General features: G+C 42.0%; 4 protein-coding genes and 1 long non-coding RNA gene across 9 annotated transcripts; 1 reads left to right on the forward strand and 4 right to left on the reverse strand.

The window, feature by feature from the left end:
• Positions 1-9433: 9433 nt before the first annotated feature.
• On the reverse strand, positions 9434-12738 carry LOC144600082 (gastrotropin-like). The gene is made up of 4 exons (XM_078411469.1): positions 12649-12738; positions 10641-10816; positions 9570-9659; positions 9434-9487 (listed from the first exon to the last, which is right to left on the reverse strand). Exons 1-4 carry the CDS (start codon positions 12713-12715, stop codon positions 9434-9436), a joined length of 387 nt encoding a protein of 128 aa, XP_078267595.1. The 5' UTR covers positions 12716-12738.
• Positions 12739-18532: 5794 nt separating this feature from the next.
• On the reverse strand, positions 18533-32804 carry LOC144599867 (gastrotropin-like). 2 transcript variants are annotated; one of them, XM_078411129.1, is made up of 5 exons: positions 32669-32804; positions 25618-25688; positions 19639-19811; positions 19081-19170; positions 18533-18965 (listed from the first exon to the last, which is right to left on the reverse strand). In XM_078411129.1, exons 2-5 carry the CDS (start codon positions 25682-25684, stop codon positions 18909-18911), a joined length of 387 nt encoding a protein of 128 aa, XP_078267255.1. In that variant the 5' UTR covers positions 25685-25688; positions 32669-32804; the 3' UTR covers positions 18533-18908. The 2 variants fall into 2 exon arrangements, with proteins under 2 accessions (XP_078267255.1, XP_078267256.1); XM_078411130.1 differs by having other exon boundaries at positions 32654-32767.
• A 52395-nt stretch (positions 32805-85199) lies between these two features.
• LOC144600155 (uncharacterized) lies at positions 85200-181765 on the reverse strand. Its single transcript, XR_013548093.1, has 5 exons — positions 181515-181765; positions 116169-116210; positions 107080-107179; positions 101583-101719; positions 85200-85748 (listed from the first exon to the last, which is right to left on the reverse strand). It is a non-coding gene; the product is annotated as an uncharacterized LOC144600155 (long non-coding RNA).
• pwwp2a (PWWP domain containing 2A) lies at positions 181215-198491 on the forward strand. Its single transcript, XM_078411613.1, has 3 exons — positions 181215-181411; positions 185618-187294; positions 197237-198491. Exons 1-2 carry the CDS (start codon positions 181215-181217, stop codon positions 187278-187280), a joined length of 1860 nt encoding a protein of 619 aa, XP_078267739.1. The 3' UTR covers positions 187281-187294; positions 197237-198491.
• An 8657-nt stretch (positions 198492-207148) lies between these two features.
• On the reverse strand, positions 207149-239040 carry ttc1 (tetratricopeptide repeat domain 1). Of its 4 annotated transcripts, none has more exons than XM_078411134.1 (8): positions 238912-239040; positions 235185-235598; positions 234253-234313; positions 232142-232254; positions 229150-229186; positions 228825-228973; positions 214602-214656; positions 207149-207727 (listed from the first exon to the last, which is right to left on the reverse strand). In XM_078411134.1, exons 2-8 carry the CDS (start codon positions 235581-235583, stop codon positions 207591-207593), a joined length of 951 nt encoding a protein of 316 aa, XP_078267260.1. In that variant the 5' UTR covers positions 235584-235598; positions 238912-239040; the 3' UTR covers positions 207149-207590. The 4 variants fall into 4 exon arrangements, with proteins under 4 accessions (XP_078267260.1, XP_078267259.1, XP_078267257.1 ...); XM_078411133.1 differs by lacking the exon at positions 238912-239040 and adding an exon at positions 238651-238748; XM_078411131.1 differs by lacking the exon at positions 238912-239040 and adding an exon at positions 238651-238717 and having other exon boundaries at positions 235185-235674.
• Between the last annotated feature and the right edge of the window lie 15520 nt (positions 239041-254560).

Genomic DNA, 254560 nt, shown 5'->3' on the forward strand with positions numbered 1-254560 from the left:
AGCTCCAGCTAAGACCAAATGCAAGGTCTATCAACAACCTAAAAGCTAGAGTGCAGCAGAGTACAAGCCAATTCTGCCACCTGGCCATTTTTCACTTCCCACTAGCTTCTTCCACTATCCCATCTGTGTGTCCTTGCCTTATCCAGATGTTTCATAATGCTTATGACACAGCATACCTAAGCTCAAATAGATTTTCATAGACCTTACGAAATGCCTACTTGACTTTTAACTGTCACAATTCAAATGTGCTCAAATCATTCCAGGATAGGCATCGGCAATGAGAGGCGACCAGTTCAAAAGGGTTTAATCCCTTGTTGAAATGTAGAACGGTTCAGACAATATATCCTCTCAGCAGCATTTTCCCAGTGTTCCAGTTTGAGGGTGGGCTGATAAACAAACACAATCCTGCTATGTTGGCTTTGGTGAATCCACTACATATTAACAACATACAATACAGTAAGTACTGCGTTCCATGGTGTTTACTTGTCACAGGTTGTTTATGAAATGGATCTATTGGTAATTGTTTCATTCTAATCTGTTATCCATCAGTAAATGAACTATGTGCCACTTGTTCCTTCACGAATGTAACTATTTGAAATCCTGCAACAATGCTTACTTCCTGCTTCACATTAGCTTTTGCTGGGCAATAATGGAAAGCGCAACTGGTAACATTACAATATCCTTGTATTGATTCATTGTGTAATGTGAATGAAACTGAATGTCTTTTATTCTCTAACACAGCGTTTCTCAACCGGGGTTCCCCGGAACACTAGGGTTCCGTTCGAGGTCGCTAGGGGTTCTGCGAGAAATCCCCCGCACCCTGGAAGTCTCCCCGAAAATGTGGCACCTAGGCTGGGCAAAGCAGCCAATCTCTACCTCATCGGGACTTCCATGGCCGATCGGTGGGTTGAATTTGCAACCTGCGGCCGGGGCTCTGGAACTCCAGCCTAGCTGGAGCCAGCACATCTATCCCCATAGCCAACTTCCTTGGCCAGCTTTGCAGGCCGGTATCTCGCCCCCCCCCCCCCCCCGCCCCCCAGCAGCCTAGGTGGACTGTTCCGGTACCGTTGTACCCTATCGGAGGCCGTGACCTCCTTTGGTCAGGTAAAATGGATAAACCATTTTCTGGAACCAAGAGTGCCAGAAAATCAGTGGTGGAACTGTAATGAGTACATATTAAATTTAAGTGCAAGATTATATAACTATATTAATTAATTAAGACATGGTTAAAATATAAAACAGCAGAAAAGCCAATTGCCACCTTTCGGGGGTGATTATCAATTTATGTGCAAATTTACTTCAAGTACTTCAATATGTACTTCAATAAGCAAGATAACATTATACTCTAAATTACTGCAATTACTGGTCATATGTGGGTTTCCCCAGGGCTAGAACCGATGTAAAGCAAAAATGCACATCCTTGCTAATCATATGTTAATGCATTTTTGAGTCATTTTTGTGTTTAATTTCATATTCGTAATTTTATTATACACGTGCGGCATATTCTTTGAAAATTCTTGGGTATTATAATTAAGTCTTCAACCTGTTATGTCAATTAAAAGTATAATAATCATAGGGAATATATTTAGCGACGTCTATGCGGCGCCCGTGTGACACGGCTTTTAGTGGTCAGTGGACCAGGCATGTGAGGTTTCCGCAGATTTCCGTGTTTTTAAATTCCATTTTCCTCGATTTTTGCATGATTTCCGCGTTTTTCACTTTGGCAAATAAACGGAGAAGTCAGATCGAAAAAAAGAAAGAGAAAAAAAACCAATGGATAGACTTGTAATGAACACTAGGGTTCCATGAGAAATCCTCCCGCACGCCGTGGAAGTCTCCCCGAAAATGTGGCACCTAGGCTGGGCAAAGTAGCCAATCTCGACCTCATCGGGACTTCCATGGCCGATCGGTGGGTTGAATTTGCAACCTGCGGCCAGGGCTCTGGAACTCCAGCCCAGTTGGAGCCAGCAAATCTATCCCCATAGCCGACTTCCTTGGCCTGCTGGATAAACCAAGAGTGCCAGAAAATCAGTGGTGGAACTGTAATGAGTAAATATTAAATTTAAGTGCAAGATTATATAACTAAATTAATTAAGACAGGGTTAAAATATAAAACACAGCAGAAAAACCAATTACCACCTTTTTAGGCTGATTATCAATTAATGTGCGAATTTACTTAAATGTTATTAGTATACAGTGACATATTCACGTTATTTTGTAATGTCTGTTTTTACTTTGAAATGAACTAAAAGAGGCTTGAAACTGGTAATTTTGTGTGTAAATTTTCAAATAATTTCCAATTTCTTGACCCCCGCTGTACACCTTGTGCAAGCGCTCGGCTCTTTACCTCTCTTTTTTTTACCTTACTCGCATGCCTGGTGGACAGGAGCTGTACGTGATGAATTTTTATGTAGGGGTTCCCTGAGACATGAAAATTATTTCAAGGGTTCCTCAAGGGTAAAAAGGTTGAGAAACACTGCTCTAACAACTATAATGCTTGACACAATATTGCTTCCTGCAAGTGTCTGCTGATTGAATTACTTTTGGTGCTTGTACCCAGTACAAACTGAACCAACAATGAGACAAGAATGCAACAGATGAATGGCCAAAATGTGGGCAGAACTTCGGAGTGAATAATTGGTAAAGACTGTACTTAAAGTTATTTGTGGAACGTTCCTAAATTATTATGATATTAATAAAATGCATGTTTTATTCTTTCAACACAAATACAAAAATAATTCAGATCAATCATCTTGCCTTAACTGCACCAAAATACATGTTTACAATATTTTCAAGGGGTATCACTTGATGCACATTTCCTAATCTCAGTAATTAGGGAAATTAACATGACATAAACATGGGCGGCATGGTGACCCAGCGGTAGAGTTGTTGCCTTACAGTGCCAGACACCTCGGTCCGATCCTGACTGTTCGATGCTTGTCTGTGTGGAGTTTGTAGGTTCTCCCTGTGACCTGCGTAGGTTTTCTCCGGGATCTTCGGTTTCCTCCCACACTCCAAAGGCGTACACGTTTGTAAGTTAATTGATGTGGTAAAAATGTAAATTGTCCCCAGTGTGTATAGGGTGGTGTTGGTGTGCGGGGATCACTGGTCAGCGCACACTCGTACTGTATCTCTAAACAAAACTAATTTTCTTTCATTCCTTATGCATTCTGAATATGAAAACAGTCTAGTTTAGAAAACATTTGCTTTCAATACAAATATGATGCTTATTTTAAATTTCAAATCCCATTTGAATTTGGATATTTTAGGAATTTCAAATAGAAGCTATTTAATTCCTGGAGAATTTTCCAGCCATGTAATAAAAATTTAAAAAAATTAGGAGAGAAATGTCTAAATGTCACCTTGTTAAGATTACTAAAGAACTGAGAATAAACTGGTCTGTCGGTGCATTTATTTTAGAATATTTTGATTGCATTACTGAAGGTCATTTTAATTTTAAGGGCAATATCACTTACATGCTTGATGTTTTGACATTTTAATCATTCAAATTTGAGTCTTTTAACAAAAAAAACGGAAGATCTCAAATCAATTTTTCAAATGATAGCGCAGCAGAGAGAAAGCAGCAAGTATAGATACAAAGAGAGCACGGTGGAGAGAGGTAATAAATGAATACAGGGATATCAAACAATTATGTCAGCTAAAGTGTGTTAAAGAATGCGACTCTCATTTAGAGCGGACTTGGCAGACTGAGTGCAACTGTTCCACGAAATACTCACCTAGTCTACACTCGGTCTTGGCGATGTATAGGAGGTCACAGCAGGAGCACCAAATGTAGATGATTTTAGAGGAGGTGTCTCACCTGGAATGACTGCTGAGGTTCTGACTGTCTGACCAGGATTAATTTTTTATCAGTCTCCCCTCGACCTTTGATTATTCCTTTGATATTCCAGAGAAATAATCCAAGTCTGTTTAACCTCTCCCTGTGGCTAATGCTTTCAAATCCAGACATCATTTTAGTAATCGTCCTCTGTATCCTTTCCAATTCTTCACAGATTTCCTGCAATGGGGTGACCAGGACTATATGCAATACTCCAAATGTGCCTAAACAAAGTCCTATAAAGCTGCAACATGACTTCCTCGCTCTTGTACTCAATGCCTAACCAATGAAGGCAAGCCTTTACCACTCAATCTATTTGTGTTGCCACTTTCAGGGAGATATGGATTTGTTAAGGGTCATGCCATTAATTGTATATTTTTCCCTTGCGTTCAATCACCCTAAGTGCAACACCTCGTACTTGCTCAGATTAAACTCCATCTGCCATTTCTCTGCCAATTTCCAGAGCTGATTTATATCCTGCTGTATACTTTGACAGCTTTCCTCGCAGTTTGTGACCCTAGAAATATTGGTGTCATCTGTAAGTTTACCAACCCATCTACATTTATGTCCAAAGATAGATACAAAATGCTGGAGTAACTCAGCGGGACAGGCAGCATCTCTGGAGAGAAGGAATGGGTGACGTTTCGGATCGAGACCATTCAGTCCTACTCTAGCATTTTGTGTCTATCTTCGGTGTAAACCAGCATCTGTAGTTCCTTCCTTTATATTTATGTCCAAGCCATTATATACACACACAGTTCTGAATCCATACAACTAAATTGCTGTTAATCCAGTGCATCTTATTCTTCTGGATCGGCCTATCATTGGGGACTTTATCAAATGCCTAACTAAAATCCATGTGGACAGCAACCACTGCCCTACCCTGATCAATCACCTTTGACACCACCTCAAAAAATGTAACATTGTGGGATCAAGAATCTGTTCCTGTGTGGTACAGTTATAGTTCTATGTTCTCAACTAAATTGAAATTCCCCAGTTCTCTTTATGTGATTTAAATTTAACTCCTAGCCCCATCTCTTGACCCTTAGTACATGTCTCTCAATCACTCCATATAACCATATAACAACTACAGCACGGAAACAGGCCTGTCCGGCCCTACCAGTCCACGCCGACCACTCTCCCTGACCTAGTCTCATCTACCTGCACTCAGACCATAACCCTCTAATCCCCTCTTATCCATATACCTATCCAATTTACTCTTAAATAATAAAATCGAGCCAGCCTCCACCACTTCCACCGGAAGCCCATTCCATACAGCCACCACCCTCTGAGTAAAGAAGTTACCCCTCATGTTACCCCTAAACTTTTGTCCCTCAATTCTGAAGCTATGTCCCCTTGTTGGAATCTTCCCCACTCTCAAAGGGAAAAGCCTACCCACGTCAACTCTGTCCGTCCCTCTCAAAATTTTAAAAACCTCTATCAAGTCCTCCCTCAACCTTCTACGCTCCAAAGAATAAAGACCCAACCTGTTCAACCTCTCTCTGTAGCCCAAGTGCTGAAACCCAGGCAACATTCTAGTAAATCTCTGTACTCTCTCCATTTTGTCGACATCCTTCCTATAATTTGGCGACCAGAACTGCACACCATACTCCAGATTCGGCCTCACCAATGCCCTGTACAATTTTAACATTACATCCCAACTTCTATACTCAATGCTCTGATTTATAAAGGCAAGCATACCAAACGCCTTCTTCACCACCCTATCCACATGAGATTCCACCTTCAGGGAACAATGCACAGTTATTCCCAGATCCCTCTGTTCCACTGCATTCCTCAATTCCCTACCATTTACCCTGTACGTCCTATTTTGATTTGTCCTACCAAAATGCAGCACCTCACACTTATCAGCATTAAACTCCATCTGCCATCTTTCAGCCCACCCTTCCAAAAGGCCCAAGTCTCTCTGTAGACTTTGAAACTCTACTTCATTATTAACTACACCACCTATCTTAGTATCATCTGCATATTTACTAATCCAATTTGCCACACCAACATCCAGATCATTAATGTAAATGACAAACAACAGTGGACCCAACACAGATCCTTGGGGTACTCCACTAGACACTGGCCTCCAACCTGACATACAATTGTCAACCATTACCCTCTGGTATCTCCCATTCAGCCATTGTTGAATCCATCTTGCAACCTCACTATTAATACCCAACGATTTAACCTTCTTAATCAACCTTCCATGTGGAACCTTGTCAAATGCCTTACTGAAGTCCATATAGACAACATCCACAGCCTTACCCTTATCAATTTCCCTGGTAACCTCTTCAAAAAATTCAAGAAGATTAGTCAAACATGACCTTCCAGGCACAAATCCATGTTGACTGTTTCTAATCAGGCCTTGTTTATCCAAATAATTATATATATTGTCCCTAAGTATCTTTTTCATTAATTTTCCCACCACAGACGTCAAACTAACAGGTCTATAATTGCTAGGTTTACTTTTAGAACCTTTTTTAAACAAAGGCACAACATGCGCAATGCGCCAATCTTCCGGCACCATCCCCGTTTCTAATGACGTTTGAAATATTTCCGTCATAGCCCCTGCTATTTCTGCACTAACTTCCCTCAATGTCCTAGGGAATATCCTATCAGGACCTGGAGACTTATCCACTTTTATATTTTTCAAAAGTGTCCGTACCTCCTCTTCTTTAATCCTCATTATTTCCATCACTACTCTACTTGTTTCGCTTACCTCACATAATTTAATATCCTTCTCGGTGAATACCGAAGAAAAGAAATTGTTTAATATCTCCCCCATTTCTTCCGGCTCAGCACATAGCTGTCCACTCTGACTCTCTAATGGACCAATTTTATCCCTCACTATCCTTTTGCTATTGACATATCTGTAGAACCCCTTGGGGTTTACTTTTACATTTCTTGCCAAAGCAGCCTCATATCTTTTTTTCGCTTTTCTAATTTCCTTCTTAAGATTCCTTTTACATTCTTTATATTCCTCAAGAACCTCATTTACTCCCTGCCGCTTATATTTATTGTATATCTCCCTCTTTTTCTGAACCAAGTGTCCAATTTCCCTGGAAAACCACGGCTCTTTCAAATTATTATTCTTTCCTTTCCACCGAACAGGGACATAAAGACTGTACTCTCAAAATTTCACCTTTAAATATCCTCCATTTCTCTATTATATCCTTTTCATAAAACAAAAAGTTCCATTTCACTCCTTTTAAATCCTTTCTCATCTCCTCAAAATTAGCCTTTCTCCAATCCAAAATCTCAACCCTTGGTCCAGATTTGACCTTCTCCATAATGATATTGAAACTAAACTGTAACGTAACCATCAGGTTCAAATCTTGATTATTCAAGTTTCATTCTTTTAGCTTTGGGCCCTTAGTTCCGTAGAACCTTCCCATATTCCCTTTGTATTCTGCAATTGTCCTTGTTGACAGAAATGAAGGAAGAAAGATCTATGAAGAGAAATGTTGCGCAGTGCTAAGAGAATTCCCTATTTTTCCTGTCTTTGTTTCGTTATCACCATAAGGTAGTCTTTCCCACTCTTAATGATATCCTTCCCTGTAAATAATGCAAAATATCGACAGTCTAGAGTCCCTGGCATTGAAAGATGCAAGTATTAGAAAATATTACTGAAAAATTGTGTCAGACTGGCTTCACACTGGTATACTGTTTCCACAACCAGGACTTAATTATATTTAAGTTAGTCTTTCTTTAAAAGCTTTGTTAAAAATGTAACAAGTTCCAGATCTTCAAATATAAAATATGGCAAACATGTTAAAAAATATTTATTTGCAAATCTGTTATCTTTACTTTTTTCAGAAGAAAATTACATAGGTTGATATGTTAAATGACTGTGCAGCCAAGTTATTAATTTATTCCAATTCCACCAGAGCTTGCCACTATTAGGCACCTCATGATTCAGATCCGTGTTTTACAGGATCCTTGAGTTTGAGTCTTGGGAAAAATGCTGTTTTCAGTTTTTTAGTATCACAGCCAGTGGTTCGTGAAAAGATCTGTGAACGCACAGGGTGACATGGTGCATTTGGTAAAGGTGTTTGTTAAAGTGTCCTGCAGAGGGAGTTATTTTACACTTTTACATGATACAACAGTCTTTACTAGAAGTTTTATTGTGACTAAATTAAAAATTAACTATCACATTTGTGTTATTCATAGACTTTTGTAATATTTTTAGACAGTCAATTTAAAAACTGCTTCTGTGTTTTTTTTTAAACTGATTTAATCTTAAAAAAAATTGTTATAATCTTTCATAGTTTCTAAGCACTTTTTATGTGAAAAGCATCTACCAATTTCTGTTCCAACTTCAGATATTGTGCTCATTCTGTTTGTATCAAGACTGGCTATTCCTCTACTCAATCCCTGTTTTTTATTTGCATATTCTGGCCTGCTCAGCTCGCCCAATAATGCTAACAACCTCACTCAGATCTCGCTACATTTGCAAAATATTATCTGGACAAAAGAATTGGGCTGTCTATTCACTGGCCGTGTCCAATCACCCGATACATACCTAAATACCCACATGTTTTGGGGTGATCTTTACTTCAAAAGTATTTGCAATAGGTTTTTAGATTTCCTTTTAAGTGAACTGTTAAAATTAAAATTAAAATCTATTCCAATTTGCATTCTTTGCCTTCTTACTTATTTTTGGATCCCAGCAATTTTGTTTACACTTGGCTTGTTTTTTTCTGTTTCCAGTGTTGTCTCATGCCAGGAGGGACTACCACTGATGGTTGTATTCATACATGCCTCTCTCTCGCTGACATACAGTTTCATTATTACTTTCTGATTCATTAGTCATGATTGTCCTTTATCATTAAATATTGCCAGGGCTCTCCCTTATTGTAACGATTCTAACAATTACACACATGCACGTTCAATCTGAGTCAAGAATGGCAGCTTAACCCAAACTATCCTGCCATATTTGCCCATTATGCCCAATATTAACTATTTCTATATAGAATGAGAATTGAACATGAAAATCCACCTCTTTCTGTTTATTCACTGCTTAACCAGTTGAACCACCAGATGCATTATTTATTGCTTTTCTCAATGGAGTTTTTTAAAAAGTAATAATTTTATTTTTCCCCATTTCCCAAGTCATGTTCTGAAGGCCATGACTAAGTTTCACAAGTAACCACATAGCTCCTCAGTGAAACTGTTCTTTTAACCATCTTAACTTCCACCTTCCTGCACTTTGAAAGTACCTCTTGAATCTGCAAGGGTGTCAACTAGTGTGTCTTTACTCCCTTTCTGTTCAAGCCCTTACCAACTGGGTTTCAGCAATCTGTAGGGGTCATTGTTAGAGAGAGCAATACACTTCCTAGGAATTAACTAACCAAAGATAATCTGGGTAAAATATGGTTGTGATTCCTGTCATTTTATCAGTTCATGTACTGTTTGAAACCATTCCTGACTGGGAAAGAAGTGGTGAAAGTGCAATATGACATTTAAATATATTTACGGTTCACAACAAGAAGCATTGATATTACAGAAATGATATTTTAATACAAGCAAAGCAATGTATAATGGAGATGAGTTTTTCATTCCAAAAGGAGTAACTTGTGTTTTCCTGTTTTAAGCGATTTTCTTGCTAATTCTCTTGTAATCCACACCACCACATGCAGAAGTCTGCCAAAAAGAAGGGGAAAAAAATGACGTGCAAGTTCCAGCTAACATTTGGAATTTATTTTTAAACTGAAAAATTACTTGCCTCAATAAGATTTCCTCCTGAAATCTCTGAAGTGTGGTGATAGTTTGGAAAGTCGCAAACAAGTGCATTTCCTTCCATTTTGACTATTGCCTGATATATTAAAAAACAGAAAGATAGGTTCAAGACAGAGTTGAATATTTGTGACTTTTTTGTAAGAAAAATGTTTTGTTTAGTTGGAACAACTAGTCTTAAGTGTATCTAAAATTATATTTGATAGATATTAAATAAAACTAGCTAAATCTCTCCTGCCTCAAATGAAAGGACCATATGGAATGAAGATTAGATATGGGAAAGATGGAAACTAAGCAAATGAGAGAGCAAGTGGTGCCCTTGCAGCCGATCATATGATCAACCTAAGAAAAATAAGCTATCTGTCAATAGATAAATATTAGATCTAAACCATAGGCATAGGCGTCTGGAGAGTGCAGTGACAGTCCTATTGTTATTACTTGCTCAGCTACTGAGCGAGTTATGCACATGTACACTGCCACCTCTACTCTAGGCATGTAGATTACTACAGGAATTGTTAAATTGGAATCTGTAGATGACAAAGAAAATGTTAATTCCTGAACAATCTCAGCACTGACCTCATGAAAAAGTTACATTCTGATCAACTATGTTCCCAAGCAAAGGTGGATGATCACATTTCCTTAATAGGTGGGCAATGGATAATAATTGCCACTTGTTATTTCTTACTGCTTTGCTTACTCATGGGGGTGGCATGGCACAGCGGTAGAGCGGGTGCCTTATCATGCCATAGACCTGGTTTCAATCCTGACTACCGGCACTGTCTGCACAGAGCTTGTATGTTCTCCCCGTGAACATCGGTTATCTCTGGGTGCTCCGATTTCCTCCCACACTCCAAAGATGTACAAGTTTGTTGGTTAATTGGCTTCGGTAAAATTGTAAATTGTCCCTAGTGTGTAGGATAGTGTTTGTGTATGGGGTAATCGCTGGTCGGCAATGACTTGGTGGGCCGAAGGGCCTGTTTCTATGTTGCATCTCTAAAGTAAACTAGACATTAAAATGATCTCAATGTTACCAAGTAAAACAAACATTTTCCAGGCTCACCTTGAATTTTTTGCCATCCATGGTTTCCATATCTGATTCCTGGCCAATAGCAAATGTGTTCTTCATGGTTTTTCCACCAGGATAAATTTGGGTCCAGGTAAAATCATTTCCATTTTGGGTGACCTCCGTAATGACCTTGGCATTCCTTCCCTTTTCAATGACATCAGCAGAATACTCTGAGGAGAAATAATCAAGTTTGACCCGTCAGAGTTTTAATTTTACATTGCTTCAAAATCTATTTGCTTTATTCAAATGTTTTTTCACAAATGTTTTTTCACAAAATAATTGTTCTTAGCAACTGTGCCTTTCATGTACGAACTGCTGATGCTTAGTTCTCCTGTCAAGGTTAGAGTAAAAGAGAAGTAAAAAGAGAACCAGTTAGAACAGTAATGCCAGGGTGATTATTCCGGATTTCATGCTGGCTTATTTTCTGTTTCTGATTAAATCAGTGACTCGGATTTAGAAGTTTAAACAAATTATTCACATTTGCTGATCGATAAAATCAAATAAATGAAGGGGAAAGCCCGATGATCCTATTGTCAGAAGTGGAGATAATTTGGATCGAGTTTTGCCTTCAGTTGCTAGCACTGAATGCATATTTTATATGACTGCACTCTGCTACCAAAATTCAATTCTATTGACTCGAGCAGCCAATATTACATCATTTGTTCAGCATAAATCTGAAAACCGAGGAAGCTGGAACTCAGAAATAAAAACTGGCAATTTGGGACATACTCAGCAGGTCAGGCAACATTGGAGAGAAAAAGAGACAGCCTCTCAGATCAATTATCTTTTATTTTCTTATGAAAGACCATTGACCAGAAATATCTCCCTCGCAGATGCTACCTATGGCACCTTGATGCAGCATAGAGCTGCCTCCTCACAGCGCCAGAGACCTGGTTTCGATCTTGACCATGGGTGCTCTCTGTGCAGAGTTTGTATTTTCTCCCTGTAACCACATGAGTTTTCTCCCGGTGCTCTGGTTTTCTCCCACATTCCAAAGACATGCATCTTTGTAGGTTAATTGACTTCTGTTGTCCCCGGTGTGCAGGATGTGAAACTGAGATAACATAGAATTAGTGGACGGGTGATCTATATTTGGCATTGGTGGTGGGTGGAAGGGCCTATTTCCACCCTGTATCTCTAAACTAAACTAAACTTTCCAGTTTTTCAGCAATTTTTTAATTAATAGATTTTCAACAGTTTGGGTTTATTTAGTGCAGTAATTGGACAATTGAGAGATGATCTCATTATGATTATCGTTGAGATAAAAATTTAGGCTGGGCCAATTCTGGAATTATTCTGTAGATTTTCCAAGTTGTACATTATTTTAGTCAACTTTTCCTGCAACATTCTGTGGATTTAAAAAAAAGTGCTTAAGTTCTCAAACAGTTTTGCTGAGATGGAAGAAAATTGACTCGGAATTGACTTAGCTTTAAAACTGACCTGTCCTTCATTGAGAACCACAAAGAACAGGAGTAAATATAAATTTTTAAGACTGCAGTAATGGAATAAGCCTCACGCAACAAAAGCTTTTCACTGTACCTCGGTGACAATAAACTAAACTGAATTAAAACTGAACTGAACTCGTCTGAGAATTGCATTGAAACTGGAGATGTTCGCAATGGCTTTAGTGAAAAATTAAAATTGCTGCTTTATTGCCAGTCACAGCTTTAAGACAAGTTTTTATAAAAAAACAATCTTTGTCTAAAATCTGCAAAATGCGTATGTGTGTGACTTAAGTTCAATGCCCTGAAAAAGGTACTGTACATCAGGTGGCAAGAATGTTTGCAACAATTTGCCATTCACATTTTCACATGCATTACTGGTTACCAAGCAGGATTAAATAAAACTTACAGTTGCAAAGTTAAACCAGTTAATCTTTAGAAATGAGTTGCTGTTCAACTCAGTAAATCCAACAAGACCATCATTTGCACAACAATATTATGTAAAAAAACACACATGAACCTTTTTGACCCAACTATCAATGCAAATTGATATAACTTACTCAGGATCTTCATGAAATCTTCATAATTTTCCTGACTTGTAACTTCATATTTTCCAGTGAAAGCCATGTTGCTGCAGTTGTGATCAGGCACAGTCTGGAGATGAAGAGACCAGTGAATACAATGACCAGACACCCTAGTTATATATACAGATTCAGCGGCCACACCTCAGTGATTAATTAACCAGATTTTTTATTTTCTTGTGTATAATATGAGGCAATGACATAATTTTATACCATTAAATGTATAATGTCATTGACCCAGAAGGCATTGTCCTTAAACTTAACTGTTCTAAAGGTGAATTGGTTTAACTTTGCAAGAAAAGCCCCTCATAATGTTATAAATGGGCAGTAGCACAGCTGACGAAAAGGCAGACAGAAAATTCAAATCAGCAGTGTGACTCTTTACCAAAATTATTGGAACAAAAGTACAAAATATGTATAATTCGTTCTCACAGATCACAAAATATATAGTGGTAAAACACAAAACAATTTCATTCAGGATCACACCTGTGCTGAATCTCTAAAACAGCAATCAAGTTAATCTGCTGTATAAGAAAATAACTGCAGATGCTGGTACAAATCGATTTATTTACAAAATGCTGGAGTAACTCAGCAGGTCAGGCAGCATCTCGGGAGAGAAGGAATGGGTGACGTTTCGGGTCGAGACCCTTCTTCAGACTCTGAAGAAGGGTCTCGACCCGAAACGTCACCCATTCCTTCTCTCCCGAGATGCTGCCTGACCTGCTGAGTTACTCCAGCATTTTGTGAATAAGTTAATCTGCTGTTCTCTCTTGCCTTTCATCTCCAATTTAAGGAAAATTTGGCAGGATGTTGGATGCAGGATGTTGGAGGACCAAACCCCAGCCACAATGCACATGGCAGTTGTGATCAGGCAGAGGAAAAATTTACTGATGTTTATACTCTCTTTAGTCTGCCAATATCCTTGTCTGAATTCCATGAATTAGGTGTTGATTCACAATTAAGCCAAGAAGCTCACGATCTGCTCGGCTCAGCCTTGGACTGTCCTTTTTCATTGGGATTTCTCTGTGAAAGACTCATTGGCAATGGTGCTTCTCCACTGTTTTGTGCTAGACAGTTAGCCACCAAAAGAGAGGACACAACAAGGTGCCAGAAATGTTGCTGTACTCAATCACTACCCACACAAGCATGCTTGGCAAGTGGGATCTCTTTTGTAAATGTTGCAAATTGGGTGAATTGTTTGATTTACTTTTTTCATCGCGAAGCTTTCCTAGCTGAGATTATCCTGCATAATACTGCATTTGTTGCGGAAATTACTTTCAAAGGATACCAGATTTCTTTTTCATTTCCGTGAGCAAGTTCTGGTTCCTTTTGAATGTATTTTTGGATTGTCCAATGGATACAATTGGTATACATGCCTTGCTTGGAAACAAATATGTGTGTGTGTGTGTGTGTGTGTGTGCAGATAAGATTAAGGAGCATTCAAAAAGATTATGTGGATGTATTAGCAAAAAAAAAGATGAGAGAGTAAGCCACACAGAAATCAATGTGATCATCTATGTTTGGAACTGCAGGAGTGGAAAAAGATATGAACGCAAGGGAATTTGGGAAAGTTAGAGGTGATGTCTTGAGGAGAGTCTGTAATTTAGTCAAAGATGTAAGAAAATGTTTGAAAGCAGATAAATCCTTCAGGTCTGCTCGGATATATCCAAGGGTGCTCGGGGAAGCTAGAGAAGGAATTGCAGGAAACCTTGCTGAGATACATGAATCATTGTTAGACATGGGTGAGATGCTGGAAGACTGGAGGTTGGCTAATTTGGTGGCACTATTTAAGAAGGGCTGCTAAGAATAACTCGGTGCTACCTGTCATAGGAAAGTTACTGGAGAGGATTCTGAGGTATAAGGTACATATGGTTTTGGAAAGGCAGGGATTGATTAGGGATAGTCAGCATTGTTTTGACATCATATCTCATGCCATCAAGCTGGAAAGAGTACAGAAAAGATTTATGAAGATGCTACATAGATACATAGACAATAGGTGCAGGAGTAGGCCATTCAGCCCTTTGAGCCAGCACCGGCATTCAATGTGATCATGGCTGATCATCCACAACCAGTACCCGTTCCTGCCTTCTCCCCATATCCCTTGATTCCGCTAGCCCTAAGAGCTCTATCTAACTCTCTTTTGAATGCATCCAGTGAATCGGCCAGGACTTGAGGGCCTGAGCTATCGCTAGAGATTCAGCAGACTATAACTTTAATCCTTGTAGTGCAGGATGCTGAGGGGTAGTCACACAGAGATATATAAAATGATGAGAGCAATAGATAGGATGAATGCTCACAGAGATATTTTTTCCAGGCTGGGACAATCGAGAACTAGAGGACATAGGTTTAAAGTTAGAAGGGAACGATCCATGAGGGGCAACTTTTTCATACAAATGTTCATGGATATATGGAGTGAGCTGACAAAGGTGCATGGATATATGGAGTGAGCTGACAAAGGCAGTAGGTGAAACAGGTTGAATAACAAGATTTAAAATATATTTTACCGGTGCATGGATAGGAAAGATTTAGGGGGCTATGGGCCAGACACAGGCAAATGGGTCTAAATTGGTCGGGGCATTCTGGTCAGTATGGACGAGTTGTGCCAAATGGCTTGTTTCTCTGCCATGTGACTTGATATAAAAAACTACATTATGTATCTGGTCTCTTTAGAATAGCTGTTTCTGTTTTTTTGACAATTGAGCCTGAAGAAGTGTCTCAATCCGAAATGAGCCTAAAGAAGGTTCTTGACCCGGCACATCAATGTTCTCCAGAGATACTACCTGACCCGCTGAGTTACTCCAGCACTTTGTCCTTTTTTATCCAATTGTAAAATTTGGCAGTCTGAAGAAGGATCCGAACCCGAACATTGTCTACCCTTTCCCTCCACAGATGCTGTCTCACCCACTGAGGTCCTCCAGAACTTTACCTAATTATGACAGATGGCTGATACAGCCAGGTTGTAATAAGATCAATCAGATTTCTCTATACGAAGATGTGTTTTACTGGGTCACCTATTTCTCCTGCCTTGGTAAATACTGTGGTCAGTCTACTGATACTGAACTGACATTTCATAGCATGGACACCTTCCTACTTGGTTGTCGCAGGCTGCAGTTAATGGGGTAAACTCCAGATGGGTTGCGTGTTATGCTTTGAAGCTATGTACCATCTATATCCACATTGGTTGGAAGAGCCATACCTTTGCTCCCCTCTGCCCGCACCTCAACGAGTTCCGGGTCCACCAGGCGTAGAGCTTTTCTTTCGTCGCCTCCGTGGGAAGGTATCCTCACCGCCATGTGATAACCCCTTCTCCCGTCTCTACTGGTCCCCTTCCTCTTGGACTCCCCAGAACAGCCTTCTGCACTCCCTGGACCTCTTTATTTCTAACTGTCGGCATGACATCAACTGTCTCAACTTTTCCACTCCCCTTACCTACTCTAATCTCACCCCCTCTGAACATACAGCCCTCCGCTCCTCTGCAGCAACCCTGACATAATCAAACCTGCCGACAAGGGAGGTGCCGTGGTTGTCTGGCGCCTGACCTCTACCGGGCTGAGGCCAGGCGACAACTCTCCGACACCTCCTCCTACTTATCCTTGGAATATGATCCCACAGATGAGCACCAGGCCTTAATCTCAAAAACCATTACTGATTTCATCACCTCTGGCTGTCTGCCTTCCACAGCCTCCAACCTTATCGTTTCTCAGCCCCCCACAGCCCGTTTTTACCTTCTTCCCAAAATCCAGAAACACAACTGCCCTGGCAGACCCATTGTTTCTGCCTGCTCCTGTCCCAAGCAATTGATTGCCACGTAACCTGACTCCATCCTATCCCCCATGGTCCAATCTCTCACGACCTATGTCCAAGATACCTCACATGCCCTTCGTCTCTTTAATGACTTCCGCTTTCCGAGCCCCCACTCCCTCATCTTTACTATGGACGTTCAGTCACTCTACACCTCCATCCCCCACCAGGAAGGCCTTAAAGCTCTCAGTTTCTTCCACGACCGCAGAACCACCCAATTTCACTCTATTAACACTCTGCTCTGCCTAGCGGAGCTGATCCTCTCCACAACTTCTTTGACTCCTCCCACTTCCTCCAAGTCCAAGGCATTGCTATGGGCACCCGCAAGTGCCCCAGCTCTTTGTAGGGCACGTTGAACAATCCTGTATGAAGCATACACTGGCCCAATCCCCGAACTCTTCCTCCGTTACATTGATGACTGCATCGGTGCTACCTCCTGCACCCATGCAGAACTCATGGACTTCATCAACTTCACCACCAATTTTCATCCTGCACCCAAATTTACTTGGACCATCTCTGATGCCACCCCCCCTTTTTTGATCTCAGTCTCCATCACAAGAAATAGACTATTGACTGACATCTATTACAAACCCGCTGTCTCCCACAACTATCTCGACTACACTTCTTCCCACCCTGCTTCCTGCAAAGACTCTATCCCCTACTCCTAATTCCTCCGTCTATGCCGCATCTGCGGCCAAGATGAGGTGTTCCTTACTAGAACATCTGAGATGCTCTCATTCTTTAGGGAAATAGGGGGTTCCCCTCTCCCATCATAAATGAAGCCCTCACTCGTGTCTCCTCCATGCTCCACCTTTGATCCCCCTCCCCCAAGTCGCACCAGAGACAGAGTCCCCCTAGTCCTTGCCTTCCACTCCATCAGCTGTCGCATATAACACATAATCCTCTGAAATTTCCACCACCTCCAATGGATCCCACCATTAGCCACATTTTCCCATCTCCATCCCTTTCCGCCTTCCGTCAGGACCGGTCCCTCTGCAACTCCCTGGTTAACTCATCCCTTCCCACCCAAAGCACCCCCTCCCCAGCTGCAACTGCAGAAGATAGTTGAGAGAGCTGCTTCAGTATGTGAACCTTCCAACAGGTTCAGGGAACTGTCATGCAGGCTGACTTACTCAACTGCTCCCGCTACATAATCAATCCTGGAACCTTCTGGGTGTGTATGAGTTTATACCTTTTTGCTAAAGGGATCAGGGGGTATGGAGAGAAGGCAGGTACAGGCTACTGAGCTGGATGATCAGCCATGATCATATTGAATGGCGGTGCAGGCTCGAAGGGCCGAATGGCCTACTCCTGCACCTATTTTCTATGTTTCTATCGCACACATCATGCTTTCAAAACTGTTAGGCAGCCAGGATTCCAGGCATTCTATCTTTCTACTTTGTTGTCTTTATTACCAGAATTTGATACAAATTTCTAAGTTTAGTCAAGGGGAGCCAATAATATTGCATCGACCAATTGTTATGGAAAATGAAGGAATAATCAGCAACAGCAAAAATGGAAACTAAGGAGAAAATCCTGGGTGCATCTGAAAGCACAAGATTCCACGCAGCCTGGAACTTTGCATATCTGGGAGACTTGTCACAGTCGGCTTGTTCATCACTGTCTCCACCAGAAGCACTGGAAGCTGAATGCAATAAGTTTAAGCTTCTTCAGACATATCTCTCGTTTCCCTTATCTCTATCCAGTTTGAAGAAGGGTCTCGACACGAAATGTCACTCATTCCTTCTCTCCAGAGATGCTGCCTGTCCTGCTGAGTTACTCCATCTTTTTGTGTCTAAGGGTTTTCAGCATTTTTTCCCCCATTACTGCCAGTTAGATTTATTTTAATATCCAGATATGAATTCTATTGCTTCTAATTTTAGTTCTACTTAAACTTATTGCATTCTGTGATCTATTAAACTTATTGCAATCTGTGATCTATTATTTACAAAATACTTTGATACGAGTTGATAGAACTAGTATGAGCCATACACACCATTGCATTTGGACTGAATGGCAGTAATAACAGGATAAAATTACAGAAAACATGAGAAGATTCCACAATTAATTCCTTTTATTTATGCATTCATACATGGTAGCTGATTAAACCTGCCTATACGTGCACATTGAACATATTTTACTGATTATGGTATTCTTCCACTGAATGAATAGTGCAACTAGGATAGCAAGAAAGCATATTCCATCTTCAAGGAATAATCATATATGGGGATATAATTTCAGTGTAGAAATTTAGCATTAATATCACAGATTTAATTCTCTTCATTTGTCTGGAATTATTAAATGCAAGCAATATGAAAAATGCTGATGATTATTTTTTGAATAGCAGATCTTGACCCGTGGAAAATATATTCAGTATCCTGAATTGTTTTTTACTGCAGTGTTGGGCTATCATCAGCCATGATCCTGTCTTCATCTTTTTAAGATTTTTTTGTGTGGAGTCTTTTTAAAGTGATCTCACCGGAGGACACTACAGTCTGTTAAAAAAAAAAGGTTTGTGACAATAAGCTTGAGGGCAGTACAGCAAAACAATCTTTATGAAAATGTAATTTAAATTATAAATGTTTAAAACGTTTTAAACCAGTGACTCACTTCAATCAGTTTGTCTCCATCAATCTCAACTGTATGAGTATACTTGGGAAATTTCATGATGAGTTTTCCTCCTTCTAGTTTTACAGTAATCTGAAGAAAAGCAAAAGGGATTTTTTTTCAGATGAACAAATTTGCAACATAGGAACAGCTAATTCATCCTAAATAATATATGCCATCATAGATTCCATCTGAGCTTCTCCCAACTATCTGCAGCGAACTCATCAGTAAACGTGCTATACTTTCCTTTTTCATGCACCAACACAGACAGCTTCCCTTTAAATGTATCTCGGCTCCTCACCTCAACCTGACTAAATTCCACAAGAAAGCAATAAACTTTTCAGAACCATCCCCAGTGCTGTTACGGCTATCCCTAAATTAAGAGAAGTGAATGCGGGACACTCTAGGAGTACTCAAAAGTGCAAATCATTGATATCATTTATCCTCAATGCCCAGCTCAAAAACTTAATTCAAAAGGATAATAGAAGTGCATGGAATTCCAAATCATTAAAGATTAATACCTTCTTGAAGCAACAGTGAAATTCATTTCTTCAGCTTTACCTTCGTTTTTTCATAGTTCAGCATTTCAATTTCTGATTCCTTCCCGACAGTAAACTGATTGGTTGTAGTATGACATGGATAAATTTGAGACCATGTAAATTCATCACCGTTCTGGACAACCTCTGTGTCAAACTTCACATTCTTCCCCTGTTCAATGCAATCTTCAGGCACACCTGCATCATGAATAATGCATCAAATTTACACAAAGTCCTATGTTGAGTAATACAACTGAAGTTCCTCATCCATTTTTATAGGTTAGTTTTCTTGCAGGTTCCTCATCCATTTTTATAGGTTAGTGTTCGTGTTTAGAACATTTTAATTGTGTTATAAATAACAGCTTCAAACAGTTTTGAAGAGCTAATGACTAAATCTAAAATGAGCATGGATAAATAGTTATGTGTAGGAAGGACCAACAGATGCAGGTTTACACCAAAGATAGACACAGAATGCTGGAGTAACCCAGCAGGTCAGGTGACATCACTGGAGAAAACGAAAGGGTGACGTTTCGGGTCGAGATCCTACTTCAGACTAGGAGTGCGGGGAGAGGAAAACACAAGGTATGAAAAGGTTCAGAACAAATCAGAGCTGCCATCGCTGACCATGGAAGGTGGTGCCCACGATGGTCCATTGTTGGCTGTGAAAGAGGTGGTACCGAAGGGATATATGGATGCGAATAGTGGAACCAGCCCATGATGACTGGGGTGGGGGAGGGATGGAGAGAGAGGAATTGCAGGGGCTGCCTGAAATTAGAGGAATCAATATTCATACCGCTGGGTTGTAAGCTGCCCAAGCAAAATGAGGTGGTGTTCCTCCAATTTGCGCGTGCCCTCAGTCTGACAGTGGAGGAGGCCCAGGACAGAAAGGTCAGCAAGGGAATGGGAAGGGGAGTTAAAATGCTTGGCTACCGGGAGATAACGTAGGCCAAGGCGGACTGAGCGCAGGTGTTCAGCAAAATGATTGCCCGGTCTGCACTTGGTCTCACCAATGTATATAAGTCTACACCGAGAGCAAAGGATGCAGTGAATTAGGTTGATGGAGGTGCAAGTGAACCTCCTCCTAAACCATCAGTATACTGATGATTACTGGCCTACTCCAAACCGAAATAAACTGCCCTCGTCACATTTAGTTTCAATTAGTACATAGAACAGTACAGCACAGGAGAGGGCCCTTAGGCCCACAATATTTGTATCGAACATGTTGCCAAGTTAAAGACATGCCTATACATATCCACTATTCCTTGTTCTTCAATGTGCCTACCTAAACGTCTCTTAATTTTCACGATCGTATCTGCCTCCACCACCACTCCAGGCCCCTATCACTCATTGTGGGGAAAAAAACATCCCACACATCTCCATTAAACTTTATCCCTCTCAACTTATAGCTAGGCCCTCTAATGTTGGATATAATTAAACTAGATTAGCTGTAAGAAATAGCTGGATAAACTTGGATCGTTTTCACTGGAAGGTCAGAGGCTGAACAAATATCTGATAGAAGTTTATATAATTATGAGTGGCATAGATAAGGCAGACAGACAGAATATATTTCCCAGAATTGAAATGTCAAATATTAGAAGGCACAGCATTAGAGGGGGCAAATTGTATAAAAGACAGTGGTAGATGCTTGGAACGCCCTGCCACAGATGTGGAAGCAGATGTGACATGGAAGCAGAGATAGTGGTGTTTTAAGAGGTTTCTAGATAGGCACATGAATATGCAGGGAATGGAGGAATGAATATAGATCACTGATAGGCTGAAGGGGTTAGTTTCATTTGGCATTATGTTTGGCACCAAAGGGCTTGCTTCTGTGTTATATTGTTCAATGAGTTCTAAATAGGGAATAGACAATAGGTGCAGGAGCAGGCCATTCGGCCCTTCGAGCCAGCACCACCATTCAATGTGATCGTGGCTGATGATTCTCAATCAGTACCCCGTTCCTGCCTTCTCCCCATACCCCCTGACTCCGCTATCCTTAAGAGCTCTATCTAGCTCTCTCTTGAATGCATTCAGAGAATTGGCCTCCATTGCCTTGTGAGGCAGAGAATTCCACAGATTCACAACTCTCTGACTGAAAAAGTTTTTCCTCATCTCAGTTCTAAATGGCCTACCCCTTATTCTTAAACTGTGGCCCCTTGTTCTGGACTCCCCCAACATTGGGAACATGTTACCTTCCTCTAACGTGTCCAACCCCTTAATAATCTTGTATGTTTCGATAAGATCCCCTCTCATCCTTCTAAATTCCAGTGTATACAAGCCTAGTCGCTCCAGTCTTTCAACATATGACAGTCCCGCCATTCGGGGAATTAACCTAGTAAACCTACGCTGCACGCCCTCAATAGCAAGAATATCCTTCCTCAAATTTGGAGACCAAAACTGCACACAGTACTCCAGGTGCGGTCTCACTAGGGCCCTATACAACTGCAGAAGGACCTCTTTGCTCCTATACTCAACTCCCCTTGTTATGAAGGCCAACATTCCATTGGCTTTCTTCACTGCCTGCTGTACCTGCATGCTTCCTTTCAGTGACTGATGCACTAGGACACCCAGATCTCGTTGTAAGTCCCCTTTTCATAACTTGACACCATTCAGATAATACTCTGCCTTCCTATTCTTACCACTAAAGTGGATAACCTCACACCTATCCACATTAAACTGCATCTGCCATGCATCCACCCACTCACACAACCTGTCCAAGTCACCCTGCAACCTCATAGCATCTTCCTCACAGTTCACACTACCACCCAGCTTTGTATCATCTGCAAATTTGCTAATGGTACTTTTAATCCCTTCATCCAAATCATAAGGAAGGATTAAATAAATCAGCCATTGGATCTAAAATAAAACTAAAGAAAACCTACATGTATGCAAAGGCAAAATAATATCTTGAACAATGTACACATGTTGTTGATGAAGAGAAGGGCAGGGTACAGAGAGATGAGGAGAGAAATTGGAAGCAAGTGAAAAACAGAGGTGGGGACACAAAGCAAGCACAGAAAAGGAGATGGGGAAAAGAAGAAGAGAATTTTGATGGAAATATGGAAGGTGTTGAGTGACAAATATGTGCTTGAAATTATTACAAATATGTTTACAGGGTTAATATTACATTAAGGACATCTGTGACTTTTGAAGCTTGCATTGCTTATAAGGTAGAATTTGTTTAGGATAGTGTGTGCAAACTAAAGATGTTTTTTTTATTCAACTAAGAATAACATGCCCAGACCTGCCAATACTCCAAGGATGACAAGTCTCACTGATATTGGTTCATCTTATTATAAGCCCCAAGAGCATTTTGAGTCACACTCCATGTCGGTGGCTCTATGTGAACAGGTTTTGTATTAGGTCTAATTATTATACAGTTCATAGTAAAGGGCAGTGTTTCTATAAATCAAGGCTTCAGGGGCTTTATAAATGAAGTTATAAATACAGAAATTTCTTGCTGGATAAAATGACAAAATAAGGCACCCAGTATGACTTTATTAAAATTTGATTATCAGTTGAATTCCTCCTCGAGATCAAATAAGTGGAATTGGTTACTGACTTCCCATATTGAATTATTAAGTTATTCTGCCATGCGCTATTTAAAAAAAATTCTTCATGGAACAGTTGACATGGCAGAAAATGAAATGTTTCCCTGACTGGTGATACAAGTACCCAGCACCGGGCAATCTGGTTGCCGTGTTTACCTGTTTTGAAAGTAGAGGGCCCACCTACATTGTTAGTTTGAAGCACCCCGATTGCCGTGATGTGGCCTCGGGGGCTCCAGGTCTTGTGCTGCCCTCCCCACACACCAAATGCCCTTGAAAGCTTTTAAAAGCCAGCAAAATTGTGCCTCCCGCTTCGTCAGCTGTCAAGGTCAGAGGCATGTAAATGCGATTAAGAATGAAATAAAGAAGTTCAGACAATTAAACATTTTTAAATTGAGACACAAGAGACTCCAGGGTCAGGCGACCCAGGATCCCAAGGTCGCACAGGAGGGCCGCCGAGGACAAAGGGGGATCCAGAGTGGAAGGCCATTGAGAACAAATGGGGAGACCTGGCATGGGAAGGGAGGGGAGGGGGGGGGGGGGGGGGGGAGTGCCGAGAACTAAAGGGACCGGGCGTGGGAGGGGTAGGGGACCAAAAAAAGGGGCAAAAAAATAGGTGCTTTGTAACTTTGTCGGTGCCCTTTACTCTTTGTATCCCAGGTATGTAAAACAAAGCATCTCACTTTGACTTGTCACATTTGCCAATAAAAGTATCTAATCTAATCTAATCTATTTTTGGTATAAGCCAGCATCTGCAGTTCTTTGTTTCTATAGATTGAGTATAAAAGTTGGGATATTATGTTACAGTTGTTACAAGACACCCTACTATAGGAACGATGTTGTTAAACTGAAAACATGCAGAGAAGATTTATGAGAATGTTACCAGGACTTGAGGGCCTGAGCTCTAGGGCAAGGTTAGGCAGGCTTCGAATCTATTCCTTGGAGTGCAGGAAACTATAGGATGATCATATAGTGGTGTATAAAATCTTGAGGGGAATAGATAGGGCAAATTCACAGAGTTTTTTACCCAGAATAAGGAAATTAAGAATCAGATCACATCTTAAGGTGAGAGGGGAGAGATTTAATCGGAACCTGGTGGGCAGCTTTTTCACACAGAGGGTGGTGGGTAGAGGGAATGAGCTGCCAGAGGAAGTAGTTGAGACTGGTACTATAACAATGTTTAAAAGACATTTGGCCAGGTGCATGAATGGGAAACGTTTAGTGAGAAATGGGCCAATAACAGGCAGGTGGGATTAGCGTAGATGGGGCTGGGGCATTTTGCATGGCATGGACAAGTTGGGCTAATGGGCCTGTTTCCATGCCATGTGACTCTATGAACCCAATGAGTCAGACAGCATTTGTGCAAGGAAATTGACCGGACGACATCTCCGTCTGAAGAAAGGTCCAACGGTTGACAGATGTTTTTGTTTTTTTGGAAAGGTACACACTACTTAATGCAATCATTTTGCTAAATGGATGTAGAAGTGAAATATCCTGCTCTGTGGAACTTTCTGAATATATTGCCATTAATTAAATTTCTGTTTTTGCTCACCCAGATGCAACATATAGATTATTACAGCATGGGAGGAAACTATTCAGCCTAACACGTGCACTTCTCTTCGATTTAGCTATTCGTTTAATCTAATTTCCCAATTCTTTGTATAGGTAATGAGGTTGAAAATACTAATGATCCTCCTAGGCCAGATTTATTAACCAGAAGTCGCTGTGATTATCTTTTATCACTTACTGTTGTTTTCTCTCTTGCTGAGAGCAGAAACGTATTGATAATGCTATGTTTGCACTCCGATGCATTATTCATATCAGTAAATCCTGATAAACAATTAAACACTGCATCCATGAAATGCTTGATGCATGTCACATCCAATTTAAACGCATATTTGCTTAGTGTGAGAATGACAGCTGCTGAAAACCTCAGATAAATTTACTCCTTCCTGACTGAAGCATATAGGCCAATTGTCACTGAATCAAAGATAAACTAACAGATTGGGATTTGAGCTGAAAAACTTAATGTGTTTTTCTTCAGTTTAAACCAGCAAGTGCAGTTCCTTCCTACCCATTTTGTTTTTCAAAGGATAAGTCTTAAGAATGGTTCCGACCCAAATGTCACCAATCCATATTCTCCAGAAATGCTGCCTGATCTGCTGAATTATTCCCGCACTTTGTGACTTCTTTTTAAACTAGCATATGCAGTTCCTTGTATGTACAAGTTAATGACTGGATAACTAGGAAACCACTTTGTAAGAAAAGCATTTTATCCTTCCCAATCGAAGTACATCGCCTTTTCAATAATATCAGCCTAACACAAATTTCATGCCTTCTTACATATGTTGCGGTACTTGTTTAATAATTGAAAAGGACGGAATGCTTACTTAAAATTTGTTTGATCAATATGTTTGATCCAATTGATTGTAATGGTATAATCACAAAAGATCTCTTACCTAAAGCCTTCATAAATTCTTCATAGTTTTCCTGATTCCCAAATGCATACTTGCCACTGAAGGTCATTTTGCTACAAAAAGAGAATCAAAGATTTAATATGTGTGGTGACAGTGAAGGCAGTCAGCACAGTGTGATATAGTCAGTGTCTGAATACTCCCCCTGCACCTTGTGATAAATCGCCAGCCGGACCATAAATCATTCAACATTGGTCATTAAACCTCAGTGTGTGACTGAGGCCAACAAAGCTTCTTAACCCTTTTAGCACCAAGAATCAAAACACCTAGTTTGCTAGGATGAACTCTATCAGAATCTCAAGGATGAGCACTGAAGTATGGCTAGGAATTCCAGTGAAACTAAGAAAAGAGTGAAAATTGCTTTCAACACAGCATCTCTTTGAATCTTTCTTTATGGGGACAACAGACAATCAGGTAATCAAAAAGAATGGAGAGGATTCAGGAAGGAGTGTTGAATGGTTGTCTTTTTGGCTTTTGGAAAAAGTTATTGATAACCTAGAGTTTTAAGTTCACGTAAATTAATTTTTATATGTGAACATTCACTTTGTTACAATTGTTAGAGTCACAAAACTGGCCTTTCACAAGACAGACAATTTTAGCCTTTTCTAAAGCTTTCAGACACTTAGTAAAGGAATGCGGATGCGTATATTGCAATTCCTAATCCCAATTCATGCCAAATCTGCTCAGATATAATTCCTGTTCATAGTGATCTACACTGACTCCCAAACAGGTATTAAGTAAAATTGTACTCAAGTACTTACCTATCTAGGTAACCTTCCTACAGTAACAACCTTCTGATTACAGTGTCCCTAAACTGACCATTTTAGATTTGCTAACTGCCACTGTTGAGTCCCCTGCCTTTAGCTGCGCAGGTGTAAAGATTGAAAGAGACTGCATAACCTCTAAAGCCAATTGTGTCAATGGGGGAAACAAAGTGTGGATGCCATAGATTCAAATTTGCAATAACAGACTTTTTTTCCTGTGGGATTTTCAAAAATAAAGATCTTTTCAATACCAATAAATTTACTTTTGCTACTGCAAGCTAAAAATACAAAAGAGCCTATGGTACACTATTTAACAAAGTATTGTCGTTGTGTAAGTGTTAATGCAAGTGATTGCTTGTCATTTTCAATGGCAACGCTTGGTTAAAGTAGCAGCTGTGTTCTTAAAAGACAATAATGTTTAATTACTATGGGGAACCATGTTTTTTCCCCCATGTATTGTTTAAATCCGAGACAGCTTTTTTTCCTGCTTGTTAATTTCCAAATTAACTTTTAATTGGTTCTTTGGTTCCCAATCAAAATCACATTGTAACCAATTCAACCTGTGTAATGCAAATAAAGTTCCCTAAATCATCACTTGAGTCACATCCATTTTATGCTTTGGAACCACACATTATAGCAGAACCACCTGTACTTACTTTCTTCAAATCACCTTCAACATAACTTCCTTCCCAAAACAATATCCAGGCAAAGTTACAGAATTCAATGTAAATGAAAGGTTTGTCCCAATCATAAAGAAAGGATTTGAAATGAATAGATTCGTAATGGTGGAAAATATTGATTTCAATATTAAAAGACCAACAAGGAAATTGTGAGACACTGCTAATCGTTAAGAGCATCCATGGACACTGTGTGGATACCATAGATTAGTAACAAGACACTTTAATGTTCATATTCAGGAAAAATAACAAAACTGACTTAATAGGTTTACTTCAGTACTTTGAGAAATAATGTTATTAGTTATTGGAAATAACATTGAAAATTATCTGTTCAATTCACATGTGACAGTGAACAGTAGTCTTGGGGTCGTTCCTGTCCTGAGAATTTTCATTGACAAACGATAAAGAAAAGCAATGGAAAATTGAAGCAGTTAGTGAAATTTTAGAATATAAGGACGTTATCTCAAACAGTTCAGTGTTCTGGTCAGACCACGCCTCAGTTACTGAGTGGAGTTTTGGCGATTGGGCATTAAGGAAGTCTTGATAGCAAAATGCACATGAATTTCCCAAATTTCAGCTGTGAGGAATTTGGAGAAAATAAGGATTTTCAAAAGTTGTGTTGAAGAGATGTATATTGCTTTACTTAAAATGCAGGATAATTCAAATATTTAGTACTATTTAAAAATAACCAGTTAGAATAGACCAAGATAATAAAAAGACAAATGGCAGGCGGTTCTTTTCAACAATAAATGATCACACTTAAAATAAACATCCTGTTAGGATAGCAGAGGTCAAAACACTAGAATCGTTTATGAAGCAATCTGACGCAGCAATGGGTAGAATATAAAGTTATTATGAATCTTATGAATAATGAAATTGCAATGTGTGAGATATCCCAGCTTACTCCAGTTGCCTTCAATTTCAATCCATATGACACTCACATCAGAGGGCAATGAAAAATTTACATCTTTAACATTAATTTAACAATGTTTTCAAGAACCTCCCAGGTGTGATGAGAAATTGAGGTTTTCTTTTGTGGATGAGGAAATCTAGAAAAGGAACTGCTTCACAATTTAAAAAGTCTAAAAAATCAAAAGTGAGATTTAAGATATTGATAGTTGGCTAACAGAATGAACTGAAGTCTGAATCATCAGTCTGAAGAAGGCTCTCGACCCGAAACATCACCCATTCCTTCTCTCCAAGATGCTGCCTGACCTGCTGAGTTACTCCAGCATTTTGTGATAACAACAGAATGAACTTTGTAATGCTTGATCTTTGTTAATTACTTGGCTGGCCTCATCCTTTGTTTATTTTTGTGTATTCATTTACTTTTTTTTAACTGAAATACATCATAAATCCCCCAATAGTGAAGTAGCTGGTGTGTGTAGGATGATGGCTTATCATTTAAAAGATTCAGCTACTTCACAAGATGAAAATGATCATACTTTTCAATGCATGTTATCTGCACCAAAAAGATACAATGGTAAAAATACAAAAATGAAATTCCTGTCTTTAAACATTTTCAATAATTATCCTGTAATATTCACTGTTCCAATGAGCATTTTTATTTAGGTTTTCTTCATTTAGAAATTTCTGCTTCTCCACAGGAGAGTACAATGGACAAGCTAGTAGAACTGCAGCCTCAAAGCTCCAGACAGCCAGGTGGAGGCCAAGTCAATGGGTATTTTTAAAATGGAGATTAGTTGGGAAATGAGACGGGTCAGGTGACGGAGCTATGTGTTGAGGAGCACTTTGGGTCTAGTGATCACAATGCCATTAGTTTCAATATAATTATGGAGAAGGTCAAATCTGGACCAAGGGTTGAGATTTTGGATTGGAGAAAGGCTAATTTTGAGGAGATGAGAAAGGATTTAAAAGGAGTGAAATGGAACTTTTTGTTTTATGAAAAGGATATAATAGAGAAATGGAGGATATTTAAAGGTGAAATTTTGAGAGTACAGAGTCTTTATGTCCCTGTTCGGTGGAAAGGAAAGAATAATAATTTGAAAGAGCCGTGGTTTTCCAGGGAAATTGGACACTTGGTTCGGAAAAAGAGGGAGATATACAATAAATATAAGCGGCAGGGAGTAAATGAGGTTCTTGAGGAATATAAAGAATGTAAAAGGAATCTTAAGAAGGAAATTAGAAAAGCGAAAAAAAGATATGAGGCTGCTTTGGCAAGTAATGTAAAAGTAAACCCCAAGGGGTTCTACAGATATGTCAATAGCAAAAGGATAGCGAGGGATAAAATTGGTCCATTAGAGAGTCAGAGTGGACAGCTATGTGCTGAGCCGGAAGAAATGGGGGAGATATTAAACAATTTCTTTTCTTCGGTATTCACCGAGGAGAAGGATATTGAATTATGTGAGGTAAGCGAAACAAGTAGAGTAGTGATAGAAATTATGAGGATTAAAGAAGAGGAGGTACGGACACTTTTGAAAAATATAAAAGTGGATAATCTCCAGGTCCTGATAGGATATTCCCTAGGACATTGAGGGAAGTTAGTGCAGAAATAGCAGGGGCTATGATGGAAATATTTCAAACGTCATTAGAAACGGGGATGGTGCCGGAAGATTGGCGCATTGCGCATGTTGTGCCTTTGTTTAAAAAAGGTTCTAAAAGTAAACGTAGCAATTATAGACCTGTTAGTTTGACGTCTGTGGTGGGAAAATTAATGGAAAAGATACTTAGGGACAATATATATAATTATTTGGATAAACAAGGCCTGATTAGAAACAGTCAACATGGATTTGTGCCTGGAAGGTCATGTTTGACTAATCTTCTTGAATTTTTTGAAGAGGTTACCAGGGAAATTGATAAGGGCAAGGCTGTGGATGTTGTCTATATGGACTTCAGTAAGGCATTTGACAAGGTTCCACATGGAAGGTTGATTAAGAAGGTTAAATCATTGGGTATTAATAGTGAGGTTGCAAGATGGATTCAACAATGGCTGAATGGGAGATACCAGAGGGTAAGGGTTGACAATTGTATGTCAGGTTGGAGGCCAGTGTCTAGTGGAGTACCCCAAGGATCTGTGTTGGGTCCACTGTTGTTTGTCATTTACATTAATGATCTGGATGATGGTGTGGCAAATTGGATTAGTAAATATGCAGATGATACTAAGATAGGTGGTGTAGTTAATAATGAAGTAGAGTTTCAAAGTCTACAGAGAGACTTGGGCCTTTTGGAAGGGTGGGCTGAAAGATGGCAGATGGAGTTTAATGCTGATAAGTGTGAGGTGCTGCATTTTGGTAGGACAAATCAAAACAGGACGTACAGGGTAAATGGTAGGGAATTGAGGAATGCAGTGGAACAGAGGGATCTGGGAATAACTGTGCATTGTTCCCTGAAGGTGGAATCTCATGTGGATAGGGTGGTGAAGAAGGCGTTTGGTAAGCTTTCCTTTATAAATCAGAGCATCGAATATAGAAGTTGGGATGTAATGTTAAAATTGTACAGGGCATTGGTGAGGCCGAATCTGGAGTATGGTGTGCCGTTCTGGTCGCCAAATTATAGGAAGGATGTCGACAAAATGGAGAGAGTACAGAGGAGATTTACTAAAATGTTGCCTGGGTTTCAGCACTTAAGCTACAGAGAGAGGTTGAACAGGTTGGGTCTTTATTCTTTGGAGCGTAGAAGGTTGAGGGGGGACTTGATAGAGGTTTTTTAAATTTTAAGAGGGACGGACAGAGTTGACGTGGGTAGGCTTTTCCCTTTGAGAGTGGGGAAGATTCCAACAAGGGGACATAGCTTCAGAATTGAGGGACAAAAGTTTAGGGGTAACATGAGGGGTAACTTCTTTACTCAGAGGGTGGTGGCTGTATGGAATGGGCTTCCGGTGGAAGTGGTGGAGGCAGGCTCGATTTTATTATTTAAGAGTAAATTGGATAGGTATATGGATAAGAGGGGATTAGAGGGTTATGGTCTGAGAGCAGGTAGATGAGACTAGGTCAGAGAGAGTGGTCGGCGTGAACTGGTAGGGCCGAACGGGCCTGTTTCCGTGCTGTAGTTGTTATATGGTTATATGGTTATATGGTAGTAGCTTAATTTGTAAGGGCGTCCAAGGTTACAGGGAGAAGGCAGAAGAATGGAGTCGAGAAGGAAAAATAGATCAGCCATGATTGAATGGCGAAGCCGACTCGATGGGCCAAGTAGCCTAATTTGGCTCCTATGTCTCATGGTCCAATCCCAACTTTTGGTACTGTGTGATGTCCGCACTTCCACTTGTGACATCCTGTCTGCCAACCAATTTTTTATCCATGTCAACACCCTACCCCCAATACCATGTGCTCTAATTTTAGTCACCAATCTCCCACGCAAGACCTTATCAAAGGCTTTCTGAAAGTCTAGATACACTACATCCACTGGCTCCCCTTCATCCATTTTACTTGACATGTCCTCAAAAAATTCCAGAAGATTAGTCAAGCATGATTTCCCTTTCATGAATCCATGCTGACTTGGACTTATCCTTTTCCTGCTATCCAAATGCACCGCTATTACCTCTTTAATAATTGACTCCAGCATCTTTCCCACCACCGAAGTCAGGCTAACTGGTCTGTAATTCCCCGTTTTCTCTCTCGCTCCTTTCTTGAAAAGTGGGATAACATTAGCTATCCTCCAATCCACAGGAACTGATCCCGAATCTATTGAACATTGAAAAATGATCACCAATGCGTCCACTATTTCTAGAGCCACCTCCCTGAGGACCCTGGGATGCAGACCATCAGGCCCAGGGGATTTATCATCCTTCAGTCCCATTAGTCTACCCAATACTATTTCTCACCTAATGAAAATTTCTTTCAGTTCCTCTACCCCCCCCCCCCCCCTAGATCCTCTGTCCTCCAGTACATCTGGGAGATTTTTTTGTGTCTTCCTTAGTGAAGACAGATCCGAAGTACCTGTTCAACTCTTCTGCTTGAGATGCTGGGTGGCTGTCTCATACCCCTGTCCCTCTGGTTGTGGTCACCACACCGGAGCTAAATGGGCGCCTCCGTGTTAACCCCCTGAGAATGAACTGCCTCTTCCCGGTCTTTGTGTGTTGTAGACAATGACTGGCTGATCTCAGCAAGCCACATACTGCACTGTGAACTTTCAAAGCTGCAACATGATTTCTATGTGGCCAGGGCTTGAAGGAAATGAGGAGAAGCAGCCCAGGCATCTACAAAGTCGTTTTTAGCATATCTTCAAGTTGTTTCCACCCTCCAAAAATCTGAAGTTTGTAACGCAATTTTATTTTTCACATGATTCCCGATTGTAATCGAATGACGATAATGGAGGGGTTTGTGGATCACTCTGGCGGAAGGCAGCGCCCTGATATTAGTCATTAACTACCAGGCCATTTAAGCTTTACCCCAAACACTACCGTTAAGATTGAATTATTAAGTAACATAAAATGTTGCACAAAACGGATTCGCACAAAACGGATTCTTGGGGGCATGTCTTAGCCCCGTCGTCATGTAAAGACTCGCTCGTCCAGTTCTCACTCAATGCATTTTTAAGGCAGCAATTCGAAAAGGAAACGAGCTTCATCTCACCGACTTAACCCGCAACATTCACGGCGAGAGAGCGGCGTTCACTCACCCGGCTGATACATACCTCGGTGATCACCTCTCCAGCCCCAACGGATTGACTCCGGGCCCCACAGCGAACCAGAGCCACCACAAACAACCCAGTCGGCCCGTCCTCCAAAGTCCCCCCCCTTCACTTCTGTTACATCATGGAACCTATCAGAATGACCAAAGTATTCACTTGTTTATTTGAAATGGGCAATGGGAATGTTTAATGCGTTAGGAGAACTTAAAGCTATTGCTTATTGTGTAAGAAATTATAACCGACGGAAAATAGTTCAACTGTGACAAATTCAGCAGTAAATATATTGATGATAACTACACTGTTCGTCTAGGCCAACATTCAGCTAAACTCTTTAAAAGGACTGTATCAAAATGACGTCCTTGTACATAAAAGCAGTAGTGTTTGTTAACCTGTTTCCTTGCATCCAATGTGTATTTTTAATAGTGTAGCACTGAAAAAGCACTGTAGTTGAATTTCTGGGACGCTGCTTTTTTTAAGTCGTAGAAGGGCTGAGGGAACAAAAAGATGGATTTGAAACGATTGGTGAAGAAAATAGGATAACAAGAAGAAAATGTGTATCATGCAGGGAAAAATCACGTTCTGACAATGGTGGAAATAAATTCAAACACCATTGCTTTCAAAACAATGCTTGAGGGTGGAACTTTTCCCAGAGGAAAAATGCTGTGAAATGGGACTTACGAGAATGCTCTTGTGGAGTGCTGGCCTGGGCTCAATGGGCTGAATGGCCTCCTCTCATTCTGTTACAATGTCATGACTCTTTCATGTTTCTGGTTAATGATCTTTTATATGAACTGGAAACAAATCAGAGGTTTCAAAACTTAACTAGGAAACAGGGAGAGAAGGAAAGGGCAAAAGGGAAGATCCTTATCAGTGAGGAAAACGGCAAAGATTAAACAATAAATAAATATGTTGAAAAGTAAAATATAATGACAATGGAATAGCAAACAAGGGATGGATTTAGAGTGGGTGTAAGTCAGTATTACTGAAATATTAATTTCCAGCATTTGCAATCGCCAGTATTAGAAGCCCTGGACAGTGGAAAGGGCAGAAGGAAAAAAAACAGATTTAGCACTTTCTGCAATTGTGTGGAAAGGGAAGAAGGTGCTTGGACTGATGTACAGGGAATGCTCTCCTTTGACTGTTCAAACAGAAGGATGGTGTAGGAGCCATTTGTGTTTACTAGCTATCTTAGCATATTATATTATTTTGTATCCTGCTGTATTATTTTTGGACATCAGGGAGTTGTCGTGAGATGAATACAAAGCTTATATATATGGGAATATGTGCATATATGGACTGGGAGGAGCAAGGGGAGGAGCCAGAATTATGAGTATAATTGGGAAGGCAGTAACGTTATGCGTTAGACACGATCGGAACCTGGTAAGATACAAATTCTTACCAGATCTATGACTAGAGAAATACTATCTATTTGCAACACTACTTCAATAAATGACTAATTAAACTGAAACGTCGTGAAGATCTCTCTGTTGTTGTTTGCGTCAAGAACTATCACTCCATTCCTTTCGTGAAAGTGGTAAGCTTAAGGACGTCATTGGGAAGGACTAAGTTGCCGCAACAGATGGTAATGTGTTTGATTGTAGCATCAAGCTGGAGATAAAAGGAGATTAAAGGACCGCCAGAAAATGACCCATTGAATGTGGAAACTGGTGGGCAGTGGAAGTCTGTCATGAAGGGAACTGGAATATGGAAAATGGAATGGACACAATCAAGGCCCAATTGTATTATTCGGGAAGGGAATGGACTGGTTGGAAGTATAATCCATTCCTAATCATTGGGGGTTTAAAGTGAAAATTGGTTTTAAGCCTTTCCCCCAAAATGAACATGCTTAAGTTGAAAAAGAGAAGAATATTGTTAGAGATGGGCGATGTGATGGTGAATTAAGAGTGTATATTGGAAACAAAGTTGATGAAATTTTCCAGTTCAGATTGAGAGGGGAAACAGCACCCATGCAATCATTAAAGAACTGGACAATGTAGGGCAACTGAGCAGAATGGAATAAAAAAAGTTAGGCATGGCTAATACCCACTCAGTTATTGTATTTTCTGTTTTAATTTCATATTTCTAGAATACATATCATTTTACGTTTGTAGAGAAAATCTGAAGGAAAGGGGAGGCTTCCATGTGTCCTTGCACTATGTCCCCATTACCAGACTATTATCAAGATACAGGAGATTATGATTAACTCTAACGTTGGAAAGCAGTTGATAAACCAGTTGTGATATTGCAACATGACAGAACAATGGGATTTAGTAGGGCTGTTAGTTAAGGAGTTGATTATTTACTTGGATTCAACTTTATAATCACTCAGTAACTCAGAGGGTCAGTCATCATCTCAGGAGGGAATGGACAGGTGGTGTTTTGGGTCGGGACCCTACTTATATCTAAAACCATCTAATCTAGGCAGCATTCAGTAAACTTCTGCACCCTCTCCAAAGCCTCCGCATCCTTCCTGTATTGAGGTGGCCAGAAATGTACACAATATTTAAAATATAACTTAACCAAAGTCCTTTAAAGCTGCAACATGACTTGCTTACCCTTATACCCAATGTGCTGACCAATGTAGGCAAGAATATCAAATGCCCTCTTTCCCACTCTCTCTGCTTGTTCTGCCACTTTCTGGGTGTTATGGACATAGACCACAAGATCCCACTGTACGTTAAAGCTGATAAGGGTCTTGGCATTTACTGTATACATTACATGTGTTTCCATAAAAATCCGACTTTGTTGTAATCTTCAAAAAAAACTCCTCTAGGTGGATTCTATGCCAAACATTTGCTCAGGTAGGAACCTCTGTCCCTCTCTTCCCCTCCTCCTTCCTCCAAAAAGGAGTTGGTCCTCCTTTGAGTAGTTTCTTAAGTTTCGCTCTGCCACCTGAACTGCCACTGCCACTAAGAAACTACTCAAAGGAGGACCAACTCAAAGAATGATGGAAACCTCAGCAAAGAATACAAGTGATAAATAACACAGCAGGTCTCTATTCTCTATCTAGGGCTCACTTTGGTATGCAAGTGTGTGCCATTTATTGGCCTTTTTATAATTTGTCATCTGAGGAAGACTGGATGGAGCAAATGGCCTCCTTCTATATCATAAGAAAATTTGAGGTGTCATCCTCGTACGCACTCCGTGACCTTTGTCATTACTGCACATGGAGAGCCCTGGAACAGGTTTTCAGAGCGCATTACGCAAACTAAGTACACAGCCACATTTAAACTGACTGAATTGAAATTCTTGCAGATGGTTTGCTAATTTTCTTAAATGTAATAATCCTACTTCCATTCACATTTAAGGAAACTACATAAAGTAACATGTTAATATGTGGTGATAACACTGTTATGTGTGTGTTGGCATCTGTCCATCTGTTAGAGGTGATCCTGTTAGCCAGTCTGTTGTCTTTGCAGGATCACTCTGACAAAGGCTTTTCCTGTAACACTCAGAAGTGAGATGTCCCTGTCGTTTAAGAAGTATAAGAAATTAACTGCAGATGCTGGTACAAATCAAAGGTATTTATTCACAAAATGCTGGAGTAACTCAGCAGGTCAGGCAGCATCTCGGGAGAGAAGGAATGGGTGACGTTTCGGGTCGAGACCCTTCTTCAAACTGATGTCAGGGGGGCGGGACAAAGGAAGGATATAGGTGGAGACAGGAAAATAGAGGGAGATCTGGGAAGGAGGAGGGGAAGAGAGGGACAGAGGAACTATCTAAAGTTGGAGAAGTCAATGTTCATATCGCTGGGCTGCAAGCTGCCCAGGCGAAATATGAGGTGCTGTTCCTCCAATTTCCGGTGGGCCTCACTATGGCACTGGAGGAGGCCCATGACAGAAAGGTCAGACTGGGAATGGGAGGGGGAGTTGAAGTGCTCGGCCACCGGGAGATCAGTTTGGTCAATGCGGACCGAGCGCAGGTGTTGAGCGAAGCGATCGCCGAGCCTGCGCTTGGTTTCGCCGATGTAAATAAGTTGACATCTAGAGCAGCGGATGCAATAGACGAGGTTGGAGGAGGTGCAGGTGAACCTTTGTCTCACCTGGAAGGACTGTTTGGGTCCTTGGATGGAGTTGAGGGGGGAGGTAAAGGGACAGGTTGCCTGTAGTTGATGCAATCGCTGCACTATCCCTTGTTCTTATACAGCATGGGAACATTGCCATTACACATGTCTTGAGGGAGATACGGACTGTTCCCAGGGACGCATTCAGAGACTGACATCGAGTGCTGCTGGAAGGTCATCAACTCGGTGAAAGACGCTCTTTGGTCTGCCTCAGCTTTGTTGACCTCCCAGCAGAGCGAGCTGTCCGTCGGGGAATGTTGCCGACTGGCCCGCTGCAGACTGCAGGAGTACGTGCTGAGGAACGCACTGAAGCTTGGTGTAACCAATGCTAAGGCTCTGTGGGGGAGGACCACAGTCTAGGGTCCTTCCGCTGCTGGACATGGGGGGCAGGGTGTGGTGGAGCCGCCCCTCCAAATAAGGGATTCTGTGTAAATCTGGCAATAAATATCTGCATTGAATGTGTAACCTCCGGGAATGTCGGATGGAGTTTCGGAAAAGAAAATGTTTTTGTAAATATTTATTACTGGAATAAAGTATTTTTTGATATTAAAAAAAAAATGCAGGTATAGCAAGAGTTGTCAGTTTGCACACTTAAGGATGTCCAGGAGACATCTTGGCTGCCTGGCCATTGATAGCTTTATCCAGTTCATGCAAGGGAGGTTGTAGAAGATTAATAAATACCAGCAAATATAAATTAAAATGGATTTGTTATGGGTGAATGTTTTGTTGAAGTTCTGTAGAAAAATGATTACAATAGTGCATTTGATGTTGGGTCAATGGTGTTTCAAGAGTCACATGATAAAGTACCACTTGAGAGACTTGTAAGCAAAATTGACGTCCTTTGAAATGGAAGGCACAATGGCTGAGTGAATTATGTAACAATCCATGTAACTGGATTGGAACAGAAATCAGAGGAAATTGTTGAGCAATTCTTTTTCAGACTGCAGAAATGTGTGCATTGATACCACATAAGATTTGATCAGCTCTTTCTGACATATAAGGAATTTCAAAACTCAGAACCAATCTAAAGAGGATGTAAAGAACTAGGTGAAATTAGCATATATTTGGCAGAGAAATTTAAGGAGAATATGAGGAAGTCAAAATGTTAAAGTGACTTCAGAAACATAAAGACCAAATCTGAATGTGAGCAAGCAAATTGGGAACTATTAAAATGTCAATACCGACCTTCGACTTTATAATGAAGGTCATAGAGTACAAAAGTAAAAGAGTTGTATTAGAGATTTTTAAAGGACTGCATAGGCCTCAGGGACGCACTAGTATACGTGATTCTGCACACTTCAGGAAGGAAGTGAAGACCAAGAAAAAAATGTAAAGGAGATTTACCTAAGATAGACACAAAAAGCTGGAGTAACTCAGTGGGACAGGCAGCATCTCTGGAGAGAAGGAATGGGTGACGTTTTGGGTCGAGACCCTCCTTCGGACTGGTTAGGGATAAGAGAAACGAGAGATATAGACGATGATGTAGAGAGATAAAGAACAATGAATGAAAGATATGCAAAAAAGTAACGATAAAGCAAACAGGTCATTGTTAGCTATTTGTTAGGTGAAAACGAGAAACTAGTGTGACTCGGGTGGGGGAGGGATAGAGAGAGAGGAGTGCCTGAAGTTAGAAAAATCAATATTCATATCTGGGCTGTAAGCTGCCCAAGCGAAATATGAGATGCTGTTCCTCCAATTTGCATTTAGCCTCACTCTGACACTGGAGGAGACCTAGGACAGAAAGGTCTGTGTGGGAATGGGAAGGAGAATTAAAGTGTTTAGCAACTGGGAGATCGGGTAGATTCAGGCAGACTGAGGAGATTTACTTGAAGGACACCAAGTGGAGAAGCGCAGAACCTGTATTGTTCTCCTTAAAGAGAAATTGCTAAAGAGAGATTTGATGGAGATAATCAACCTCATAAAGCGTTTCAATAGTATAATTAAGGGAATATGTTTCCAAAGGTAGAAGGCCACAACTCAGAGCCAAGGTGATTTCCTACTGAATCAGATAATCTTGAGACTAAGAGGAGCACATTTCTTGGAATGGGAAATCTGATAAGGTTTCCAGGAGCAGAGTCTACCTTGACTTTCTAAATGGAATTGAATGAACACTTAAATGGGGGTATTTTGCAGACTGTGGGGAAGTAACAAAATTACAGATTTATGTGAATGGGCATGATGGACTGAATGACCATCTGAACTGCATTGTTCTTTTATTCTATTATAATCAGAAAATGATGCAATCCTTGGGTATTCACGGAGAAGGTAATACGGATGATGGTAAGACCTTTAACAGCATTGATATGCGGATAGAACTTCAGATCTTGGTCTATAGGTCCCAGAAGTGGTAACACAAATATATGGTGTGGCAAAGAAAGCACATAGAATGCTCGCCTTCTTTGGTCAGGACATTAAATATAAGAGTCAGGAAGTCATGATGCAGCTCTGTAAGACTTTGGTTAGGTCACATTTGGAGTATTGTGTGCAATTCTGGTCACCCCATTACAAGAAGGGTGTGGAGGCTTTGGAGAGGGTGCAGAAGAGGTTGACCAGAATGCTGCCTGGATAAGGGAGCACTAACTACAAGGCAAGGTTGGACATACTTGGTCTTTTTTTGCCGGAATGCCAGAGGGTGAGAGGAGACTTGATAGAAGTATATCAAATTATAAGGAGCATTAAAAGGGTAGACAGTCAGAACCTTTTTCTCAGGTTTGAAATACCAAAGACTAGAGGGGATCGCTTTAAAGTCAGAGGTGCAAAAATTAAAGGAGATGCGTTGGAGACATTGCTGGGGATGGTGGTGCAGATATGATAGTGGCATTTGAGAGACCTTTGGATAGGTATATGGATTATGTTCAGGTGGATAACAGTTAGTCTTGGTATCATGATCGGCACAGACATTGTGAGCTGAAGGGCCTGTTCTTGAGCTGTACAGTTCTATGTTCTATGTTCATTCAAAACAATTGGGCAGATTTCTACACCTAAAGGGAACCAAGAGATAAGAGCAAATTGCAGGATTGTGGTGGTTGTGGCAAATTGTGGAAGTTCATGCTACAGGTGATTAGGTCAAATTATCACATTTAATATGAACAAAGTGAACTTAAACTTAAAAATATCTGAGAACAAGGAACAAGACAAGATGGGACAAAAAAGAACCTAGAGAAGTTCAGAAAAATACTGTAATATGCACATACCATAAAGGTATAGAGGAAGAACATATGGAAAGGGCACTGATCAGAGATGGCTCAAACTTTCAAAAGAAAGGAAAAGAAGCCTGAGCTTTCAAAGAAACACATTTAAAAGTGAAAATAGAATGAGAAACTAAGCAATGTGAGCAGCACATTAATTCATTTAGGTTTAGGGGTGGACTTAAAAGAAAAAACTCTGGTAACTTGAACAGAGATCTGGTGTTACCAAATTATATAAATGAGAGTGCTGCATGAAAGCTCAAGTGGGATGGGGAGGATTGGAATATACCACTTCCACATTGTAATATGGCCCCCAGTACCTTTCAGCATGCCAAAGGCTTTGTAAATCTAATTTCCAATCATGAAGTCGGACGTGTTTGTTCTGCGCACGCGTAGATGCGGCGGCCATCTTACATAAGAGAACGGAGCCCCAAATGAGCATGTGTGGTTTTTTAAACTTTAAAATGTGAATAACATAAAAAATATAACACCGATTTCAATGAAACTTCTGCCATAGGACGACGGGATGACAGTGAGCAAGGTGGGCCTAAAATTGCCATGCTATCGTGTACCGTTTTGGCTGTAGTTCAGGAACAAGCAAACAAATGAGAGTTTTAGTATATTGATGCTCCAATATAAAATGTACTTTTCTTCTGCTAGATGTTCAAAGCGACAATCAAATGTGAAAAGTCAAAGCGACAATCAAATGTGAAAAGTGATCTGTTTTTATAAGGTCCCTGAATGTTCTATTTATTTGCAATGTGTCTTCAATGTGACAATTCTCTTGTTGCGTATTCTGAAAAGAAGATACACTTTTCACTTTGTATAATAGTTGGGAATGAATACAGAGTTAGGGTAAGAAGTGATGGAGTATGGGTTGAGGAATTTGATCTGACAAGGCAGTGGATAGGTGATTTGACATGATAGAGGATATATAATTAAGGTTCACAAGATGGACTCCTGGGATTTCAGGTTTACTGCAAAAGAAGAAATTAAGCAGATTGTGCCTTTAATCTTCAGATCAGTGGTATTCAAACTTACCCACTTGAACCAAATGGTTCACCCTCATGACCTGATAATATTAACCAGATCTCTGGTCTGCAGACTGGCATTTATTTAAGGGAGGTTTAGAAAGATTAAATCTGACAGGGCCTTTGAGGAATATAAAGCAAGTGGAAAATAACTCAAGCAGGCAATTAGAGGGCAAAAGGTGCCACAAAATATTATTGGCAAGTCAGATTAAAGAAACTCCTAAGGCTTTTTATACAGTACATTAAAAATGAGAGGGTAACCAACGAGAAGGGAGGATAAAGGAGGGAATTATATTGGAGCCAGAGGATGGAAACAAGGTACTAAGTGAGTATTTTGCACATGTCCTTCACCAGGGAGAAGGACACGGGGACAGTGAGATCAGTGTGGGGAATACTAATATGCTTGGGCAGATTGAGATCAAAGAGCTGGTGTTCAGGCTCTTGAAGAGCATTAAGATGGACAAATCCCCAGTACATGATGTGATATATCGCAGGTTATTGAGAGAGAGACAGGAGAGGACATTGCAGCGGCATTGATGACGACCTTTGTATCTTCTCCAGCCACAGGCAAGGTGCCTGAGTATTGGAGAGTAGCCAATGTACTTTTCCTTTGTTCCTTTGTTTAAAAAGAGAAGGGATAATCCAGGAAATTATAGGCTAGTGAAACTCATGTCACTGGTAGGGAAACTATTGGAGAGGATTCTTTGGATTAGGATCTACTCACATTTGGAAGGGAATGTACTAATTAGGAACAGTCAGCATAGCTTTGCCTGCTGCAGGTCTTGTCTTACAAACTTGATTGAATTTTTTGAGGAGGTAATGAAGGTGATCGATGATTGATGGCAGCGTATGTTGTCTAAATAGATTTTAGTAAAGTATTTGATAAAGTTCCTCATGGTAAGCTGATCCTTAATATTAACATGCATGAGATTCACAGTGACTTGGTCATTTAGATTCAAAAGGCAGGAACGGGGTACTGATTGAGAGTGATCAGCCATGATCGCATTGAATGGCGGTGCTGGCTCGAAGGGCTGAATGGCCTACTCCTGCACCTATTGTCTATTGTCTATTGTCTATAAAAGTCATTTACCCATAGAAGACATGGGGTTGTAGTGGAAGGGTGTTATTCTGGCTGGTAGAAATTGAAAGCTCTCCTCAGAATTCAACACTATCTTAGTTTTAGTTTAGTTTAGAGATACAGCATGGAAACAGGCGCTTAGGCCCACCAAGTCCACACCGACCACTGATTACCTGTTCACACCAGTTCTATGTTTTCCCACTTTCTCACCCACTCCCTATACACTGGGGGCATTTTACAGGGGTCAATTATCCTACAAACCTGCACGTCTTTGGGATGCGGGAAGAAACCAGATCTCCCGGAAGAAATCCATGTGGTTACAGGGAGAACGATATAGCACCTAAGTTCGGGATCGAACTTGGGTCTCTGATGATGTGAGGCAGCAGCTCTAACAACTGCGCCACTGTCCAGCCTTTAACTGATAAATATCAACTGGGTACTGGTCACTAAAGTGTTAACCTGAATAGTCTGAATGCACCATGATCAAGCCATAAGATACTTGAGTTAATTAATGACATTTATGGTATTCTTTAACTTCCATCTCTACTATACCAATAGAAGATAAGTTATCTTTACAGTAACAGCTTCAGATAGAAATGATAAGCATGATATCACATACATGAAGCGCTAATTTATCACTTGAATTTGGACTCTGAAACACGAAAGAACACATCGCCCTTCGAGAGTTGCATTACTGACAGACAACATTTAAGAAAGGCCAATGACCAGAGAGTTTTAAGGTGTGTTCAAAATGTAAGATGACTACAATAGCTGAGGGCCTTCACCAGGGATGTCAGTGTTTTAGGTGGAGTATGATTCTACTGCTCCATCTGCAGATAACAGAACAGTATTCATGTCACCACCCGCCACTCCAACAACTCCCTTGCTGTCTGCTAAAACCTAGTCACCCAGACTCCAACCGTACAACATGTACATCACTTTGATGGAAATTTAACAGCTTTCTACCAGCTATCTACCCCCTTCTGAGAGGAGCAAATGTAGCTCAATGTTAGAGGAATGCACAGTGGGAAGTAATTACCCCATATGGAATATGGCATTATTTTGTCTATAAATTTGTTTTGGGAATTATATCTGCATCGGACCATCTATACTCTGATGGTTCTGCAGGGTTTGCTCTGATAGCTTGCTGAGACAGAGCTACTACTCAGATCCATTAATGTGAGTCGGTGCACATAATGAGGCTCACACACACCAGAAACATGAGCCATATTGTCAGCAATTAGCCATGCTGTGACAAATGGGCCATGCCACCTTGTATCACCTTTTGGTTTGCCACTATGTCACTGTGGACTCCCATGTTTGAAGACAATATGGCTGCTGCCAGGATATTGGGAATGAATGACCCATTTTTTTATGACAGCGCACCAGTTGAAAGCCAAGGGAGTGGAATCTCTCCTGGCAGAGTCAATATTCAGTACATGCAGTCAGGGCACACTGCAGTGTGGAGAAACTTACAGCTCTACAAGAAGTGCCGGTCAAAAAGATTGCATGTTTCAGCAAGAAAATAAGTCAAGTCAAGTCAAGTTTATTTGTCACATACACATACACGATGTGCAGTGAAATGAAAGTGGCAATGCCTGCGGATTGTGCAAAAAAAAGTTATAATTACAGCATATAAATTTAAATTAATACAGAAAAGAAAATTTTGTCCCTGGAGTTATAATAGTTAACAGTCCTGATGGCCTGTGGGAAGAAACTCCGTCTCATCCTCTTCGTTTTCACAGCATGACAGCGGAGGCGTTTGCCTGACCGTAGCAGCTGGAACAGTCCGTTGCTGGGGTGGCAGGGGTCCCTCACAATCTTGCCTGTTCTTGATCTGCACCTCCTGATGTATAGGTCCTGCAGGGGGGCGAGTGTAGTTCCCATGGTGCGTTCTGCTGAACGCACAACTCTCTGCAGGGCCTTCCTGTCCTGGGAAGAGCTGTTCCCAAACCAGACTGTGATGTTGCCGGACAGAAATAAGTAAACGTGCAAGTGCTTATTATGATAGTATAAGCACACCACCCTTTACAGGCAATGGGAATGCAGTTTTTTGTCGTGCTTTGTGCTTACCGCAGATGGGAAGTTTCTGTGAGGCTAAGGTCATGGACACACAGCCAGCTCACACGTTACTTCTCAGTGAGGGTTAAGGAGGAAAATGGTTCCCTAAACAGCCTGTACTTGCAAGGCCTCCTGCAGACAGCCTCACTCCACAACAGTTGTCTGTGCAAATTTAAGCAACTATGGAAAGCATCAAACACTTATAAAATCACTCATCAACAAGAGAAAATCAGACATGAAGTCAATTGTAAATTAGTTGATAATATCGCTAAATAGCACTTGAGCTTTACTTCTACCAGACGCATGTTCAGATGTGTGAGGTTAGGAAAGGTGGCAGCTGGAACATTGAGTTTCAAAGTGGCAGCCTTGGCACTAACTCAGCATTGCCCGCTGATTGGCAGCACAACCTACTGGCTCTACATTCCCCTGCAGATGTTAACTGCGTGTATGCTAATGCTTAACGCTTTCACCAAAATGGCATCCAGGCGTGATGTGTGCACCAGTTTGATTTTCAAATGCCATTGATACTATTTAGGAACAAGTGCTGCCAATCCTAATGTTTTGTGTGTCGAAACAAAGGACTGCAGCTGCTGGTTAATACACAAAAGGGCGCAAAATGCTGGAGTAACTCAGCAGGTCAGGCAGTATCTCTGGAGAATATGGATGGGTGATGTTTCTGGACAAGACCTTTCTTCAGACTGACAGTAGGGAGGGTGAAGAAAGCTGGAAAAGGGGAGAGGCAGAACAAAGTGTGGGAGGTTATAAGTGGACTAAGTTGAGGGGGATTTTTGATAGGCAGGGTTGTCATGTTGGCGCAGCTGTAGAGTTGCTGCCTTTCAGCACGAGAGACCTGGATTTGATCCTGACCATGGGTGCTGTCTGTACGGAGTTTGCAGTTTCTCCCTGGGTCCCTGGGTTTTCCCCAGCTGCTCCGATTTCCTCCCAGACATCAAAGCTTTACAGTTTTGTAGGTTAATTGGCCTTGGTAATTGTAAATTGTCCCTTGTATGTATTGTGTGCTAATGTAATGGGAATTGCTGGTCAGTGAGGGCTTGGTGGACTGAAGGGCCTGTTTCTGCACTGTATCTTTTAACTAAACTAAAACTAAGATGGATGGAACAAAGGGCAGAAATAAGAGGAGAAGATGTGAGACAGGTTTGAAGAGTTATGGATTGTGAAGCCAAACTAGCAGGAGGGGAGAAGTAGGTGCAAGTCTAGTTGGGGCACCTCTTTCCCCTTTCTTGATCTCTCTGTCTCCATCTCAGGGACAGACTATTGACAGACGCCTACTAGAAACCTACTATCTCTGTATTTTGGACTACACTTTCTCCCACCCCTCCTCTTGCAAAAACACTATTCCCTACTCTCAATTCCTCCGACTCCAAAGACGTACAGGTATGTAGGTTAATTTGACTGGGTAAAATGTAAAAAATTGTCCCTAGTGTGTGTAGGATAGTGTTAATGTGCGGGGATCGCTGGGCTGCGCGGACTTGGTGGGCCGAAAAGACCTGTTTCCGCGCTGTATATATATGATATGATATGATATGACTCTGCCACATCTGCTCCCAAGTTGAGACTTTCCATTCTAGGACATTGTGATGTCCTCTTTCATTAATAAATGTGGTTTCCCCTCTTATGTCATAGATGGATCCCTTAACCGCATCTCCTCTGTGTCCCATAGTTCTGCTCTTGCTCCCCCTTCCCCCTAATGGAACAAGGATAGAGTTCCCCTGGTCCTCACATTTCACCCCACCAGCCTCCGCATCCAACATGTTATCCTCCGACATTTCCGTGACCACCAACGGGATCGCATCACTAGCCACATCTTACCATCTCCATCCCTTTCCGTCTTCCACAGAGACCACTCCCTCTGCAACTCCTTAGTTCACTCATCCCTTCCCACCCATACCACCCCATCCCCAGGTACTTGTCCCTGCAACCGCAGGAGATAAAACACCTGTCCCTATCCCTCCTCCCTAGCTTCCTTCCAGGGATCTCAGAAGTCCTTCCAGGTGAGACAGAGGTTCATGTCCTCCTCGTCCAACTTCATCTACTGCATCCAGTGTTCCCGATATAGCCCCCTGTACATCAGCGAGACTAAGCATAGACTTGGCCACCATTTCACTGAACACCTGCTCTCGGTATACTAAGGCTTACTGGAGGTCCCGGTTGCTAACATTCTAACTCCACTTCCCCCATGACTAGAGCGAAACCATACACAACTGGACGAACAGCACCTCATAATCCGCTTGGGTAGCCTACAACCTTAACGATATGAACATTGAATTCTCCAATTTTAGGTCATCTTGAACTAACCACCCCTCTCCCCTACCCTGTGTCTCACATGAACTTCTATCTACTTCACCCCTCCTCATTCATTCATTCATTCATTCATTCATTCATTCATTCATTCATTCATTCATTCCACACCATCTGCTACTTTCCTCCCTCTGGATTCTCAATCCACAACCCATCTCATACCTTCTGTTCTTATCTCTACCCTTTGTTCCAACTATCTACCTTTCAATCCTCCCCCCCACCCCATGTCCACCTATTACCTGCCACGCCTCGGCCTGCTCCCTTTTTCCAGCTTTCTTCTTTCCCCCAACAATCAGTCTGAAGAAGTGTTTCGACCCAAAATATTATCTCTCCATGTTCTCCAGAGATGCTGCCTGTCCTGCTGAGTTACTCCAGCACTTTGTGTCCTCCAGTGTTGTGCCTGTTGTCTGTGAATAATACTGTTACCAGGTTTGGAACCATTTGTGGACAATTTATTTCAAAGCAAAGAGGTTTAGATGCAGGCAGAAGGGCACTGATGAAAAACTTTATGGAATTATGTTGAGGATAGAACTGGAAAGGGAAAGGGAATATTGAACTCTTGGTCAGAATTAGTTATGGTAACAAGGGCTAAGACATGTAATTATCGCGAAAGCTTTGCCAAATATGTCAATATGTCCAGTACAATGGAACTGCCACTCCTGTGTGTAAGCAGCCATTGGCTAACAGCTAAAAATGAAGGAGTAGAAGAATTGCATGGGGTTCCACAGGACATGAAGTTTAGACATGCACTCACTTTCATTCATTTGGCAATGGATCTCAACACACTGGAGCTTGATATGGACCTCTAAACAACCCCCTGCAATCACATAAATGAGTTATTCCTTCATCATCAATCCGTTTGTGCAAATCCCTCTTTTCTCTGCCCAATTGCTATGAATTTCAGAGGAAAATATTAACCTGTGACCTTAATGGTGGCGTGACTTGGCTTTGTGGGGAATGGTTCATTTCCTGGTTGCTAGAGAAACAGCTACTTTTAGAAGGAGCAGATGGAACAATATGAGCACACATTATAAGTATGCTCCATCACATAGCAAGGCCCTTGGCAGTCAGAGAGGTGGCTTAATAGCTCACTTTGCCATGTGCTGAGGATGTTTTTTTATTGTGTAACCTGCTACTTAAAATTTCAATAAGCCCAGGTGTCCTACACACACTTTCCGGGGAGAGGGGTGGGATGATTAAGATGAGAGAGGTCTAGCAGTTTGGGGTCTGGCTTTTGGATTGGAGTTAATCGATCGGTCATGTATCAGGGATTGTGCTTTAAGAGAGATCAAGCACGTGGGACTCGGGTGAAGTGATTGGGCCGAGAAGGGTTAAGACGTTGATGGGTGACTTGTATTGGGAGATCTGCCTTAGGTCATGAGCTATTTGGAGGACTGAGAGAATACAGGAAAATAATTACATTTGCTTATCGCTTAAATTGGGTTAGGAAGCCTCATTAAATTGCAATGCCTCAGAAGATATCAGTAATATTAAAGTGAAGTGGGGCAAATTTCCCCAGAAAAACTGTGAAGGAGCTTTGCACGAGGAAGGAAGTCCTAAGATGTTAATCTGACAACCTCGATGCTTGATTGGAAATAAACTTAAATTAACTGTCAAATATGTTTCTCGACTTAAATATTCAAATAAATATTGCTGTGTATCCCACCTTCTAGCCCCTTGAATTGTGCACTCTCGATATAGTTTCAAAGATCCTTTAAACATTTCTGAGAGAGTACAATGATTTTTGCAGACAATTCTAGCAGCCGCTGTTATTTTTGATTTTCATTTGGCATTCACTGTACTGCTGTCATTTTACAATAATATTATTATAATCATCTATTTTCTCAGCTGTGCAGCTTTGATTCCACCTCTAACAGATCCTCTCTGATGGACATGGGGATAATGTGTTCCAAGAATTAGTTTAAATATTTCCTCAAAATATATTTGGTAGTTGGGATAAAGTCTATTAAGGGAAAGATTAACATTAATTTATGCTTGAAGTTGATAGAAACAAAATTATCTTGCAGGTATTAGGCCATTAGGACTATTGGCCAGGGTATGGTTTACAATCCGCTTCATTAATAACTCCTTTCCATCTTCTGTGGCTCCATGTCCTACCATGTGAGGATCTAGGCAATAAATTTAGAAACTGAACCTCAAGGATAATAATGTCTGGATTTCTCAAAGAGCTTTGGGAGCACAATAACTTAACGTTCTGAAGGCAGAGGCAGAAAGATTGTTGATCAGCAGAGGGGTGAAGGGTTACCACAGGTGGATGGAAATGCAAAATTAGATATAGCTCTTAGGGCTAAAGGCATCAATGGATATGGGGAAAAAGCAGGACCAGGGTACTGAAGGGCCGAATGGCCTACTCCTGCACCTTTTTTCTATGTTTCAATCAGATAAGTCTTGATCTTAATGTGACGCAGAGGAGGTCTGAGGGGGCAAGAGGCCTCCTACTGCTCCTCATTCATGCACAATGACTTTGCATGACAAAGGTGCAAAGTGATTGGACTAAACGATGACCTGATGTTTGAATGCCATTGATCTAGTGATTTACTGCCGTTACCCATATGGCAATTGATACAGAAGTGCTAACGCCTGTCACTCACATTGGCAAATGGAATAAAAGGAATTTATTTTTAAAACTGACCAAATATTCCAGGATGTGTAGGAAGGAACTCCAGATGCTGGTTTAAACCGAAGTTTAACCGCAAGTTTAAAACAAAGCTAAACCGCAAACAGTTGGAGTAACTCAGCGGGTCAGACAGCATCTCTGGAGAAAAGGAATGGGTGACATTTCAGGTCGAGATCCTTCTTCAGATTGAGAGTCAGGGGAGAGGAAAGCGAGAGTTATAGACTGTGATATAGAGAGATATAGAACAAATGAACAAAAGATATGCAAAATAAAAATTCCAGGATGTTCCTCTTAACTGTCCTCTATGATGAAGTTTAGCTGGAAATTATTTTATCATCAGTTGGCTAAGTGTGGGTTTGAAGTGTTTTGCAGAGATTACTGCTCATCTTATTATAGCTAAATAAGTAGGAAGCTGGTTTGAAAATGTTTAATTTCCATTATTTATTTGAATAATATGAATAATACATTGTGCCAACTACCATTTGGACTTTGGCAGCCTATTGGGGGTTTAAAGTCAAATAAACTGGACCATGTTTTAATCATAGCAACAAAATTAGAAGATGCAACTTTCCCTCCCTTGCCCATTCCATTATTTCCTGAGCAAATTGAATACTGCTGTTGTGGACATCCTGGTGACAATTCACAATTACATTGGTGTCTGTAGATCTGAGGCAACAATAAATAAACATCCCAAACATTGAATGGTAGACCATGGAAGAATTTCATCCTTCATGTTTGAAGAGTGTTTATAGTAATCTGCTAACAAATCACCTAGTTTGGTCAGCTTTGTTTGAATATTTGTTAAGAATAATTTATATGCGGAAAGTTCAGGAATAGTTTGTAGTGGATAGGTTACTGTGTGAACCTGCATTACACCCAGTTTATGTTTTCTGATTTGCATTTTCTAAAATAGTTATCAAGGCCGGACACAAGAAACTGCCGATGCTGGAATCTTGAGCAAAAAAAAAAACTAAGTCCTGGAGAAACTTAGATGGATCAGATAGCATTTGTGGCAGAAGTAATTGACCATGTTTTGCATCGGGACCCTTTTTCAGACTGAACATTAGCAAAGAAACATTGTCATAAGAACAGGCTGCACTGTCAGACTGATTGACACCAGTTTTGCGTTCCATATTCAATTTTGGAAGAATTATAATGCAAGCATTTGAATCTCTCTGGTCAGGTTTGGAGGATCATACAGCCCGAGCCAAAGTGATACACAGTACTTCACATGATCTTGTGCTCAATGTAACCCTGTTCACAGTCCACCACATTGCACTCTCAGTTGGAGATCATAGGACATGGAGTCAGATAGCAGGAAAACAGACCCTTCAAGCCAACAACTCTGTGCTAATTATCAAACTAATCTAATTTACATTAAGATAGACGTAAAAAGGCGGAATAACTCAGCGGGACAGGCAGCATCTCTGGAGAGAAGGAATGGGTGACGTTTCAGGTTGGGAACCGACCCGAAACGTCACCCATTCCTTCTCTCGAGAGATGCTACCTGTCCCGCTGAGTTACTCCATCTTTTTATGTCTCTCTTCGGTTTAAACCAGCATCTACAGTTCCTTCCTACACTAATCTACATTAATCTCATCATACTTTCCCAACATTCCCATTAATGCTCCCAGATTCTACACCTTACTACACCATCACAGAGAAAGCGCACATTCCACACAGACAGCACCAGAGGCCTAGTTTAACCCAGGTCACAGGAGCTCTACTGGTTGCTCCACTATGCACCTCATGGTTGTTCTGCTCAGAAGAAATCCTTGCAAGTTCTGGTCTAACATAAACAACCATAGCCAAAGAACGTCCAGCAAGTCTTCTTTGCACATTTGTATTGGTCCTCATCTTTTCTTCAAAAATACCTGACTTCACTTAATGAGATCAAACTCTGTGAAAGTCAGATTTTAGAGAAATTTGTTATTCACTGCTTGCAGAACAGATCACATTGGAATAGACTGCCAAAAATAAACGGACTAAATAAGCGGGCCAGGTTTGGATAAATATTTGGTGATAATCGAGTGCTGATAGAATCCAGCTTTTGCAGTGACGTGCTGCAGTCAACCAGGCTGTGTACTCTTCCTGTAAACACTCACGTAATTAACAACCCGGCCTCGGGGTCATACACACAGCTTGCTGTTTGTGGAAACATTGCACTGCAAAGGTAGTCACTGCCTTCCAGAGGGGCGGGTAAAGCTAAATCTGATCAAATTGCAAAGATGCTAAAGAAATTAATTCTAATTAAATTCACCTTAATTGCTAGTAATTAATTTAGGTAATGATTTCAAATTATCCATGTTGTATGCTATTATATGAATTACTTGAGATGAAACCTGTGTTTAATGGTGAGGGGGTCTTGTTATCACATTTACTAGGTGTGGAAGTGTTGCTATGCAGTTGTGAAAGCTTCATTTTTATATCATTACCCCAGATAATACAAATGAGAATCCAGTGCCCAGGATTCCATCTTTCATAATCCTGGTTTTATCATTTTTGTTATAATTACTTGATTATTAAATGCATGCCCAATGAAAAAGTATTATTAAACCCAGCAGCTATATGTGGGACTCATGAATAATTTACAGAATAATACCTTCCACTGTCACAGTTTAGAAGCAATTGTGTAAATAAAAAGCAAACAAAAACTGCAGATAATGGAAATCTGAATTTGAAGTGAAATCCTGGCAATGCCCAGCCACTTTGACATTGTCCATAGAGAAAGAAACAGCCATTGTTTCAGGTTGATCACCTTCAATCAGAGTTCAGAAATTTTCCGAAATTAAACCGCCTTTATATTGCGGAGAAGGGGGATGGTGGAGAGAACAAAGAGAATGACTTGACAGGATGGAGAGCAAGCCAGACTGACTGACACAAGAAGTGGTGGTGCGACTGAGAGAGAGAAAGCTGGATCATGAGAGCTGATCTGTCTGAAAGAGGTGCCACTAGAATGGGGTTATGGGGAGCAGAGGAGAGAGGAAAGAACACTGGGATACTAACACTGCACTGTGGAAATGTGAAATAAGGGGGAACACTGGAAATAGCTGTCAGGACAGAAAAAAATTCTGAGGAGACCTTTATTCCATGATATAAACTTTCTTCACTTTTTGAAAATCATGCATTTACAGGTTCATTAATTAAGATTCAAGATTCAAGTGCCTTGGCGAGGGATTCCTTACATACAAAAAAAAGTTGATTTGCAACCTGAGAACAAAGCAAGAAAGCATTTAGGTATAATATATGTATAATTTATATTTTTGTTTGTCTGTCTGAGTCAGTGTGCCCATGATGCTGCTGCAAGCAAGATTTCCATGGTACTTGTATCTCACTGTGCTTATAACAAAAAACTTGACTTGGCTTGCCTCATCTTTCCAGATAATGGAGAAATTTTGATCTGCATTGATGGTTGTAATGTTAGGAAAATAAAACAGCCAATTTGAATATAACACGTTACCACGTGCATCCATGTGATAAAGGTCAATGGTGTTAAATGGAGGATAAATATTGGTCATAACACAAGGATAACTTTCATGTTCATTGCCATGGGATCTTTCACATCCACCTGTGGAGTTTATTTAATATCTCATCCAAAAGAGAGTTGTGGAGCAATCCCAAAGTGACGCCCTGGAACATTGTGTTCAAATCTTTGGTGAGAGCTACATGGATCATATACGCACTATGGACTGCAGGAGATATAGCACCTGTCCCTATACATCCTCTCTGACCTCCATCCATGTACCCCAGCAGTCCTTGCAGGTGAAGCAGAGGTTCATGTGCACCTCCTCTAAGCACATCTACTGCATCTGGTGTTCCTGATTTGGCCTCCTCTACATTGACTTAGCGAGTGTTTCACCGAATAAGTGCGCTTGGTCTGCTATGGCCTGCTGGATCACCCAGTTGCGAACCATTTTTATTCCTCTTCCCAGTACCATACTGACCTTTCTGCCCTGGGCCTCCTCCATTGCTAGAATGAGACCACAGGCAAAATGGAGGAACAACACCTCATATTCCGCTTGGGTAGGTTACAACCTAACGATATGAACATTCAATTCTCCAATTTACTGCAGTACAAAACTCTCCCCTGTCCCCTCTTAGTACCTAAACTACCACCCCTCCATTCCCCCCCACCCCCCACTATTCCCTGTGCCCCAAGTGGACTTGCACCTATTTCTCCCTTTTTCCTCCCCTTCGATCTACATTCCTTCTTCTTGCTTCACAATTCACAACTCTTCAATCCTTTTGTCCCATTCTTGTTGTCTTTTCATCTCTGGCATTTGTCCACCGTTTGCCAATTAACCTATTATCTGCCAGATTTTCTCCTGCCCCTCCTCTCTTCCAGTTTTTCCCCCTGCCCCCCTCTAATCAGTCTGAAGAAGGATCATGACCCAAAACATCATCTATCATGTTCTACAGAGATGCTGTCTGACCATCTGAGCTATTCCATCATTTTGTGTCTTTTTTCCACACTATGGAATATTGGAACAACCCTAAGTCCGTTGTTCATGGGGAAAAAATAAGTAGGGAAAGAGAGGAGCATTTGACATCTGCCAGCAGGGTCATCTTCAAGAGATATCACTGGATAGTATTTCTGAATGGAAAAAGATTTCTAAGATCATGCCAAATAAATGATTTACAGCACCCTGCTGCCACCTAGCTGTGGTCACATTATTCAGCAACGGACAGGAAATTAAACTCAGTGGCCTGGAAATTCTGAGCAAAAAACAAAGTGCTGGAGAAATTCAGCAGGTAAGGCATCATCTACAGAGGGAATGTTTCAGGTTAAACCCTTTTCAAACTGATGGTGCAGGGGAAAGAAAGCAGGAAAAGAGGCGAGTGTGGGGAAAAGCCTGGCAAGTGATAGGTGGACACTCAGCTGATGGTTGGAGATAGTGGCAAAGGTTACAGGTGAACAAGTTGTCAGATAAGGAAAGAAGAGGCAGAGTAAAATGTAAAGCCCTCAGGCTGGGATACTAGTGCCAAGGGGCGGAGGGAGAAGCGGGATAATTGGGAATGGGGATAATAGGGAAATGTGGTATCAAAGATGGGATGGGTGGGAGATGAGCATACAGAGGAGGGGAAAAAAGCGGGATGACCTTGGTGGTGGAAGATGGTGGGAGATTGTGTGCAGACTGGGCTGGGAGAGGGGGGGGAGATGTATGGGGAGGAAAGAGAGGGGAGTTGGGGATTATGACTTGAAACTGGAGAATTCAATGTTTATAACATTGGGTTGTAAGCTACCCAAGCAGAATCCAAAGTGATGTTCTTGCATTTTGCGTGTGGCCTCATTCTGGCAATGGAGGAAGCTGAAAGATGGCTATGGGAATGGGAAGGGAAGTTTCACTGGACACGCAAACCAAGAAGTTAAGAGCGTGGTTTCTATGGAAACAGAAAGTAATGGGGAGGGGATGCTTTGACTGGTTGTGGGAATATGTTGAAGGTGGCAGAAATGTCAGAGAATTATGTCTTGGATGTGGTGTCTAATGGGTTGAAAGGCAAGCACCAGGGGAACTTAATTCATTTTCCGTCTGCTGGAAGGGGCGGGTCGAGAACTGTAGGAAATAGATGAGACATGGATGAGGGCAACATTCACAACAGAAGTGGAGAAACCACATTTACTGAGGAAAGAGAACATCTCAATTCTCCTAAAGTGGAAAGTCCTGGGAGCAGATGGGGGGGGGGGGGAGATGGAGAAATTCAGGAAAATTCTGTGGCATTGCACAATGTTTTTTGAATGCTTTGTGCTTGAATTTGATCTCAAACCTACTGGTGGTGGACTTTGGGCCTCCTGTTTCTGGTCATCCTTGCATATGATCTGCATGATTGCGGAAGTAATTCAGCATGCTCATAGAAGTCAAACAATGTACACTGAGCATGCTCCCAGCTAGGACCAACAGCTGGTGCCCAAGACTAACAGATAACACTTAGCAAAGAAGACACTAATTGAAGAATTGAGGCTCGGTTTAGTATTAGTTAGGAGGCACGGAACCTTATGTTAAACAGGTGTGGGATCTCAGCACAATGTTGCTACAGTATTTCTAGCCTGTTGTCTCAGAAATTATTAAATCACTAGAGATTTCAAGATAATTAGCTGCTCACAGATCCGAGGGACCATGGAGTTATGCAGCGTGGAAACTGGCATTTCAGCTCAGTAAGTCTATCTTGAAACACCCACTAATCCCAGTTTTATTCTCTGCACAGTCGATCAACTCCCATCAGATTCTACAACCTTCTTACACACTGGAGGCAATTTCCTCCCACATGCCTTTGGGCTGTGGTCACAGGGAGTATGTGCACACTCAACATAGAAACTAGGTGCAGGAGTAGACCATTCGACTCTTCGAGTCAGTACTGCCATTCAATATGATCATGACTGATCATCCAGAATTAGTATCCTGTTCCTGCATTTTCCCCATAATCCCTTGATTCTGTTAGCCCTTACAGTAATATCTAACTCTCTCTTGAATACATAGGATATTCATGGACCACACAAAACATGGACAACACCAGAGGTCAGCTTGAACCTGGGTCACTGAAGCTATGAGGCAGCTGCTCTACCAGCTACACCTCTGCATCCTTGTAACATACTGGTTTAAAACTTGCTGCAAGTGTCTCGCCCTCAGCTGAGGTCCACACCCACCTAATTCATACACAGAAGGCTAATTCTATAGTTTTAAAATGTCCTAGACATTTTTGAGGAGACCTTGCCTGGTGGCTGGCACATATGCCATCTAATCTGCACTCAAGCAATGCCCAAGTAACAACAAAACAAACTGATGGACACCAAAGCCAGCCTTTTAGGTTTGTCATTTGTCAAACTCCTATGGTTTTATGAAGCACCGGGGAATCTGCAAATTCATCCTGCATTGTTGGAATACAAAAGAAGGCATTTATGGAGAGCTCTGCAGAGAATCACCATAATTTCCATGTAGGTTCTGGACCACTATTACTTACTATCCTTCTACCTCTAAACAACCCTGTTTAGCAGCATAATCTCTGGCCTCTCGCATGGCATATGCAGATGGCAGTTTGAGAGAAGCTGCTTCAATAATTCAGGCTTAATTTCAATATTTGCCAGAAAAGAAGCTTTGAATTGTGGGCCAGAGTCTGCTACTTGTGCAACTCGCCATCTGGATAAACAGTTTGAACAGTTGAAAGCTGCTGGTTTTGAAATTTGAAAGTTGATTACAAACCAAAACATGAAAATACCAACTCAATACCCATTTTGTTTTCAGAATTTTTCATTTGCGATAAACTAGATAATGCAATTATCTTGCAAGCATGACATGATATTGAATAACTGTTTATCTATTTATTCATCCTAAAACTGGAATTGAGAACAACTGTCCATTACATAAATTTTATGTAATGGATTTTAATGATAAATCTATGGCCAATTTATTACAAAAAGTCCCAGAATATCTTGGAAATCTAATTTGCATAATGAACAAAGCAAAGCATTATCAACATTCTGTTAATTGTCTATGGAAATTTGCATCAGTGCAGATTATGTGGACAAAGTCTTTTAGAGTTGGAAATCCTTGTGCATTCAAAAATAGCACATTTTAAACAGACTAAAACTCCACAAACTGCATTTGTAAATGTCGAATCTCCTTCAATCTCAATGGTCAATATTTTTTATAAATGATACCAAGATGCAAAGTTATGATTGGACAAATCAGAAACCAACTCTATTTCAAGAGTTAACTAGATTTTGAATACAATGAAATGTGAATGTATGGAGTGGGCGGATAAATTCTATGTGGCTTTCTGGGGTTTGTGAAAAAGAGGAGAAAATAATGCAGGAGCAGAATTGTCACTTCAGAACACCACCAACAAACAGAACATGTCATCAAAAGCTAACCAAACATCAGTAAAGTTTGGCCATATTTCAAACCTAGTTGGTGAGGATAACATAGGTTTGTCATTGAAGAATAAAATGATTGAAATATTGTATTAAGGGTTAAAAAGAAAATTATTTCAAGCTCTGACAGACCTTGAATTTTATGGAAAACCAATAATAAAGAAAGGAAAAAGCAGTGAATCTCCACAGCCCCACTTTCATCTCTTCTTGACAAACTTCAACTATCTACCTCTGGTCTTGTAAGTTCCTTTGTCAATCCACTGTAATTTCACACAGAGAACAATGTGTGCACGGAACAAGCTGCCAGAGAAAGTGGCATAGATGTTCAACTCTGACATTTAAAAAATACTTGGAAAGGTACACAGACAGGAATCGTTTGGAGGGAGATGGGTTAGACACAGGCAAGTGGGACTAGTTCGGTTAGGCAACTTGGTCGGCATGAACATGTTGGGCTGAGGGGCCGAGGGGCCTGTTTCAATATTGTAATAGCTCTGACTCACTGACCCTAATTAATCTTGTCAGTGTAACACACCTGTTCTCAGTAAATTCCATCCACAATGCATTAAATTCCATATTCTTGTTAAGTTTTGAAATATTTCAGCAATATTGTCCTTTGCTTCCTTGCAATTTGCTCCATCGTTGTAGGCATGTGTTGGCTTTGTTTGCTTTCTATCCCTTTTCCAGCAGGGTTTCTATGTTAGCCTTAGATTATACCTCTCTCTTTAAGCCCACTCTAAAATTTTGCTGGTACTCTTCTTCAATAGTTTTAAAATACAACTTTATCCTTTGAACATGGCCTTAGTCTTCTCCCCAACTCCCAGTAACACTGCTTTGCATCCATTTTTCACTTTGGTGAAGCACTCTTATGATTTCTGAAAGTGAATAAGTAAATACAACGTTATGCTCACATTATGCAGTTTATTTCATTATGCAGTTTAGTTCAAAGAAAGGTTTCAAAAATAATAGAAAATATAAGGAGGTAGAAAGTAACAATCCATAATCATTCATTAAAAAAAAGTCGGTTAACTGTTACAGTTGAGTAACTTTTGCAATACTCTCATTAACGTTTGAAGGCACGATGGAAATATCTCTTTACAGCGATGATCAAACCAAAGAGGGGAAGACAGAATAATGTTAATCCTTACAGCTCAAATATTCTGAAAGTTTAAATAAATGATTGACCAGTGCATGTTAAAGAATCTTATTGAAAGAAGGCAATGAAAACAAGATCACAAACCAGTGATATACTTCAAATTGGTTACTTCGCCATCTTTTTACATTGCTTTTTAAATTTGTTTGATAACAAATAGGGTCTCATCATGTACTAGCAAAACTGCTGAGTAAAGACTTTGTCTGCTGCCAACCACATGGTCCTTGAAACTGTCCTGGCATGGTTTTGAGATGCTCCTCAGTCCAACTATGCTAGTTATAATAATAATAATAATAATAATAATAATAATATTCATTTATTGTCATTGCAACGAGTACAACGAAATTAAAAAACAGCCAATCCTGACGGTGCGTACAAACATATATGCAATAAATGCAAAAACAAATAAATACATAAATACAATTAAATTAAGTACAAGATTTTTTAACGGTGTTGCCTAGTGCACAGGTAGTGTTCAGTTCTCGTATGGCCCTGGGGTAAAAACTGTTCTTAAGTCTGTTTGTTCGGGATTTGATTGACCTGAAACGTCGACCAGAGGGCAGATGAACAAACAGACGGTGGCCGGGGTGGGATGGATCTTTTATTATTTTGCCTGCTCTACTGAGGCAGCGCAGGCTGAACAGGTGCTCCAGGGAGGGCAGTGAGCAGCCGATGATTTTCTGGGCCGTCGTGATGACCCTCTGAAGGGCCTTCCTGTCCTTTTCTGAGCAGCTGGCATACCATGTGGTTATACAGTATGCCAGCACACTCTCGATGGAGCAGCGATAGAAGGACAACATGAGCTTCTCCTGCAGGTTGGTTTTCCTGAGGATCCTCAGGAAGTGGAGTCTCTGCTGTGCCTTCTTTACTGTGGTGATGGTGTTGGTAGACCAGGTGAGATCCTCTGCGATGTGCGTACCCAGGAACCTGAAAGCTGGTACCCTTTCCACGCAGACCCCATTGATGTAGAGTGGGTCGTAATCTCCACTGGTTTTTCTAAAGTCAATTATAAGTTCCTTTGTTTTGGAGGAGTTCAGGACCAGATTGTTCACTGAACACCATGCTGCCAGCCTTTGGATTTCATCCCTATAGGCTGTCTCATCTCCTTCTGAGATAAGTCCAACCACAGTCGTGTCATCCGCGAACTTGATGATGGTGTTGGTGGGATGGGTGGGGGCGCAGTCGTGAGTGTAGAGGGAGTAAAGGATGGGGCTCAACACACAGCCCTGTGGTGAGCCGGTGCTCAGTGTAATGGTGGAGGAGAGGTGAGGGCCTATTTTGACTGTCTGGGGGCGGTTGGTCAGGAAGTCCTTGATCCATTTGCAGATGGTTAGGGAAAATCCAAGGTCGGAAAGTTTGGTGACCAGTCTGCTCGGGATGACCGTGTTAAAGGCAGAGCTGAAGTCGAGAAAGAGCATCCTCACATAGCTCCCCTGGTGTTCAAGGTGGGTCAGTGCAGTGTGAAGAGCAGTGTCGATGGCATCCCCTGTAGACCTATTTGCTCTGTAGGCAAACTGGTATGGGTCGAAGGTGGGTGGGAGGCTGGCTTTGATGTGCTGCAGGACCAGTCTCTCGAAGCACTTTGTGATGACCGGTGTGAGTGCTACCGGACGGTAGTCGTTAAGACCGCTGATGACAGGCTTTTTCGGCAGTGGGATGATTATGGCGGACTTCAGGCAGGGAGGGATGGTGGATTTTAAAAGGGACAGGTTGAAGATTTTTGTGAAGACCTCAGATAATTGGTCTGCACATTCCCTCAGCACTCTGCCCGTCACACCATCGGGGCCTGCAGCTTTCCTGGGATTCACTGCTCTGAGCACTCGCTTAACGTCATACTCCTGCACAGTGAAGGTGTTGCTCTCAGGTGCTGGAGAGGGTGTAATGTCTGCCACTGTAGCTTTCACCTCGAAACGAGCAAAGAAACAGTTAAGTTCCTCAGCCAACGAGGCGTCGCCGTCGGCAGTCGTGCGGTTGCTGGTCTTGTAATTGGTGATGTGCTGGATGCCTTGCCATACCCGCCGTGGGTCATTGTTGGAAAAGTGGTCCTCAATCTTCCTCTTGTAGGACGCTTTGGCATCCTTGATGCCTCTCTTCAGGTTGGTTCTAGCAGCACTGTATAGAGCTCTGTCACTAGACCTGAAGGCGGTGTTACGGTCCTTGAGGAGAGACCTGACATCCTTTGTCATCCAGGGTTTTTGATTGGGGTACAACCGGATGCGTTTGTCGACGGTGACATTGTCAACGCAGTTTTTGATGTAGCAAAGTACAGTTGATGTGTACTCCTCCAAGTCCTGATCCTCAAAAATATCCCAGTTGGTCCTTTCGAAGCAATCCTGCAGCTGCGAGGAAGCTCCTTCAGGCCATGTCTTCACAGTCTTTATGGTGACTGGAGCTTTCCTCCTGAGTGGGGTGTATGCTGGGGTTAGGAATATGGACAGGTGATCTGACTGCCCCAGGTGTGGTAGTGGTGCTGACCTGAACCCCTTCTTAATATTTGAGTAAACCTTGTCTAGTGTGTTTTTCCCCCTGGTAGCACATCTTATGTGTTGTTCAAGTTTCGGGAGAACTGACTTTAGGTCTGCATGGTTGAAGTCCCCGGCTATGATGTGGGCTGCTTCTGGATATGTGCTCTGTTGTTAGTTTATTGCACCTAGCAGGTAGCCTAAAGCTGTGCTAGCGTTAGCATTCGGTGGGATGTAGACTGCTGTTACTATAACCCCTGTAAATTCGCGAGGAAGGTAAAAAGGCCTGCATTTAACTGTTAGGGACTCCAGATCAGGAGAACAGTGGCTATCTATGGTTTGGATATTAGTGCACCAGCTGTTGTGCACATAAATGCATAACCCCCCCCCCTTGCTCTTACCGGAGTCGATGTTTCTGTCCCAACGAAACGCTGTGCGCCCGGCTAGCTCAATGGCTCCGTCTGGGATAAGTGGATGAAGCCATGTCTCTGTTACTAAGAGAATGCAACAGTCCTCCACGAGTTTGTTTGCTGATATCTGTAGTTTAAGTTCGTCCATTTTGTTGATGATGGATCTGGCGTTGGTGAGGAACATGCTGGGTAGCGGTGGTTTGTGTGGCTGTCTCTTTAGCTTGGCAAGTATACCGGACCGGCATCCTCGCTTTTGCTTCCTGTTTCTCCTCCGTCTGCGACGCCTGTTCGCGCCGACAACTATCCACGGAGCGCCCGGTGTCCTGGCAATCTCTTCCGGTATATTTCGCGGGTGTGGAAATTCGCGCACAAGGTCCCGATTGCACTGGAATCCGATGATCAGAAGGTCCTTTCGGTTGTAGGTAGGATTTGCCTGATTTTCCTGGTTTGAATGACTAAATTTGACTAACAGACATAACACAGATAACACACATAAAACGCACCGAAAGGGAGAGCTGTGAGCCGCTGCGTCCGTGCGCGCCGCCATCTTCAAACTAGTTATGAAAGTCATGACTAGTTATGAAAAGCTAGTTATGAAAGTCACAAGCTTTTTAGTTATTTACTTCCTCAATTTTATGTCTCTGAATCTGGCCACGTTTTACAATCCTCCACTCCATCAAAAGCCTTTAAAAAATACATTTAAAAACTAGTTTTGATGAATGATTTCCCCCATGTTATGTGAACTCAAGTCATAATCCTAGGTTTAGAACCATAGAAAATAGGTGCACGAGTAGGCCATTCGGTCCATCGAGCCAGCACCACCATGGCTGATCATCCAAAATCAGTGCCGCGTTCCTGCTTTCTCCCCAAATCCCTTGATTCTGTTAGCCCGAAGAGCTAAATCTAACTCTCTCTTGAAAACATCTAGTGAATTGGCCTCCACTGTCTTCTGTGGCAGCGAGTTCCACAGATTTCCACAGAGGTATCCGACTTTATTAGACAGCATTGGTATGAAATAAGAGCGCTTGTCACCATGTGGAGTATCAAAGGGCTTAAAGTTCACAAAAAATAACATTAATGAGTTTCACTACTGGGATTATGTGGATGAAAATATAATTTGCTATCTCAATGACTGCTTATTTTTTTATCAAAATCTAACAACAAGGGATCAGTGCATTGGATTAGCTGTGGGAAGTTGGTGAGCTGTCTGTTTGGACAAATAGTTCTCTGAACAGTAAACAGATAGGAAACTATACTGAGAACTAATGAACTACTCATCATACTGGCTAAATACTAATGACAATAAGAAAAATATCAAAGATTACACAGGGAGACATCTATAGTAAGATAGATATAGTCTGAAGAAGGGTCTCGACCCGAAATGTCACCCATTCCTTCTCTCCCGAGATGCTGCCTGACCTGCTGAGTTACTCCAGCATTTTGTGAATAAATCTATAGTAAGTAGATGCTTCTGAGGATCAGTGCAGCATCCTGGGACATGGACTGACAACTTTCAATAGTCTTTAGCAAAGACAATTTTCAGCTAATTTTTAAAATGAGGAATTATACCTGCAACATTAGTACTAGTGATTCTTTTTAAATGAAAAAGACTTAATGAGCTCAGTGAAATAAGCATGTCTTCACCTTCACCCAAGGGATTTAGGCACCAATAAGTTACATGATTATATTGTAGCTATGAGATGTGGGAAGAAGCCCATATGATCAAAGGATTCCACACAGACAGCACTCAAGGTAAGGATCATGCTAGATGTCCACAGGTGGATAGATTCTAGTGCATAAGGAACAAAAGAAAGTAGAAGAAGGGTCTCGACCCAAAACGTCACCCATTCCTTCTCTCCAGAGATGCTGCCTGTCCCGCTGAGTTACTCCAGCTTTTTGTGTTTATCTTCGGTTTAGACCAGCATCTGCAGTTCCTTCCGACATGTAAGAAATTAGAAGCAGAGGTAGACAACAGACACCTCATTCCTGCTCCGCCATTCAACATCATCATGACTGATCCACCCCAGGCCCTGACTCTGCTTCTGTGCACCTTCAATAATTCATACTTTCTAGATCCTTCAAATATTTATCTAAATCTACCTTGACTATAAAACATAGGAGCAGAATTAGATCATTCGGCTCATCAAATCTGCTCCGCCATTCGATCGTGGCTGATTTATTTTTCTCTTTCTACCCTATTCTCCTGCCTTTGCATAACCTTTGATACCCTTATAATCAAGAACCTATCAATCTCGTTTTTAAAAACACCCAATCACCTGGTCTCCACAGCCATGATTGGCAATGAGTTCCACAAATTCAGTACCCGCTGGCTAAAGAAATTCCTCCTCATCTCCATTATAAAGGCGTGGTATTTTATTCTGAGGCAGTGCCCTCTGGTCCTAGACTCTCCCACCGCTAGAAACATCCTATCCACATCCATTCTGTCTAATGCGACTACAGGCCTACATCCATCCATCACTCCTCATACATTAACCCAATCATCACCGGCATCATTATTGTAAACACATCTTAGTTTTAAAAGACTGTCCTCTTATCTTGTAACCACATCCCCTTGTGAGTATTCTCCCATTAGTGAAAACATCTCAACATGCACTCATTAGAATCTTATATATTTGAATAAGGTAACCCTTCATTCTTTTAAACTCCAGGGATTCCACATCAAAACTGTCTAGCCTTCCTCTTTGAGCCCTGAATGTTGTATCCTCTCCTCCTTGAAGTAGAGCTGCAACTGCAACTTCCAACTGATACTCCAGGTGAAACCAACTATCTCAACACAGGTCACAGATAAAGCACGCCATTTGTGAACTATCAGTGTAGACCATGTTTAAATCAAAATCTTGAAACTAATGAATTCATGAAAATGTGATGATTGTGATTCACATTGCACTCTTTTGATTTTAATTTTACTTAATCGGTGGAATGATTCAATCAAATAATGTTCATCACGGATTCTGCGAACGATTGGATTAGTGGATTATCTTAGTACGTAATGAATAACTGCGATAAAAACACTGACTAATGACATATATCAGGACTCTGCATCATTTCTCACCAGTAATAATGACTTAAAATGATTACATTTATTTAACTTAATTGCCAAGACCATATTGATTCTTATCAGGTACTTGGGTGATCAATATGATTTAATCAAAAGCATTGATATTCTTTCAATGTTTTATACAGGCCCTGTATAATGTATTTATGCTTTTTTTATGAAAAAACACATTTATACGGTGGTGCAACTCTGTAGGTAGTTTCCTCTCCCATTCTCCGCTGCCCGTCTACTCACCCACACCCCGATCCGTGACCATATCACCCCCGTCCTTTACAAACTCCACTGGCTCCCCATCCCCCAGAGAATCCAGTACAAAATCCTCCTCATGACCTACAAAGCCCTCCATAACCTGGCCCCATCCTACCTGACTGACCTCCTCCACAGGCACACTCCCACCTGCACCCTCCGCTCTGCTGCTGCCAATCTCCTATCCCCCCCCATCCGGACCAAACTCAGATCCTGGGGGGACAGGGCTTTCTCCATCGCTGCTCCCACCCTATGGAACTCACTACCCCAAACCGTCAGAGACTCCTCCTCACTCACCACATTCAAAACATCACTGAAGTCTCACCTGTTCAGTACTGCCTTCAACCACTGAAGGTCACCTCACCTTCTGTCTCCTTTCTCTGTTCGTTTACTTATTTATCTATTTATTCACTTCCCTATGTTCTTTAAATCCCTGTAAAGCATCTTTGAGTGTATGAAAAGCGCTATATAAATGTAATGCATTATTATTATTATTATTCTATCATGGCAGCCACCATCATCTCTTTTTCACAAGCTCACTCTTAACCTCACTCTCCTCATATGCTAACACTCATCTCCAGCCTATTCTCCTTGAACACATTACTGCCTCCCGGATCCATGCAAATATTCCTCAGACAAGTATGTTCTCTTCCTTCCGCAACACAGACACACCACTAATCACAGAAACACACTGCGGGGTGGAGCAGTGGTAGAGTTGTTGCCTTGCAGTGCTTGCAGCGCTGGAGACCCAGGTTCAATCCCGTCCATGGGTGCTGTCTGTATGGAGTTTGTACGTTCTCCCCATGACCGCGTGGGTTTTCTCCGAGTTCTTCGGTTTCCTCCCACACTCCAAAGATGCTGTTTGGAGGTTAATTGGCTTGTGTCAATTAAGTGTAAATTATCCCTAGTGTGTGTAGGATCGTGTTAATGTGCGGGGATCGCTGGTCAGTGTGGTGGGCCGAAGGGCCTGTTTCCACGTTGTATCTCTAAACTAAAAACTAATCCAAACTAAACACCCCGCAAACAATATTCTCTACACCTATGACAGTGGTGATTCTTTCCCCCTTCTCATCCTTCTCTTATGACCTTTTGACACAATTAAACACATAATTGGTCCCAGTGGCTCACCTTGAACGATGTTAGGATATTACATTTTTACCACAAGTTAACAGGTCATAAATAAGTCAATGATAAGAGATATGTCAAAATGTTTTATTGCAACTTCAAATAAACGACTAACTACAACATCGTAGAGATTTCTCTGTTGTTATGTGCATAAGGAAGGTATCTGCTACCGTTTCTACGCCATATGGTAAGCTTGATTTTGGGCTTTGTAAGGAAGATGAGAAGCTAGCCATTACATCGTAAAAATCTAAATCGTGACATCGTAGATTCACCGTAAATCTACCATAGTTGGAGCGAACTGTTTGAATCTACTCTGCAGGAAAGTAAGCCAGAACCTGTCTTCATATTCGATGAAGCATAAGAGCTTTACTGTCCTGGAGTGATATAATGCTAGAGTTTTCTCAGCCAGAGTGAATAGATAAGGAACTATCCTCGGTGAGCAAAACATAAATCCGTCTCTTAAAGTTAGGTAGACACAAAATGCTGGACAATAGACAATAGACAATAGGTGCAGGAGTAGGCCATTCCGGCCCTTCGAGCCAGCACCACCATTCAATGTGATCATGGCTGATCATTCTCAATCAGTGTCCCGTTCCTGCCTTCTCCCCATACCCCCTGACTCCGCTATCCTTAAGAGCTCTATCTAGTTCTCTCTTGAATGCATTCAGATAATTAGCCTCCACTGCCTTCTGAGGCAGAGAATTCCACAGATTTACAACTCTCTGACTGAAAAAGTTTTTCCTCATCTCCGTTCTAAATGGCCTACCCCTTATTCTTAAACTGTGGCCCCTGGTTCTGGAGTAACTCAGCGGGTCAGGAAGCATCTCGGGAGAGAAGGAATGGGTGACGTTTCGGGTCGAGACCCTTCTTTAGACTGATGTCAGGGGAGGGGGCGGGACAAAGATAGGATGTACCTTCGATTTAAACCAGCATCTGCAGTTTTTTTTCCTATCCGTCTCTTAGAGTTATTTGAAGATAATTAGCTCTTGTATAGAGACTGAAGCTTTGTAGCCATTGAAACCAGATAGATAGTTTGTCGCGAAGCCTGTTAATTGCAGTAAGCTTTTTGGAAGCTGTTTTCCGTAACTGGTACTCAGAAGTTTGGAATGCTAAGAACAAAGAAATTACCTTGAGTGAAGTTGGTTATCAGTCTTGTTTTGCATTCCACGGAAGATAAGGACACATCTGCTCGTCTTTAAAACAAGCCTGCAATATGTCTGAAATTAAATCTGATATTCAGGCACAAGGTGGCGACATCGAAACCAGGCCTAACGTGGAAAAAAGGGCAATCAAGCTTACGACCATATGTCTTAATTTAACTCTTGAAAAATATGAAAAAAGGAGGAAAAGTAAATGGAAACAAGGTAACAGGTTAATGGAAAGCACTAAAGAACTAATGGAATCAGCTAAAAAGGTACATGAGGTACGATTCAACATGATTCAATTTAGCCACCTCAAGGACGAAATCAATGAAGATTATGAATCATTGGGACTATTACAGCCATCTTCAGGAAAACTTGAAAGGCAAGACAAATGGATGCACCAGCTCTTGATGAATTTGATCAGGAAGTCAATGCGTGGATATACCAAGTTGGTCAAGGGGCCACAACCCCCAATGTCGTGAGCTCCTTATGCCAGGGTGGTGTAGACATAAACTCCATCCGACCTGAAGATAGTGTTTCAAATATCTCAAACTCTAAATTGAGCATCAACTCTCGTGCATCTTCGACGGGCTCTGCTCGTAAGGAGGCTTAGGTCGAACTGGCTGTTCTTGCAGGGCAAGCTGAGTTCTTGGAACAGATGCACGAGATTGAGGCACAGCAATTAGCAGTGGAAAAAGAATGGAAGATAAACCAATAGAGATGGAAGAGGAACAGAAGAGAAGACAATGAGAGATAGAAGAAGAACAGAAGAGAAGACAATTAGAAATAGAGAACGAATACAAGAAGAGGAATGGTCAATTGAGAAGAGAGAAAGAACGATTGAAACTAGAGGCTGAAATGGCAACAGCCAAGACAAAACTCAGTGTACTTGGTGTTCTGAAATCAAGAAGCAGCTCAATAGTATCTGATAGAGGGAGATCTTATCTGGTCAGGGGATCTGCTCAAAGTCAATTGCCAGCTGACCTGGAGCCATCTGCAGCTAGATGCTGGTATGGTCCGGAGCAACAGGCTGTTAGACCGAAACAAACAACTTCGAGACCATATGCTAAAGCAAGTGAAACGGCACATCTAACTCAACACTCTCCTCAAGGGGCCTGAGAGAGGCTTCAGGAACAAAGAGGTGGGCAGGGGCGTGTTCATACTAAACCCCCTGAGCATTATGATGGAGGCCGAAGTGATGTGTATGAGATATGGTATAGGCAAAATGAAATCGCCATTCTCCTGGCTAAACAAAATCTTTCTTCCACTCTACCACCAAGAGACATTCCTGTGTATGATGGTGATCCTTTGCGGTATCAACTTTTCATCAAGGCATTCAAAAGAGTAGTGGAAAGAAAGACTGATGATGACAGTGACCGTTATCATTTCCTGGAACAATATACAAAAGGACAAGCGAGAAACTTAGTCAGCAGCTGTCAACACTTGCCTTCAGGCCAGGGTTATCAGGAGGCAAAGAAGCTGCTTAAAGAGCATTTTGGCAATGAGCAGATTGGCACTGCTTATATTACCAAGGCATTGGCCTGGCCGGCTTTCAAGCCAGCTGACGTGAAGGCATTACAAGAGTTCTTACTATTCCTTGAAGGTTGTTACAATGCAATGGAAAAGCTCAAATATATGGATGAAATGAATTGTCCCCACTAATATGAAGACCATCCTTCTAAAACTGCCTTATAAGCTCAGAGAAAGGTGGAGAGATCGGGCATATGAGATTCAGGGAAGTAAAGAACGTCCACCTGGATTTCCCGACTTGGTAAACCTTATGAAGTACAAGTGAAGATACCATCAGATTCACTGTATGGGAATATTGAGGAGGCTAAAACAACAGCAACTGTCAAAGGCCCTACCTTTGCTAAGTCAAGAGAAAAACCACAAACGGCCAGAGTCAGTTTTGCTACGAATACAGAACCTATCGAAGCACAGGCGCAAGAAAGTCTGACGACAAAAGGAAAGAAAGCTGACGTACCGATCGCCAAGCAGCAGGACCCTTGTCTGTTCTGCAATTGAAGGGGTCACCAGTTGGAGAAGTGTCAGCAGATTAAAATAAAGGATGGATTTCTTAAAGGATAAGAGAATCTGCTTTGGATGTTTAAAGGAAGGCCACATGAGTAAAAGAGGCTAGAATCGTATGACTTGTGTTACATGCAAAGGAAATCATCCCGGAATACTTCACATGGAACTAATGGATAAAGAAAAGCCGCCAGTACAAACTGATCAGAAGGAAAAGGCGAGCCAGAGTGATGCTGCTCTTCTTTTTCCGATGTGTGGACATATTGGGGCCGGTGAAGATGCTTGCATCTTCTCCATCGTACCAATGCAAGTAAAGAGCCACAATGGGAGTACAGTGTTTTAAACATATGCATTTTTGGATAATAGAAGTTTGTCTACCTTCTGCATCAAAAGCCTGGTAAGAAGGCTGATGATTTCAGGACCTAAGAAGAGGATTCTCCTGCGTACCATAAATCAAGAGAAGTCTGTAACCAGTCGTATTATTTCAGGTTTGGAAATATCTGGTCTGGACAGCAATGATTTTGTTCACCTATCCGATGAGTTTACAAATAAGACCATTCCTGTTTCACAATCAAACTTTCCCAGCCAAGGAGATGGATCTTGTTGGGATAGGTTATTTATGGTCCTCTGAGAAAAGACCACGACAGCAGGGATGGAAATGGCCCTCTTGCTGCAGCTATCAATCAAATATCCATTGTGAATCTGGAGGAATTTCTGGTTCTTGGTTCTTGGTCCTCCAAAATATTCCAAATGGAATTTAAACTGGAGGTGGTGGATTATGGACTTAAGCAAGAAGGGCTTCTTGAAGAAGAAGAGCTACCTTAAATTTAGTTGTGTCTGGTTGAGTAACTATAGTAGGGTGAAGACTATTCCATGCTTTAATTATGTGAGGGAAGAATGAATTGCTGTACACATCTGTCTTGGTAGCTGGTGTTTCACATTGAATTGAATGCCCTCTTCTGCTCCTGATAGGTTTGGGTTTGGTGGAGATTTGGTAATCTATGTCAAGCTGACCATTTAACATTTTGTAAAAACAGGTCAAACAGTGGGCTTTACGTCCGTCTTGGAGCGGGTTCCAACCCAATGAATTTAGAAGTTTGGTAATATTCGCTTCTCTCTCATAGGTATTTGTAACAAATCAATCTGCCTGTCTTTGGACACGTTCATGGGAAGAAATGTTCATTGGTCAAACAATACAATTATGACTTCAATGAAGGATCCAGCAAGGAAAAGGAAGAAATATCCAGAGAAGAGTTAAAGTTCATGGATATTATGAATTGTTCGGCAAGGATGACAGATGAACATTATTGTCTATATTTACCTTTCAAACAGGAGGATACCAGCATACCGAACAACCGTTGTACAGCAGAGCAGCGTATCCAGAGCTTGAAATGCAAGTTTAATAAGAATGAGAAGTTTTGTAATGAATATACATCTTTCCTCACAGAAATGATTGATAAAGGTTATGCTGAAAGGGTACCAGTGGACCAGGTGAATCGAAGTGATGGAAAACTCTGGTACATCCCTCATCATGGGGTGTATCACTCAAAGAAAGGAACCATAAGAGTGGTCTTTGACTGTAAAGCAGTCTTTAAGGGTACATCACTTAACTGCTAACTGCTGCAGGGTCCAAACCTAACTAACTCACTCATAGGAGTTCTCATCAGATTCAGACAAGAGCAGGTTGCTTTGATGGCAGATATCAATGCAATGTTTCATCAGGCCAAGGTATCAGAAAAGCATATTGATTATATGTGATTTCTGTGGTGGCCAGATGGTGATGTGCAGCAAGATCTTGTTGAATACCGGATGAAGGTACATCTTTTTGGAGCCGTGTCATCACCAAGTTGTGCAAACTTTGCATTGAAAATGATTGCTGAGGATAACGGAGCATACTTTTCGCAAGAGGTGATAAACACGGTGAAGAACAACTTCTACGTGGATGATTGTTTAAAATCCATACCTTTGGAACAGGAAACAATTCAGATGGTAAAGGACCTGACTGACATCTGCCAAATGGGAGGATTTATGCTATCAGAATGGATCAGTAACAGCCGTGCTGTATTGACATCCATTCCTCAAGCAAGTAGAGCTAAAGAGATCAAGGAGTTGGACTTGGACCAGGACAATCTGCCAATGGAAAGAGCACGTGGATCGCACTGGTGCGTTGAGACAGACCAGTTCAAGTTCAAAATTGCTGTACAGGAATGACCGTGCAACAGACGTGGCATCTTGTCTATAGTCGGCTCTATCTACAATCCTTTAGGATTATTGGCACCATTTACTTTGCCTGCTAAGTTGATTATGCAGGAACTCTACAAGGAGAAACTTGGTTGGGATGAAGACATACCCCAAATTTTCTCTCAGCGATGGGCAGGATAGCTAACAGACCTCAACAAGATTGCAGAGTTTAAAGTGGACCGGTGCATGAAGCCCTCAAACTTTGGTCAAATCAGATATGCACAGCTACACCACTTCTCAGACGCAAGCAAAAGTGGCTACAGTACTGTTTCATATCTAAGACTGGAAAAAGATAGCAAAGAAGTGCATATTGCATTTATAATGGGAAAGGCCAGAGTGGCACCATTGAAACAGATAACAATTCCCACCAGTCATGTAGGACCGACGATAGGATATTAGATTTTTACCACAAGTTAACAACAAGTCATAAATAAGTCAATGGCAAGAGATATGTCAATATGTTTTATTGCAACTTCAAATAAACGACTAACTACTACGTCGTGGAGATCTCTTTGTTGTTATGTGCATAAGGAAGGTATCTGCTCCCATATCGAAGTCATACGGTATGCTTGCTTTTGGGCTTTATAAGTAAGATAGAAGCTAGCCGTGACATGAATACTTCCTGTGGGCAACATCATCCACTGGCATATTGCCCACTTGGCAAACCAATGACACTCAGTTCTGTCTCCACAGCATCTTTCATACTTTTTGTCATTTTAATGTATTCTTCCCATTTACCCTTTTCTCCTCCCTGGCTTTCAGCATCAGATCAGACCAGCCTTGTTACAACACTTTATCATAATCAGGCACAAGTGGGTTAACATCAGCTCTCTCTCCTGTTTAGAAGGAAAAATGAAGGCCATTTCAAACTGAGTTAAGGAGAAAATTAGTTACTGATAGAGTGGTGAATCTTTAGAATTTTCTACCTTGGAAGGCTACAAAGGCTTAGTCGTTGATTCCATTCAAAACAGAACAGCTGGATATTAAAGGAATCAAGGAATAAGGGAATGATGCAGGAAAATGCCTTGAAGTAGAAGGTCATCAAGGGTCTTGATGAGTGGTGGAACAGAGAGTGGTGCTACTATTTCATGTGATTTTATATTCTCTACATTCAGGATTAGGTCCCTACATATCCAGTCTCATTACTTTATGCTGTACTGATCCTCAGAAGCATTTTAATATTTATTTGATTTATGAAAGCACACATTATTCTCCAAAGCAGAATCAACTAGTTTTGTTTTCCAAATGGAAAACTAAAATCAACTTGTTTTTGTTTTAAGAACAGCTATAAAATATTGAATATATAAAATATTGAATGTACTTTAAAGGGACATAAAGTTTTCTGCTATCACCAAGAACAAGATATAAAAGAAAAAATATTACAGATGCCTGAAATCTGAAATAAAACATGAGAAACAGCTTCCTGTCCTTTATGACCTACCATATCAACTCTGAGCCTTTTTTGCATCAAGGAGAAATTAGGAAAGCAAAGAGAAAGGAGAAAATATCAACAGCTAACATCAAAGAACATCTAAACGTGTATTATAAATACAGAGCTAGTGGGGACACTGCCTTACAATGGTCATAACTCAGGTTCAATCCCGACCTTGGGTGCAGTGGTGCAGAACTTGCATATTCTCCCTGTGAACCCAAGGGTTTCCTCTAGATGCTCCAATTTCCTTCCACATCCCCAAAACATACAGTCGATTAGCCACTGTAAAAACTGCCCCTGGTGCAGAATCTGGGCCAAATTGATGAGAATCTGGAGAGAATTTTAAAAAGGGACTGATGTAGGATTAATGTAAATGGGTTGACTCGGTGGGCTGAAGGACCTGATTCTATGCACTATCTATGATTTTGTAAATCTATAAGGTTCAGCAGGTCAGGCCATTCAGAGTGATGATCTTTGTTCTCTGACATCTGCTGAAAGGACATCGACCTGAAATGTTAAGCCTTCTCCCCAATCCTGCCTAAGCATTCATTCTTCCATGTTGATACCTCATTAAACTCTGAATAATGAAACTACTAAGACTCTGTTATCAGTTTTAATAGCTTATTTGATAGATTATTCCAAACATTTACTTCACTTTTGATTGCAGTTTTTTCCAGTTTTGTTCCAAAAGAACTTTCCATTGACCTAGCTTTCTATTCAATAGTTATAAACATCTAGTTCATTTTAGGTAGATAATCTGAATACAATTTAAGTGAATTAAAGTTATCCTTAATAATGCAAGAAGGAACTGCAGATGCTGGTTTAAACCGAAGATAGACACAAAAAGCTGGAGTAACTCAGGCAGCATCTCTGGAGAGAAGGAATGGGTGCCGTTTCAGGTCGGGTCTGAAAGAAGAGTCTCAACCCGAAACGTCACCCATTCCTTCTCTCCAGAGATGCTGCTTATCCTTAACTAATGTTCATTTTAAATAACTGAATTCACCCCGGCCTTACCTGATAGAGTATTAATTCCTTGGCACTCGGATCAGTCATGATGTATCTTCCTGAAAAATGAAAGAATATGTAACCAATATAATTCCCCTTCCTTTCACAGACCATCTGAATTCATGGATAGAAAGGCGCTTGTAAAATTGCTATTCTGAAAAACCCAAATGTTTTTCCTGCAAATTTATTTCAAAATCCACTGTAATACAAAAGGAAAACAGAGTAGAGGCATGCATCAAAACATTAAAAAAAAACAGAAATGGAGTTCATGTTTTAGGCTGATGAACTTTCAGGTCCTCTATGATGAAAGATAATCTACCTAGAAATTGGTTCATCTTCTTTCTCAATGCTATGCTATCCAATTTTACCTGGAGTAACTTGCATCTGCAATCAGTAGAATTCCGCAGGGATCTCAAGTCAAGTCAAGTCAATTTTATTTGTATAGCACATTTAAAAACAACCCACGTTGACCAAAGTGCTGTACATCTGATTAGGTACTAAGGAAAAAAAAATGAAACATACAGTAGCACGCAAACAGTTCACAGCGCCTCCTCAATGAGCCTCCTCAATGGATCTGTGCCGGGACGTCTGTTGAACCTAATGGAAAAGCATAGATTTAATAGTAAGACTCTTAACAGCATTAATGTCGAGATGAATCTCAACGTCCAAGTCCACAGCTCTCTGAAAGTGGCAACGCAATTAGACAGATTGGAAACAAGGTCTATGGTATCTTAGCATTCCTCAGTTGAGACAGTAAGAAGAAGGTCGGGAAGTGATGGTACAGCTCTATAAGACTTTAGTTAGGCCGCATCAGGAAGGATGCGGAGGCTTTGGAGGGGGCGCAGAAGAGGTTCACCAGAAAGCTGTGTAGATCAGAGGTATAATGAGAGGTTGGACAAACTTTGATTGTCTTCTCTGAAATGTTGGGGGTTGAGGGGAGACCTGATAGACGTATATAAAAGTATGAGACGCATAGATAGGGTAGCCATTCAGAACCTTTTCCCCAGGATGGAAATGTCTAAGATTAGAAGGCATAGCTTTAATATGAGAAATGCAAAGGTTAAAGGAAGTTTGCAGGGCAAGATTTTTATACAGAGAGTGGTGGGTGACTGAAATGCACTGCAAGTAGTGTTGGTGGAGGCAGATGCGATAGTTGTACTTAAGTGGGTTTCAGTTAGATATGCAGAAAATGGAGCAATGTGAATCACGCGCAGGCACAGGAGATTAGTTTAATTTGGCATCATGTTCGGCACAGACATCGTTGGCTGAAGGGCCTGTCCTGTGCTGTACTGCTCTATGTTCTATAATGTAAAATAGGTTTTTGCTGGGCAGCACGATGCGGTGGGCTAAAGAGCCGACTTCTGTCTGTATAACTCGCTGATTTCTGATCATCATAATGTTTCCTCTGCCTCCACCCTTTCCTGCTGCTCTTCCTTCTTTGCATCCTGGTGTTGTGGTGGGAATAGGGAGGGCAGGGAGAGGACAGGAGAAATATTTCTAGCAGTTGCACATGATAGCTACATTCAAGCTTCCTTTTTGGGCACACACGGTAATATAGATGTCACTGCTGGTCAATAAACAAAACAAAAAAAACAGAAACCACAAAAAAAAAGGCTTTTCACTGTACCTCAGTACACTTGCCAATAAACTAAACTAAACTAATATAAAGCAGATCTCAATGAAATATTGTTTACGTATACTTGGTAGATTCCCTGCATCATCTGCTTCCGAGCTGATTGGTGCCTCAGACGCACTTGCAGTTTAATAAGGAACTGCACTCAAGTCAGATCCACTCATTTTCTGGTGACCTCCCTCCTGTTCCTCACAATCATGGTAATCATGGTCTCAATGAAGGGAATGAAAAGATATTTAATATCCTTTTCGTTATCCTACATTTTTAAGCATGATTTATGTCTTAGTGGTTGCAGGGTTAAAAAATGCATGCTTGGGCTGAGCAAATGATGGTGTGTTTGTGCGTGTGTGTGTGTGTGTGTGTGCGTGCGTGCGTGCGTGCGTGCGTGTGTGTGTGTGTGTGTGTGTGTGTGTGTGTGTGTGTGTGTGTGTGTGTGTGTGCGTGCGTGCGTGCGTGCGTGCGTGTGTGTGTGTGTGTGTGTGTGTGTGTGTGTGCGCGTGCATATACGTGCATGGCCACCAATTTTGCTGAGCTCTACTTCTTGCTGCAACATTAATACTCAGCCATTAGAGCATTGACTGTTGATGTTCAATACATTTTCTAAGAAAGTTTGACTCTGCTGGTCTAGTTAAGTCATGATTTGCTATTGGTGATTTCATTTCATTTATTTAATTTTAATAGCCAGGGGAGTTTGAGAGTGGGGTACTGTTGAATTTATGCCAATTATTTTAAACAAATCCTCCCAAATGTCACCTATTCCTTTCCAGAAATGCTATCTGTCCCGCTGAGTTACTCCAGCTTTTTGTGTCTATCTCCCAAATACTTTATTCACTTTTGTGCCTTGAAGCATTATATTTTGGAAGAAAAAAATGTAAGGTTTCTATTTTCTGGAGATTTTAGAATTTGTGAATGGTTGTGGGAGAGGAAGGTGGAAATTGAAATTCTTCAAGCATGTTTAAAATACATTAATCATTTCAAATTAAGTTTCTTTTTGACTAAAAGTTAATTGGATTTTAGCTAGATTTCTGTGTATTGAAATGACTCCTTTTTGCGCATTTTCAAATCAGTCTCAAGGTTGATCAATTTAGCAAATTGCTTGTTCTTTTCAATTTAATTAGACATTATTCAACCACTCTGCCATGGGTTTGCAAAATCTTTGAGCCTCCTTCCACACAGAGCAAGTTTGAAAATTATACTTGTGTTGCAACCTTGGATTTTAATTTAGCTATAATCTCTCTTACCCCTTCAACTAGATCCTCCAGTGGTCCCATTTTATCTTACAATCTGGTAAGATAATTATTGTAATATGCCCATAAGAATACATGGCTTTGGATTAATAAAGACTTCATTTGCCATTATTTTCATGGTGCATTAAGCCTCTTTTCAAGCTAAACCACTGGGCTAGTGTAGATTACACTCTGACCAGAATTTTAACAGGTATAACTTGATGGTTTAATTTCTTGTATGTACAGGAAATAATGTCATTGGTAAGATCACAGTGTATGCATTTCAGGAAATGGCAATTTTTTCCTTGTGGTGAAATAATAATATAAAACCAACGACAAAGCATGCGAACCATAATATTCCCATTGCAAATGAATCACCCATCTTAAAAATGATCTTCAAACATAAACAGAAAATCCATTAATAACAGATTATTCTCTCATTCAGCTAAATACATAGGGTGAATGCACAGTCTTTTACCCAGGGTAGGGTATCAAGAGAGAGCAGTGATAATGTACCTGTTGGGTCAAATATCAGTCAGTGCCAGAATAGACCTTTGCAAGAAGTGTTTAAAATTCTTCTAGTTCCATGTGGACAGAGGCATGTCTCCAATCACCACAGAGAAACCCTTTTGCAGGATCCACCCATCTTGGGCTGCAATTCCTCTATTGAGTCCAGCAATCATTTATTTTGTGCTGGTGCCGTGACCTCAAAGAACAGATTTTTAATTTCCAATTTTAACAGCTGGATCGATGCTGCTTGCTGGCTCCAGAGCTGTTTCATTCAGAAACTCCACAGGCAGTAAGAGACTGTCATGAGACCCGGTCAACTTGCCTGCTGCATTTTACAGCATTTCCGCTCCTGGAGTTAAATTGGATCTGTGCTTTATCCTTGTGACTGAGAATCTGACCTGAGTTTCCATCTCAATCAATCATGCAATTTAAAGGGCACTAGAGATGTTTCAACGTTCTGCTTTCAATCAATCAGCGAGTTGTTGAAAATGCAATTGCTCGTGAATTACCCCAGGTACATTCCATGTCTTTTCCTCTCTGGCAGAATACAACCCATGGAGGAACATAATATGGAAAATATTCCAATCAGGTATCTTCGACATGAAACCTTAGCTCTGTTTCTCTCTCCTTGGATGCTGCCTGTGCTGCTGAATGTTTGCAATCTCGTTGTACAATAAAGATATATTGTATTGTATTGTATTGCAGCATTATCTATTATTAAGCTAGGCAGCACCTGTGGAAGGATAAATGATTAATGTCTCAGTTCAGCAAACTCTTGTCAGAAAAAGAGAAAAATCATGTTAGATTTCAGAGGCCGAGAGGTTGCGGGAAGGGAGAGAAGAACAAATGGAATATGAGTGTCCCAATGGGTTGTACAGTGAGAATTACAACCATATTTTGCTTCTTTGTTTGTGCAATGTGTTGTTGATAGTGAAATTATGGGACATGTGCATCAGGTCAGACAATACTAATAGAATAAGAAAAACTGAGCAAAGTGAGATGACAGGCAGAAATGGCTGGTTCTTATACCAATGTGAATTCTGATTACTGATGAGGTCAATGTGGAACTTGTAGACTCTATCACACTTGGGGCAGGAGGTGCCTAACAGGGTAGGTAAATGGATAGGTTGTTCCTTCCACTATTTACGCTGTGCTTTCTTCTGTTCCAGGCACAGGCTTGAGATTCTCAATGCCATCTCGAGTGGAGCAATGAAGGGCCAGGGATTCCCAGGTAGCTGTGAAGAGAGGACATATTTTCAGAGGTGCTGAGGATGTCTGCATATTTTTCCCTATCTGCATTACAATCTCTTCACATGACAGCATGAAGTTGCTTCAAGAGAAACAAGGAACTGTAAGTTTCAGGAGTCTGGTGGCATTTGAGTAATGTGCAGTGTATAACGTAACCCCCAGCTGGGGGTGTTGGCATGGGAGGGGTTACGTTAGTCCTTCCAGTGAACTTTGGAGACTTTTGTGGAGACAGTATTGGTGGTATCTCCTCACTGCTTTGCTGCCTGCTGCAGTTAGCACAAGTGATTTGAGTATAGGAGCAAAGAGGTCCTTCTGCAGTTGTACAGGGCCCTGGTGTGACCTAACCTGGAGTATTGTGTGCACTTTTGGTCTCCTAATTTGAGGAAGGACATTCTTGCTATTGAAGAAGTGCAGCGATTCATTGGATGCATTCAAAAGAGAGTTAGATAGAGCTCTTAGGGCTAGAGGAATCAAGGGATATGGGGAGAAGGCAGGAACAGGGTACTAATTGTGGATGATCAGCCATGATCACATTGATGGCTATGTTAGCTCGAAGGGCCGAATGACCTACTCCTGCACCTATTTTCTGTTTCTAAGTCTCAGAATGCACATTTTGCACAATGGCCCAACAGGCATTATTGTAAAAGTCTTTTGAGAGCTGAGCTGGTTTATTTTTCATTTCATGATTCAAGAATGTTTAATTATCATATGTACCGGGAACGGAACAATGAAATTCTTACAGCATGAAGTGTAGATGGAGTCAATGGAAGGGAGGTTGGTTTGTATGATGATCTTGGCTGCGTCCATAATTTTCTGCAATTTCTTGTGGTCAATAAAAATTGGTAATACCCGGTAACCAGACCATAATAGCGCAAAACTGAAGGATGTAGTGCACCCAAAACAAAGCTCATAGTGGATTGTTGTTGAGGTAGGGCTGTGGTTAAAGAGGTTCAAGTGTGGTTTAAGAGCCATTGGAAAGGCTCTTGGGAAAGGTCATTGGGAAGAAGCTGTTCTTGAACCTGGAAGTCAAGATTTTCAGGCTGTTGTGCATTCTACCTGTTGGTAGGAGTGAGATACGAGTGTGGCCAGAGAGGTAATGATGAGTCAGAGCACAAGGGCGATTGATGAAGGGATTGAATAGTGCCAGAACAACAATCTTGCTCTCAATGTTAGTAAGACCAAGGAGCTGATTGTTGACTTTAGGAAGAGAAACCCGAGAATTCTTAAACAATCTTTATCATTGGTACAGAGGTGGAGAGTCAACAGCTTCAAGTTCTTTAGCGGCATATCTCTGAAGATCTGACTTAATTACAAACCACAAAGATAGCTCGTCAACGTCTCTACTTCTTAAGAATTTTCTTAAGAATAAGAGGTAGGCCATTTCGGACTGCGATGAGGAAAACCTTTTTCACCGAGAGAGTTATGAATCTGTGGAATTCTCTGCCACAGAAGGTCAGTGGAGGCCAATTCACTGGATGTATTCAAGAGAGAGTTAGATATAGCTCTTAATGCTCATGGAATCAAGGGATATGGGGAGAAAGCAGGAACAGGGTATTGATTTTAGATGATCAGCCATGATCATATTGAATGGCGGTGCTGGCTTGATGGGCCGAATGGCAGACTCCTGCACCTATTTTCTATGTTTCTCTGTTTCTATGTTTCTTTAGAAGATTGAGAGATTCACTATGTTGCTGAATAATCTAACAAATGTCTATAAGCAAATTGTAGAGAGACTATTCACTGGTTGCATCACAGCCTGATTTAGTAACTCAAATACTTAGGAATCAAGGAGGCTGCATAAAGTCGTAGACATTGCCCGGTCCATCACCAATATTGACCTTCACACCATCAAAGGAATCTGCAGAAGGTGCTGCCTCAGAAAGGCAGCTAATTTCATCAAAGAACACACCTCCCTGACTCACCACTCTTATCTCACTGCTACCTTTGGGAAAAAGGCATAGGAGCCTGAATACCTTGTGTAGGAAAAAAAACTGCAGATGCTGGTTTAAAATCGAAGGTAGACACAAAAAGCTAGAGTAACTCAGCGGGTCAGGCAGCATCTCAGGAGAGAAGGAATGGGTGATGTTTCGGGTCGAGACTCTTCTTCAGACTGATCTTCAGTCTGAAGAAGGGTCTCAACCCGAAACGTCACCCACTCCTTCTCTCCCGAGATGCTGTCTAACCAGCCTGAATACCTTGACTTCCAAGTTCAAGAGCAGCTTCTTCCCAATGACAACAGACTTTGGTACATCTTTAACCACAACCCTACCTCAGCAACTATCTACTATGAGCTTTGTTTTGGTTGCACTACTGAGTCGTTGATCTCTAGAAAATGGATGAATGAACATACAAAATTCTTAGACAGCCAGAACCTAGAGGGCAGATTAGAGGGCATAGCTTTAAGTGAGATATTTAAGGGAATATTTAAAAGATGTTTGGGGAATATTTTTTACAAGAATGGAATATGCCACTAGGGGTGGTGGTGGAGGCAGATACAATAGTGAGGCACATGGATTTACAGTGGATGGAAGGATATGAATCACGTGCAGGCAGAGATTAGTTTAACATGGCGTCATGTTCGGCATGGAAATTGTGGGCCAAAGGGCCTGTTCCTGTGCTGCACTGTTCTATGTTCTTATGGGGCTTCAAAGAGTGGGTGCAGGTATGATGTTTCCCATGGCTGGCAAGTCCAGTATCAGGGATTACAGTCTCAAAGTAATGGGCTTGTTGTTGAGGACTGAAATGAGAAAATGAGAAGAAACCTCCATCCAGATGATAGTGAAACTTTGGCATTCTTTACCCAAAGGGAATGCAGAGGCTTAGTCATTCAGTATTCTGAAAATGTACGTCAATAACATTTTCACCCAGTTCAATAAATTTTTGGTTATAAAGAGAATTGATGGAGTGTGATGAAAGATGAAAGAGCAGAACAAGGGTCAATGGTCTACTCTTGCTTCTGAATGTAAACAGAAATATGCTATAAACAGGCAGCATCTGTTCAGCACAGAAGCAGGCCCTTCGGCCCAACTCATCCATGTTGACCAAGACACTCCATCTAAGCTAGTCCCATTTGCTAGCATTTGGGCCATGTCCCTCTAAACTTTTCCATGTACTTATCTAAGTGTCTGTTAAATGCTGTTATAGTACCAGCCTCAACAACCCCCTCTGGCAGCTTGTTCCATTTACTCACCATCCCCTGAGTGAAAATGTTGCCTCCGAGGTTCATATTAAATCTTGCTCCACTCACTTTAAACCTATGTCCTCTGGTTTTTGATTTCTTACCCTGGGTGAAACCCTATCAGCCCTCAGCCTCTTGTGCTCCAAGGAATAAAGCCTTAGCCTGCCCAACCTCTACCTGTAGCTCAGCCTCCCACATCCTGGCAACATCCTTGAAAACTTACCAACTCGTTCCAGCTTGTCAGAACTGGGAAAGAGGAAACATCTGTGTGTTTTCTATAGCAGAGAAAGTTAATGTTGGGTGGGCGGCAGATAAGGGATGGGAAGGTTTGTAGGAAAATAACTGCAGATGCTGGTTCAAATCGAAGGTAGACACAAAATGCTGGAGTAACTCAGCGGGTCAGGCAGCATCTCAGGAGAGAAAGAATGGGTGACGTTTCAGGTCGAGACCCTTCTTCAGACTAGGTCATCTGCTCCAGTTCTGTTTTAAGGATTCAATATATACCAATTTGCGTTGTACTTTGTCTGTTTTCTTATCTCCATATGAACACCATGGGATATTTATCTACATTGAAGATGATAAATGAATGTGAATTGTTCCTACTGTTGAGTGTAAACAACAGTCTGGCAGATTTTAGAACAAAGATATATCAACCTTTGCTCTCCTTGTGTTTAAATATATATTCCTCCAGCAACTCACCAAGTGAACTTGCTCTACTAGTTTTCAAGAGGAAGTCACAGTGACTCAGAGTTTCATAGGGAAACTCTCCCTTGTACGAGAACTGCTCCAGAACAGCACAGAAAGTGTGGGCGTACACCTTCACTTTACAGTAATTATTATCAGTTATAAATTGAGTGGTTCCCTCTAATACATAAATGCAAATTAAAAAAATCAATATAATTACTGGAAGTCTGAAGCAAACCCAGAAAATAATGAGAATGCAGGGTGTTAACTTGTCAGTATTCATGGCAGTTGATGATTAATGTGTGAATATCCAACATTTTCTGATTTTTATCAGAAGGAACTGCAAATGCTGGTTTAAACCGAAGATAGACACAAAAAGCTGGAATAACTCAGCGGGACAGGCAGCAGAGAAGGAATGGGTGACGTTTCGGTCTGAAGAAGGGTGTTGACCCGAAATGTCACCCATTCCTTCGCTCGCCCTTCGGCCCACCAACACCGGCCGACCAGCGATCCCCGCACACTTACACTATCCTACACACACTAGGGACAATTTACAATTATACCATGCCAATATGAATCCTCCATCATATATTATGCAAAAGTACAATGAAGAACATTTAGAAGCACGGTTTTTGGCTTCTTTTCTGCTATTTGATTCCATTGCGCCCAGCAGTCTGAGCTGCCTCTGGAAGACTTTCAATTACAATACACTGTTGTAATTATGCAAATGCCACCTTTTCAACTGCAGAATGTTGCCATTGAATGCAGTCCTTTCAGGATGTCGTAAAGTTATAAAATGACAGTGAAATCCGGTAATACACTCACGGACCGACCGCAGTCACTTACTCACTGGTGTGAATTTCCAGAAATGGTCAGCAAAAATCCACAGGAGCTCAATCCGAGGATTTGAACATTTAAAAACAGAAGAACCAGGAGCTGAATTAGTCCTTGAAATATCCACCAGCCTCTGCCTTGAATGTATTCAATCACCCTGCCTCCCATCGCATCTCGGGCGGAGAATCCCAAAGCTGCACAACCCTCTGAGATAAAAAGACAAAAGCTGCTGCAGATGCTGGGATCTGGCACAAAACACAGAATGTTAGAAGAACTTGTTGGGTCAAGCAGCTTTTGCGGAGGCAAAAGGTGCTGTTCGACATCTGGGGTTGGGACCCTGCGTCATAATAATAATAATAATAATATTCATTTATTGTCATTGCAACGAGTACAACGAAATTAAAAAATAGCCAATCCTGACGGTGCGTACAAACATATATGCAATAAATGCAAAAACAAATAAATACATAAATACAATTAAATACAATTATGTTAAGTACAAAGATTTTTTAGTGTTGCCTAGTGCAAAGGTAGTGTTCAGTTCTCGTATGGCCCTGGGGTAAAAACTGTTCTTAAGTCTGTTTGTTCGGGATTTTATCGACCTGAAACGTCGACCAGAGGGCAGATGAACAAACAGACGGTGGCCGGGGTGGGATGGATCTTTTATTATTTTGCCTGCTCTACTGAGGCAGCGTAGGCTGAACAGGTGCTCCAGGGAGGGCAGTGAGCAGCCGATGATTTTCTGGGCCGTCGTGATGACCCTCTGAAGGGCCTTCCTGTCCTTTTCTGAGCAGCTGGCATACCATGTGGTTATACAGTATGCCAGCACACTCTCGATGGAGCAGCGATAGAAGGACAACATGAGCTTCTCCTGCAGGTTGGTTTTCCTGAGGATCCTCAGGAAGTGGAGTCTCTGCTGTGCCTTCTTTACTGTGGTGATGGTGTTGGTAGACCAGGTGAGATCCTCTGCGATGTGCGTACCCAGGAACCTGAAAGCTGGTACCCTTTCCACACAGACCCCATTGATGTAGAGTGGGTCGTAATCTCCACTGGTTTTCCTAAAGTCAATTATAAGTTCCTTTGTTTTGGAGGAGTTCAGGACCAGATTGTTCACTGAACACCATGCTGCCAGCCTTTGGATTTCATCCCTATAGGCTGTCTCATCTCCTTCTGAGATGAGTCCAACCACAGTCGTGTCATCCGCGAACTTGATGATGGTGTTGGTGGGATGGGTGGGGGCGCAGTCGTGAGTGTAGAGGGAGTAAAGGATGGGGCTCAACACACAGCCCTGTGGTGAGCCGGTGCTCAGTGTAATGGTGGAGGAGAGGTGAGGGCCTATTTTGACTGTCTGGGGGCGGTTGGTCAGAAAGTCCTTGATCCATTTGCAGATGGTTTGGGAAAATCCAAGGTCGGAAAGTTTGGTGACCAGTCTGCTCGGGATGACCGTGTTAAAGGCAGAGCTGAAGTCGAGGAAGAGCATCCTCACATAGCTCCCCTGGTGTTCAAGGTGGGTCAGTGCAGTGTGAAGAGCAGTGTCGATGGCATCCCCTGTAGACCTATTTGCTCTGTAGGCAAACTGGTGTGGGTCGAAGGTGGGTGGGAGGCTGGCTTTGATGTGCTGCAGGACCAGTCTCTCGAAGCACTTTGTGATGACCGGTGTGAGTGCTACCGGACGGTAGTCGTTAAGGCCGCTGATGACAGACTTTTTCGGCAGTGGGATGATTGTGGCGGACTTCAGGCAGGGAGGGATGGTGGATTTTAGTGTCAGCTATGCATACTCAATCATCATCCTCCATTGCATGGGTGTGCTTTTAGGTAGTGTGATGTAGTCTCTGAGTAGACTGTAGATGGTAGGCTGTTCAGAGTTAGCTGGTTTGAGAAATTTGCCATTTCTCAATCACACTTGTCTGAGTGAGTGATCGGATATTGTCTCACATACATTATATGGTCTGTTTAATTTTACTTGCTAGTTATCTCCAAATAAATAATTGTTTTATAAATAATAAATAATCTTAAATAATTGTTTATCATGCTCCATGAATAGCGCAAATGAAAATGGCTCAGGAGTGTACATCAAGTATGAAGAAGCAGAGAAATGTGTTGACTCTTGTACAGTAAGAGTACTGGGGCAACACAGTGACACAGTGGTAGAGTTGCTGCCTTACAGCGCTTAAAGCACCAGAGACCCGGGTTCAATCCCGGCTACAAGGATCCTGCTGTCTGTACCTTCTCCCCATGACCGCATGGGTTTTCTCCGAGAATTTTGGTTTCCTCCCACATTCCAAAGACGTATAGGTTTGTAGGTTAATTGGCTTGGTATAAACGTAAGAAAATTATCCCTAGTGTAGGATAGTGTTAATATACAGGAATCATGGTCGGTGCAGACTTGGTGGGCTGAAGGGCCTGTTTCTGCGCTGTTTCTCTAAACTAAACTAAACTGTAATGGCAACTTCCAGACTTTTCCGGTGAATTCCTTTCCAATTGACATTACTACACAGCGAGATGAAGTGATCTTACGCAAACCCAACAGAACAGATCTTCCAGTCGTTTTTTTCCAGTTTAATTAGTTGTTTATTGAAGTAGTTGTACAAACAAGGAGATGAACATTACAGGCTTTACTTATTTCACATAAGAGTCATAGCTGGCTGCTCTGTCCCTGGTCTGGTCCCAGGTCTCAGTTCTTTCCAGTCGATGGTCCATCCAGGTCTGGTCAGAACTATCTACTCACCCTCCCTGTATCTGGCCACTCCCAGTCTCTTATCCCTATATATACACCACCCTGTACCTCTAGTGACTACCCCCAAATGTCCAAAATAATATGGCAAGATATATAATAATAATAATAATAAACATTTATTTTTTATAGCGCTTTTCCAAATGCTCAAAGACGCTTTACAAAAACAGTCAAGACATAAAAACAAACAGACAAACTATCCTGACGGAGAAGCGGCGAACAAATAGCGCCAGCGTCCTCTCATGTCAGGGTCCGGCAGTAGACAATAAAGAACACAAGACACACAATTACAATTTTTAACACAAACAGCCATCACAGTGATTGCTCCAGGCACACCCTCACTGTGATGGAAGGTAAAGAAAAGTCTTATCTCCTCCTCATTCTTCTCCCGTGGTGCCACGAGGCGATCGAGGCTCCCGACTTTTGAAGCTCCCACCGGGCGATGGAAAGTCCCAGGGCCGAGCCGATCTATATCTAGACAAAATAATATAATATGCCAACAGTAGCTAGCCTGAACATAAATGGCTCCAACATAAACTAAACTAAACTAAACTAAAGTAAAATAAAGTAAGTGGAATTGTTGGGATGAAGGTTCACTAAGGACAACAGTTTACCATCTATGGATAGAGCTTATGGCCACGAGACAACCATGCGTGCAGTGAAGAGAATAGAGGACTAATAAAACCAAACAATTGACTATCATCACCTGTTTTTGCCTCCTACTGTCACCATCATTTGTACCATCAGCATGATTAAGATCAGGCCAAAGTAATTTATTTCACAAAATGCTGGAGAAACTCAGCAGGTCAGGCAGCATCTCAGGAGAGAAGGAATGGGTGACGTTTTGGGTCGAGACCCTTCTTCAGACCGATGTCAGGGGGGCGGGACAAAGGAAGGATATAGGTGGAAACAGGAAGATAGAGGGAGAACTGGGAAGGGGAGGGGAAGAGAGGGACAGAGGAACTATCTAAAGTTGGAGAACTCGATGGTCATATTGCTGGGCTGCAAGCTGCCCAGGCGAAATATGAGGTGCTGTTCCTCCAGTTTCCGGTGGGCCTCACTATGGCACTGGAGGAGGCCCATGACAGAAAGGTCAGACTGGGAGTGGGAAGGGGTGTTGAAGTGCTCAGCCACCGGGAGATCAGGTTGGTTAAGGCGGACTGAGCGAAGGTGTTCAGCGAAACGATCGCCGAGCCTGCGTTTGGCCAAAGTAATTACTCAGTATCTTCCTCTACAAAGTTACCCCATGCATGACTGCATGACACGTTTGACTTGAAGGTGATATGCAACTGGAAGGATTGGATGAGATTTCAAAGCTGTGGTTGTAATTATATTCTGAACTGGGAATAAATAGTTTTGCTTTCCTGACATGCTGAAAAGAGGAAAGGTTTGTGACTAAATTTCTAATCCAATCCATGTGCAAGAAGACAGAAGCAAGCAACTCTTTAATGCTGAAGCAGGCCATGTGTCTCCAGTTAAATCCTGCTCTTCTAGCCAGTGCTAATCTTGTTTGCATTGTATTTGAGGTCACAGTGCATGGTCCTGGCTTCTGTGCATTTACATTTCATGCACACAGTGGAATCAGATTACATTTTTGGAACTGCAGCATGCACGCACAAAGTTGTTGGTTAAAATGTATCCATGTAATCTTCCAGGCAGGTTATATTATTGACGACTTTCTTCTCCTATGGGGTGACAATGAATTGCACTTTAAAAAAACATGCAAAACTCCATTAAATTGAAGAGAACTCCTTGTTCCTGTGTCTTTGGCTGGAGTTCACTGGCTGTAATCTAGTGAATTTAACAGTATTTTGGCATTGTATATTTGCTGTGCTGATTTAATTGAATGAAATTAACACTTCTTCAGACTAATGAAGTAGGGTAAGGATGAGGAAGCTGAGAAAGAGAGGTAGGGCTGGGGCAAATCCTGGTAAATGGATACGGGTGAGGTGGGGTGGGGGGGGGGGTGGGGGGGGGGTTAATGGGTAAATGGATAATTAGGTGACCAAGGCTATAGGTGAAAAGGAGACAAAAGCATGTGAATTAAGGAAAGAGGAGAAGTGAATGTAAAGCTAGAGGATGGGAAATGGGTGGAAATAGCAGGAAGAGGAAAAAGAGGGGGAATAAAAGGGAAAGGTAGGACTCAGAGTAGAGAAGGGTTGGGGATAAGCATGAGGAAAAGGGAAAGGAATGGGTGTTGGCAGGAGAAATGTTTGTGCACTGGGTGGGGGATGGCATGGGAGGTGGGGTGGGAAAGAGAAGGAGGAGTGGTTAGGGGGGGTTATTGATATTGGTGAATTCAGTGTACAAACAGTTAGGTTGTAGGCTAGCCAAGTGCAACATGAGGTGTTGTTCTTCACACAAACGTGAAGCAAATGACTAACTTGGTCTGTGTGATGTTTGATGGGTTTATTCCCTCATTCTCAGCAAGAGTAACAAGACTCCCGTTGTTATGAGGTACAAGGTGCTGGCATCTACTTGTCAGAAAAATATCAAAGTGTCAGTGGAAAATTAGGTTGTATTTCTAAAAGCCCATTTTCAGTATCTCATTGACTTCCTTCTGCTTCAGTATCAATAAGGTTTCATTGTTACTCAAGGTCTCACTCTCCACATGAAATTATTAACTTAAAATTTACACAGTGCGCATGCACTGGGGAGATGACATGAATTTTTGCCTAAATTTTTGAGATTTTTTTTGTCTTCAGGTTAGCTCATAAAAATTCAACCCATTAGAGCACAAGTGGTAAAAAGTGTTTGGCACTGTGATTGTCTGAAGAAAGTGATTAATTTCCTTCGATAGCACACCCAATAGATTACAACTCCACTTTTACCTGTTAAATTTGTAACAAGTACATGTTATTGTGTAGGAAGGAACTACAGATGCTGGTTTAAACCGAAGATAGACACAAAAAGCTGGAGCAACTCAGCGGGACAGGCAGCATCTCCGGAGAGAAGGAATGGGTGACGTTTTGGGTCGAGACCCTTCATCAGACCATGTTATTGTGCAAAGGGTCGGTCAAAAGCATTTTCCAGTCAGATTAGTGGAGACCAGAGTATAGGTTTTCAAACATTTTCTGCAAACGTTTGTATAGAAATTACCTGCTTTTTACTTCCATTGAAATCTGAATTTGGGCAGTGTCTACAATTAGTAGCTAATTTGTAACTGCAGTTTTATACATATGCAACAGGTTGCAAAGCCCACCTCTTTGTGTTGTTGCTTTAGTTTTATTAAATTACTAGACCAAGTGGACCCGTCGGGCCCAAACCTCTCCTGCATTTGTGCAGCATCCTCTTCTCCCCCGCTCCCCTCTCCCCTCCCTCCCCTCTCCCCCCTTCCCCTCACTCCCTTCCCTCCTCCACCCTTCCTCCACCCCCTCCCTCCACTCACCTCCCCCTCTCTCCACTCCCCCTCTCCCCCTCCCCTCTCCCTCCTCCTCCCCCCTCCCTCCACCCCACTCCCTCTCACCCCTCCTCCACCTCCCCTCCTCCTTCCTCCACCACCTCCCCCTTCCTCCACCACCTCCCTCCACCCCCCCTCACCTTCCCCCTCCCCCACTCCATCACCCTCAACCCCCTTTATCCTCCCTCCTCCTCCTTCCTCCCTCCCCCCCGACCCTCGCTAGGAGATAGATTTAAACTTTAAAATGTGAATAACTTAAAAAATATAACACCGATTTCAATGAAACTTCTTCCATTAGCATCAAAGGGACGATGGTGAGTAAGGTGGACCTAAAATTGTTGCGCTATCATGTACCGTTTTGGCTGTAGTTCAGGAACAAACAAACAAACAAACGAGAGTTTTAGTATATAGATGAAAATAGTCCATCTTGTTCAATCAATTATTATTGAGGAATGCAACTGATGCCTGATTATCAATGTTTTGCAGAGTAAAACAGCAAAGAGGTTGAAAAGGAAGGCCAGGCCTCCAGGTTTAAGTCTAATTCAGGCGGCCCTGTAACTGAGAGAAGCAGCTGCACTTTGATAACCGTCTCCTCTGGCAGAATGGGTGGACTTCAGCCACGGGTAATATCTGGGAAGCTCTCAGATGGATGCATTTGTGAGCAGTCAGCGCTAGGCTCTGCAATTTGCTCCTGGTCTCAAACCTGAGGTAGGATGGGTCCAATTACGGGTCCTTCTTCAGGACCCCTATCATGCAGTGGGCCGAAAAGGCTGTCCTTGCTGGCACTCTTCTACACCATATCCCTCCAGCACAAAGAGCTGTGGCTGCATCTTGCTTTTTTTCTGAAAGCTGCACGGGTGGTTGGACACTTTACGCCAGAGGCTGCGGTAATAATGCACAGCAGCTGCGGTAATAATGCACAGCAGCTGCGGTAATAATGCACAGCAGCTGCGGTAATAATGCACAGCAGCTGCGGTAATAATGCACAGCAGCTGCGGTAATAATGCACAGCAGCTGCGGTAATAATGCACAGCAGCTGCTGTTCCCCTTGAAAGACGTTTTTGCAGCTTTAGGGCAGGGAGGCAAATGTGCACGGCCAGGAACTTCAGCTACATTACAAGCAGGCTTCTGAAAGCTTGCTAGTTGCAAGTAAGTGCTGCACACTGAAGTAAAACCCACACAGTCACCATGGATTGGCAGCTGCTAAGGTTACTGGGCCCCTTTGGATTATCTACGTTGTCTTGCATTATCCTTGGAAGTACACTCTCAATTACATTTGATAAATCAAAAGTGGATCCAAGCAAATAATGGTATTCACTTTTGTTCATCACTTTTCCAAATCTTTTAAATAGTTTTCCACTCAACTAAATCACATTGGTCTCAAAAAATGTTTGTTCTCTGAGAACATGCGATCACGAGGAAAACAAACCAGGCAGCAAACTCAAAAGGGAATCCAAAAACCCCCCCATACAGGGGGCGTGGCTGCGCCTTGCGGCTGCGGCTCACCGGCAGTCTCTCTGTCTTTTTTCTGTCTTTGTCTATTGTTACCGTTTAAATGTATGTATTGACCTATTTTTAGCTGTGTATATGTGGGGGGTGGTGGGGGGGTGGGGGAAACCTTTTTTCTAAATCTCCTCCTCAACGGAGATGCGACCTTTTTCCATGTTGCATCTCCGTTCGCGCTACGGCCTAACACCGTGGAGTTGGCGGCCTCCAGCTGGGATCGACCTTGAAGGCTCCGGTCGCAGGGCCTGGACTTACCATCTCGGAGGCTTCGGCCGCGGGCCCTGTAGACCGCAACATCGGGAGCTCGCAGGTCCCTGGCTGGCGACCGGCTTTCGGGAGCTCCAGCCATAGCAGCTTCGACCGCCCCGAATCACGAGGCTCGATCGACCCATTCGCAGGACCTTCATCGCCCTGCGTGGCTCGGCCGCGGCACTTTCCATCGCCCGGTGGGGGCTTAGGACCTTCATCGGCCTGCTCGGCTCGGCCCTGGGACCTTCCATCGCCCGGCAGGGGTTTCAAACGTCGGGAGCCTCGATCGCCTCGAGGCAGCAGTTTGACTGCCTGACCGCGGGAGAAGAATGAGGAGGAGATCAGACTTTTCTTTGCCTTCCATCACAGTGAGGGTGTGCCTGGAGCAATCACTGTGATGGTTGTCTGTGTTAAATTGTAATTGTGTGTCTTGTGTTCTTTATTGTTTACTGTCAACCATTTACTGTTTATTGTTTATTGTCAACTATTTACGCCGGACCCTGACGTGAGAGGACGCTGGCGCTGTTTGTTTGCCGATTCTCCATCTGGATAAATCTTTTGTTTGTTTGTTTGTTTTTATGTCTTGTTTGTTCTGTAACGCGTCTTAAAAGCGTTATATAAATTAAATGTATTATTATTATTATTATTAAAAATATTCCTCAGGCATGTGAACTAATAAAGGGTGGGTGAGATGGGTGGTAGGTCAGAGAACACTTAGGGGCTTTACAGCGTGGAAACAACACTGGGTAAGTAACAGAAAACTAAGAATGAGGGTTAAAGTTTTTTGGAGAAGAAGAATGTTCACAGCGAAATTCCCCAAGGGTTTGTGCTAGGACTAGGGCCTTTAATTATATGTATAAATCTATATAAATAAATTATTTTCATGTGGGCACAATTACCAAATTGGCAGTGGACACAAAACCTGGATGAGTAATGAACTGTGAGGAAGACAGCATTATAATTCAGTGATGTTGTCAGGGGTGAGGGGGGGGGGGGGGGGGGGGGGTGGAGGGGGGAGAGGGGGGAGTTGATGGATGTTGAGTAGGGAATAGGTTGTGAATGAAATTTAATGCTCAGAAATATGCCACCTTACACTAAGTAGGGAAGGTGAGAAGGGGAGCACACAAGAAATCTGGGGGCCTATGTGCATAGTTGGTTGAAAGTGGCGGGACAGGTTGGGATTAAAAGTCTTATGGAATTGTAGAAAGAGAGTGCACAAGCAAAGATGTCATGGTGAGCTTTATAAAATCTGGTTTGGGCACAGCTGGAGTATGGGCTCCAGATTTTAGGAAAGATGCATGTACTTTAGAGAACGACTACAATAGTTCCAGAGCCGAGGGCAACACAAGAGACTACAGGATTGAATCTAGTTTCTCAACCCAAATATCAACCATCCCTTTGTCTTCACTGATGCTGCTTGAACCACTGAGTTATTTTTGGTCCAGACTTTACTTACATGAATAGCTGATAGAAGCTGAGCTTGTAGTCCCTGGAACAGAGGAAGCTGGGAGATATTAAATATCATGAGGAGTGTAGATAGAGGGAAACCGTTCCCATTGGCCGAAGTGTTGATGACCAAAGGACATAGAAGGTAATGGTAATAAACCAAAAGTGCCAAGCAGAAAGATGGTTTTGCAATATGAGCAGTCAGAGTCAGCAGGGAACTACCAGACATAATAGTGGAGGCAGATTTAATCACATCATTCATAAGGGAGCTGGATAGATTTCTGAAAGGATAAAAGTTGCAGGGCTCGGAGAAAGAGTGGGACCAGCTTGATTGCTGGCAGGGACTCAATGGTGCAAAAGTCTCTTTCCAAGCTGTCATTCCATTGTTTTCCAAACACAAACAGTACATTTCTTGTTATCGTCATGGAGTTATACAGTATAGAAACAGACCCTTTCGGGATCATTTTTTAGGATAGGAATGACTCCCATTTGGAAGAGAATGGTTTCATCATGGACAGTCAACCTGGCTTTGTGCGTGTCCTACGAACCTGATCGAGATTTTTGAGGAGGTAAGGAAGGTGATCAATGAGGGTGGGGTGGTGGATGTTGTCTACATAGATTTCAGTAAGGCATTCGATAAAGACCCCCATGGTAGGCTGATCCAGAAGTTTAAGATGCATGGAATCAACAGTGATTTTGCGGTATGGATTTCAGGACTGGCTTACTGATAGTAGACAGAGGGTTGTGGTGGAAGGACAATATTCAGTCTGTGACCAGTGAAATTCTGCAGTGCTCTGTGCTGCGATCTCTGCTGTTTGTGATTATTATAAATGACTTGCACATAAAGGTAGATGGTTGGTTAGTAAATTTGTAGGAGACCAAGATTGACAATAAATTAAACTGAACTGAAAAAGAGATTCACATGGATATTGTCAGGACTGGAGGGCTTGAGTTATAAAGACCAAGATTGCTGGAGATGCGGACTGAGAGGAAGGTTATCAAAGATTGTCATATATAGCGGGATATAGATCAGCTGCAGAAATAGGTGAGGTACAGTGAAAAGCTTTTGTTGCGTGCTGACCAGTCAGCAGAAAGACAATACATGATTACAATCAATGCATTTACAGTGTATACTGTAAATACAATGCATTTACATATCGTTTCAACATCGTCTTTAGTTTAATCACTTTCCTCCTACAGTATGGTGACCAGAACTGCATTGTACCATCAAGCAAAAATACCCAGTTCAGTCAAAGTAGAGTCACAAATTTATAAACTGCAAGAACAGGTCCTTTGGCCCATGGCCAAGTTATCTACCTGAACCGGTTCCAATTTGCCCGCATTTTGCTTGGATCCTTTTAGATCAGTTCTATCCCAGCAACATCATAAATAGGTATGTTTGATGTGCAGCTTAATGAGCAGAATCTGATTTGTAATCTGACACCATAAACAGCTCACTGGAGGGACGCAACATGAATTTCCAGGAATCGCAATAATTTAGATTAAAGGGAGTGTTGACAGTATCATTATGGTGAAGGTGATTCAGACTGATCCTTGTCCTTTCATTGAGATCACACTATAAATTGACCAATTAATCTGTAGTCAGGAGTACAACTATGAAACGTTGTGGTTTAATGTTGAATTTGATGCCCTTTTTATTAATGTGCTTAAAAATACATTTGCTTAAATCTTCAGATTCAGCTACCTGGGGCCAGGAAGTGGTTGGAATGCAGAAATGGGAGTTGAAGTAAATATTATTAACATAGAAACATAGAAACATAGAAAATAGGTGCAGGAGTAGGCCATTCGGCCCTTCGAGCCTGCACCGCCATTCAATATGATCATGGCTGATCATTCAGCTCAGTAGCCTGTACCTGCCTTCTCTCCATACCCCCTGATCCCTTTAGTAAAAAGGGCCACATCTAACTCCCTCTTAAATATAGCCAAAGAACTGGCCTCAACTACCTTCTGTGGCAGAGAATTCCACAGACTCACCACTCTCTGTGTGAAGAAATGTTTTCTCATCTCGGTCCTAAAAGACTTCCCCCTTATCCTTAAGCTGTGACCCCTGGTTCTGGACTCCCCCAACATCGGGAACAATCTTCCCGCATCTAGCCTCTCCAACCCCTTAAGAATTTTATATGTTTCTATAAGATCCCCCCTCAGTCTTCTAAATTCCAGCGAGTACAAGCCCAGTCTATCTAGTCTTTCCTCATATGTAAGTCCCGCCATCCCAGGGATCAATCTGGTGAACCTTCTCTGTACTCCCTCTAAGGCAAGAACGTCTTTCCTCAGGTTAGGAGACCAAAACTGCACACAATACTCCAGGTGCAGTCTCACCAAGGCCCTGTACAACTGCAGCAGAACCTCCCTGCTCCTAAACTCAAATCCTCTTGCTATGAATGCCAACATACCATTCGCTTTCTTCACTGCCTGCCGCACCTGCATGCTTGCTTTCAATGACTGGTGCACCATGACACCCAGGTCACGTTGCATCTCCCCTTCTCCCAATCGGTCACCATTCAGGTAATACTCTGCTTTCCTGTTCTTGCCGCCAAAGTGGATAACCTCACATTTATCCACATTATATTGCATCTCCCATGCATTTGCCCACTCGCCTAATCTATCCAAGTCACTCTGCAGCCTCCTAGCATCCTCCTCGCAGCTAACACTGCCACCCAGCTTCGTGTCATCCGCAAACTTAGAGATGTTGCATTCAATTCCCTCGTCCAAATCATTAATATACACTGTAAATAACTGGGGTCCCAGCACTGAGCCTTGCGGTACCCCACTAGTCACTGCCTGCCATTCCGAAAAGGACCCGTTTATTCCTACTCTTTGCTTCCTGTCCGCCAACCAATTTTCTATCCACCTCAACACTGAACCCTCAATACCATGTGCTTCAAGTTTGTACACCAATCTCCTATGTGGGACCTGTCGAAGGCCTTCTGAAAGTCCAGATATAACACATCGACTGGTTCTCCCTTATCCACTCTACTAGTTACATCCTCGAAAAATTCTACAAGATTCGTCAGACATGATTTGCCTTTGGTAAATCCATGCTGACTTTGTCCGATGATTTCACCACTTTCCAAATGTAATGCTATCACATCTTTAATAACTGACTCTAGCATTTTCCCCACTACTGATGTTAGGCTAACTGGTCTATAATTCCCCGTTTTCTCTCTCCCTCCCTTTTTAAAAAGTGGGGTTACATTAGCTACCCTCCAGTCCTCAGGAACTACTCCAGAATCTAAAGAGTTTTGAAAAATTATCACTAATGCATCCACTATTTCTGAGGCTACTTCCTTAAGCACTCTGGGATGCAGCCTATCTGGCCCTGGGGATTTATCTGCCTTTAATCCATTTAATTTACCTAACACCACTTCCCGATTAACCTGGATTTCCCTCAGTTCCTCCATCTCTTTAGACCCCCGGTCCCCCGCTATTTCCGGCAGACGGTTTATGTCTTCCTTAGTGAAGACAGAACCAAAGTATTTGTTCAATTGGTCTGCCATCTCCTTGTTCCCTATGATCAATTCACCTGTTTCCGACTGCAAGGGACCTACATTTGCCTTAACTAATCTTTTTCTCTTGACATATCTATAAAAGCTTTTGCAGTCTGTTTTTATGTTCCTTGCCAGTTTTCCCTCATAATCTATTTTCCCTTTCCTAATTAAGCCCTTTGTCCTCCTCTGCTGGACTCTGAATTTCTCCCAGTCCTCTGGTATGCTACTTTTTCTGGCTAATCTGTATGCTTCATCTTTTGTTTTAATACTATCCTTGATTTCCCTTGTTAGCCACGGATGCACTACCTTTCCTGGTTTGTTCTTTTGCCAAACTGGGATGAACACTTGTTGTAGTTCATCCATGCGACCTTTAAATGCCTTCCATTGCATGTCCACCGTCAACCCTTTCAGCATCAATCGCCAGTCTATCTTGGACAATTCACGCCTCATACCCTCAAAGTTACCTTTCTTTAAGTTCAGAACACTTGTTTCTGTATCGACTTTGTCACTCTCCATCCTAATGAAGAACTCTACCATATTATGATCACTCTTGCCCAAGGGGCCTCGCACAACAAGACTGCTAACTAACCCTTCCTCATTACTCAATACCCAGTCTAGAATGGCCTGTTCTCTCGTTGGTTCCTCGACATGTTGGTTTAGAAAACCATCTCTCAAACATTCCAAGAAATCCTCTTCCTCAGCACCCCTGCCAGTTTGGTTCACCCAATCTATATGTAGATTGAAGTCACCCATTATAACTGCTGCGCCTTTAGTGCATGCATTTCTAATTTCCTGCTTGATGCCATCCCCAACCTCCCTACTGCTGTTAGGTGGCCTGTACACAACTCCCACTAGCGTTTTCTGCCCCTTAATGTTTCGTAGCTCTACCCATATCGATTCCACTTCCTCCAAGCTAATGTCCTTCCATTCCACTGCTTTAATCTCCTCTCTAACCAGTAACGCTACCCCACCTCCTTTTCCTTTCTGTCTATCCCGCCTGAATATAGAATATCCCTGGATGTTGAGCTCCCAGCCTTGGTCACCCTGGAGCCATGTCTCCGTAATCCCAACTATATCATAATCATTAATAACTATCTCCACATTTAATTCATCCACCTTATTACGTATACTCCTTGCATTGAGACACAAAGCCTTCAGGCTTGTTTTTACAACTCTCTTACCTCTTGTACGATTATGTTGAAAAGTGGCCCTTTTTGATTTTTGCTCTGGATTTGTCTGCCTGCCACTTTTACTTTTCACCTTGCTACCTGTTGCTTCTACCCTCATTTTACACCCCTCTGTCTCTCTGCTCCAGCTCCCATCCCCCTGCCACATTAGTTTAAATCCTCCCCGACAGCACTAGCAAACACTCCCCCTAGGACATTTAACCCGTTTAAGACGAATATGCAAAAGTGCACAAGGGGAAAGTCATTGAGAAATACTACCAAAGTCAGCTTAAATATGTTCACATGGAACAAAAATACTTGCAAGACTAGTCTGCTTGTACACTGGTCCATATTCAAGGACTCAGCAGCTGACCTAAATGAGAATACTACTTCATCAGTAAGTGTGTAGAGGACTGTATGCCTATGAAGTCAGTTCTGGTGTTCTTGAACCGTGAGATCCATTCTCTGATGAATACAGGTCTGAAATGTTCAAGTCAGGGGATCTTTGTAAATCTATCAGGAATGCCAAGATATAATTCCAGACCAAGCTAGACTCCTGGACTAAGCACACAAGGATTTGTTGAGTCTGGCAAGGCATACATGCTATGACGGCAAAGCAAAGTTGGCTGGATGTACTGCAAAAGTGGATCACTCCAACGCATTCTATATAAACAAGAAACTGCAGATGCTGGGCTATCAAAAAGACACAATGTGCTGGAGTAACTCAGCAGGTCAGGCAGCATCTCTGCAGGACATGGATAGGTCATATTTTGAGTTGGGATCCTTCTTCAGATGGTTTGTAGGGGTTTGTAGAAAGTTGGTAGAGAATAGGGGCACGACAAAGATTGCTAGGTAATAGATGAACACAGTTTGGGGGTGGAGGGTGAGTTTGATTGTCAGATGTTTGGATAAAGGCCACAGTTGAAAAACAAAAGTTGTGAGACAAAAGGATTGAAGATTTGCTAATTGTAAAGCAAGTGGAAGGAAAGTAGATCGAGGGGGAGGAGAGAAATTGGTGTGTCTGGGGGGGGGGGGGGGGGGGGGGGCAGTGGGGAGGGGGAAGGAGAGAAAGGGGGGAGGGGAGAAATGTGAAATGAAGAAGCAATTGATAGAGATTAAGTAAAATTAAAGAATTCAATGTTAGTTCTGTTGGGTTGTAAGCTACCCAAGCAGAATATGAGGTGCCATCCCCAAGGTTTGCGCGTGGCTTCACTCTGGCAATGGAGAAGGCCCAGGACAGAAAGGTTTACGGTGGTTATGGAGAAGGATAGGGCTGGTTCAAGATTTAAGGAAATTTAAATTGGGGAAAGGCTGACTTTGGAGACATTAGGCGAGAACTAGCAGGGGTTGATTTTGTGAGTCTGTTTGTAGATATGGGGGTGGCTGGCATGGGAGGCTTTCAAAAGCGAGATAGCAAAAGTATAAGGACAGCATGTTCCTCTTAGGGTGAGGGGCAGACTGGCAAGTTTAGGGAACCCTGGTTTTCAAGAGATGTTGAAGCTCTGATCAGGAAAATGGAAGCCTACATCAGAGGCCTACATCAGAGCAGTTGGAATCAAGTGAATCTCTCTGCAATTATAATTGTTGGAGGACACTTAAGAAAGCAATCAGGAAGGCAAAAAGAAGACATGAACTGGAGCTGGCAGGCAAGGTAAATGAATGTCCCAAGAGACTCTACTGATATATTAAGAGTAAATGGGTACTTCAGGCTAGAATAGGTTGCGTTAAAGGTCAGCACGCTTGTCTTTGTGTCGAAGCACAAGAGATGGGGGAAAGATTGAATGAAAACCTCGTCTCTGATTTTACCGAAAAGATCATGGATGCTCAGGAATTGAGGCAGAGGAGTTGCGATGTATTAGATCATATACGAATTACCAAAAAGGATGTATTAGAGCTTTTAAAAAACAATTAAAGTAAATAAATCCCCAAAGCCTGTACATCCTCGGACTTTGTCGGAAGCTAGGGAGAAAATTGCAGAGGGCCTTGCAGTGATACTTAAGCCATCGTTAGCCACAATTGAAGATTCAGTGGACTGGAATGTTGTACCGTTATTTAATGAGGGCAGCATGGATAAGCCAGGAATATAAGGCCGATGACCCTGACGTAATGGTGGGTGAGCTGGGAGGTGATTTTTAGGGACAGGTTCTACCAGTATTTGGTTATGGACTGATTAGGGATGGTCAGCATGGCTTTGTGTGTGGGAAATAATAACTCACAACTCTGATAGATTTTTTTAAATGGTCACCGAGGATTAATGAGGGCAGGGCAGTGAACGTTGTCTGTATGGACTTTAGCAAGGTCCCACATATTAGGCAAATTTGGAAGGTTCAATCACATGGAATTCAAGACAAGCTGAATTCAAAATTGGCCTGGAGGAAGAAGTCAATGGTAGTTGTGGAGGGCTGTTTATCTCATTGGAGTCCTGTGATCAGTGGAGTACCGCAAGGTTTGGTGATGTGTCTCCTGCTGTTTGTTATATACAGTAATAATTTGGATGACATTGTGAATACATTTGCAGATGACACCAAAAATGGTGGTGCAGTAGGCAGTGAGGACGGATATCTAAGATTACAACAAGATCTAAATCAATTGGGATCGGTGGGCCAAGGAATGGCAAATGGAATTTAACCCGGACAAGTGTGAAGTGGTGCACTTTAGTATATCAAACCAGGGCAGTAAATGGTAGAGTCCTGGAGAGTGTTACAGAATACAGAGATCTGAGAGTACATGGTTCCCCGAAGATGGAGAGTCAGGTGGACAGTGAGGTGAAGAGGGCGTTAGGCACAATTGCTTTCATTGGGAAGGGTACAAAGTACAAAAGATGGGATACCATGATGCAGCTGTGCAAGTCATTGGAGTATCGTGTGCACTTCTAGCCACCCAGCTACCTGAAGGATGTCATTAAGTTAGAAAGAGATTCACCAGGATGTAGTCTAGGCTTGTGGGTTTGAGTTACAGAGAGAAATTGGATAGGCTGGGCCATTTTTCTTTGGGGTAAAGAAGGCTGAGGGATGGCTTTATTGAGATGTACAAGATCATGAGGGGCATGGATATAGTGAACATTCAGTCTTTTTTGCCAGGGTAGAGGATTCTAAAACTAGAGGGCATTAGTTTAAGATGAGAGGCAAATCATTTAAGAGGGACTTCAGGGGCAACTGTTTCACTCAGAGGGTAGCCATATCTATAGAAATAGTTATAATTATGACTTACGAAAAACATATGGATAGATATATGAATAGGAAGAGTTTCGAGGGATATGGGCAAAATGCAAATAAATGAGACTAGCCCAATATGCCAAATTCTGCACTAACTCTATTTACAAGTTTCCAAAATACATCAAATGACAGATTAGTGTTCATTGACTTCAGGAAGCAGAGTGGAGTATACACCCCATTCTTTAATAATGGTGCTGAAATGGCGATGGTGAGGTTCAGGTTTCTAAGTGTAAATATCACCAACAATTTATCCTGGTTCAATCACAATGACACTGCAGCCAGGCAAGCACACCAGTGCCTCTACTTCTTTGGAAGGCTAAGGAAATTCAGTATGTCTCCATTGAATCTTACCAATTTCGATAGGTATACCATAGAAAGCATCCTACCCTATCTGGATATATCACAGCCTGGTATGGCAACTGCCTTGTTCAAGACTGAAGAAATTGCAGAGTTGAGGATGCATCATCTGATTTTCTTAACTATGAACCAGAAATTGTCCTCCCCTCCTCCCAACTCATTTCACTGAACAGAATTGCAGCAGCCAAATACAACACACAGTAGCAATTGTATCAGCCATTAAGCATCAGCCACACTCGTATTTCTAATTCCTTTTATTGCCGTTTCATGATTTTAAACACTTCACTATATTTTCTCATTGTCTGCACACTTCCAATGAACAGAAACACAAATTTTTAAGTAGTTTTCTCATTTATTTTATTCCAGTGGATCCATGCAGCTTGATGTCTAAATCTTGACAAGGCTTGCTGCACTGTGAGCACAATACTGCACTCACTACTTGAACTAAGGTTTGCAATATTTAATACTTTAAATATGTAGTTGCTTAATAATTTTACTCCCACTGAGGACATATTTCAAATCAATAAACAAATGTTTTGTGAAGTGAATTCAGCCGATAGCTGTATTTTAATCCTTCATGAGACTATGTTGATGCATCCCTTCTTGCATCGTCTGACAAATGGGATTTTAGATTATTTTGGGGGAATCTAAACTAAGACTAAATTCTTCACTAACAGGCTGTCCTTCGCACAGGCTTGCATAAATAAACTAAAAGTAGCACTGTGTTCATTACTAGTGTTGAGTTCTCAACTGCTGCACCTTAGTTGTATTCCATGTGCCTTCTCAAACTATCTAATTAATGTTCTTTAAGGAGAGGCCAATTCCAGATGAATGGGCACCACCCAGTTAATGCTAAGTTAGGGTGTCTGTATCAAGTTAACATGTAATTTTAAAAAAAGAATTAAGCCTTAATTTTTATGCATTTTGCCATCTTAATTTAGAAATTGGTCCATTTGTCTCCATAAACTGCATTAAAAATCATTTTGCACATGTTTCAGCTTTATTATACCCATTTTCCATCACGTCCCACCCACTGGGAAATTGAATCAGGAACTTCTAGCTGTGGTTTGCCCAGTGTGGATGTTATTTCCCGAGGGCATTCATTTCAAGCTAATTGGTAGACATGTAATGAATACGAGCAATCTGTAAACAGCATTTTTCACTCAGAACAAAACAAAGAGCAAACTCCACTATGTCACCTCCTAACAGTGAACTAAAGTGGGCAAATAGGTCATTGACGTTGGGCTCAGTGGTCTACCTGATTGAACACTGTACTGAAGAAAATGTTTGCAGGCTGGATTACTTACACGAGAGAAATATTGATGCCCTGCAGCGATTAGCACGGTGAGCTCTGCCTGAATGGTCTGGGGACTTGGTTTGGGGACTTTGTGGCTCAGGAACTGACTACCAATATTAAAGAAGTTTCTCCATCCCTTGACATTCCCATCACTTTCACTCACCTTCATTCCAGCTTATGTTGCTGTTGGCAACTGACGAGAGTGCTCTTCTGTGCAATAACTCACTTCCCAGCAATCGGTGCAGCAGTGAAGTAGCAGCTGCAAGCTCTGTCTCCAGTCATTTCCAGGAAACACAGGCACTGTTTTCATAAAGGAAAATTGATTCAAATTACCCAAATTACTTCAATATCATATATCACCAAGTTACTCTTTTATTCGGGCATTCACTTTGGCATTGGAACTAAAGTCAGTACCCATTTAGAAGGGGGACATCCAATTTCTAGACATCTGTCTTTATAAAATTTGTTACTGCACATTTAAACAAAATTATATTTCTGAATGCTTTGTGTATTGGAAGATATGGGGGTAGAAATTAACTTTTGTTTATTAACCCTTCCTGTTGTATTTCACAGCTGATGGTATCTTGCAGTTGTAGTACAATTCTTGTTGGAAAATAGAATATCAGAGGCTTTTATTTATCCTTTTATTATATTAACAATTGCTCAGAAGCATCTTCAATTGAGGCAAACTAATCCTAATAAACAAAGGCCATGTTCACAGTTGTTGAGGCCATAAGCTCCAGAATACAGTATCTCTCTGACTATTCCCACATCTCTAACTTGTTCTTTCTCTAAAATGCCCCTTAAAAACATAGGATGAAGAAGGCGAGTTCCTTTATTGGCTTGGTGCTATGGTTGGAAACAAGATCATTTTTAATTTATGTGCGTCATGACCAACATTCTTCACGACTGAATAAATCAATTCCACTTTACGATTTTTGCTTATTACCCCTTTCCTTTACTGGGCAGAAATCTATTTCTTCCTCAAAGTACATTTGTGTTTTACTGATGTCGAGCTCTTGATTATATTTTAAGGAAACAGTGTAACTGGTAGAATCTGATGATGTGAGGAAAACAGTGAAATATTGATGCCCTTTCAAGTGATATCTCTTGTACCTCTTGTAACGCAGTCCTGGCTGAGCCTGGTATAGTCAGTTTTGAGGCAAGTTCAGAACAAACTAAAATCTGAAAGAACAGAGATTCACAAAGGTTGCTCTGCATATTTCCATGATTTTTCTTTTCTTTACTCGTGACATTGGTCTCTCATACTTCACCCAACAGGATGCAGAAAAACACTAACAGTATTATTCAAATGAAAAAGAGGAATAATAGTTTAGTGTATAGAACCAAATAAATATAAATTGGCTTTCAAAACCATGTTAGTACTAAAACTTCCAATCAGAACATAGCACATAAAACAATACAGCAAAGGAACAGGCCCTTCGGTCCACAATGTCTGCCGAACATGATGTTGAGATAAACTAATCTCATCTACATGCCCATGATTCATATCCCTCAATTCTCAGCATATCCACGTGCCTATCCAAAAGCCCCATAAACACCACTATCGTATCAGCCTCACCAGCACGTTCCAGGCGCCCATCATCTTCTTGGTAAAAATAGCTGCCCCATGCATCTCCTTTAACCTCTACCACTCTCACCCTAATGCCATGTCCTCTAGTCTTTGACAATTCCACCTGGGGTAAAATTTCTGACTGTCTACCCTATCTATGTCCAATAATTTTATATAGTTCTATCAGTTCTCTGGCGTTCCATAGAAAACAATCCAAGTCTGTCCAACCTCTTCTTGTAGCTAATACCATCTTATCCAGGCAGCATTCTGGTAAAGCTCTTTTGCACCCTCTCCAAAGCCACATCCTTCCTTTAAGGGGTTGTCCAGAATTGGACGCGACACTCCAAATGCACCCTAACCAAAGTGTTATAGTGCTGCATCATGACTTCTTAAATCTTTTGCTTAGTGCCCTGATCAATGAAGGCGTGCATACCTTACAACTTCTTTGCCACTCTATCTTCATGTGTTTCAGTGAGCAAAGGACTTGGACCCCAAGATCCCTCAATGCCATTGAGGATCTTGCCTTTAACTGTACACTTTCCCCTTACATTCAGCCTCCCAAAGTGCAACAGCTCACACTTGCTTGGATTAAAATCCATTTGCCATTTCTCTGCTCATTTCTGTAGCTGATCTATATCCTGCTGAATACTTTGACAGACTTCCTCACTGTCTGCAACTCCAGCAATCTTGGTGCCGTCTGCAAAATTACTAACCAACCCATCTTCAATTAAGTCCAATTCAATGGTTCAACGATTCAGTGATACTTTAATAGACTTGACTGCCGCCACTGGTCTCCCCAGACTGGTCATTCCCCTCAACGGTATCTAAAAGGGTGCCTATTTTCAAGGGGAATGGGCACAGGAGATTCCTACACTCTCTGCCTACTCCCTTTGCTGCTGGTCACCCACCTGCTTTCTGCCTGCATCTTAGGTGCGACCATGTCACTTGAACTCCTACTATGACACTCTCACAAACCCGGGCGATCCTGAGGTCACCTTGCCACACCTCCAGTTCCCTCACACGGTCAGCCAGGAGTTGCAGCTGAGTGCACTTCCCACAGTTGTAGTCCTCAGAGAAACTGGAAGGCTCCCTGACCTTCCATATCCCGCAGGAGAAGCACTCCACCATCCTACCTGCTATGTTTTACTGGACGCTCAGGAAGAATTACACACAAAAACCAACAGACTGTACCTTAACCTGCCGTCACCTCTACTCACCCCCTCACTGTAACCTTTCGAGGTAAAGCATCAACACTTACTGTCAACACACAGCACTTGCATCTCAAGGCATAGCTTCTCCCAACATGGCCAATAGGTCACTCCGCTAAACCTTCCATTCTTCCTTTCTTCTGAAGAAGAGTCTCGACCCAAAAAGCTACCTATTCCTTTTCCCCAGAGATGCTGCCTGACCCGCTGAGTTACTCCAGCTTTTTGTGTCAGTCTTCGGTTCAATCCAACATCTGCAGTTCCTCCCTACACATTTCCTTTCTTCTTATTGACCGCTGTGCCTCCCAATGAACCAATCCCACAGCTTTTCTGTTACGTTCCACTTCTGGTCTTGTACTGGCAATTCATTGAGTTATTTATTACACCACATATCTAATGATCTATAGTCAATGACAGTGCTCCCACCAACCTCTTTAGTAGTGAATTCCAAAGATTCACCAGCTTCTGGTAGAAGAAATTTCTATTTATTTTAGTTCTAAAAAATCAACCCTTTATTTGGAGACTCCCAGTTCTAGAGACCCCAGTTCATGGAATAAATATCCCTGCAGCTACCTTGTTAACCCCCAGAGGAATTTTGTAAGTTTGAATGAGATTACTTCTCAATCTTCTGAACCTGAGAGAATACAAGCCCAATTTATCACGTGTCTACTGAGGGAGAGAAACCAACCCATTGCCATCTCCATCTCCCAGCATCATCTCAGACCCCTCCATCCTAGGAATCAAACTGGCGAATCTTCATTGTTCCCCCTTTATCACAAGTATTAAATCCTTTATGTAGGGAGATTACACTGATACACAAGTCCAGCACAACAGCAGTATGTCTTCCGTACTTCTGAACTCAAGTTGCCTTCTAATAAAGGCCCACATACTATTTGGCTTCCGAATTTCTTATTGTAACATTGTGAATTGTGTACGAGGATACTTGGGTCAAGTCAAGTCAAGTCAAGTCAAGTTTATTGGTCACATACACATACAAGATGTGCAGTGAAATGAAAGATCACCCACAGTCCAGCAATAGAGCAATAAAAATAAACAATTTCACACACAATCACAACCAACGCAAACAACAAAAATAGAAACATCCATCACAGTGAGTCTCCTCCAGTCACCTCCTCACTGTGATGGAAGGCCAGAATGTCTTTTCTCTTCCCCTGCCGTCTTCTCCCGCGGAACATTCTGACCTTTCAATTTCTTACTTTTTAAAGCATACTCTGCTTTGTTATTTTTTCTACCAAAGTGATAACCTCATATTTACCACATTATACTTTATCTGCCATGTCCTTTTCTATGCACTTAACCCCAAAAGCTTTTTTGCATTCTCTGCACAACCCACACTGACATCCAGTTTTATATCATCATTAAGCTTAAATATATTACACAGTCCCTAATTCCCTGAAACCGTTCGGCATCCCCGTCACAACCCACACAGTCATCTGTTTTATTTTACCAGTAAGCTTAAATATATAGCACAGCCCATATTGGTATATTACCCTATGTGGTCTGATTTTATTTAATCACAGTTGTGGCGCTTTATTAAAGGCAGAAATTCTGAAAGTTCAAATATACTGCATTCACTGGTTTCCTTTTACCAGTTATAATCTCAAAAAAATCTGAAGTTTTGATAACATTTCCTCTTTAAAGATCAATATTGACATTGCCCAATCTTTATATTATTTTCTAACTGCCCTGTTACCACCTTTTTAGTAGATTCTAGCATTTCCCTATGAATGATCTAAAGCTCCCTGTTTTTTTTAACCTCTCTCTCTTTTCTTAAATAATACAATTAATTTGTTGGAACTATACAATATACAACTATACAAGAAATTTGGAAGATGACAACTGGTTGATCCATCATCTCCACAGCCATCCCTTTCAAAACCTTGGGGTGGGTGCAGCTCATCTGGTTGAAAGGATTTCTTGGCTTTCAGTCCAATTTCTCTAATGCTAATTTTCTTCCTGAAGCTAATTTGTCGCAGTTTGTCATTCGGTCTGGATCTGTAAACCTCCATTTCTGGGAGATCTTCTTACACCATTTGTGAAGACAAATACAAAACATTTATTTGATTTCTCTGCCATTTCCTTAATCCCACTGTAATATTTTTTGTGTTTCAGTTTGCAAGATACCCATCTTAACATTCGCTAATGCTTCTCTTTTTACATAGCTATAGAAAATTTTCCTTTTTAAAAAATTTCTCATTGGATTACTCTTGTATTCTACTTTCCCTGTCCTGATCAATTTCCTCTCCATCTGCTGTGTTCTTCAGGCATACTGCTCATTTTTTTCATCAAAATGACCCAGTGATCTAATATAATTTCAAACATCTCATGTTAGCCAAGTGGGGAACACCCATGGGGTTTTTGTTCCTTGAAGGGATATCTATTTGTCACAAACCATGCACTAATCATTTAAATGTTAATCCTTACCTGTTTCCTGTAATTCTTTAATGTAGTTTCCCAGCCTACATCAGTTAACTCACATTTCGTACGTTTTTGCAGTTTATCTTGTTTGGATTTAGGACATTGGTGGCAAAAAGGACTGAATAACTTTTAGTGTTAATATAAGACTCCATCACATTACAATCACTCTTCTCGTAAGGCTCCTTAAGTCTCGGATTATAATTAACTTTCTTATTGTACAGTATTAAATCTGACATACCCTATTTCCTCTCTTGTGCATCAACATAATTGGCCAAGAATGCATCTTTCACATAATCCTTATACAATTTATTAGTTTGCCCTCCTAAATATTTTCAATGCATAGATTCATAAATTTATAGAGCATCATAGCACAAAGAGGCTGTGAGTATAATTGGTCTGTCATGTCAATGACAGATTAATGTTCTCTGTGACTGTTGTATTACCTTTATTACACATGCTTCTAATTTGCTCTTCTTCATTTCTTTTTCATTTCTTCATGTGCAGAGGGATCTTGGATGTGCAAGGGTCCAGGTTCTTAGCTCCCTGAAAATGGTAACACAAGTAGATAGTGTGATAAAGAAGATGTATGACATGTTTGCCTTCATTACTTGGGCGATTGAGTGCAAGAATCACGAAGTCGTGATGCAGCTCTATTAGACTTTAGTCAGGCCGCATTTTGAGTGTTGTGTGCAGTTCTGGTTGCCCCATTACAGAAAGGTTGTGGAGGCTTTGGAGAGGGTGCAGAAGAGGTTTACCAGAATGCTGCTGGATAAGGGGTATTAGAGGTTGGACAAACTTTTATTGTTTTCTCTGAAAGGCCGGAGATTGAGGGAAGACCTGATGGAAGTTAGTTAAATTATGAAAGACGTAGATAGGGTTGCCATTCAGAACCTTTTTCCCAGGGTGGAAATGTTAAAGACTCATGGGCGTAGCTATTAGGTGAGAGAGCAAGGTTTAAAGAAGATATGTGTGCTTGGAACACACTGCCAGAGGTGGTGGTGGAGGCAGATGCCATAGTGGTGTTTAAGAGGCTTTTAGATAAGCAATGAATATAGTCTATCTATGACTATGACCATGACTATAGAATATGAAGTGAATGGAGGAATGTGGAGGCAGATGAGATTAGTTTGTCTTGCTGTTCTTGATATTTGGCACAGATATTCCTGTTGGAGTCCCATAGACCATTCCCATCAATATTTTCTAACCTTTGCTTTTTCTTAGCTCCATCAAAACCGATTCTACATCCTGATGTTCTGAGCTGCAATCCCTGATCTCTAGCCATTATATCCCCTCAGGACTACTTCATCTCCTTTCTGTTTTATCCAATTACCATTTTCTTCTGACTTAGCTCTAAATGGAGGTCCACCAGTATCCATGAATGTTTTTGTCACATCCCGATACACTCTGATTATCATTAATTATTTTGCTATCCCTTTCCTTCTTTTTCAACTTTCTGAATTTCTTCTCACTCGAACCTTCTTCTTCATTCCTCACACCCCAGTTAGATTCCACCATGGAGTACACCCAAAAAGAGTCCATGGCAGTGACAGGAATGTGAGGATATGTGAGAGAAAGGGTGATTAGAGAGAATAGGGTCCTCAGGAACCAAAGTAATCATCCACGTTTGGAGCCATAAAAGTGATTCTCAATAAATATTTCTGCTCTGATTTCACCACATGAAAACTAGGGAAAACTAATAGTGATGTCGTGAGCAAAGTTTTGTATTGAGGTCGAGGAGGATCTGGATGAACTAAGACGTAAGAAGTAGATAAATCCGCTAAATAATCAGATATATCCAAGGAAACTGTGGGAAGCTCGAGAGGGGAAAGATTTAATGGGAAGCCGAGATTCATTGTTACACAGTAGGTGGTGGGTATATGGAACAAGCTGCCAGAAGAAGAAGTTAGGCAGGTACATAACAATATTGGAAAGACATTTGATAGGTACATGTGTGATAGGAAAGGTTTAGAGAGATATGGGCCACACAATGGAAACTAGGTCTAGCTTAGAAAGGGCATCTTGGTCGGCATGGACGAATTGGGCCAAAGGGCCCATTTCCTTGCTATATAATTCAATGCCAAAGTTTTCAAAAAACTAGGCACAGACAAATATCTAACTGAATGAGGATAAGAAAAGTCAAAATATTTGGCAGTACACGTAAGGGTCTGAATTCACAAACAAAATTAACTTCTGGTGTGAAACCATGTTTGAATATGTTTCAAGTTACTATGGTCAAAACACCACAAGGTTTAGGTTACAATGCAATCAAGTACCAATGGCCATAAGCAACCAGGAAGAAAATCTTTGATTATTAAATGTATTAATGTGACTGCAGGATAACATTGTAAAGCACAAAATAAGCAAGTACAAAAGATGGCTGAATTTCTTTTTGCTACAAGAAAGTCCACGAAAATGAATTGTAAGCAGTCAAACAAAAAGGTTGAACTAATTATAAAAGTAATGAAACATGTAAACAATGCAGGGTGTGGAGTTAAGCCAGTGAAGACATCTGTTCAGACTTGGAAATAGCCAGCAAGGCCGATTCAAAGAATATACATTGATTATTTGAGAGAAAGAGACCAACAACTTCTAAGTACTAAAGTGGACACAAAATGCTGGAGTGACTCAGCGGGCCAGTCAACATCTCTGGAGAAATTGGATAGGTGACATCACCTATCCATTTTCTCCAGGGATGCTGCCCGACCCGCTGAGTTACTCTAGCAGTTTGTATCTATCTTTGGTATAAATGAGCATCTGAAGTTCCTTTTTATTATATTAACTTCTAAGTACTCATACATTGTCACTCAATACGGATTAATGTGCAACATACAAAAAGCCACAGATTGCTGGAGGAACTTAGCATCTGTGGAGGCAGGCGAATGATCAACATTCATTAGGAATAGTCTGTCTCCATAAATACTGCCTGACCTGCTGAGTCCCTCCTATAGTTTCTTTTTTGCTGCTGATTGCAATATCTGCAATTTTATGTCTTATTTTTGCTATATCTAATTATAATTGCAATATGTTGGCTCCTCTGTTGCATAGCAAAGAATTGAGATTTATTTTTTTCCCATCCAAGCTTACTGGCAGGGTAAGTCTTCGTTTCATTCATTTTTATTTTTATTTGATCACGTTATGAAAGAGAATGGTGTGAAGTAAAAACTCAATTCACCATATCATCCAGCATCAAAAGGATTATCCAGCAGAAGGATTATGGAGAATTGTCAAAGAAATACTGAAGAAAATGAAACATTGATTGTCAAACTTTTGAAAAACCACACAACACGTCTTCAGTCTGAAGAAGGGTCTCGACCCGAAACGTCACCCATTCCTTCTCTCCAGAGATGCTGCCTGACCCGCTGAGTTACTCCAGCATTTTGTGATACCTTCAATTTGTACCAGCATCTGCAGTTATTTTCCTACAGAACATGCCACGTTTCACAACAGGTTTAATTCCTGATGAGTTACGAATGCATGAACACAATTAAAGCTTTGTTCAACCAAATCTTGCAGAGAGTGCAATCGCAACTCAAACCTGAGAGAGAATAGGTTTAGTGGTTGCTATTGCTTTATTGGTGGTTACTATTGGTTTATTATTGTCATGTGTACCGATATAGTGAAAAACATTGTTTTGTGTGCTAACTAGGGAAATCATCTCATACACAATTACATCAGGTCTCTCTAAAGAGAAAATAAACTGGGTAGATAATAAATCTACAGAGAAAATGCAGATTAAAAATAGCATGGTTTATGCATCTAACAAATCTGATGACAGAGTGATAGCTGAATATGTAATATAAAGAGGTACCTTGTGAAAATAAAAGGCAGGATTATGAGTGTATTTCTAAGTCATTTAATTCCTGCCTGAGACCTAAAAGGGGATATCAGAGTGATATGAGAATATATTCCAGAAGTTAGAACTGTGGAAGAAATCACATAAAATTCTACTGAAATGAGTAAAAAAGTAACACTCTCTTCAAGTTAAGAAGGGGATTTGTTGCTGATGACATTAGTTTGTAGAAGATCAGAGCCTCATGAAACCTAAGGAGGAGTAGGAACTGCACCTAAAGTAAATATGTGAATCATTAATTGGAAGAGGAGAGAGTCATTTAAATGAGACATATACAAGTATAATATGTACACATATAGTGTAGAATACACAATTAACAAATATCTTAGCTGATCTCCACCCATCTCGGTGATTCATTTCATTCCTAGCATGCCTGTGGTCAGAGCAAGAACAGAATAAGAGAAAAGTTATAGCGATTGGAGAAATTCATAACTCAACATGATTGGTCAGAACAAACACAAACAAAAACACAAACCCCTCATTTATTTTAATGGTTTCAAGACTTAAGACAAATTTAATGCCAGGTTAGCTCTAGTAAGGCACACCCAAGACTATAAGTGTCAGAAAATAACTGCAGATGCTGGTACAAATCGAAGGTATTTATTCACAAAATGCTGGAGTAACTCAGCAGGTCAGGCAGCATCTCAGGAGAGAAGGAATGGACGACGTTTCGGGTCGAGACCCTTCTTCAGACTGATGTCAGGGGGCGGGACAAAGGAAGGATATAGGTGGAGACAGGAAGACAGTGGGAGATCTGGGAAAGGGGAGGGGAAGAGAGGGACAGAGGAACTATCTAAAGTTGGAGAGTATTGACAAACCAAATGTTGTCACCAAAATTTCACTTATCCAGAGGTTGTAGACAAGGATGTCCATTATCTCCGCTCTTATTTGCCCTCGTTATAGAACCACTCGCCGAGAGTATCAGATCACACCCAGACATTCACGGCTATAACACTAAACATACAATTAACAAAATTTCCTTATATGCGGATGATGTACTATTATATATCACAAATCCTGAAATTAGCATTCCGAATTTACTAAATCTCATAACTCAATTTGGCTCATTCTCCGGATATAGAATTAATTGGTACAAAAGCGAAATCATGCCAATTACGGAACAAAATCCGGCTATACTTCAACAATTCCCTTTTAAAATTGCCTATGAAAAGTTCAAATACCTTGGAATCTACGTGACTAGGAAATATACTTCTTTATTTAAATCAAATTTTCCTTCTTTAGTTACTAAATTACATAGAAATATCCAATTTTGGAAAACACTCCCCATTTCACTAGCTGGTCGAATTAATGCTATAAAGATGATCTTCCTCCCACAGCTACTATACTTATTTCAAGCAATCCCGATACACCTTCCAAAAAATTTTTTCAAAAAAATTGATTCAATTATTACTAATTTTATTTGGGATTATAAGACCCATAGAATAAATAAAAGACATTTATGCAAGTCTAAAACTAATGGAGGATTCGCTTTACCAAACTTCCTATTTTATTACTGGGCGGTTAATATTAAAAATATAACCTTCTGGCTGGACGACATTGATCGGCAACCAGATTGGTTAAAGTTGGAGAAGGAGGATTGCTTACCATTTGACATTGGTGCGATCTTATTCGCCCCAATAACTTTGAATAAAAAAACATATGGAGGAAATCCGATTATACATAGTGTTATCCGTATTTGGAAACAATTAAAACTCACTTTAAAATTGAGTAATTTATCTTTCTTCCTACCCATTGCAAATAACCCTTCTTTCAAACCGTCTGTCTCAGATAGAGGATTCATTCAATGGAAAAGTTATGGAATTAAAATGGTGGGAGACCTCTATCATAAGGGAACTTTTCTCTCTTTTCAGGAATTACAACAGAAGTATGGATTACATGCTAATAATTTTTTAAGATATTTACAACTCAGAGATTATGTAAAATCACATACGCAAGAATATAGATTTAGAGGCCCAGGAATTCTTGATGAATGCTTGAACCGTCACTACAATACAAATAAATTCATATCTTATATTTATAATACTCTTTTAGATACTGACATTCCGTCATCAGAATCATATAGACGAGCATGGGAGGACGAATTGGCTCAACCCATAACGCAAGACATATGGGACGAACGTTTACAACACATACATCAATGCTCGTTAAACACTAGACACTCATTAATACAATTTAAAATATTACACAGACTACATTATTCGAAGACAAAATTAAACAGGATCTTCCCAAGTATCTCTCCTATTTGTGATAAATGTCAATTTCAAGAAGCCAATTTAACTCACACTTTTGTGACTTGTACAAATATGCAAAATTTTTGGATCAATATTTTAAAAATAATTTCCAAAGTTATCGATAACCAACTGGATTTAGATCCAAAATTAATAATTTTAGGATTATCAGAACACATTACAAACTTTACGTTAAGTCAGAGACGCTTTCTTGACTACAGTTTAATAACTGCGAAAAAATTAATACATAAATTTGGGAAAAAAACAGTAGCCCCCACAACTAAAATGTGGATTACGGAAATGACCGAGACCTTGCATTTGGAAAAAATAAGGTTTGCCTTAATTGACAAACCAGATCTATTTTTTAAAATATGGTCTCCATTTATTGAATTTTTAAAAAAGTAAATGGGTTTGTCACAAAACTAAAATTTAAAACTAAAGTTAAAACTTGAGTTTAGGGTCGGATGTACAACTATACTCACTAACTCCCGGATCTATCCCCATAATTTTTATGTTTGTAATTCTCTTTTTTCTTTGCTTTCTCTCTATTAGTTTATAGTCTCTTTTTTTTCAGTCTCTTTTTATCTTTATTTTTTCTTTAAAAATTTAAAATTGAAGCTATGTAAGAACTCTATAATCAGTTTGTCGTTTATTATTATTTGTACATATGCTTTAAAAAATTTTAAATTTAAAGTTGGAGAAGTCAATGTTCATACCTCTGGGCTGCAAGCTGCCCAGGCGAAATATGAGGTGTTGTTCCTCCAATTTCCGGTGGGCCTCACTACGGCACTGGAGGAGGCCCAGACAGAAAGGTCAGACTGGGAATGGGAGGGGGAGTTGAAGTGCTCAGCCACCGGGAGATCCAATTGGTTAATGCGGACTGAGCGCAGGTGTTGAGCGAAGCGATCGCCGAGCCTGCGTTTGGTTTCGCCGATGTAAATAAGTTGACATCTGGAGCAGCGGATGCAATAGATGAGGTATGTCAGTTACAATCACAGAAGCACACAACATGGAAACAGCCCTTTTGGCCCAACTTGTCCATGCCAACCAAGATGCTCAACCTCAGCTAGACTCACTTGCCTGCATTTGGCCTACATCCCTCGAAACCTTTTCTCTCCGTGTACTTGTGCAAATGTTGTCGTACCTTCCTCAACTACTTGGACTACTGTAACAGCCTCCTCTATGGTTCACCCTCAAAAATCATCAATAAATTCCAATACATCCAGAACTCCGCTGCCCGTCTACTCACCCACCCCCCGACCCGTGACCATATCACCCCCGTCCTTTACAAGCTCCACTAGCTCCCCATCCCCCAGAGAATCCAGTACAAAATCCTCCTCATGACCTACAAAGCCCTCCATAACCTGGCCCCATCCTACCTGACTGACCTCCTCCACAGACACACTCCCACCCGCACCCTCCGCTCTGCTGCTGCTAACCTCCTGTCCCCCCCCCCCCATCTGGACCAAACTCAGATCCTGCGGGGACAGGGCTTTCTCCATCGCTGCTCCCACACTCTGGAACTCACTACCTCAAACCATCAGAGACTCCTCCTCACTCACCACATTCAAAACATCACTGAAGTCTCACCTGTTCAACACTGCCTTCAACCACTGACCGTCGCTTCACCTTATTCTTCCTTTCCTGTTTGTTTATTTATTTATTTTTATGTCTTATTTACCCTGTAAAGCGTCTTTGAGTGTCCAGAAAAGCGCTATACAAATGTAATGTATTATTATTATTATTATTACTTCCTCTGACATCCCATTCCGTATACCCAGCATCCTTTGGGTGATACTCAGTTTCCTATTAAATCTTTCCCTTCTCATCTTAAAACTGTCTTCTAGTTTTTGATTCCCCTGCCCTTGGAAAAAGACTGCATGCAATCACTCTATCTACGTCCCTCATGATTTTATACACCTTTATAAAATCACCCCTCAACCTCCTGCGCTTCATTGAATGAAATCTTAGTCTGCCCAACCCTTCCTTTTTATCTCAAGTGAGGCCACACGCAATGACCTTACTATCCTTGGCTTCCTCTTGTCAGAATGATCCTGTTCTTATTATGACTAATGCCATTACACCAGAATGTGAAGATATTGTGCCACCTCATTGTCCATTTAGTTTAATAGCTGCACCCTATTATTTATTTAATTGCCTGCAGTGCTGTCCTATAGCAACATCAGTACTCTCGTACCTGTCAGGAACAATCTTCCCTCGGTGAATGCGCATACATAAAGTCACTCCGCTCAGCCGAACCATATCCGTGCAGACTTGTTGTTCTTAACAAGGCTTTTGCCAGATTGTGCCAAACGTATTCAAGGAGCAGCCTCATGCTGTCTTCCCTTTTCTTGTGGAGAGTTTGCCCAGTATTCTTTCTCCACCACATTTGCCAGAACTCTGCTCAGGGATGGCCGCTGACTCCGTTGTCACCAACACTGTTGGTTCAAAGGATAATCTTTTGCTTGACAAAAAACACTTTGTTTTTTCACACAAGCTCTGTCCTTTAAATTTTCCTTGCATATTTGTAAAATACATGCAAGTGCTTTTTCAAACTGATGCAATGATTCAGAATGTTGCATTGAGAGTTCTTAAAACTTATGATTTTGGGGGGAAGATAAAATTGGGCCGTGCGAGGTTGGGGAACGATAAGGCTGGAGGCTTTACAGGGCAAAGAGCTGGAAGTGATGAAATCTGTCACCTCCGTTCAGTCCCTGAAGAACCTATTTGATCTCCTGGTGGCTCAGCACCAACTCCCCCTCCCATTCCCAATCTGACCTTTCTGTCCTGGGCCTCCTTCATTGTCAGAGTGAGGCCCAGAGCAAATTGGAGGATGAGTACCTCATATTTCGCTTGGGTAGTTTACACCCCTGTAGCATGAACATTGACTTCTCTAACTTCAGAGAATCCCTGCTTTCCCTCTCTATCCCCTCCCCCTTCCCAGTTCTCCCACTAGTCTTCCTGTCTCTGACTACATTCTATCTTTGTCCCGCCCCCTCCCCTGACATCAGTCTGAAGAAGGGTCTCAATCCGAAACGTCACCTATTCCTTCTCTCCCGAGATGCTGCCTGACCAGCTGAGTTACTCCGGCATTTTGTGTCTACCTTCTATACTCAATTCCCTGATGTATAAAGGCCAGAGTGCCACGCTATCTTTTTCACAATCCTATGTACCTGCAACGCCACTTTCGAGGAATTATATGCCTGTACTCTTAAATGTCTTTACAACACTCTCCAAGGCCTTGCCATTCACTATGAAGGTGCTGCCCTGGTTTGACTACCTAAAATACAACAACTTACACTTATCTCAATTAAACTCCATCTTGCTGAATATTTCAAATAAAATTATTAGGATTTTTATAATAAAACGAATAGCAAAGAAAATCTTTTCACAACCAATGTTCAACATTAGTTCAAGAGATTCTCAAACTTACCAGTGGAGTAACTGCTTCCTGTCGATGCTCTTCTTCAATATCCTGTGGAAAAACGATGGAACGAAAATTAAACAAAGATAGCTAGATATTGTAAGGAAAGTGTGCTAAACTAATCTGCTATTGGGAAATGAAAGAAAAGAACTTGATGAGGCCTAGTAGTTAAATTCCAGAGTCTCAGGATTTCTGGTTTCCTCCCCCCAAACAAATCCTCCTTTTAGTTTTTTTAGTTCTACAGCGCGGAAACAGGCCCTTTCGGCCTACCGGGTCCGCACCGACCAGCCATCCCTGCACATTAACACTATCCTATACCCACCAGGGACAATTTTTACATTTACCAAGCCAATTAACCTACAAACCTGTACGTCTTTGGAGTGTGAGAGGAAACTAAAGATCCCGGAGAAAACCCATGCAGTCACGGGGAGAACGTACCAACTCCGTACAGACAGCACCCATAGTCAGGATCAAATCCAGGTCTGAGGCGCTGCATACACTGTGAGGCAGCAACTCTACCGCTGCGTCCTCCACCTAGATCCAAGGAAAATAAATCAGGGCTATCCTGTAGAGTAAAAGGATTTAATGCATAGAACCCAAATATTGTTTTACACAGGGAAAGACCATTGATTTAGCCTTCAAAGCACAATCTTGGTTTGTCAATACAATTCTAGAATCCCGTCCCTTAAGATTTCATGCAGTCATTTCTTTAAAAGAAAAAACACTAGTCATGGTGTTAAATTCAAATAATTCAAAATATCTCTAGGGTGAATAATATTTTCTTTGAATCCTGCTTGATAAATATAAGAAACCATAATAACATGGCTTGCTTCAAATTGTTGGTCATTACCATCTTAGATGAACGGGAACTTTTGAGAAAGACATGAACAAATCACACTTTCCTTACAATATCTAGCTATCTTTGTTTAATTTTCGTTCCATCGTTTTTCCACAGGATATTGAAGAAGAGCATCGACAGGAAGCAGTTACTCCACTGGTAAGTGAGAATCTCTTGAACTAATGTTGAACATTGGTTGTGAAAAGATTTTCTTTGCTATTCGTTTTATTATAAAAATCCTAATAATTTTATTTGAAATATTCAGCATGATGGAGTTTAATTGAGATAAGTGTAAGTTGTTGTATTTTAGGTAGTCAAACCAGGGCAGCACCTTCATAGTGAATGGCAAGGCCTTGGAGAGTGTTGTAAAGACATTTAAGAGTACAGGCATATAATTCCTCGAAAGTGGCGTTGCAGGTACATAGGATTGTGAAAAAGATAGCGTGGCACTCTGGCCTTTATACATCAGGGAATTGAGTATAGAAGGTAGACACAAAATGCCGGAGTAACTCAGCTGGTCAGGCAGCATCTCGGGAGAGAAGGAATAGGTGACGTTTCGGGTTGAGACCCTTCTTCAGACTGATGTCAGGGGAGGGGGCGGGACAAAGATAGAATGTAGTCAGAGACAGGAAGACTAGTGGGAGAACTGGGAAGGGGAAGGGGATAGAGATGGAAAGCAGGGATTCTCTGAAGTTAGAGAAGTCAATGTTCATGCTACAGGGGTGTAAACTACCCAAGCGAAATATGAGGTACTCATCCTCCAATTTGCTCTGGGCCTCACTCTGACAATGAAGGAGGCCCAGGACAGAAAGGTCAGATTGGGAATGGGAGGGGGAGTTGGTGCTGAGCCACCAGGAGATCAAATAGGTTCTTCAGGGACTGAACGGAGGTGACAGATTTCATCACTTCCAGCTCTTTGCCCTGTAAAGCCTCCAGCCTTATCGTTCCCCAACCTCGCACGGCCCAATTTTATCTTCCCCCCAAAATCATAAGTTTTAAGAACTCTCAATGCAACATTCTGAATCATTGCATCAGTTTGAAAAAGCACTTGCATGTATTTTACAAATATGCAAGGAAAATTTAAAGGACAGAGCTTGTGTGAAAAAACAAAGTGCTTTTTGTCAAGCAAAAGATTATCCTTTGAACCAACAGTGTTGGTGACAACGGAGTCAGCGGCCATCCCTGAGCAGAGTTCTGGCAAATGTGGTGGAGAGAGAATACTGGGCAAACTCTCCACAAGAAAAGGGAAGACAGCATGAGGCTGCTCGTTGAATACGTTTGGCACAATCTGGCAAAAGCCTTGTTAAGAACAACAAGTCTGCGCGGATATGGTTCGGCTGAGCGGAGTGACTTTATGTATGCGCATTCACCGAGGGAAGATTGTTCCTGACAGGTACGAGAGTACTGATGTTGCTATAGGACAGCACAGATAAAGATAATTCAAAGTTCTCCAATGAGGTCGATGGGAGGTCAGGATCACACTCTAGCTGATGAGAGGACTGTTAAGTTGCTTGATAACAGCTAGGAAGAAACTGTCCCTGAAACTAGAGGTATGTGTTTTCAAATTTGTGCACCTCTTGCTTGATGGAAGAGAGAAGAGGGAATGACTGGGGTGTGACTGATCCTAGATTATGCTGGTGGCCTTGCCAAGGCAGTGGGGTGTAGATGGAGTCAATGGAAGGAAGGTTGGTTTGCATGATTGTCTGGACTATATCCACAACTCCCTGCAATTTCTTGAGGTCTTGGATTGTGTTGTTCCCAGACCATGCTGTGATGCATCCTGATAAAATGCTTTCTATGGCACATCTGTAGAAGTTAATGAGAGTTGTTGGGGCTATTCCAAACTTCCTAAGCCTTCCAAGGAAATAGAGGCCTGGTGTACTTTCTTGGCCATGACTTCAATGTGGCTGTTCCAGGATTACTGGTGAAATTTATTCCTAGGAACTTTAAGCTTTCAGCCATCTCTACATCAGCACCATGTATGTGTACTGCTTCACCTCCTGAAGTCAATCACAATCACCTTTGGCTTGCTGACATTGAGGGAGAAGTTGTTGTCTTAGCACCAAGTTACAAGGTTCTCAACCTCCTTTCTGTATTCCATCACATCATTATTTGATATCTGGCCCATTACAGTGGTGTCGTTTGCGAACTTGTAGAGTAAGTTGGATTTGTATTTGTCTGCACGGTCATGAAGTTCCAGTTGCAGAGGGGATTGCTGACTCCAAGTTCCACGAGTTTGGAGATGAGCTAGGTTGTGATAATGGTATTGAAAGCAGACCTATAGTCAATGAATGGGAGGCTGACATAGGTGTCCTTCTTGTCCAGGTGTTCCAGGGATGAGTGTAGGGCCAGGGAGAAGGCTTCAGCCATGGAACTGTTGTGGTGGTAGGTGACCTGCAGTGGATCAAGACTGTTTGGTAGGCTACAGTTAATGTATGTCATAACCAGCCTCTCAAAGCAATTCATGATGGTGGATGTCAAGGCCATTGGACAGTAGTCATTAAGGCATGAGATCTTGCACTGCGATGTTAGTGGTCTTCTTGAAGCAGATTGTCATTCTTGCCAAACTTCCAGATGAAGAAAACAACAGGAATTGTGGACTGCGGCTCACAATTGGGAAAGATGAGGATAGGTTTGAGGGCGAGCAGGTGTAGTTAGAAATTGAAATTGAATGGGAGAGAAAGCTAAGCATTGGTTGTCCCTGACAGTAAGAGGAAACCATCTTTGGTGAAAGCTCCTCCTGATTTGTATACTTTTAAAAGGACTTCCCAGCTTGATTCTAAATATATAACCCCAATCTGATCCTTCTGCTCTCATGGAAGGGTTAATTTCAAGCAGCTTTCTTTCAGTTGACCTACTTTGGAGTTTATTTTCGCTGGCTGCTCTAAATTGCGCACAGTCTCATACTGGAATGGGAGACTGGCATGCTGCCATGCATCGCAGACATGAATGATACCACACTGCTACACAGGATGTTATCTTGAATGCCACGTTGTACAATAGAGATATTATGCGTAGTGAACTACCAGAAATTCTGAAGGTTATCTAGGTGTCTTACGAGCCAGTAAATGGAACACAAGCCTGCAAATCTGATTCAGGACAACTGAGGATGTTTGTTCAGTTAAAAGCCTATCACAGGAATCTTTATAAATCAGGATCCTTTTCCCCAGCACTGGCACAAGACCAGTACAAGCTCTTCAGATACCACAGAGGTCCAAGGCTTCCCTCAAATGATATGCAGTATTTTTTTTAATCAGCGGTAAATTATGCAGTAGGAAAGAACTGCAGATGCTGGTTTAAATCGAGCGTAGACACAAAATGATGGAGTAACTCAGCGGGATAGGCAGCATCTCTGGAGAAAAGGAACGGGTGACGTTTCGGGTCGAGACCCTTCTTCAGACTGATGTCAGGGGAGTGGGTGGGACAGAGATAGGATGTAGTTGGAGATAGTAAGATTGGTGGGAGAACTGTGAAGGGGGAGGGAATAGAGAGAGAGGGAAAGCAAGGGCTATTTGAAGTTAGAGGAGTCAATGTTCATACCGCTGGGGTGTAAGCTACGCAAGCAAAAGATGAGGTGCTGTTCCTCCAATTTGTTCTGGGCCTCACTCTGACAATGGAGGAGGAGTTAAAGTGCTGAGCAACTGGGAGATCAGATAGGATAAGGCAGATAAGGCAGACTGAGCGGAGGTGTTCAGCGAAACGATTGCCGAGCCTGTGCTTGGTCTCGCCGATGTACAGAAGTTGCCAAGGAGTGTTTGCTTATGTCCTAAAGGGTTTTCATGACCCCCTTATGCAAAGAACATAACTCCTTTTGGTCGTGTTGTTTGACAGCATCTGCAGCCTCTTCCTAACTCTCTGAAAGCAATCTCCCATTCCTCTTCCATCTATGCAGCATCCTTTATTGGCAATGTTCACCTTTAACTGGGAAAGTGTTGTATCGACATCCTTATAAGAGCTGCCTGCAAAGATTCCACCTGTTTTACTGCATAATAACTGAAAGCTCGCTATTCATCCACAGGCACCTTTGCAATGCTAACAGGGAAACCTGAGAACATTTTTCTTTGAAACTCGTATTCGGAGTTCTCACTCTTTACATGACTTTCATGAACAGCATTAGGATGACTCACAACATGTTTTAATGCCAAAACACATAACATGGAACAACTTCTAGGCCATGAAGTCAGCACATGTAAAGTTCTGTGTTCAACCCTGGCCCTGGTCCCACCTGTGTGATGTTTGCAAGTTCTCCTTGTGACCATGTGGGTGTCACCTAAGTGCTCTGGTTTCCTCCCACATCCTAAAGACATGAAAGTTGGTAGGTTAATTGGCAACTGTCAATTCCCTGTAGTATGCAGGTGAATACTAAACCTGGTGGAAGTTGATGGAATGTGAGGAGAAAAATGTGTGATTAGTATAGGACTAAAGTAAATGTCAGTGCTTAAAGATTGGTGTTGACTTGGTGGATTGAAAGTCTGAAGAAGGGTCTCAACCCGGAACGTCACCCATTCCTTTTCTCCAGAGATGCTGCCTGTCCTGCTGAGTTACTCTAGCATATTGTGTCTATCTTTGGTGGATTGAAGGGATTGTTTCCATGCTGCACTATGACTAAGTTGGAAACTCTTCCCTACCAAAGGAATCAGCATCAGTTAATTTATGCTGATGCACCATGAATTGAGATAGGTCTTGAAATGGAGGTCCAGAATCTTTAGATTAAATATTATAGAGAAACAGTTGTGGATCCCATGAGTCAAATGAGAGGCACCTGCCAGCATTATCAGCCTGGTGAAGGATTATGTCCTCATATCACATCTGTTGTATTTATTTACATTGGTTGTTCTGATAAAACAGTGAAGTTTCAGTTTTGAACGGAAGGATGTAAAGAGATCCATGACCTAATTTCATAAATACAGCTTCATCAAGCTGTAGCCTTCACACAGCTGGATCATTTGATCTGCCTTCAGCACAGTCACCACTGTAGTGCTCCACACCCTCTGGTCAGTTTTCGCAAGGTCATCATTTCCTTCACGCTTATCAACTTGAATCAGCAAAGAATATAGAATTGATATGATCTGGCAACAGACTAGCTTTGCCTCTGGTTTGGTGTAAATGTATACGATGACTATCACAATGAAAGAAGTTGACTGAAGTGGTCTCAGCAGTGTACTTCAGACTCAGGCTTTGTACCAGCTCACTGTCTGTGGATTGCAGCTACATCAGTTGCTTTTGGTGCATAAAATTCTCGAGTGTTTCTGGATGTCATTTCTGTCAACAGCAATGTTGCATGCAAGTTTAAAGGATGAATGCTGGATTTAGCATGCTCAACAACTTTTGATGAGTTTGTTTGTCTGCCAGTCCTCACTTAAAAATACTCTCATGTGAGGCATTGCAATGCAAGGTTAAGTCTTTAATTATATCACCCTTTTTCTGAATCTTCGTTGCAAACATATATCTTTCATACATTTCTGACAGTTTCAGATTAAAGTAATCATCCAGTTTCTGCAAAACATTTATAAACAAAGCACCTTTCGTCTTGCATGGTCAGCATGCCAAATGCTTCCCACTTATCTCCAATAGGAATGTAGCATTTTTTCTGTTCACAGATCCCATAATTGTGGGCTTTCACAGCCCCTCTTTCAATCTCTGAGATATTGGTCAAAGAACATATCCAGTCCTATTCAGCAATGAATGCTTCTATAGCCCAGTCATACATACCCAGGCTCCCAATGTAGCTTGCCAGCACATCCATTTGTTCCCAATTCTCTATAATAGTGACACAGTTCATTTTGATGCTTGCAACAGTGCAATGATAAGTCAATGCCATGGGCCTTGCCAGCATGGCTGGTTAACTATAGACTCTCATCAGTACATTGATAACCTTGGACAAATGAGATTTTCGCTTAAAACTTGCCGGGCTAGAGTCAACAAAGTTCTTCAGCGATTACTTCAATGCCTTGTGGGCAATATTTTTAGTTTAGTTTAAAGATACAGTGCGGAAACAGGCCCTTCGGCCCACCGTGTCCGCGCTGACAAACGATCCCCGCACATTAACACTATTCTACACACATCTCAGGGACAATGTACACGTACACCAAGCCAATTAACCTACATACCTGTTCATCTTTGGAGTGTGGGAGGAAACTGAAGATTTCGGAGAAAACCCACGCGGTCATGGGGAGAACGTACAAACTCCGTACGGACAGCACCAAGAGTCAGGATCGAACCCGGGTCTCCGGCGCTCCAAACGCTGTAAGGCAGCAACTCTACCGCTGCGCTACCGTGCCGCCCTATGTCTGTCTAAAGGTATGAGTCACAGAAAATATAGATCCAAAATGGCAAATGTTTATTTACAACATAGCATATGAACCATTCACACATTGAGTCTCTAAGATATTGGTGCAGACAATGTATCTGTGAAACTTACACTCTTTGAAAAACAAGCACGACACCTGGCACTGGTGTCCAATAGGATGACAATATAAGGATGAATGCTTTAAGATATATTACAACATGACAATTTGGAGATGTATTAAACCCAGAGGGACTCTACTACTTTAACTAGCTTTGCCAATGCCTGGCATTCTGGCAGAAATCATGTTTTCATTTTGATTTTTCTGCCACATTAACAATATTTGTGTCACCAAAGAAAGAGTGTCAATGGTTCTCTGCTTAGTGCATGGCTGATAACTCTGACCTGTAGCCAACAGACACTCACAGAGTTTGTGCAGCAAGAGTCACACTGCCACATAGAATGTGATGGAGCATACAACTGCATGCTAACACGTCACCTCCTCTGCCTGGACCACTCTGGAAAAGCCCACGGTATTCAAGGAAGTGGATTTTGTGATTTAGAACGTAGCACATGGAACAATACAGTGCAGAAACAGGCCCTTCAGCCCACTGTATGTCTCTTTTTTTTCTCCTCATCAGATGTACAGCACTTTGGTCAACGTGGGTTGTTTTTAAATGTGCTATACAAATAAAATTGACTTGACTTGACTTGACAATGTCCATGCCAAACATGATGTCAAGGTGAATTAATCTCATCTGCTTACACATGATCCATATCCCTCCATTCTCTGCATGTCCATTTGCCTGTCTAATAGCCTCTGTTGTATCTGCCATTCACCATCAACCCTGGCAGTGCAACCAAGTGTGTAAAAAGAATTGTCCTGCACATCCCCTTTCAACTTTATCCCTCTCACCCTAAAAGTGATGCCTTCGAGCCTTTGACATTTCCACCCTGGGAAAAACGTTCTGACAGTGTACCCTCTCCATGCCTCTCGTAACTTTTTATACTTCTAACAGATTTCCCCTAAATCCCCACTTCAGAGAAAACAATCAAAGTCTGTCCTCGTAGCTAATACCCAGTAATCCAGGGTGCACGCTTTTGCACCCTCTCCAAAGCCTTCAAATTCTTCCTGCAATGGGGCGACCAGAACTGCATTCAATTCTCAAAATGAGCTGAAACCAAAGTCTTATAGACAGATCGACGCAAAATGCAGGACTAACTCAGCGGGTCAGGCAGCTTCCCTGGAGAAAAGGCCAACTGCTACCTCCTGCACCCATGCAGAACTCATGGACTTTATTAACTACACCGTTAACTACTAAAATGCCCACAAATTCACCTGGACTATTTCGGACACCTCCCTCCCTTTCTTGATCTCACTGTCTCCAACACAGGAGATAGACTATCAACTGACAACTATTAAAAACTGTTGACTCCCACAACTATCAGGACTGCATTTTTTCCCACCTTGCCTCTTACAAAGACTTTATCCCCTACTCCCAATTTCTCTATCCCCTACTCCCAACCCCTCTCCAGAGATTTTCCATGCAACCGCAGGAGATGCAACACCTGTCCTTATACTTCCTCCCTCAACTTCCTCCAGGGGCCCGAACAGTCCTTTCAGGTGAGGCAGAGGTTTACTTGCACCTTCTTCAACCTCATCTACTGTATCCGGTGCTCGCAGTGTGGGCACCAACATATCAGCGAGACCAAGCGTAGACTTTGCGATTGTTTCGCTGAACAGTTATGGTCAGTCCGCTTTGGCCAAGGTGACCCTGGTTGCCAAACACTTTAACTCCCCTTCATATTCCAATAGTGACCTTTCTTTCCTGGGCCTCCTCCACTGTCAGAGTGAGGACACACACAAATTGGAGGAACAGCACCTCATATTTCGCTTGGTCAGCTTACACCCCAACGGTATGAATGTTGATTTCTCTGATTTCAAGTAACCTGCATTTCCCCTCCTCTCTCCCCCCTCCCTCCTACCCCACCCTAGTTGTCCTACCAGTTCCACTGTTCCCATCCTTGTATCCCTGTTGTTAGCATATCCCACCCCAGCCAAAAATGGCCCATTATGGACTCCACCCTTCCTGAGGTAATTTGTTCAATTTGAAAAAGGGCTCCGACCCGAAACATTACCTATTCCTTCCCTGCAGAGATGCTGCCTGATCCGCTGTTACTCCAGCATTTTGCGTCTATGTATTGGATTCTCACAGTGTGACATTTGTAATACATAGGCTAATGTGAAACTCCTCGATTTGCTATATAAATGCAAGTTGTTTCTTTAACAAAAGAACCTGCCTCTAAGGAAATTCACACAAAATTTGAATCAGAATAGCTCTGTGCATTGTCTCAGTTTTTAATTTTTCCTTTCCCTTATCTTCCTTTACTTTTCAATGTTTCACCACAAAGGTGTGGCAATAATAACTTTTTTTTTGCAATGGTGATAGACAATAGACAATAGACAATAGACAATAGGTGCAGGAGTAGGCCATTCAGCCCTTCGAGCCAGCACCGCCATTCAATGCGATCATGGCTGATCACTCTCAATCAGTACCCCGTTCCTGCCTTCTCCCCATACCCCCTCACTCCGCTATCCTTAAGAGCTCTATCCAGCTCTCTCTTGAAAGCATCCAACGAACTGGCCTCCACTGCCTTCTGAGGCAGAGAATTCCACACCTTCACCACTCTCTGACTGAAAAAGTTCTTCCTCATCTCCGTTCTAAATGGCCTACCCCTTATTCTTAAACTGTGGCCCCTTGTTCTGGACTCCCCCAATATTGGGAACATGTTTCCTGCCTCTAATGTGTCCAATCCCCTAATTATCTTATATGTTTCAATAAGATCCCCACTCATCCTTCTAAATTCCAGTGTATACAAGCCTAATTGCTCCAGCCTTTCAACATACGATAGCCTCAATTATCTCAGAAATTTGTACGGTGAAGGTGAGTGAGGGTTTGGAATTTATTCTTTTGACCTCTACCTTTATTGACTGTGGAAGACAATTGCCCAATAATTCAGATATTCAGGAGACAGCCTTCTCAGCATAGAGGCACATTCTAACATGCACTATTAGAATTTGATTCAAGTTGTTCCAAGAGGACGTATATCTGTTGTAAGATTTAGAAGCATACTATTTATACATTAAATAATTTGTTTTCCCTGTTGGTATTCAGCAATCGTTGCCATGGAGATGACTGTTCTCTGGATAATACTCCATGTTCCAGGCATTTCTTTCTCTGTTATGGTCAAGACATAATGTTCTTAATTGGTGAAGAGTATCACAGTAATTTATAAAGTTTACAGGGTGGCCCCATGGTCCAGCAGTTAGTGCTGCTGCCTTGCAGCTTCAGGAGGCCCAGGTTCCATCCTGATCATGGGTACCATGTGGACACAAGGACTGCAGATGCTGCTTTACAAAAAAAGACACAAAGTGTTGGAGTAACATAGCAGGTCAGGCAGCATCTCTGGAAAATGCGGATCGGTGACATTTCGGTTCGGGACCCTTCTTTTCTCACCATCTAGGAATATCACCTCCCTCACCTCCATCTAGGGATACCTCCTCCTTCACCTTCAACCAGGAACCCAGGCAGTCTTTCAAGGTGAGACAGAGGTTTATGTATACCTCCTTTAATCTACTGGGTCTGGTGTTCCTGATGTGGCCTCCTGTGCCTATCCATGTTCCCCAAAGATGCACTCACTGACCCACTCACTGTATTAATCCAACACTCGGATTTTTGACCTCAGATATAGTCTTCATGGAGTTGGTATGTTCTCCCTGTGACCACGTATAATGCTGGAGTAACTCAGCAGGTCAGGCAGCATCTCAGGAGAGAAGGAATGGGTGACGTTTCGGGTCGAGACCCTTCTTCAAACTGATGTCAGGGATGCGAGACAAAGGAAGGATATAGGTGGAGATATAGGATAAAGGCATGCTGATGGGTTAAATGGCTGCTGTGAATCATCTCTCAATGTAGGAAAGTGACAAAATAAGCAAAAGGAATTTAATGGCCATGCGAGAGGGAATAAATAACAGGAGATTGAAATTGGTGGGATTAGTCTGCTGGGAGTTGGCATGAAACCAAGGGGTTGAATGGTGCCTTTCTGTGCCATAATAATTAAGTACGTTTCTGCTTATCACATACCTTTGAGCAGAATGTTTTGCACAATTTAAATACTTCTACTTGAAATATTTTCAAAATAGTTTCTCCTTTCAATGTTTTGTGCTGGCTAGCGCCACCCTGGACTATTTTCTTAAGCAATGCAGATTGAAAAGTTATGGTCAGTGCTAATACTCTGACTTTATCTGACAGTCAATGTTGTGAAGATGTCTTATCTACTTTGGATTCTGGAAAGTTTCTTTCTGAACACGTTCTTTTCTGTATCTCTCGCACATCCTCCTCCAGTATGCTTTCAAGTTCACTTTTCATCATTTTCTTCTTCAAACAATATATATTTTTAGTTATTCTTTTCCTATTGAGATCCCTATTTGCTTGTGTTATTTTCCAGTATTTACACATACAAATAACCCTCATGATAACAGACCATGGGGGGGGGGGGGGGGGATGGTGACCCTTATTGCTGATCATCTGATATACCTGAGTAGGAGGGGTAAATATGTACAATACTGGAAATATTGGAATAGTGTACACTAAACAATAAACAGGAATGGTAAATACAGACCGAGACACAATTTGCTCCAACCATTTAGCAGACATACTGTGAAACAATCCTTTGTTCCTATAATCAAAATCTGTTTTTAAGAGGTCTGTAATAGTATGGGTTGACTGTATTGCTTTCTACCAATCTCCACGTTTTTTAACCTGCCATCCTTGTAAAGTTCCATTTTAAAGCATCAACATAGTGGTTATCATACAAAAGCATTCCCGTTAGCCATTTCAGAAGGAGGTTCAGCTCTTTGCTGTAGACTTTCAGGCAGACCAGAGAAGGGTCCTACTTTGAACAACCTTAATGGGCCAGATTAATTTTTTATCAGCCATCGTGAGTTTGTATCATTAATATTGTTTTTAAATCTCAGGTTAATCGCTACATTAAAAATCCAAAGCCGACATGGTGGGGTTTAAACTGACAACTCTGGAATATTAGTCCAGACTGCCGAGTTACTTAAATATTGTGCATCACTGGATTTGTCATTAATGGTTCTGAATATACCTCAATTCCTTTGACAGCACTTTAATTCAGTGCAGTTTAAGTCCAAGTCAGAAGCAGAGGGTTTTTTTTTGCTGAAGACAATAAAGAAATGTAGGGCAATACTACCAAACCAAAAGTGCGCGGGCTTCATTCACATACAACCCTAATGGAAGGGACCATGAAGTGAGTGAGTCAAGATTCATTGATGTAGATTTGAGCCAAAAGAATCATATTTCTCCAGACATGAGGTGCACTGGGTGCCTGTGAGCCTAGCAATACTGAAATGCACTGCATCCCCAAAGGCTTGAAAGGCATCTGAAAGGTTTTTGCTGTTGTAAAAAGGAAAGGCCGAGGTTTACAGTGAGGTTAAAGATTATAAAAGGCGTTTCACAGATTGGATGTGGAGGAAATGTTTCTTAGGTATAAGATAACCACATAAAATCCAAGAGGTGATTTAGCAGAAACCTCATAAGAAGACTTTGCTGACGTCATGGACTATAACAGGAAAAAGAACAGCAGAAAGGACAATATAGTTGGGTTTAACCTATTCACTGCCAAATTTTGTTTTCACCATTGGCCATGACCCGAGTATACTCTGGGGTGGCACTGAACAGGATTAATGGGAAAATAAAAAAAGGACACAAGGGAGAAAGTTGCAGTGATGGCGTTAGATCAGAACAACTTAAATTTAGACCTGGAAATGCTGATCTCTAAGGCTTATTTCCGTGCTTGTCCCATGCCATTTGAAAACCATGACAGGGTCTTACAGCTGGCCCATGTTGGAAAGCATTGCCTTGCACTTCTCCTTTGGTGTGTCCTGGTGAGCAGCAGCTAGGAGATGCCAGCATTAAAGTGGTGAGGGAGGAAGAGAACATAACACATTTCCACATCTTCAAATTGAAAAGAGGCTTAGACCCTGATGCTCTCTGGCTGCCAGCTGTTTCTAAGCTGCCAAAGGGAACATTTGGTAAAGCCTAGAATAGAATGATAGAGGAGTGAGTGCATGTGAGATTGAAGGAACTGAAGCCAGCTGGCCGGAGATTTAGTTCAAGCATTTAATCTTGTCATCTCTTGGTCGCAATATGCTTAATTAGGTAGTGGGCAGGGGTTAAGTTATGGCCATATCCATAGGATTTGACAGCCAGTTACAGGAGGGGCTAGGAAAATATCCGGCTACGAAAGCCCAGACTCGGCAGAAGGGAGGAGGGGGCCGGACGGGGGGGGCTAGGAAAATGTCGGCTGTTAATTCTAAAAACGCAAGGTTTTTTAACATATTTTAAGCATGCTTGGGTTTCATTGATTGCCACATTTCAAGATCATGGCAAACATGTTGATGTGGCAAAAAGACAGAGTGCCTTGCCTAAACCTAAACATGCTTGCGCCGTGGGTAATAACATGTTCAACTGAATTTACCTTGAGTTGTTGTTCAGATGTAGAATAAAATAACCGTCCAATGCTGAACAAAATATGACAACATCCACCACTGCAATCCTCTTGAAGAAATTGCTGAGAAGTTGGATTTAACCCATTTTTGGTGTGTTAAATGGGCGCCACTGTTTGCCTTAGTCAGACAACGCCAAAAATCTAAATCATGACATTTGGACAGCCCAGTAATTGTGGTGCCCTTCTATTTAAAAATGTCACAAGGCAACTTGTCTGTTCACAAATGGCAGCTACTGCCTGACCTCACGGCTGCTGTCACATTCACACACTGCTGTAGGTTAAGGTGATCTCTCCCAAATGGGTCTGCACCAATCTAACTAATCCAACACACTGTCCCTATCCCTCTATTCCCTACCTGGTCACGTGTCTGTCTAAAAGCCTCTGAAACCTTGCCTTGCTGTTATATCTGCTTCTCCCACCTCTCCTGGCAACATGTGCAAACAAATTTGCCTTGCACGTCTCCTTTAAATTTTCCCTCTCCCAACTTAAACCTTAGCCTTCTAGTATGTAACATTTCCACCCTGGGAATAATACTCTACTCTACTCTATCTATACCCTCTCATAATTTTAATACATTGATCATGTTGCCCTACAGACACCAACCCTCGAGAGAAAACAATCTGTTTGTCCAACCTCTCCTTATAGCTAATAGTTATAGCATTTTCAGTTTTTATTTCAAACCTACAGCTTCTGCAGTTTATTTTTCAACTTTCATTTCAACTTTGTGAAATGTCCAAACTGTCAGGCTGTGTTCTATGAATACTCTGACAAAACTCTCTCGCTCTTACATCATTCCACCTTTTCATGTTGTCTTAAGCTTGTTACTTACTGAAAAGCTGTGCTAGCAGCAAACATACTTGAAAGCTAACACGTGGACTGCAGTGATATAAAGGTCACTTTAGTTTCAGAAATGAAAGGAATCACATGGTGCTGTCCATTTCCACTTCAACTTCTAGTGCAGCATGTTTCTCTCAGTTAAGAATTAAGGCAGCATTCTGGTAAACCTCTGCTGCACTCTTTCCAAAGCCTCAAAATCCCTTCTGCAATGTGGTGATCAGAACTGCCTAAAGTACCTCAAATGTGGCCTAACCTCAGTTTTATAGAATTGCGACATGATTTGCCAAGTTTTATACTCAATGCATGACCTATGAAGGCAAGCATACTGCATGCCTTCTTTACCACTCTGCCACGTGTTGCCACTGTCACGGAGCTATCAATTTGCACCCCAATATGCTTCTGAACTTCAATGCTCCAAATTGTCAGAGTCATAACATTGTATAGCATGGAAAAGGGCCCTTCGACCCACATTATCCATGCTGACCAAGTTGGAATTCTGAGTGTCTCATTTCCCTGCATTTGGCCCACAGTCTTCTAAACCCTCCCTATCAATATATCTTTCCAAATGAGTCTTAATGCATCAAAACATTCACAAAATGCTTTGTTTTTCCACGATACATTCATACAAAGCATTATTTTTTCAATAAATTTGCTGGGCATACAATTTTTATCTCAAATAACAAAAACTGCTGGAAGTACTTAGGAGATCAGGCAGCACAAGCAGAGGGAGAAACAAAATTCATGTTCAATTACCTTTTGTCGAAACTGAGAAAAGTTAGAGACAAGGCAAATATGAATTTGAGGAGAAAGACAGAAAGTGTGGAGTAAACAAAAAGCAAGTTTTTTGGGTAGAGGACAGTAAAGGACATATGGTAACTGTGGTAAAAGTGGTCTGAAATAGGATGGTAAAGGCTTTCTTTCTCACATGCTCACAAGTTCACAGTGCAATGAGAAAACATTTAAAATTTCTGCAATGCCCATTTATTCAGCTCTGTCATTATTTGTTCTCAGATTTCTTCCTGAAGCAAATTTCAACGATGGTTCATTGAATAACAGAATTCAGTTTTACTGCCATGGCTGAAATCTGTCCCACTGTCCTCATCAGTTGCAAAATGCAACCTCCATGAGACCTCAGAACTCATTTCTTCAATGTGCAGTGGAAGTGGATTTCGTGGATAGTTTTAAGGCAGAAGTGGATGCGTTCTTTTTAAGCAAGTGGGTGATTGGTTAGTACGGGTAGTCAGGACTGTGAAGTTGAGGTTACAATCTGTTCCGTCATAATATAATTAAATGATGGAGTAGACTCAGGGGGCTGCAAAACCTACTCCTGCTCCTAATTTATAGGTTATTAATAGAGGGTGGTGAGTATATGGTATGAGCTGCCAGAGAAAACTCTAGTGACAAGTATAATTACAATGTAATTACAATGTTTGAAAAACATTTGGACGGGTACATAATAGAAAAAGTTTGGAGAGATATGGGTCAAATGCAGCCAAATGAAAACAAGTCAAACAGATATCTTGTCAGCATGGACAAATTGGGCCACAGGGCCTGTTTCGAGGCTGCATAACTCTATGGCTCTGTTCTATCAGGAAATGAGCAGGCGTACTGCACTATTGCATAAGTGGTAGTAATTTTGCTTTGACAATCCCACTACGTAGATCAACATTTGGGCTGTAAGAAACAATGAACAGCAGATGCTTGTTTACAAAAAGGATACAAAGTGCAGGAGTAACTCAGTGAGTCAGGCAGCATCTCTGGAGAATGTGGTTAGGTGATATTTTGCATCAGGACCCTTCTTCAGACAAATAGTGGGGGAGAGGGGGGAAAAAAGCTAGAGAGAGGAGGGGCAGGACAAAGCATGCCAGATATTGGGTGGAAACAGGTGAGGGGATGGGGGGGAGGTTGATAGGCAGATGGTTGGCCAAGGATGAAAAATAGAAGGTGTGAGACAACAGGATTGAAGAGTTGCAAATTATGAAGAAAGAGGAATAAATGTAGGTGAAACGGGAGGGGAAGGGGAGAAATAAGAGCATATCCAGGAGAGGCACAGTGTAGAGGGGGGAAAAGAAAGGAGGGTGGGGGGGGGGGAGAAGGGGGGTGTTTGGTAGTTACCTAAAGTTGGAGACTTCAATGTTTATACTATAAGAAAATAACTGCAGATGCTGGTACAAATCGATTTATTCACAAAATGCTGGAGTAACTCAGCAGGTCAGGCAGCATCTCGGGAGAGAAGGAATGGGTGACGTTTCGGGTCGAGACCCTTCTTCAGACTGATGTCGGGGGTGGGACAAAGGAAGGATATAGGTGGAGACAGGAAGATAGAGGGAGATCTGGGAAGGAGGAGGGGAAGGGAGGGACAGAGGAGCTATCTGAAGTTGGAGAAGTCGACGTTCATACCACCGGGCCGCAAACTGCCCAGGCGAAATATGAGGTGCTGCTCCTCCAATTTCCGGTGGGCCTCACTATGGCACTGGAGGAGGCCCATGACAGAGAGGTCAGACTGGGAATGGGAGGGGGAGTTGAAGTGCTGGGCCACCGGGAGATCAGTGGCGTTAATGCGGACCGAGCGCAGGTGTTCAGCGAAGCGATCGCCGAGCCTGCGCTTGGTTTCGCCGATATAGATGAGTTGACATCTAGAGCAGCGGATGCAATAGATGAGGTTGGAGGAGGTGCAGGTGAACCTCTGTCTCACCTGGAAAGAATGTTTGGGTCCTTTGATGGAGTTGAGGGGGGAGGTAAAGGGACAGGTGTTGCATCTCGTGCGGTTGCAAGGGAAAGTGCCCGGGGTTAGGGTGGTTTGGGTAGGAAGGGACGAGTGGACCAGGGAGTTGCGGAGGGAACGGTCTCTGCGGAATGCAGAGAGGGGAGGGGATGGGAAGATATGGCCAGTGGTGGGGTCCTGTTGTAGGTGACGGAAATGTTGGTGGATGATATGTTGGATCCGCTGGCTGGTGGGGTGGAAGGTGAGAACGAGGGGGATCCTGTCCTTGTTGCGAGTGGGGGGATGGGGAGCAAGAGCGGAGCTGCGGGATGTAGAAGAGACCCTAGTGAGAGCCTCATCTATAATGGAGGAGGGGAAGCCCCGTTTTCTGAAAAACGAGGACATCTCGGAAGCCCTAGTCTGAAACACCTCATCCCGGGCACAGATGCGGCGTAGACGGAGGAATTGGGAGTAGGGGATAGACTTTTTGCAGGGGACCGGGTGGGAAGAAGTGTAGTCCAGATAGCTGTGCGAGTCGGTGGGCTTGTAATAAATGTCCGTCACTAATTTTTCTCCTGTGATGGAGATGGTGAGGTCCAGAAACGGGAGGGAGATGTCAGAGATAGTCCAGGTATATTTAAGGGCAGGATGGAAATTGGAGGTGAAGTGTATAAAGTCAGTGAGTTCTGCATGGGTGCAAGAGGTAGCACCAATGCAGTCGTCGATGTAGCGGAGGTAGAGTTCGGGGATGGGGCCAGTGTACGTCTGGAACAGGGATTGTTCGACGTACCCGACAAAGAGGCAGGCGTAGCTAGGGCCCATGCGAGTGCCCATAGCTACGCCTCTGGTTTGGAGGAAGTGGGAGGAGTTGTTGGTTTGCAAATTACCCAAGGGATATATGAGATGCTGTTCCTCCAGTTTGCATATGGCCATACTCTGGCTATGGAGGAGCCCCAGCACTGAAAGGTTAGTATGAGAATGGGAAGACGAGTTAAAATGGTTAGCAAACAGGGAGATCCATTAGTCCTTGGTGAACCAAACGCAAGTGTTCGGCAAAACACTAGCTGTGTCTATGCTAGGTCTCGCTGATGTACAGGAGGCCACATCAGGAATACCGGATGTGGTAGACTTTTCTAACCTGCCATTTTTTCTCAAGGTCTGTAAATGGGAACTTCCGTCACCAACATTTATGAAACTCTCAGGTTAATACTGTTTCTACTCATTCACAGCGTTTGTCTCTTCTAGTCAGCTCTCTCGGGATAACAGAATATTCAGCTTTTCACGTTGTTAGTATATTTGACCAATCCTTACAAAGTGAAAAATGTCTCCAATTGTTCATGAAATCAGTTGTAACTGTTTCAGGTGTCATTACACATTGATTAGGAGTAAACCTTCATTCTCTTGCCTAATCAAATGCCAGTTACAACATCCCTGTTAGAGGTATGTCTGAATTCCTGCAGCTTGACATAGGAATGGGAATTAAATCTATAGCTTTTCTATTATGTACAGCTTAGGTCTTTGCCAGATACATTTTCCAAGTTATTCATCTGATATGCTGACTGAACAAAACTGTAATGCTTTAATGATTGCACTCCTTCTTGCAGTTGACTTAGAAGGAACCTATTTGCCTGCTCACTGCTTTTTGGGAATGAAGAGGGAAAATGGTGTTGAGAGAAAAATATAAATGCCCTTTAAAAAATAAAACAATGGTCAGATTTACTTATTTAGATGTTTGGAACATCAAATATTAAAGGCAGATCAAATATTTAAATTTATGTACTGCACGGCTAGAATGTGATTTCATCTATTCTGCTGTGCTAAAATCATAGCATGTTAGCACCAGCAACACATCAGGTCCATGCACAAAGACTGAATTTGGGGAAACGTAAGTGTGCAATGGGATTAGCTGTTGTATTATGATCTTCATGGCTCTGGACAGAAATAGGACTGTTGTCATGTAATTTTGGCCACTTTCTGTGCAGCATTCTGAGAGAAAGATTGGCAGCCCATAAAGTTATAAAGGTCACTCGGAACAGACAGTCTTCCTAGTCTGGTGAGGGGGAGGGAGATGTAGAGGAAAAGGACTTTGCAGATGTACACAACTGAGGCCTTCCCCAGCCTGCTGCCCTTTCAGGGTCAGATGATCACTCAGGCAAACATAACATGAATTTTCACTTTAGATATATTCCCTGGAAAGTAATTATTGATGGTTTGAGCACATACAGTGCACTTCATAGGTAGGCATTTTGTGTCTACCTTCGATTTAAACCAACATCTGCAGGGTTTTTTTTCTACTGTGCACTTCATAGTCATTTGTGGAGCTGCCTTGTGAAGTGTCCTGATATCAGCAGAGAGGACATCTAAATGAAGAATGAAGCACATTGTGCTTAAGTTTTTTGTAATTATTCAACAAACTCACTTTCTTGATCTGGAAGCTCCAATTCAAATTACAAGGAATTGAAATATGTATTGGTGTTGGTTTAATTTATCACGTAAGGTGCAAAACATTGTTTAGTATGCTATCCAGGCAGATCATAGCAGTGCAATCATACAATCATGCCGAGTAGAGAGGGAAGAAGGCGGATGACCAGGGTGCGAGTGGTCCTTGAGTATGTTGGCTGCTTTCCGAGTCAGATTATATCGATGGGGGACGAGGTTGGTTTAGAGAACTCTCTGCAGGTTTGTGTGGTTTTGTGCAGAACAGTTGTCATTGCAAGCTGTGATGTATCCGAATAGGATGCTTTCTACGCTGCATCTGTTGAAATTGTAAAGGGTCATTAAACACATGGCAATATTTCCTTAGTCTTCTGCAGAAGGAAACGGATTGTTGTGCTTTCTTGGCTGTGTCGTCACTGTGGTAGGACACTGTCAAATTGTTGGTGATATTTACCCTTAGATATTTGAACCTTCTAGCCATCTCCACCTCAGCACCATTGACGCAGGCTGGGGCTTCATCTCACTTCCTGCAGTCAAATACAAGCTCCTTTGTTTTGCTTATTTTGAGGATGAGGTTGTTGTCTTGACACCATACTACTAAGCGATCTATCTGCTCTGGACCTGTTGTGACAGTAGGCGAATTGCAGTGGATCTATGCTGTCAGGGAAGCTAAAGTTGATGTTTTTCAAAGCACTCCATGATGGTGGATGCTAGAGCCACTGGATTATTCATAAAGCATAGAACATAGAATAGTACAAGCACAGGAACAGGCCCTTCATCCCACAATATCTGTGCCGAACACAGTGGCAAGACCAATGCTTATCTCCCAACACATCATCCTTATCCCTCCATTCCTTACATATCTATGTACCTATCCAAAAGCCTCTTGAGTGTGATTACCACACCAAAGAGGACATGCCTGACACCTTTGGCAGTGCAACCCAGGCACCTACCACCCTCTGTATAAAAAAGATGCCTGCACATCTCCGTTGAACTTTGCCCCTCACCTTAATGCTTTGCCCTCCGGTATTTGATATTTCCATCCTGGGAAAAATGATTATACCTCTCCACCCCATGCTGTGCCTCTCATAACTTTATATACTTCTATCAGATCTCACTTCAACCATTGGCATTCCAGAGAAGACAATCCAAGTCTGTCAAACGCCTCCGTGTGGCTTATACCTTCGAATCCAGGCATAATTCTTTGGCACTGAGATGACAGTAGACGTCTTAAAGCAGGTGGGAACCTCACATTGATGTAGGGAGAGATTTAAGATGTCCGCAAATACTCCTGCTAGCTCATCCATGCAAATTCTGAGGACACCATCTGGGTTTGCAGTTTCAGAAAAAGAAAATTCATCAGCTAAGATAGCAGTCTCAATAACATGATAAACACTATTCCTTGGTTGCAAGCTTCAGGCAAATTATTATGAACTAAGTAAATAAAAGTAGACTCAAAGTCGATTGCATTGGACACCTGCCAATTTGCATCAGAGTGTGGTTGTATATCCTTTCAAAAGCTATCCTTTCAAAAGCCATCCTTTCAAACTGCAGGTTGGTAATGGCCAATAAAAGGTTGTCTGTTAGGAACAATAGTAAACATCCCATGACCTTGTCTATTAAATGTTCAATGTTTGTAAAAAAGTAAATAAATACCACCTTACGGCCTTGAAAATAAATATGTTCAGTGCATTCGATTAAATATCAAGGGGACGAGTATTTGAATCTTGTGAGATTGAAGCTGATGAATGAGAATTGTTACTGTCTACTACTAGGAAATCCTAAACTCTTAATTGATCTTTGCCTTTACAAGACCACAAAAATTGAAAACAACTAAATAACTTAACAATTATTGTGGTGTTGGAGTAAATAAATTGTATTAGGCACAATTACCTTGTTTCATAGACATATGTTCAGAAATAAATTTCATCTCTTGCTTATTTGGATTTGGCCCCTAATCCAAAACTCTATTAAAAATACTTTATTATTTTCTGGGATGTTGGTTTTTCTGGCAAGGTCAGTTTATTGCTTTTCTCTGATTGTCATTGCAAAGCTGCTGGTAAGCTGCTTCTCTGAAATGTGCAGTTTGTGTTTTGATGTAATGTTCAGTGGGAAATTCAAGGATTTTGCCCTGAAGGAACAACAATATATTTCCAGACCAGAATGATGTGCAACGTGATATTTCATTGTCAAGGTTTCAAGGTCAGTTTATTGTCACATGTACCAATTAAGGTACAGTGAAATTTGAGTTACCATGGTCAACACTAGCATCTGCTTGGGTGGCTGATGAAAAAGTCTGAGCAAGTTGTTGCAATATGCCTTTACCCTGGTAATTAATTTAACGTGGAGGATGGGGAGCCACCAAGATGGGTTAGACCTTCCCAACGACGTGTATTATTAGAACTACATTAAGCCATGTGCTTGTGGAGAATTCTATCACATTTCTGGTTTGAGCATACAGATGATAGAAGTGCCTTGAAAGACATGTTACACCACAGGGTACTGAGACTTGACCTGTGCTTAAAGTACATCACGTTTTTTAGTAGCTGGGCCAGTTCAGTTTCAAGTTTACAATCATCTCCATCTGACTAACATTTTCAATTTTACTTGGTCAAATGTTGCCCTTGTGTCCAATTTCATCTCAGTTGTAGAATTCAACTCTTGTCTATGTTGGGTCAAGTCTGAACTGAAATGAATTCTAGATCCAGCTTATAGCAGCAAAGTTCAAACCGACCATCAGTCACCAGATTTTTCAGTGTGTAAATGTCAGTTAGTAACAACATCATTAACTATATCCATCACTTTGTTGATGATTTAAAATGGACTGATGGGAATGGACTTGCACTGTTTTTTATTGAGAGGACATGCCTGACACTTTTTCCGTTTGCCAAAGTTGAAGATGGACTGAAATGATTGTAAATAGACACAGAAAGCTGGAGTAACACAGCGGGTCAAACAGCATCTCAGGAGAAAAGGAATAGGAGATGTTATGGGTTGAGACCCGAGTCTGAACAAGGGTCTTGACCCAAAACATCACCTATTCCTTTTTTCCAGAGATGCTGTTTGACCCGCTCAGTTACTCCAGCTATTTGTGTCGATCTTTGGTTTAAACCAGTTCCTTCCTGCAGGTAAAATTATTGTAACCAGTTCTAGAGCACTTCTTTGGTTGGAATCATTGTAGCTCATTATTGAAAATGCCTTTGTCCATTTCTGGCATGCAACGGGAGCAACATTTACAAAACTTCCAGTGTTTTGAAATGAATTTACAATCACTATTCATTGTAATTTTAGTCGTTGAAATTGGCATATTTTTTTAATGAATGTCAAGGCTAAATGACATCTGTCTGTCTGTCTGTCTGTCTGTCTGTCTGTCTGTCTGTCTGTCTGTCTGTCTGTCTGTCTGTCTGTCTGTCTGTCTGTCTGTCTACTAAAACTCAGATCTTGTATATATATATATATATATATATATATATATATATATATATATCTGTATATATCTATATAAATATATAATAATAATAATACATTTTATTTATATAGCGCTTTTCATATACTCAAAGACGCTTTACAGAGATTTTGAGAACATATATCTGTATGTATCTATATATGTATTTCTGTGATTTTGCCAAAACAGTAAACCACAACTTTTGCGCCACCTTAATCACCACTCTCGCGGTGACTGTTTATAACAAGTTTCATTTAAATCGGTCTTATATTTTTAAAGTTACAGACATTTTAAAGTTCTAAAATCTCATTTCTAAAAAGATTTTTCCAAGGGGTGCTGTGCGTATGATGTCACCAATGGGACACGCACGGACTCTCTCTTCACTCGCACAAACAAGATGGACGCCGTTAGCGGAGCCGCCCACCCGCAATCAGGGGCTCCCCTCTCGTCTCTCCCCTCGCTTCTCTCCTCTCTCCCCTCGCTTCTCTCTCGCCTCTCCCCTCTCTCCCTTCTCCCCTCTCTCCCCTCTCCTCTCTCCCCCAACGGCTCCACGGAGGGGAGTGGGCGTGGGGGGGGCGAGTGGGTGGAGGGGAGGATGGGGGTAGGAGGGAGGGTCAGGGTGGGGGTAGGAGAGAGTGGGGGAGGCGGGGGGTGGGGGAGGAGAGAGAGGGGCTGGTGGGGAAAGGGGGGGTGGGGGAGAGTAAGAGTGGGGGGGAGGGTGGGAGGAGGAGAGAGTGGGGGTGGGAGGGAGAGTGGAACTGGCAAGGGGACAGCGGGGGTGGGGGGAAGGGGGGTTGGTGGTGAGGGGAAGAGATAGTGGGGGAAAGGGGGGTGATGGGGAAAGGGGGGGTGGGGGAGAGTAAGAATGGGGGGTGGGGAGGAGAGAGTGGGCTCCTCAGTCACACCCTCTCCCCTTCCCTGCCCCCCCTCTACGAGGAATGGGCCTCACTTTGTCGAGTTATATACTAAAACTCTCTGTCCATGTGTATGTGTTTATGTGTGTTTGTGCACAGCATAACTTTGCTGCTTCGCACAGCCAAAACGGTACACCATAGCGCCACAATGTTTGCACCACCCTACTCACCATTATCCTGGGTATCATCTCTAACAACTCTCATTCAAATTGAAGCTACATTTTTATAGCTACAGACATTTTAAAAGGGGGAGAGTGGGGGTGGGGGGAGGAGGGGAGGGGGAGGAGGGGGTGAGGCAGTGGGGGTGGGGGGCAGGAGAGAGTGGGATTGGGAAGGAGGGGAGGGAGGTGGGGGTCAGGAGAGGGGGAGGGGGGAATAGGGGTGGGGAGGGGGGAATGCGGTGGAGGCAAGGCTGGGGGAGTGGGGCTGGGGGCTGGGGGCAGGGGAGGGACAAGTGGGGGGGTTGGGGGGATGGAGTGGGTCAGTGGGGGGAGGAGGGGGGGGATAAGGCGGATTGAGTGGGGGGGGTGGGTTGAGGGTGCTACACCAATACAGGAGAGGCTTTGAGTCCAGGGCTCACTCAATGACGACACCCTCTCCCATTTCCTGCCCCCCCCCCCCCCCCCCCCCCCCCCCCTACGAGGAATGAGCCTAACGGGTCCACTTGGTCTAGAAGCATTTAATAGTAAAAGTAAAATGGGTATAATAATTAACTACCAGTTTATGACTGTGCTATCTCAAAACCAGGTAACGAGTTTTTTTCATTGGCCTTGAGAAGATTCAATGATTCAATCAATTTGTTCACAGAGGTCGATGCACATATCTTTCCAAAACATTTAGGGAACCAAGTACCAAGTATTAAAGAACATGTGGCACCATAGCAAATCAGTATTTATTAATTAAAAAATAATGATGGAAAAATTAGTGGCATTGAACGCTGATACCTTCCCAGCACCTGATAATTTGAATTTCGAAATATTAAAGAGATAACTGAAAATAGTGCAGGCACTATCCATAATTCAATAGGTTATGGAATTTTCTATAATTCTGCAGTTATTAAATAATACTTGCATTTTGGACAGATGCAAATGCAACCACACTATTTAAAAACATGATATCTGGAGAAAGCAGGAAACTAGAAAGGACATTTAGAAACTATCAGGACATTTAGAAAGTACATTTAGAAAATGTACATGGATTTAAACAAATTCTGCCACCTGCAACATGATCCCATCGCTAGTCCGAACTTCCCGTCCCATTCTTATACTGATCTTTCTGTCCTGGGCCTCCCTTTTCCTTCCCTCGTCTCTTTCATGTGCCCTCCTCCCAATGCACACTTATTTCTCCCACTATCCCAACCCCCCTCCCCCACATTTCATTCCCCTTCCCTCCTTATCTTAAACCTTTTTGACTGTGTCTCCTTTCTGTCTCATTTTGTCCCCTTTTATCGCCCATCTGTTCCATTTTTATCTCTAGTCTGTGTCCAATCATCTTTCAATAAAAATCTCCCTCACTTGTATCCACCTATCACTTGCTACGCTCTGTCCCACCCCACCTCTTTTCCAGCTCTCTCACCCCTACTGCAATCAGTCTGAAGAAGGGTCTCAACCAAAAACGTTGCCTTTCTTCCAAGTTTTCCAGAGACGCTGCCTGACCCAGTGACCTACTCCAGAAACTTTGTGTTCCACACAAGATTCCAGCATCTGCAGTACCTTGTGTCTCAGTAAACAAAGTCAACACAAATTCTGAAAGGGATATGGCATTTGATAAAACCTACTGGAGTTTATCTGAGGATGTACGTCATAGAATAGATGAGAAAATCAGTGGATGGATGACGAGAATAAACATGAATTTTCATAAAGCTTTTGACAAAGTTAGACATAAAAGACTATGTGCAAAAGTAAAGCATGTGGTATTGGAGTTGTGCATGGGGATGGATTGGTTGACAGACAGATTAGAAATAAATGGCTTTATTTCAGAGTCGCAGGCAATGATCATGAGATAGTGCAGGAAACAATGCTTGGGCCTCAGCTATTCACATAGTATATTAATATTTTGAATGGGGAGTGTAAGTACAATATTTTGAGGCCAACAGGATTTTTAAAAATGTCTAAAAGGAAATAATTCTCCTTATCTTTAAAATGGTCTATTACTCTGTAACTGTGCCAGCTATTATGGTTTCTAACTCCTGGCCCAAACCCTATGAAGGGAATTATCCTCTCAGCAGAATCTTACCAAGCCGCTGCAGAATGTTTATACGTTTCTTCAGATCGCCTCACTCTTCTAGACTCCAATGAGTTTAGGCCTAACCTACTCAACCTAATCTCATCAGACAATCCCTTCCTCCAAGGAATCAATCTAGTGAATCCAATGCGAACAAATCCCTCCTTTTCAACAAGGAGACCAAAACTGGATGGAGCACTATGGCCATAGCAATACTTTCATCTGTTTACAAGCATTTCACTGACCTTCCTGATTACTTTCTGTACGACATGCTAAGTTTCTATGTTTCAAGGGCAAGGCCAGATATCACTGTACACTGGGCATTTCTGATCACAATTTTCTCCATTCCAAGGTTTTATTGTGTTTTATAGACACAACGTCCTGGAGTAATTTAGCAGAACAGACAGCATCTCTGGTGACGTTTCAGGTCGGAACCCTTCTTCAGACTGATTTTGGGAATGTGAGGGAAGGATAGAAAAGAGCAGGCTCAGGACAAAGCCTGGCAGGTATCAGATGGATATGGGTGAGAGGGGGATTTGATAGGAAGATGGTTGGACAAGGGCGATATGTAATAAACAGGTGTGAGATTAAATGGTTGCAGAGATGCGAATTGTGAAGCCTGAATTAGTCATGTAGATGGGGTATGCCTTTGTTCTTTCCTCCCCCCGCTGGATCCTCCTTTGTTCCCGGCAGCGCGTCCTCCGGCTCCCACGTGGCCCGTCCTCAACTGCGGCGCTCTCGACCACCGCCGACCCCGACCTGCAACCTGATCGACCACCACATCGACCTCCTCCAAGACTGTCGCTGGGTCCCCTCCTGACAACACTGCGGTGCCAACCCAGGCCCCGGACTCCGTCAATCCAGGCTCTGTTGACTACAAGGCCTGCCGGGATCCCTAGATGGAGTTGAGGGAGGTGGTGTTGGGAGCAGGTATTGCATCTCCTGTGGTTGCAGGGGAAAGTAACTGGGGAGGGTGTGGATTGGGTGGGAAGGTTACCGAGTTGGAAAACCTGGGGTTGCAAGTATTTTGCTCAGAGATTCGGGTAGGAGGAGGTATAGGGACAGGTGGGACCCCTTACAATTGTTCTGAGGAAGGGTCCCAAACCGAAACATTACCTTTCCATGTTCTCAAGAGAGGTTGCCTGACCCACTGAGTTACTCCAGTACTTTGTGTCTTTTCTTCATTGGCAAGAATGATGTCTCAACATCAAACAAGAATGATGTCTCAACATCCCAGCAATGTCTCTTAATGAGTTTTAAAATTCCCCTTTAAACTTACAAGAAGAAGTGAATTTTTAAAACTAAGCTCGAGTTTAAGTAGTGTTAAAGATTCTCCTGTTCAGAAGATCACCAAATTGGTATCCACTAAAATAAATTGTAGTTCTTTCAATGATTAGAAACAGGTAACTGAAGTTGCATTGAGATACCTTGGGGGGCGGGGGGGGGGGGTGGGGGGGGGGGTGGAGGAAGAATGCTCCCGGCAGGTGTTTGAACTCCTTTACCAATGTGCTATCAAGCACTAAACTAAATCTGTGTTGCAGATTGATCCCAAGTTACCAAGCTCCTTAGCATTTAAAAGAGCCAAGAAAAACCACACTTTTTAGTTCTCACAGCAGGTTGTAGCTCTAACCCAGACACTTTCTCAGGCAAAGCCACTCTATGCAGAGCCGAACTTTTCAACTCTGCATCTAAGTCCTCCTCATGTGATCAAAACATGTTTTTGCTACCTTTAGATCTACAATGCCTGTGCCCTCTTTATAACTATATTTTTAAACTATATATTAACTTCCAGGAATGTGGACATCAGTGTTGGATTTATTGTCTGTCCCAAATGAGCCATTGTGTCATAAAGCACAGAATCAGGCCCTTCAGTCCACTGAGTCCTCTCCGACTATAAAAACACTGGTTCACACTTTGTCCCGTTTTATTTTCCTCATGTTCTCAATGAAACTCCTACATCCCCACCCCCCACTGATTCTACCGCTCACCAACATGCTTGAGGGAATTTATAGAGGCTAATTAAACCTGCATGTATTAGGGATGTGGGAGGAAACCAGACTGTCTGGAGGAAACCACATGGTCATTGGATGAATGTACAAATTCCATGCAAACACTGGAGGTCCGGATTGAACTAAAGTAACTGGAACTGTGAGATAGCACCACTGCGTCACTCAGTGTGACTAAGTCTGACAAATTACTGCGTTCCTGGTATAATGTAGCCAGGCCCGCTAGAAATTCAGTGGGAAATGTCCAATCAAATGGCCATCTCATTTTCAATTGAACCCTATTTTGTATTTCTTGGCTTTTTTCCCTTGCACGATCACAGGATATAATGCAATCATCAAAAGTATACAGGATCTAGTAAAGGAACCAGCAGTTGAAGTATTATTATGGCTTTTTCATATGCTGTGACATTTATAACAACACTTGTCAATCTGTTTTGCTGAACAGAGAGTGGCTCAGTTGAAGCACTACCAACAACTATCGTGGTTATTAGAGTAAAACATGAAGTTGTAGCGACCATAGAGAATGGTCCAGGTCGTCGAACCCTCGGATTGGCCAGCGAGGTCACGTGGGAACGCGACCATGGGGATTGGTCCAGGGAGCGACATCGCTGATTGGCCAGCGATGTCATGTGCGCGTTTGGCGCACGATTTAGTCAGTTCGGCGAAGTCTTCAAGGAAGACAGTAAGTTTGTGATGGTTGTCCTTTAACTTGTTGTTTAACTCTGTATTCGAATATTGCGGCTGCAATAAACTTATTCTACAACCAACAAGTTTCGGACTCGCCATATTGGTGACCCCGACGTGATCTGGACGATCACCGACTGAGCAGGAACCCGACGCCTCGTTGATGATGACCGAGCCGGGCACACCGGAGGCAAGCGCCGGAAGCGTTCATCTTCCGTGGTTTTGGACGCACGCACCGCAAGCTTGGTTTATCCACACCGAGGCTCAATTTCATATAAAGAAGGTGTCGGACGAATCCACGATGTACTACTACCTCGTCAGCGCTCTATCGCCGGACACAACCAAGCGCGTGATGCGGTTCATCGTGGATCCACCTGCGGAAAACAAGTACGAGGCCATGAAGAAAGTATTACTGCGAACCTTCGGGTTTAATAAGCATGGTGGTGCGGCAAAACTTCTACACCTACCAGATCTTGGAGACCAACTGCCTTCCGTCCTCATGGCCGAAATGATGATGCTAGCCGGTGAGCATACGGATTGCCCTATGTTCGAACAGGCATTCCGCGAGAAACTTCCCGAGGATGTCCGACTGCTGCTCACGGATTGTTCTTTTAAGGACCCCGAAGCATATGCAGCGAAAGCGGACGCGCTCATAGCGGCAAAAAACAAGGCAAGTGGTTCGATCAACAAAGTCTCGACATCAGTGACCACGCCACAGCGACGGCAAGATGGCGCCACGTCTCCCGCCAATTCTCCGAAAGCCCGCCAAAAAGATCCGCACAAGCGCGGCTGGTGCTATTATCACCTACGATGGGGTAACGAATCCCGCAACTGCCGTTTGCCTTGTACCTTCGCGGGAAATGCCTCGGCCGATCGTACATAGGGGCAGTTACGATTGGCCAGAACCGGCGCCTCTATGTCCATGATCGATTCACGGACACAGAATTTTTGGTAGACACGGGAGCCATCGTCAGCATAGTGCCGCCGACCGACCTCGAAACCAGATCGGGTAAGACAGGTCCCACCCTCATCGCGGTTAATGGCAGCCCAATTCGCACTTTCGGTACACGGAAGATGTCCCTTGTGTTAGGCCTCCGCACGTACGAATGGCCATTCATCATAGCCGACGTCAAACAAGCGATCCTGGGCGCAGATTTTCTCTGGGCTTTTTCACTGGTTCTTGATGTCCGCGGTAACGACCTCCGACCCTCCGCCGAAGATGAGCACGCCGCTCCGACAATCGCCTCCTCGCCCAGCCCTACTGTCCAGGCCGTCGTCGCGGCCCCCGACTCGTATGCTGCGATTCTGGCAGAGTTTCCGGAGCTGCTCGTCCAACGTTTTGACACGCCTTCGGCTAAGCACGGTGTGGTCCATCACATCCGCACCGAAGGCCCTCCCGTTTTCGCTCGGGCCAGGAGACTACCGCCAGACAAACTGGTGGTGGCAAGGGCGGAGTTCAGGAAAATGGAGGAAATGGGAATTGTCCGTCAGTCTGACAGCCCGTGGGCCTCGCCGTTACACATGGTCTCCAAAGCATCTGGGGGGGTGGAGACCATGTGGCGATTATCGGCGTCTCAATGCTGTCACCACGGCTGATCGCTACCCCATACCGCACCTACAGGATTTTTCATCTGGGCTGGAAGGAGCGGTGGTGTTTTCCAAAATCGATTTGGTGCGAGGATACCATCAGATTCCGGTGCGACCGGAGGACATACAGAAAACTGCAACAATTACTCCGTTCGGGTTGTTTGAATGGTTGCGTATGCCTTTCGGTTTAAAGAACGCGGCACAGGCTTTCCATCGACTGATGGACCGCGTGGGCCGGGGTTTACCGTTTTTGTTTATTTATTTAGACGACATCCTGGTAGCCAGCCCCTCCGTGCAGGAACACCAGGCCCATTTGCGGACCGTGTTCCAGCGGCTCCAAGACCACGGGCTCATAATCCAACCCTCCAAATGTCAATTCGGCCTTCCTGCTCTTGATTTTCTAGGGCACAGAATGACCCCTGCCGGCGCCTCCCCTTTGCCCGAAAAGGTGGAGGCTATCCGGGCATTTCCTAGGCCCACCACAGTAAAAGGGCTACAGGAGTTCGTAGGCATGGTTAATTTCTACCATAGGTTCGTTCCGGCAGCTGCGCGAGTCATGCGCCCACTCTTCCAATGCCTTGCAGGGAATCCGGTAGAGTTGTTGTGGTCCCCGACCGCTGAGTCAGCTTTTACAGCAGCTAAGGCAGCCTTGGCAGACGCCACCATGTTGGTCCATCCGAGCCCCTCCGCCCCCACGGCCCTGACGGTTGACGCCTCTGACGTGGCGGTGGGCGGGGTTCTGGAGCAGCAGGTCGGTGGCCGTTGGCAGCCTTTAGCGTTTTTCAGCCGGCAACTAAATTCGGCTGAGCTGAAGTATAGCGCATTTGACCGAGAGCTTCTGGCTCTCTATTTAGCTGTTCGTCATTTCAGGTACTTCCTCGAGGGCCGCCCATTTGTGGCCTTTACGGACCACAAACCATTAACATTTGCTTTTTTGAAATTGTCTGACCCATGGTCGGCCCGCCAGCAGCGGCACCTGACTGTTATCTCCGAATTTACCACCGATGTCCGTCATGTCGCGGGTAAGCTTAATGCCGTTGCTGACGCCCTGTCTAGACCTGCTTTTTCCCCTATTTCGGCGGTGGACTGCGAAGTGGATCCCCAGGAGCTCGCGGAGGCACAGCTTCTGGCGGATACCGTTTCGGCTTACCGGTCCACCACTTCGGGATTGAAGTTGGCCCAGGTAGCTTGTGGGTCGGCGGGCACAAAAGTCTGGTGCGATGTTTCTCTTCCCCGTCCCAGGCCGGTAGTACCGCCCTCCCTTCAGCGCCGGGTTTTCGATGCCATTCATGGGCTGGCGCACCCGTCCATCCGCTCCACCTCTGCCTTGGTAGCAGCGAGGTTTGTCTGGCATGGCCTACGGAAACAGGTAGCGGGGTGGGCACGTTCCTGCGTGCCCTGTCAGACCGCTAAAGTCCAGCGCCACGTCCAGCCCCCATACAGGATTTCGAGGTCCCGGCTGTTCGTTTTTTCCACATCCACGTGGATTTGGTCGGGCCCTTGCCTTCCTCCCGGGGCTACACCCACCTCCTCACGGTGGTGGATCGGTTCACCCGGTGGCCAGAGGCTTTCCCATTGTTTGATATTTCGTCAGCGTCTTGTGCTAGGACTTTGGCCCTTCATTGGGTAGCTCGTTTCGGGGTCCCGGCAGTTATTACCACTGACAGAGGGCCACAGTTCACTTCGTCCCTCTGGGCCGCGCTTGCAGAACTGTACGGGTCCAAGTTACAACCCACGACCGCATATCACCCCCAGGCAAATGGACTCGTAGAAAGGTTCCACCGCCAACTTAAGGCGTCCCTCAGTGCAAGGCTTGAAGGCCCGGACTGGGTAGACCAGCTCCCTTGGGTTCTGTTGGGCATCCGGACTGCTCCCAAGCTAGATCTCGGTGCGTCGTCCGCAGAGCTAGTATATGGCTCGACACTTCGAGTACCCGGAGATCTGTTTCCGGACCCTTCAGACCAGCTGCCTACAGTCCCATCAGTGTTAGCGTCTCTCCGGGAACGGGTGGGCTCCCTGGCTCCAGTTCCGACTTCACGTCATGGGTGTCCCATGGTACATGAACCGCCTTCCCTGAAGGACTGTGAGTTCGTTTTTCTGCGAAAAGAATCCCATCGCGCCCCGTTGCAGAGGGTCTATCAAAGGCCGTTCCGGGTTTTGCGTAAGGGAACGGCTACCTTCACCTTAGACATGGGCGGCAAGAGTGAGCTCGTCTCGGTGTCCCGGCTAAAACCTGCCCATTTGGATCCGGATCAACCAATCCTGGTCGGTCAAACCCCTAGGAGAGGCCGACCTCCGTTAGTTCCGCTCAGTCCAGGACCCCCCGTTCCGACAGTCCCTCCAGGACCCCCTGTCCCGGCAGCTCCTCCAGGACCCCCCGTTCCGGCAGCTCCTCCAGGACCCCCCGTTCCGGTAGTTCCTCCAGGACCTCCCGTTCCGGCTGTTCCGCCAAGTCCGGAACCCCCGGCTCCTGTGGTTCAGGCTGTCCCTCTCCGTACTCGTTATGGTCGCGAAATCCGGCTCCCTGCTAGGTTCCGCACCTCGGGTTCTGGGGGGGGGTCATGTAGTGACCATAGAGAATGGTCCAGGTCGTCGAACCCTCGGATTGGCCAGCGAGGTCACGTGGGAACGCGACCATGGGGATTGGTCCAGGGAGCGACATCGCTGATTGACCAGCGATGTCATGTGCGCGTTTGGCGCCCGATTTAGTCAGTTCGGCGAAGTCTTCAAGGAAGACAGTAAGTTTGTGATGGTTGTCCTTTAACTTGTTGTTTAACTCTGTATTCGAATCTTGCGGCTGCAATAAACTTATTCTACAACCAACAAGTTTCGGACTCGCCATAAAGTGACATTTGTTCAAGGAAAGACAGAATGCATAAAACAACGGTAAAAGGATAACTAATCCTATCAGCCTTGAAGCAGAATTTCACCGTCATCCACATCTGGATTTAGACTTTACACTTTAGAAATAGAGTGTGGAAACAGGCCCTTCGACCCACCGAGTCAGCACCCACCAGCGATCACGCTGTACACTTGCACTATCCTATACACTAGGGACACTTTACAATTTTACTGAAGCAAATTAACCAACAAACCTGTACGACTTTGGAGTGTGGGAGGAACCCACGGAGACACAGGGAGAACGTACAAACTCCATACAGACAGCACCCTTAGTCAGGATCGAACCTGGGTCTCTGGCACTGTCAGCAACTCTACTGCTGCGCCATTGTGCAGACCCAGATTGTCTATGGATGGTAGGCTGCCTCCAGACTCCTTATAGGCAGTACCATCTATATACTAAGTCTCTTGTTTGTTTGTTAGGTTGTTCCTGAATTACAGCCAAAATGGTATACGATAGCACGACAATTTTAGGCCCACCTTACTCACCGTCGTCCCTTTGGTGCTAATGGAAGAAGTTTAATTGAAATTGGTGTTATATATTTAAAGTTATTCACATTTTAAAGTTTAAATCTATCTCCAAGGGAGGGAGGGGGGAGGAGAGAGGATAAGGTGGGTTGAGGGGGATGGAGTGGGGGGGGGGGAGGGGGAGGGGAGGGGGTGGGAGAGGGAGGGAGGGGGGAGGGAGGAGGGAGGGATGGGGAGGGGGGAAGGGGGAGGGGAGAGGGGAGGGGAAGAGGAGAGGGGGGGAGGAGATGTGCTGCACCAATGCAGGTCAGGTTTGGGTCCATCGGGTCCACTTGCTCTAGTAGGTATATATTGGCAGGTTTGCACTACATTGTGTGATATTAATAACAAAAGCTGTCATATTCTAATGTAATTAATGAGTCTGCTTCACTGATAAAAGCATAAGCACACTAATTTTAATAGATAAGTATCTTTGCTAATATAACAGGCAGAAGTACTTCTACTGTTTACGTGGTCGTTGTTCATAACTCAGCACATTTCACACCAATGAAACTAACGTGAATGAGCTTGCAACATGTTTATAAATGTCAAGGAGAATGATATCCAAATATAATAAGCAGGAAAATCAGACATGCAGCACTGTTCTGTTTTCAATAACATACATATAAAAATCATGTTTTTTTTCTGGATAGTTTTCATGCCAACTATCCCACTCCAGTAACGGATGGATTGCTTCCAGTCAAGATTCATTCCAGTGCATCTCACCAGATTTCTGAATCACACTTAGCAAATGACTTCACCCAACACCATCATCCTTAGGCAATAGTACTTTGGACCACTGCAGAATCAACTTAGCTTGGTTTTCAGACTGGCTAGAAACATGGAAACATAGAAAATAGGCGCAGGAGTAGGTCATTCGACCCTTTGAGCCAGCACCGCCATTCAATATGATCATGGCTGATCATCCAAAATCAGTACCCTGTTCCTGCTTTCTCCCCATATCCCTTGATTACGTTAGGTCGAAGAGCTATATCTAACTCCCTCCATTGAATTGGCCTCCACTGCCTTCTGTGGCAGAGAATTCCACAGATTCACAACTGGGTGAAAATGTGGATATATTTTCCACATGAATAAGTTGTTTCTACTAACATGGATGCCAAGCATAATTTTCTTTGTTTTTGGTACTTGGAATGAAAAATGCTAAAAGATACAGGTGGTCATTTTTTTTACATAGCAGGTACTGAAAATATAGAAAAATAATTCTTATGCATGATACATATTTAGAATAATACAATATTTTCTGTATTGGATATAGCAGAAATGACCTGAGCTTCACATTCCTAATTTATAAACATATCCTTTTAATATTACAGGGGTGGAAGAACACATGTATTCTCCACAAGTAACATGTAGATTACTGTAATATCCACATTTGATTCAAAGCTACCTGACAAAATGTAATCACAAAAGTTGAATGGCACCCAAAAACATAATATAAATTCATAAGAAAAATCTATAACACGCTCAAGGAGAAAATGTAAACTCTCACTGAGAAATATAGTGCACAGAATACCACTTTAATTAATAGAGTATATTAGAGTTAAGGTACTCCTAACCATGTTTTGTGTTAACTACATTCTATATTAAACATTAAAAAAAAATTCAAAGCAAAAAGATTGCAGGCACTGAGAATATAAAATAGAAATACAAACATCTGGGAATACTCAGCACGCCAGACAGCAAATGCCAAGGGACAAGCAGTTGATGATGTTCCATCATCAAAAATTCAATCAGTTATTAACAGCTTGTATGCATGTATTGAGTCAGCAAGATGAAAGCAGTGATTTGGATAGGAGGGAAAACCAAGAGGGTTTGCGAAGGGTGGAACAAATTGGAGTGGGACCCTTTTAGCAGTACCATTTCAGCACATAATTTCAAGCCAATGTCCATTTCTGACCCCTTCACTTTCATCAGTTCTCACTGTAGCTATTCAATTTCCAAACTCATTCAATGTCATCCCAATAATGCCAACTCATGGGGGAGACAGGAAAATGATTTTAATAGGATCCAAACCAAGATTCCCACCTTATTTTTCTAACTCATACATACTTTGATACTCATTAAAGCTGCAGTGACTTAGGAACTAGTCATACTCCTTCATACAAAGCACATGTGACTCTTTACATTTCCTGGCAACCTTTTCCAAAAGCAATAATCTATCAATGTCTGAACCATGTTTCTTTTATCATCTTCCTCTTGGATTGCATTGACTCTATCCATTTCAAATAATATATTTAAATCTCATAAGTCTCTAAAGTTTAATCAGTTTTTCTTTAAATCTACTTTTCCCTGAAATAAATAATCCCAATATCTGCTCAGTCCATCCTTATAATTAGATTATATATCATCCTGGTAATTTTCCTTGGCACCTTTCCTCCAGCTTCGTTGTCAGAATATGCAAGACTTTTATTGCTGAGCAATATTCTCCTAGATTTGTAATTTCCAGTTCTTCATGAGTCCTTTGTTGATTTCTCTTTTCTTAAAATTATTACCCATCAATAATCGTACCAATATATAGCTGTGTGTTGCCTAATATTTGTGTAGTCACATTTACAAATGACAATCACTGTGGTAACATTAATTGGGGGCCTGCAGCCTCCGAGTGTACACACGATGCCTGATTTTAAAACCATATTAGCAGAGAGGGGTTTATTAACCCCTTGGTACCTCTTTCTCTGCCCAATAAATTATGAGATGCCTCTTCACGATTTTTGAACTTGTCTTTTGTCTTGTGAATGTGTATTTGTCTTTTGTTTTGCATGGAACTCAAATAAACCCTATTTTGTTGGCAACTTGCAGCCATTTATTTGCTAACAATTGATTTTGTAAAGTAATTAGGAGTTGAGATAACATTTTGTTTTCTCAGCTGCAGGTTTATCATGGTCATTTGCTTTATGGTATCCGCTGTCATGGATGACATCACCTCATCCCAGTACTTGCTCAGGGATTAAGTCCGAGGGCCTATTGTCCAAGCATGGTTTCATACAGCTCCAGACAAATGCCTTTAACACACATGGGAAATGAACCTGCATGCCCTGCTGAATTACTCCAGCATTTTGTGTCTATCTTCGCTTTAAACCAACATCTGCAGTTCTTTCATACACACTATATATGTTATCTCTCCTGCAAATGATGACGGTTTCCACAACACGGCATGATTATATATTTTTACCAATCTCAGTGCTCCTTGATTTTAATTTCTGACATTTTTTTGACAAGTCCTCCAGGTTTTAGGCTCTGACAAGCTCATTTTGAGCCTTCCCTTTGTATTTTATTTTCCTCTGCACTTCTACCCTTCTCGGTTTATTTATACTAAAATTCCACATTATCTCATTTGTTAAATATATCTTTCCATGCCTCTATTCGATTTTCTTTTCTGTCATTCAATGTATCTTTTCATCTTCTTGACGACTCCTTTCAATTCACCCGTCTTAGTCATATTCACTTTTTGTCAGATCTCTATCCTTTTTTGCCTTTGCTTTATTTTGCAATCTACCCTGCATTACATGGATAGGACAGGTTTGCAGGGATATGGAGCAGGCAGGTGTGACTAGGGTAGCTGGGACATGTTGGCTGGTGTGGGCAAGTTGGGCCGAAGGGCCTGTTTCCACACTGTGTCACTCTATGACTCTATTTCCCTCTATTTCCTGGCATATTCTGACAGTAATTCCTTGAAGTTCTAACTGCATGCTTCCATGAATTTATCATGATGTACATGCCCACTCGATTGTTTCTTGTCCCTCGTCCAGGTCCTGCTGCAGGGTTCTTCTGTGTAGGGGCTAATGTGAAGTGAACCAGAATTTAGTACATTACCACTATATTGATAGCAACAACCAAAATATCTGAGAAAGTTATGAAGTTGATCTTCAACTTTTTAGGTGCAGCAATGAAGATGCTTATATAAGGTGTGCTTGTAAAGAGGGTTTCCATTTGACCTCATTTTTATAAAGTAAGACTTGAGAAAGTGGGGTCGTCTCCTTTAAGCAGTAAAGGTTGATGATATTTAATGGCATTGATTGTGCAAAATCGCAATCAGCCTGGATAACACAAAGGGAATATCTTTGCTGTTGCTGAAGGTTGATAACTGCAACGTACTTGTTTGTGACTAGCAAAAAATTTTGAGGCAACATGAGGAATATGAAAGTATATAGAGAATTGTCAGATTGAAAGACTCTGCATGTTAGAACAGATTCAGTAACTTCAATGTTGTCCAGATTCAGTAACTTCAATGTTGTCCTGGTGAGATTCATTGTCTGTAACTCGTTTTCACCTAGCCCACGGCTAACAATGGCCTGTTTCCTTTATTCATTCATTTGTTCTATATCTCTCTATATCACCGTCTATATCTCTCGTTTCCCTTTCCCCTGACAGAGAGTCTGAAGAAGGGTCTCGACCTTAAACGTCACCTATTCCTTTTCTCCAGGGATGCTGTCTGACCCGCTGAGTTACTCCAACTTTTGTCTGGCACTGATTAGCTAAACATAGAGAGGGTCAGGGAGCAAGTCTAAACGTGAAAACTGCCAAAGAGCCTGGACAGCCTGTAACATGCAACAATTCAAAGATTAGGCAAGCTAATTAGAACCTCTTTTTCCCAAAACTCGTATGGAGGATCTTCAGGGAGCTTGAGAACAGTTTGACACTTTTCCCAACATATCTTTTATCAAGTTATTCCTCCATTAAACAACAGGAGAATCAATCAGAAGGAAGGTCATGTTCACTGAATGAGAAGCATTCCAAACTTAAACAGCCCTGCAAGAAACTATGGCCCAATTTTTTGCTATCAGAAGTGGGGATTGAGAAAGAAGCATGCATAGGTTAAATTATACAGTAATTTTTAAAAAAAATCTTTCCTGGATTAAAAATAATCCTCAGAAAAATACAACATATACTCATGTTTTGCTTGTAACTGTGTGAATGTCCGTTGAGTTCAATTTTCAATTGAATACAACAACACAAAAAGTTAGAGAGAATGTCAATCATGGATACTCAACTCTTCAGCAATTAAACAAAGTCTGGCGATAGATCAAACAGGAATAAACATTCACCACTTCCTCCATTCTACCTCCAATGAAGTTTGGAAACTTCAGTATGATAGACCCATGGAGCAGACAAACAGGCAGATTGTGCATCAGACATGTTATTGCAAATAAATGTATCAAACTAAGGAAAGATGAGAGAATTGGATCGAAAGGAAATGTCTTTTGAGTAAAGGTAAAACTTTTATAAGGTGCTTATCACAACGTCCGGGAGTCTTTTCTGAATGCCAACAGAAGCTACAACAAATTTGTGTACATAAAGGTCCCACAATTAGCAATTTGATGAAGCCTCGATCTCGATAGGGGAAGAGATATTGGCTGTGATATGAAAACCCATTTGCTCTTTCACAAAAAAGTAAGAGAAAATACGAGAGAAAAACAATCAGGAACTCTTCTCAAAGGAAAAAAGATGCCAGACAATAAGGCACCAATAACTGCAGAAATAACTGAAAACAGAATGTAAATAAATGAGAATGAATGGAAGTGGAAATAAAAGATAATTAGCAAAGAGATTATGAAAAGGGAAGCATATCAGTGAGGAAATGAAAAATGAATGTATGTATGAGTATATCAGGAAGCAGGAACCATATTTCAAGAAAAGAATTGGAAGTGGGGCATGTGAAAAGTCACACTGATGAAATGCATTTCAAGGTTTTTTCCCCTGGTATTTATGTGCCCATAGCAACAACTGAATTCAATGTAAAGAAGGTCCCATGCCATTTCAGAGGTGCAATCAAATAAGAGAACCACTGAGGCAAAGAAGGAAATGTTCATGGTCAGAAGCTTGGTCAGAGAGGCATTTTAGAAGAAAATGTATGCAGAATGATGGATTATTTTAGTGAAGTTTCTAACAAATGGCATAGCACTGATGATGGTTAAGTTGGAACAGTAGTGGTTTGAAGGAGTTAAGGTTTACAATGCGTGCTGGGCAGAAGCTATCAAAAGCACTGGGATTGTTGAGTTTTTTTTATTAGGCAATACTTTGGGATTGAGGATGACTTGCTTGCACTCCATTTCATTGGGTTCTGAGGTGACTGATGAGGCCATTGTGGGAATGGCAAACTCTTCCATGGATGGGGAAGTGGGTGCCTGATTGGTTGTCAAGTCAAGTACAATTTTTTGTCCTGTGTACAAGTATGATGTGGTACATGTACAATAAGATTCTTGCTTGCAGGAGCATCACAGGCATAGGGACTCAGACAACACACACAAACATAAATATCCATAAATTTCACAATCTACAATCGGTAGAATCGGTAGAACCTGGGGGGATTGATGAGAATGTGGGGAGAATAAAAATTGAATTAGTGTTAGTTCAGTGGAAAATGGTAGTTGAGGACTGTGGGCTGAAGGGCCTGTTTTGTGTGCTGTATCTTTCAATGATGTTATGATCTCTATAAATATTGGGAAGAACAAAACCACTTCATTTAGTCCCCCAATATCTTCCTTTTAACTCACCAAGCACTACCCTCTTCTAAGTAAGTTTAAACCAGATTCCAACAATGGTGTTGTGTTTGACCTGGAGATGAGCTTCCAAATACATATCAGTGGAGAAGGGTCTCGACCCGAAACATCACCTATTCTTTTTCTCCAGAGATGCTGCCTGACCCACTGAGTTACTCCAGCATTTTGTGTCTAGCCACACTATGACAGTCTGGTTCTACCTCCATAAGCACTCCTGACTTATTCTCTGCCCTTGCTGCAGCTATGCACCAGCAGGAGGCACTGGTGTTATTACCACCAGCGCTGGTGTGCTGCAGCCCGACAATGCCGCCAGCCGTGCACGTTCCCGGGAAACGCCGGGGCCGGCTGCCAATAGTCCCCGCGGTGGCCGGCCAGATTCACCGCCTCTTCGCCAGGGATCGGCGCTCCGGGGGCCGCTTCCTCGTGGATACGGGGGCGGAGCTGAGCGTCCTGCCCCCTTCGCTGCTGGACATTCGTTCTGGGAAGCGGGGGCCCATCCTCACCGCTGCAAACGGGAGCCACATTCAGACTTATGGCGTCCGCACGGTCCACATCGTTTTCGGCGCCAGCCATTTCACGTGGCAGTTTACAATCGCCGACGTCTCCCAGCCGTTGCTCGGGGCTGACTTTCTGCGGGCTCATTCTCTCCTGGTGGACGTCAGGCAGCAGCGCTTGGTCCACTCCGCCACGATGGAGCCCATTGCGTTGCGGCTGAATGACCCCATTGTACGCCCGCTGTCGTCCGTGGACTCCCATTTCGCTCGGGTTCTGGCGGAGTTTCCAGATATTATGGCCCCGCAATTCCGGTCGTCGACCCCCAAGCACGGGGTGTACCATTATATAACAACTACCGGCCCACCCCTCCACGCACGAGCACGCCGACTTCCGACTGAAAAGCTACGCCTGGCACGACAGGAGTTCCGCACGATGGAGTCCTTGGGGATCGTCCGCCCTTCCAACAGCCCATGGGCATCCCCACTCCACATGGTCCCCAAGGCAAACGGGGGCTGGAGACCTTGCGGGGATTATCGGCGGCTGAACGTCGCTACCACCGAGGACCGATACCCCTGCCCCACATCCAGGACTTCAACGCCCATTTGGCCGGGGCCACGATATTCTCGAAGGTGGATCTGGTGCGAGGCTACAACCAGATCCCGGTCCACCTGGAAGATATGCCCAAGACGGCAATCATCACGGCGTTCGGACTCTACGAGTTCGTACGGATGCCGTTCAGCCTCAAGCGATTAATGAACGGCGTGTGTCGCGGGCTGGATTTCCTGTTCGCCTACCTCGACGACATGTTGGTGGCCAGCCGCTCGCGGCAGGAGCACTGTGCCCACCTCCGGCAGCTCTTTCAGCGGCTCAGCGAGCACGGGTTGGCTATAAACCTCGCCAAGTGCCGCTTTGGCGTGGCCACAATTGACTTTCTCGGCCACCGTGTGTCTTCATAAGGCGCGGTTCCCCTGCCGGACAAAGTAGACGCCATCCGCCGGTTTCCCCGTCTGTCCTCGGTGCGTGGCCTGCAGGAGTTCGTCGGCATGGTGGCCTTTTATCACGGGTCCTGCCATCCGCGGCCCACATCATGCGGCCGCTATACGAGCTGCTGACGGGCAAGCGTAAGAACGTCGTGTGGACCGATGAGGCGGTAACGGCTTTTGACGACGTAAAGAAGGCCCTGGCTCAGGCTGTGCTGCTGGTTCACCCACGGGAGGATGCCCCGACAGCCCTTACGGTGGACGCCTCAGAGTCGGCGATTGGTGCCGTACTGGAGCAACTGACGGACGGGGGATGGCGCCCCCTGGCCTTCTTCAGCCGGCACCTCAACAACGCCCAGAGGAAGTACAGCGCCTTCGACCGCGAGCTCCTCGCCCTGTACCTGGCCGTTCGTCACTTCCGCTATTTTCTGGAGGGCCGCCCGTTCACCGCTTACACGGACCACAAGCCGCTCACGTTCGCCCTGGCAAAGGTCTCCGACCCATGGTCTGCCCGACAGCAGCGCCAGTTGGCGTACATCTCCGAATTCACTACCTCATCCGCTTCATCGAGGGGAAGGAAAACCGGGTGGCCGACGCGTTGTCTCACCCCGCCATCAATGCCGTTTTAGAAGTGGCGCCCGGCATTGATTATTCTGCCCTGGCGGAGGCCCAGCTAATGGACGGGGAGATGCCCGCCTACCGGACTGCCATCTCTGGCCTCCGCCTTGAGGATGTCCCCCTCGGCCCCGGAGGAGCGACGATACTGTGCGATGTGTCGGCAGGTCAGCCGCGCCCAATCGTCCCGGCCGCGTGGTGCCGGAGGGTGTTCGATGTGGTCCACGGGCTGGCTCACCCATCCATCTGGGCGACGACCGCACTGGTAGCTGCGCGGTTCATGTGGCACGGTCTGCGCAAGCAGGTTGGCCACTGGGCCCGCACCTGCATTCCGTGCCAGATGGCAAAGATTCAACGCCACGTCCGGGCGCCACTCCAAGAGATCGGTCTACCCTGCCGACGTTTCGACCACCTGCACGTGGACATTGTGGGCCCGCTCCCGCCGTCCCGGGGCATCACCCACCTCCTCACGGTGGTGGACCGCTTCACGCGGTGGCCGGAGGCCATACCGCTGGCCAATACATCAACAGCCACATGCGCTCGTGCGTTGGCCGCGCACTGGATTGCTCGCTTTGTGGTGCCGGTTGTCATCTCATCGGACCGAGGACCACAGTTCACCTCCGAGCTGTGGTCGGCCATGGCCCACCTGTTGGGCGTGCGGCTGCACCACACCACGGCCTATCACCCGCAGGCAAACGGCCTGGTGGGAAGGTTCCACCGGCAGCTGAAGACAGCGCTGAAGGCGCGACTCTTCGGCCCCGACTGGATGGACGAGCTACCATGGGTCTTGCTGGGCATCCGGACTGCGCCCAAGGAGGACCTGGCTTCATCCTCAGCGGAGCTCGTATATGGGTCCCCGCTCACGGTGCCCGGGGAGTTCGTGCCTTCGTTGCCGGGGCGAGAGGAACCGCCCACATCCACCCTACAGCGCCTCCGAGAGCGAGTTGGCAAGCTCGCACCCGTGCCGACGTCCCGCCATGGGACATTCTGCCCTTACATGCCATGGGCCCTCTGGGACTGCGCCTTTGTGTTCCTGCGCCGTGACGCCCACCGGACGCCACTCCAGAGGCCGTATGAGGGCCTGTACCGGGTGCTGGAGCACGGACAGACAACCTTTGTCTTGGACATGGGGGGCCGGCCGGAGGCCGTGTCAATTGACTGCCTGAAGCCGGCCCACTTAGACATTGACCAACCGGTGCGGGTTGCCCAGCCTCGGCCACGAGGTCGCCCACCCTTCCGGGACCCACCACCTGTCCCTCCAACTGTGCCTCCGCCGGCCCCTCTGTCGACCGATTACCGTACGCGGTCCGGTCGGGTTGTGCGACCACCAGTGCGTTTCGTGCCTCCGGATCTGGGGGGGGGTCCTGTGGCGGCTCCCAAGGGTCGGGCCATACTACTACCGACCCCTCGGCACGGGAATGGACCAGTCCAGGGGGGCGGTCCGGTACCATGTATATAAGGACAAGGTTTTGGGCGCGAAGCCATTCCGGCAGACTCGACCCGTCTGATAACCAAGGAATAATAAAACAACGTCCCGAAATACCCGGCTTCTCGCCTTTATTTCGGGCCACTTCCAACGCGCCATTTAGATCTGATCATTTTAAGGTCTCCCATAAACTTAAGGTCATCCAGAACTGCTTCAACCCTAACTTCATGTTTAATTAACGCATTGCTGCTGTGTTTGCTGACCTATGCTGGTTTCAGGTTATGCAACGATTCTATTTAAAAATTCTAACACTTTTCAACTTTCTCGAATAACTTAGTCGGCAGACTCCTCTGGCCATAAAAGCCTGTGCCAGCTGTGCTCTTCTTCAGAGCTAGCCATTTTCTCATCCTTCATTTTATTCAAACCGCTTCATCCCTTGGTCTTACATTGTAGATTACCCTCCCTAACATTTCCTACCTCTCCACCTCCATCTTTAGTACTCACTAGACCAAGTGGACCCATTGGGCCCAAACCTCTCCTGCATTGGTGCAGCACCCTCTCCTCCCCCCCTCCCCTCCCCTCCCCTCCCCTCTCCCTCCCTCCCCCTCCTCCCTTCCCCATCCCCTCAAGCCCCCTTATCCTCCCTCCTCCCCCTCCCTCCCTTCCTCCCCCCTCCCTCTCTAGGAGATAGATTTAAACTTTAAAATGTGAATAACTTAAAAAATATAACACCGATTTCAATGAAACCTCTTCCATTAACACCAAAGGGACGCTGGTGAGTAAGGTGGGCCTAAAATTGTCGCATTATCATGTACCGTTTTGGCTGTAGTTAAGGAACAAACAAACGAGAGTTTTAGTATATAGATGTTTTTCTCTTTTTCAAGCTTTTGATCATCACTGAATATGATTCTATAAGCAAATTCTGCTTCCTTAGAATATTTTATTACGTTGAAGTTGCTCCATAAATACAGTTGCTGTTCTTGCTAACAGAAATATCAGTGTAGCAAAGATCATTTGGCTGAACAACGTTGAGAAAATAAAACGGAAGAATGTCACTGACTCATTCAAAGATCCTTTGTTGGATTGTTACGACAAATGTGACTCAAAGTATAGTGGGAAGAACTAGCTAGTGACAATGAAAATCTCATGTCAAAAAGGGAAAATTAAAAGGAAAACTGGGTTTGGTAATTTAGAGGCAGCAACAATAATGCTTCAGTGTTAAAGCATGGATGTAGATAATAGTTCTATTTAAGCACATGAATGACCAATAAATTGACACTGTCCCTTTGTTGTGAAGAGGATGTATTCCAGTCACAGCTATTCTCAGGGGCAACTGGCTGCACATGATGGGTGTAAATGGAATGTTTCTTCAAGTCCTTTTACTATTACTATTTGTGAAATGTTGCAATGAAACATTTCCCTAACAAGGGAGAGTAAAGATAAAAGCCATGGGAAGGGGATGATACGATTCAAGCAAGAGGGTTTTATCAGCCCATTTGACTCTGCAGCTTAATTTTCTATACCAGCAATGGAAAATACAACTGCACTTTGAATATATTTCTATTCCTGTATCCACACAACAATTATATATATAAATAACCTTAATTATAATTATAGATGCCAGCTTTCTGAACTCCCATCTTTCCTGAACAAGTTGACCTCCTGTTGGGAAGCTTTTTTCAGATTGTCTTTCTTCACACTTGAAGCCTGACATAAGACTTCAGAAACTTTTCAACTACAGGGGCATCACATCCTATTCTGATTCTTATCTAAGATGCACAGAATTGCTCATACATCATGGATTCCTGGATAGCAATTAGAATCTTGAATCCGGGCCAGTTTGCTCACTTCTATCTTGAGGCCTAGCCTTCTTTAGTAGTTCTTCCACTGTCCTGGCTGAGAAGAACCAGCTCAGGCAGCTTAATGATATAAAAGATTATGCAAAATGTTCTTATGGCCAGTCTGCATAATATGATATAGCTGTTCAAAGTTGTTTTTTTTTGGGACACAAGCTAATTTTTAGGGGAGGACTGAATTATACTTCTTGATTTGAATATCATTTTCCTGAACATTTACTTTGCACAAAAAAGCCAGGGTTTATTGCAGACAGATGAAAAGCTACTGTTGTGATTTATAACAGTGCTAAAAGATGTGAAAAATAGATTTCCCTCATATACCATAGCACAGCAAAAAGTTCAAGCTACATTCTCAAAAGGCAGAGTACTTTGGATGGTAAATTCTTGCGGATAACCAAGTTATTATTAATGAGCCCATTCTGTCCCTCATGTCAGCTTATCTTGGTGATGGAAAATGAAATGGTCAATTTTCATTAGTTCATAAGTTCATAAGTGATAGGAGCAGAATTGGGCCATTTGGCTCATCAAGTCTTCCCTACAAATAGAGAAAAACATTATAAATATGTACATACAAACAAATGGAATAATACATTTTGGGAAGGGAGCACTGAGCACCAGCATGTAAAGTTAGTTTTGTGCAATAATCCTTACAAACAACAGGCTATTAAACACTACAACCTCCAAATAAGTTTCAAACTTATCGATTTATATAGACTTGGGGGCATTGTTTTTGTCTTGTACAATTATTTTTTTATGTATATAATGAACTTTTTTAGTTGTTTATTGTGGTATTTACAAGGTACTATGTTTACATATCTGTTGTGCATGTTCCGTTTCGGACATATGACAATAAAACGCTCTTGACTCTTGACAAGTAGTATCTTAAACATTTATCTATGCCTGAATCTTTCAATATCAGTGAACACATCGTAATTTTACCTCATTAATCATGTGATATTCTATTATAATCATGGATGAACTACTATTGGATTGAATCCATATTGGGACTGTGCTAAACATCAAGATTTACATACCAGGTGATATGAACATTGCAGAAAACAATGAATAAACTCAATTTTGATGCATAAATCATTAATTATAAAAGTGTATATGTAATGAAAGACACACCTCGATCCGTGACCATATCACCCCCATCCTTTATAAACTCCACTGGCTCCCCATCCCCCAGAGAATCCAATACAAAATCCTCCTCATAACCTACAAAGCCCTCCATAACCTGGCCCCATCCTACCTGACCGACCTCCTCCACAGGCACACTCCCACCTGCACCCTCCGCTCTGCCGCTGCCAATCTCCTATCCCCCCACATCCGGACTAAACTCAGATCCTGGGGGGACAGGGCTTTCTCCATCGCTGCTCCCACCCTATGGAACTCACTACCCCAAACCGTTAGAGACTCCCCCACACTCACCACATTCAAAACATCGCTGAAGTCTCACCTGTTCAGTACTGCCTTCAACCACTGAAGGTCACCTCACCTTCTGTCTCCTTTCTCTGTTCATTTATTTATTTACTTATTTATCTATTTATTCATTTCCCTATGTTCTCAAAATCTCTGTAAAGCGTCTTTGAGTATATGAAAAGCGCTATATAAATAAAATGTATTATTATTATTAATAATAAAAAAGGGTTTTAATACGTGGCTGGTTTAATAGGAATAGTATTCTCTTGCACTGCTGCATAAATAACTAACAGTTGTGTCTCTTACATATGTGTTCTTATTTAATGGTGTCAATATTATAAATTATTAGCAGTGAGATAGGATCAATGTTAATAAAAGTGCAGCACATCTATCAGATCATACTGCTCTGCTATTAAAGTATTCCAGATTGTTCTACTTTCTCATGACGCAAGTACTAAGAATAGAGGAAGCATAGCCATGGAAAGCAGCTCCAGTAACCAAGGTACTGTGAAGACTGAGATGTCACATCCATTTCTAAATTACTGTCAAAGCAAAGCTGTCATTTTCTCCTATCAATACTGTCACCAACAAAATGCTTGTGTAAAATAGACTTCATTACTCATTTTGCTAGGGCATTTTCTACCATTTATAGGAAAGGAATATCTGATTTGATAAATTCAGAATAATTGCTGCGAGTCACAAACTAAAGCTTTCATACCCACAATTCGCTGTTTTGATTACCCTCAATGCTCTTGCCAATCTGCCTGCCCCATCCCTCTGCTGAGGCAGCAGCTAAATAGCTAACTTGCTTCAAGGCTTCCAGGCAGCTAGGGATTCAGGAAAAGAGATGGGGGATGGGGATGGGGGAAGGAATTGTCCAGGACTAAGGAAGACCTATTTTTTCTTTGTTGGCCTTCAGAGGTGCCTGCTCGTCCATTTGTTCTGACAATGTAAAGTTTTAAATTAACCTTACAGGAAAATTGACTACAATCTTCCATTCCGATTTTTTAAAAATCAAAGGGTATCTCAGAATAGGTTCATAAAATCTACTCTGGTCTATCCTTCACTTGTCAGTTAGTGAATTTTGCTGACAAAATAAACCTCCTCCCATCCAATCCCATCCCCCAGCACAAGCGATAAAGCTGGAATCCGATCTCTCCTTTCAAGGCATTTACAGGAGCACTAAAATTTACTGTCTTATTTTAACACTTGGGCAATTGGTAAGGATATAGCTAATTTCAGGCTTTATCTTCCTTGGCACCTAAATTCAGCTTGGCAAAGGAGAGTATTTTAAAGGTAACATTATGAACAAAATCACTAATCACCCAGAATTTTCGAACTTTGGGGTTTTCAGCAGATTATATCAATGGCCGTTAATTTATTCAATATACCTATTAAACATTAATCAACTTGTGCCTCCAAATCAGCAGTCCACTACTAAGTTTCTCAGCAGCAACGTTTGATCAGTTACCATTGACTGACGGAAGAGCTGATTCATCATGGACGCGAATGTCGTTAGCTGATTCCTGTGTCTGTGTGGCTCTTAGCTAATGAGTCACTTTGTTGCTGGGGAACTGAGTGCTGCATAAGGTGCTGAATTATACATTTGTTCTCTCTGCACAGAAGTGTACCAAGAGTGACCATATGAAATGTCCATGTGGGAAATGCAAATTTCATCTTAATCAAATTTCATCTTAATGTGTGCCCTTTTTCCAGTTTTTAAATTTTTTCTCTACCTTGTTTGATTTTATATAATTTATTTCTATGTGCTATTTGAGTCAATGTGCCTGTGATGCAACTGCACACAAGATTTTCGTTGTACCCTGTACTCGGCTTGACTTGATTTTCAAGGCTGGGGTAAAATAAAGTGTGTATTGGAGAAATCTTTAGTTTTGTACCAATTGGATCATATTTTGTTTGAGTATGCTTGGGCATGGCCTTGTGCAACCAAAATTATGAAGTGACATCAGTAATCTAGATAAAAACAGAAAAAATTAAAATATTTCTAGAATACATAAAGTTCAAGGATTACATTTTTTATATCTTCAAGCAAAGTATGATTCTCATGTCTAGTAAGTGGATTGTACCCATTTCTGGCACAGTAAATCATGTCTGTAGAGTCAGCACAGAAATAGGCCCTTCGGCCCAACTTGCCCATACTGACCAAAATGCCTCATCTACAGGTCTCACCTGTCCATGGTTGGCCCATATCCCTTTAAACCTTTCTTACCCTTGTACCTGTCTAAATGTCTTTTAAATGCACTTAGCATTAACTTGTGATCAGGTATAGAAAGCTCAAATTGGCCAAATCTACTTTGAAATGTTGTTAGGGTGGTTTACACTCAGAACCAAGGACTAAAGTAGGAGCTGTCCAATTGCCCAATGGGATCTGATCCAAATTTCACTAATTTCTAAACATTTTGATGTGCAGCATTCGAAGAGGTGCTGTGGTCCTTAAAAGCACACTGCACTTGACAGCCACACATCAGTAACACTCATTTGGACTGCCTTGAAGAGCACATAAGATACAAAGGAGAAGGTGGTGGCTCCAATATTTGCTCAAAGGGATGATGCAATCCAGCAAAATGATTGTTTGCACCAGTGAAGCCAGGAGACTTGCCAGCCCCATGATAAGATGAGCATGAATGTAAATAGCTGCAGTGGAAAGCTTCAGGCATGAGAATCCACACGTAATCCACAACATGGAAATAAAAATCACAATTTTGTAAAATATGTCAGTTTACATTTGCAGAGGCTCCCGAAAAGGTATTTTTAAATGATGATAGCCATTTTTAAAAATGTAATTAGGAAATTCAGAGATTTGTGGCAAGCCAAGAGATTAACTGAAGCAGGAATTCATTTGTTCATGTATTATATTCAGTGAAAGTGGACCTGCAAAGCCGATTTTTTGGAATTTTATGCATCATAAAACATAAAAAATGACAGCACAGCGCAGGATGTCTGTACCAAACATGATGCCAAAACCGATTATATTCATTAATCCATAACCTTTCATTCCCTGCATATCCATATGCCTGTATAAAAGTCTTAAATACCACTATCGTATCTACCTCAACCACCACTCCCCGTAGAGTTCCAGGCATTCACCAACCTTTGTGCACAAAACTTGTCCAGCACATCTCCTTTAAACTTTGCCTCTCTCACCTTAAAGCTATGTTCTCTAATATTTTTCCATCCTAGCGAAAAGGATCTGACTGTCCACCCTATCTATGCCTCTCATAATTTTATGTACTTCTACCAGGTTTCCCCGCAATCTCCAACGCTCCAGCGAAACCAATCCAAGTTTATCTAGGCATCATTCTGGTCAGCCTTGGCACCTTTTTGAAAGCCTTTACATCCTTCCTGTAATGGGGGCAACCAGAGCAGCACATGATACTCTAAATGTGACCTGACGGAAGTCCTATTAAGCTGCATCTTCCTGACTCTAATACTCAATGTCCTAACCAATGAAGGCAAGCATACCATATTCTTTCTTTAGGACTTTATTTAGTGTATTGGAACTTTCAGTGAGTTATGAAATTGGACCCCAGTTCCTGCTGTACACCAATGAGCTCTCACTACTAATGTGCGGTATTGGCAGTGAGGATTAGAGAGTAATCACTTGCTTTGTACTGGTGAATTTTATTTTGCTGGGTCCCTACAAAAATCATTTCTCTCGATGGAGTCCCTTATATCCCATCTGATCAATGGCTGCTCCTCAGTCCACCTGGAAAATGAGGCTGTGGATGCTGGGCAAGGTGACACCCCCAAAGGTTGCCGCTTCCCTCCTGTTGCTTTGGCTCCTGCTACTCTTCGGGATCCACATTACGGCCATCAAATCTGAATCTCCTTGCTTTTCTATCTCAGGGAATAGTTTGTGACTCTGATCAGAAAGGATATGCAGTGTGCAGCAAGAAATGGTGCAGTGCCCACCTCTGGTGGTGAGCATGTCCCAAGACGGGTGCAAGCCACAAAGCTGTACCTTCAGAAGATTACCTTCCAAAACAATTCCAATAGATGCCTGGCTCTCTCTGTATCTATGCTCAGCTGTTGTTGTTGAACATCCCACCAGTGTGAGTAGCCCAGGATGCAGGATGCACCAGCTACTTAAAATGTTGGGCAGTGCAGACTCCCTTAGGATGGAGCAGTTCTATTTGTTACCAGATCAGCATTTAAAAATCATTGTCATTACATGGATAGGAAAGGTTTCGAGGCATATGGGCTAAACATGGGCAAGGGGACTAGCTTAGATGGGCCATCTTGATCAGCATGGGCTGAAGGGCCTGTTTCCATGCTCTGTGACTTGATGACTCTCTGTGACAATGTTGGTCCAAGATAATTTCAACATATCTCGTATCTAACCTCAACGGAGCACCTCCCCATATATAAACACAAAACTAAATTCAATCGGATGAGGAATCAAGATGAATGAACCATCAGATAGTAAGGTTGTTCCCCAGGTTACAAACACTTGATTTATGGACAACTGCAACTACAAACATGCTTCCATAATATTATTAAATTCAAAGACTGATGTACGTATATACATTAATTCTTATAAACGGCAGAACTGGTTTCCTCTGTCTCTCCACTTTTAGTTGCTTTTTCTGACCAATTTTATGTGCTTTTCATACCACTCATTACAATACTCGGGAGGTATGAATACCACAGCAAGTGATTTCATGTATTTTCAAAATAGACAAAATCAACCAGTTATGAACCAGTTCATAACCCAGGAATAGTGTGTATTTCAAATTTTTAACATTATTTTCAAATAATGTCAGTAGTTGTCCTAGAAAATGCTCTTAGTGGAATTTCCTGAGCCAAATAATTTAAATGGCAATCATAAAAGATCAGTTGATGCTGAATAATTTAGAAGTAGTTTCAAACTCAGTGTAACCAGGAGCCAATCCGCACCAGCTGGCACTTTGGTGCAGTTTGGTAGTGGAGTTTTGGATGAGTTCAGGTTTAGAACACATTGAAAATGTCATGTCCAGAGGTGACAAAAACATAGAATGGAGTGGGATTTATGCAGTTTTAGAGATGATGTGGTTGCACGTCAGATACAAAAGGTACAGATCTCTGGCTCTGATTGAATACTGTGTGGGTGTGTGTGTGTCTGAGTGTGTGTGTGTGTGATCTGGTTCAAACTCATACAAAAGCAAAGAATGTGGAATCTGTGGCTCAGCAATACATTCTTTGGTCGCAAATAACGACAATCTTTTTGGTCTTTTCTGCTCATTTAAAGGTAGATGGTGGACAAGCAATGTGGCAAATTGGAGAAAGTGAAGGGGTCAGGGAAATATGACAAATTGGAGAAAGTGAAGGGGTCAGGGAAGTGATTGTGAAGCAGAGCTGGGTTTGCCACTGAAGGACAACACCCTGATTACTGTAGATGTCATTGTAGACAGTGATTCAGTGGACACCATCGGCAAAGTTCACATTCAAACCAATCAAGAGTCAAGTCAAGAGTCAAGAGTATTTTATTGTCATATGTCCCAGGTAGAACAATGAAATTCTTACCTACCAATCCTGTTAATATCACATTGAAACATTAATCAGGTATGTGTTCATTTGCTATCTGTGGAATTTGATACTGAGGGAAAATAAATAATTTCAACTTCCAACTAAACTCTGATTGGTCGCAGATTTTAGGTTAGTTTAGTTTAGAAATACAGTGTGGAAACAGGCCATTCGGCCCACCGAGTCCATGCCGACCAGCGACACCCCCATACACTAGCACTATCCTACACCCACTTGGGACAACTTACAATTTTACTGAAGCCAATTAACCAACAACCTGTACATCTTTGGAGTGTGGAGGGAAACCGGAGCACCCGGAGAAAACCCACGCAGCTCACGGAGAGAACGTACAAACTCCGTACAGATGGCACCCATAGTCAGGATCAAACCCGGGTCTCTGGCGCTGTAAGGCAGCAACTCTACCGCTGTGCCACTGTGCCACTGTGCCGCCACATTTCTTGAAGGATAACAGTCATTGACAATTTGAATTGACTTTCTATTTTTTTCATTGAATTTCAGATTGGAAGATTTTCATCCAATGTTTCAATGTAATAAATTACATACCTTATCTATAGTTAAAATAATGACTATGTTCAGCAGAATGCAACATTCCTTTTGTCTTGTGAGATTGATTTCAGGTTCCAATTGTACAGAATGTCAAAAAGTTTCAGTCAATTATTATTTGCATTGTACTTCATTTGGCTGGAAATGAATCCTTAAAAAAAGGACTGCATGGATTACAGAATTTTCTTCTGAACCCATGCTATTCACTGTCCTAAAAATAAACCATATAGCCATAATGATGAATATCTTAAAATAACTCCAGCAATTTACTCTGTATTCATTTTACAATGAACCACACAAATAGAATTACTTGTTTGAATGATTTGTAACTGATTATTGAGGTTATATAACTTCAGCAAACAAAAGTGAACAAGAGCCCAGCTACCTAGTTTTGCCAGTCAATTGCATTAACATTGCCGAGTCCCCAAGAAATTCATTCAGATGCATAATCGTCTGGGACACAGAATTAAAAATGTTCAAGATCCTTTGAATTAAGAAATTTCTCCCTATTTCTACCATAAATGCTCAATCCATGGTCTGATATAGTGACCCATAATTCTAGATAGCTCGTTACTAAACTACGAACTATGAACTCGAACTACGAACTCGAACTACGAACTGTCTTGGTTGGACTAGGGTCTTCAGGCTTTTGTTTTGTATTGCACTAATATTGAGGGTTTTCATTTGTTGAACTTTTTCTCGTTTAATTTTTTGTTAATTATCGAGCATGTTTACAGATGCAAGTAAGAATTTAATTGTTCCATTTCAGTACATATGACAATTAAACACTCTTGACTCTCTTCACTTGACATATTTCCTGTGTCTACGCTACTATGCTGGTTCATGGTTCAATGAAATTAACTCAGTCAACTGGTGGGAGTGGGATACACATAATGCCCAAAAAGAGCATTGTGACCAGACTCACTGACTACCATTCAATGGCCAATAGTCAATAGTCAATTTATTTGTCACATACACATAAATGTGCAGTGAAATGAAAGATTACCCACAGTCCAACAATAAGAGCAATAAAAATAAGCAATAAAAATAAGCAATAACACACACAATCATAAACCAACGCCAAACAAAAAGAAACATCCATCACAGTGAGTCTCCTCCAGTCACCTCCTCACTGTGATGGAAGGCCAGAATGTCTTTTCTCTTCCCCTGCCATCTTCTCCCGCGGTCAGGCTGTTGAAGTTGCCACGTCGGGGCGGTCGTGGCTCCCGACATTGAAGCCCCCGCCGGGCAGAGAAAATCCCGCGGCCTATTCCAGGCCGCACCGGACGGTGAAAGGTCCGCAGACTTAGTGATGAAGTGCTTTGACAGGTTAGTTATGAGGCATATCAACTCCTGCCTTAATATGGATCTAGACCGACTTAAATTTGCCTTTTGCCACAACAGATGACAGTGGATGTGATCTTGCTGGCTCTCCAGTCTTCCTTGGAAGACTTGGACAGCAAAAATACGTATGTTTCATCGATAAACATCATTGACAAGGAATTAGTAAGGCAACCAAATCTGTAAACTATACCCAAGGTGAATTCTCACCAAGGTCCAATAGAAGCAGAGTAAGAATTTTCAACTTATATTTCATTGTACATAAAGTTACATGTTGTGGCTGCAATTTATCCACTAAAGACATTTGAAACGTTGGTAATTCTATTAGCACCATGACCATGGATGGAATGTCTTATGAAGACATTGCAAACATTTCTTGAAGGGATTTTTGAGAATGACAATGTTTGTGATAAAGTGGAAGTGTGTTCAGAGGAAGTGATTGGTGAATACCACATTAGACATTCATAAATAAGTGTAATTTCTAGCCATTTGAATCAGGCAGAGTAGGATAATTTGGTGTGTGGGAATTTAGGGAAAGCTATTTAATGTGTTCTTAATATCTAAAAGGGGTATGTCCCATGGAAATGAGGTGATAGCACATAAGGCACTTTTGTTTATGATGTAAGTCTAGGCAGGCGTCAGTTAAGAAAAAGAGGATTATAATGGCACATCCTCTTTGCAAGATATTGTGCCACTTAGGAAACAGTTTTGGCAAGAAATCCTTGCTATATACATTGAAATAGGCACCCGAGAGGAAAGACAGAACAGTACACCTATGGTGAAAGGCAGCATGGATGAGCACTCCATAGACTAAGTTGCTCCCACCACACTACACAACCCAAAAAATGACAATATATTCAGTGTTATAAATTCATTGCTTACCAGGTCAAATTTATAATGATTGAAGATGCATTGAAGTGATTAACAAATCACTCATTAATGGATCACAATTAGGTTGAGCATTGTTCACCTTTTTGCATATCTTTCATTAATTTGTTCTATATCTCTCTATATCACCGTCTATATCTCATAGAAATATATAAAATTCTTAAGGGGTTGGAGAGGCTAGATGCGGGAAGATTGTTCCCGATGTTGGGGGAGTCCAGAACCAGGGGTCACAGCTTAAGGATAAGGGGGAAGTCTTTTAGGACCGAGATGAGAAAACATTTCTTCACACAGAGAGTGGTGAGTCTGTGGAATTCTCTGCCACAGAAGGTAGTTGAGGCCAGTTCATTGGCTATATTTAAGAGGGAGTTAGATGTGGCCCTTTTTGCTAAAGGGATCAGGGGGTATGGAGAGAAGGCAGGTACAGGCTACTGAGCTGGATGATCAGCCATGATCATATTGAATGGCGGTGCAGGCTCGAAGGGCCGAATGGCCTACTCCTGCACCTATTTTCTATGTTTCTATGTTTCTGTTTGCTTCATTTTCCCCTGACTCTCAGTCTGAAGAAGGGCCTCGACCCAAAACATCACCTATTCCTTTTCTCAAGAGGTGCTGTCTGACCCGCTGAGTTACTCTAGCTTTTTGTGTCTATCTTTGGTTAAAACCAACATCTGCAGTTCCTTCCTACACAATTAGATTAAGGTTTAATACTGTCATGTATACTGAGGTACAGTGAAAAGCTTGGTTTTGCATGCAACTCAATCAAATCAGACAATAGTATATCTGGATACAATCAAGCCAACTCAAATAAGACAGAGAAAGACACAGAGTGCAGAACAGAGTTGTAGTAATTGAGACAGACACAGCTAAGCAGGTTCTTCAGCCCAACTCGTCCTGCCTACCACGATGTCCCATCTACACTAGTCCCACCTGCCCAAACTCCCCTAAACTTTCTTATCCATGTGCCTGTCCAAGTGTCTTTTAAATGCTTTTAAAGTACCTGCCTCAATTATCTCTTCCAATAGCTTGTTCTATATATCCATCACTCTTTGAGATAAAACGTTGTCTCTTAGGTTCATATTAAATCTTGCCCCTCTCATCTTAAAACTAGTGCAATGGTTCCAGAGACCAAGTCCAAATTCCGCAATGAGATAGGTTGGAGAAATGGGGCTGTAACTTAGCTTATGGGAGAACCATTCAGAAGCCTGATAACAGAGGAAAAGAAGTTGATCCTGAGTCTTGTGGTGCATGTTTTAAAGCTTCTGTGTCGACAGGAGCAGTGAGAAGACGGAATTACCAGGGTGAGAAAGGTCTTTGTATTAGTAGAGTAGCTTGAAGGAAATTTAATCAAGATGTATAAAACAAGAGTTTCTGCCTCTACCAACCTTTCAGACAATGATTTCCATCAAAGGTAAAAGTTTTTCCTCCATCTATTTCTCCTTGCAAAGATGTGGCCTGCCCAGCTAAGTTTTTTTCCAGCACTTTCTGTTTCATTTCAGATTTCAGCAGGTGCATCTTCCTTGATTTTCTGTGAGTTCCTTATCTCTTCTACTTTCTGAGTGAAAGAATAGTTCTTCATCTTTCTTCTAACTCTTCCACCAATTATCTTAAAATTCTAACATGAAGAGCAATGGTTCCAAGTTCCTTTTTGGATTTTTGTTTTCATTCATTTCTCCTTGTCTTATTTCTTTACTAATGCTAATTTTTATATAAAGAATCGTAGAACTGTATAACGCAGGAACAGGCACTTTGGTCACCGATGTCTATGTCAGATATAATGCCAAATTCAACTAATTCCTTCTATCTGCATGTGATCCGTACCCCTCCATTCTCTGCACAGGCAAGTGCTATCTAAAAGCTTCTTAAATGTCACTATTTTATCTGCTTCCACCACCACTCCTGGCAGCACTTTCTAGGCACCTACTATCCATGTCCTTTAAATCCCTGATTCCACATCTCCTTTAAATTTTCTCCCTCTGACTTTAACGTTATGCCGTCTAGAATTTGACATTTCCACCTTGGGAAAAATAGTTCTGACTGTCTATATAATCTATTCCTATCATAATTTTATAAACTTCTATCAGATCTCGTTTTAATAGACAATAGACGCAGGAGTAGGCCATTCAGCCCTTCGAGCCAGCACCGCCATTCAATGCGATCATGGCTGATCACTCTCAATCAGTACCCCGTTCCTGCCTTCACCCCATACCCCCTCACTCCGCTATCCTTAAGAGCTCTATCCAGCTCTCTCTTGAAAGCATCCAACGAACTGGCCTCCACTGCCTTCTGAGGCAGAGAATTCCACACCTTCACCACTCTCTGACTGAAAAGGTTCTTCCTCATCTCCGTTCTAAATGGCCTACCCCTTATTTTTAAACTGTGGCACCTTGTTCTGGACTCCCCCAACATTGGGAACATGTTTCCTGCCTCTAATGTGTCCAATCCCCTAATTATCTTATATGTTTCAATAAGATCCCCCCTCATCTTTCTAAATTCCAGTGTATACAAGCCTAATTGCTCCAGCCTTTCAACATACGACAGTCCCGCCATTCTGGGAATTAACCTAGTGAACCTACGCTGCACGCCCTCAATAGCAAGAATATCCTTCCTCAAATTTGGAGACCAAAACTGCACACAGTACTCCAGGTGCGGTCTCACCAGGGCCCGGTACAACTGTAGAAGGACCTCTTTGCTCCTATACTCAACTCCTCTTGTTATGAAGGCCAACATTCCATTGGCTTTCTTCACTGCCTGCTGTACCTGCATGCTTCCTTTCAGTGACTGATGCACTAGGACACCCAGATCTCGTTGAACATCCCCTCTTCCTAACTTGACACCATTCAGATAATAATCTGCCTTTCTATTCTTACTTTCAAAGTGAATAACCTCACACTTATCTACATTAAACTGCATCTGCCATGTATCCGCCCACTCACACAACCTGTCCAAGTCACCCTGCAGCCTTATTGCATCTTCCTCACAATTCACACTACCCCCCAGCTTAGTATCATCTGCAAATTTGCTAATGGTACTTTTAATCCCTTCATCTAAGTCATTAATGTATATCGTAAATAGCTGGGGCCCCAGCACCGAACCTTGCGGTACCCCACTGGTCACTGCCTGCCATTCCGAAAACCACTGATGTTCCAGAAAAAAACAACCCAAGTTGTTTTCTCATTCTCACCAGATGTTTGCTGTGCACTGTTTCAATTTTTTTAAACTTTTAATCATGTAGTTGGAAGCACAATATTGATTTAACGTCTTTACCTTTCATTTATTCCCCAATTTATTTTCTCCTGTTTCTGCCTGTAAGTTACCTATATTTCTTTTCACTGTTCTTCCATTTTAGAGTTAAATGAAACATTTACAATTGGGTTTAATGACTTGGTCAATTTATTCTCTTATTTTACTTTCCCCTGCTATGAATATCTTTCCAAGTAAGGAAGAGGATAAGGATGGCAAGATAACGGATTCTCAGATGACCAAAGAGGTTGCAACATTGGTCAAAAAGAAAGATGAATATGTAAGGTTTAGCAAGATGAAAACAAACAGGGCCTTTGAGGAATATAATTCAAGCAGGCAATTAGAATGGCCAAAATGGGCCAGAAAATGTGATTGGGGAGTCTGATTAAAGAAAATGAAAGGCTTTTAATACTTACATTAAAAACAAGAGGGCAATCAGGGAGAAGGTAGGACTGCTTAAGAATAAGGAGGGAATTTATGCTTCATAGACGAGGTACTAAACAAATACTTTGCATCTGTATTCACCAAGGAAAAGGACAACGGGGACAGTGAGATCATTGTCAGGAATACCAATGTGCTAAGGCAGTTTGAAATCAAGGAGGTGATATTTGGGCGCTTGAAGAGCATTAAGGTGGATAAATTTCCAGGGCCTATCATGATCTATTCCAGGTTATTGTGAGAGGCAAGAGGTTATAGAGGCCTTGACGAAATAAATTGTATCCAGCTGCAGGCAAGATCCTAGAGGATTGGAGAGTAGCCCATGTTGTTCCTTAGTTTAAGAATAGAGATCAGGAGATCATCGAGGAAATTATAGGCTGGTGAGCCTCGCTTCAGTAGTGGGGAAATTATTGGAGAGGATTCTTCGGGATAGGATTTACTCCATCTGGAAGAGAATGGGATAATTAGGGACAGTCAGCATGGCTTTATCCACAGCAAGCTATGTTTGACAAACTTGATTTAGTTTTTTTAGGAGGTGATGAAGGTGATTGATGAGGGGAGGATAGTGGATGTTGTCCACATGGTGTTTAGCAAAGCATTTGATAAAGTCTCTCATGGTAGGGTGATTCAGAAGATTAAGATCTATGGGCTCGACAGTGACTTGTTCATTTGGATTCAGAACTGGCTTACTCATAGTAGACCGAATGTTGTGGAGAAGGGTGCTATTCTGGCTGAAGGTATGTGACCAGTGGAGTACTGCAGGGATCTGTGCTGGGACCTCTGTTGGCAGTATATATGCAAGTTGGATGTAAATGTAGAAGGGTTGGTTATTAGGCTTTGTGATGTCTTGAGAGGTTGGGAGCTTTTCTTTTGAAGGTTGGGAGGTGTGGGTGCCTGAAATGAAGACAGAAAAATTCTTGTTTTCAAACTTAAATTCCATATATTTAGTCTTTTCCAAAAACAGGTAAACTTAATTGTTTGCAGACAGGTACACAAAATCAAAACAGGTAGTTAAATCAAAACTGTAGCTTGCTGCCTTCTTACAAAATATAACTCAAACACTGCTTTTCTCGCCCCGTCTGCTCCAATCGTTGTCTCTCTTTTTAAATACACTGCTTCCCTTCCCTTTTAGCTCTCTCACTGAGGCAATCAGCTCATCTGGTTCAGCTGGGCAGCAATCAGTGTCAGCAGCAATCAGTGTCAGCAGCAATCAGTGTCAGCAGCAATCAGTGTCAGCAGCAATCAGTGTCAGCAACAATCAGTGTCAGCAGCAATCAGTGTCAGCAGCAATCAGTGTCAGCAGCAATCAGTGTCAGCAGGGTAGGCAGCCCTGCTGACTATGGGTTTTGTAGTCTTTTGCTGGCAGCCATGATGGTTTGTAGTCCCTGTTGCATCCACCGGGAGGAAATGTATCTCCCCTCTATGACTCTACCTCTCATGATATCACATTTCCCCCTCCCCTGACTTGAGGCCTCCGGACTGGGGAAGGAGGCCCACAGGACGTCTCTTCGGGAAAGGGCATCTGCATTCCCATGTTTCCGACCTGCCCTGTGGACAACCGAGAAGTTAAAAGCCTGGAAGCTGAGAAACCATCTTGTTACCCGACTGTTCGTTTCTTTATTTCTTGACATCCACTGCGAAGGAGCATGGTCTGTGAGTAGAGTGAATTTGCACCCAATAAGGTAATAGCGAAGGGTTTCCAGGGCCCACTTAACTGCCAGACATTCTTTCTCCGGTGTAGAGCATCTTTTCTCATGGACCAAAAGCTTTCTGCTACTGTAGAGGATTGGGTGCTCCTCACCCTTCTGTATCTGAGAGAGTACCGCCCCAAGACTCACCTCTGAGGCATCTACCTGAACAACAAACTCCTTGTTGAAGTCTGGGACGGCCAGAACTGGGTGGGAACACAAGGCCTTCTTCAGGCTGGTGAAAGCCTCCTCTGCTTCCTGTGACCATTTCACCATTCGGGACTGTCTTTTAGTTGTCAGATCTGTTAGGGGGGCAATTAGATCAGAGAAGTTGGGAACAAAGCGTCTATAGTAGTTTGCAAGACCTATAAAGGATTTTACTTGTCTCTTTGATACAGGTCGTGGCCAATCTTGGATGGCCCTTAGTTTAGCATCTTGAGGTTTAACAAGGCCACGCCTTATTGTGTAACCAAGGTACTCTGTTTCACTATAGGCTAGCCTGCACTTGCGGGGATTGGCTGTGAGACCTGCTACACGAAGAGCATCCAGTACCTTCTGTACTCGGGGCAAATGACTTTCCCAATCTGTGCTATGTATCACTATGTCATCTAAATAGGCTGCAGCATATTCTTTGTGGGGCCGCAGGACCCGGTCCATCAGCCGCTGGAAGGTGGCAGGCGCTCCGTGTAGACCAAATGGTAACTTGGTGTACTGGAAAAGTCCTTCACTTGTTGCAAAGGCTGTTTTCTCTCGGGATTCTAGGGAAAGCGGAACTTGCCAGTACCCCTTCGTGAGGTCAAGGGTTGTGATGAAGCGAGCCATTCCCAGACGGTCTATTAGTTCATCTACCAGGGGCATGGGGTAAGCGTCGAACTCGGACACTTCATTTAGTTTTCTAAAGTCATTGCAGAAACGAGTCGACGTATCAGGTTTGGGGACCAGTACAATTGGGCTTGCCCAGGCACTATGGGATTCTTCAATAACTCCTAGTTCAAGCATCTTTTTAATTTCCTCTCTAATTGTTTCCTTATGGGCTTCTGGAACTCTATAGGGCCGCTGATGGACTACCTTTCCGGGCTTAGTGCGAATTTCATGTACCGCGAGATGTGTAGTGCCGGCTTGGCCGAGAACACATCTTGGTTACGGTCAACCAGCTCCATGCACTCTTGACGTTGCTGGGGTGACAACTCTGGGCCCACCTTTATGTCATCTCTTGGTGGTGCTCCTGACTCTTTTGGGGGTAAACAACTTAATAGAACCTCTGCCAGGTGCCATTTTTTCAACAGGTTCACGTGGTAAGTCTATTCTGGTTTTCTCCTTCCCGGTTGCTTTGCCTTGTAGTTTACCTCTCCCACCTTTTCGATGATTTCGTATGGCCCCTGCCAAGTGGCTAAAAATTTACACTCAACAGTGGGCACCAGAACCAGAACCCGGTCGCCTGGCTGGAACTCTCGGGGCTGTGCAGGGCGGTTGTAGGATGCTTGCTGTTCCCTTTGAGCTTTTTCCATATGTTCTCTGACAATAGGATAGATAGTAGCCACCCTGTCTTTCATGGCCTCCACATGCTCAATAACAGTGCGGTGAGGACAAGGCCGTTTCTCCCATGATTCTTTAGCTAGGTCAAGAAGCCCCCTGGGTTTGTGACAGTATAGGAGCTCAAAGGGTGAGAAGCCTGTAGAAGCTTGGGGCACCTCCCTAACTGCAAACATCAGGTACAGAAGGAGCTGGTCCCAGTTGCGCCCATCTCTTTCAATTGACTTCCTTAGCATGGCTTTAAGGGTCTTGTTGAACCTCTCTACCAGACCGTCAGTTTGAGGGTGGTATACTGATGTTCTGAGGTGCTTGATCCTTTGGAGGGAGCACAGGCCCTTGGTGACACGAGACATGAAAGGGGTCCCCTGATCTGTTAATATTTCTTTTGGAATCCCTACTCTACTGCACAGGAGGAACAGTTCCTTTGAGATATGCTGGGCTGTAGCCTTTCTGAGGGGTACAGCCTTGGGATAACGGGTAGCATAGTCTACCAGGACCAGAATATACTGATGCCCCCGAGCACTTTTGGGTAGGGGGCCCATAATATCTAACCCAATCCTTTCAAAGGGGACTTCAATGATTGGTAGTGGGATAAGGGGATTCCTAAATGAGGGCCGGGGGGCAGTGAGCTGGCATTCTGGACAACTACGGCAATAATTTTCAACTTATTTGTGGATGCCTGGCCAAAAGAACCTCTGCAGAATTCTGTCTTTTGTTTTTTCCACTCCTAGATGTGCCCCGAGCAAGTGTGTTGCATTTTTGCATTTTTAATAATTTGATTAACATATTATGGAGACAAATTAAAGCAATATTAGATTAGGTGACCAAAAGAAGTACATTTTAAGAAGCAAATTACAGAACAGGGAGAGGGAGAGAAACAATAAGGTTTTGTTGTGGTTGGTGAAGGTGGGGGATTTCTAAAGATTAGGTTTGGGCATATACATAAAAGAAGCTATGAAAATTGTGGATGCACAAAATTAGAGCTGCACCAAAATCTTAGTTTGTTTCCAAGTTAGGGACAAGGCCATAAAGGGTTCTGAATTCATGGATAGAAGGAATAAACATGGAATAATACAGGCCAGGATTTTATGGCCTGCCAAGAAAACTGAACTTGGGATTGAAAACATCAAGTTGGCATGAGCTATTTATTTAATAAGAGCATGATCAACATCTAGAATCGATCATAACAGATAGCCATGAAGGCAGTAACTGTATTTTCTAAAGATAAAACCTTGCAAAAATATATGAAGTACTGCAATAAATGGGTTGCAAGATATTCTTCAACCTCAGTAAGATAGTAATAAAATTGCACTTTCACTTTTTATATTATCTAATAAAAGCATAAGCAATAATTTTAGCATCTAACACAATTTATTTTGTTGGTTGAGGGGGAGGAATGTTATAAGGTGTTTCTTTTCCTCGCGCCTAATAATCAGATTAATTTAATTACAGCTCTATAATTTATAAGTCCTGACAGTGAAACACTTTAAATAATTTTCACTGTCGAACTTATACTATTCGGTTTTTTTTCCATTTAGACTATCACACTATGTGAGCAACCTGCTAAAGGGACATTGTTGCAAATATTTGCGCTGTTAAATATCTACGGGCGTGAGACCTTCATATCAAATGCATTCTTTAAAATCCACTGGGCACATGGTACACTTCCTCGTGCTATCAACCCATTCTGAACTGGAAACTTTCATTAACACATCGTGTCGAGATTCCCGATTGCAAAAACTTAATGAAATGCTTTCGGAATTCCTTTATTAAATTGTGTTTTAAAAAAAATCATAAACTATTAGAAAAAGGCCATTCGGCGCCTAAGATCTGAGGAATATTTCTGGAGATCTCATCGAAACATAAAAGTCAAATTCATATTCGTAACTATTCTACAACTATATTAATTTTCCTTGATAAATAACACGAAATGCATCCATAATTACCATTTCTCACGGGTCTATTCTATTTAGCAAATATTGGGAGACATAAAAGATTTGCTCAGACACGTGGGAAAGGAAAAAATAACTTTTCTCATGTCTGCAATGTAACATTGCTCTGTAATTGAAATGACAGCCTCAGTTGCACGAAACTAGTTGATAAAGATAATTCCAATAAAATCCTTATTTATTTCCAATCGATTGTACAAAACCATAATGCTGTTCATGCTTAGTGCCCTATGACTGGCATTCGGGCCGACGAGTCAGGAGCGACTTTGCGCCTCTCGCCGGCGGCTTTTCATTGACAATCCCTCCCGCCATGTCGAGATCGCACTACGTCACTGAGATATGCGTATTGCCATGGCAACCCCTGGGGCAGTTCCAGAACCGACGTTCCATTTGACCAATCGCAATGTACCTTGGCCGTGACGCCATTTAACCGACACTTTAGTTGTCCAATCGCCGCCGCCACCGGACAATGGGGAACAGGCTATACGTTGATTGACGGCTCGGAGTGACAAATGGGAGGAAGGTTGCTCTGGGTCTCATCCAATAGACAGGCGGCAAAGGGGCGGGAGGTAATGCTGGACCCGCCCCCCAAGGCCAGGCCGGGAGCCGTGGAGCGGATGCAGAAGAGAAACGGCGCTCAGGAACGGGGAGGAGGCAAAATGGCGGCTGTGGGTGTTGGTGTCGCCGCGGTGAAACTCCTGGTGGGCTCTGAAGTGAGGGTAACGGTGGACCACATCGTCGAAGACGCTTTGGTCGTGTCCTTGCGCTTCGAAGAGAAGCTCTTCTCTGGGGTTCTAATGGACATTTCTAGAAGGTACCGAGACTCACACACAGAGAAATCTTCTTACCCCGCAAAACAAACGGAACCCGCCCCCCCCTCCCCACAGGCGCAGGAGGCCTGGACTGCAGCCGGTTACCTGGAGGGCGGGGGCAGGCCAAGCGGCACTTCCGCGTAGCCTGGAAAGTGGCGCGCTGTGCCGGCCTCAGCCCGTGTGCTGACGGACGGTCGGAGGGAGGGGAGATGGAGCCTGCCGATGGCGGTCTGCCCTTTCTCCGTGCTCCGCTACATCTTAAAAGCTCCGAAGGCACGCAGGCAGCGCCCGCAGGACGGGCGGAGGGAGAGGGGACAACGCGGGCTCTGCCCAGCCCCTGTCCGGCTCCGACTGTACTGCACTGTACTACCATCTCCCCTGTAATTAAACGCATCATCTTTCATCTGAACTTTTAATTTCCGAAATGGGAGGGATTATCAAAATCCTCTCCATGTCCTTTCTGGGATTTACTTTGTGCACGATGGCACCAACTTTTTAAAATTAATTTTAGGCATCATTAAATCGCAAATAGCCAAACACTTAAATGTCAGATGTTAAATGAAAATATAACTTGTTATACGAATAAGCTAGTTTGAGCCTTCAAATCTAAAGTATTACTTGAACCATCAAAATATCTTTAACTGATCCCATCAATATTGTGCAACAAATACATTCCCAACAGTTGGTAATTTTTGAGTGTGAATGAAATAGAAAATTGGGAATTCTAGACATCTTTTGAACCACACTTCCAAGCATAGAATTTAATGTGTACACATGTAAACAATAAACTTGACATTATATTTTAGTGGAGACACAGATGCTGGAATCTTGAACAAAAAAACAAACTACTGGAAAAATTGAAGAAGGTGTCCTGACTGAAATGTCTGCCCATTTCCTTCCACAGATGCAGCCTGATCTGTTGAGTTCCTCAGCAGTTTGTTTATTTGTATTATATTTTAATCATTTATTTGCTTGCAATCTACAACTAATTTTCCAGATTTGGGAAAATGACTCCAGAATCATACAGCAATACAGAGCTTTGTAACAATACGTTTTAAAGATTATAGGTGCAAAGACCCTGCTCCTCGCGGTCTTTTCTGGGCTGCAAAATACTTCAAATGCCCATTTTCCATGTACCCTCCTATCAATTTGGTGAGAGCAAGATGTTCCCAATAGGTGCTGTTCTTTGTTGAACAGTTAGCTGTGGGAAAGTTTAAAAAAAATGAGAATAGGTGCAAGTATTTTAGTGTTCCTAGATCAAATTATACCACTGTGTGTGTGGCACAAAGCCCTAGTATTCCACTCCTTAATTGAGCCTTTACATTAACAATGCTGCAGCATTTCCACATTGCACATTCACTGCGGGGCTTGTGAATTAAATTGCTTTTTGTGAAATTGACATATTAAAACTGGACAGCCTATTGAAATCATGTAGCCAACAGCATCTGTTCTTATCTGCTTGGGTTATGTTGCAGCAAAAACCATAAAATTAAGGACTTTTGTCCCACTTGCCAAGCCCCCACTTCATGCATTCATTTTCTGTCTCTAATCGTATTTGTTTTAACGAGTCAAATTAAATGTTGAAGTTCATTCTTTTAAGAATCCAACTGTTCAGTCGTCTGAATGTATGTGCTGAATTTATTTTTGTCACATTAAAAAAAATTTTTTTTGAGTCATACTCTTCCTGTTAGTGCCAGGATTGGTGATTTGGGAGAACTAACCAGTATTTCAGACAACAATTCTGTAAATGCTACCATGCCATGCAACCTATATTTTCATAATAAAGCATTAGGAAATATAAATGACTCCAAGCAGGCACATGAAGAATTCCTTTAGTCAAGTCTTGTCTGCTTTTGTACATCGTACATTGTAATCCTATGCCAGATACCCCTTCTAAATTGATTTACCGAGTGGTGTGTCAGCTTACCCTATTATAATGAGTTGGTTTACTTTCAAGATATTCTGTATGACGACAAAGTTTCAGTAAAATTCCTGTTGGGAAATTTTTGGGATATTCACTTAAATTCTATACTTAAGGAATGCATTTTTGCTTCAAATAATCAAACATTTGGAGATGACAAGCCTCTTGTTTTTCTTGTTAATTATTTGATTATTTGTAATGAATGCTCAACTTCCCATTGTCAGGCTATATTTTACAACTGTTATAGTTCGGTGCTATTTTTGAACCCTTATTTGGGATTTTGTCCTTCTGACAAAATGCCTGTTTGTGGTTTATGTTCATCAGTGGTAGTGTGAAGGCTGATCTAAGGCCAGCGTCTCCTTTGCTGCTGTCATTCATGCTGTTCATTGTGCTGGAACAGAGGTTTGAAATACCTGACTTTTGCAGGCATCCCTCACAAAAAAGTAGGGCTCTGAAGCACCCTTTACATGTTTTTTTTTTTGCAAAGAGGAGTTGAATGATTCATTAATTTGGTTCAGTATGGCTTTAGAAATAGGGATTATTAAAATTTAAAATACAAATTGTAAGATAAATTTACCAGTCGCTAGGTGAAAATCATTATTCAAATATTTTTACATTAAAAAAAATGTATTTGTTGCAGGTGAAAACTAATGCTGAATGTGCCAGTTCAGTTCAATCAGGATATGCCTGTTGAATCAATGTGGCTTAGAATTCTACCAAATAATTTTAGTATTGATGTCTGTTTGTGGATGGGATTGCATAAATCAGAGTGTAATGAGTGCATTCTTTAGAACAACGTTGTGAAGACATATCAAAGGTTGTGGAGGGGGGAGGAGATAAAAAAAGTTTCCGACACTTGTGATTAGCTATCCATGTTGTACAGTCTTAAATCCAGAAGACCAATGTAACCACTATCAGTGTTATTTGGTGATGGAATGGCAAAGAAAATGTAAATATGAACATGACGGAAAATTAATTGCATTTTGCATCTACTGCCACAGTAATTTTTTTATCATGACATAAGAATTAGATTTTTACGCAGAAGAAAGATGAAGTGGAGGCAGAACTGCACATAAGGCATCAATGAGAATAAACAATGTAGAAGATGCTATTGAACAAAGTACCTTTTATAAGAATCTTTACTTGACACAATTTCTACCTTTTCTTCCACTTTGGTATAAAGAGTAGGAAAAACAGACTATTGTTTAAATAATGGAAGATTACTGAATGTGAACGTATAGATTTAGCTTCCAGACACTGCAAGTGGAAGGTTGGACTTACAAGCGGAATGGAATACAAAATTAGGGATGTTTTGCAATAGCTTTATCGGACTTGAGATCACTCCAGCCATACAATTTTATTGTCTTTCAAGGATTTTGTTGCCTTAAAGGGAATGCAAGAAGATTCATGGAATAGATTATTGAGTATAAATGGTTATGTAATGGGAAACATTAAGCAGATTATGCCTGTACCTTTCCAGTGTTTCTAATAAGTTATTGTATTTTAACATACATGATACCCAGATGGCTTATTGGTGCGATACTGAGAGGATGCTTCTCAATGAAATCTTCAAAGGGGTGACATCTCAGGATTTGGAGAGCACTGAGATAAGAAATATTTTTTTTCTCTCGTAGGGTTCTTAATGTTTGGTATTCTGTACCCCAGAAAGTTACAGGGTTTAAGTCATCAAGTACATTCAAGGCTAAGAGATTTGTACACTATGGAATCCAGTGTGTTATAGTTAGGAAATGGAGTAGAGGCCAAACCGGATTAACAATGGTCTTATTTAATAGTGGAACAGCCATAAGCAGTTCTGTTTGTGTTCAAATCTTTTAAAGAAATAAAAATTAGTATTGTTAGTCATTTAACCATTACATCAATAGTTGACCTCTTTGTTTCAGCCCAGTTTTAGATTTGTTTTTGCTAGTCAGATCTGTGTTAAATCTTCTTACTGATAGCTTTACAAAAAGTGTATAAATAATGGTATACCGACCTTAGTCCTTCAATCACACATGCTTTGGAAGCATTGGGATTCTTCCAGGTAAGTAACAAGGAATGCTACTGCAGATTACACCAAATGGAACCTAATAGAACAAATTTAACAATTCAATTTTGGCTACAGTAAACAATTTTGGTACATCTTAGTCTTTTTACTTGAAATGCGAAATTAGAATAGTCAGTATCTTAGAGGGACTTTATCGAAAGCATGTTTATTTTATGAAGGTTGGTGCAAAATATAAATATCTGAATTAAGACTTACACATACTTTGGTGCTATACCTTCTCAGGTTTGGACCATATGGAATTCCTGTGACTGTACTTCCAAAAAGGGAATACAAGGACAAAGCTGATCTACTGCAACTACAGTGTGAACCATTCCAGCAACAGACCCAACAAAATTCAAAATCTACAGTTATTCGTGATGAAGCATCTCTAGATCCCGCTACACAGGCTGATGTTGCTGAAAACCTGTGGACTGGAAAATCTGCGCCATTATTTTATGAAGGAGCACCTTATCCACCTCCTTTGTTTATCAGACATACGTACAACCAGCCTATACCTCAACCTCCTCCAAGAAGGATTAAGCGACCTAAACGAAAAATGTTCAAAGAAGAGTCCACTTCCATAATGAACTCTATTAAACTTAGACCAAGGCAGGTTCTATGTGATCAATGCAAAAATAGCATTTCTGCAGATAAAAAGGAGTTGAAAAGGGGTGGCAGTACTAATGATAATTCTCGACATGAGGACAAAAAAAGGAAAAATGACAATGTGCCTAATATTTCAAAGAGATTGAAAATGGACCACAAAGTGGAAGCAAAAACTCAGTGTGATGATCAAAAGCGCAATACTGTCATTAAAATTACAAATTTATCTCCAGGCAAGGGCAAAGTTGTCAAAATTTCATCTCAAGTACACACTTCTAAAGTGCAGTTGAATCCTAAGAAAGTGTTACAGAATAAGAATGTAGAACATACGAAAGCCAGGGAAGTGTTAAAAATAGCCAAAGAGAAAGTTCAAAAGAAGCAACAACAGGATTCATCTTCTGGCAATTCCATTCCCAAAATTCATTATACACGGCGCTTTCAAACTACCAACTCTGGCTCTCTCCCTCCAAGGATTCGCTTAAAGCCACAGAGATACAGGAATGAAGAAAATGATTCTGCTTACAAGGCTAAACTTGAGAGACTACGCAGCTGCAAAACAGCCTCCAAAACACTGCCTCACACCTCCAGCTCAGCAGGTGAGCAGCCTCCTGAAAAAGATAGTCCCACAAAAGGGTTGGAACAGTCCACTGATGAGAATAAAGACACTGGGGAAATAAAGTGGCCTTGTGAGCAGGATGAAAAACAATTGGGGAAAAGGGGCAGCAGAGGCAATATAACTGTTTATATGACCTACAGTCAAAATAAATCAGACTCTTCCACCTTTTCAGTTTGTAGTAGTGATAGCGCAGATGATTTAAAATCCTCCAACTCAGAATGTAGCTCCACTGAAACATTTGACTTTCCACCAGGCAGCATGCATGTACCTTGCTCTTCCTCTTCCTCCTCAAAAGAAGAAAAACTCACTAATTCCTTGAAAATGAAAATCTTTACCAAAAATGTCTCTAAGTGTGTGATTCCAGATGGCAAGACCATATGTGTAGGAGACATTGTGTGGGCCAAGATTTACGGCTTCCCCTGGTGGCCTGCTCGCATACTTACCATAACTGTAAGCCGTAAAGATAATGGCTTTTTAGTAAGGCAGGAGGCCAGAATTTCATGGTTTGGGTCCCCAACAACATCTTTCCTGGCTCTTTTACAAGTCTCTCCATTTTTAGAAAACTTCCAGTTACGGTTTAACAAGAAGAGAAAGGGCCTTTACCGTAAGGCCATCACAGAGGCAGCCAAGGCTGCCAAGCAGTTGACACCTGAGGTGCGGGCCCTGTTGACACAGTTTGAAACATGAAAACATCAAAGAAGGTAGGCAAGTCGAGAGCCTGGGGTTCCACTAAATTGATGCCCGAATTTAAATATGTATGACTAATTGCATAACTTTAAATTAGGCTTATTGATCTAGTGGGTGCATTTCAACATCAGCTAGTTTTAGAATAAAGAATGCTGGCTTTTATTTTGTAGCATTGTACTAAAGAAGAACACTTCATAATTGTTCAATTTTCATCTGCCCATCCTCAAGGGCAGAAATTTGGTAAAGCGTAAGAACACAAAAACTTGAATTCAAGGAGAAAGCCAGTTTCTTCAGGCCCAGTTGCTATGGAAACTTTTCACGTTCGATTTGTAGGAGCCTTAACCTTGAGGAAATGTGTACTAGCTATACATCTATGTACTACAGGTTGTGTTGGATTCTTACTGTGTCAGTGTCCAGCTGTTAAAAGTATGATTCATGATTGCATTTCTGTATCTTGGGATCCCCCGGAAAAAGTTTTTTTTTTAAACCCCGCTCTGAAGCTGTCAACCTTTTGAGTGGTTTAGTATTTGACTAATTCCCCCAAAATATCCAGTGCCAGAAATCAAATTACTTGAGAGATGCATCTTGGACAAAGGATTTTAGTGCAACTATATTGAATATGGCCCTTTATTGGAGTGAAGAGTTTACTTTATGAATAATTATATCAATAATTGTAACATTTTGCTTTGAATTTCTTATTTATTTTAGAAACAAACCATACAGTTCATAATATTCATTAATGTAGGATTGCTTCTGTTTGAACTCAGCCATTGCCTATATATTAGAGGATGACTGGTTAAAAGGTTACCAAAATGTGCACCACCAATTTCTGAAAATTAGCTGCATAAAAAAAATGAAATTTAAAGTTTAAATTTGGTTTACTCAGTCAGTGGCTGGGTTATGCACACCAAGGTAAAAGTCATTATGTATAAACTGCACAGGTTAAAGTACTAGTATATCAAAAAAATCTATGGTCTTGAGACATTAAAGCAGACCAATCTTCCTATTCAATTGAATGTAAAAGATTCAATGATGCTATTAAGAAATAAACACGTTTTCCTCATGTCCAAGCCAATATTCTTCGAGCAGCATCATCTCGTTTGATCATTCATTTTCTGGTTGAGAACATGCTATGCATAAAATTGACTTATTTATCTATGTATCAATGACTACACTTAAAATAAATAAATTGGTTGTGAATTTCACGTGATGTGGGGCAGAAAAAAAGACCAAAAGTTGGTTTACTCTGTGTGTGGCAGTGTTTCTAGATACAGATCCTTGGGAAATCTTTCGAGATGAATAAAGTAAATGGTGAAAGGAGAAAACCAATCTTGTTTATCATAGTTTAAAAAAAACTGCAGATGCTGGTTTAAATCGAAGGTAGACCCAAAATGATGGGGTAACTCAGCGGGTCAGGCAGCATCTCGGGAGAGAAGGAATGGGTGACGTTTCGGATCAAGACCCTTCTTCAGACTGATGTCGGGAGGGGGCGGGACAAAGATAGGATGTAGTAGGAGACAGGAAGACTCGAGGGAGAACTGGAAAGGGGGAGGGGAAAGAGAGGGACAGGGGAACTATCTGAAGTTAGAGAAATCAATGTCCATACTGCTGGGGTTTAAACTGCCCAAGCGAAATATGAGATGCTATTCGTCCAATTTGCGTTGGGCCTCACTATGACAATGGAGGAGGGAGGGAGGGAGGGGGAGGATAAGAGGGGGTTGCGGGGATGGAGTGGGGAGGGGGGAAGTAGGGGAGAGGAGGGGGAGGAGAGGGTGCTGCACCAATGCAGGAGTGGTTTGGGCCCAACGGATCCACTTGGTCTAGTTCTCATTTAAAATGGCCATGTATTTTGCCCATATTAGTTCTCTTGAACTTGTTTTACAACTTGGGTTATCACAGCAGAGACCTAAAATTCAACTTTGCACAATTGAAGCAGCATTAACCAGCAAAAGTAGTGGTATAAGGTTTTCCTTCACCAGAAGGGATTGAGATCTGCTAGGTTTTTGTAGCAGTTGAATTTTCAGAATTTTATAATCACCACATGAAATTCATTGCACGAGCTGGGTGACGTTCCATCCATTTTTACCCCAGACCTATGTGACTACTCATGTTGACCAATACTGCTTCATTTTGGCATGCAGTTGAAAAAAGAAACTGAGCTGTATCGTCCTTCACCGCTGGCTACTCTTTAAAGGGCATTTTTTGCTCCATTGTGTAAACTGACCTTTAAACTCAAGTTTCCATTTAACAGTATGTGGCTTTTGCCTGTGATTCTAATCAATTCTAAGTAAAGAATCCTGAAATAAAAACAAGTGAGACAGTCTGTCATAGCACTGGACAGAGAATGGAAGACATTCTTTTGCTAACTGAAAGATTGCTGACTAGTTCACTTGGACCACATTGTTTCCTTTATTGTGGTCTTGAGAGTTATCTTTCACTCACCTTGGAGCCCCAGTGCATCAAAAGCAGAGCTAGAACACTCACCATAGTCAGCTGCCTGTGCTCCATTTCAAGCAATGTTTTGGCAGCAAGTAAGTCTCTGCCACCAAACCTGAATCCTTCACATTCATTCTGTAAGGAGTTTGTACGTTCTCCCCGTGACCTGCGTGGGTTTTCTCCGAGATCTTCGGTTTCCTCCCACACTCCAAAGACGTACAGGTATGTAGGTTAATTGGTTGGGTAAATGTAAAAATTGTCCCTAGTGGGTGTAGGATAGTGTTAATGTACGGGGATCGCTGGGCGGCACGGACTTGGAGGGCCGAAAAGGCCTGTTTCCGGCTGTATATATATGATATGATATGATAATTATAATAAAGTAATTAAAAAAACTAACATTGTCATACAGCATGGAAACAGGCCCTTCAGCCCAATTCATCCATGGTGACTAAGATGCCCCATCTAAGCTGGTCCTATTTGCCTACGTTTTGCTTATATCCCTCAACCTTCCCTCTCCATGTACCTGGCCAAGTGTCTCTTAAATGCTGTAATAATATCTGCTTCAACTGCCTCCTCTGGCAGCTTGTTCCATATACCCACCACACTCTGAATGGAAAAAGGTTGCTCCTCAGGTTTGTATTAAATCGTATCCCTCTCACCTTAAACATATGTCCTCTTGTTTTTGATTCCTCTATCCTGGACAAAAGACTGAATTCACCCTGTCTTCCCCACATGGTTGAAACAACTGAACAATTAAATGTAATCAAGTAAAAAGGTTTACTTGCTGACCTTTGAACCGGTATTTCTTCCCATTGATTTTGGTGGGAATTGCTGCACTTGCACCAGCCTAGAAAATCTTTAGAAATCTGCTGCTTCGTTGGATCCAAAGGAAGTTCATTGGCACATTACAGATGTCCATACGCTTGCCCCAAACAGTAGAAGGCTGCAATTTAACTTCATGTTTTTGTGGATAAAAATGTGTGCATTTTAAAGATGACTAAACTCCAAGCCATTTTTGTTGCTTTAATGGAAGCATGAGGGAATGGGTGGGCCTAATATGCACCATGTGCAAGACAAAGGTTCTGTGTCATTGTAGCAAGACCTGGAAAATGTGGGCACTTTCCCCAATATCTGGAGTAACCTCTTTAAGTAGACAACGATGAAGAAATTCACCACCACCATTGATGCAGCAACACAATCTTTGGTCGATTGAAGTAAAGGATGTTTGAAGATTATGATTGAAACCTGACACCAAAACTAGCAGTCTACCTGAAGTGATCTCTATCTTTCTACAGACCTCAGATCTCTGCAACAGTTCAAGCACTGAGGGAAAAAAAATCAAAATTCTCCTAATGCTCTAAAACAATAAGTCAACTATCAAATACCCTCTTCTAGGTCAACCGCTCCAATATTGAAGGCTCTGGTTACATTCAGCTTAACAAAGCCATTGTGGAAGTCACCATAGCTTCATAGGTTAAAAATGGGCAGGTGCAAGGTCTGAACCAATATTTTTTCTAAACCGAAGTAATGTTGAGTGACAGATGAATGCCAGATAAATTTCTTTATCATTAAAATAATACTGTGGAATCTTTCCTTTATTGGAGGGCAGACTGTCATCACTTTTTGACAAGTGACAACTTTAACATTGCAGCACTTCCTCAGTCCTGCCAATGCCACCCAAGACTTTCTGTGCTCAAGTCTTGGTGTGTGATTTAAGGTCAGAATTTTCTTAGTGCTGCCAATTGAGCAAGGTAGAGCATTAAGTTATAAACAAAATTTACAAAGTAAAATGAATAAATTTGGAAATCACTAGCACAAAGAAAAAAAAACTGGGCTTTGGATAGTTCAGTTGCATCAGGTTTATACAAAATAAAATGGCTACAATAAAATAATCTTGTTTTGGTAACTAAAGAACAATATGTGCACAATTTATGTAAGAACATGAACAGAATTGCATCGCTGCCGGGCAGAAATTATGAAGGATCAAAATGGGTATTTTGGTGATACAACATAATTGGCGTAAAGAAGAATGTAAAGTTACTGCCACAGATGTTGAATATTTTCACATTTATTCATAATATTTTCATTGCACTTATTTAAAAAGGCTCTGAATATATAACCTTCTGGAAACTTGTGCAGAGAAACATACATTTTTATTTAAATTATATTTGGGTGAGAAATGTATTTATTTAATGACGCCTTTGCATTTCCAAATGGAAACAAACTTATCAAGCCTTATTGGAAAACTAATTTTTTAAATTTGCATACTATATCATCTTTTAATTCATCTTTTGATCTTTATGCTGAGTTCTGAATAGTTTTGTTTTAGAAAATGCAAGCTAAAGATTGAAATGCACAAGATGTTTTAGTAACTGGAAAAAGAACAGGGCAGTATTAAAGGACTATGTCAAAGACCTGCATTTTTTTAGCTTTCTAAACTATTCATTTAAATACATCCACAAATAAATTTTAGTTTTAAATTAAAATATAAAAGCTTGGTAAAAACTCCACCCTTTCAAAAATCAACTAAATTTTACTACTCAATTCTCTGCTTCCTAGGTTGTTTGGTAAACTCATCTGTCATGGTATGTACAGTGCCCTCCATAATGTTTGGGACAAACATAAATAATTAATTTATTTGCCACTGTACGCCACAATTTAAGATTTGTAATAGAAAAAAATCACGTGTGGTTAAAGTGCACTTTGTCAGATTTTCATAAAGTCCATTTTTATACATTTTGGTTTCACCGTGTAGAAATTACAGCAGTGTTTGTACATTGTCCCCCCATTTCAGGGCACCATAATGTTTGGGACACAGCAATGTCATGTAAATGAAAGTAGACATGTTTCGTATTTTGTTGCAAATCCGCTGCATGTAATGATTGCCTGAAGTCTGTAATTCATGGACATCACCAGTTGCTGGGTGTCTTTGGTGATGCTCTGCCAGACCTGTATTGCAGCCATTGTTAGCTTATGCTGGTTTTGGGGGCTAGTCCCCTTCAGTTTGCTCTTCAGCATATAAGAGGCATGCTCAATTGGGTTCAGATCGGGTGACTGACTTGGCCACTCAAGAATTGACCATTTGTTAGCTTTGAAAAACTCCTTTGTTGCTTTAGCAGTATGTTTGGGATCATTATCTTGCTGCAGAATGAACCGCCAGCCAATGAGTTTTGAGGCATTGTTTGAACTTGAGCAGAGAGGATGTGTCTATAGACTTCAGAATTCATTATGCTACTACCATCAGCAATTGTATCATCAATGAAGATAAGTGAGCCAACACCTTCAGCAGTCATACATGCCCGGGCCATAACACCCCCACCACCGTGTTTCACAGATGAGGTGGTATGCTTTGGATCTTGGGCAGTTCCTTCTCTCCTCCATACTTTGCTCTTGCCATCACTCTGATATAAGTTAATCTTCGTCTCATCTGTCCATACGACCTTTTGTCCGGAACTGTGGCTGCTCTTTTAAGTACTTCTTGGCAAACGAAACTGGCCATCCTATTTTTGCAGCTAACCAGTGTTTTGCATCTTGCAGTGTAACACTCTGTATTTCTGTTCATGAAGTCTTCTGCGGACAATGGTCATCGACAAATCCACACCTGACTCCCGAAGAGTGTTTCTGATCTGTCGGACAGGTGTTTGGGAATTTTTCTTTATTAAAGAGCGGATGCTTTTGTCATCAGCTGTGGAGGTCTTCCTTGGCCTGCCAGTCCCTTTGTGATTAGTAAGCTCGCCAGTGCTCTCTTTCTTCTTAATGATGTTCCAAACAGTTGATTTTGGTAAGCCGAAGGTTTGGCTGATGTCTCTAACAGTTTTAGTCTTGTTTCTTAGTCTCATAATGGCTTCTTTAACTTTCATTGGCACAACTTTGGTCCTCATGTTGATAAACAGCAATAAAAGTTTCCAAAGGTGATGGAAAGGCTGGAGGAAAGACTAGGTGCTGAGAGCTCTCTTATACCTGCATTAAGGAGGCAATTAAACACACCTGAGCAATTGCGAACACCCGTGAAACCATGTGTCCCAAACATTATGGTGCCTTGAAATGGGGGGGGGGGACTATGTATAAACACAGCTGTAATTTCTACATGGTGAAACCAAAATGTATAAAAATGGCCTTTATTAAAATCTGACAATGTGCACTTTAACCACATGTGATTGTTTTTTTCTATTACAAATCTCAAACTGGACTATAGAGGCACATAAATAAATTATGGCCTTTGTCCCAAACATTATGGAGGGCACTGTAGGTACAGTGCCATGTGACCTGTGCAATGATAAACCTGGTATTGTTAAAAATTAAGCTTCCCTGGGTGTCAAAATGTAGTTTCTTGTTGCTGAGTGCTCAAGCAAGAAGTCTGTTTTCTAACTTTTGTGATACTTAGTATCTCCTTCAGCTGGTGTGAAGATGCAGTGATACTCCAGAGTCGGTGGGTATATGTGTAAAGCTTGAAATGTAGCAAATTTTGACCGGTGCTGGAAATGGATTAACATAGCTTTAGAGTAAGCTTTAAAGCAAAATGGTAAGGATTTGAATGATAAAATATCACCCTGGTATTCATCATTTGAGTTCATATAAAAAGTATCACTTGGACAGATACTGCCAACTAGCACTTTAATAGAGTTTAAAACATGGGACGATCTTCCATTAAGATTTGTTGCGATTAGCCTATATCTGGACTTTTCAAGCATAAACTACTCATGGATTCATCCACGGCACTGCCAGCTTCCACAGATTGCTCAGTTCAGATCGGAAATCTGCCTATTGAGCATGTACCAGAACAGTAATCCCATCAGAATCAGTAGCTGTTGATAGAATGTTACATGTACTTTTTAATTAATTAAGATAGTTGCAATGCTCTTAGTTATGAGCGTATACTAGTAGTCTATTTCTAAATATTGGTCACCAGTGATTAATTTGAACGATGTACACAAGCATGCAGTAACAGAGACTCCTTTGCTGGTCAATGAACATGACGTGGAGGTAATCGATGCTGCCATCAAAGTTTTTGTCAGTACAGCCAATCCTTAAGTAACAATGTTTCTCATCAAAGACTGCTTCTAGGATCTTGCTGGAAGAAATAAGCAAGGTTCTAGGCCAGTGACCTTACCAATTGCATTAATAAAATCACGTCATTTGCCTAACATGTTTTATCATGTATGAGGAAGGATGAGTTATTCTTATTGCTAGCTTAGTCGAAAAATGATCAACTATTCTCGTAAATCTGGTAGTAAATCAGAGTATTTCGTTTTTTTCAATTGCTATTTTTCTTTTGTCTATATGTTTTTTTATTAATTAAAAAAAAAGCATTGATGTGCCTGTGCCCATGCCTATCTGACAAAGGTCGTTTTATTTCTCCTGAAACTAGAAAGCAAACCAATAGAAATAGCTTTATATACACTCATCATCAGACCGTAGATGGCAGTCAGCGTGGAAACAGTATCTTTGCCTAACAAGTCCATGCCACCAATTGATGACCCATTCATGTTAGTTCTATATCCCACTTTTGCATCCACTATCAACACATCAGGCAATTTAGAGGCCAATTAATCCTTGAATCTGTTTGTCTTTGGGATGTGGGTGGAGACTGGAGAACCTGGATGAAACCTATGCAATCATAGGGAAAACGTGCACACTCCAAACAGACAGCACTCGAGGTCAGAATCAAAACTGGGTCTTTGGCACTGTGAGGCAGCTCTACCAGCTGTGCCATGGTGCATATCTGCATATATAAACAGAAATGTAGAAATACGAGGTAATACTAAAAAGGTTAAGATGTCCAAAACTCAGGCATGTGAGTGAGATTTTAAAAAAAAGGAAAAGAGCCGAACGCTTGCATGAGGCATACAACGGGGGTCGAATTTTTTTGAAAATTTACACACAAAATTACCTGTTTCTTTTAGTGCATTTCAAAGTAAAAACAGACATTACAAAATAATGTGAATATGTCACTATACAAATCAAATTTTTATCATTTTAATTAATTTGGTTATATAATCTTGCACTTAAATCTAATATTTACTCATGACAGTTCCACCATTGATTTTCCGGGACTCTTGGTTCCAGAGCTTTGCTGGTTTACCCAGCCGGCCAAGCAAGTCGGCTATGGGGATATATGTGCTGGCTCCAGCTGAGCTGGAGTTCCAGAGTCCCGGCCGCAGGTTGCAAATTTAACCCACCATTCGGCCATGAGTTCAAAATTGGCTGCCTTGCCCAGCCTAGGTGCCACATTTTCGGGGAGACTTCCAGGGCGCGGGGGATTTCTCGCAGAACCCATAGTGACCTCCAGCGGAACCCGAGTGTTCATTACATGTCTCTACATCATTTCTTTTCTTTTTTTCGATCCGATTTCTCCATTTATTTGGTAAAGTGAAAAACGCGGAAATCCACGGAAACGCGGAAATTTCACATGCCTGAAAAATCTCCAAAATAATGATTTTATTTATATTTAAACTTTTCTGTTGTCTCAGTTGTAAATGTTTCAGAAAGTTGGCTCCTTCAACAATACAATTCTCACTATATAATTCCAGGAATTTATTGACAAAATGCTGGAGTAACTCAGCAGGTCAGGCAGCATCTCAGTCTGAAGAAGGGACTCGACCCGAAACGTCACCCATTCCTTCTCTCCTGAGATGCTGCCTGACCTGCTGAGTTACTCCAGCATTTTGACAATAAATACCTTCGATTTGTACCAGCATCTGCAGTTATTTTCTTATATACTTCCAGGAATGTTAGCCTAGATTTTTGTGCTCAAGTCACTGAAATGATACTTGAACCTATAATTAAATCTACAATATTTTATTACTTTCCAACAAAGAATGGACTTAAATATTATTTTCTTGTTTGTTAAAGCCTGATAACAGAGAAAATAGCAGTTTGTAATCTTGGAGGGAGAAGTTGTCAGGTTTGCACAGTGTAGATTTTAACACTGCGGATTGTACAGGTGAATCTGACTTGCATTCATCGAGCACTCTAACATATGCAGCAGGACTTTTTTTTAAAGTGAAAACAATTTGACTGTCTCCTTTATGCTACAGTGTGAGAATACTAATTAATTAATATTGCTTTTATTTTTATTTCATCACCTTTTCCTGATGTTAAATAATAATGAATAGTTTGGCATAAGAGTTATACATCCTACAGTTGTTAAGTAGTGTAATTGTTTGGTGAAGCTTATTTTTTTGTTCTCTTTGTACCATTGAATTGGTGTTAACTTTTACTTATCTTGCAATTAAACGCCATGCCTCAAAGAAAGACAAGGTGTTTACATTGTTATTTACAAAAACATTAAATTGTTACCGAAAATTGTTCCTCCAATCTTGTATGCACATCTGATGCAAGAAGTAGCTTCAATTTCAACTGCAGTGATTACTAACCAATCAAGCACAAAATAGCTGGTTTCTACTAAAGTGACAGCAATACAATTTCTTAACATCAGATGCTTGCATTCCTGCTGTGATTGAATGGAATGACCTTTACACTGTTCAGTTTTAATTTGTATATTTTCCCTTTTATCTTAGCTCGGCGACACTATGGCTCTGGCTGCACTTTCCTATGATGTCCACTACACTGCCATTCATTGAGCTGCAATCAAACATGAAGCTACACGAAACATTATCTTGTCCAGAGTTCAAATTTCGGGAAGTTGTGGAGAGGGAGAAAATTTAAAGAAAATCAGTGACTTTTTATTCTTCAAAATAAACCTGACACTTGTACTTACTGTACATTGCTTTCTCACATGGAAAATGGAAGATATTTTTTAAAAAAGATTTTACAATACTTAATGCATGTTGGGATTTTTCTGACACATATATTCACTATATATGATCCACTTGAAATGCGAGTTCTTTCTTAGAAATTCTTTTCATGTGATGTTCCCTCTTTCAAATGAATTAATCCACCTTTAATGAATCCAGTACTGTAGCCTTTTTAAAAATAAATCCTATGCATTGGATTTTAATTATGAATTCATTTTTAGAAATTGTGTCAGGGATTTTTTTTACATGTAGTACTGTATTTGCTCTCTACTGTCTTTTGCTTGGTTGCTTAATATTTAAGCTATGGTCCATATTTTAGTTTTTGTCTTCATATCAAAAGGAGCCCAATGTCATTGTCGAACTTGAATACATAATTATGTGATTCAGCTTTAAAGTTTGCATAAAATTGAATGTTTTACGAATGTGGTGTACAACAGTTCAAAGAAATTAAAATTTAGATTGTATTATGATAGTAGTTGTCTTTAATTTCCTTCAGCTAGTGTTACTTAAATATTTATTTCTGATGGATGATATCATGGTTCAGTCAACCCAGACCATTAAGTGTGAATGCCAAGCACTGCCCCAGAGCCTGATTTATGCCGAGAATACCCAAGTATAATTTATCCTTTCCTTAACCATAGGCATAACCACCTGTTATTTCAACCACAACCAAACATAAGATAGACACAAGAAGCCGGAGTAACTCAGCGGGACAGGCAGCATCTCTGGAGAGAAGAAATAGGTGAAGTTTCAGGTCAAGACCCTTCTTCAGACCCTTCACAACCAAACATAAATTGTGAATGCCATTCAGCGGCATTCCACACATGCTTGTAGAACTTGCGCCACTCAAAGTTACCAGGATTGCTGATGGATTTGAATTGCTGTTCTTGTGATCAGACTGCCAGAAAATAAATTCAGATTGCAAGTATAAATGTAATTGAATCTTGTTATGCTTTCTGTGTATGCCACGTGGTGCAGTAACCAGGAGACACTGCTTTCTATTTTTCAGTTAAATGTTATTACCAGTGTTGCACTGGCCTTACACTGTGTGCACAACTGTTCCATACATTAAATTCTGGAATTGCTTGTACCTTTGACTAATTAAAAATTTATGTCTGAGATAGCAGCTTTATTCTGACACCTTTTTCGAGAAAGGCTTGAGTGAAAGAACAAATATGGTTACAGTTCATATTCAATTGCATAATTTCCTTATCCAGCAAAACACGTAAAAAAATCATCAATTCGTTCTATGCAAACACTTCTGAGAATCAACAAAGACTAAGTAGTTTTTCTATGGAAGTGTGGTTGCACATTATAGTCTTAAAAGATCAAGGTTCTTAGTGTAACCTTGATTTGAACCAGGGAAATTCATTGCATAAGAGGGCATACGTGCTGTCACTAGCCCACAATATCCAGTAGTTATTGTGCAGAGCCAACCAATTTCCATCTACCAATACTCCTCCGCCTAGCAGAGCTAGTCCTTACCCTCAACAACTTCTCCTTTGCCTCCTCCCACTTCCTCCAAATCCAAGGCGTAGCTATGGGCCCTAGCTTTGCCTGCCTCTTTATTATATTATTATTAAAATTTATTAAACAGACTCATGGTCCATTAGAATACACATACAGTACACAGTATATACATATTAAATTAAATTAAATTAGAAAAGGCAACAATACCAATGTTTCCACATAGGTGACAGGTATCTCACGGCACTGAAACCAGGATTTACCAGCAGCACAATGATGGAATTCTGAGAACCATTCAATCGGCATATAAATTTAAACATGAGATTCCTCAACAGGGCATGAAACGTATTGACTCCTGCACTACAAAACAGTTCACTTGCACTGCACCACCTTGGCTTTCTAAGCAATATGCGCATGCAGTCATTATAGGCAACCTTACGTTTATGGCTGCTTGACTTATTAAACTTTATCCACAAAGGAGCAGTGTAAAGAGGAGTACAGTACGTTCTAAACAGGTTTATCTTGACATTTCCTGAGCACCAGTGGAATTTCCTAACCAACATGTTAGCTTGTGCATACAACATGCGGCGCTGTCTATACATGTCCTCATCATCAGACATTTGATCTGTGATGACATGTCCCAGATACTTAGCTTTACAGCAGACAGATAGAACCTGCCCTGACAGGTAAAATGATGGGAAGACTAGATCTTTGTCCCCTTTTACGTTACAAATCATGACAACGCTCTTTTTAGCATTGTATTTCACGTCAAATTGGACACCATACTCAGAGCATATATTCAACATCTGCTGAAACCCAGCACTGTAGGGTACATCGAACAATCCCTGTTCCAGGCGTAAACTGGCCCTATCCCCGAACTCTACCTCCGCTACATTGATGACTGCATTGGTGCTACCTCTTGTACCCATTCAGAACTCATTGACTTCATCAATTTCACCACTAATTTCCATCCTGCTCTCAAATATACTTGGACCATCTCCGATATCTCCCTTCCGTTTCTGAATCTCACCATCTCTATCACAGGAGACAGACTATTGACCGACATCTACTACAAACCCACTGACTCCCATAGCTATCTTGACTACACTTCCCACCCTGTTTCCTGTAAAAATTCTATCCCCTACTCCCAATTCCTCCGTGTACATCGCATCTGCGCCCAGGATGAGGTGTTCCATACTAGGGCATCGAAGATGTCCTCATTCTTTAGGAAACGGGGATTCCCCTCTTCCATTATAGATGAGGCTCTCACTAGGGTCTCAATATCCCGCAGCTCCGCTCTTGTTCCCCCTCCCCCATTCGTAACAAGGATGAGTTCCCCTTGTCCTCACCTTCCACCCCATCAGCCGTCGCATACAACAAATTGTCCTCCAATGGGATCCCACTACTGGCCACATCTTCCCATCTCCACCCCTTTCTGCTTTCCGCAGAGACTATTCCCTCCGTAACTCCCTGGTCCACTCGTCCCTTCCCACCCAAACCACCCCCTCCCCAGGAACTTTCCCTTGCAACCGCAGGAGATGCAACACCTGTTCTTTTACCTCCCCCCTTGACACCATCCAAGGACCCAAACAGTCTGGATCCAGGTGAGGCAGAGGTTCACCTGCACCTCCTCCAACCTCATCTATTGTATCCACTGTTCCAGATGTCAACTTCTCTACATCGGCGAGACCAAGCGCAGGCTCGGCGATCGTTTCACTGAACACCTCCACTCATTCCGTCTCAACCAACCTGATCCCCCGGTGGCTCAGCACTTCAACTCCCCCTCCCATTCCCAATCTGACCTTTCTGTCCTGGGCCTCCTCCATTGTCAGAGTGAGGCCCAGCACAAATTGGAGGAACAGCACCTCATATTTCACTTGAGCAGTTTACACCCCAGCGGTATCAACATTGACTTCTCTAACTTCAGACAGTCCCTGCTTCCCCTCTCTATCCCCTCCCACTTCCCAGTTCTCCCACTAGTCTTCCTGTCTCCGTCTACATCCTATCTTTGTCCCACCCCCTCCCTTGACATCAGTCTGAAGAAGGGTCTCAACCCGAAACGTCATCCATTCCTTCTCTTCAGAGATGCTGCCTGACCCTCCAGCATTTTGTGTCTACCTTCGATTTAAACCAGAATCTGCAATTTTTTTTCCTATACAGTAGATTATGTATGCTTTTGTGGTTATTTAAAATAGCGATGCAATTTAATGCTTGGTGCATCATATTATACAGTAAGGTTTTTCCTTCAACTCAGCTGGGATCCCAGTCCCATTGGAGAAGATGCAAAGATTGATCACCAGGATTTCAAATTAATCAGTGGGATGGAGTAAGTTTCAAAAGAAAATACTGTTAATGTGAGTTCTAAAACACAGCGAGGCAATTACACAAATGAAAATTGTGCTTAAGAGACCACAAGTATAGGGAAAAGCTGAAGGATGTAAAGTAATTAAACAAGTGTGAGAATTAGAGACTTGTAAGCAAAATATGAGATCATCCAAATGTATGGAATGTAAAAAGCAAATTGAATGAATTGCAGCGACCAATTCAACTTTCAGAGTATGCAAGATGGGCGCAAAGAATTAAATATACCCAGTTGTGAAGTCTATGGGGAAATAAGGGAAACCACCAGGAATGAAGGGGGAGATGCTTTATTTATTAAATATATGAGATGTTATCAAAAGAGGCAACTAGACTAGGTAATTGTGTAGGAAAGAACTGCAGATGCCGGTTTAAATCAAAGATAGACACAAAATGCTGTAACTTAGCAGGACAACCAAAATCTCTGAAGAGAAGGAATGGGTGACGTTTCGGGTCGAGACCCTTCTACCGACTGATGTCGGGAGCGGGCGGTATAGAGATAAAATGCAGTCAGAGACAGTAAGACGGGTCGGAGAACTGGGAAGGGGAGGGATAGAGGGAAAGCAGGGGCTACTTGAAGCAAGAGAAGTCAATGTTCATATCGCTGGGGTGCAAGCTGCCCAAGCGAAATATGAGGTGCTGTTCCTCCAATTTGCGCTGGGCCTCACTCTGGCAATGGAGGTGGCCCAGGACGGAAAGGTCAGTGTGGGAAATGGGAGGTGGAGTTAAAATGTTGAGCAACTGGTAGATCAGGTAGGTTTAGGCGAACAGAATGGAGGTGTTCAGTGAAACGATCGCCAAGCCTGCACTTGGTGTCGCCAATATACAAGAGTCCACACCTGGAACCAATGAGGTTGGAGGAGGTGCAAGTGAACCTATGTCTCACCTAAAAAGACCGTCGGGGTCCTTGGACGGAGTTAAGGGGGGAGGTATAGGGGCCAGTGTTGCATCTCCTGCGGTTGCTGGGGAATTTATACTTTACCATGATTGTTCAATTAAAGAATCTTTCCTTAGTCTAAGAGTACAGATGGACATCCTGGAACAGCAACCGCCTTACTTAACAATGAGTTTCATCTTACTGAAGTCTTCAGAGGATTGTGTGTGTGCTAAGCAGCAGAAACAGTATAACATTGCCAAAAAGTTGATGATGCATCTCAGCCTCCTCCTGCGGCTTCCAGAAAAGATGCCAGGCTCCAGCCAAGTTAGCACACTTCTTATGATTCCATTTATTCTCAATCATCATGTCAACATACTTTTGCAAGTGGCAGTCCCAATTCAATTTCAGCAAAATAATGCATTGCATTAGAACATCAGGACTTACTGCAAGTTGCATAAAACAGTGTTTCTGATCCCAGGTACGCACAGTAGTGTCCAATGATTTAAAATGCCTGTCAAGACACATGGAGAAACATTTTGGGTTTTAAACCCTTTTAATGGCAATCAGGAATGGGTACTAAATGATGTGCTTGACCACAATGATATATACCGATCAGTCAAAACATTATAACCACCTGCCTAATATGCTGTTGGTCCTCCGTGTGCCGCTAAAACAGCGCTGACCCCCCCAAGGCATGGACTCTACAAGACCCCTGAAGGTGTCCTGTGGTATCTGGCACCAAAACATTAGCAGGAGATCTTTCAAGTCCTGTAAGTTGCGAGGTGGATCGGACTTGTCGATCCAGCACATCCCACAGATGCTCAATCGGATTGAGACCTGGAGAATTTGGAGGCCAGGGCAACACCGTGAACACTTCATCATGTTCCTCAAACCATTCCTGAACAACGTGTGCAGTGTGGCAGGGCGCATTATCCTGCTGAAAGAGGCTACTGCCATCAGGGAATATCACTTCCATGAAGGGATGTACCTGGTCTGCAATGATGTTTTGGTAGGCGACACGTGTTAAATTGACGTCTACATGAATGGTTGGACACCCAGGGTTTCCCAGCAGAACATTGCCCAGAGCATCACTCCCTCCACCGGCTTGTCGTCTTCCCAGTCGGTTCGAACCAGACGGGATAACCTTCGTTGCCCTCGCACATCGATGAGTCTTGGGCACACACCAGCCTGTCGCCGGTTTGTGGTTTGTCCCTCCTCAGACCACTGTCGGTAAGTACTCACCACTGCTGACCGGGAGCACCCCACAAGCCTTGCCCTTTTTCTGAGATGCTGTGACCCAGTCGTCTGGCCATAACAATTTGGCCCTTGTCAAAATCGCGCAGGTCTTCCCATTTCTCCTGCATCTAACACATCAACTTTAAGAACTGACTGTTCACTTGCTGCCTAATAGATCCTTGACAGGTGCCATTGTAACAAGATAACCAATGTTATTCACTTCACCTGTCAGTGGTCATAATGTTTTGGCTGATGTATTCTGTCTTTAAATTGTTTTTTATCATATAGGCTGCGTACTTGCACCTTCAAATGCATTATCAAATTTTATCCCTGCCTCCATACATTTTCTGTCAAAAGCCTTTGCTCTATTTAGGCTTGACTATTTTTCTGTTTAGCAGTTATCCAAATTTTGGTGAATACATCCTGACTCACACCAAGGTGTATTCATTTGTCTGGTGCTTATTGACACCTGGAGTAGCAATATCTATACTACAAATGACTCACCTGTGTTTTTACGTCCCTCACCAGCTTCCCCCTCCCCATGCCTGTAATCTCCCTCAGCCCCAGAAATCCACATCAGCATTTTTCAATTTCTGGCTTCCCACATTAATTGTGCCGTAGTCTCAATATCTTGTGGTGTAGCTTGGCATCAGCCTTTAGTATTCCTAAAGCTTCTTGGAGTATTTAACAATTTTAACAGAGTTTTAAAAATGTAAAAAGTACTTTGAAGATGTAGACCGTCTCTCTAGATATCGCCTGCTACATCCTTAGCCATGTCTATTACTTTTAGAAATGACCGTTTTAATGCCCTCAAAGCAAGCATTTAATTTTCCACCCTGTGTGAAAAGGCGAGAATCCAAATTCTTGTGAATATATACTATCTCACACTTAGGTCTGTTCATTTGTCTTGTGCTTGCTGATCTATATTGACTACAGGAGTAGTACCATCTAAATTATAAAAAAATAATCCATCTTCCTAGCCCCTTTAATAGTCTTGTCCTTCCCCATCTCCACAACCTCGTCAGTTTTACATTTTATTATTTATTCATTACCCAACTTATTGTCAGCATGCTATTCTTACACATTTGTGTTCTCTGTTTTATATTCTCTGGAACTGGTTTTATATTACTATAAACAAAAAATTGCAGAAATTAATAAAAAAATTATTCTGCATAAACTCGTATTCAATAACATTCTAGCATATGCGCTAACTGCAAAAAGGGCAATTTAGCTTCTTAAGTAGTTCTCAAACAACACTGAAGGCACAAATATATTTGAAAATATAAAAACGATAGATACGATAGATTCAAAAATCATGTAACAGTGCTAATTCATTTGGTGTTGAGAATGGAAGATACAGCAAAATGTATGGCTAATTCCTTCCTCAATTGCTAATGATTCAAACAGATAAGTAAGCCAAATTCTCATCTTGTCTTAATCACTGCACAGATAAAGGTCTGCATGTGCAGTGTAGCTTCTCCAGGTCTTTTAAAAGCTAAAGTAATAGAAGGCAAAGACTGCTCTTCAAAACCCAAGCAGTTTACTGCGAATAACTACTCCTATATTGAAGATATAAAATGACTTCCCTCAGTGTGTTTTCCAAGTTTTACAGTGCTTTTAATAACCATACGTTAAGCTTAAGGTAATGAGAGAAATTATGACAAGCTCTTAAATCTACACAGTAAAGAGACCTTCCAGCTGAAGTGCTTTTTGTGCTTCCCCATCCTAAAGCATTTTCTGATGAAAGGTATTGCAACACATGATGGTTCCCAGGCTTTTAGCATAGCTTTCTGTTTCACACACTTCATCATTGTGCAACAGTGCATGACTGGAGGAACAGGTCAAGAATCAGTTGCAAGAAAGAATGTGACATCTGCAAGCTTGAATCCCCATGCACTTATGGCTGCATAGTGAGATCAATCAGTATCAGTCCAACTGAGGAAACTTCATGCCTCATGTTGATTATAATGACACAAAAAACTTGCAAGCAAAAACAAAGAATAACCAATTCAAAGAACCAACTAAATGTCTCTCCTATATTTCAGATAAAGAGGATTGAAACCATGAGTTTTTTTAGAAATGTGAAAACAAATCCAGCAAAATTTGGGTCAATTAGTTTAACATCAATGTTAGAAAAGATAACAGGACACTCACTCAAACATAATGGAAAATCACACTGAAATTTAAATTATTGCGAAGAAGAGATTTCAATAGGGAAGGTCATGCTTGATCAACCTCAAGTTGTAGAGGTGGAAGGGCAATAGAGGAGACAATGGAGTTAGTTTTCTAAAATTTGCATTTCCAAAAGAATCTGTGCATACAAGCAGGATATATGTAGCAAAATGAATAGCAAACTAGCTGCAAATCAGATACCAGTTATACCACAAACCAGGATTAAAAGTTATTACTCAAACTGGTAAAAGGTGGGAAGAGGCACTCCACAGTTATTGTTTTTGGGATAACTGTTGTTGAGTGAATTGAATGGAATTGAAGTACTGGATAGTGGAGGGGGGGATGTGGGTCAACACAGAGAACTGTGACAAACTGCAGGAAATCACTAACAATCTTGCAAACTGAGCAAGTATTTGGCAAATTGAACTAGATATCTGTGGTTTCACATTTTTATTGCAATAAGGAAGCCATCAACTTGTTGTATTTTTCTAGAAGAAGTAGAGGAAGAAAGGATCTGCTGGTATAAAATGGAAAATCACTAATAGTGAATCGGAATATCAGGATATTAAAAAAAAGAGCCTTTGGTTTCAATTCAAGTTATTAAAAGGCAAAAAAAGATGCAGGACCTTTCCAGCTCATTGGTTCTCGTGTGCATTCTGTGTGCAGTTCTATGAATTGACCTGATCCTCCATTGTCAGGAAAAAGACAGACACCAGATAAAATGCAAAGCAGAGGCACTGGAATTATTTCAGAAATGAGAAGTTTTCTCTATAAAGGAAAGAATGAGACAAAACAAAGCTCTCATGTATTCAAAAAACCAGAATGGATAGTCCTCTGGATGGTACAGTGGTGCTGCTGCCTCACAGCTCCAGCAGTCTGGACTAAATTCTAAACTCTACTGCTGTCTATATTGAGTTTGCACATTCTCCCTGTGAACACGTGGGTTTCCTCCCACATCCAAAACATGTATTGATTGTTATTGTACTGCATATTGCCTATTGTGTAGGTGGATGATGGACGAATTGGGAGGGGGTGGGGAGATTAATTAGTATGTGCAAAAGAATAATGATTCTATTGTTACAGGAAATAAGGGGGGAATAAAATTGATGGGAATGCTCTGAGCCAGCATGTACTTGATGGATCAAATGGCTACCTTCTTTGTCCTTCTAAGGGATCTGGATGATTATGAAACAAGTTGACCCATCGATGTAAAGGCAATGTTATTATTTTGTGGGCAAAAATGTGGAACTTCTATCACAAAGGACAGTTGAAGTAAACAGCACAGATGCAAATAAGAGGAAGTTAGATAAAAAATAGACTGGGAGGAAGTACAGATGCAACTTAACCCATAGTGTGGATCTGTTTGGCCAACTGAATGTTTTTTTGGTCGGCTCTATAACATTATGCATGCATGATACTGTTTCAAAAATGTGTTTGAATAAAAAAGGATAGCTGTTCAATTTAGACCTAGATAAATTAGTTCTATTTGCATACTGAAGCAATGCAAGTTTCATCAAAATGAAGTATAGTTTTAATATTTTATTTCCAGTAAGTTCTCTGAATCATGAAAGTATATTCTAACTTTATTTTTTAAGTTCACAGAAAACAAGAAAGTTTAAAACAAGGAGTTATTCAGCATGATCAACAGTATATAACTAGACATCCCATCAGTAGTTTGCAGATCTCAAACAAAAATCTACCCTGTGTTACATGGTGATTTTCATCTGCATTTAACGAAAATGAAGAAATTTGTTTTCAAACACCATACTTTATTTAATATTTATCCAAATTTAACGACAAATATATCTTAGAGCTGCAACTGTTGCCTTTACTTCCAAAGAGCAGCTCAAATCAAGTGTCTTAAAACTATACAAGTACCTGCAAAAATGCAGCAATAATTGGAACAAATCTGTTTGCTGGGAGAATAGAAAAGCAGTATTTTATACTTTAACAACTAAATTTTGTTCCATGCACACCCTTAGACTGAGCTATTACCAGTAATAAACATTATCTATTATTGTTATTTGGGTTTTGCACAAAGTTGACAGAGTATGAGCCGGAGTTTGGATCCTTGTTTAACAGGAAGTTGTCAGTGGACAGGCCAAAAGGTCGCAGAACCATGTTGCCAAGATCTTTCAGCTTGCCTACAATAAAAAGAAAATAATCTGTAGCGTGATTCTTCAAGATATCAAAGGATTTAGTCTGCAGACAATTAAAATAAAGTCATTCAGAAGTTTTTTTTCCGAACGCTGCATATTTGCATGAACAAATCATTCCTCTGCTAATAGACAAGTTAGCACTGCTACAAAATCATTCTGCAACAAACTGTCCACAGGTAGATAATCATCTCGAGATGATGCTGCACAATATGTAAGCAACCAATGCACTGATCCAATTTTCCATAAAAGATGGATTGCGTACTGTTCAGTGCAATCAACTTACATCATGCATGTATGTGAAAACAGGCAAGTGACTCAGCCTGAAGACTATGAAATATTTTAGACATAGAAACTCTCATCCTGTATTTTACAATTGTATTAACAGCAAAGTTGTCAGAAACGTTCACATGTATGCACGTATCACTTAATGCGCAAGACCAAAATCTGCTCCATGCATTTTTCTAATCATCCACATGGTCTGATATTTTGCAATATCAGCATAATCAAAGGAAATCAATGATCTGACATGAACTGCTCATTCTTCTGAGATAAACTTAATGATTTCAATGAAAGAATGAAGCTTAAAAGTCAAAAATCATATTGGCTTTATATAAGTTATGTTACATAACCAGTGCAGAAATATATACCCGAGCTTGAAGCGATAACTCTACAATGTGGTGACTTAACACTATGTGCGATAGAAATTAAGGTTCATTGGTACCATAACGCCTGTTTAACAAAATTACACTTTGCAATTTATTAAGTTACTTTTAAACGATTCACAAAAAGCAAAGAACTGGTGACATTCTTGTTAAAATACTATCAACTACCGGAATAACTCTGAAGGTAAATACACTGTTCAGCATAGAACCAAGTCATACAAACCAGGAAGAACTCAAGTATAACCCAAAAATATGGACATATACACAGTTAGCTTTCTCAGTCCTGGCAATGTCTTGTGACAAATGGAATTAAAAATAGCCAGGTTTTTGCTTCTGATTAATTTTGCTAGACATTCTTGTCAGGAAATGAGAGTACAAAATTAAATATACCCTCAACTCAGGTCATATAATATGCAGCTTTGCATCATTTTGGTGAATATGTGGAGAAACACATTTGCCCAAGGTCCTAAAATATTGTCACCATTCATGAATGCATATTCCATAACAATTGTACTGGTGAAAAGACTTGAAGTTAGGACAAGGGAAACTTTGTTTTCATCTTTAAGAATCTAAATTCAAATCTACCATACCTTCTCCCTTCAACTATAAAACCCCATGTAAAATATGATTAGCAGAGGATGTGAACTTAATGCAGTTGGTTAACTATTTGTGTCAGGAAAGTGGCCAATTTGACATACCAGAAAAGTCAAGTAGAAACATGATGGTTTTCTTTGAGAATTAGACAATAGACAATAGGTGCAGGAGTAGGCCATTCAGCCCTTCGAGCCAGCACCGCCTTGAAGGCATATTAAATGGGTGACAACCAAATAAAGAATTTAGCAATTTAAATGTGCTGCTCAGTAAATTGATCATAAAACCATACAGCATGGATGAATGTAACTTTACCCAGTTAGTCTAACACTGTCACTCTAACCCAAGTACAATAATTCTATCCATTTGGTAAGAAATTGCACTTTCCCATGTTGTCTCTGGTTATTAATTCTTCAGCCATCGGAAATAGGTTGCTTTTTGGTAAGTTAACCCCTCAATGATATTAAATACCATCATCCAAGTCAAAACAGGCATTAATCAAAAGCTTTTTAAAAAATTCCATAGCCAATGTTGCACACAGACTGTTACAAACATTTGTATTCCACAGACTTCCATTTTGATAATAAATTATCAATGGCTGATGAAGTGCAATCCAAATGCTTGATATTCATGAAATGCTTTCCTCATTTCCGCTCATCAATCACCATAAATCTATAAACTAATTACGATCCTCGTTTCTTGAAAAGATTTGTTCTACATTTACTCTATGTAATATTATTTAATGCTCTTTCAATTCCCATATATGAAAAATTGTACATGCCACTAATCTTCACTCATCAAAAAACTCAGTCAATTTCTCCCGAACAGAAGTATGCCAACTCTCCTTTATTAGCTTCTTTTTCCTCAGGTCTGTTCGCTTTCTCCTGGAAAATTGATTTTCCTTTCTTTCTGAATTGAGTGCAGCATATGCAATAGACAATAGTCAAGTCAAGTCAATTTTATTTGTATAGCACATTTAAAAACAACCCACGTTGACCAAAGTGCTGTACATCTGATTAGGTACTAAGGAACAAAAAATAGACAATAGACAATCTTCCAGCCGTCTGGCATGTCCCTTACATCCCTGATCAATTGTAATGTTGGGGCAGTTCTTTTACTCTCAATTCCCTCAGCAACCCAAAGTGCACCCAATCAGGAGCACATATTGTCCACTTCATAGTCATGCAATTTTTTCCTGCATGTTACTTTATTTTTAACTCACTCAACACCACAGTAACATTCTTGTTTACAATACCTTTGGTAACATACTTATACTTAATAAAGGCAAATCATAAGCAAGAAGGAGATGACAAATAAAACCAAACAGATTCTCAGACAACTTTGAAACCAATAGTGGAGGGTGGGAACAGAAACCATACAGGGAGTGCTCAGGTTATGATTAGGCACGAGCAAAACTTGGAAAGGGTAGTCTGATTCAGTCTGACAGTATTCATGAACTATAAGAGGAAGTGGATGACCTCAGGTTCGTCCGAGAAACTGGGTCGTTCCTTGACAAGTCCTACAGTGAGATTGTTACACCAAAGGTACTGGAAGAGAGAAGGTGGGTGATGGTGAGAAAGGGAAGGAAACATAGAGTGCAAAGGTCCCTGGGTGTTGTACCTCTTGAGAACAGGTTCACCCACTTGGAAGCTGTCGGGGAAGAAGACGTTGCCACACTGAGCGGCAGACTGGCTTGCGAAGCAAAAAGTGCTGTTGAGCCAAAACCAAAGAGGCCGACATCAGGCAGCGCCATGGTAGTAGGAGACTCCATTGTGAGAGGTACGGACAGGGGTTTCTGCGGCAACAGATGGGATTCGAGGATGGTGTGCTGCCTCCCTGGTGCCAGGATCCAGGATGTCATGGACAGAGTGCAGGAAATCCTCAAGGGCGAAGGTGAACAGCCTTAAGTGGTAGTGCATGTTGGCACAAACGATGTCGGAAAGAAGGGGATGAATATTCTGCAGCGTTAATTTAGAGCTCGGAAAAATGCTGAAAAGCAGGACCTCCAGGATGGTTATCTCCAGTTTGCTTCCAGTTCCTCGTGCTGGCGAGAACAGGAACAGGGAGATACACAACCTGAATGTGTGGCTGAGGAAATGGTGCAGGGGGCAGGGATTTAGATTCTTAGATCACTGGGATCTGTTTTGGGGTAAGGGGGCACTGTACAAAAGGGACGGATTGCACCTTAACAGGTGGGGGACCAGCATTCTGGCGGGCAGGTTTGCCACTGCTACACGGGTGGTTTTAAACTAAATAAGGGGGGGGGGAGGTGTCAAATGGGATAGTCAAGGATGGAGTTAAAGGGAAAGAGAGTAAAGGGATAGTTAATGACCCCAGAATTAACAGGAAAGAAAGCTCACAAAGGGATAGGAGAGTATGGCCAGGTGTAATAGGGATCGATGTGAAGGGTGAGATGAGTAAGGAATTAAAAGTACTGTATATGAATGCGCAAAGTATAAGAAGTAAAGTAGATGAGCTTGAGGCTCAGTTAGAGGTTGGTAGATATGACATTGTGGGGATTACAGAGACGTGGCTGCAGGAGGATCGGGCCTGGGAACTTAATATTCAGGGTTATACATCCGATAGAAAGGACAGGTAGGTGGGCAGAGGCGGTGGGGTAGCTCTGCTGGTGAGGGATGAAATTCAGTCCCTTGCGAGGGAAGACATAGGGACTGACGAGGTAGAGTCATTGTGGATCGAGTTGAGGAATTGCAAAAGCAAGAAGACACTAATTGGTGTTATCTACAGACCCCCAAATAGTAGCCCAGATGTAGGGTGTAAGATGCAGCAGGAGTTAAAACTGGCATGTAAGAAAGGTAATGCCACTGTGGTGATGGGCGATTTCAATATGCAGGTAGACTGGGAAAATCAGGTTGGTTCTGGACCCCAAGAAAGAGAGTTTGTAGAGTGCCTCCGAGATGGATTCTTAGAGCAGCTTGTAATGGAGCCTACCAGAGAAAAGGCAATTCTGGATTTTGTGTTGTCCAATTAAACAGATTTGATAAGAGAACTCGAGGTAAAGGAACCGCTTGGAAGTAGTGATCATAATATGATTAGTTTTAATCTTCAATTTGAGAAGGAGAAGGTTAAATCGGAAGTGTCAGCGTTGCAGTTGAACAAAGGGGACTATGAAGACATGAGAGAGGAGCTGGCCAAGGTAGACTGGAAAGGGATCCTAGCAGGATTGACAGTGGAACAGCAATGGCAGGAATTTCTGAGCATAATCCGGAAGACGCAGGATCAATTCATTCCAAAAAGGAAGAAAGATTCTAAGGGGAGTAGAAGAAGTTAGGGATGGAATAAAACTAAAAGAAAAGATGTATAACACAGCAAAGAGTAGCCAGAAGCCAGAGGATTGGGAAACTTTCATAGGATAACAGAAGGTGACAAAACGGGCAATACGGGCTGAAAAGATGAAGTATGAGGGGAAGCTGGCCACGAATGTAAAGGACAGGAATGTAAAGCTTCTTTAGATATGTTAAGAGAAAAAGAGTAGCAAAATCAAATGTGAGTCCCTTGAAGGCAGACACGGATGAAATTATTATGGGTAACAAGGAAATGGCAGAAGAGTTGAACAGGTACTTCGGATCTGTCTTCACTAAGGAAGACACAAACAATCTCCCAGATGTACTGGAGGACAAAAAAATTCATTAGGCGAGAAAGAGTATTGGGTAGACTAATGGGACTGAAGGATGATAAATTCCCTGGGCCTGATGGTCTGCATCCCAGGGAGATGGCTCTAGAAATAGTGGATGCATTAGTGATCATTTTCCAATGTTCAATAGATTCCGGAGCAGTTCCTGTGGATTGGAGGATAGCTAATGTTATCCCACTTTTCAAGAAAGGAGCAAGAGAGAAAACAGGGAATTACAGACCGGTTAGCCCGACTTCGGTGGTGGGAAAGATGCTGGAGTAAATTATTAAAGAGGTAATAACGGTGCATTTCGATAGCAGTAAAAGGATAAGTCCAAATCAGCATGGATTTATGAAAGGGAAATCATGCTTGACTAATCTTCTGGAATTTTTTGAGGACGTGACAAGTAAAATGGATGAAGGGGAGCCAGTGGATGTAGTGTATCTAGACTTCCAGAAAGCCTTTGATAAGGTCCCGCATGGGAGATTGGTGACCAAAATTAGAGCACATGGTATTGGGGGTAGGGTGTTGACATGGATAGAAAATTGGTTGGTAGACAGGAAGCAAAGAGTAGGAGTAAACGGGTCCTTTTCAAAATGGTAGGCAGTGGCGGGTGGAGTGCCGCAAGACTCGGTGTTGTGGCCGCAACCGTTTACCATATATATTAATGATTTGGAGGAGGGAATTAGAAGCAACACTAGCAAGTTTGCAGATGACACAAAGCTGGGTGGCAGTGTAAACTGTGAAGAAGATGTTTGGAGGTTGCAGGGTGACTTGGACAGGTTGAGTGAGTGAGCAGATGCGTGGCAGATGCAGTATAATATAGATAAATGTGAGGTTATCTACTTTGGCGGCAGAAACAAGGAGGCAGATTATTATCTCAATGGAGTTAGGTTAGGTAAGGGGGAGGTCCAGCGAGACCTGGGTGTCCTTGTACACCAGTCACTGAAAGTTGGCGTGCAGGTACAGCAGGCAGTGAAGAAAGCTAATGGAATGTTGGCCTTCATAACAAGAGGATTTTAGTATAGGAGTAAAGAGGTTCTTCTGCAGTTGTATAGGGCCCTGGTAAGACCACATCTGGAGTATTGTGTACACAATACTAAGTTGAGGAAGGACATCCTTGTAATTGAGGCAGTGCAGAGTAGGTTCACAAGATTGATCCCTGGGATGGCGGGACAGACATACGATGAAAGTTTGAAAAGGCTAGTCTTGTATTCACTGGAGTTTAGAAGGATGAGAGGAGATCTTATAGAAAGATATAAAATTATAAAATGACTGGACAAGCTAGATGCAGGAAAAATGTTCCCAATGTTGGGCGAGTCCAGAACCAGGGGCCACAGTCTTAGAATAAAGGAGAGGCCATTTAAAACTGAGGTGAGAAAAACTTTTTCACCCAGAGTTGTGAATTTGTGGAATTCTCTGCCACAGAGGGCAGTGGAAGCCAAATCATTGGATGGATTTAAGAGAGAGTTAGATAGAGCTCTAGGGGCTAGTGGAATCAAGGGATATGGGGAGAAGGCAGGCATGGGGTATTGATTGGGGACGATCAGCCATGATCACAATGAATGGCGGTGCTGGCTCAAAGGGCCGAATGGCTTCCTCCTGCACCTATTTTCTATGTTTCTATGAAGCTTGACAAATCAAAACCTGGAGTTTATTTGCTGGATCAGTGGAAAACCAAGATGGCAAGAGCTATGCGTGCAGTCACTTTCAAACCTCCAGCTGGACAATGTTAAAATTGAACTTTATTGAGCATCCAGTTTTAGAAATATGCAAAAGCATTATATAGGGGTTTTACAACACATAACTTACAAACAGGCTACAACATAAATGAATTAAAAATGGAACGCTTTTCCATTTCCCCACAATCGTTCACTGACACGAAAAAACACATAGGTAAAGTATTTTCACATAATATTAGTTTCAACTGAATATTTATATCAGAAGTATTGGGCATGGTAAAAATACATACCTAGCATCTCTTCTTTCATCTTCTCATTTCTTTCGTCAATTTGTTGCGGTAACCGCTATGGTGGAAAAGAACAAAATAAGAACTAGAGTTAACAAATAATATGAACTCCTGACAATCATTTAAATATAAACAATATTTACCACAATAATGAGATAGGTATAATGAGCAGACATAACAATTTACCAGATTTAAAAAAAAATCAATTTTAGATCACCAATCAACTTTGCAGTGATGGTGAGCCATTGCAATAGACCTGTTTTGTAACAGGATTTAGAATCACTGGCAATGAAGGAACAGCAATGATGTATGACTTCAAGTGCAGGTAGGGCTCACAGGTTTGGTAGGTGCCAGGTCCTGGACGGTTGAGTACTGGACTGGTTGGCTTGAGTTATAAGGAGTTATTGGACAGGTTATAACTGTTTTCCCTGGAACATTAGAGGCTAGAGATATTTTTAAAAATTATCATAGATAAGGTGAATGACCAGTCATTTTCTTAGGAACAGGGGTCTAAAACTAGTGGGGTTTAAGGTGAGTAGGTAAAAATTTAAAAGATAAACCGAGGGGCAAGTTCATCCACAAATGGTGGTGGGCATATGGAATGAACTGCCAGGGAAAGCGATAGAGGCAGGCACATTACAATGTATAAAAGAGATTTAAACAGGCTGAGTGATAAAGAAGGTGCATGGTATGCTTGCTTTCATTAATCAGAACACTGAATAAGAGTCAGAAAGTCACGATGGACCTCTACAAGACTTTGGCTGGACTGCATTTTGAGTATTGTGTGCACTTTGGGACACCCAGAGGTTGTGATGGAAGCAGATGTGATAGCAACATTTAAGAAGCTTTGATTGAGGCACATGGATATGTAGGGAATGGGGGATCTGCATCACGTACAGGGAGATAAAATTAGTTTATTTTAGCATCACCTACTCTCATTCCATGAGATTATCTTGCTGGCCTGTTATGCATAGAAGGTCTGTTTCTGTGCAATATTCTTCTATGTTCTATGCTGGACATTGCGTGGTCCATCAAATGGTGTTGATCTCTCCACCATCATTGGAATCTATAGGATTCGCTGCTTCAAGCAGGAAGTTATTATCAGAGCCTCACACCACTGTGGCCACGCTCTCTTGTCACTACTGTTTTTGGGAAGCCATACAGTAGCCCAAGAAATGTTCTCACCAGGTTCAACAACAGTACTGAAACTTTATGACCTTTAAACAATGATGATTGTTCCATATACTGTATTTTGGGTTTTTTCCCCCCATTATAGGCTGGTTTATTCAGAATAACAATTTATTTTATATTTATTTGTCGTTGTTGCATTTAACGTGCCTGCAAGCGAAAATTTCATTGTTCTGGTTGGTTATCAGCAAATGTGACAAATAATTACTCGAATCTCAAAAAGAAATATCAACTAACATTATCCAATTATCAAATCAGTATACTATCAATCAATTCTAGAAATCTGGGTTTAAATCCAAGAAACAACAATGCTTTGTGTTGCAGCAGAACATTTTTTTGGACAATATTTTAGGCAGATATTTGATGTCTGTATTTTGGTGTGATTTACTTTGTACATGCTAAGCTGAACTATCCCATTCTCATATTAGCAATTATGGGAATAACTGCCACCATGTTTCTTGACATTGAGGGGCAGCAAAGATGTATGGTATGTTAATTATTGAGCTAGTCAATTTCCAACCAATTGATTTCTGATAAGCTGCACCCTTGCAGTGCTGCTGCGAGCTACAATATTCTTGCCTTTATAGTGACAATCTGCCTTTATCAGTGGTCAAGTTCCAAAAACTTTTTGATTCAAATGCAGTACTGAATCATGGCAGATCTGTAGCCAAACAGGATCATGCTAATTCCAATGGTTTCTGGCTCAATTTGGGTCTTTGGCTAGGGAGGTGGAAGGATGGTACCTACGCAAAAATGTTTCCAATATTAGAAAGTATGCAGGCCAAAGGGTAATTGAATGTGTCTGATCCATGTACAGCTGGGTTTGAAGCAAGTGCTGGGTTTTACGAAAAATGCTTGAATATCAAGGCAATGGAATAGAAATTAATTAATTTGCATGGCTAGAGTTAATGGATATTTATTGAAAACAATAATCAAGCAAAGTTAACGAGAAAGTATCAGATGCACCATAGATTATTTAACAGCACCAAGTGTGCAATTGGAAAGGAGCTGAGGTTTCTAAAGTCCTTTTATTTTTATTAATGATACAAATACAATTTGTGGGCTCCACCTTCAAGGCATTTTCAGAGACAGTATTAAAAATAGTGAGGCATAGAGCTCAACATGGGTCTTGCCAGTTGTGTGATAGATATACTGAAGATTGACACCAGATTTGCCCAAAAGGATTGGGTACTGAAATCAACAATTATGAGTTTCAGAACTGATCAAAACTTGGTCTGAAAAGTTCTGAACAGCCAAGACTCTGGCTTTCCCTGCTCCTCGAATAAACTCAGGTGTGACCCCAAACCAGACTTACATTGAAATAGAGTCCATTAAATGTCCCATGGCAAAATCAATGATTTTATTTTTACTGCTGATTTGAAAATTTGAGTAGAATTAGATCCATCACCAATACTGTTAAAAGGCTAGTTATCTTACAGATTATACATTATATTTTTGTGCTTTAGATTAAAACACAACCCTTTTGCATAATCTAACTGGTTAAATCATTGTTTTTATATCGATAACTTGTTTGAAATATCAATTCGATATTTTGTTGCAAAATAATTGATTTGTAAACCACAAATATTCTACAGGTTAGAATAAAATATCAACATTTTATGCAGATTCGATATTTCACAAGAGCTGCAGCCATTTTTTAAAGAACAAAATCAGATTTGAAAAGATAAGCCACTGGCAATTGAACTTTCTGATTTTTATAGGAATGCTTAGCGGTATTATGCAACATTTATAGTGAATGCCAATGAAGATTGATTTTTTTTAAAAAGGAACAGAATAAGATAAATTTTGGAAAATTCCTCATGTGAAAAATGCTCATGTCAGTAGATTTCCAAAGTGGTTGGGGCTATGGTACCCAAGACTGGTTAATAAGAGATTTGGATACTTTATTTGTTCAATTAGCTACAGAATTTAGATGACACCAAAAGATTACTATTTAATGCCCATCCCCAACAGCACTCGAGCTAGGTGGTTTACCAGATTATATCAAAGTTAAGAGTTAACCTCATTGGTATGGATCTGATGACAGGTTTCTATTGATTACAGATTTAAACGAACCAGCGTGTTTCTATAACTTTGATACAACGTTGACAAATTATTTAAAATTAGAGGATTTATTTAAATTAACTGAATGACCCAGCTCTCTTAGTGTAATTTGACATCATGAATATCAGGAAATAAAGGCCTCATGAGTGATCTTCCAGTGATTTAACCAGAAAGCCACCTACCGCTAACAAGTAATTTGATGACGCAGGGGAACATATCCAGTGATAATGCAAAGCAAATTTAATATCAAATGTATTTATTTTTCTTGTTGTTTTTTTTAATGACATATATTGGTATGAGATTGGTATGATTACCAGTTTCCAGCAAGATTTTATTTTTTAATAGCCAAAACGGCAAATCCATTTACATAGGATCTGCATCTATATTTATAGAATAGCATAATTCACTGGGATACTGTATTACTGTTTAATTAACTTAGTTGGCCATTGTAAAATGCCACTAGTATGTTGCATATGCAGAGAGTTGATGGGAATGTGGGGTGAATAAAATGGAATTAGTGTAAACGGGTGCTTGATAGTTGGAGCAAACAGTGGGTTGAAACTCTCTAGTCTGGCACACTTGGGACCCAACCAGTGCTAACTAAAAAAAATCTAGACCTCAGAAATTGCCCTTGTCTCGCTTCCTCACCAATCTCTGAGCAGGAGAAGAAATTTTCTTTTTAAGTCGAGATACTCTCCCTTTAAAAGAACTGTCTGCAACCCAATTTCTAAAAGACAAAAAGCTGTCGGCTAAGATGGCAAAGGTCAATTAGCTACAGATTATTACAGATTTTAATTACTTCTAAAATCTTAGTTGTAACTAATTAGTACAGATGTGTACTACATTCAAAACAGCAGCTGCCCTATCACAGAGTTAGCCTGCATACGCTTGAAAGTTTAAAATATCGACAATATATTCTCATTCTGATCGAGTTAACCTGGAGCAAATAGCCTTTAATTTCTGCATCCGTTTTTATAAAGTAGAGGTTAGATAACATTAGGGTCTGATTTTAGAAAGCAAGGCTGGTTGAGGGAAGGAGTTTGAAAAAAATGCATATGCATAACATTACAGTATTATATATCTATAAATACCAAATGACTTGGATGAAGGGATTAAAGGTACCATTAGCAAATTTGCAGATGATACAAAGCTGGGTGGTAGTGTGAGCTGTGAGGAAGATGCTATGAGGTTGCAGGGTGACTTGGACAGGTTGTGTGAGTGGGCGGATGCATGGCAGATGCAGTATAATGTGGATAAGTGTGAGGTTATCCACTTTGGTGGTAAGAATAAGAAGGCAGATTATTATCTGAATGGTGTCAAGTTAGGAAAAGGGGATCTGGGTGTCCTAGTGCATCAGTTACTGAAAGGAAGCATGCAGGTACAGCAGGCAGTGAAGAAAGCCAATGGAATGTTGGCCTTCATAACAATAGGAGTTGAGTATAGGAGCGAAGAGGTCCTTCTGCAGTTGTATAGGGCCCTAGTGAGATCGCACCTAGAGTACTGTGTGCAGTTTTGGTCTCCAAATTTGAGGAAGGATATTCTTGCTATTGAGGGCGTGCAGCGTAGATTTGCTAGGTTAATTCCCAGAATGGCGGGACTGTCATATGTTGAAAGACTGGAGCGGCTAGGCTTATATACACTGGAATTTAGAAAGATGAGAGGGGATCTTATCGAAACATATAAGATTATTAAGGGGTTGGACACGTTAGAGGCAGGAAACATGCTCCCAATGTTAAGGGAGTCCAGAACCAGGGGCCACAGTTTAAGAATAAGGGGTAGGCCATTTAGAACGGAGATGAGGAAAAACTTTTTCAGTCAGAGAGTTGTAAATTTGTGGAATTCACTGCCTCAGAAGGCAGTGGAGGCCAATTCTCTGAATGCATTCAAGAGAGAGCTAGATAGAGCTGTTAAGGATGGCGGAGTCAGGGGGTATGGGGAGAAGGCAGGAACGGGGTACTGATTGAGAATGAGCAGCCATGATCACATTGAATGGTGGCGCTTGGTCAAAGGGCCGAATGGCCTACTCCTGCACCTATTGTCTATTGTTTATAAATGTTAAACGTTTATAAGGCTATTTGTAAATTACAATAAATTACAATACAACTAAAACCTTTTACAACACTTTCCACAGGACAATCTGTAATCCAAGTTTTCTGATTCACATTAATAAAACATGCATTACTTCCTCAGAGAGCAGTCAGTTTGAAACACTTTTCTTAGAACATAATTTCAAGTTATGCCCTCTCATCAACCTATGAAAATTGCTTCAGGCACTCTTCCCGTCATCAAAAGTTAGAATGGATAACATGACACATGTTATGGTGTGAAACTAGGTTAGTGCCCAAAACCTGACATTTACCATGAATGTTAATAAAATTCCATTTACCCAGAAAAGCTATACAGCAAATGAAATTTTGTGGTGATGTTTTCATTGTTCTAATTAATACCCCATCAAGTAAGTGACTGGCCAAGAAAATAAAAACCCTGAAATTTATTCTTTCATATTTACAAAATAAAACAATAGCTTTTGGTGCAACTACTAAATAAAAAGTAAATAATTATGTTAATTAATTTTATACAAACACTTCCCCAAACTCAATCACCAATCTTTGTCAATTGCATTTCTTGAACTGCAGGAAAGGGTCTGATAGATCAGATTACTAATCATTAGGGAAGGACAGAATTAAAATTCTGTATTATCCACGTTAAAAAAGTTATGTGAATTAAGAACAGAAGAAAACAATAGGAGTAAATGGCTGATTTAAAAAAAAAAGTGGTCAGAACTGGGTTTGGGTTCTTTTTTACCTGTTTTCAGCATGTATGGTATATTAGTGGTATAACTTAGATGGAAAGCCTATTGCCCATGCCAGTCAAGAAACAACTTCCCTGCTTAGCCTCACCAGGGGGCACTAGACCTGTAGTACTGCAGATCATGGCACTTTAAGCACACGTTCAACTAGTTTTTCTTCGTTATGGGGATTTTTGCCTCTGCCACTCTTTCTGGCAATATGTTCCAGATCCCTATACACTCCAAGTTGAAAAGGTTTCTCTCATATTAGCATTCAAGCAGAATAGTGTTGAAATTTGTCATCAATTGCAAGCCGCCCCTGGGTTACAATCATCTGAGTTATGGATCTCCCTACTTATGAGTAAGCTCCTAAAATATTACAATTCAAAAGTCCGACATACATACATGTTCATTCCTACAAATAGCAGAACTAGTTTCCTCTCTCTTTCCACTTTCAATAATTGTTCTTGCTTAAACGTGTGCTTTTGATACCTTCCATTACTATATACCATAAATCAATTTTTGGAAATTTGTAAAAACAGAACTTTATGTATAAATTGTCTGCAGGTAACGAGTGGCCATTTTCTTGAAACAGACCTAAAACTCCATAACTAAGTGATCTAGCTAGGTTTTTCTGCGAAATATTAAACATAACTCTGAATAGTCAATAGTTCGACATGGCCGGAGTCGCCGCCTCACCTGAGTTCTAGGCTCAGAATCAGGCCCACAGCCTCCACGATGCAGACTCCAACAGCACGTGGTCTGACTCTGCTGGTTCACACTGCTCCCCCCGCTCCTACAGGGAACCTCAGTAGTGATGGGTCTTTGCCTTCCCCCTCTTAACCATTTACCCCGACCACACCCCCCCCCAATACAATAGTCCTCACGCTCCCCTCCTCTCTGAACACCTATCATCCTCCCACCAGACTTCGCCTCAGCCCCTGTCCACTCCCTGGCCAACCTCTGACCCCCAACCCTTGTCGTGTCTTCACCATCCCCCCTGACCTCCCTCTTTCAGATTCAGAATGGTCTGTCCTCAGCAGAGGCCTCACCATTCCCCTCCGCCCCCACCTCAACGGGTTCCGGGTCCACCATGACGTAGAGCTTTCCTTCCGTCGCCTCCGTGCCTTTTTCTATGGGAAGGAGTCCTCACCACCCAGTGATGACCCTTTCTCCCGTCTCCACCGGTCCCTCTCCTCTTGGACTCCCCAGAATGTCTTCTACCCTCTCTAGACCTCTTTATTTCTAACTGCTGACATGACATCAACTGTCTCAACTTTCCCACTCCCCTTACCTACTCTAATCTCACCCCCTCTGAATGTACAGCCCTCCGCTCACACTGCAGCAACCCCGACATTGTAATCAAACCCGTCGACAAAGGGAGATGCCGTGGTAATCTGGCACGCTGACCTCTACCGGGCTCAGGTCAGGCGCCAACTCTCAGACACCTCCTCCTGCTTATCCTTGGACCATGATCCCACAGACGAGCACCAGGCCTTAATCTCACACACATGTCTGCCTTCCACAGCCTTCGACCTTATCGTTTCCAAACCCCGCACTGCCCAGTTTTACCTTCTCCCCAAAATCCATAAACACAACTGCCCTGGCAGAACCATTGTTTCTGCCTGCTCCAGTCCCACAGAAATTATTTCCACACACCTTGACTCCATCCTATCCCCCATGGTCCAATCTCTCCCGACCTATGTCCAAGATACCTCACCTGCCCTTCGTCTCTTCAATGACTTCTGCTTTCCGAGTCCCCACTCCATCATCTTTACTATGGACGTTCAGTCACTCTACACCTCCATCCCCCACCAGAAAGGCCTTACAGCCCTCCAGTTCTTCCTCGACCGCAGAACCATCCAATTTCCCTCTACTAACACTCTACTCCACCTAGTGGAGATGGTCTTACCCTCAACAACTTCTCCTTTGACTCCTCCCACTTCCTCCAAGTCCAAGGCGTAGCTCTGGGCACCCGCATGGGCCCCAGCTATGCTGTTTCTTTGTAGGGTATGTTGAACACTCCCTGTTCCAGGTGTACACTGGCCTATCCCCGAACTCTATCTCCGTTACATTGATGACTGCATCGGTGCTACCTCCTGCACCCATGCAGACCTCATGGACTTCATCAACTGCACCACCAATTTTCATCTTGCACTCAAATTTATTTGGGCCATCTCCGAAACCTCCCTCCCCTTTCTTGATCTCACACTCTCCATCACAGGAAATGGACTATTGACTGACATCTATCACAAATACACTGACTCCCACAACTATCTCGACTACATTTCTTCCCACCCTGCAAAGACTTTTTCCCCTACTCCTAATTCCTCTGTCTACGCCGCATCTGCGCCCAAGATGAGGTTTTCCAAACTAGAACATCCGAGATGTCCTCATACTTTAGGGAACGGGGCTTCCCCTCTCCCATCATGGATGAGGCCCTCACTCGTGTCTCCTCGGTACCCCGCAGCTCCGTCCTTGCTCCCCCTCCCCCTAGTCGAAACAGAGACAGAGTCTCCCTAGTCCTTACATTCCACCCCATCAGCCATCGCATACAACACATAATCCTCCGAAATTTCCGCCACCTCCCGCTGAGACTGTTCCATCCGCAATTCCCTGGTTAACATCCCTTCCCACCCAAACGACCCCCTCCCCAGGTACCTCCCCCTGCAACCGCAGAAGATGCAACACTACCTCCTCCCTCGACTCTGTCCACGGACCCCAACAGTCCTTTCAGGTTAGGCTGAGGTTGACCTGCACCTCCTCCAACCTCATCTACTGTATCTGTTGTTCAAGATGTGGACTCTTATACATTGGCAAGACCAAACGTGGACTGGATGATCGTTTCGCAGAAAACCTTTGCTCAGCCCGCCTGAACCTACCTGATCTCCCGGTTGGTGGATACTTTAATTCTACTTCCCATTCCTACACAGACCTTTGCCCGAGGTCTCCTCCATTGTCAGAGTGAGGTTAAATGCAAATGAGGAACAGCACCTCATATTTCGCTTGGGCAGCTTGCAGCCAGTGGTCTGAATATTGATTTCTCTCACTTCAGAAAGCCCTGGCATTCCTTCTCTCTCTATCCCCTCCCCCACCCAAGTCGCTTCTCATTTTCACCCTCAAACAGCTAACAATCTCCCGTTTCCTTTATCATTGTTACTTTCTTGCATATCTTTTATTCATTGTTCTTTATCTCTCCACATCATCGTCTATATCTCATTTTCCATATCTCTAACCAGTCGAAGAAAGGTCTCGACCCGAAACGTCACCCATTCCTTCTCTCCAGAGATGCTGCCTGTCCCACTGAGTTACTCCAGCAGTTTGTGTCTATCTTCTGCATAGTCAAATGATAGATTAAAAAAGCTGGAGTACCTCAGCAAGTCAAACAGCATCTCTTGAGAAGAGGAATAGGTGACGTTTCCGGTTCAGACCCTTCTTCAGACTCGACCCCAAACATCATCTATGCCTTTTCTCCAGAGATGCTGTCTGACCACTGAGTTACTCCAGCTTTTTGTGTCTATCTTTGGTTTAAACCAGCATCTGCAGTTCCTTCTTACATATTTCGTCTGCATGGTCAAAACCGTGTCCCTGGGTTAGCAATCAAAATGTACTGAAAAATGTACTGAACTAAAAATAAATGACTCTCTCCTTGATGCTGGCAATACAATAGTCACACGCATCATTTGAAAATATTGCTCTGCCAAATGCAATTGACAATTGTAAAGAATGGCACATTTTCTCAGCCTGAACACCTGAAACTAAAGCATCCTACTGAGCAAATTGAATAGAGTAACACCTAAACAGCAAGGTGTCGCCAACTGCTTCTGGGAAACAATATGTCTGGACTGGCATTATTTGCACAGTAGATTTCAGAAATAATCATTTGAGTCTGTATGTGAAAAAGGGCTTAACAAAATAATCAAAAATTACATTTGTATCATATGTTCTCTGCAGGAATTGAGAACAGAAGATATTTGCAATTCTACTTTGATTGGAGCAACAAGATTCCAGCATTTGCAGGCTTGTCTCTCCATTTTGCACGGATCTCAATCCTATCATACTCTTCCAATACAAAGCAGCATTGTCAATTCCCAGAATACGTTTTAACAAGAAACAGCTCACTGATATTCAGTGACATTCAGTCACTCAACACCACCCCCCACTAAGAAGGCCTTAAAGCCCTCAGTTTCTTGTACAACACACATTGCCACACTGGTGGGTAAAGGCAAAGCAGCGCCTTTACCACCTTAGACAGCTGAGGAAATTCAGAGTGTCTCTGAGGATCCTTCAATGCTTCTACTCTGGGGCTGTAGAGAGCATCCTGTCCGGCAACATCACAGTCTGGTTTGGGAACAGCTCTGCCCAGGACAGGAAGGCCCTGCAGAGAGTAGTGCACCATGGGAACTGCACTCGCACCCCTGCAGGATCTATACATCAGGAGGTGCAGATCGAGAGCAAGCAAGATTATGAGGGACCCCTGCCACCCCAGCAACGGACTGTTCCAGCTGCTACGGTCAGGCAAACGACTCCGCTGTCATGCTGTGAAAACGGAGAGGATGAGGCGGAGTTTCTTCCCACAGGCCATCAGGACTGTTAACTATTATAACTACAGGGACTAAATTTTCTTTTCTGTATTATTTTTAATTTATATGCTGAAATTGTAATTTTTTTTTTGTTGCACAATCCGCAGGCATTGCCACTTTCATTTCACTGCACATCGTGTATGTGTATGTGACAAATAAACTTGACTTGACTTCTTCCTCGATCACAGAACCATCCAATTTCCCTCTACTAACACTCATCTCTGCCTAGTGGAGCTGGTTCTCACCCTCAACAACTTCTCTTGACTCCTCTCACTTCCTATAGTCCGACGCATAGCTATGGGCACCCACATGGGCCCCAGGCATACCTGCCTCTTTGTAGGGTACGTTGAACAATCCCTGTTCCAGGTATACATTGGCCCTATACCCGAACTCTATCTCCATTACATTGATGACTGCATCGGCGCTACCTCCTGCACCAATGCAGAACACGGACTTCATCAACAATTTTCATCCTGCGCTCAAATTTACTTGGACCATCACCGACACCTCTCTCGCCTTTCTTGATCTCCCAGTCTGCATCACAGGAATAGTCTATTGACTGACTTCAATTACAAACCCACTGACTCCCACAACTATCTCGACTACACTTCTTCCCACCTTGCTTCCTGCAAATACTTTTTTCTCTGCTCCCAATTTCTCCGTCTACGCTGCATCTGCACCCAAGATGAGGTGTTCCAAACTAGAACATCCGAGATGCCCTCATTCTTTAGTGAACGGGGGTCATGTCAAATTTAAACCTCCCAATATCTCTATTCCTACTCTCCAAATAAACTGTACTTTCAAGAAGTTTACAGAACAACTAAGCTTCATGACATGCATTATTTATGTGCTTATCAATTACAATATGATTTGTATACCCTAGTTCCATGCATTTATCCAAAACAACAGTGATCTCTTGTGGCATTGCTAGAAAGACCAAATACAGGCAGTCTTTTCATGAAGTGGGTTATAGAGCAAAGAATAATTGGAGCAGAATGTGCAGACGTAATTCCCATCTGTTCCCTCCCAGACCAAATAGGAAGATATCAGGTCCTTCACCATTCTATCCATTTCAGACACCTCATTATACTCCCTTTCATCCACTTTCCTCAAGATGATTTAGTTTCCATTTTAAAACCATACATTTTGCTTGCATATTTATAATACTTTGATGCTGATTGCGATTAAATAACTAAACAATTATTTCAGAAACAGATGGAAATAGTTGGACCACTCACTGTATCTTTTTTAGGAGCTGGGAGGCACAATTTAGGTGCTCCAGCGACATCAGTGGCAGGAGGGTGATATTACAGCATATCCACAATTATGATTGCATTAAGATTGGACAATGATAAAAAAACCAAGAGTTTGAACAGGAAATATCTAAGGAAGATATTTAATAAAAGCTAATTCCTGCAGTATATAGTAAATATTACCCGTTAGCATTATCTGTAATGTTACATTGTTGATCCAATTGCTTTTTGTTCCTTTTTCCAATTATCCTTGTGGCCTTCCCTTTGTTTTTTCACTGTTCTTTTAAATAAAGCAGTAAAGGGAGCCATCAATAGTTACAAATTAAAGCTATTTATGGCCAAAACAGTCAGCTGTAGCTCAATTGACATCAATCCTTATCTCAAAAGGTCTCATGCCAGGGGCTTGAACAGAAAAATCTGGGCTGAGAGTTTGGGTGGAGTACTGGAGAGTTACACTGACAGAAATACCACATTCTGAATGAGACATCAAACCAAGGTCTCATTCATCCTTATGCTGAGCAAATGTTTCAACAGTACGATTTAAAAAGAGGAACAGAACATGCTCTATTCAGCCCTCAAATGTAGGTTAATTGGCTGGGTAAATGTAAAAATTGTCCCTAGTGGGTGTAGGATAGTGTTAATGTACGGGGATCGCTGGGCGGCACGGACTTGGAGGGCCGAAAAGGCCTGTTTCCGGCTGTATATATATGATATGATATGATAATTAATATCTTAAAATAGATTATCTAGCTAATATTATATTGCTGCTCACAAGAGAATGCGTTCACTTTCAGATTTCCCTGTAGTTATGCTTACTATAGGATGCAAAGTATTTGCAATATGCTGAGATTGTGAAGAACACTAAATATTAACTGTTCGTTCTTTTAAGCTACATTAGGGTATGACTGTGAAAGAAAATGTGACCTTTAGTGCCTTTTTTCCCATCCATGCAACCAATTACCAATGACTCCCTCTAGGAACTTACACTCACACTCCTTATTGCAACTCTCCAACACTTAATGCACTCTTAACTTTCCAAATATACTGCAAGTTTCCACTTTGGAAAATCACAGTTTGCACTAAAAGTGCCTATGGTCCAATTTCTCCATTTCACTCACCTCTCCCACCATCTCTTTTATCCAATTTCCTCAGGATGACTAAAATAATATGCTTGTATATCTTAGTGATATATTTGATATTATTTACAATTCAATAGCAAAGCATCATCGTTTCACAAAAAACAGAATTAACTTTAAAAATGCAGTACGCGTTAACAAGATCATGACAGAACAAAATTGTGCCTTGTCACTACTGACATTTATCTCTTCAAACTGTTAATAAAACAGCTAAGACAATTTGTTTCAAACATTCAGTTTTCCTTTTCAAAAAATTGAGACCATCGTGAGGAAAAGCATTGAGCCCCAGTGTACCTTTCTTTAGTTGGAGGTTCCATAGTGAGCTACCAGCTGGGTGCTGAGAATTAACTGATCTGACTAACTTCTCTGCCCATTTTTCTGATCTCTTCTGTTGGTGAGCACAGATATCCTGAGCAGAGGAACAAATGCACTTCCCTTCCAGCCATTGCCTTTACATCATTCCATATGAATGCTCTTGATGAGCACAGGAGATGTATTTTAATCTTTATTTCAAACCCATTTCCAGTTTAATATGGTCTACATATTTTTTAATCATTTACATTTTTAAAATCATTTTTAAAAGTCGATCTGATGGCTAAGGAGCCCTATGTGAGGCCCACAGACTGTTTAAATTAGCAAATTTAAATCAAGGTATTGGAAAAATCTTTATTTTGGCTAGTGGGAATTTCAATTACAAAAGGACAAAATTAGTCATTCGATATAAAGCATTCGAGGCAAATGTAGCGCCACTCAGCTGCCAAAGACTGTAACAACAGCTTTTGCGCAAAACTCATTGTTAGAAGTATTACTATATAAAAAGCTGATGAGAACTCATGGAAATGCAGTCATTGGACAAAAAATGCCTTGCAATGAGAGTAGAAACAACCCATTCTGGACTGCTACTGTCAGGATAGCCTTTGCCCCTTAATAAATTAAATGATTCAACCTATGGTTGATAATTTCAAAAATTCATGATCCTCAGGGAGAAGTTCCTCATTTCCTTACCATACAAGGCATGAAGACAGACATTCTAATATATTGATATAACTTTAAACACCAAATGACGTGAAGTCAAAGTGGAAATCAAATTTGAAATAAGGCACTCAAGTCACATTTGGTAGGTTATCCTTAAATATCATGCAAATTGGATCAATTGACAGCAGTTGGTCATTTCATTTTCTGCCACAATATGAATTCAGTTACATCATACTTACCATGCAGGCTTCTCTGGCTTGAACTATTGATGGATCTTTCTCTACAATGGTTTTATAATCCTGCAGAGCTTCATCAAGTTTTTCAGTTTTCTCATACACCTCTGCCCTCCTCAGTATAGCGCGAATAAAACTGGGATTTAATTCAATAGCTGCAAATTGAAAAAAGTTCCATGACAGTGTAAACCACAATTCAAAATATCCAGTTTCTCAGAAATGAGTACTATATTACAATATGAAACTGTCCACAATTAAACATAGGATGTGTATTTCAGATACATAAGCTAATTTCTCTAATATTTTGTTGGGTACTAAAGATAAAACTTACCTTTGGTACAATCAGATATGGCATCTTCCGTATTACCCTGAGCAGGAAAACAAAATGCCAAATAATATTTTAATCAGTTTTTACAACATAATTATTCAACATCCAGCACAGGATCGACAATTTGGCAACATGGTTTGCCATTTTTGAACAGATTTGACACATATAAGTTGATAAAATTCTAAGTAAAAATGTACAAACTCAGAAATTTCAAAATGAGATTGCAGCACCCAATGTTTGACAAAAGAATAATTCCTCTACTTGCTTTGTAGTAACCCTCAAAATGCACTCAGAGCTCATCGGTCTTTCATAAGTAAATATATTGCCTTCCAAAAATAAAACATTCCAGGTAACTTAAATTTATTCCTTCAAGTCTTATTTTACTCAGAGCTAAAAAGGGAATCACATGATACATTATCAGGTTTGTTCCAATTTATCCGATATAACCTAAATAATGCAAATGTTTATATTCCAGACAAAACAATCACTGATGCATTTTCATTTGTATGCTAATGGTATTAGAATCTCAGATAGAACGAATTTACACCCAAGGAGGATATTAAGTATTTCCAATTGAATAAGATTGACTGTCATAACTAGAGCCAGGATGTTTAGGTGCTAAAAATCTCTGAAATAGGCAGGCAAATAGGCATAATAAAATTACAAAAAAGGCACGAAAAAGGCATTTATTGACAAAAAAAGGCATAAAAAAGCATGTATTTCCACCACCAAAATATGGTTAAAATAATATAACGGTATACTACATTAAATGACCAAAGTTGCCTGGTTGCACATAATTACGAGCATTTTTTTCAAAATATCTGGTGTTAAACTATGCTGTCTGTCAGACAGAATATGCTTCAGTTGTGAAAAACTTCTTTCTACCCCAGCTGAGGTCACCAGTGCATACCCAAAACAAGTTACAGACTCTTATATTCATGTCGATATCTTGTGCATTACAACTACCTTTGAGAACTTTAGCTATGTTTTGTATTTCTTCAAGTTCTTTGTTACCTAAAATCATTCTCTCACATTTTCCTTGTGTCTTTACCTACATTGCCAGGAACTTTACGAATATTTGTTCAGGCATGTGAGTGAGGTAAAAAAGAGGAAAAGAGTCGAGCGCTTGCGCGAGGTGTACAACGGGGGTCAAAAAATTGGAAAACTTCACACAAAATTCCAGTTTCAAGCCTCTTTTAGTGTATTTCAAAGTAAAAACAGACATTACAAAATAATGTGAATATGTCACAGTACACTAATAACATTTAAGTAAATTCGCATATTAATTGATAATCAGCCCAAAATGGTGGTAAGTGGCTTTTCTGCAGTGTTTTATAATTTAACCCCGTCCTATTTAATTTAGTTATATAATCTTGCACTTAAATTTAATATTTACTCATCACAGTTCCACCACTAATTTTCTGGCACTCTTGGTTCCAGAGCTTTGCTGGTTTATCCAGCAGGCCAAGGAAGTCGGCTATGGGGATAGATTTGCTGGCACCAGCTGGGCTGAAGTTCCAGAGTCCCGGCCACAGGTTGCAAATTCAACCCACCAATCGGCCATGGAACTCCCGATGAGGTCGAGATTGGTTGCCTTGCCCAGCCTAGGTGCCACATTTTCGGGGAGACTTCCACGGCGCGGGGGATTTCTCGCGGAACCCCTAGCGACCTCTAGCGGAACCCTAGTGTTCATCACAAGTCTGTACATATATTTTTTTCTTTCTTTTTATCGATTTGATTTCTCTGTTTATTTGGCAAAGTGAAAAACGCGGGAAACTTTCAAAAAACGCGGAAAATGGATTTAAAAAACGCGGAAATGCGCGGAAAATTCACATGCCTGTTTGTTGAAAACTTGCAAGTTATTCACTAATGTTTCGCCACATTTCTCAAGGGAAGGGATAGCTTGTGGGAAGTTTGCAAAATTGGAAACAATAAATGAAAGATTGCTGTGGAGGGACTTTTTCTGCATGATTTCACTGCCGATCCTGACTGCAGCAGATTCTTCTTCTTCAAAACAGTTGACGATTTATTTTATCTTTTCAAAATTTGCAGCATAGTAGAGTACAGCAGAGAGCCATGTACCCCACTTAGTCAAAATGGGCTGAGGAGGTAGCGGAATCTCGGGTGCCATTTCCTTGAACAACTGCACACGTGACGATGCTTTGAGGAAGATTTTCTTAACATTGGAAACTAGGCGATCGACATTTGGAAACAAGCTACCTATGTTCTCGGCAATTCTATGGCGTCCGTGAGCTAAGTATATCAAATGCAACATTTTGGGGAATAAAACTTTAAGAGCACGAGCCTGAATCAAGTTGTGATTGAAGCAGATTTGATAGTGGCATTTAAGAGACTTTTGGATAGGCATATTGAGATGCAGTGATATGGATTATGTGCAGGCAGATAGCAGTTGGTCTTAGCATCAAGTGTGTCATAGACATTTGGTCTGAAGGGGCTATACCTGTGCTGCACTTTTCTATATTCTATGGTTCACTTGCCACAGCTTTAATTTCCTTCTCCACCCTTCTCTCCCTCACCTGACCCATCTGCCAATCAACCCCTCATTAACCGATCCACATCAACACCTAGCTCTCCCTCACCCTTTCCCATTTCTACCAGCTCTCTCCTTTCCACTCCATCAGTCTGAAGGGGGGGGGGGGGGGGTTCCAATACATTGTCTGTTCATTCCCCCCTGCAAATGCTGCATGATCTTTTGAGACCTCCAGCAGTTTGTATTTTGCTCAAGATTCCAGCATCTACAGTCTTGCTTGAAGAAGAACTGGAATGACAATGTAAATGACCATGCCAAACAGTATATTTTCAAATCTTGTCTAATCATTTATTTGCTCATTGTTTTTGGTTGTCAAAGCAATTTATTCAATCATTCAACCTGTTACCATCAGATAAATTCTTCACAAGAGACAGTTAATCTACGCTGACCCATTCATCTACAAATCCATTTGAAGACATGAAGCCACAAGAGAGAAATGCTTACCAGTTTAATTCTAGCAGCAGCTCTATTGGAATAGAGAATAGATCTATCCTTCTGGTTGCAGGCTGGGCAAATCCCAAGAGCTTCTGTGTATGAGCTTTCAGCCTCTGGATACTCTAAGTAAATGAAAACAGATCAAAGATTAGGTGCGACTAATCTTTCTGCTGAATTAATATGTAGGGAAAAAAAAGTGATGTTTTGCAGTCTTGCATCACGTTGATCATTTCCTGACTTTCTCTGGCTCTCTTGCATCCTCTTGGCTCGAGATACAGCACAGAAACAGGCCCTTCAGCCCACCGAGACCATGCCAACCAGCAATCACCCAATACACTAGCGCTATCCTACACACTTGGGACAATTTAAATTTACCAAAGCCAATTAATCTATAAACCTACGTGTCTTTGGAGTGAGGGAGGAAACTGGAATACCCAGAGAAAACCCATGTGGTCACAGGAAGAACGTACAGACTATGTACAGCCAGCATAATTAGTAGGTCAGAGGTATATTGTATCATTATTACATGACATCTGTTTGTCCAGAAAAAAAAGATAATTTGGCACGGCTCTGGAACCAGGGGTGCCGGGAAATTGGTGGTGGACCTGTCGTTTATTGCATTCAGTGTGGCCTCCTCTACAAAGAATTAATAAGAACACAAAACAAATGCAGAAACTTGGCATCCCCACCCTATCCTACACAAAAATTTAAAGTCATAGTTGATCTGCCCTGGGTTTTAAATCTTACTCTGTGCCAACCCAATTCTTTCAAACATTCATTTGTCTCCTCTCTAAACACCTAACTAACCCTTTCACAAACCTCCAGGCTAGAGAATTCCCGAGATTCACCATATTCTGTGCAAAGTAATTCATATGCATCTCCGGTTTAAATGACTGTTCCCTTCTCTCCTCATTCGAGACTCTGTCACTAGTGTAAACGTCTGATCATTTATCCTGCCTGGCCTTTTATGAGCTTGTATAACAATACCGCCCATTCTTCTGAACTTCAAAGAACAAGGCACAACTTCTTTTGTAGCCAATTCCACAAATTACTTTTGGACCATCTCCAAAGCTAGTACATCCTTTCTTAAGTAAGAGGACCAAAACTGCACAGTTCTCCACACGTAGCCTAATTTACAATTGTAACAATATTTCCCCATTTTTAAACCCTCACCTGCATGTAACAAAGGCCAATATATTATTTTCCTATCTGTCTACTTACTGAACTTCCCCAATACTTTTAGAGATTCATGCACAACAACAGCAAGGTCTCTCTGTACTTCAGCAAAATACAGTGCGAGTGGAATGTTGAGGGAATGGACAGACTATGTCTCAGGTCGGGACCATTCTTTAGGAGGCTTTCCCTATAACATTCTCTGCACATCAAAACATGCTTGGTTTCATTCTTTTCCCAATTTAGATGAAAAGCAATCAACCTCAAATATTAATTCTATTTCACCCTCCACATGTTACTGGACCAACTCGATATTTACTGCATTTTCTGTTTTTACATGCACATGGCTAACATTTCAGAACAGAATAGCTACTACCAACAAAAGGCAAGACCAGCAACGTAGGATTGGCTAATGCATAGATGATTAAGTTAAAAACTATTTCAAGTTACCATAAAAACCCAGAGTGCTGGAGTAACTCAGCAGGTCAGCTCATCTGTGGCGAGCATGGGTGGGGACACTTTGGGACGGGACCCTTCTTCAGTCTGGTTGCAGTGGGGCAGCGAGGGTGGGGGAGGGTAAGAAAATAAAGCTAGACGAGAGGAAGAATAACCCTGGCAAGTATTGGGTGATTACAGAAAATATATATTTTTGATTGGCCAAAATAAAGGCCAGAGATGAAAAGACAGAAAAGACAAAAGGATCGAAGAGTTGCAAATTGTGAAGCTAGAGGAAGGAATGTACATGGAAGGGGTTCCAACACGAACCCCTCCTCTATCCACGTTTCTTCGAGATGCTGCCCGGCCTGCTATTCCAGCACTTTGTATCTCTTTTGTAAACCAGCATCTGCAGCATCCTGTTTTTCGAAGTTATCATGCCGAAGAAGAATAATGATCCTTTAATATTTGTCTAATGCCACCAGACTTGAATTAAATTTTGAAACACCTACCTGCTTTTTTAAATTGCCCATTGCCAACTTCTTTTAGCGTCAAACTCTCAATTTCTCTTCGCTGCAAAACAGAAATGTTGTCAAACTATAAAAAAAGCATTTCACAAGTTATTGTAAGACTCAACAAATTCAGACTGGCAGTTGATTGTTGACAAACTTTAACAGACTTTGTGTAAATTGGTAAGACAGACGTCTGACAGATCAATGCATGTGATTACCCCAAATATAAAATGTCAAATCATGAAACGTGGCTTCAGCATTCCAATTTCCAGAACCTTCCTCATGCAAACTCAAAAAAATACTGCAAAGCCTACTTGATTAGTCTTTGTCTTCTACCAATAATATATAATAACTAAAATTTACACTTCATTCCCTTTGCTTTATGGGTGCTGCACATGGATTTCAGAGTGCATGTAGATTACTAATAAATACCATAACATTTGAATGATGCTCTGGTCAGTGACATGATAATGGTTACTCAGTAGGTAATGGCAAATTTTAATATAAAAGTAGGCTGAAATATGTATATATTATTATTAGTCAAAAGCACCAAGACATACTGGAATGGATTTATGGAAGAATGGACAAGATCATGTCAAAGGTTACAGGTACGACAAAACTGTTGGGACAAATAATTTTGTTCAAATAAGTTCTTGTCTAAATTACTGTTTAATGCCCTGAGAATAAACAGCAAAGATCAAACAAATTTTCCTCCCTATGGAGATTTGATGTCTGATGTCCTCCCACACTCCAAAGACATGCGGGTTTTTAGGTTAATTGGTCTATTTGGTACCCAGAAACGAAAGCTGCGTGTTAGATTTTGATTCAGTACTTCAATGCAAAAAATGCAGAAGACAATCACAGGCTTTAAAAAACAAATTCAAATCCAAAACAAATCTTGCCATGAGATAAAGCAAAGTCACATTGCCTACCTTTTTCTCTTCTTCAGGCAGATCTTTTTCCAATTCTCGTAAATATTCTTCATCAAATTCAAGCTTCTTGGTTTCCTTTATTTCAGAATCATTCTCTTGATCCCCATTTGTCACATCTTCTTCCACGTCTGCAAATCCATCAGTCTCAAGTGATTCTTTGCATTCAAAGAAATGTTCTTCTGCTAACTCTTGATCATCAGCACTATTATCTAATTGTGGCTTCTCAACATTACCATCGGCTCCTGAAACATCACTATCCACCGTGGATAGCCTGCACGAAGTGGTTTCACAACTTAATTGGTCAGCAAACACATCCTGCTTCTCTGTCTCATCAACTGAAATGTTTAAACAAGTCCCCAATTTTTCAAGAATCTTTCTCTCTTCTGATTCTCTATCCATTTGCAAGTCAAATTTCTTAAATCAGAAAGGAAAAGGAAGGTCACAATAACCAATTATATTTCTTAATAATATATTCAATGTAGCTCTGAACCTGAAAGATAGAATAATTGAAAATGTAACCACACTCAATAAAAAGAAACATTCTTGAAACTGGTCACAATATTGTTTTTCAACAAGCAAAAAACATTTCAACAGCAAGCGAATCTTTCTTGCTGTTCACTCACACTGTCTCTTATAATTGTTGAAATACACAAATCATTTTTGTAAAAGTTAGTTTTGCAGGGGTGCATAAAGCTTTAGATCAAGAGCTATTTGAAAGGTCATGTTTTATATTGGGCACTAAACTAAGTTATCATCTGCTAGTCCAGGTTTGTGATGGCATCATTTCAAAGTATTATTTTAAAAAGTAATAGCTAAAACCTATCTCCCAAATGAAATTAAACAGATCCAATCAATATTGCATTATTGGTAGCACAACTTAGGAAGATGTATTAAATGCACTGAAACCCTGACAACACTTTAAATTGTAAAGTGTTTTTATGAAGCCGATAAGAGATGCAAAAACTATTACTGAAAAGTATGTATTTGAGTAAATTCCATTTATCTTTCTATTTTATGATTGTACAATACTGAAACACTCCACAGATTCTCACTCCAGATGCTGTTTCACCTGCCAAGTAGTTTCACTTCCCTTTATCGTTTCAGATTTCCAGCATCCACAACATTTTGCTTCTGCTGGGCATTAAATTTGCTGCCAGAAACTAATAGTCCCAAACAATAATACGGTAACGTAAACAAAAATCGATCAACGTAAACAAAAATCGATCACGCACTTGCTAGATCGTCACTGTACAGAGGTTACAAAAGTGGTTCATTTCACTGTATTTCGTGCCTCGCCTAGTAAACTGGTGTTTGTTCCGAGGCCTAATCCAAATCACAGTCAGTGCTTGGACCCGCATCCAGGAAGAAGCGAGACTTTTGTTACTGTCAGTTATAAATGTTAAAGGAGACGTACGACCCTGCTGGGAGAAGTGGAGACATAATCCAACCAAGACTGCGAGATAAAAATAGAAGATTCTGGAACTGTGGCTGTAGGTTCGGGGGAAGGAGGAGGGAGAGGAGGAGGATGAGGGAGAGGAGGAGGGGGAGGGAGAGGAGGAGGGGGAGGGAGAGGAGGAGGGGGAGGGAGAGGAGGAGGGGAGGGGAGGAGGGGGAGGGAAGGAGGGGAGGAGGAGGGGGGGAAGGAGGGGAGGAGGGGGGGAAGGAGGGGAGGAGGAGGAGGAGAAGGGGGGGGAGGAGGGAGAAGGGGGGGGAGGAGGGAGAAGGGGAGGGGAGAGGGAGGGGGGGGAGAGGGAGGGGGGGGAGAGGGAGGGGGGGGAGAGGGAGGGGGGGAGAGGGAGAGAGGGAGGGGGGGGAGAGGGAGGGGGGGGAGAGGGAGGGGGGGGAGAGGGAGGGGGGGGGAGAGGGAGGGGGGGGGAGAGGGAGGGGGGGGGAGAGGGAGGGGGGGAGAGGGAGGGGGGGGAGAGGGAGGGGGGGAGAGGGAGGGGGGGAGAGGGAGGGGGGGAGAGGGAGGGGGGGAGAGGGAGGGGGGGGAGAGGGAGGGGGGGGAGAGGGAGGGGGGGGAGAGGGAGGGGGGGGAGAGGGAGGGGGGGGAGAGGGAGGGGGGGAGAGGGGGGGGAGAGGGAGGGGGGGAGAGGGAGGGGGGGGAGAGGGAGAGGGGGGAGAGGGAGAGGGAGGGGGGGGAGAGGGAGGGGGGGGAGAGGGAGGGGGGGGAGAGGGAGGGGGGGGAGAGGGAGGGGGGGAGAGGGAGGGGGGGAGAGGGAGGGGGGGGGAGAGGGAGGGGGGGGGAGAGGGAGAGGGAGGGGGAGGGAGAGGGAGGGGGGGGAGAGGGAGGGGGGGAGAGGGAGAGGGAGGGGGGGGGAGAGGGAGAGGGAGGGGGGGGGAGAGGGAGAGGGAGGGGGGGGGAGAGGGAGGGGGGGGGAGAGGGAGGGGGGGGGGAGAGGGAGGGGGGGGGAGAGGGAGGGGGGGGGAGAGGGAGGGGGGGGGAGAGGGAGGGGGGGGAGAGGGAGGGGGGGGGAGAGGGAGGGGGGGGAGAGGGAGGGGGGGGGAGAGGGAGGGGGGGGGGAGAGGGAGGGGGGGGAGAGGGAGGGGGGGAGAGGGAGGGGGGGGAGGGAGGGGGGGGGAGAGGGAGGGGGGGGGAGAGGGAGGGGGGGGGAGAGGGAGGGGGGGGGAGAGGGAGGGGGGGGGAGAGGGAGGGGGGGGGAGAGGGGGGGGGGAGAGGGAGGGGGGGGAGAGGGAGGGGGGGAGAGGGAGGGGGGGGGAGAGGGAGGGGGGGAGAGGGAGGGGGGGGGAGAGGGAGGGGGGGAGAGAGGGAGGGGGGGAGAGGGAGGGGGGAGAGGGAGAGGGAGGGGGAGAGGGAGGGGGGAGAGGGGGAGGGGGGGGGGGGGAGAGGGGGAGGGGGGGGAGGGGGAGGGGGGGGAGAGGGAGGGGGGGAGAGGGGGAGGGTGGGAGAGGGAGGGGGAGAGGGAAGGGGGAGAGGGAGGGGGGGAGGGGAGGGGGGAGAGGGAGGGGGGGAGGGGAGGGGGGAGAGGGAGGGGGGGAGGGGAGGGGGGAGAGGGAGGGGGGAGGGGAGGGGGGAGGGGGGGAGGGGAGGGGGGAGGGAGGGAGGGAGGGGGGGAGGGGAGGAGGAGGGAGGGGGGTAGGAGGGGGAGAGGGAGGGAGGGGAGGGGAGGGGAGGGGAGGGGAGAGGGGAAGGGGAGTCGAGGTCACGTTCAAGCCAGGGAGGGTTTATGAGCTGCCGAAGATAGATACAAAATGCTGGAGTAACTCAGCGGGACAGGCAGCATCTCTGGAGAGAAGGAATGGGTGACGTTTCAGATGGAGACCCGGCTTCAGAGCTGCCGGGACGGTTGTGAAGGGAAAACACCGAGACTGACAGCGCTTGACATGCGGGGGCCGCCTGTCATCACCGCGTCCAGCCGTAGGTGACATCCATACCCCCACCCAAAGAGGCCTGAAGCGCCGTCCGTCCGCCCTGAGCCCACAGCAACCGCTCACCACAACTCACCTGCTCCTTCACCCCCCAATCCTCCCTCCCAGTGATTGCGCACAAACCGCTCGACGGAAACCCTCCCTTCGCTTCCGCTCATTCAGCCAGTCGACGCAGGAAGCCGTCTGTCTGTCCGTCTGTCCGTCCGTCCGTCCGTCCGTCTGTCTACCGGCCGCATGCCGGGAATTGCAGTTCCAGTCCCTTCACCAGGACCCACAACTACAACGAAAATAGAATATTACTTGTCACAGTGCTTAGGCGGTAATATCACTGCCTTACCTTTACGGTGGAATCTGTGCCTCCGAAAGTTTGTGCGGGAGCGCTGAGACTGTCTCGGTTGCAGAAATGCTGGAGGCAGCATCTGTGGAGGAAAGGCACGGGTAACGTTTCTGGTCCAGACCCTTCAGACGGAGGGGCAGGGGAAAGGGAGTATAGAGATATGGAGGGGTGAGGTGTGAAAACGACGGATCAAAGCAGACGGTTTATTCATAAAATGCTGGAGTAACTCAGCAGGTCAGGCAGCGTCTCGGGAGAGAAGGAATGGGTGACGTTTCGGGTCGAGACCCTTCTTCAGACTGAAGAAGGGTCTCGACCCGAAACGTCACCCATTCCTTCTCTCCCGAGATGCTTCCTGACCTGCTGAGTTACTCCAACATTTTGTGAATAAATCGATTTGTACCAGCATCTGCAGTTATTTTCTTATACTCAAAGCAGACGGTGGTTTGGAAATGGTTCATTGTTAGCTGAGGGGAAGGTGACGAGGCATACAATCAGCTACAGTGAAACTAGTCAGTGAACCTGGGTGGGGGAAGGACAGAGAGAAAGAGAGAGCAAGGAGCTTTGCAAAAAGCAAGGAGCTTTGCAAGGAGAAATGCAAAAAGCTATAAACTATCCACTGTACAAAAGCCGTTGACTTTCAATTGAGAAGGATTATGGAGAATCCTCAAATTTGGTTTCCTTCAGAAATTTGTCTCCGTTTTATGTATGCTACACAATGATTTCACTACAGTCCCAATCTTAAACCAGAGTGGGCATAATAAGCAAGACAGGGTCATCACTCCAACCCTCTTCTCAATTATTATTTCCCCCGCAATATCCTCACATCTGAATTCCTCCATTGGATTGATGTTAATCTACAGGAAAATTAGAAATCTTTCAACTTCCTTTGCCTCCAAACTAGAATCAAAGACATTCCAACACGTCATTGAGCTGCAGTACAAAGACGGCATTTTAATTTCTGTACCCACAGAGGCCATACTCCAAAGCACTGTCGACTCATTTACTAAATGTTCGAGAGAAGAGACTGCATACTAGACATCCACAAAATAAAAAAGGTCCTCCACCATTCTACCCGTGCTGCATAATGCAATTTCTTATAATCAAAGTCCCAAAATAGACTGCTCAGCAGCCACCTCGCAAAGTGGGGTCAAGGGAGTAGAATCATCCATATACTCCATATAGAAAACATGCAATTGAGCATATTCAATGCAATTTGCAATACACCTGCAGAGGGAGTAACTTCCTAAATAATGAGAGACTTAATAATCAATATGCAAAAATTGATATGTTATCAACAGGTTGGCAGAGTTACCAATTTTTATCTGTCTTTGTGGCATTTGGTTTTTAGAGGAAAAAAATGGAAGATTAAAACCAATGACATGCCTCAAACCTATTAGTCTATGTTTCCTCCTTTTCTTTATTCTTCTGAGACCTGGGCTACCTATCTCGAGAGATTGTAAAAACATTATTTCTGCAAAATCTTCCAAATTCACAAAAAGGGTAAGCAAATGATCTCTGGCCGACATCTCTAATGTTAAGGCCCTAGGTGCGTGGAATTGGTTCCATTGGGCACTTCACGTCGTTTGCATATCCAAACTCAGATTACAGATGCAGGTACTCTATTCTGAGCTCCCTTATGGGAAGAAATACCAAGAGTACAAACATAAAATTCAAGGATGTGCTCAAAGCCTCCTTGAAGAAACAGGATCCCAACTGACTCATGGAAATCACTGGCCCATGACCACACACAGAAGGAATATCTAAGAGAAAAAAGGTGGGTGGGAGAAAGAACTAACATGGAAACAGGAACTTTCCATGGAAGCAAATGTCATAATTGTTGTCAAGGCAAGATGCAACAGTACTGGTGGAGTTTGATGAAACCCATCAGAAGAGCAGTGTGCAGTTTGGGTCATCAAGGAAGAGAATTGAATAATGATTTTTCTCATCTCAAAGAAAACGTTGTAAATCCATGCTGACTCGGAACGATCCTGTTACTGCTATCCAAATGTTCTGCAATTTCTTCTTTTATAATTGAATCCAGCATCTTCCCCACCACTGATGTCAGGCTAACTGGTCTATAATTTCCCTTTTTCTCTCTCCCTCCTTTCTTAAAAAGGTGGGATAACATTAGCTGCCCTCCATTCCACAGGAACTGATCCTGAATCTATAGAACATTGGAAAATGATCACCAATGCACCCACAATTTCTAGAGCCACTTACTTAAGTACCCTGGGGATTTATCAGCCTTCAGTCCCATCAGTCTACCCAACACCATTTCCTGCCTAATGTGAATTTCCTTCAGTTTCCTGCAGTTCCTTCAGTACTCGGACCTCTGTCCACTAGTACATCTGGGAGATTGTTGGTGTGCCTTAGTGAAGACAGATCCAAAGTACCTGTTCAACTCGTCTACCATTTCCTTGTTCCCCATAATAAATTTACCTGCTTCGGTCTTCAAGGGACCCACATTTGTCTTAACTATTTTTTCCCTCTTCACGTACCTAAAGAAGCTTTTACTATCCTCCTTTATGTTCTTGGCTAGCTTACCTTCGTACCTCATCTTTTCTCCCCGTATTGCCTTTTTAGTTATCTTCTGTTGCTCTTTAAAAGAGTCCCAATCCTCTGGCATCCCACTCATCTTTGCTATGTTATACTTCTCCTTTATTTTTATACTGTCCTTGACTTCCCTTGTCAGCAACAGTTGCCTCTTACTCCCCTTAGAATCTTTCTTCCTCTTTGGAATGAACTGATCCTGCACCTTCTGTATTATTCCCAGAAATACCTGCCATTGTTGTTCCACCTATAGCACAGCCAGTTCCTTTAACTAATCAAAAATTATGTAATGAGGAGCAAAGAAACAAAGAGGTTGGGGAGGGAGGTTGTTATTGTTGGTGCACATGGAGGAGTGCAGCAGAAATTAAAGGGTGTGTGTATAACTCAAACAGTTCCGCTATGTGCAATGAATTTATTTTGGCAGCTAGGGAACAAGGGTGAGTAATAGGAGTTACGAACCCTGATATCAATCCCTATCATGGGCTTACATAGCTCATTCATTCTGGCCTGGTTTCAACGTGTATATTAAAATAAATCTTTTTTTTTAAACTGTCAATTAACTTTGTTTAATTAACTCTCACTATTTACTCTCACTGTTCCATCTTCCCTTCATCACTTTGATGCAACAGAGCAGTTTCTAACTGAACCTTTTTTCACAACAACTTCACAGTAGAGTTGGGTGGTCAGGGACCATCACAATCTCCCATCAGTTCTTCATGATTATCATAGCTGAAAATATTTTCTCCCAATTACTTCCCAGGACCCAAGAATTGATGTTCAATTATTTGGAAAGTATGGAGAATCTGGGATTTGTTTTTTTGCTTGAAAAAAGGTTGCTTGGGAAAAAATATAGAAACAAAGAACATTAAAATTAAGTGATATACTGATAGCAGAAAAGGGGAAGTGCATTCCACTGGGAAATGAAAAAAGATGCCTGAAAAAAGTAAGCTTTTAAAAAATACAACAGTATCTGACATGTGTAGGAAGGAACTGCAGATGCTGGTTTACACTGAAGATATACACAAAATGCTGGAGCAACTCAGCGGGACAGGCAGCATCACTGGAGAGATGGAATGGGTGATGTTTTGGGTTGAGACCATTCCCCAGTTTCTGAAATGCATTGTTTGAAACCAATGCCAATTAACATTTTGAAGGGAAACTAGATGCATAATTAACAAAAAGGCAGTTGACCTGACTAGATAATCCTTTCCTAGTGCTACCTCAGTCAAATTAGTCAGAAAAGTCTTCTATTTAATTCCATTTAAGATTTCAAAGTGGAAGTGACCAGAGAAATTCTTCAGATACCCATTTAAGACTGATCACAAAATTAAACAAATGACGAGAAATGTTACATGGCAAGGATTGGGAGTGCTTTGCTATAGGGAATAATTAAATAGAGCTATCAGAAGCAGCCAAAATGCAAATACCACACTATATCATCATTACAACCGCATAGTTCCAAGTCACATAAGCAAAGATTCCAATATAGACATGATTGGTCAAATAGCCACCTACTATGTTTTTTAAATTCTGCACCTCAATTTGGATTGGAATAACTATTTCCAAACCCCCCTATGCACAAACGGTAGAGGCAGATACGATAGTGGCAATTGAGTTACTTTTGAACAGGCACATGAATGTGCAGGGAATGGAGGGATATGGATTATGTGCAGGAGGATAAGAATTGATCTTGGCATCATGTTTGGCACAGTCATTGTGGGCTGAAGGGCCCATTTTTGTGCTGTAGTATTCCATAAATCAAGATTGTGTTGACTTAATCTGATCAGCAGCCTAAAAGGTTGTTACATCCTGAATAAAAGACAATAATTGACATCAAATTAAAGAGGACGACAAGTTAAAAAATTCAATTTTAAACTCAAGTAATGATACATGTAATAACATGTTGCTATCTTCTACAATGTTCTGAATCACACCTCAAGATTCTAGCATCTGCAGTCTCTAGTGTCTCCTCTATGTGGTCACTTTAGTGTGCAGGTCCGCAAGAAATAATGGAGTTTAGAAAAATCCTGTTTGCAGCCAAGGAGAAATAGTTATTCTTGTATTTATTTCTTTAAAATGAGCAAGCCTTTAAACAGACAAGAAAAATGACACACTGCATGAAATTTTAACATGTTGTAGGAGCCATGTGTTTATTAGCTATCTTAGCATATTATATTATTTTGTATCCTGCTGTATTATTTTTGGGCACTTAGTGGTTGTTGTGAGATGAATACTAGGCTTACATATATGGGCATATGTGCATATATGGACTGGGAGGAGCCAATATAATTGGGAAGGCAGTGACATTATGCGTTAGACATGAAGGAGCCATGGCAAGATACAAATTCTTACCAGATCTATGACTAGAGAAATACTATCTGTTTGTATTACTACTTCAATAAACGACTAATTAAACTGAAACGTCGTGAAGATCTCTCTGCTTTTGTTTGCATCAAGAATGGTCGCTCCACTCCTTTTGTGAAAGTGGTAAGCTTAAGAACTTTATTGGGAAGGAGTAAGTTGCCACTACATAGTGAGAATTTACCTCAGCCGGAGTGAATAAATCAAGAGCTGACCTCGGTGAGTGAAGAGAAAGTAGACCAGTCTCTAAAAAGTAATTTAAAGTTGTAATTGGCTTAGGAGTGAGACTGGAGCTTGGAAATCGACTGAATGGAACAGGGTCATTACCTGCGCTAATCTGACTAACGGAGATTGGAAATTTCGAAAGCCTTTGCACAGGAATTGTAAGTTCAGCATTAAGCTTTATTGGAAAAGCTGTTTTCAGAAGTTGTATTGGAAAGCTGCTACTGAAAAATTTGGAAATGCTGAGAACAAAGAAGTGACCTTGAGTTAGTGACCGCAAGTTATCAGCTTGTTTTGAATTCTTGTGAAAGATACGACTTTACGTCAACATGTCTTAAAGGGATAGTGACGTACAAGTATGTCTGTGGTTAGATCTGATGTTCAGCCACAAGGTAGCGCCATCAGAGTGGATTCCCAAAGGGAAAATTGTTTTTCTTCATTATGCGGAACTTCAAAGTTCTCTTATGTCTTGAAATGGGTTGCAACCCTGAAAAGCCAGTGTCAGTTTGAAGAAAAACAGAAAAGACATTTGAAAATATAAAAGAACAACTAAGAAAGGAAGAACAGAAGACAAAGATGAACAATTGAAAGACATAGAATTGTTAATTGAAGAGATTGAGACACAAGAAGAACAATTGGAGGAAGAACAGAAGAGAAAACAATTGGAAATGGAGGAAGAATGGAAGAGAAAGAAGGAACAGCTGAGAAGACAGAAGGAACGATTGGAACTAGATGCTGCAATGGCAGCAACCAAGACAAGACTCAACGTACTTAATGCTACGAAATCAAGATACAGCTCAATAGTATCTGATGGGATGAACTCTTGTTTGAAAAGAGGAACTGTCAAAGGCCCTACCTTTGCTAAGGCAAGAGAAAAGCCGCAAACAGCCAAAAGCAGTTTTGCAACGACTGCAAAACCTGTAGAAGCACAGGTGCAAGAAAATCATCCTGAAATACTTCATATTGAACAAAAGGCCAAAGAAAGGAAACCAGAACATGCAGAACAGAAGGAAAAGCCAATCGCAAGTGATGTTGTTCTCCCATCTCGAATGTGTGGGCATATTGGGGCCGGTGATGAAACCTGCATCTCCTCCAAAACAGTCCAAACTAATCCATTGGCTGGAGAATCTGGTCCTGAAAATACTGAAAATACTGAAAATATTAAAAATACTGAAAATACACAGAGATGACTGAGACCAACTTGGAACTAATACCAGAAGTGCTGGAGGAAAATGGATCGCTGTTGCATTCAGTTGAAGTAGCACCAGAAAATCGTGAATCTTCGGATCAAGAAATGATAGAACTGGAAACTTCAGGGGATCCTGCACCAGAAAATCCAACACACCTTGAAGACGTTTCAACGAAAGTAATTGCTGAAAAAATTAGTTCCACAGAGAACTGTACAATTTTTGTCGATGGTGGAAAACTAAATGAATCCATCACCAGCAAAACTGAAGATGACCATCCAGAAATCTCTGTTACAAATGGAACTACTCTGGATGGTGAACTGAGAAACCAGAGCACAATGGAAGATGGACACTATTGTCTAGACTTACCTTTCAAGCAAGAAGACACCAGCGAAAGAGGCTACGGTACTGTTTCATATCTATGACTGGAAAATGATAGCAAAGAAGTGCATATTGCGTTCATAATGAGAAAATCCAGAGTGCCACCTTTAAAACAGATGACGATTCTCAGAATGGAGCTTACAGCTGCAGTCCTAGCTGTCAGAGTTAACACAATACTGCAAAAAGAATTACTGCTTCAACTGGACAAATCCATCTTCTGGACCGATAGCACAACGGTGCTTAAGTACATCAACAATGAAACCAAAGGCTTTCAAACATTTGTAGCAAACAGAATCTCTTTTGTAAGGGATGCTATCACAATGGAGATATGTTAGCACAAAGGAAAATCCTGCAGATGAAGCATCAAGAGGACTAACAGCTGAGCGCTTCTTAAGCTGGAAGAGAAGAAGATCCTGGCTAATGGGCAAAATATTGGCGACAAGGTCTTGTGCGCTCAGTTTGATTTCAGACGAAGAGCAACATCTTGGAAAGACCGATAACAAAGATATGTCTGCTGATACCCGAGTACAGCTAGACTGGTGGCCTTTAAGATTGAAGAATCTCTAAAGTAGATTAGATGCCAACATATACCGCATACTTTTTTTTGGATTATGTGTAAAGTTTTTATGGCTCCTTTTAATGTTTATTAGTAATTGTTTCGTTGTATACGTAGAACAATTGGGGGCCGGTGTGTAGGAGCCATTTGTGTTTACTAGCTATCTTAGCATGTTATATTATTTTGTATACTGCTGTATTATTTTTGGGCACTTGGGGGTTGTTGTGAGATGAATACTAGGCTTACATATATGGGCATATGTGCATATATGGAGGAACCAGAGGAGGAGCCAGAATTATGAGTATAATTGGGAAGGCAGTGACATTATGCATTAGACACGAAGGAGCCATGGCAAGATACAAATTCTTACCAGATCTAGAAGAGAAATACTATCTATTTATATTACTACTTCAATAAACGACCAATTAAACTGAAACGTCGTGAAGATCTCTCTGTTGTTGTTTGCGTCAAGAATGATCACTCCACTCCTTTTGTGAAAGTGGCAAGCTTAAGGACTTTATTGGGAAAGACTAAGTTGCCGCTGCACATGTATGGGCAATAAATTGAAAACACAAGACAGCAAATTCTTGCTCTGCTTTTGACTTCCCAATAATTACAGAATGAAAGACAACACCTTTGATTTGGCTGTTACATATTAAAATAATGCAAACCATATCACTATAAGGCCACAAACAACTTTCTCCAAATGCTTCACCAGCCATTAAAATATCTCATATCTTGCATTTCCAATAGTTAAACTATACCGAGTTCTTTACTCAATTCAATTCAATTATTAATCAAACCAAATGCATTTGTCATTATTGGCAGGATTTATGCTGCAATGTTAATTATACAATCATCTTGCTTTCCACTTCATTTTAATCCCACCTTTTACTTTTGAGATGTCCATGCGCTTAAATGTGAAAGTGTAGCAAGTTGTGAATTAGGCCTGATGGCATTTGACAAATTGTTATTTTGGTAATCTTTGGTGAATATCTTACAATCAAGTATCAAACCAAAAGCTCACCGGAAAAAAAATAGGAGTTACCTTCTTCTTCGTCCAATTTACAACACTAGGATATCCTAGGATATCTATCAAGAACAGGAGCAAAAACCCATTTAAGAAGAGACTACACTTGTTCATTGGGTGCTTTTGCGACAGGCAATATATCATAGTGTCCAAAGACTTCTGGTGGCATTGAATGTAAGAGTATCATCTGTTTTAAGGCTATTAGCACCACTCATGACCCCAATCAAAAGACAAAATCTCCTCCATTAGTGGAAACATCTTCTTTATGCATACAATTAAACAACTTCCTGTCACTTGACAGGCTCTTTTCACTTGACTAGTCATCGTAGGAGTCCAGCTTTAATTGAACTGTGTAATACCTCAAACATTACTGCTCCAACGGTTTTTAACAATGTTAGTTGCATCTATCACAATGTTTTAATAAACCAAGTAGAATGCATAATACTGTATCGCTATTCTAATCCACTCACAAAGTTCTTGCTGTCTTCCACTTTACACTACACAAAGTCTTTAAGGAAGAACTTTTTTTTCATCCACAAGGTTATTGGAATCTGAAGGGGATGCAGAGACGGATTCATACAATATTTAAGAAGTATCTAGATTAGTACTTATAACATTGAAGGCAATGGGAAAAGTTCTGCTAAATTGAATTTTTATGGTGGGGTTATCATGGCTACTCTGTGCTTTTTCGACTCAATGACTGAAATCATCAAACTATCAAATGGTCTGCTTTAAAAGAGTCTTTATATCCACTGCATAGGGAATAATTTCAATCTTGAGGAACAGATGGGGTTGAGTTGTTTTAATGCTGGGGATTATAGGAGCTAGTATACACAGATATTTACAGTTTTTCTTTATTTTTAACTCAGCATGTAAAAAGGAAGTTAAAATGACCAGATACCTGGGTTGAAAGTATGTATTGAGCACTGAAGGCCAGCATGTGTTGGTGTGCTTCCTCTACCCTGGTCAATGAGCTTATTTGTTTCTTACTTTATCATTTATGATTCCATCCTCCACAATCTACAAGATCCTCTTTCCACACAACACTTTCCAAGAATAACCCGTATATAACATTTGTCCCTGTCTCCCACCCTGTCCTCAAGCACAGGTATGTGCTGTGGAATATCTTCCCCTACAAGCTGTCCTCAAACAGGTGTGAGTGGTATGGAATATTCTCCCCTACAACTGACCTCAGGTGCAGATGTGTGCTGTGGGCTCTGTTCCCCTAGAATCTGTCCTCAGGCACAGCTGTGTGCTATGGAATATCTTCCGCTACAATTTGTCCCCCAGGTGTGGGTGTGGGTGGCCTCTGTTCCTCTACAATTAGTCCTTGAGATGCTTGTATATCGCGGGCTCTCTTCCCTCACAATCTGTCACTCAGCCTTCCTCTCATCAGCGAAATGATGCCACCAACTAATATCTGTAGAATATTCAAGTCCCTACTTCTGAGCTTTCCATACAGTGTCTTGGCTGATTCTAATTATCTTCAGTTATTTAATGTGAATGTAAAGAGAAGTTTCAGTAATACCTATAAAGTCAGAATGGGATGTGCAGCAATTTCTTTCAAAATGGTTACTTTTGGTCGTAAATATGTTTTTCCTGATCTGCTTGGTTCTTGGGTTACATAACCAGAAAAAAATATCAAGTCAGATTTGAAGTAATATGTATACTGGTTCACAACTCATTCCATGTCCTTCAGGCACTGGATTTCCTTCTGTAAGTATCCAGCTCTAATGTACGACAGCAGCCAATGTAAAGATAGACAATAGACAATAGACAATAGGTGCAGGAGTAGGCCATTCAGCCCTTCGAGCCAGCACCGCCATTCAATGCGATCATGGCTGATCACTCTCAATCAGTACCCCGTTCCTGCCTTCTCCCCATACCCCCTCACTCCACTATCCTTAAGAGCTCTATCCAGCTCTCTCTTGAAAGCATCCAACGAACTGGCCTCCACTGCCTTCTGAGGCAGAGAATTCCACACCTTCACCACCCTCTGACTGAAAAAGTTCTTCCTCATCTCCGTTCTAAATGGCCTACCCCTTATTCTCAAACTGTGGCCCCTTGTTCTGGACTCCCCCAACATTGGGAACATGTTATCTGCCTCTAATGTGTCCAATCCCCTAATTATCTTATATGTTTCAATAAGATCCCCCCTCATCCTTCTAAATTCCAGTGTATACAAGCCCAATCGCTCCAGCCTTTCAACATACGACAGTCCCGCCATTCCGGGAATTAACCTAGTGAACCTACGCTGCACTCCCTCCATAGCAAGAATATCCTTCCTCAAATTTGGAGACCAAAACTGCACACAGTACTCCAGGTGCGGTCTCACCAGGGCCCGGTACAACTGTAGAAGGACCTCTTTGCTCCTATACTCAACTCCTCTTGTTACGAAGGCCAACATTCCATTGGCTTTCTTCACTGCCTGCTGAACCTGCATGCTTCCTTTCATTGACTGATGCACTAGGACACCCAGATCTCGTTGAACTCCCCCTCCTCCTAACTTGACACCATTCAGATAATAATCTGCCTTTCTATTCTTACTTCCAAAGTGAATAACCTCACACTTATCTACATTAAACTGCATCTGCCATGTATCCGCCCACTCACACAACCTGTCCAAGTCACCCTGCAGCCTTATTGCATCTTCCTCACAATTCACACTACCCCCCAACTTAGTATCATCTGCAAATTTGCTAATGGTACTTTTAATCCCTTCGTCTAAGTCATTAATGTATATCGTGAATAGCTGGGGTCCCAGCACCGAACCTTGCGGTACCCCACTGGTCACTGCCTGCCATTCCGAAAGGGACCCATTTATCCCCACTCTTTGCTTTCTGTCTGTCAACCAATTTTCTATCCATGTCAGTACCCTACCCCCAATACCATGTGCCCTAATTTTGCCCACTAATCTCCTATGTGGGACCTTGTCGAAGGCTTTCTGAAAGTTGAGGTACACCACATCCACTGACTCTCCCTTGTCAATTTTCCTAGTTACATCCTCAAAAAATTCCAGTAGATTTGTCAAGCATGATTTCCCCTTCGTAAATCCATGCTGACTCGGAATGATCCCGTTACTGCTATCCAAATGCTCAGCAATTTCGTCTTTTATAATTGACTCCAGCATCTTCCCCACCACTGATGTCAGACTAACTGGTCTATAATTACCCGTTTTCTCTCTCCCTCCTTTCTTAAAAAGTGGGATAACATTTGCTATCCTCCAATCCACAGGAACTGATCCTGAATCTATAGAACATTGAAAAATGATCTCCAATGCTTCCACTATTTCTAGAGCCACCTCCTTAAGTACTCTGGGATGCAGACCATCAGGCCCTGGGGATTTATCAGCCTTCAGTCCCATCAGTCTACCCAACACCATTTCCTGCCTAATGTGGATTTCCTTCAGTTCCTCCATCACCCTAGGTTCTCCGGCCCCTAGAACATTTGGGAGATTGTGTGTATCTTCCTCAGTGAAGACAGATCCAAAGTAACGGTTTAACTCGTCTGCCATTTCTTTGTTCCCCATAATAAATTCCCCTGCTTCTGTCTTCAAGGGACCCACATTTGCCTTGACTATTTTTTTCCTCTTCACGTACCTAAAAAAACTTTTGCTATCCTCCTTTATATTATTGGCTAGTTTACCCTCGTACCTCATCTTTTCTCCCCGTATTGCCTTTTTAGTTAACTTTTGTTGCTCTTTAAAAGAGTCCCAATCCTCTGTCTTCCCACTCTTCTTTGCTATGTTATACTTCCTCTCCTTAATTTTTATGCTGTCCCTGACTTCCCTTGTCAGCCACAGGTGTCTCTTACTCCCCTTAGAGTCTTTCCACCTCTTTGGAATAAATTGATCCTGCAACCTCTGCATTATTCCCAGGAATACCTGCCATTGCTGTTCTACCGTCTTCCCTGCTAGGGCCTCATTCCAATCAATTTTGGCCAGCTCCTGCCTCATGCCTCTGTAATCCCCTTTGCTATACTGTAATACCGACACTTCCGATTTTCCCTTCTGCCTTTCCATTTGCAGAGTAAAACTTATCATGTTGTGATCACTGCCTCCTAATGGTTCTTTTACCTCTAGTCCCCTTATCAGATCAGGATCATTACACAACACTAAATCCAGAATTGCCTTCTCCCTGGTAGGCTCCAGTACAAGCTGTTCTAAGAATCCATCTCGAAGGCACTCTACAAACTCTCTTTCCTGGGGTCCATTTCCAACCTGATTTTCCCAGTCTACCTGCATGTTGAAATCTCCCATAACCACTGTAGCATTACATTTTTGACACGCCAATTTTATCTCCTGATTCAACTTGCACCCTATGTCGAGGCTACTGTTTGGGGGCCTATAGATAACTCCCATTAGGGTCTTTTTACCCTTACAATTTCTCATTTCTATCCATACTGATTCAACATCTCCTGATTCTATGTCACCCCTTGCAAGGGAATGAATATCATTCCTTACCATCAGAGCAACCCCACCCCCTCTGCCCACCTGTCTGTCTTTTCTATACGTTGTATACCCCTGAATATTCAGTTCCCAGCCCTGGTCCTCTTGTAGCCATGTCTCAGTGATCCCTACAACATCATAGATGTTCCACCTACGTGAAGGTTTTTACAAAATGAATCCATTATTATATCACGTCAGAAGCACTTGACTAAAACAAGAACCATTTTTTAAAGTATCGTAATATATCATGTCATTGAATACCTTGACATTGGCATTGATGTATTGTATGTTCCTGCCCTTAATGTTCGTCCCCTCCCCAAAGTTCATTTTTGATTACAGGAAAGCTTTCAGAGAAATGCTAAATGAATGATTGCAGGGTTCTTTGGAAGGTGAAGATTGAAACACATATTCCAACTCTGGAATTCTAAAAGTTATTTGTAATTGAGGGTGGTTTGGCTTTTTGGGGGAATATGATTATGGGAGTGAATAACACATACACAAAAAAATTAATGTTATGTGCAATTCGATATAAATGTCTGGAAATTTGATTTATTTTTTTTGTGCTTAAACATTTGTTGCATTTAGCACTGGTGCTAAACTCTTGTGGAGTAAGAGAAGTCTTTTCTCAGGTTAAAGAAAACTGTAGCTATTCAATCTATCTTACGCCTTGAAGAGAGAGAGAGAAGTCCATTCACTTTACTGGTGTGAACCACGCATTCTCAATGGGCAGCATCAACACACATCATGGCTGCCATGAAGGATAGAGAGGTTGCAGGAAGAAGGGAGAAAAGAAAGCTCAACTATTTTCTGCAAAGGATGAAAAATGCTCTTAAGCAGAATAAATGCCAAAGAGATGCAGGAAAGGTTTTCATGAGAAGATCCTGGCAGAAAGTGGCTTGAATAGTTACTTTCAGAATGCAAATGCGTAGACAATGTAACAAAGCCATGAGGAATTTCATTATCTTGTTAAAGTGAGTTGCACAGTACTGAAAGAACTGCTTACATCTGTACATACAGTCACACATGCATGTACACACACACAAGCACACAGATACACATAGACACACATACATGCAAACACATGCTGTTAAATATGATGATTGAGAGCTGAGTGGGCCAAAGGGTTTAAAATTTCAACCAACGTTTATACTTGCAGAGTGGATCTGCTCTAAGGCAGGTATATATTCTGCATTAGGTCACGAGAGGGCCCTCAACAGGAAATATGGAGGTGTTGTAGCAAGGTAATTTAGTACTAATGGTCAGGGAGTAATTTATCGAAATGTTCTGAACACTGCCGAGCAGAATGTGAGAGAATGTCACATGTCACCTGGTCCTCCAGCTGAATCTTAGTGAGCAACATGAGTGTTAATGGTTGGAGTGTGGAGATCACCTTGGCTTGCTTTGAGGATCAGATTTACAATGTTCCATGCAAATAGGCATTTTTCCACTGGGTTATTTCCTACCATCGGTGCCTCCCTCATCCATCCAGGTGGGAAATAATGTTCTCGATGTTCAGCAGGGACATCCCCATCAGCCTTTCTCATCCTCCTGTTCTTCCTCTTCGTACTAGTCTTCAACTTATCCATCCTAGTACTCATAGTTAGCTTTCTGTTCTTTCTCTTGCACCAGCAGCTGCCTGTACTTTCATGTTGGAGGGCATATTGTATTTGCCGATAAAGTTTCCCCATCTCTCTTCCAGCTTTCTTGACAATCAGTCAAGCCCCACGTGGATGCCACCTCCCTTTCCCCTACCCCCATCTCCTTCCACCCATATCCCTTCCTATGGCTTCACATTTCACATCTCTTCTCTCCTTATCTCACAGCTTTTTGTATTTTCATCTCGAGCCTTTGTCAAACCATCTGCCAATCATATCCCCCTCACCCGTATCCATCTATCACTTGCCAGGCTTTGTTCCACCCCCACCTCTCTTCCAGCTTTCTTCCCCTTCCTATAATCAGTCACATGCTCTCTAGCGATGCTGCCTGATTCACTGAATTAATCCAGCACTTTGTGTCTTTTTTTGTAAACCAGCATCTGCAATTCCTTGCGTCTAGGCTCCCACACCTGTTTGGTACAAACCACAGGATTGATGCTGGCAACAAAATCTAAAATGAAGGAGACCACTTCTATTTTGACTGTTTGCTGATTCAAATTATAAAACACTCATCTACAGTGGTTGGAGTCCAAACTGGCGTGAGCAGCAACATAATTAGAGTGCAGTCCAGCTCCTCAGGAACCATCCTTAAGGGAAGTGCCCGCTACTGAAAATGTCTGGCCTGGAGAACACTCTCAAGGTGAAGGAATCACAGGTGCTGCCAGAAGACATGGCAGCAAAAAAAGGATGCTGGAGCAATTTGAGATGCGTTCTGTAGCTGATCAGTTTGGTCTCCAAATGTCCTGTCCAAATGACCTCCTTAGTCCCCAAAGGGCCTGTTTCCACACTGTATGACTCTAGGACACTATGTCAGTAGGGTGCTCCTTTAAAATGTGCAGAAAGCAAGAAGGTAGCATGATATGCTTCTGGTTGTTGTGAAAGCAGTCCTAACATTCATTGAGCAAAGCTGCATACTGGTGCTATTGGAAACATTGGAGATAATCAAAACAATAATTCTATAATGTCATTGTTATCGTTGGTTGCACAGTTGGTGCCAGGAAATGTCAGGTGCAAAATGTGGGTTTTGCATTGAAGGACCCAGTCCAATTTTGTGGGTGGCATGAATCTGCCTGATTTTATTCAGACACATATAACTTGGCATAGAAGGGGAAATATGTCATGTAACATGGTGTCTTCATTCTCTGCTACCCTTTCAGCATAGCTGGTTAAGACAAATCTATATTTATTGTGCAGTTCTAGCGTTTGCTGTTGTTGATCCTGAATCTGACAATAAGAAGCATAAGTAATTAATAAGTTACT

Source organism: Rhinoraja longicauda, chromosome 14, assembly GCF_053455715.1.
Source record: "Rhinoraja longicauda isolate Sanriku21f chromosome 14, sRhiLon1.1, whole genome shotgun sequence".
Classification (NCBI taxonomy): domain Eukaryota; kingdom Metazoa; phylum Chordata; class Chondrichthyes; order Rajiformes; family Arhynchobatidae; genus Rhinoraja; species Rhinoraja longicauda.

What these genes read in the sequence shown, in the direction of transcription:
- LOC144600082 (XM_078411469.1), bottom strand. Translation starts at nt 12,715, where the DNA reads ATGGCTTTCACTGGAAAATATGAAGTTACAAGTCAGGAAAATTATGAA. An exon ending in TGGATGGCAAAAAATTCAAG is followed by an intron (nt 9,660 to 10,640) that starts GTGAGCCTGGAA and finishes TTAATATATCAG; the next exon opens with GCAATAGTCAAAATGGAAGG. An exon ending in CAGGAGGAAATCTTATTGAG is followed by an intron (nt 9,488 to 9,569) that starts GCAAGTAATTTT and finishes TCTTTTTGGCAG; the next exon opens with ACTTCTGCATGTGGTGGTGT.
- LOC144599867 (XM_078411129.1), bottom strand. Translation starts at nt 25,684, where the DNA reads ATGACCTTCAGTGGCAAGTATGCATTTGGGAATCAGGAAAACTATGAA. An exon ending in AGAATTTATGAAGGCTTTAG is followed by an intron (nt 19,812 to 25,617) that starts GTAAGAGATCTT and finishes TTCATGATGCAG; the next exon opens with GTGTGCCTGAAGATTGCATT. An exon ending in ATGGAGACAAACTGATTGAA is followed by an intron (nt 18,966 to 19,080) that starts GTGAGTCACTGG and finishes TTTTTTTAACAG; the next exon opens with ACTGTAGTGTCCTCCGGTGA.
- pwwp2a (XM_078411613.1), top strand. Translation starts at nt 181,215, where the DNA reads ATGCAGAAGAGAAACGGCGCTCAGGAACGGGGAGGAGGCAAAATGGCG. An exon ending in CTAATGGACATTTCTAGAAG is followed by an intron (nt 181,412 to 185,617) that starts GTACCGAGACTC and finishes ATACCTTCTCAG; the next exon opens with GTTTGGACCATATGGAATTC.
- ttc1 (XM_078411134.1), bottom strand. Translation starts at nt 235,583, where the DNA reads ATGGATAGAGAATCAGAAGAGAGAAAGATTCTTGAAAAATTGGGGACT. An exon ending in TGGGCAATTTAAAAAAGCAG is followed by an intron (nt 232,255 to 234,252) that starts GTAGGTGTTTCA and finishes TCATTTACTTAG; the next exon opens with AGTATCCAGAGGCTGAAAGC. An exon ending in AAGCCAGAGAAGCCTGCATG is followed by an intron (nt 214,657 to 228,824) that starts GTAAGTATGATG and finishes TTTCCACCATAG; the next exon opens with CGGTTACCGCAACAAATTGA.